Source organism: Ranitomeya variabilis, chromosome 4, assembly GCF_051348905.1.
Source record: "Ranitomeya variabilis isolate aRanVar5 chromosome 4, aRanVar5.hap1, whole genome shotgun sequence".
NCBI lineage: Eukaryota > Metazoa > Chordata > Amphibia > Anura > Dendrobatidae > Ranitomeya > Ranitomeya variabilis.
This window is the reverse complement of record NC_135235.1, coordinates 527,447,486-527,735,843: the sequence shown is the minus strand read 5'-3', so window position 1 is coordinate 527,735,843 and position 288,358 is coordinate 527,447,486. Positions and strand designations below refer to the sequence as shown.

Below are 288,358 nucleotides of genomic sequence, written 5' to 3'. Positions count from 1 at the left end.
TTTTTTTTTTCTCAGTTCTGAGTGTGCTTGTAATTGAATCTCTTGCAAGTCTGCCTATATTGCAGCCTTTCTCTTTCTCTCTCCTTCTAATCCTGGAATGGCTCTGTGTTCACCTGTTTAAAATGGATATTCAGAGTTTAGCTGCAGGTTTGAATAATCTCACCACGAAAGTTCAAAACTTACAAGATTTTGTTGTTCATGTTCCTATATCTGAACCTAGAATTCCTTTGCCTGAATTTTTCTCGGGGAATAGATCTTGCTTTCAAAATTTCAAAAATAATTGCAAGTTGTTTTTGTCCCTGAAATCTCGCTCTGCTGGAGATCCTGCTCAGCAGGTCAGGATTGTGATTTCTCTGCTCCGGGGCGACCCTCAGGATTGGGCTTTTGCATTGGCTCCAGGGGATCCTGCGTTGCTCAATGTGGATGCGTTTTTTCTGGCCTTGGGGTTGCTTTATGAGGAACCTCAGTTAGAACTTCAGGCGGAAAAGGCCTTGATGTCCCTATCTCAGGGGCAAGACGAAGCTGAAATATACTGCCAGAAATTCCGTAAATGGGCTGTGCTTACTCAGTGGAATGAGTGCGCCCTGGCAGCGAATTTCAGAGAGGGTCTCTCTGATGCCATTAAGGATGTTATGGTGGGGTTCCCTGTGCCTGCGGGTCTGAATGAGTCCATGACAATGGCTATCCAGATCGATAGGCGTCTGCGGGAGCGCAAACCTGTGCACCATTTGGCGGTGTCTACTGAGAAGACGCCAGAGAATATGCAATGTGATAGAATTCTGTCCAGAAGTGAACGGCAGAATTTTAGACGAAAAAATGGGTTGTGCTTCTATTGCGGTGATTCAACTCATGTTATATCAGCATGCTCTAAGCGTACTAAGAAGCTTGATAAGTCTGTTTCAATTGGTACTTTACAGTCTAAGTTTATTCTATCTGTGACCCTGATTTGTTCTTTATCATCTATTACCGCGGATGCCTATGTCGACTCTGGCGCCGCTTTGAGTCTTATGGATTGGTCCTTTGCCAAACGCTGTGGGTATGATTTGGAGCCTCTTGAAACTCCTATACCCCTGAAGGGGATTGACTCCACCCCATTGGCTAGCAATAAACCACAATACTGGACACAAGTAACTATGCGGATTAATCCGGATCACCAGGAGATTATTCGCTTTCTTGTGCTGTATAACCTACATGATGTGTTGGTGCTTGGATTGCCATGGCTGCAATCTCATAACCCAGTCCTTGACTGGAAAGCTATGTCTGTGTTAAGCTGGGGATGTAAGGGGACGCATGGGGACGTACCTGTGGTTTCCATTTCATCATCTATTCCCTCTGAGATTCCTGAATTCTTGACTGAATATCGTGACGTTTTTGAAGAACCTAAGCTTGGTTCATTACCTCCGCACCGGGAGTGCGATTGTGCCATAGATTTGATTCCGGGTAGTAAATACCCTAAGGGTCGTTTATTTAATCTGTCTGTGCCTGAACATGCTGCTATGCGAGAATATATAAAGGAGTCCTTGGAAAAGGGACATATTCGTCCTTCGTCATCTCCCTTAGGAGCCGGTTTTTTCTTTGTGGCTAAGAAAGATGGCTCTTTGAGGCCGTGCATTGATTATCGGCTTTTGAATAAAATCACGGTTAAATATCAATATCCGTTGCCACTGCTGACTGATTTGTTTGCTCGCATAAAGGGGGCCAAGTGGTTCTCTAAGATAGATCTTCGTGGGGCGTATAATTTGGTGCGAATTAAGCAGGGGGATGAGTGGAAAACCGCATTTAATACGCCCGAGGGCCACTTTGAGTATTTGGTGATGCCTTTTGGTCTTCAAATGCCCCTTCAGTCTTTCAGTCCTTTATGCATGACATTTTCCGTGATTATTTGGATAAATTTATGATTGTGTATCTGGATGATATTTTGATTTTTTCGGATGACTGGGACTCTCATGTCCAGCAGGTCAGGAGGGTTTTTCAGGTTTTGCGGTCTAATTCCTTGTGTGTGAAGGGTTCTAAGTGCGTTTTTGGGGTTCAAAAGATTTCCTTTTTGGGATATATTTTTTCCCCCTCTTCTATCGAGATGGATCCTGTCAAGGTTCAGGCTATTTGTGATTGGACGCAACCCTCTTCTCTTAAGAGTCTTCAGAAATTTTTGGGCTTTGCTAACTTTTATCGTCGATTTATTGCTGGTTTTTCTGATGTTGTTAAACCATTGACTGATTTGACTAAGAAGGGTGCTGATGTTGCTGATTGGTCCCCTGCTGCTGTGGAGGCCTTTCGGGAGCTTAAGCGCCGCTTTTCTTCCGCCCCTGTGTTGCGTCAGCCTGATGTTGCTCTTCCTTTTCAGGTTGAGGTCGACGCTTCTGAAATCGGAGCTGGGGCGGTTTTGTCGCAGAGAAGTTCCGATTGCTCCGTGATGAGACCTTGTGCTTTTTTCTCGCGTAAATTTTCGCCCGCCGAGCGGAATTATGATGTTGGGAATCGGGAGCTTTTGGCCATGAAGTGGGCTTTTGAGGAGTGGCGTCATTGGCTTGAGGGGGCTAGACATCAGGTGGTGGTATTGACTGACCACAAAAATCTAATTTATCTTGAGTCCGCCAGACGCCTGAATCCTAGACAGGCGCGCTGGTCGTTGTTTTTCTCTCGGTTTAATTTTGTGGTGTCCTACCTGCCGGGTTCTAAGAATGTTAAGGCGGATGCCCTTTCTAGGAGTTTTGAGCCTGACTCCCCTGGTAATTCTGAACCTACAGGTATCCTTAAGGATGGAGTGATATTGTCTGCCGTTTCTCCAGACCTGCGGCGGGCCTTGCAGGAGTTTCAGGCGGATAGACCTGATCGTTGCCCACCTGGTAGACTGTTTGTTCCTGATGATTGGACCAGTAAAGTCATTTCTGAGGTTCATTCTTCTGCGTTGGCAGGTCATCCTGGAATCTTTGGTACCAGGGATTTGGTGGCAAGGTCCTTCTGGTGGCCTTCCCTGTCTCGAGATGTGCGAGGCTTCGTGCAGTCTTGTGACGTTTGTGCTCGGGCCAAGCCTTGTTGTTCTCGGGCTAGTGGATTGTTGTTGCCCTTGCCTATCCCGAAGAGGCCCTGGACGCACATCTCGATGGATTTTATTTCGGATCTTCCTGTTTCTCAGAAGATGTCTGTCATCTGGGTGGTGTGTGATTGTTTCTCTAAGATGGTCCATTTGGTTCCCCTGCCTAAGTTGCCTTCTTCTTCCGAGTTGGTTCCTCTGTTTTTTCAAAATGTGGTCCGTTTGCATGGTATTCCGGAGAATATCGTTTCTGACAGAGGTACCCAATTCGTGTCTAGATTTTGGCGAGCATTCTGTGCTAGGATGGGCATAGATTTGTCTTTCTCGTCTGCTTTCCATCCTCAGACTAATGGCCAGACCGAGCGGACGAATCAGACCTTGGAGACATATTTGAGGTGTTTTGTGTCTGCAGATCAGGATGATTGGGTTGCTTTTTTGCCTTTAGCGGAGTTTGCCCTCAATAATCGGGCCAGTTCTGCCACCTTGGTGTCTCCCTTTTTCTGTAATTCGGGGTTTCATCCTCGATTTTCTTCTGGTCAGGTGGAATCTTCGGATTGTCCTGGAGTGGATGCTGTGGTGGAGAGGTTGCATCAGATTTGGGGGCAGGTAGTGGACAATTTGAAGTTGTCCCAGGAGAAGACTCAGCTTTTTGCCAACCGCCGGCGTCGGGTTGGTCCTCGGCTTTGTGTTGGGGACTTGGTGTGGTTGTCTTCTCGTTTTGTCCCTATGAGGGTTTCTTCTCCCAAGTTTAAGCCTCGGTTCATCGGCCCGTACAAGATATTGGAGATTCTTAACCCTGTGTCCTTCCGTTTGGACCTCCCTGCATCTTTTTCTATTCATAATGTTTTTCATCGGTCATTATTGCGCAGGTATGAGGTACCGGTTGGGCCTTCCGTTGAGCCTCCTGCTCCGGTGTTGGTTGAGGGCGAGTTGGAGTACGTTGTGGAAAAAATCTTGGACTCCCGTGTTTCCAGACGGAAACTCCAGTATCTGGTCAAATGGAAGGGATACGGTCAGGAGGATAATTCTTGGGTGACTGCCTCTGATGTTCATGCCTCCGATTTGGTCCGTGCCTTTCATAGGGCTCATCCTGATCGCCCTGGTGGTTCTGGTGAGGGTTCGGTGCCCCCTCCTTGAGGGGGGGTACTGTTGTGAAATTGGATTTTGGGCTCCCCCGGTGGCCACTGGTGGAATTGAACTGGTGTGCATCATCCTCTCTGTTCACCTGTTTCCATCAGGATGTGGGAGTCGCTATTTAGCCTTGCTCCTCTGTCACTTCCATGCCGGTCAACATTGTAATCAGAAGCCTTTCTGTGCATGTTCCTGCTGCTAGACAACTCCCAGCTAAGTTGGACTTAGTCCTTGTTTGTTTTTGCATTTTGTTCCAGTTCACAGCTGTAGTTTCGTTTCTGTGTCTGGAAAGCTCTTGTGATCTGAAATTGCCACTCTGATGTTATGAGTTAATACTAGAGTCTTAAAGTAATTTCAGGATGGTATTTTGATAGGGTTTTCAGCTGACCATGAAAGTGCCCTCTTTGTCTTCCTGCTATCTAGTAAGCGGACCTCAATTTTGCTAAACCTATTTTCATACTACGTTTGTCATTTCATCTAAAATCACCGCCAATATTTGTGGGGGCCTCTGTCTGCCTTTCGGGGAAATTTCTCTAGAGGTGAGCCAGGACTATATTTTCCTCTGCCAGGATTAGTTAGTCCTCCGGCCGGCGCTGGGCGTCTAGGGATAAAACGCAGGCTACGCTACCCGGCTACTGTTAGTTGTGCGGCAGGTTTAGTTCATGGTCAGTTTAGTTTCCATCCTTCCAAGAGCTAGTTCGTATGTTTGCTGGGCTATGTTCTCTTGCCATTGAGAACCATAACACCATGGTTACAGTCTCATAACCCAGTCCTTGACTGGAAGGCTATGTCTGTGTTAAGCTGGGGATGTCGGGGGGCTCATGGGGACACTCCTATGGTGTCCATTTCGTCATCTATTCCATCTGAGATTCCGGCATTTTTGTCTGATTATCGTGATATTTTTGAAGAGCCTAAGATTGGTTCACTCCCTCCTCACAGGGATTGTGATTGCGCCATAGATCTGATTCCTGGCAGTAAATTTCCAAAGGGTCGTTTGTTTAACCTATCTGTACCTGAACATGCTGCTATGCGCGAGTATATTAAGGAGTCCCTGGAAAAGGGACATATTCGTCCTTCTTCATCACCTTTAGGAGCCGGTTTTTTCTTTGTCTCTAAAAAGGATGGCTCTCTGAGGCCTTGTATTGATTATCGTCTCCTGAATAAAATTACAGTCAAATATCAGTATCCGTTGCCTTTGCTGACTGATTTGTTTGCTCGCATAAGGGGGGCTAAGTGGTTCTCTAAGATTGATCTTCGTGGGGCGTATAATTTGGTGCGAATTAAGCAGGGGGATGAGTGGAAGACCGCATTTAATACGCCTGAGGGCCATTTTGAGTATTTGGTAATGCCTTTCGGCCTTTCTAATGCACCTTCTGTCTTTCAGTCCTTAATGCATGATATTTTCCGTGAATATTTGGATAAATTTATGATTGTGTACTTGGATGATATTTTGATTTTTTCTGATGACTGGGAGTCTCATGTTCAGCAGGTCAGGAGGGTTTTTCAAGTTTTGCGGGAGAATTCTTTGTGTGTAAAGGGTTCAAAGTGTGTTTTTGGGGTTCAAAAAATTTCATTTTTGGGGTATATTTTTTCCCCTTCTTCTATTGAGATGGACCCTGTCAAGGTTCGGGCTATTTACGACTGGACGCAGCCTACTTCTCTGAAGAGTCTCCAGAAATTCTTGGGCTTTGCTAATTTTTATCGTCGATTTATAGCTGTTTTTTCTGGCGTTGCTAAACCTCTGACGGATTTGACTAAAAAGGGTGCTGATGTTGCCAATTGGTCCCCTGCTGCCGTGGAGGCCTTTCGGGAGCTTAAGCGCCGCTTTTTGTCTGCCCCTGTGTTGCGCCAGCCTGATGTTTCTCTTCCCTTTCAGGTTGAGGTCGATGCTTCCGAGATCGGAGCGGGGGCGGTTTTGTCACAGAAAAGTTCCGACTGCTCAGTGATGAGACCTTGTGCGTTCTTTTCGCGAAAATTTTCGGCCGCCGAGCAAAACTATGATGTTGGTAATCGGGAGCTTTTGGCCATGAAGTGGGCATTTGAGGAGTGGCGTCATTGGCTTGAGGGTGCCAGACATCAGGTGGTAGTTTTGACTGATCACAAGAATTTAATTTATTTGGAGTCTGCCAGGCGCCTGAATCCTAGACAGGCACGTTGGTCGTTGTTCTTTTCCCAGTTTAATTTTGTGGTCTCGTACTTACCGGGTTCTAGGAATGTGAAAGCAGATGCTCTTTCTAGGAGTTTTGAGCCTGACTCTCCTGGAAATTCTGAACCTGCTGGTGTCCTTAAGGATGGAGTGGTTTTGTCTGCTGTCTCTCCAGATTTGCGATGTGCTTTGCAAGAATTTCAGGCGGATAGACCTGATCGTTGTCCGTCTGGTAGACTGTTTGTTCCTGACGAGTGGACCACTAGAGTCATCTCGGAAGTTCATTCTTCTACTCTGGCAGGTCATCCGGGAATTTTTGGCACCAGAGATTTGGTGGCTAGATCCTTCTGGTGGCCTTCCCTGTCTCGAGATGTGCGTGTTTTTGTGCAGTCTTGCGATGTGTGTGCTCGGGCCAAGCCTTGTTGTTCTAGGGCTAGTGGGTTGTTGTTGCCCTTGCCTATTCCGAAGAGGCCTTGGACGCACATCTCTATGGACTTTATTTCTGATCTCCCTGTTTCTCAGAAGATGTCTGTCATCTGGGTGGTGTGTGACCGTTTTTCTAAAATGGTTCATTTGGTGCCATTGCCTAAGTTGCCTTCCTCATCTGAGTTGGTCCCTCTGTTTTTTCAAAATGTGGTTCGCTTGCATGGTATTCCGGAAAACATCGTTTCTGACAGGGGTACCCAGTTCGTGTCTAGATTTTGGCGGGCAGTCTGTGCCAGGTTGGGCATTGATTTGTCCTTTTCGTCTGCATTCCATCCTCAGACCAATGGCCAGACGGAGCGAACTAATCAAACTTTGGAGACTTATTTGAGGTGTTTTGTGTCTGCGGATCAGGATGATTGGGTTGCCTTTCTGCCGTTGGCGGAGTTTGCTCTTAATAATCGGGCTAGTTCTGCCACTTTGGTTTCTCCTTTCTTTTGCAATTCAGGGTTTCATCCGCGTTTTTCATCTGGTCAGGTTGAATCTTCGGATTGTCCTGGAGTGGATGCGGTGGTGGATCGGTTGCATCGGATTTGGGGACAAGTGGTGGATAATTTGGAATTGTCCCAGGAGAGGACTCAGCAGTTTGCTAACCGTCGTCGTCGTGTTGGTCCCCACCTTCGCGTTGGGGACTTGGTGTGTTTGTCTTCCCGTTTTGTCCCTATGAGGGTTTCTTCTCCCAAATTTAAGCCTCGGTTCATCGGTCCTTATAGGATTTTGGAGATTCTTAACCCTGTTTCCTTTCGTTTGGACCTCCCGGCATCTTTCGCTATCCATAATGTGTTCCATCGGTCGTTGTTGCGGAGATATGAGGTACCGGTGGTTCCTTCTACTGAACCTCCTGCTCCTGTGCTGGTGGAGGGTGAATTGGAGTACGTCGTAGAGAAGATCTTGGACTCCAGTATTTCCAGACGGAGACTTCAATATCTGGTTAAATGGAAAGGCTATGGTCAGGAAGATAATTCTTGGGTAACTACCTCTGATGTTCATGCCTCGGATTTGGTTCGTGCCTTTCATAGGGCTCATCCAGATCGCCCTGGCGGTTCTTGTGAGGGTTCGGTGCCCCCTCCTTAAGGGGAGGGTACTGTTGTGTATCCGCTTTTTGGGCTCCCCTGGTGGTTGCTGGTGGTACTGGTGACTTGTTTGCACTTTGCTTCTTCTGTTCACCTGCTTCCATCAGTGTTTGGGAGTTTCCTATTTAGCCTTGCTCTCCAGTCATTTCCTTGCCGGTCATCATTGTAACCAGAGCCTTCGGTTGCATGTTCCTGCTACTAGTCTGCTGATCAGCTAAGTGGACTTTGTCCTTTTGTTTTGTACCTTTTGTCCAGTTTGCAGTTTTTGTAATTCTCTGTAGCTGGAAGCTCTTGCGGGCTGAAATTGCCACTCCTGTGTCATGAGTTGACACAGGAGTCTTAAAGTAATTTCAGGATGGTTTTTGAAAGGGTTTTCAGTTGACCGTGAAGTCCTCTTTTGTATCCTTCTGCTATCTAGTAAGTGGACCTCTCTTTGCTAAATCTACTTTCATACTGTGTATGTCTTTTCCTCTTAATTCACCGTTCTCATTTTTACAGCACCATTTTTTTTAGGGACTACATCACATTTGAAGTCACTTTGAGGGGTCTATATGATAGAAAATACCCAAGTGTGACACCATTCTAAAAACTGCACCCCTCAAAGTGCTCAAAACCACATTCAAAAAGTTTATTAACCCTTCAGATATTTCACAGGAATTGTTGGAATGTTTAAAAAAAATGAACATTTAACTTTTTTTCACAAAAAATTTACTTTTAGCTCCAATTTGTTTTATTTTACCAAGGGTAACAGGAGAAATTGGACCCCAAAATTTGTTGTACAATTTGTTCTGAGTATGCTGATGTCATGTCGGACACTGTTCAGACCAGGTCGTCTGACAGACAGCGGTAATTCCGCGTTTGACCACTGTTTGCTCATTGGCGTCGGCTAGTTTTCGTCTGGCTTCTCCGGGGTTAATTTATCGGATCCTCGGATTGGAAGCTGGGCCATGCCCATTTCCTTTAAATGGTTCTCCTGTTCACACCTGTAAGATGTGCCTTTTCCAGCACTTAGCCTCTCTCTTCCCACTCCCCTGCAGCGGTGGGATATGGGGTAATAAGGGGTTAATGTCACCTTGCTATTGTAAGGTGACATTAAGCCTGGTTAATAATGTAGAGGTGTCAATAAGACACCTATTCATTATTAAATCCAATAGTAGGAAAGGGTTAAAAATACACACACACACATTAAGAATAAAGTATTTTAATGAAAGAAAGACACAGGGTTTTATTATCTTTATTGTACGCTCAATCCAAATGAAGACCCTCGTTCTCCTGTAAAAAATTCCAAAATAAAAAAGCAACAATATCCCAAACCTGTCCGCTGTACAGTCATGTCCCACACTGTAAATCCATCTGAAGGGGTTAAATACATTTACAACCAGGAGCGGTGCTAATGCGACCGCTCCCAGCTGTAAAAGACTGAGGAATGAATGAAATCCAGGAAGCAGAGCTTCGTAGACTAGTGGTGCCGTCACCGAAGCTGCGCCCCATGGCGGCATGAACGCAGATGAACTGTAGCATAGGAAAGTTGCTGAATATTTTCCCACGCTACAGTTCATATGAGTTTATGCCACCAGGGGGGCAGCTTCGGTAACGGCACCGCTAGTCACCGAAGCTCCGTTACCTTCATTTCATTAATTCCCCAGTCTTTTAGGCTATTGATATCTGCCCTCAGTCACTGGCTTTCCCACTCTGGCGGAGAAAATTTTGCGGGAGACCACGCCAGTTTTTTCCGTGAATTAACCTTTTAATTTAACACATAGAGCTCCCAAATTATACACACAAACACTACTAACATTATTAGTGAGGGATATGTAAAAATGTAAAGGATATGAAATGGTTTACTGCATGTAAACCATGTTTCATATCCTGTCTGGTTCGGTAGAAACTTAGCAAAAGCCGTCAATTGAATTACCGGCTTTTCTGCTATCTATCTATGAAACATAAATATGTTTAATAAGTATAAGATATATATATATATATATATATATATATATATATATATATATGTGTGTGTGTCTCACTGACATATATATACTATACAGTCATGGCCAAAAGTATTGATACCCCTGCAATTCTGTCAGATAATACTCAGTTTCTTCCTGAAAATGATTGCAAACACAAATTCTTTGGTATTATTATCTTCATTTAATTTGTCTTAAATGAAAAAAACACAAAAGAGAATGAAGCAAAACCAAAACATTGATCATTTCACACAAAACTCCAAAAATGGGCCAGACAAAAGTATTGGCACCCTCAGTCTAATACTTGGTTGCACAACCTTTAGCCAAAATAACTGCGACCAACCGCTTCCGGTAACCATCAATGAGTTTCTTACAATGCTCTGCTGGAATTTTAGACCATTCTTCTTTGGCAAACTGCTCCAGGTCCCTGATATTTGAAGGGTGCCTTCTCCAAACTGCCATTTTTAGATCTCTCCACAGGTGTTCTATGGGATTCAGGTAGCTGGACTCATTGCTGGCCACCTTATAAGTCTCCAGTGCTTTCTCTCAAACCATTTTCTAGTGCTTTTTGAAGTGTGTTTTGGGTCATTGTCCAGCTGGAAGACCCATGACCTCTGAGGGAGACTGTCATGATCTCTGCAGGCAGAGATCATAGCAAGCCTATAGAGGGACAAGCTCTCGGAAGATGGAACTATACTGACCATGAACTAAGCCTGCCGCGCAACTAGAAATAGCCAGGTAGCATTTCCTATTTATTGCTAGATGCCCAGCTCTGGCCTAAGACCTAAATAGCTAGCAGAGGGAAATATAAGACCTGGCTCACCTCTAGAGAAATATTCCAAAGAAGACAGTAGCTCCCCACATATAATGACGGTGAGTTCAGATGAAACAACAAACGCAGCAGGAAAATAGTCTTAGCAAATTTGAGGTCCGCTTACTAGATAGCAGAAGACAGATAGTATACTTTCATGGTCAGCAGAAAAACACTAACAAAACACCATCCAGAGATTACCTTAAACTCTGGCATTAACTCATAACGCCAGAGTAGCAATCCCAGATCAACGAGAGCTTTCCAGACACAGTAACAAAACTTCAGCTGTGAACTGGAACAAATAGGCAAAAAGAAACATGGACAAAAGTCCAACTTATCTAGTAGTTGTCAGAAGCAGGAACAAGCACTGAGAGGCATCAGATAACATTGTTGACCGGCAAGAAACCACCAGAGAAATGAGCTTAAATAGCGACACCCACTACTGATGGAACCAGGTGAAACAGGAAAGAGGATGACAAGTCCAATTCCACAAGCGGCCACCGGGGGAGCCCAGAATCCAAATTCACAACAGTACCCCCCCCTCAAGGAGGGGGCACCGAACCCTCACCAGATCCACCAGGGCGACCAGGATGAGCCCTATGGAAGGCACGAACAAGATCAGAAGCATGAACATCAGATGCATTGACCCAAGAATTATCCTCCTGGCCGTAACCCTTCCAGTTGACCAGATACTGGAGTCTCCGTCTGGAAACACGAGAGTCCAAAATTTTCTCCACAACGTACTCCAACTCACCCTCAACCAACACCGGAGCAGGAGGCTCAACTGAAGGTACAACAGGTACCTCATACCTGCGCAATAACGACCGATGAAAAACGTTATGAATGGAAAAGGACGCAGGGAGGTCCAAACGGAAAGAAACAGGATTAAGAATCTCCAATATTCTATAAGGGCCGATGAACCGAGGTTTAAACTTAGGAGAAGAGACCCTCATAGGGACAAAACGAGAAGACAACCACACCAAATCTCCAACACAAAGCCGAGAACCAACACGACGATGACGGTTGGCAAAACGCTGAGTCTTCTCCTGGGACAACTTCAAATTGTCCATAACCTGCCCCCAGATGTGATGCAATCTCTCCACCACCGCATCCACTCCAGGACAATCCGAGGATTCCACCTGACCGGAGGAAAATCGAGGGTGAAACCCCGAATTACAGAAAAACGGGGACACCAAGGTGGAAGAGCTGGCCCGATTATTGAGGGCGAACTCTGCCAATGGCAAAAAAGCAACCCAATCATCCTGGTCAGCAGAGACAAAACACCTCAGATATGTCTCCAGGGTCTGATTAGTCCGCTCGGTCTGGCCATTAGTCTGAGGGTGAAAAGCAGATGAAAAAGACAAATCTATGCCCATCCTAGCACAGAATGCCCGCCAAAATCTAGACACAAATTGGGTACCTCTGTCAGAAACAATATTCTCAGGAATACCGTGCAATCGGACAACATTCTGAAAAAACAGAGGAACCAACTCAGAAGAAGAAGGCAACTTGGGCAGAGGAACCAAATGGACCATTTTAGAGAAACGGTCACAGACCACCCAGATGACAGACATCTTCTGGGAAACAGGCAGATCTGAAATAAAATCCATCGAGATGTGTGTCCAAGGCCTCTTAGGAATAGGCAAGGGCAGCAGCAGTCCGCTAGCCCGAGAACTACAAGACTTGGCCCGAGCACAAATGTCACATGACTGCACAAAGACTCGCACATCTCGTGACAGGGAAGGCCACCAGAAGGATCTTGCCACCAAATCCCTGGTACCAAAAATTCCGGGATGACCTGCCAATGCAGAAGAATGTACCTCAGAGATGACTCTACTGGTCCAATCCTCCGGAACAAACAGTCTATCAGGCGGACAACGATCCGGTCTATCCGCCTGAAACTCTTGCAAGGACCGCCGCAGATCAGGAGAAACGGCCGACAAAATCACTCCCTCCCTAAGGATACCTGTGGGTTCAGCATTACCAGGAGAGTCCGGGTCAAAACTCCTAGAAAGGGCATCTGCCTTAACATTCTTAGAACCCGGTAGGTATGACACCACAAAATTAAAGCGAGAAAAAAATAAAGACCAGCGCGCCTGTCTAGGATTCAGGCGCCTGGCAGTCTCAAGATAAATCAAATTTTTGTGGTCAGTCAATACCACCACCTGATGCTTAGCCCCCTCTAGCCAATGGCGCCACTCCTCAAACGCCCACTTCATGGCCAAAAGCTCCCTATTCCCAACATCATAATTCCGCTCTGCAGGCGAAAATTTGCGAGAAAAGAAAGCACAAGGCCTAATGACGGAGCAGTCGGAACCTTTCTGCGACAACACTGCCCCAGCTCCGATCTCCGAAGCGTCAACCTCAACCTGAAAAGGCAGATTCACATCAGGCTGACGTAACACAGGGGCAGAGGCAAAACGGTGCTTAAGCTCCTGAAAGGCCTCTACAGCATGAGGGGACCAATTAGCAACATCAGCGCCATGTCTGGTCAAATCAGTCAGTGGTTTAACGACATCCGAAAAACCAGCAATAAATCGGCGGTAAAAGTTGGCAAAGCCCAAAAATCTCTGAAGACCCTTAAGAGAGGAGGGCTGAGTCCAGTCACAAATAGCTTGCACCTTGACGGGATCCATCTCAATGGAAGAGGGAGAAAAAATATACCCCAAAAAGGAAATTTTCTGGACCCCAAAAACGCACTTAGACCCCTTCACACATAAAGAATTAGACCGCAGAACCTGAAAAACTCTCCTGACCTGCTGGACATGAGAGTCCCAGTCATCAGAAAAAATCAGAATATCATCCAGATATATTATCATAAATTTATCCAGAAAATCGCGGAAAATATCATGCATAAAAGACTGGAAAACTGAAGGGGCATTAGAAAGACCAAAAGGCATGACCAAATACTCAAAGTGGCCCTCGGGCGTATTAAATGCGGTCTTCCACTCATCCCCCTGCCTGATCCGCACCAAATTATACGCCCCACGAAGATCAATTTTAGAGAACCACTTAGCACCCTCTATACGAGCAAACAAATCAGTAAGCAATGGCAATGGGTATTGGTACTTAACAGTGATCTTATTCAGAAGCCGATAATCAATACATGGTCTCAAAGAGCCGTCCTTTTTTGAGACAAAGAAAAACCCAGCTCCCAAGGGAGAAGAAGATGGACGAATATGTCCCTTTTCCAAAGACTCCTTTATATATTCCCGCATAGCAGCATGTTCCGGCACAGACAGATTAAACAAACGACCCTTTGGATATTTGCAACCCGGTATCAAATCTATGGCGCAATCGCACTCACGGTGCGGAGGTAACGACCCAAGCTTGGGTTCGTCAAAGACGTCTTGATAATCAGAGAGGAACTCAGGGACTTCAGAGGGAATGGACGACGAAATAGAAACCAAAGGTAAGTCCCCATGAATACCCTTACATCCCCAGCTCAACACAGACATTGCTCTCCAGTCCAAGACTGGATTGTGAGACTGCAACCATGGCAATCCCAGTACCAAATCGTCATGTAAATTATACAGCACCAGGAAACGAATAATCTCCTGGTGATCCGGATTGATACGCATGGTTACTTGTGTCCAGTACTGTGGTTTATTATTAGCCAATGGGGTGGAGTCAATCCCCTTCAGAGGAATAAGAGTCTCCAAAGGCTCTAAATCAAAACCACAACGATTGGCAAAGGACCAATCCATAAGACTCAGAGCGGCGCCAGAGTCAACATAGGCGTCCGTGGCAATGGATGACAAAGAGCAAATCAGGGTTACAGACAAAATAAACTTAGACTGAATGGTGCCAATGGAAACAGACTTATCAAGCTTCTTTGTACGCCTAGAGCATGCTGATATAACATGAGTAGAATCCCCACAATAGAAGCACAATCCATTCTTCCGTCTAAAATTCTGTCGCTCACTCCTGGACAGAATTCTATCACACTGCATACTTTCTGGCGTCTTTTCCATAGACACCGCCAGATGGTGCACCGGTTTGCGCTCCCGCAGACGCCTATCAATCTGAATAGCCATTGTCATGGACTCATTCAGACATGCAGGCACAGGGAACCCCACCATAACATCCTTAACGGCATCAGAGAGACCTTCTCTGAAAGTTGCCGCCAAGGCGCACTCATTCCACTGAGTAAGCACAGACCATTTACGGAATTTTTGGCAGTAAACCTCAGCTTCGTCTTGCCCCTGAGATAGTGCCATCAAAGTTTTTTCTGCCTGAAGTTCCAAATGAGGTTCCTCATAAAGCAAGCCCAAGGCCAGAAAAAACGCATCCACATCGCGCAACGCAGGATCCCCTGCTGGCAATGAGAAGGCCCAATCTTGAGGGTCACCCCTGAGCAAGGAAATCACAATCCTAACCTGCTGAGCAGGGTCTCCAGCTGAACGAGACTTCAGGGACAAATAAAGCTTACAATTATTTCGGAAATTCTGGAAGCTAGCTCTATTCCCTGTGAAGAACTCCGGCAAAGGAATTCTCGGCTCAGATACTGGAGCATGTACCACAAAATCTTGCAAATTTTGTACTTTCGTGATGAGATTATTCAAACCCGCAGTTACACTCTGAAGATCCATTATTGTCAGGTGCACACAGAGCAATACAGAGATTAGGAGGAGAGAGAGAAAAAAGACTGCAGCAAGGCAAACTGGAGGAAAAAAAAAAAAAAAATTCCAGCAGACTTCTTATAACTCTCCTTTCTCAACCTGGGTCTTTAACACTTTATTGGCCGGTCAAACTGTCATGATCTCTGCAGGCAGAGATCATAGCAAGCCTATAGAGGGACAAGCTCTCGGAAGATGGAACTATACTGACCATGAACTAAGCCTGCCGCGCAACTAGAAATAGCCAGGTAGCATTTCCTATTTATTGCTAGATGCCCAGCTCTGGCCTAAGACCTAAATAGCTAGCAGAGGGAAATATAAGACCTGGCTCACCTCTAGAGAAATATTCCAAAGAAGACAGTAGCTCCCCACATATAATGACGGTGAGTTCAGATGAAACAACAAACGCAGCAGGAAAATAGTCTTAGCAAATTTGAGGTCCGCTTACTAGATAGCAGAAGACAGATAGTATACTTTCATGGTCAGCAGAAAAACACTAACAAAACACCATCCAGAGATTACCTTAAACTCTGGCATTAACTCATAACGCCAGAGTAGCAATCCCAGATCAACGAGAGCTTTCCAGACACAGTAACAAAACTTCAGCTGTGAACTGGAACAAATAGGCAAAAAGAAACATGGACAAAAGTCCAACTTATCTAGTAGTTGTCAGAAGCAGGAACAAGCACTGAGAGGCATCAGATAACATTGTTGACCGGCAAGAAACCACCAGAGAAATGAGCTTAAATAGCGACACCCACTACTGATGGAACCAGGTGAAACAGGAAAGAGGATGACAAGTCCAATTCCACAAGCGGCCACCGGGGGAGCCCAGAATCCAAATTCACAACAGGAGACCCAGCTTTCTCACACTGGGCCCTACATTATGCTGCAAAATTTGTTGGTAGTCTTCAGACTTCATAATGCTATGCACACGGTCAAGCAGTCCAGTGCCAGAGGCAGCAAAGCAACCCCAAAACATCAGGGAACCTCCGCCATGTTTGACTGTAGGGACCGTGTTCTTTTCTTTGAATGCCTCTTTTTTTCTCCTGTAAACTCTATGTTGATGCCTTTGCCCAAAAAGCTCTACTTTTTTCTCATCTGACCAGAGAACATTCTTCCAAAACGTTTTAGGCTTTTTCAGGTAAGTTTTGGCAAACTCCAGCCTGGCTTTTTTATGTCTCAGGGTCAGAAGTGGGGTCTTCTTGGGTCTCCTACCATACAGTCCCTTTTCATTCAGATCCCGTTGGATAATACGGGTTGACACTGTTGTACCCTCGGACTGCAGGGCAGCTTGAACTTGTTTGGATGTTAGTCGAGGTTCTTTATCCAACATCCGCACAATCTTGCGTTGAAATGTCTTGTCAATTTTTCTTTTCCGTCCACATCTTGGGAGGTTAGCCACAGTGCCATGGGCTTTAAACTTCTTGATGACACTACGCACGGTAGACAGGAACATTCAGGTCTTTGGAGATGGACTTGTAGCCTTGAGATTGCTCATGCTTCATCACAATTTGGTTTCTCAAGTCCTCAGACAGTTCTTTGGTCTTCTTTCTTTTCTCCATGCTCAGTGTGGTACACACAAGGACACAGGACAGAGGTTGAGTCAACTTTAATCCATGTCAACTGGCTGCAAGTGTGATTTAGTTATTGCCAACACCTGTTAGGTGCCACAGGTAATTACAGGTGCTGTTAATTACACAAATTAGAGAAGCATCACATGATTTTTCAAACGGTGCCAATACTTTTGTCCACCCCCTTTTTATGTTTGGTGTGGAATTATATCCAATTTGGCTTTAGAACAATTCTTTTTGTGTTTTTTCATTTAAGACAAATTAAATGAAGATAATAATAACAAAGAATTTGTGTTTGCAATCATTTTCAGGAAGAAACTGAGCATTATCTGACAGAATTGCAGGGGTGTGAATACTTTTGGCCATGACGGTATATATACCTATTCTATGTCTATATATCTATTCTATTGTAACCTGTCAGTGTGATTTTACTGTACACCGCGCTGAATTGCCAGCTTTTCAAAGGACACCGGTGTGTGAAAATCAGACAGCACTCGCATGGTGCGAGTGCTGTGCGATTTTTTTCTCGCACCCATTGACTTACATTGGTGAGTCTCGTCCAAGAATCGCAGCAAATCGCAACATCCTGCGATTTTTTTATCAGTCCGATTTCGGCTGAGAAAAAAATCGCAAATGAGATGTCACCTATTCAATAAGTGCAGTCCGTTTTTCTCGCATGTGAGTATGAGCCCTTACAGTCACATGCCGATGAGCTGCCATGTGATGACTGCTGGAACCTTTAAGCAGAGCTGAATACTGATTATGAGAATATTACATGCTGTTAGGATTGGCTACAGGGTTTCATTTTATAATTAAAGGGAGTGTCCAGGTTTGCGATGAAAGTCTGCAGTTACCAGAGGCGTAGCTAGGGTTTCAACTTAGGGGGGGCGAAACATCTGAGTGGGCCCCTAACCAGCTAACCCTGATTACAGCTACGGTTGCGCACTCTAGTTGTGAATATAGGGGAACCTCAGAATATGTCCTACTCCCTACTGTTATTGAAAATAAATCTTTATACAAAAATGAACATTGACTTTACAGCCATATTGTGACCATATGCAACTTTGATGGTCACAATACTCTGAGTGCCCCTATAACAATAATGCTTAAGTGCCCACTTAACATTTAATAATGTCCCCTAAGTTCCCCCATGTACTGCTCCATTATACACAGTATGGTGAGCTTAAAGCTTCCCTATACACAGTATGATGATTCTATAACTCCCCTATACACCGTATGATATTCCCACTGCTCCCCTTTACACAGTATGATGTTCCCACTGCTCCCCTATAGATAATATGAGCCCAATGCTCCCCTATACACAGTATAATGCTGACAGAACTCCACTATAGAAAGTATAATGCCCCCCAGAGCTCCCCTATATACAGTGTAACGGGCCAACAGCTCCCATATGCACAATATGCCTTCGCAGTTCCCTATACACAGTATGATGGGCCGGCAGCTCCCGTCAAACAGTATGATGTCCCCCACAGTTCCCCTGTACACAGTATGATGGGCCCACAGCTTCCTTATACACAGTATGATGGGCCTGCAGCTCCCGTCAAACAGTATGATGTCCCCCACAGTTCCCCTGTACACAGTATGATGGGCCCACAGCTTCCTTATACACAGTATGATGGGCCCACAGCTCCTTTATACACAGTATGATGGGCCCACAGCTCCCTTATGCATAGTATGATTGGCCCGCAGCTCCCTTATACACAGTATGATGGGCCCGCAGCTCCCTTATACACAGTATGATGGGCCCGCAGCTCCCTTATACACAGTATGATGGGCCCGCAGCTCCCTTATACACAGTGTGATGGGCCCGCAGCTCCCTTATACACAGTGTGATGGGCCCGCAGCTCCCTTATACACAGTAGGATGGACCCGCAGCTCCCGTATACACAGTATGATGGACCCGCAGCTCCCACATACACAGTATGATGGACTCACAGCTCCCATATACACAGTATGATGGGCCCGCAGCTCCCATACACACAGTATGATGGACCCCCAGCTCCCTTATACACAGTTTGATGGGCCCGCAGCTCCCGTATACACAGTATGATGGACTCACAGCTCCCTTATACACAGTATGATGTGCCCGCAGCTCCCTTATACACAGTATGATGGGCCCGCAGCTCCCGTATACACAGTATGATGGACCCGCAGCTCCCATATACACAGTATGATGGGCCCGCAGCTTCCATACACACAGTATGATGGACCCCCAGCTCCCTTATACACAGTATGATGGACTCACAGCTCCCTTATACACAGTATGATGTGCCCGCAGCTCCCTTATACACAGTATGATGGGCCCGCAGCTCCCGTATACACAGTATGATGGACCCGCAGCTCCCATACACACAGTATGATGGACTCACAGCTCCCTTATACACAGTATGATGTGCCCGCAGCTCCCTTATACACAGTATGATGGGCCCGCAGCTCCCGTATACACAGTATGATGGGCCCGCAGCTCCCATACACACAGTATGATGGACTCACAGCTCTCGTATACACAGTATGATGGACCTGCAGCTCCCTTATACACAGTATGATGGACCCCCAGCTCCCTTATACACAGTTTGATGGGCCCGCAGCTCCCATACACACAGTATGATGGACCCCCAGCTCCCTTATACACAGTTTGATGGGCCCGCAGCTCCCGTATACACAGTATGATGGACCCGCAGCTCCCACATACACAGTATGATGGACTCACAGCTCCCTTATACACAGTATGATGTCCCCCACAGTTCCCCTGTACACAGTATGATGGACTCACAGCTCCCTGTCATGATTTGGATGCCCCGGTCATTTACTCATCCTCCGGCGTATTCACTATTTTGTGGCACTGCTGCAGTGCCGCTGCTCAAACTTGTGAGCGCAGCTTCTGACTGGCCAGAAGTGAGAAGCTATGTCACAAGCGCTCAATGTAAGACTATGAGGCTATGTGCACTTGTTGCGGATTTGTGCAGATTTACTGCGGATTTCCTGTGTTTTTTGTGCAGATTTCACCTGCGTTTTACTACCTGCAGAATCCTATACAGGAGATGTAAAATGCTGCGGAATCCGCAAATAGAATTGACATGCTGCAGAAAATAAAACGCAGCGTTTCTGTGCGGTATTTTCCGCCCCATGGGCACTGCGGATTTGGTTTTCCATAGGTTTAAATGGTACTGTAAACCAGATGGAAAACTGCTGCAGATCCGCAGCGGCTAATCCGCAACGTGTGCACACAGCCTGAGAGTGAGAAAGAGGCCAGAACGAGGCTCCCACAGACTCACACTGATTAGTGACCTCTGCGCTGCTCCATGAAACACTGGAGCCTCGGACAGGTCACAAACTGCAGAAGACGGAGCCGAGCGGAGACTAAAACAGATGAAAATGCCGGAAGGTGAGTATCAGACAGGGGGCTGGGGACGGGGATTGTCAGCACCGCTCCAGCAATGAAATAAAAAATAATGCTGGAGTGGTGCTGTAAATGTGATGCAGCTCTTGGTTACTGTATGCGGGCTCCTTATACTAATACCCATAAAAGACCTAGGTGGTACGTATCAAAAGCCCCCTACCATCCCCCCATCTCCAGCCAGCAAATATTACATGATGGAGTACATATAATATCATAACAAAACATTATAATATTCAGCCCCCAGTGACCTGTCTCCCCTCCCCCACTTCAGTATCCAATACCCCCATCAGCTCACATCCACCCCCTCAGTGCCCTGTCCCACCTCACCCACCTTCTCCCCTCACAACACCCAAATGGTCTTACATTCACCCCCCAATGTCCTGTCTCCCCTCCCCCACAATACCCCCCATGGTCTCACATAGTCACATTCACCCCCCAGTGTCCTGTCCCCCCTCACCCACTTTCAGCCCCCACAATACCCCACGGTCTCACAGTGACATACCTGAATTTAATAAACCTAATAAGTTCCATCCCCAGCACTTACTGATGAAGCTTGCAGGCAGGACCAGGAAGTGTAGTGTAATGCAGGGTGGGCACTAGGACCCAGCGTGCCTGAGCCAATCCCAGCGTGCACAGAGTGAAGATTGCTGCAGCCGGGAAAAGCTTCATGATCAGGTCAGACGGGCGAAACCATTCACTGCAGGAGGGAGACTGCAGCCGATCACTGTGCTAATAGCAGCCTGCAGAGTCTCCGTCAGATAGGAGCAGACATTACACTGCTTTGCTCCTATGCGGTGTTCTCCTGCCTCGTCACAGAAGTGGCCCTGGCTCCCGGTGGGCCCCTTCATGTGACAGGGCCCGGGGCGATGGCCCCCTCTGCCCCCCCAGTAGCTACGCTACTGGCAGTTACTATAGGTGGTTGCAGGCTTTTGAATTCTCACATCGCATGCACTGCACACTTTTAGGATTCTCCCTTGCACAAGTATGTGATTTGAATAGTTCCGGCCACATTTCAACTAGAGTTGTCTGGCCTCACTCAATTCATGTTCATTGAGTGAGGCCACGCATATCTAGTCGGCACATGACTGCATGTATGAAAATCGCAAGCACAGGAGAATCCTGACAGCATGCACTGTGAGAATTCAGAAGTCTATAGTCATATAGAATGACTGCAGATTCATCACAAACTTGGCCAAACCTTTTCATGCTCTTAACATACTTGTAAATAAAAATGAGAATTAGTATCTCCAAAAAAATTTACATCCAGGTACCTGATAGATGATGTCTCTGAAGTCGTTCTCTTAAATACCCCCACACACAATAAATACTCCAACTGTCATGGGAAGCAATGGGAAAGCAGGAGATGAGGAAACTGGAACCCCTGAACTGCCCCTCATGCTAGGGAAGCCCTGTCTTTCCTTAACTCAGGTGTACCCTTGATGGTAGGGAGGCCTGAGTCACTGACCTGTCCCTATCTCCTACACACCCCTGAGCTAGACCCCCCAACCCCCACCCCCGAGGTGAACCGTAATGGAAACAACAGATTAATACCGACAGGGATAAAGTAAACTGCACCACACAACAAACTATCAGAACAACTCCAAAAGTGTGTGAGTGGAACCCAATACAAATAGGGAAAAGAACAAAGAACAAGGTATATTTCCCCAGACTCCAAATTCAGATTTGAGTATAAACAGCTACTCCAACAAAGGACTGGTATGCAAGAGGCACTCAAATGCTATAGTCAGCATCCAGTAATGTTCTGAGTTAAGGTACCTTCACACATAACGATTTTGTTAACGATATCGTTGCAACGTCACGTTTTTTTGTGACGTAGCAACGATCCCGCTAACGATCTCGTTATGTGTGACAGCGACCAACGATCAGGCCCCTGCTGGGAAATCGTTGGTCATAGGGAATGATCAGGACCTTTTTTTGGTCGCTGATCACCCGATGTCATCGCTGGATCGGCGTGTGTGATGCCGATTCAGCGATGTGTTCACTTGTAACCAGGGTAAACATCGGGTTACTAAGCGCAGGGCCGTGCTTAGTAACCCGATATTTACCCTGGTTACCATTGTAAAAGTAAAAAAAAAAAAACACTACATATTCACATTCCGATGTCTGTCGCGTCCCCCGCCGTCAGCTTCCTGCACTGACTGTCAGTGCCGGCCGTAAAGAAGAGCACAGCGGACCCGTTGAAGCGCTGACGTAAGCGCGAAACGGCCGTCGTCACATCCTGCTCACCTCCTTCCTGGTTCACCGTCCCGGACCGCGTCTGAGATGTCTGTTTAAGAATCTTCAATAAAAGTGTTGCATCCGGATCGGTGAGTGTTGTGTATCCGCTTTTTGGGCTCCCCTGGTGGTTGCTGGTGGTACTGGTGACTTGTTTGCACTTTGCTTCTTCTGTTCACCTGCTTCCATCAGTGTTTGGGAGTTTCCTATTTAGCCTTGCTCTCCAGTCATTTCCTTGCCGGTCATCATTGTAACCAGAGCCTTCGGTTGCATGTTCCTGCTACTAGTCTGCTGATCAGCTAAGTGGACTTTGTCCTTTTGTTTTGTACCTTTTGTCCAGTTTGCAGTTTTTGTAATTCTCTGTAGCTGGAAGCTCTTGCGGGCTGAAATTGCCACTCCTGTGTCATGAGTTGACACAGGAGTCTTAAAGTAATTTCAGGATGGTTTTTGAAAGGGTTTTCAGTTGACCGTGAAGTCCTCTTTTGTATCCTTCTGCTATCTAGTAAGTGGACCTCTCTTTGCTAAATCTACTTTCATACTGTGTATGTCTTTTCCTCTTAATTCACCGTTATTACATGTGGGGGGCTGCTATCATCTTTTGGGGTATTTCCCTAGAGGTAAGCCAGGTCTGTTTCTTCCTCTACCAGGCGTAGTTAGTCCTCCGGCTGGCGCGTGGCATATAGGAAGCCGTAGGTATGCTCCCTGGCTACTGTTAGTTGTGTGGTAGATTTAGCTCACGGTCAACTCGAGTTTCCATCACCCGAGAGCTCGTTCGTTACTTATATGTTTCTTACGTTCCCTTGCCATTGGGAACCATGATAGGTGAGTGTGCCGCATTCTTCTGTTCATTATTAACCCCTTCATGACCCAGCCTATTTTGACCTTAATGACCTGGCCGTTTTTTGCAATTCTGACCAGCGTCCCTTTATGAGGCAATAACTCAGGAACGCTTCAACGGATCCTAGCGGTTCTGAGATTGTTTTTTTCGTGACATATTGGGCTTCGTGTTAGTGGTAAATTTAGGTCGATAATTTCTGAGTTTATTTGTGAAAAGAACGGAAATTTGGCGAAAATTTTGAAAATTTCGCAATTTTCACATTTTAATTTTTATTCTGTTAAACCAGAGAGTTATGTGACACAAAATAGTTAATAAATAACATTTCCCACATGTCTACTTTACATCAGCACAATTTTGGAAACAAATTTTTTTTTTGCTAGGAAGTTATAACGGTTAAAATTTGATCAGTGATTTCTCATTTTTACAACACAATTTACAAAACCATTTTTTTTAGGGACCACCTCACATTTGAAGTCAGTTTGAGGGTTCTATATGGCTGAAAATACCCCAAAGTGACAGCATTCTAAAAACTGCACCCCTCAAGGTGCTCAAAACCACATTCAAGAAGTTTATTAACCCTTCAGGTGTTTCACAGCAGCAGAAGCAACATGGAAGGAAAAAATGAACATTTAACTTTTTAGTCACAAAAATGATCTTTTAGCAACAATTTTTTTATTTTCCCAAGGGTAAAAGGAGAAACTGGACCACGAACGTTGTTGTGCAATTTGTCCTGAGTACGCTGATACCTCATATGTGGGGGTAAACCACTGATTGGGCGCACGGCAGGGCTTGGAAAGGAAGGAGCGCCATTTGACTTTTTGAATGAAAAATTGGCTCCAATCTTTAGCGGCACCATGTCGCGTTTGGAGAGCCCCCGTGTGCCTAAACATTGGAGCTCCCCCACAAGTGACCCCATTTTGGAAACTAGACCCCCAAAGGAACTTATCTAGAAGCATAGTGAGCACTTTAAACCCTCAGGTGGTTCACAAATTGATCCGTAAAAATGAAAAAGTACTTTTTTTCCCACAAAAATATTATTTTAGCCTCAATTTTTTCATGTTCACATGGGCAACAGGATAAAATAGATCCTAAAATTTGTTGGGCAATTTCTCCTGAGTATGCCGATACCTCATATGTGGGGGTAAACCACTGTTTGGGTGCACGGCAATGCTCGGAAGGGAAGGCGCGCCATTTGACTTTTTGAATGGAAAATTAGCTCCAATCGTTAGCGGACACCATGTCGCGTTTGGAGAGCCCCTGTGTGCCTAAACATTGGAGCTCCCCTACAAGTGACCACATTTTGGAAACAAGACCCCCCAAGGAACTTATCTAGATGCATAGTGAGCACTTTAAACCCCCAAGTGCTTCACAGAAGTTTATAACGCAGAGCCGTGAAAATAAAAAATAATTTTTCTTTCCTCAAAAATGATTTTTAGCCCTGAATTTTTCATTTTTCCAAGGTTAACAGGAGAAATTGGACCCCAAATGTTGTTGTCCAGTTTGTCCTGAGTACGATGATACCCCATATGTGGGGGTAAACTAATGTTTGGGCGCACGGTAGGGCTCGGAAGGGAAGGCGCGCCATTTGACTTTTTGAATGGAAAATTAGCTCCAATCATTAGCGGACACCATGTCGCGTTTTGAGAGCCCCTGTGTGCCTAAACATTTAAGCTCCCCCACAAGTGACCCCATTTTGGAAACTAGACCTCCCAGGGAACTAATCTAGATGTGTGGTGAGCACTTTGAACCCCCAAGTGCTTCACAGAAGTTTATAACGCAGAGCCATGAAAATAAAAAATAATTTTTCTTTTCTCAAAAATGATTTTTTAGCCCACAATTTTTTATTTTCCCAAGGGTAACAGGAGAAATTGGACACCAAAAGTTGTTGTCCAGTTTCTCCTGAGTATGCTGATACCCCATATGTGGGGGTAAACCACTGTTTGGGCACACTTCGGGGTTCGGAAGGGAAGTAGTGATGTTTTGAAATGCAGACTTTGATGGAATGCTCTGCGGGCGTCACGTTGCGTTTGCAGAGCCCCTGATGTGCCTAAACAGTAGAAACTCCCCACAAGTGACCCTGTTATGACCTGGTGCATAAGGAGCAACACTGATATGACCTGGTGGTTAAAGAGCAACATGGGACAAGCTCTGAGGAGGTGGTATCTTTACTGACCGCAGTTCCTAATCCTAACACCAACACTAGAAATAGCCGTGGAGTGTTCCTGTCTCTCCCTAGACACCTCGTCACAGCCTGAGAACTAACTACCCCTAAAGATGGAAACAGAAAGCTATCTTGCCTCAGAGAAATTCCCAAAAGGAAAGATAGCCCCCCACAAATATTGACTGTGAGTGGAGAGGGAAATAACATACACAGAAATGAAAACAGATTTTAGCAAAGGAGGCCAATACTAATCTAAATAGACAGAATAGGAAAGGATACTGTGCGGTCAGTATTAAAAACTAAAAGTCCACGCAGAGTTTACAAAAATGATCTCCACACCGACTCACGGTGTGGAGGGCAAATCTGCTTCCCCAGAGCTTCCAGCTAGCCTGAATATATCATAATGACAAGCTGGACAAAAGGAAACATAACATGAGCTGAGCAATAAAGTCCAAAGCAAATGGACAACAAAGAACTAGCAAAAACTTATCTTTTGCTGAAATGGACAGGCCATCAGAGAAATCCAAGGAGAGATCTGAATCCCAAACCAGAAACATTGACAGCTGGCATGAACTGAAGACCAGAGCCAGGTTAAATAGCAAAGCCAGGAGAGACGATCAGTGAAAGCAGCTGCTACAGCTAAACTCAAGGAGCAGCAGTTCCACTCGAAACCACCAGAGGGAGCCCAAGGGCAGAACTCACAAAAGTACCATTCACAACCACAGGAGGGAGCCCAAGGACGGAATTCACAACAGTACCCCCCCTTCTTAAGGAGGGGTCACCGAACCCTCACCAGAGCCCCCAGGCCGATCAGGACGAGCCAAGTGAAAAGCACGAACCAAATCGGCAGCATGGACATCGGAGGCAACAACCCAAGAATTATCCTCCTGGCCATAACCCTTCCACTTGACCAGATACTGAAGCTTCCGCCTCGAAAAACGAGAATCCAAAATCCTTTCCACCACATATTCCAACTCCCCCTCAACCAACACTGGAGCAGGAGGATCAACGGAGGGAACCATGGGCACCACATATCTCCGCAACAAAGATCTATGAAAAACGTTATGAATGGAAAAAGAAGCTGGAAGGGCCAAACGAAAAGACACCGGATTGATAATTTCAGAAATCTTATAAGGACCAATAAAGCGAGGCTTGAACTTAGGGGAAGAAACCTTCATAGGAACATGACGAGAAGACAACCAGACCAAATCCCCAACACGAAGCCGGGGACCAACACACCGACGACGGTTAGCAAAACGTTGAGCCTTTTCCTGACAACGTTAAATTGTCCACCACATGAGCCCAAATCTGCTGTAACCTGTCCACCACAGAATCCACACCAGGACAGTTAGAAGGCTCAACCTGCCCTAAAGAAAAACGGGGATGAAAACCAAAGTTACAAAACAAAGGCGAAACCAAGGTAGCCGAACTAGCCCGATTATTAAGGGCAAACTCGGCCAACGGCAAGAAGGTCACCCAATCATCCTGATCAGCAGACACAAAGCATCTCAAATAGGTTTCCAAGGTCTGATTGGTTCGCTCCGTTTGGCCATTTGTCTGAGGATGAAATGCTGAAGAAAAAGACAAATCAATGCCCATTCTAGCACAAAAGGACCGCCAAAACCTAGAAACAAACTGGGAACCTCTGTCAGACACAATATTCTCCGGAATGCCATGCAAACGAACCACATGCTGAAAAAATAATGGAACCAAATCAGAGGAGGAAGGCAACCTAGGCAAAGGTACCAAATGGACCATCTTAGAAAACCGGTCACAAACCACCCAGATGACAGACATCTTCTGGGAAACAGGAAGATCAGAAATAAAATCCATGGAAATATGCGTCCAGGGCCTCTCAGGGACCGGCAAAGGCAAAAGCAACCCACTAGCACGGGAACAGCAAGGCTTGGCCGGGGCACATGTCCCACAGGACTGCACAAAAGAACGCACATCCCGCGACAAGGAAGGCCACCAAAAGGACCTAGCAACCAACTCTCTGGTACCAGAAATCCCAGGATGACCAGCCAATACTGAACAATGAACCTCAGAAATTACCTTACTAGTCCATCTATCAGGAACAAACAGTTTCCCCACTGGACAGCGGTCAGGTTTATCAGCCTGAAACTCCTGAAGCACCCGCCGTAAATCAGGAGAGATGGCAGAAAGAATCACCCCCTCCTTGAGAATACCAGTAGGCTCAAGGACTCCCGGAGAATCAGGCAAAAAACTCCTAGAAAGGGCATCAGCCTTCACATTCTTAGATCCCGGAAGATACGAGACCACAAAATCAAAACGGGAGAAAAACAGAGACCATCGAGCCTGTCTAGGACTCAACCGCTTGGCAGACTCAAGGTAAATCAGATTCTTATGAAAAATTAGCAATGAAGCGGCGATAAAAATTAGCAAAGCCCAAACATTTCTGAAGGCTCTTCACAGATGTGGATTGAGTCCAATCATGAATGGCCTGGACCTTAACAGGGTCCATCTCAATAGCCGAGGGAGAAAAAATGAAACCCAAAAACGAAACCTTCTGAACTCCAAAGAGGCACTTAGACCCCTTTACAAACAACGCATTAGCACGAAGGATCTGAAATACCATCCTGACCTGCTTCACATGAGACTCCCAATCATCGGAAAAAAACAAAATATCATCCAAATATACAATCATAAATTTATCCAGATAATTCCGGAAGATATCATGCATAAAGGACTGAAACACAGATGGAGCATTAGAGAGCCCGAATGGCATCACAAGGTATTCAAAATGGCCTTCGGGCGTATTAAATGCTGTTTTCCATTCATCACCCTGTTTAATACGAACAAGATTATACACCCCTCGAAGGTCAATCTTGGTAAACCAACTAGCCCCCTTAATCCGAGCAAACAAATCAGAAAGCAAAGGTAAAGGGTACTGGAATTTGACCGTGATCTTATTGAGAAGGCGATAATCTATACAGGGCCTCAAGGAGACATCCTTCTTGGCAACAAAAAAGAACCCCGCTCACAACGGTGACGAAGACGGGCGAATATGCCCCTTCTCCAAAGACTCCTTTACATAACTCCGCATAGCGGCATGCTCTGGCACAGACAGATTGAAGAGTCGACCCTTAGGGAACTTACAGCCAGGAATCAAGTTTATAGCACAATCGCAGTCCCTATGAGGAGGAAGGGAACTGGACTTGGGCTCATCAAATATATCCTGGAAATCTGACAAAAACTCAGGAACTTCAGAAGAGGGGGAAGAGGAAATTGACATCAAAGGAACATCACTATGTATCCCATGACAACCCCAACTAGTCACAGACATAGATTTCCAATCCAGCACTGGATTATGTACCTGTAACCATGGAAAACCCAGCACAACAACATCGTGCAAATTATGCAACACCAAAAAACGAATATTTTCCTGATGTGCTGGAGCCATGTACATGGTCAACTGTGTCCAGTACTGAGGTTTATTCTTGGTCAATGGCGTAGCATCAATCCCCCTCAAGGGAATAGGGCTCCGCAAAGGCTCCAAGGAAAAACCACAGCGTTTGGCAAATTCCAAGTCCATTAAGTTCAGGGCAGCGCCTGAATCCACAAATGCCATAACAGAAAAGGACGACAATGAGCAAATCAGGGTAACAGACAAGAGAAATTTAGGCTGTACAGTACTAATGGTAACAGACCTAGCGACCCTCTTAGTACGCTTAGGACAATCAGAAATAGCATGAGTAGAGTCACCACAGTAAAAACACAGCCCATTCTGACGTCTGAATTCCTGCCGTTCCGCTCTAGTCAAAATCCTATCACATTGCATAGGCTCAGAACTCTGCCCAGAGGACACCGCCATATGGTGCACCACCTTGCGCTCACGCAGGCGCCGATCAATCTGAATGGCCAAAGACATTGATTCATTCAAACCAGCAGGCGTGGGGAACCCCACCATAACATCTTTAAGGGCTTCAGAAAGACCCTTTCTGAAAATTGCTGCCAGGGCATACTCATTCCATTTTGTGAGCACAGACCACTTTCTAAATTTCTGGCAGTATACTTCTGCCGCTTCCTGACCCTGACACAGAGCCAGCAAGGTTTTTTCTGCCGTATCCACAGAATTAGGTTCGTCATACATCAATCCGAGCGCTTGAAAAAATGCGTCTATATTGAGCAATGCAGGATTTCCTGGCTCAAGGGAGAATGCCCAGTCCTGCGGGTCTCCACACAGCAGAGAAATGACAATCTTCACCTGCTGAATGGGGTCACCAGAGGAACGGGGTCTCAGAGCAAAAAACAATCTGCAGTTATTTTTAAAGTTCAAAAATTTAGATCTATCCCCAGAAAACAAATCAGGAATAGGAATTCTAGGCTCTAAAACCGGAGTGTGAACAACATAATCTTGGATACTCTGTACCCTTGCAGCGAGTTGATCCACATGCGAGGACAGACCCTGAACCTCCATGTCAGCACCGGAATCCTGAACCACCCAGAGATTAAGGGGAAAAAAAAGACAAAACAGGCTGCAAAGGAAAAGAAAAAAAAAATGGCTCAGAACTTTTTTTCCCCCTCTTTTGAGATGCATTCAACACATTGCGGGCCAGCTGTACTGTTATGACCTGGTGGTTAAGGAGCAACACTGATATGACCTATATGTGCGGTCAGTATTAAAAACTAAAAATCCACGCAGAGTTTACAAAAATGATCTCCACACCGACTCACGGTGTGGAGGGCAAATCTGCTTCCCCAGAGCTTCCAGCTAGCCTGAATATATCATAATGACAAGCTGGACAAAAGGAAACATAACATGAGCTGAGCAATAAAGTCCAAAGCAAATGGAAAACAAAGAACTAGCAAAAACTTATATTTTGCTGAAATGGACAGGCCATCAGAGAAATCCAAGGAGAGATCTGAATCCCAAACCAGAAACATTGACAGCTGGCATGAACTGAAGACCAGAGCCAGGTTAAATAGCAAAGCCAGGAGAGACGATCAGTGAAAGCAGCTGCTACAGCTAAACTCAAGGAGCAGCAGTTCCACTCGAAACCACCAGAGGGAGCCCAAGGGCAGAACTCACAAAAGTACCATTCACAACCACAGGAGGGAGCCCAAGGACGGAATTCACAACATGACCCCATTTTGGAAACTAGACCCTCAAGGGAACTTATCTAGATGTGTGGTGAGCACTTTGAACCCCCAAGTGCTTCACAGAAGCTTATAACGCAGAGCCGTGAAAATAATAAATGTGTTTTCTTTCCTCAAAAAATATTTTTTTAGCCCAGAAGCTTTTAATTTTCCCAAGGGTAACAGGAGAAATTTGACCCCAAGCGTTGTTGTCCAGTTTCTCCTGAGTATGCTGATACCCCATATGTGGGGGTAAACCTCTGTTTTGTGCACATGCCGGGGCTCGGAAGGGAAGTAGTGACGTTTTGGAATGCAGACTTTGATGGAATGGTCTGCGGGCATCATGTTACGTTTGCAGAGCCCCTGATGTGCCTAAACAGTAGAAACCCCCCACAAGTGACCCCATTTTGGAAACTAGACCCCCCAAGGAACTTATCTAGATATGTGGTGAGCACTTTGAACCCCCAAGTGCTTCACAGAAGTTTACAACGAACAGCCGTGAAAATAAAAAATCATTTTTCTTTCCTCAAAAATGATGTTTTAGCAAGCAATTTTTTTATTTTCACAAGGGTAACAGGAGAAATTGGACCCAAAAAGTTGTTGCCCAGTTTGTCCTGAGTACGCTGATACCCCATATGTGGGGGTAAACCACTGTTTGGGCACAAGTCGGGGCTCGGAAGGGAAGTAGTGACGTTTTGAAATGCAGACTTTGATGGAGTGGTCTGCGGGCGTCAAATTCCATTTCAGAGCCCCTGATGTGCCTAAACAGTAGAAACCCCCCACAAGTGACCCCATTTTGGAAGCTAGACCCCCCAAGGAACTTATCTAGATGTGTAGTGAGCACTTAGAACCCCCAAGTGCTTCACAGAAGTTTATAACGCAGAGCAGTGAAAATAAAAAATAATTTTTCATACCTCTAAAATTATGTTTTAGCAAGCAATTTTTTATTTTCGCAAAGGTAACAGGAGAAATTGGACCCCAATAATTGTTGCCCAGTTTGTCCTGAGTATGCTGGTACCTCATATGTGGGGGTAAACCACTGTTTAGGCACACGTTGGGGCTCGGAAGGGAGGGAGCACCATTTGACTTTTTGAACGCAAGATTGGCTGGAATCAATGGTGGTGCCGTGTTGCGTTTGGAGACCCCTGATGTGCCTAAACAGTGGAAACCCCTCAATTCTAACTCCAACACTAACCCCAACACACCCCAAACCCTAATCCCAACTCTAGATATAACCCTAACCCCAACACTCCCCTAACCACAACCCTAACCCAACACACCCCTAACCCTAATCCCAACCCTAACCACAACCCTTACCCCAACACACCCCTAACCCTAACCCTAACCCTAACCACAAGCCTAATCTTAACCCTATTTCCAACCCTAGCCCTAATTCCAACCCTAACTCTAATTCCAACCCTAACCCTAAGGCTATGTGCCCACATTGCGGATTCGTGTGAGATTTTTCCGCACCATTTTTGAAAAATCCGCAGGTAAAAGGCACTGCGTTTTACCTGCACATTTACCGCAGATTTCCAGTGTTTTTTGTGCGGATTTCACCTGCGGATTCCTAATGAGGAGCAGGTGTAAAACGGAATCCACACAAAGAATTGACATGCTGCGGAAAATACAACACAGCGTTTCCGTGTTGTATTTTCCAAACCATGGGCAAAGCGGATTTGGTTTTCAGTAGGTTTACATGGTACTGTAAACCTGATGGAAAACTGCCACGAATCCGCAGCGGCCAATCCGCTGCGGATCCACAGCCAAATCCGCACCATGTGTGCACATAGTCTAATCTAACCCTAACTCTAGTCCTAACCCTAATCCTAACCCTATCCCTAGCCCTAACCCTAACACTAACCCTAGCCCTAACCCTAACCCTAGTGGGGGAAGAAAAAAAAAATATATTTTCTTTATTTTTATTATTGTCCCTACCTATGGGGGTGATAAAGGGGGGGTTCATTTACAATTTTGTTTATTTTGATCACTGTGAGGTTTTATCACAGTGATCAAAATGTACCTGGAAAGAATCTGCTGACCGGCAGATTCGGCGGGCTCACTGCGCATGCGCCCGCCATTTTGGAAGATGGTGGTGCCCATGAAGAAGACGGACGGACACCGCGAGGCTCGGTAAGTATGAGGGGGGAGATCGGAGCATGGGGGGGATCGGAGCATGGGGGGGTGGATCAAAGAACGGGGGGAGCGGACAGGAGGACGGGGGAGCGGACAGGAGGATGGAGGGGAGCGGACCACAGTACGGGGCAGAAAGGAGGACTGGGGAGGCGATCGGTGGCGGTTGGGGGGGGCAGATTAGGTTTTCCAGCCATGGCCGATGATATTGCAGCATCGGCCATGGCTGGATTGTAATATTTCACCATTTTCATAGCTGAAATATTACAAATCGCTCTGATTGGCTGTTTCACTTTCAACAGCCAATCAGAGCGATCGTAGCCACGGAGGGGTGAAGCCACCCCCCCTGGGCTGAAGTACCACTCCCCCTGTCCCTGCAGATCGGGTGAAATTGGAGTTAACCCTTTCACCCGATCTGCAGGGATGAGATCATTCCATGATGCCACATAGGCGTCACAGGTCGGATTGGCACCGACTTTCATGACGCCTACGTGGCGTCAAAGGTCGGGAAGGGGTTAATGCTGTGGGGAGAGCTGCACGCAGCAGCAAAGGAACTGAGCTAAACACCGGGTCACTAACCTGGTAACCAACAGGACCTTAGACATGTGACAGAGTGAGAGGAGGTCAGGGGGCGGAGCCAGACGCCGGGGAAAAGAGAAGGGATAAACACTAGAGAATTATCAAACAAGCAAAGATCAGAGACAGGAGATCATGAGGTACCAAAAGGGAGAGACAGGGGATAGTCAGAAGCAAAGCCGGGTGTTATGGTTCTCAATGGCAAGAGAACATAGCCCAGCATACATAGGAACTAGCTCTTGGAAGGATGGAAACTTAAACTGACCATGAACTAAACCTGCCGCACAACTAACAGTAGCCGGGTAGCGTAGCCTGCGTTTTATCCCTAGACGCCCAGCGCCGGCTGGAGGACTAACTAATCCTGGCAGAGGAAAATATAGTCCTGGCTCACCTCTAGAGAAATTTCCCCGAAAGGCAGACAGAGGCCCCCACATATATTGGCGGTGATTTAAGATGAAAATGACAAACGTAGTATGAAAATAGGTTTAGCAAAATCGAGGTCCGCTTACTAGATAGCAGGAAGACAGAAAGGGTACTTTCATGGTCAGCTGAAAACCCTATCAATACACCATCCTGAAATTACTTTAAGACTCTAGTATTAACTCATAACATCAGAGTGGCAATTTCAGATCACAAGAGCTTTCCAGACACAGAAACGAAACTGCAGCTGTGAACTGGAACAAAATGCAAAAAACAAACAAGGACAAAAGTCCGACTTAGCTGGAAGTTGTCTGGTAGCAGGAACATGCACAGAAAGGCTTCTGATTACAATGTTGACCGGCATGGAAGTGACAGAGGAGCAAGGTTAAATAGCGACTCCCACATCCTGATGGGAACAGGTGAACAGAGGGGATGATGCACACAAGTTCAATTCCACCAGTGGCCACCGGGGGAGCCCAAAATCCAATTTCACAACAGTACCCCCCCCTCAAGGAGGGGGCACCGAACCCTCACCAGAACCACCAGGGCGATCAGGATGAGCCCTATGAAAGGCACGGACCAGATCGGAGGCATGAACATCAGAGGCAGTCACCCAAGAATTATCCTCCTGACCGTATCCCTTCCATTTGACCAGATACTGGAGTTTCCGTCTGGAAACACGGGAGTCCAAGATTTTTTCCACAACGTACTCCAACTCGCCCTCAACCAACACCGGAGCAGGAGGCTCAACGGAAGGCACAACCGGTACCTCATACCTGCGCAACAATGACCGATGAAAAACATTATGAATAGAAAAAGATGCAGGGAGGTCCAAACGGAAGGACACAGGGTTAAGAATCTCCAATATCTTGTACGGGCCGATGAACCGAGGCTTAAACTTAGGAGAAGAAACCCTCATAGGGACAAAACGAGAAGACAACCACACCAAGTCCCCGACACAAAGCCGAGGACCAACCCGACGCCGGCGGTTGGCAAAAAGCTGAGTCTTCTCCTGGGACAACTTCAAATTGTCCACCACCTGCCCCCAAATCTGATGCAACCTCTCCACCACAGCATCCACTCCAGGACAATCCGAAGATTCCACCTGACCGGAGGAAAATCGAGGATGAAACCCCGAATTACAGAAAAAAGGAGACACCAAGGTGGCAGAGCTGGCCCGATTATTGAGGGCAAACTCCGCTAAAGGCAAAAAAGCAACCCAATCATCCTGATCTGCAGACACAAAACACCTCAAATATGTCTCCAAAGTCTGATTCGTCCGCTCGGTCTGGCCATTAGTCTGAGGATGGAAAGCAGACGAGAAAGACAAATCTATGCCCATCCTAGCACAGAATGCCCGCCAAAATCTAGACACGAATTGGGTTCCTCTGTCAGAAACGATATTCTCCGGAATACCATGCAAACGAACCACATTTTGAAAAAACAGAGGAACCAACTCGGAAGAAGAAGGCAACTTAGGCAGGGGAACCAAATGGACCATCTTAGAGAAACAGTCACACACCACCCAGATGACAGACATCTTCTGAGAAACAGGAAGATCCGAAATAAAATCCATCGAGATGTGCGTCCAAGGCCTCTTCGGGATAGGAAAGGGCAACAACAATCCACTAGCCCGAGAACAACAAGGCTTGGCCCGAGCACAAACGTCACAAGACTGCACAAAGCCTCGTACATCTCGTGACAGGGAAGGCCACCAGAAGGACCTTGCCACCAAATCCCTGGTACCAAAGATTCCAGGATGACCTGCCAACGCAGAAGAATGAACCTCAGAAATGACTTTACTGGTCCAATCATCAGGAACAAACAGTCTACCAGGTGGGCAACGATCAGGTCTATCCGCCTGAAAATCCTGCAAGGCCCGCCGCAGGTCTGGAGAAACGGCAGACAATATCACTCCATCCTTAAGGATACCTGTAGGTTCAGAATTACCAGGGGAGTCAGGCTCAAAACTCCTAGAAAGGGCATCCGCCTTAACATTCTTAGAACCCGGTAGGTATGACACCACAAAATTAAACCGAGAGAAAAACAACGACCAGCGCGCCTGTCTAGGATTCAGGCGTCTGGCGGACTCAAGATAAATTAAATTTTTGTGGTCGGTCAATACCACCACCTGATGTCTAGCCCCCTCAAGCCAATGACGCCACTCCTCAAAAGCCCACTTCATGGCCAAAAGCTCCCGATTCCCAATATCATAATTCCGCTCGGCGGGCGAAAATTTACGAGAAACAAAAAGGCACAAGGTTTCATCACGGAGCAGTCGGAACTTCTTTGCGACAAAACCGCCCCAGCTCCGATTTCAGAAGCGTCGACCTCAACCTGAAAAGGAAGAGCAACATCAGGCTGACGCAACACAGGGGCGGAAGAAAAGCGGCGCTTAAGCTCCCGAAAGGCCTCCACAGCAGCAGGGGACCAATCAGCAACATCAGCACCCTTCTTAGTCAAATCAGTCAATGGTTTAACAACATCAGAAAAACCAGCAATAAATCGACGATAATAGTTAGCAAAGCCCAAAAATTTCTGAAGACTCTTAAGAGAAGAGGGTTGCGTCCAATCACAAATAGCCCGAACCTTGACAGGATCCATCTCGATGGAAGAGGGGGAAAAAATGTATCCCAAGAAGGAAATCTTTTGAACCCCAAAAACGCACTTAGAACCCTTCACACACAAGGAATTAGACCGCAAAACCTGAAAAACCCTCCTGACCTGCTGGACATGAGAGTCCCAGTCATCCGAAAAAATCAGAATATCATCCAGATACACGATCATAAATTTATCCAAATAATCACGGAAAATGTCATGCATAAAGGACTGAAAGACTGAAGGGGCATTTGAAAGGCCAAAAGGCATCACCAAATACTCAAAGTGGCCCTCGGGCGTATTAAATGCGGTTTTCCACTCATCCCCCTGCTTAATTCGCACCAAATTATACGCCCCACGGAGATCTATCTTAGAGAACCACTTGGCCCCCTTTATGCGAGCAAACAAATCAGTCAGTAGTGGCAACGGATATTGATATTTAACCGTGATTTTATTCAAAAGCCGATAATCAATACACGGCCTCAAAGAGCCATCTTTCTTAGACACAAAGAAAAAACCGGCTCCTAAGGGAGATGACGAAGGACGAATATGTCCCTTTTCCAAGGACTCCTTTATATATTCTCGCATAGCAGCATGTTCAGGCACAGACAGATTAAATAAACGACCCTTAGGGTATTTACTACCCGGAATCAAATCTATGGCACAATCGCACTCCCGGTGCGGAGGTAATGAACCAAGCTTAGGTTCTTCAAAAACGTCACGATAGTCAGACAAGAATTCAGGAATCTCAGAGGGAATAGATGACGAAATGGAAACCAAAGGTACGTCCCCATGCATCCCCTTACATCCCCAGCTTAACACAGACATAGCGTTCCAGTCGAGGACTGGGTTATGAGATTGCAGCCATGGCAATCCAAGCACCAACACATCATGTAGATTATACAGCACAAGAAAGCGAATAATCTCCTGATGATCCGGATTAATTTGCATAGTTACTTGTGTCCAGTATTGTGGTTTATTACTAGCCAATGGGGTGGAGTCAATCCCCTTCAGAGGTATAGGAGTTTCAAGAGGCTCTAAATCATACCCACAGCGTTTGGCAAAGGACCAATCCATAAGACTCAAAGCGGCGCCAGAGTCGACATAGGCATCCGCGGTAATAGATGATAAAGAACAAATCAGGGTCACAGATAGAATAAACTTAGACTGAAAAGTGCCAATTGAAACTGACTTATCAAGCTTCTTAGTACGCTTAGAGCATGCTGATATAACATGAGTTGAATCACCACAATAAAAGCACAACCCATTTTTTCGTCTAAAATTCTGCCGTTCGCTTCTGGACAGAATTCTATCACATTGCATATTCTCTGGCGTCTTCTCAGTAGACACCGCCAAATGGTGCACAGGTTTGCGCTCCCGCAGACGTCTATCGATCTGGATAGCCATTGTCATGGACTCATTCAGACCCGCAGGCACAGGGAACCCCACCATAACATCCTTAACGGCATCAGAGAGACCCTCTCTGAAATTCGCCACCAGGGCGCACTCATTCCACTGAGTAAGCACAGACCATTTACGGAATTTTTGGCAGTATATTTCAACTTCATCTTGCCCCTGAGATAGGGACATCAAGGCTTTTTCTGCCTGAAGCTCTAAATGAGGTTCCTCATAAAGCAACCCCAAGGCCAGAAAAAACGCATCCACATTGAGCAACGCAGGATCCCCTGGAGCCAATGCAAAAGCCCAATCTTGAGGGTCGCCCCGGAGCAAGGAAATCACAATCCTGACCTGCTGAGCAGGATCTCCAGCAGAGCGAGATTTCAGGGACAAAAACAACTTGCAATTATTTTTGAAATTTTGAAAGCAAGATCTATTCCCCGAGAAAAATTCAGGCAAAGGAATTCTAGGTTCAGATATAGGAACATGAACAACAAAATCTTGTAAATTTTGAACTTTCGTGGTGAGATTATTCAAACCTGCAGCTAAACTCTGAATATCCATTTTAAACAGGTTGTGATGCTGTAAGAATCAGGCTGCACTCAGATGTCATCCGAGTGCAGTTCCATTTGAGAGAGTGGATTCAAACAGGGACAACGGAGAGTGGACCCACTGGACCGTGACGACGAACCCCTCTCGGACGAGCTGACCAGGTGGACCGCCCCCTATACAGGGAGCGTTAGGGGCAGGCCCGTGAGGGACTATCGCCACGGAAGCTGGAGGGTCGACTGAGATAAGAAGGGTACACTGCAGGAACACAGGGACCGAAGGAAACAGCGGAGGAAACAGAGGGAATGGCAAGGAACTACTGAGACGAGGGAGAAGATGGGAATACTACAGAGACACGGAGGCTGACGAGACAATATGGAGACACAGAGGCTGACGGGAGCAAGGAAATGGTAAAGGAGCCGGGCAGGTACCGCACAGAAACAGGAACTGAAGGAACAAAGCAGGAACACAGGAAAATCAGGCAGGTACTGCAGAGGAAGGAGGAGTCCCAAGGTCAGAAAGCTAGGAATGCACAGAGACCACAGGTGACCAGAAGCACTTGTAAACACAAATGATCATCAGGCACAGAGGAGCAGCAGGAAGCAGCTTATATACCAGCATGAGAGCTACTTCCGGGTTACAGTCCTCCAGGATGACGGAGAGGACAGGAAGGAGTGCCAACAGAGGAATCAGATGTGCGCACGCGCAGAGCTGAATGCGCCGTGCGCGCGCACCCGGCGAGCTGCAGAAGCCGGGGGCGAGCGCTGCATGACAGTACCCCCGTCTTTACGCCCCTCCTTTTTAAGACTTGAAAGAAACCGGGACAAAATGCGAGGGGCCTGAATGTTCTCACGAGGCTCCCAGGACCTCTCCTCAGGACCAAAACCTTTCCAGTCAACCAAAAACAAAGTTCTCCCTCTAAGTTTTTTCATGGCTAAAATGTCCCTAACTTCAAAGACATCATCCTCGGAAACAGGCGAAGGAGAACAAAGGTTAGAAGAATGAAACTGATTAAAAACTACGGGTTTAAGGAGAGACACATGAAAAGAATTAGAAATACGCAGAGAGGCAGGCAACTTAAGTTTGTAAGAAACGTCATTAATACGAGACAAAACTTCGAATGGACCGATATAGCGAGGACCCAGCTTATGTGAAGGAATTTTGAGACGGATAAATTTAGAAGAAACCCAAACCTTGTCCCCAGGATGGAATATAGGAGAATCGAGGCGTCTTTTGTCCGCATGTCTCTTCATCCTGACTTGAGCCAACTCAAGGGCAGACTTGGTCTCCTGCCAGACCCTGGAGAACTCTCTAGACAGAAGATCAGCCGCTGGTACAGTAGAGACAGGAGGAACCGGAAGAGGAAGACCAGGATGTTGACCGTAGACGATAAAAAATGGAGATTTGTTAGTAGCTTCACTGGAATGGTTATTGTAAGAAAACTCAGCCCATGGCAGCAAGTCAGACCAATCATTCTGATGGGAATTGGAAAAATGACGGAGATAAGTTACCAAGGTCTGATTAGTACGTTCCACCTGGCCATTGGACTGCGGATGGTAGGCTGAAGAAAAGTCAAGCGAAATGTTCATAGATTTGCAGAGGGATTTCCAGAAGCGGGCGGTGAATTGAACACCTCGGTCAGAAACAATATGTAAAGGAAGACCATGAAGACGAAAAATATGGTGAACAAAAATCTTTGCCAATTCGGGAGCAGAAGGCAAACCAGGTAGTGCAATGAAATGAGCCATCTTGGAGAAACGATCCATGACCACGAAGATGACGGTACAACCAGATGAAGAAGGCAGGTCAGTGATGAAGTCCATCGATAAATGTTGCCACGGAGTGGAGGGTACCGGTAAAGGATGCAAAAGCCCGGAAGGTAGTTGCCTGGGAATTTTATTCTTGGCACAGGAGGGACAAGAGGCGACAAAACTTTGGACGTCCTTGGACAACGTAGGCCACCAGTAATAGCGAGAGATCAGACGGAGGGTTTTTTTGAGACCAACATGTCCAGCTAATTTGGAGGCATGACCCCAAAGTAAGACGCGTTCTTTGTTCTCTTCAGCAACTAAGGTCTTACCCGGAGGCAACGAGGAAAGAGAGAGAGGAGCAACTGTGATGACTCTTGCAGGATCGATGATGTGCGCAGGTTCTTCCTCCATATCCACCGCCTGGAATGACCTAGACAGAGCGTCGGCTCTGGAGTTTTTATCTCCTGGCAGGAAACGAAGTTCAAAGTCAAACCTGGCGAAAAACAAGGCCCACCTGGCCTGCCGAGGATTTAGTCTTTGCGCAGAGCGGATATATGCCAGATTCTTGTGATCTGTGTAAATTACAAAACGATGTAAAGCCCCCTCCAAGAGGTACCGCCACTCCTCCAATGCCAACCTGATTGCCAAAAGTTCTTTATCACCGATAGAATAATTCTTTTCAGAGGAGGAGAAGATCTTAGAGAAAAAACCACAGGGCACAAGACGACCAGAAGAGGATTTCTGCGAGAGCACAGCTCCAGCTCCAATTGCAGAAGCATCTACTTCAAGGATGAAGGGTTTATTGGCCACAGGACGATGAAGAATAGGAGCGGAGGTGAAGGCCTGCTTGATGGACCGGAAAGCCTCTTCGGCCTCAGACGACCATAGATGAGGATTGGCACCCTTCCGAATCATGGAGGAGATTGGAGCAGAAAGAGAGGAAAAGTGAGGGATAAACTGCCGATAGTAGTTAGCAAATCCAAGAAATCGCTGAATTGCTTTCACTCCAAGAGGACGTGGCCAGTTGAGCACGGCAGAAACTTTTCCTGGATCCATACACAAACCAGCGTCGGAAATGATGAAACCCAAGAAGGGAAGAGATGACTGTTCGAAGACACATTTTTCCAGTTTTGCGTACAGCCGATTCTCTCTCAAACGCTGAAGTACTTGCCGTACATCTCTTCTGTGAGTAGACAGATCTGGAGAGAACACAAGGATATCGTCCAAGTACACTACAACACAGGTGTAAAGTAGATCCCGAAAAACATCATTTACAAACTCCTGGAAGACTGCGGGTGCGTTGCATAAACCGAATGGCATAACCAAATATTCATAATGACCATCTCTGGTATTAAACGCAGTCTTCCACTCGTCACCGGAACGGATACGGACCAAATTATAAGCTCCTCTGAGATCCAATTTGGTAAAGATTCGTGCTCCACGTAGACGATCAAAGAGTTCAGGTATGAGAGGAAGTGGGTACTTGTTCTTGATCGTGATAGTGTTGAGACCCCGATAGTCTATACATGGGCGAAGAGAACCGTCCTTCTTCTTGACGAAGAAGAACCCAGCTCCTGCAGGGGAGGAGGACTTTCGAATGAAGCCTCTGGCCAGATTCTCTTGGATATATTCGGACATGGCTTGAGTTTCGGTAGGAGACAATGGGTAAATACGTCCTCGAGGTGGAGTAGAACCAGGAACAAGGTCTATCGGGCAGTCATAAGAGCGGTGCGGCGGCAAGATCTCCGCCTCCTTCTTGTTAAAGACATCCGAGAAGGCGCAATAGGCTGGAGGAATTCCCGTGGATTCCGAAGCAGACCGAAAGGAGGACGCAGGCTTGACAGGAAGCAGGCACCTGTTCAGACAAGACTGTCCCCACCGTAGAACATCTCCAGTGCGCCAGTCCAGAGTGGGTTCGTGATCTCTCAGCCAAGGAAGACCCAAAAGGAAAGAATGAGACAATGAAGGTAAAACATAAAAGGCCAGTTTCTCACGATGAAGAGCTCCAATCTGAAGTTCAACTTCCTCCGTAACTAAGTTGACGGTCTCCCGCAAAGGCTGACCATCGACGGAAGCTATTTGTCTAGGAGTCTCCAAGGGTCTAACAGGTATCCCAAGCCTGTTTACAACCTCAAGCTGAACAAAGTTCCCAGCCGCTCCTGAATCAACATAAGCCTCCAGAGAAAAGTGACGGGAACCTAAATGTAGAATAACAGACAAAACCAGAGGTGGAGAGGAGTCATAACCACCTAGGAAGGCCTCTCTTACCTGTCCTAGGCGGAGGCGTTTCCCGGCCTCTGAGGACAGGCGTGTAAGAGATGAGAGGCACTACCGCAGTAAAAACAGAGACCTTGTGCGAGTCTCTCCTTGCGGCGCTGCTCGGAAGACTCAAGGCGATCGACCTGCATGGGTTCAGGAGAAGATGAAGAAACCACTGGGGCTGTTTGAGAAAAAGAAGTCCCTCGAGCAATAGTGGTCTGGCGAAGAGGTCTCTTTTCTCTGGCAAGCTCGCGAGTGCGCTCCTGAAAGCGCAGATCAATGCGTATGGCCAAGGAGATAAGATCATCCAAAGAGGTGGGAGTGTCCCGTCCTGCCAGCTCATCCTTAATCCGTGAAGACAAACCACGCCAAAACGCTCCAACCAAAGCCTCATTATTCCACCCAAGGTCTGAAGACAGAGTCCGGAAACGGATGGCGTACTGAGCTACAGAGAGAGTGGCCTGGCTAAGGTTAAAGAGGGACTCTGTGGTAGAGACCAGACGTCCAGGTTCATCAAAAACCTTGCGGAAGGTATCCAGGAACGGATTGAGTTGGGAGACCAAAGGATCATTACGCTCCCAGAGGGGATTAACCCACGCCAAAGCCTCACCCTCCAAATGGGATACTATAAAAACAACCTTAGCTCGATCGGTGGGATAAAGTAGCGGAGACAATTCAAAATGCAACTGGCATTGAATAAGAAAGCCGCGGCATGCTTTAGGATCCCCACCATACCGAGGAGGTCTAGCAAGTCGGGGTGAGGGTTGTGGCGCTGAGACAGGAGTGGAGACAGAGGCCACATTCTGGAGGGCGAGAAGCCGATCATTAATAGAGGCCAAAAAATTTGAAATATGGGACTGAGTGTCCCATTGTAGACCTAGCTCCAGCTGAAGGGCAACCAACTGCGGAGCAATACCAGGATCAGAAGGCTGTAAAGCCGCTAGGCGAGACTCCATATTTTTTAAAAACGACATGATCCTAGTCTGGTTTTCACGCAAAAAGAGTAAGTCTTTTTGAGTAGCGGAAGCTCCAGCGGGGTCCATGGCCTGATGATACTGTGATGCTGTAAGAATCAGGCTGCACTCAGATGTCATCCGAGTGCAGTTCCATTTGAGAGAGTGGATTCAAACAGGGACAACGGAGAGTGGACCCACTGGACCGTGACGACGAACCCCTCTCGGACGAGCTGACCAGGTGGACCGCCCCCTATACAGGGAGCGTTAGGGGCAGGCCCGTGAGGGACTATCGCCACGGAAGCTGGAGGGTCGACTGAGATAAGAAGGGTACACTGCAGGAACACAGGGACCGAAGGAAACAGCGGAGGAAACAGAGGGAATGGCAAGGAACTACTGAGACGAGGGAGAAGATGGGAATACTACAGAGACACGGAGGCTGACGAGACAATATGGAGACACAGAGGCTGACGGGAGCAAGGAAATGGTAAAGGAGCCGGGCAGGTACCGCACAGAAACAGGAACTGAAGGAACAAAGCAGGAACACAGGAAAATCAGGCAGGTACTGCAGAGGAAGGAGGAGTCCCAAGGTCAGAAAGCTAGGAATGCACAGAGACCACAGGTGACCAGAAGCACTTGTAAACACAAATGATCATCAGGCACAGAGGAGCAGCAGGAAGCAGCTTATATACCAGCATGAGAGCTACTTCCGGGTTACAGTCCTCCAGGATGACGGAGAGGACAGGAAGGAGTGCCAACAGAGGAATCAGATGTGCGCACGCGCAGAGCTGAATGCGCCGTGCGCGCGCACCCGGCGAGCTGCAGAAGCCGGGGGCGAGCGCTGCATGACACAGGTGAACACAGAGCCATTCCAGGATTAGAAGGAGAGAGAGAGAGGAAGGCTGCAATATAGGCAGACTTGCAAGTGATTCAATTGAAAGCACACTCAGAACTGAAGGAAAAAAAAAAAAAAAAAAAAAAAAATTTTTCAGCAGACTTCTTTTTTCTCTCCTTTCTCTGCCAATTAATTTAACCCTTTGCTGGCCGGTCAAACTGTTATGGTTCTCAATGGCAAGAGAACATAGCCCAGCATACATAGGAACTAGCTCTTGGAAGGATGGAAACTTAAACTGACCATGAACTAAACCTGCCGCACAACTAACAGTAGCCGGGTAGCGTAGCCTGCGTTTTATCCCTAGACGCCCAGCGCCGGCCGGAGGACTAACTAATCCTGGCAGAGGAAAATATAGTCCTGGCTCACCTCTAGAGAAATTTCCCCGAAAGGCAGACAGAGGCCCCCACATATATTGGCGGTGATTTAAGATGAAAATGACAAACGTAGTATGAAAATAGGTTTAGCAAAATCGAGGTCCGCTTACTAGATAGCAGGAAGACAGAAAGGGTACTTTCATGGTCAGCTGAAAACCCTATCAATACACCATCCTGAAATTACTTTAAGACTCTAGTATTAACTCATAACATCAGAGTGGCAATTTCAGATCACAAGAGCTTTCCAGACACAGAAACGAAACTGCAGCTGTGAACTGGAACAAAATGCAAAAAACAAACAAGGACAAAAGTCCGACTTAGCTGGAAGTTGTCTGGTAGCAGGAACATGCACAGAAAGGCTTCTGATTACAATGTTGACCGGCATGGAAGTGACAGAGGAGCAAGGTTAAATAGCGACTCCCACATCCTGATGGGAACAGGTGAACAGAGGGGATGATGCACACAAGTTCAATTCCACCAGTGGCCACCGGGGGAGCCCAAAATCCAATTTCACAACAGCCGGGGTTCAGTAATCCAGAAGAACAAACAGAGTAACGCATGGAGAGCAAGATAAACACAATGCAAACCGGGCACACACTCCAGGGATCAAGCACAGACAAAAGCAGAACATATAGCTGACAGAGAAACCCAGCTAGGAGTGACTATAAATACCCCTCTCATATTGAAAGAGAGGCCAACAACATTAACACTGAGAGAACAGGACATTAACCATGTCCTAACCATGACAGGGAGGCAAAACCAAACGCATAGACAACACCTTCAGGGGGGCCAAAAAGCTGCCAGAACAGCTAAAATTAGGGGCAGACACAAGGAAAAGTGGCATCAATTGACCTAACAATTGCTCTGTAAATAAATATTGTTTTTAAAAATTGACGTAGGTTCCCCTTTATTTTTGATAACCAGCCAGGCATAACTGACAGCTGCGACTTGCAACTCTTAGCTGTCAGCGTTAGCAAGACTGGTTATCAAAAATGGAGGGGTCCCCATGCAGTTTTTTTAAATTATTTAAATAAACCCTCATTTTGACAACCAGCCAAGCTAAAAGTGACAGCTGGGGTCTGGTATTATCAGGCTGGTAAGGAGCCATGGATATTGGCTCCCCCAGCCTAAAAATATCAGCCTGCAGCCGCCCCATAAAAGGCGCATCTATTAGATGTGCCAATTCTGGTGCTTTGCCAAGATCATATTTGTGGGGTTGATGTCATCCTATAGTTATGTTGTAAATAAGCACACAGCCAGAATAAAGTTCTTTAATTGAAAGAAAGACACAGACTCCTTTAATGAATCTAAATTAAACCATACTTATGTAATGACCCATTCCACTGATTCCATGGTCTCCTGTAATAAAACAAATATATAAAACAACCATATCCATCATCTGTCCGTCGTTCTGTCCTACGCTGTAATCCATATCTGGGGATAAACAGCTTTCAACCTGAACGGTGCCAAGATGTTACCGTCCAGGCTGAGAACCACTGAGGAATGAGCTGCTGCGTGCAGAGCCTCAGTGACTAGAGGTGACATCATCAAGGTTACCTCAGGCACTGAGGCTGCTTTCCTAGCCAGGTCCCTGAACTTTGGTGACCTCGATGAGTTCAGCTCTGCACCGTGAGACTGTTTCTCACTGTGCTAGCGGTGATCTCACTGAGGTCACCGCAGTTCAGGTGCCCAGCTGGGGACGCAGCCTCAGTGACCGGCGGAAACCTCAATGACATTACCGCTTGTCACTGGTGCTCTGCAGCTCATTCCTCAGTGGTTCTCAGCCTGGACGGTCGCATCTTGGCACCCTCCAGGTTGAAAACTGTTAATCCCCAGACATGGATTATGGCATGGGACAGAACGACGGACAGGTGAAGGATATGGTTATTTTTTTATTATTAAAGGAGACTAAATCTTCCATACAATGGGCGTTAGGTGAGAGTAACGGTGTTTGTTATTTTTAAATAAAAGAGGAAAAGTGTGTTTTGTTTTTATTTCAAATTACAGACTTTATTCTGGCTGTGTGTTTATTTACAATATAACCAAAGGGTTAGTAATGAATAGTCGTCTTATAGATTTCTGTCCATTACTAAGCCGTGGGCTTGATGTCACCTGAAATTATAAAGTAATATTGTGGTTTATTATTTTATTTCTGTTACAGGAGACAGTGGCTTCTGTGGACTGGGCAATGACGTGAGTATGCTTTAATTTAGATTAATTAAAGGAGCCTGTGTAATTCTTTCAGTTAAAGGACTTTATTCTGGGTGTGTGTTTATTTAGAATATAACTATAATATTAGTAATGGATAGGCATCTTATAGACGCCTATCCATTACGAAGCCGTCTGCTTGATGTCAAAGGACAATACAAAAGTTACATCAATCCCACAAATATGATCTCCACTTACCACCAGAGGGTAAATGGGAAGATCCAGGCAAAGTACCAGAATTGGCGCATCTAATAGATGTGCCTTTTGTGAGTGGCTGTGGGCTGCTATTTTTAGAGTTTTTAGGCTGGGAGGGGCAATATCCGTGGCCCCTTACCAGCCTAAGAATACCAGCCCCAACTGTCTGTTTTAGTTTGACTGGTTGTCAAAAATGGGGAGGACCCCACACAATTTTTTAAAATTATTTACTTAAATTATTATTATTATGCATTTTTATAGCGCCATTTATTCGATGGCACCTTACATGTGACAAGAGGGCAAATATAGACAAATACATTAAACATGAGCAAAAAACAAGGCACACAGGTACATAAGGAGGGAGGACCCTGCCCGCGAGGGCTCACAGTCTGCAGAGGATGAGTGACAATACACTAGGAGAGGGTAGGGCAGGTTGTGCGGCAGTTCAGTAGGTTGAGGATCACTGCAGGCTGTAGGCTTGTCGGAAGAGGTGAGTCTTCAGGTTCTTTTTGAAGGTTTCTATGGTAGGCGAGAGTCTGATGTGTTGGGGTAGAGAGTTCCAGAGTATGGGGGAAGCACGAGAGTCTTGGATGCGGTTATGGGAAGAAGAGATGAGAGGGGAGTAGAGAAGATCTTGAGAGGATCGGAGGTTGCGTCTAGGTAAGTACCGGGAGACCATGTCACAGATGTATGGAGGAGACAGGTTGTGGATGGCTTTGTATGTCATTGTAAGGGTTTTGAACTGGAGGCTCTGGGCGATAGGAAGCCAGTGAAGGGCTTGGCATAGGGGAGAGGCAGGGGAATAGCAGGGAGACAGGTAGCTTAGTCTAGATTAATTAAAAAAATCTTGAGTACCCCTCTATTCTTGATAGCCAGCCTTGCTAATGCTGACAGCTTAAGGTTGCAGCCCATAGCTTTCAGTTTTGCTTGGCTGGTTATCAAAAATACAGGGGAACCCCACGTCATTTATTTTTTTAAATTTAATTTACAGCACAGGCGGCGGGTGATGAATGCTCCCTCTGCTCTCGCTGTTAACAGTTGAATAAAACTCTCAACATTGTCCCCTGATCGCAGTGAAAGCAAGGGACAGTGATTTGAGCTGTCTTCACTTCAGCACCCGATGCTGGGGAACAGCACAAACAGTGGTTCCCAGGCTCCGGTATGTGTCACACGGATGACACAGGGATGTCCTTACTGTCTCATGACGTTTTGCGGCTGGCCCTTAGTGAACTCACTTACCGAACTTTGGCCGACTATTGACGATTTTTAGGAAAAAAGCTTGGTAATTCGAACATGAATCTGAATGTGCAATGTCCGTGCCGAATTTGAGAATCGTGAACATTTTCCGAACAAGTTAGCTCATGTGTAGTCTTCAGCTCCACTGGTGTGGCACACTTGCCACCAATGTGAGCCTCTAGGCACCGACGAGTGATGTCAGCAGTGTGATTACATGACCTGCTCATCTTCCTGACATCTCTCTAACCCGGCAGTCAGAGCTTCAATTATACTAATATCTGAAAGATGCAAGTACAATTGATCACTGGGAGCCGGCGTGCTGTAGCTTCTGTGAGCCGGCTTTCTGCATGACAGACTGCTCAGAGAACTGCTGACTCCCAGTCCGGGCAGCAAAATGTAGCAGCCGGGGAGATGCGCGCCCGGGGCACATGCCCCAGCTGCAGTATCATAAAGGGAGATGTCTGTCTATCATCAGATAACTGTGTATTAATTACATGTCCAATATTACCCCCATATAACCATGGGATATGTCTTTCACTAATATAGATGAGACCTATTGGCGGAATTTATTGTGATGCAGTGACCCCTGTAACAGGTAGGGGGCGCTGCATGGTCTCCCCGGTATGTGCACGGAGTCGTATTGAGGCCGTGAGGATCGACCTGCAGTGATGTCAGGATCACGTGACCAGCCCATGTGATCCATTACTGTGGGTGTGGTTACAGGTACATAACGTGACCAGGGTGTGGGTCACAGGGGGGGGGTTCCTGAGGGCCTGTGCATGGGCTGTGTATTCTCCTGTGTTGGAAGCCCTGGGAGGAGGCTTCCTGTGTATGCACATGGTTTGGACCTGGTGGCCTGGGTGTTGGACTAAGTCCTGAATAGCACCCAGACAGGCCACATGCCTCTGTGGTGGACGGTCCCAGGTGGGATGGACGTTCTGAAGACCACAGTGTGATCATGGTCCTGGACAGTCTGTGTTAGAAGCTCCTGTGAGTGGAGTCTTCTTGGAGCACCTGAGAGACTGTGGACCTGGATGATCGGTGTTGGGGAAGCTACCGGCCTTCGGTGGCTCTGGACTGACTGATGTGTGCCGGCCAGGCAAGTTGGTGAACCCTGTAAGGCAGTTTCCCCAGGAGAGAGGACTGACAAGGAGTCAGCAGATGGAGCAGGAGCTTCCTAAGGTACCTCCATAAACTGTTGGTGCTTGTATCATGAACTGTGTGGTAACCCACGGCAACTGGTCAGTGAGGACCAGCGTGTTTAGTTGCCACAGAATAAGGGTCTGAAACTTGAAGTGATAACCTGGTTCAGTATGTAAATGGACTGCTCATGGTATGGTTTATGAGGCATAATAAACCGCATGGACCGTTTTGTTTTAAAAACCCGTGCCCGTGTGCTGAATATCGCGGCCAAGCGAGTGTCCCCCAATACACTCAGTAAGAGTAGTCTTACATTTGGTGCTCGAATGCGGGCAACGATCCAGCACGCACACGTGGAGTTGATTGCTGTGGCTCGGCGGGGTCACGAAGATTGCGTCTGGCTGTAACTCGGCGGGGTTACGAAGCTGACAAGCGTCTGGCTGTAACTTGGCAGGGTTACGAAGGGGACAAGAGGCGTCCTGTGGATTGACAGGTCCACGAAGCCGGCGGTAGAGCCTTGTGGAGCGTAGCTGCAGTGGCAGCAAGATGTTCCACAGCAGGTGGAGCTGCAGTGGCTTGTGGTTGGCAGCCGGAGGTGCCGGTTGTATGTGACTGCAGCGGGAGCTGTGGCAGTACCAGCAGGAGCTGGTGAAGTGTCGTATAAAAGAAAAAATGTTTTAATTTTTTTTTCTCTCCCTTTTCTGCCAAGTTGTGCTGACTCTTAAAGGGCCAGTACAAGCCCAGAGACAAAGGGGTGTACTGTGCGAACTGGGGCCTGAGTGCCGTGGGGAAGTCCACGGGGTGTATCCCAGGGAGGGGAGTATCCCTAATAGTGTGCGGTGACCCAAATGGAGATGGTTGCCCAAAAGGGGGCGGAGTCCCAAAAAGGGGCGGTAACCCGAATAGGGGTAATGGCCCAAAAAGGGGTGGAATCCCGAAGGGGGGATGAATCCCGAACCGGGGTGGTGTCAAAAAGCGGAGCACTTGCCCAAAAAGGGGGCGGAGCCAAAAAAGGGGCAGCAATCAGTGAGGTGTCACGACTGTGTCCTTTTTGGCTGGATGGAGAGTGTGTGTGGGGGTTGATAGACCCGGGGAGAGAAGCGTCTTTGTTGAGAACCCTTCCAGGAAATTCTGTGTCACCTGGGGACACTAAATGTCTTCAGGTAGCCACTATCTACATTGTTGCAGTGGAGGTTTCCACATACCATGAGGTGGCTGTAGTCCCGAACTTGCCGTGTCCTATGGTAATAGGACAAGATTTGGAGGCACTGTGGGAAAAGGGTGAAGTGTTTGTGGATATAATGTGGATGGGAGGTAGTAATGTTGAGAAGGCGCCCTCTAGAGTTGACAGTCCTAAGGTAGGCCTGACCAGAGGTAAAGGTTCGACTGCCCAACTAACTGACTTGACGTCACCCGAAGTGTGCCACCATACGACTGGTAGGGGTCTGGTGGATAAAACAAGTGGAGCTGACACCCAGACAGAGAGTGACTTGTGGGGTCATCGTACTGTGGGGTGTGACACAGACTCTGGGGGTGACTGTGACAAGTCATGGCCAGTAACAAGCGCTAGAGCGGAGTATGATGCTGTGCTAACAGAGGTACTGACACAGAGAAACGACAGGGCTCCACAGGCTGAAGTCATGATAGCGGTGGCAGCTATTCCAGAAAATGTGACCTGTTTAGGTGGGGACGGCTGGTTCCTGGATGACCGATCGGGTGGTGGTGACTCCCATTCAGACGGTGATGCCAGTGGGAAAGAGTGCAATAAGGTTGACTCAGGTACAAATGGCAAGTCTTCCTCCCATCGCCGGAGACGTAAAAGAGGCAAAGGGGCTGAACCAGTTGCACCGTGTGAAGAATTGACGGAAGATGCTGAGGACCTGGGGTGTATGAAGTACTCTGAAGTCCCAGGGAAAAGGGACGAACCTAGTGATGTCACCACTGAGACCCAAGAGAGGGCCGACCCTGACAGTGCAGAGTCTGAGGGTGCAGAAGTGGAGGAGGCCACCAAAGAGGTGGTGCCTGAAGTTAATACCTCCTCAAGTGATGGATGTCCCACCAATCCAGAGGATGGGAGAAGCGAGATAGAATTGATTAAAGAGACAGTGAAGGACCATGTTGAGCGAGAAAGGGTCCTGAGACAGGCGGCTGAGCACAGGGTGGATGAGCTGGAGAAGGAAGTCTCTGAGCTCCGAGGTCACCTGTTCACATGGCAAAGTATGTGTAAGACCCTAAAGGAAGACATTGTAGTGCTCAGAGAAGCCCTAAAAGGCCCTCTACAAGAGAAAGAGGTGGTGGTCGCAGACTTCTCGTGCCAGTACCAGAGTGGTAACGAGGTGAAGCTGCTAATGCCCGTCTTGACCCGGGGTCTGGAAGAGGGTAAAGCTGAAGAGGAGTTGGCGCTAAAAGCAGAACAAGATAGTCACCCGGTTGTGACAGGTGTCTTGATGGAAAGGTCCATGGCAAAGCAGGAGCCGTCCGTTCCTGAAGAAAGTGAGACTCCGCTCTTCAAGTGCGTGATAGATGTACCCGTAGAGGCGCAAGATGCATGTACCCGTGAGGGTGTGCATGAGGCCTTTAAAAAGGCAGTAGAAGCGTGTAGTGTGCACTGGGCACTGGAGACGAAACAGTTGGTGATACTGTCTACTAAAGAAGTCACAGTGAAGAGGGTGGCTGTCCTGAGGGACATGCACCTACAGTGCCTCCGCACGAAACAGATGATCCTGTTGAGGAATAATGAAGCCACTCGATGTTTGGAGCAAGCCAGGAAAGCTCAAAGTCGTCTGGGCTTGGTAGAGGACACAGTCCAAGTACCCAAAGCACTGGTAGCGAAGCTCATTGGCAGATTTGGGAAAGTGATGCAGGAGATGGTGAATATATCCGGTGTGAAGAGACTGAGGATTCCGGCTGATGACGAGGCCCAGGTGGGTGAAGATGGAATGATGTCATTCCTGGTTGTCGGGTCCAAGGAGAGTCTAGGGAATATCCGGATGCTCCTGAGGTATCACATGGCATACCTGAGAGAAATAGAGCAGCTAAGACTGTACAGACGGCAGGTCAATAAACAGCTGCAGAACATAAGGTGGCGGCCGCCTTCTTCCCAAGGAAAAGGAAACAAAAGGGACATGTACAGTAGTAGACGTAGTGATGGTGGGTCAGACTCTGATCAGTTGCTAGTCTCGACTGTATGTGGGACTAATGACCGCACTAACCGTGGGTGGCGACCCTGGAGAGAAAGGTCGAGTAAACTCAACAACTGGATGATTGTGTGTGATGCTCAAAACCGACTGAGACGGTTCTCTCGACAGGTAGGGCAAGGTAACGTGCGTGACATGTCTCGTGACCCCACATGTATGACAGGTGTTCAACCCCACAAGTTTGAACAGGGGGGGGGATATGTGATGCAGTGACCCCTGTAACAGGTAGGGGGCGCTGCATGGTCTCCCCGGTATGTGCACGGAGTCGTATTGAGGCCGTGAGGATCGACCTGCAGTGATGTCAGGATCACGTGACCAGCCCATGTGATCCATTACTGTGGGTGTGGTTACAGGTACATAACGTGACCAGGGTGTGGGTCACAGGGGGGGGCTCCTGAGGGCCTGTGCATGGGCTGTGTATGCTCCTGTGTTGGAAGCCCTGGGAGGAGGCTTCCTGTGTATGCACATGGTTTGGACCTGGTGGCCTGGGTGTTGGACTAAGTCCTGAATAGCACCCAGACAGGCCACATGCCTCTGTGGTGGACGGTCCCAGGTGGGATGGACGTTCTGAAGACCACAGTGTGATCATGGTCCTGGACAGTCTGTGTTAGAAGCTCCTGTGAGTGGAGTCTTCTTGGAGCACCTGAGAGACTGTGGACCTGGATGATCGGTGTTGGGGAAGCTACCGGCCTTCGGTGGCTCTGGACTGACTGATGTGTGCTGGCCAGGCAAGTTGGTGAACCCCGTAAGGCAGTTTCCCCAGGAGAGAGGACTGACAAGGAGTCAGCAGATGGAGCAGGAGCTCCCTAATGTACCTCCATAAACTGTTGGTGCTTGTATCATGAACTGTGTGGTAACCCACGGCAACTGGTCAGTGAGGACCAGCATGTTTAGTTGCCACAGAATAAGGGTCTGAAACTTGAAGTGATAACCTGGTTCAGTATGTAAATGGACTGCTCATGGTATGGTTTATGAGGCATAATAAACCGCATGGACCGTTTTGTTTTAAAAACCCGTGCCCGTGTGCTGAATATCGCGGCCAAGCGAGTGTCCCCCAATACATTCAGTAAGAGTAGTCTTACATTATTAAATAACTTCCATTAGTTTTCTGCAGTAAAAATGTGATAATTTAACCATTTTTTGTGTGTTTTTTTCTACTAACATCGCTTTCCAAAAACTTTGCAGAAGTTTAGCGAAAACAACTGTGTCCTACCCACTAAAATATATTTTAAACAGTGTTACTCTGTTCATACCAATTATTTTTATATACTGTATGTAGTCATTATATCTGCAGAGAGCGGAACCAATGTCACATACAATGGCGGCCTCCTCTGCGACCTTTCTCATCTCAAAATGTTCCTTTTTGTTTCTTTTCTTCTTTATAGGCTGAAGAAAGATCTCAATGTGGAGATTTGGCTTTTATTAAAGAATTGGCCGAAAAAGTCCTGTCTGTACTGGACCATCCGGCTCGCTCATTGGAACGCCTGGTAAGGAGCCGTCATCTTCTCTGTCACACATCTGATTTGCATAGTTACAAGTGGCTGCATCTGTAAATGCAGGTTCAGTGCTTCCTGATTTATGAATGTGATGATTTAGTGTAAGGTTCCACATATTAATTACATATATTATATCCATCAGGAAACAGCAGAAGGCGAGGCAAAAGATGGGCAAAATCTGATCCCGGGGCCGTGCAGTGATCTGATTCCAGGTCAGCTGATCCCCTGACCTTCTACAAGAAATGTCCAGATATTATAGAGAGCAGGGAATAATGTTCCATTTACTCTTTCTACTCTGTGGAATGGCCGCTGCTCAGCACATTTTTGCATATGTTAGTAGTGAGATGACTGTATAGGCCATTTCCTCTAATAAAAATTGTGCAGAAATCCAATTTCTCAGTTAAGAGAAATCTAATGTAGAAGCCATATACAAATCAGGATGGAAGAGCACTGGGGGCGTGGGAGAAGAAATCTGAGTGCAGTGACACGCCCCCAGTGCACATCCAAGCTAATTTGCATATGGCATCTATCCTTCAGCTCTCTTACCATCACTCACATGTACAGCGAGGGTGGGGGGGTCTCATTCATGTGATGATTGGGGGGATTCCTCCATTACTTACATTACATTTTTTGATGGACGTGCCGTACATGTATGTAGGATTAATAATGTCTAATAGATTTTATTTCTTCATCATTTTATCACTATTGTAGGAACAACTGTGCTGGCGGATCCTAACAGCAGAATCTGTTGAGATCCCAGAGATCCAAGAATCTGCTAGTGTAAGTATGCAGCGCCCCAGAGTCCTGGTCGTTGCAGTACTGTGGCTCCGCCGCTAAGGGGGGCTATGGTACGTCTGATGGCACTGAAGGAGTTCATCTGACCAGGTATCACAGTCACCAAAACACTTCACAGTCTGGCCTCCAGGGGGAGCAAAGGGTTCTATTTATTAGGCCACTCCTCACCACTGTGGGAAAACTGGGGGTCAGTGTTGTGAATTTGGTTTCTGGGCTCCCCCGGTGGTTTCTGGTGGTACTGCACTTGTGTGCTTCATCTCCTCTGTTCACCTGTTTCCATCAGGATGTGGGAGTTTTCTATTTAACCTTGCTCCTCAGTCATTTCTATGCCGGCCAACAATGTTACCAGAAGCCTTTCTGTTGCATGTTCCTGCTCCTAGACTACTATCAGCTAAGTTGGACAGGGATTTGGTGGCTAGGTCCTTCTGGTGGCCTTCCCTGTCGCGAGATGTGCGAGGTTTTGTGCAGTCTTGTGATGTTTGTGCTCGGGCCAAGCCTTGTTGTTCTCGGGCTAGTGGATTGTTGTTATCCTTGCCTATTCCGAAGAGGCCTTGGACTCACATCTCCATGGATTTTATTTCTGATCTCCCTGTTTCTCAGAAGATGTCTGTCATCTGGGTGGTGTGTGACCGTTTCTCTAAGATGGTCCATTTGGTTCCCTTGCCTAAATTGCCTTCCTCATCCGAGCTGGTTCCTCTGTTTTTTCAAAATGTGGTGCGCTTGCATGGTATTCCGGAGAATATCGTTTCTGACAGGGGAACCCAATTCGTGTCTAGATTTTGGCGAGCGTTCTGTGCTAGGATGGGCATTGATTTGTCTTTTTCGTCTGCTTTCCACCCTCAGACTAATGGCCAGACCGAGCGAACTAATCAGACCTTGGAGACTTATTTGAGGTGTTTTGTGTCTGCGGATCAGGATGATTGGGTTGCCTTTTTGCCCTTGGCGGAGTTTGCCCTCAATAATCGGGCTAGTTCTGCCACCTTGGTTTCTCCTTTCTTCTGTAATTCGGGGTTTCATCCTCGTTTCTCTTCCGGTCAGGTGGAGTCTTCGGATTGTCCTGGAGTGGATGCTGTGGTGGAGAGGTTGCATCAGATTTGGGGGCATGTGGTGGACAATTTGAAGTTGTCCCAGGAGAAGACTCAGCATTTTGCCAACCCCCGTCGTCGTGTTGGTTCTCGTCTTTGTGTTGGGGACTTGGTGTGGTTATCTTCTCGTTTTGTCCCTATGAAGGTTTCTTCTCCTAAGTTTAAGCCTCGGTTCATCGGCCCGTACAAGATATTGGAGATTCTTAACCCTGTGTCCTTTCGTTTGGACCTCCCTGCATCTTTTTCTATTCATAATGTCTTCCATCGGTCATTGTTGCGCAGGTATGAGGTACCGGTTGTGCCTTCCGTTGAGCCTCCTGCTCCGGTGTTGGTTGAGGGTGAGTTGGAGTACGTTGTCGAGAAGATCTTGGACTCCCGTGTTTCCAGACGGAGACTTCAGTATCTGGTCAAGTGGAAGGGCTACGGTCAGGAGGATAACTCTTGGGTGACAGCCTCTGATGTTCATGCCTCCGATTTGGTCCGTGCCTTTCATAGGGCTCATCCTGATCGCCCTGGTGGTTCTGGTGAGGGTTCGGTGCCCCCTCCTTGAGGGGGGGGTACTGTTGTGAATTTGGTTTCTGGGCTCCCCCGGTGGTTTCTGGTGGTACTGCACTTGTGTGCTTCATCTCCTCTGTTCACCTGTTTCCATCAGGATGTGGGAGTTTTCTATTTAACCTTGCTCCTCAGTCATTTCTATGCCTGCCAACAATGTTACCAGAAGCCTTTCTGTTGCATGTTCCTGCTCCTAGACTACTATCAGCTAAGTTGGACTTGTAGTCCTAAGTTTGTTTTGCATTTTTGTTCCAGTTCTCTGTGATTGATTATTTCTGAGGCTGGAAGCTCTTGTGAGCTGAAATTGCCACTCTGGTGTCATGAGTTGATATTAGAGTCTTAAAGTAATTTCAGGATGGTGTTTTGAAAGGGTTTTCAGCTGACTGTGAAGTTCCCTTTTCTGTCTTCCTACTATCTAGTAGCGGACCTCAATTTGCTAAACCTATCTTCATACTTCGTATGTCAATTTCCTCTGAAATCACCGACAATATATGTGGGGGCTACTGTCTGCCTTTTGGGGAAAATTTCTCTAGAGGTAAGCCAGGTCTGTATTTTCCTCTGCTAGGGTCAGTCAGTTCTCCGGCTGGCGCTGGGCGTCTAGGGATTAAACGTAGGCACGCTACCCGGCCACTGTTAGTTGTGCGGTAGGTTTAGCTCACAGTCAGCTCGAGTTCCCATCTTCCAAGAGCTAGTCCTTTTTGTATGCTTTACTATGTTCTCTTGCCATTGAGAACCATGACAGTTTGGCCGGCCAAGGGTTAAAATAATTGGCAGAAGAAAGGAGAGAAAAGAACTCTGCAGAGAATTTTTATTTTTTTTTTTTCCTGAGTTTGCTCATTAGTTGATTCACTTGCATCTCTGCTTACTGCAGCCTTCGTCTCTCCTTCTAATCCTTGAATGGTTCTGATTTCACCTGATTAATATGGATCCTCAGAGTTTAGCTACAGGTTTGGATAATCTCGCTGTGAAGGTTCAAAGTTTACAGGATTTTGTTATTCATGCTCCTATATCTGAACCTAGAATTCCTTTACCTGAATTTTTCTCCGGGGATAGATCTCGCTTCCAGAATTTCAAACATAATTGTAAATTATTTTTGTCTCTGAGATCTCGCTCCGCTGGAGATCCTGCACAGCAGGTCAGGATTGTAATTTCCTTGCTCCGGGGCGACCCTCAGGACTGGGCATTTGCTTTGGCACCAGGGGATCCTGCGTTGCTCAATGTGGATGCGTTTTTCCTGGCTTTGGGGTTGCTTTATGAGGAACCTCATTTAGAGATTCAGGCTGAAAAAGCCTTAATGGCCCTGTCTCAAGGGCAAGATGAGGCTGAAATATACTGCCAAAAATTTCGTAAGTGGTCTGTGCTTACTCAGTGGAATGAGTGCGCCCTGGCGGCGAATTTCAGAGAGGGTCTCTCTGATGCCATTAAGGATGTTATGGTGGGGTTCCCTGTGCCTACAGGTCTGAATGAGTCCATGACAATGGCTATTCAGATTGATCGGCGTTTGCGGGAGCGCAAACCTGTGCACCATTTGGCGGTGTCTACTGAGAAGGCGCCAGAGATTATGCAATGTGATAGAATTCTGTCCAGAAGCGAACGACAGAATTTTAGGCGAAAAAATGGGTTATGCTTCTATTGTGGTGATTCAACTCATGTTATATCAGCATGCTCTAAACGTACTAAGAAGGTTGATAAGTCTGTTTCAATTGGCACTTTACAGTCTAAGTTTATTCTATCTGTGACCCTGATTTGCTCTTTATCGTCTATTACCGCGAACGCCTATGTCGACTCTGGCGCCGCTTTGAGTCTTATGGATTGGTCCTTTGCCAAACGCTGTGGGTTTGATTTAGAGCCTCTGGAAGTTCCTATACCTCTGAAGGGTATTGACTCCATGCCATTGGCTAGTAATAAACCACAATACTGGACACAAGTAAATATGCGTATTAATCCGGATCACCAGGAGATTATTCGCTTCCTTGTGTTGTATAATCTACATGATGTGTTGGTGCTTGGATTGCCATGGCTGCAATCTCATAACCCAGTCCTCGACTGGAAAGCAATGTCTGTGTTAAGCTGGGGATGTCAGGGGACTCATGGGGACGTACCTTTGGTTTCCATTTCGTCATCTATTCCCTTTGAGATTCCGGAATTTTTATCTGATTATCGTGACGTTTTTGAGGAGCCTAAAATTGGTTCACTACCTCCGCACAGAGAGTGCGATTGTACTATAGATCTGATTCCGGGCAGTAAGTTTCCAAAGGGTCGTTTATTTAATCTATCTGTGCCTGAACATGCTGCTATGCGGGAATATATTAAGGAGTCCTTGGAAAAGGGACATATTCGTCCTTCGTCATCTCCCTTAGGAGCCGGTTTTTTCTTTGTATCTAAAAAAGATGGCTCTTTGAGGCCGTGTATTGATTATCGGCTTTTGAATAAAATCACGGTTAAATATCAGTATCCTTTGCCACTGCTTACTGATTTGTTTGCTCGAATAAAGGGGGCCAAGTGGTTCTCTAAGATTGATCTTCGTGGGGCGTATAATTTAGTGCGAATTAAGCAGGGGGATGAGTGGAAAACCGCATTTAATACGCCTGAGGGCCATTTTGAGTAATTAGTAATGCCTTTTGGTCTTTCAAATGCCCCTTCAGTCTTTCAGTCCTTTATGCATGACATTTTCCGTGAATATTTGGATAAATTTTTGATTGTGTATCTGGATGATATTTTGATTTTTTCGGATGACTGGGACTCTCATGTCCAACAGGTCAGGAGGGTTTTTCAGGTTTTGCGCTCTAATTCCTTGTGTGTAAAGGGTTCTAAGTGCGTTTTTGGGGTTCAAAAGATTTCGTTTTTGGGGTACATTTTTTCCCCCTCTTCCATTGAGATGGACCCTGTCAAGGTTCAGGCTATTTGTGATTGGACGCAACCCTCTTCTCTTAAGAGCCTTCAGAAGTTTTTGGGCTTTGCTAATTTTTATCGTCGATTTATAACTGGTTTTTCTGATGTCGCTAAACCGTTGACTGATTTGACTAAGAAGGGTGCTGATGTTGCTGAGTGGTCCCCTGCTGCTGTGGAGGCCTTTCGGGAGCTTAAGCGCCGCTTTTCTTCCGCCCCTGTATTGCGTCAGCCTGATGTTACTCTTCCTTTTCAGGTTGAGGTCGACGCTTCAGAAATCGGAGCTGGGGCGGTTTTGTCGCAGAAAAGTTCCGACTGCTCCGTGATGAGACCTTGTGCGTTCTTTTCTCGTAAGTTTTCGCCCGCTGAGCGAAATTATGATATTGGTAATCGGGAGCTCTTGGCTATGAAGTGGGCTTTTGAGGAGTGGCGTCATTGGCTTGAGGGGGCTAGACATCAGGTGGTGGTATTGACCGACCACAAGAATTTGATTTATCTTGAGTCCGCCAGGCGCCTGAATCCTAGACAGGCGCGCTGGTCGTTATTTTTCTCTCGGTTTAATTTTGTGGTTTCTTACCTACCGGGTTCTAAAAATGTGAAGGCGGATGCCCTTTCTAGGAGTTTTGAGCCTGATTCCCCTGGTAATTCTGAACCTACAGGTATCCTTAAGGATGGAGTGATATTATCTGCTGTGTCCCCAGATTTGCGACGGGTCTTGCAGGAGTTTCAGGCGGATAGGCCTGATCGTTGCCCGCCTGGTAGATTGTTTGTTCCTGATGATTGGACCAGTAGAGTCATCTCGGAGGTCCATTCTTCTGCGTTAGCAGGTCATCCTGGAATCTTTGGTACCAGGGATTTGGTGGCTAGGTCCTTCTGGTGGCCTTCCCTGTCGCGAGATGTGCGAGGTTTTGTGCAGTCTTGTGATGTTTGTGCTCGGGCCAAGCCTTGTTGTTCTCGGGCTAGTGGATTGTTGTTATCCTTGCCTATTCCGAAGAGGCCTTGGACTCACATCTCCATGGATTTTATTTCTGATCTCCCTGTTTCTCAGAAGATGTCTGTCATCTGGGTGGTGTGTGACCGTTTCTCTAAAGGTACCGTCACATTAAGCGACGCTGCAGCAATAGCGACAACGATGCCGATCGCTGCAGCGTCGCTGTTTGGTCGCTGGAGAGCTGTCACACAGACCGCTCTCCAGCGACCAACGATGCCGAGGCCCCCGGGTAACCAGGGTAAACATCGGGTTGCTAAGCGCAGGGCCGCGCTTAGTAACCCGATGTTTACCCTGGTTACCAGCGTAAAAGTAAAAAAAACAAACAGTACATGCTCACCTGCGCGTCCCCCAGCGTCCGCTTCCTGACACTGACTGAGCTCCGGCCCTAACAGCACAGCGGTGACGTCACCGCTGTGCTTTCACTTTCACTTTAGGGCCGGATCTCAGTCAGAGCAGGAAGCAGACGCTGGGAGACGCGCAGGTGAGCATGTACTGTTTGTTTTTTTTACTTTTACGCTGGTAACCAGGGTAAACATCGGGTTACTAAGCGCGGCCCTGCGCTTAGTAACCCGATGTTTACCCTGGTTACCAGTGTAAAACATCGCTGGTATCGTTGCTTTTGGTGTCAAACACAACGATACACGGCGATCGGACGACCAAATAAAGTTCTGGACTTTATTCAGCGACCAGCGACATCACAGCAGGATCCTGATCGCTGCTGCGTGTCAAACTAAACGATCTCGCTAGCGAGGACGCTGCAACGTCACGGATCGCTAGCGATATCGTTTAGTGTGACGGTACCTTAAGATGGTCCATTTGGTTCCCTTGCCTAAATTGCCTTCCTCATCCGAGCTGGTTCCTCTGTTTTTTCAAAATGTGGTGCGCTTGCATGGTATTCCGGAGAATATCGTTTCTGACAGGGGAACCCAATTCGTGTCTAGATTTTGGCGAGCGTTCTGTGCTAGGATGGGCATTGATTTGTCTTTTTCGTCTGCTTTCCACCCTCAGACTAATGGCCAGACCGAGCGAACTAATCAGACCTTGGAGACTTATTTGAGGTGTTTTGTGTCTGCGGATCAGGATGATTGGGTTGCCTTTTTGCCCTTGGCGGAGTTTGCCCTCAATAATCGGGCTAGTTCTGCCACCTTGGTTTCTCCTTTCTTCTGTAATTCGGGGTTTCATCCTCGTTTCTCTTCCGGTCAGGTGGAGTCTTCGGATTGTCCTGGAGTGGATGCTGTGGTGGAGAGGTTGCATCAGATTTGGGGGCATGTGGTGGACAATTTGAAGTTGTCCCAGGAGAAGACTCAGCATTTTGCCAACCGCCGTCGTCGTGTTGGTCCTCGTCTTTGTGTTGGGGACTTGGTGTGGTTATCTTCTCGTTTTGTCCCTATGAAGGTTTCTTCTCCTAAGTTTAAGCCTTGGTTCATCGGCCCGTACAAGATATTGGAGATTCTTAACCCTGTGTCCTTTCGTTTGGACCTCCCTGCATCTTTTTCTATTCATAATGTCTTCCATCGGTCATTGTTGCGCAGGTATGAGGTACCGGTTGTGCCTTCCGTTGAGCCTCCTGCTCCGGTGTTGGTTGAGGGTGAGTTGGAGTACGTTGTCGAGAAGATCTTGGACTCCCGTGTTTCCAGACGGAGACTTCAGTATCTGGTCAAGTGGAAGGGCTACGGTCAGGAGGATAACTCTTGGGTGACAGCCTCTGATGTTCATGCCTCCGATTTGGTCCGTGCCTTTCATAGGGCTCATCCTGATCGCCCTGGTGGTTCTGGTGAGGGTTCGGTGCCCCCTCCTTGAGGGGGGGGTACTGTTGTGAATTTGGTTTCTGGGCTCCCCCGGTGGTTTCTGGTGGTACTGCACTTGTGTGCTTCATCTCCTCTGTTCACCTGTTTCCATCAGGATGTGGGAGTTTTCTATTTAACCTTGCTCCTCAGTCATTTCTATGCCGGCCAACAATGTTACCAGAAGCCTTTCTGTTGCATGTTCCTGCTCCTAGACTACTATCAGCTAAGTTGGACTTGTAGTCCTAAGTTTGTTTTGCATTTTTGTTCCAGTTCTCTGTGATTGATTATTTCTGAGGCTGGAAGCTCTTGTGAGCTGAAATTGCCACTCTGGTGTCATGAGTTGATATTAGAGTCTTAAAGTAATTTCAGGATGGTGTTTTGAAAGGGTTTTCAGCTGACTGTGAAGTTCCCTTTTCTGTCTTCCTACTATCTAGTAGCGGACCTCAATTTGCTAAACCTATCTTCATACTTCGTATGTCAATTTCCTCTGAAATCACCGACAATATATGTGGGGGCTACTGTCTGCCTTTTGGGGAAAATTTCTCTAGAGGTAAGCCAGGTCTGTATTTTCCTCTGCTAGGGTCAGTCAGTTCTCCGGCTGGCGCTGGGCGTCTAGGGATTAAACGTAGGCACGCTACCCGGCCACTGTTAGTTGTGCGGTAGGTTTAGCTCACAGTCAGCTCGAGTTCCCATCTTACAAGAGCTAGTCCTTTTTGTATGCTTTACTATGTTCTCTTGCCATTGAGAACCATGACAGGTCAGGCAGGAAGTGAGTCAGAAAGCTGACTGGGTTGGAACCAGGCAACACCTTGTGGCAGAGGGTGTTGTGGGGGAAGATTCGGTAGGGTCCCTGTCAGGTTTGGGACCCTGACAGAGGCCTGGCTACAAGAAAGAACGTCACGGGACCGTGCCTGCTCAGCATAGCGGCGGTGCCCTAAGAAAGGATCAGAAGCGAGATATATTGTGCTGAGTGAGAAACGAGATCGAAGCAAGAGGAGAAATACCAGTAGGAGTCGTGCTGTAAGACCGAGGCAACATCCTACTGAGGCGCACTACCGGCGGCCGGAACGCCGAGGAAGTATTTATATATCTAGCTCCAAGCAATACTTCAAACCAACGGCAGGACAGTCAGTCTCAGGCAGGCTGTCTCACATACATCACCTATGAAGACATGGGGGGCGCACTAGGAGAGGGGCGACTCTAGGGTCCCGGAAGAGCTCCGAGCCTACTCGTCATACGGGTGCCGTCCCAACCAGAACATCAGGGAGGGACGGAGGAGAAGAACATCATCCGAACGAGTTGTGAGGGAACATCAGAAACAGACACAACAGTTGTGGGGTACTATCCCGTAAGCACAGCAGGGGAGGACCACAACACATAGCGCTAGCAGGAAGGCACAGATTTCCACCTGCAAAGAGAACTCTGGAGGTGCCATTGGGCCGGCCGGACTTGCGTAGCCTGGTGAACCGTATTCTGGACTGAGGACCCGGAGATCTTCAGTAAAGAGGTAAAGAGACTGTAACCTGGTGTCCTCGTTATTTACTGCACCACACCACCACCACCATCTACATCTATCAGATACTGTGCACCCTTCGGCAGGGTCACGGACCGGGCCTCGCCACCGTGACAACCCCAGAGCAGAGACTCAGAGGCCCGGTACCGGGTACCCCTCGGCCCTGCGGCAGTGGGGGCGCTACAACTATCATAGAGGGAGATGTCTGTGCATCCCCAGATCATGGGCTGTGAATAACATGTCCAGTATTATCCCCCACATAACCATGGGTCGCATCTATTCTAAGAGGAGATAACACTATTGTGTTACATAATAGCATTAATATAAAGGGAATCTGTCACCAGGTTTTAACTATCCCATCCGAGTGCAGCAGGATGTAGAGGCAGGGACCCTGATTCCAGCAATGTATCAATTACTTCACTTTGTGCAGCAGTTGTGATAAAATCACCAATTTTTCTGCTCTGAATGCTGAGCCTCTGTATAACCCTGGCCACACCAATAATTGGCAGCTTTCTGTGTACACTGTGTATAGGCAGAAAACTCAGTAGTGGGGGAGGAGTTAGACAGAGCAATAGGACTACATGTCACGAGACAGAAAGTCCTCTAGTGATAATCACCTGCTGATAAAATACTGATTTTCTAAAAACAACGACACAGACTAGTAAGTGATATACCGCTGCCATCAGAGTCTCAGCCCCTGCATCATCAGAACTCAGAATACATCCAGAATACGTCCAGATTGTTTCGTTTCCTACATCAGATCAGTGTATATCAGCTGGGACATAATACGAAAAGAAAAAAATATACAGATACACAGGGGAATAGCAAGAATTTAATAAAAGAAAAAGCTGACCACTTTTGATCTGGTGACAGGTCCTCTTCAACTCTTCTAATTTGGAAAGTGAACCAAATGACACATGTCTAGGGGTGGACATAGCAGTTTCAAACTCGTGTAGCTGCACAGGGGCCCAAGAGGTAATGGGGTTCATTTCCACCTCCAAAACAGTGGAATTGTGCATTATGATGAGCTACTGGACTGCAAAGGGCCCATATTTTATTCTTGTACAGAGGCCCTCCTCTTTCTGAGTCCGCCAGTTCACACGTCTTTTTTTCTGACAGCTCTGGTATATGTACAATTGTTTAAACGCTGCAGGATCCTTTGGATAAAAAGGGATTGTTCAAACTGGTCAACACCTTTTAATTCTATTTTCCACAATATAATAAAAGGAAGTGAGCCAGTGTTGTAAAGGCAAACCAACCAAAATGTATACCAATGGCACCCTTTGAAACAAATGGTAGCTGTGCTGACTGCTAGAACTGACTCAGCATATTTAATTATAGAAACCATAAACTTTCACACTTATTTAACACATTTTATGGCTCTGCATCAGGAAAACGCAGAGTTGGTAGTGCTGTGAAATGGTTTATTATGCAGTTTTAAAATACAAGCCATGTAATCAGATCACACATTTCTGCTGTAAAGAGCAAATTTACATGATCATTAATCATTCTCACGTGAAACATAATCCAGGTAATCTAGAAAACTGACCACTGCATCACTAAGCCAAAATGTTACTGGAATGTGGATGTTACTTTATTGTGTCTAAGGCTACTTTCACACTAGCGTCGGGCTCGGTCCGTCGCAGTGCGTCGGGCCGAGGTCACCGACGCTAGCGTTGTCTCCGCCGCACAACGGGGGCAGCGGATGCATTTTTCCAGCGCATCCGCTGCCCCATTGTGAGGTGCGGGGAAGTGCGGGGAGGTGGGGGCGGAGTTCCGGCCGCGCATGCGCGGTCGGAAAAAGCGGCCCGTCGGGAGCAAAAAACGTTACATGTAACGTTTTTTGGTCCCGACGGTCCACCACAACACGGCGCAACCGTCAAATGCGTCGCTAATGTTAGTCAATGCAGAAAAAACGCATCCTGAAAGCACTTCTGCAGGATGCGTTTTTTCGGCAAAACGACGCATTGCGACGTATTGCAGTTAACGCTAGTGTGAAAGTAGCCTAAGGCTACTTTCACACTAGCGTCGTGCCCTGCACGTCGCTATGCGACGTTGCGGCGCACAGACGCTAGCTGTGGAAGCGCCGCACAACAGGGGCAGCGGATGCTGTTTTTCAACGCATCCGCTGCCCCATTGTGAGGTGCGGGGAGGCGGGGGCCGAGTTCCGGCCGTGCATGCGCGGTCGGAAATGCTGCAGACGACGCACCAAAAAACGTTACATGTAACGTTTTTTGGTGGCGACTGTCCGACGCAACCGTCGCACGACGGTTGCGACGTGTGGCAATGCGTCGCACTGCGTCGTTAATAAAAGTCTATGGAGAAAAAACGCATCCTGCAAGCACTTTTGCAGGATGCGTTTTTTCTCCAAAACGACACATAGCGACGTGCAGTGCCCGACGCTAGTATGAAAGTAGCCTAAACCGAAAACCCCCTCAGAAAAGGCAAGAAGTTTTGAAGTAATAAACTCAAAAGTGCACGTGGGGGGCCAAATGTAACACTCATACCATTATTAAAGAGGTTCTCCGGAAACAGGAGAAAAAATAAAGAAAATGTCATAATAAATAAATATCGAAATGCTTTTAATTAGCAAATCACACTTGTTTTGTCTACAGAGGTAATCAGTCTAGAACACCAAAATGGTAGTTGCATTGTTACACTGACATATACAGTACAGACCAAAAGTTTGAACACACCTTCTCATTTAAAGATTTTTCTGTATTTTCATGAATACGAAAATGGTAAATTCACACTGAAGGCATCAAAACTATGAATTAACATATGTGGAATTATATACTTAACAAAAAAGTGTGAAACAACTGAAATTATGTCTTATATTCTAAGTTCTTCAAAGTAGCCACCTTTTGCTTTGATGACTGCTTTGCACACTCTTGGCATTCTCTTGATGAGCTTTAAGAGGTAGTCACCGAAAATTATTTTCACTTCACAGGTGTGCCCTGTCAGGTTTAATAAGTGGGATTTCTTGCCTTATAAATGGGGTTGGGACCATCAGTTGTGTTGAGCAGAAGTCTGGTGGATACACAGCTGATAGTCCTACTGAATAGACTGTTAGAATTTGTATTATAGTAAGAAAAAAGCAGCTAACTAAAGAAAAACGAGTGGCCATCGTTACTTTAAGAAATGAAGGTCAGTCAGTCCGAAAAATTGGGAAAACTTTAAAAGTGTCCCCAAATGCAGTGGCAAAAAGTGGCATCATGCGCTACAAAGAAACTGGCTCACATGAGGATCACCCCAGGAAAGGAAGACCAAGAGTCACCTCTGCTTCTGAGGATAAGTTTATCCGACTCACCAGCCTCAGAAATCGCAGGTTAACAGCAGCTCAGATTAGAGATCAGGTCAATGCCACACAGAGTTCTAGCAGCAGACACATCTCTACAACAACTGATAAGAGGAGACTTTGTGCAGCAGGCATTCATGGTAAAATAGCAGCTAGGAAACCACTGCTAAAGGCCCCGTCTCACATAGCGAGATCGCTAGCGAGATCGCTGCTGAGTCACAAGTTTTGTGACGCAACAGCGACCTCAGTAGCGATCTCGCTATGTGTGACACGTACCAGCGATCATGCCCCTGCTGCGAGATCGCTGGTCCTGTCGGAATGGCCTGGGCCGTTTTTTGATCGTTGAGGTCCCGCTGACATCGCTGAATCGGTGTGTGTGACACCGATCCAGCGATGTCTTCACTGGTAACCAGGGTAAACATCGGGTTACTAAGCGCAGGGCCGCGCTTAGTAACCCGATGTTTACCCTGGTTACCAGCGTAAATGTAAAAAAAAACAAACAGTACATACTCACCATCTGATGTCCGTCAGGTCCCTTGCCGTCTGCTTCCTGCTCTGACTGAGTGCCGCCGTACAGTGAGAGCAGAGCGCAGCAGTGACGTCACCGCTGCGCTCTGCTCTCACTGTACGGCCGGATCTCAGTCAGAGCAGGAAGCAGACGGCAAGGGACCTGACGGACATCAGATGGTGAGTATGTACTGTTTGTTGCGCTTAGTAACCCGATGTTTACCCTGGTTACCCGGGTGCTGCAGGGGGACTTCGGCATCGTTGAAGACAGTTTCAACGATGACGAAGTCGTTCCCCTGATCGTTGGTCGCTGGAGAGAGCTGTCTGTGTGACAGCTCCCCAGCGACCACACAGCGACAAAACAGTGACGCTGCAGCGATCAGCATCGTTGTCTGTATCGCTGCAGCGTCGCTGTGTGTGACGGGGCCTTAAGGACAGGCAACAAGCAGAAGAGACTTGTTTGGGCTAAAGAACACAAGGAATGGACATTAGACCAGTGGAAATCTGTGCTTTGGTCTGATGAGTCCAAATTTGAGATCTTTGGTTCCAACCACCGTGTCTTTGTGCGACGCAGAAAAGGTGAACGGATGGACTCTACATGCTTGGTTCCCACCGTGAAGCATGGAGGAGGAGGTGTGATGGTGTGGGGGTGCTTTGCTGGTGACACTGTTGGGGATTTATTCAAAATTGAAGGCATACTGAACCAACATGGCTACCACAGCATCTTGCAGCGGCATGCTATTCCATCCGGTTTGCGTTTAGTTGGACCATCATTTTTCAACAGGACAATGACCCCAAACACACCTCCAGGCTGTGTAAGGGCTATTTGACCAAGAAGGAGAGTGATGGGGTGCTACGCCAGATGACCTGGCCTCCAGTCACCAGACCTGAACCCAAGAGATGGTTTGGGGTGAGCTGTACCGCAGAGTGAAGGCAAAAGGGCCAACAAGTGCTAAGCATCTCTGGGAACTCCTTCAAGATTGTTGGAAGACCATTCCTGGTAACTACCTCTTGAAGCTCACTATTAGATCAGTTAGGCAGGGCACACAGCAGTGTGAACAGGTTCTTCTTAATTCACCATCCCTGGTATTTACAGTATTATACCAGATAGATAAGGTGTACAGCAGTGTGATCGGCCTCTCACCTTAGCATTCCTGGTATTTTATTTATTATTATTTATTTATATAGCACTATTAATTCCATGGTGCTGTACATGGTATCTCCAGTATTCGATCACATAAACAAGGTGAACAGCAGTTTAAGCAGCCTCTTACCTCTCCATCCCTGGTCTGGTATCTCCAGTATTAGATCAGCTAGATGGTGAGCAACAGTGTGAGCAGCCTCTTCTTACCTCATCATTCCTCATTCCTAGTATCTCCAGGAGTGATAAGCGAGTATGCTCGTTACTTGAGATTTCTGAGCATGCTCGGGTGATCTCCGAATATTTTGGGCGTGATCGGAGATTTAGTTTGTGTCACTCTCCTGGTTTTTGATGTGGCTTGTTTGACTACCCTGTTGCCACCTGGTGGTGGCAAGTGTTGCAGTCTTCCCTCCTCTCTACTGACATCTAGTGGAGCGTGCATCTACCTGCATAGCTGCGGCGTGACACTGTTCTTACCTCAGCATTCCTGGTATCTTCAGTATTCAATCAGATTGACAAGGTGGACAGCAGTGTGAGCAGCCTCATCTTAGCTCATCACCCCTGGTATCTCCAGTACTAGATCAGACAGATGGTGGACAGCAATGTGAGAAGACTCTTCTTACCTCAGCATTCCTGGAATCTCCAGTATCATATCAGATAGACAGGGTAGACAACAGTGTGAACAGCTTCTTCTCACTCACCCTTAGTATCTTCAGTATTAGGTGAGGATATGCACTGGAATCACATATTACTACACAAGAAGGAAAGGGACAGACCTTCCTACTGCACACTCATAATGTCCTATTAACATTCTAGGATGTTTTTCTGTCAGTGTGACAAAACAGCATCCAATATAATTCCATAGTTATTATCTCCCTCGACAAAACAAATGTGATATGATAATTCAGAGTGTGTAGGAAATTATTCATGATGACCTTTCTCCTCTTTTTTTTCTTTTCTATCTCCTGATGACCTCCATAAGGATTAGAAAAACAGTGCCATAGCTGCCCACTGGTTGTACAGTTTTGTAGTTCAGTCCCATTCATTTCCATGTGACACTGTTTTACAAGGGACATAGCCATGTTTTCTAATCCTGGAGAAACTCTTTAAAGATGTGAGTAGACATCTTATGTCCTAATGTTCCAAGGATGATAGATGATTAGTAGTGATGAGCGAGTGTACTCGTTGCTCAGGTTTTCCCGAGCACGCTCGGGTGGTCTCCGAGTATTTATGACTGCTCGGAGATTTAGTTTTCATCGTGGCAGCTGAATGATTAACAGCTATTAGCCAGCTTGATTACATGTGGGGATTCCATAGCAACCAGGCAACCCCCACATGTACTCCGAACACTAACAAATACTCGGAGGTCACCCGAGCGTGTTCGGGAAAACCCGAGCAACGAATACACTCACTCATCACTAATGATTAGACCTGCTAGAGTATATGGACATAATAGAGTATCACCTTCTGGATCACCCTCTATAGGTAGTGAAGATGTTTTGGCAGTCTCAAGTTGTCCTTGTGTTAAAAGAATGGCCATTCAATGCCTGCAAATTTGATGCCATTCAATTTCAACAAAATCAACTAAGACAACTCCTTTAGGATTAATACAAAAGGGAGATAGAAATTTCAGAGTAGACAACCCTGCTACGCTCCAGAGTAGAATAGCAATATTGTAGTATTTATTTTTACGCGTTTTGTGCCCGCACCAAGCTCTTTTTTTTTTTTTTTTTTTAAATATATTTTGTTCTTGCACAGGGTCACTCTTCTCTCTGCATGGCCTCCTTCTTGAGAGGTTGTATTATTGCCCAGCTGCTTATTTCCATGGAGGACTGTATGAAGGTATTTTGAAAGTTTTGGTTGGGTGTCTGGGGATCAGACTTATTTATATCTATGTGTTTCTATATACTTTGCGTTCTTATGTCTACTGTTTATTATCTATTTTTCAAAATCTCAGTAAAGACTGATTACTCATAAATTGGCTGAGCAAATGTGAGTAAATGATGCAGACAACTTTCCTTTGGCTGTAATTAAATGTCAGGCCATTTGTAGGATGGGTGGAAGAATTACTCTATCTATAACCCACTTCAATTCTCTAAATATGTTTTCTGTTGTCTCACTGTTCCATTCACTTGGCATGTTTGAGGCCCTCCAAATAATGCAGAATGTTGCCACCCATCGTGGTAGGTAATTTCTGTGTGTAATATAGTCAGTATTTCAAAAATTCTAGCATATGCCCAGTATAGGACAATAATGTAAATAGCAGAAATATTAAGAGGGACAGATGGCAAGAAAATAACGCAGAAAGATTGACATGGAAATAAAGACATAAAGAACAATAAGCCAAACTGTAAAAAAAAAATTTAAAACCCATGAGATGCCTTATTTAGGAAATGTATAGAATAGGTAGGAGGGGCAGGTGAATGGAGTGCCTGTGCCAACTGGATATAAAATAGGTAGGAGGGGCAGGTGGACGGGGTGCCTGTGCCAACTGGGTATAAAGTAGGTAGGAGAGGCAGGTGGACGGGGTGCCTGTGCCAACTGGGTATAAAGTAGATAGGAGAGGCAGGTGGACGGGGTGCCTGTGCCAACTGGATATAAAATAGGTAGGAGGGGCAGGTGAATGGAGTGCCTGTGCCAACTGGGTATAAAGTAGGTAGGAGAGGCAGGTGGACGGGTTGCCTGTGCCAACTGGATATAAAATAGGTAGGAGGGGCAGGTGAATGGAGTGCCTGTGCCAACTGGGTATAAAGTAGGTAGGAGAGGCAGGTGGACGGGGTGCCTGTGCCAACTGGATATAAAATAGGTACCAGGGGCAGGTGGACGGGGTGCCTGTGCCAACTGGATATAAAATAGGTAGGAGGGGCAGGTGGACGGGATGCCTGTGCCAACTGGCTATAGAATGAGAAGGAGGGGGCAGGTGAAGAGAGTGCCGGTTCCAACCAGGTGTAGAATAGGTAGGAGTGGGCAGGTGGAGGTAGTGTCTGTGCCAACTAGGCAAAGAATAGATAGGTGGGGGCAGGTGAAGGGAGTGCCTTTGCCAACCGGGCATAGAATACGTAGGAGGGGGCAGGTGTATGGAATGCTTGGGCCAACTGGCTATAGAAAGTTTCGGTGCCAACCAGACTATATGGCTGCCTATTGGGATGGTGTGGTGCCATTTAGATTCTGACAATTTCAGATTGCAGCAACGCTACATATAAACAGTTTTATTAGAAGGGTAAAATCTAATCTGTCATACAATTTCCTTGTATTCTATCCTATGGCTATGCCAGTCTCGCATGAATAATGTGGGTATCTCTCCTGCAGTGCCATCCTGTGTATACAGTGTGCTACCTCTTTAATCATCCATGTTTTTTTAGTCCTGTTTCTGCTAGTCTCATCTTCTGTATTACTTGTCTGCCTCCTGATCTCATCCTCCCATCATCGCTCTATTCCTGAGTCTATCTCTTCCACATATCTTGCACCTCTCCAGCCTTCCCTACATCCCTGTCATTTCCCAGCCTGTCTTCTCCATTCTGTGCTATCCCCTCCCTGTGTCTGCCTGTGTTCTCCTCCTCCTTGTTCTATCATTCACCCTATCTCTCCCTTTCCTCCCCTCCCCAGTTCTGCTCTCTTCTGCCTGCCTCTCACATACACACAGTCCTGGAACTGCTGGAGGGATGAGTGCAGGGTAACAGGAGGAAATCTGAGTGTGGAAGGGGGGTCACACCAATGGTCCAGCAGAGCAGAATGGCCAGGACCCCTTCCAGCTCAACACAGGAGATCCAGATGGATGTGTTAGAGGGGCACAGTCTGCAGGTGAGAAGACTACAGCTTCAGCTACACCCATTCCTGTACCATCACTAATGCACAATTTCATTGCACATTTCTGGCTTTTCTCTCCATCACATAATATATACATATATTAGGATGCATAATGTATATATCTCTTGGCGATACATTGTATCAGGAGTGTCAACATCCAGAATGTATACTAGTACAGACAGAATGGTAATTTATAGAGGTGTTAGACATCCATGGAAAGAAATCTAAAGGAAGGTGGAGGGGTAGAGTGATTAGAAACTGCTACATAGGAACAGAAAAAGGAAGAGAATGGATGAAATGTGAACACGGAGAAACAGCTGGTATTGAGCAGGTAAACATAGGATGCATGGGGGATGGGAAGTGGAAGTGAGAGGGGGATGATTGCATTGCTGTAGCACTGAGAGGGTTAAGGAAGAAATATTTGACTTATTAATTTCCAAAAAGATAGGAACGTTGACATGTGCTTTGCTGTATATATACCAAATATTCGTGTTTTACCAAGAAAAACAATATTATGAATAATGCACCGAATGAAAATACATGCAAGAAGTTATCAATCCTATTTATGTAATACTAGTATATGGGAAGCACTGGTATATAGTATAGGAGCTAGTAAGTGGGTGTCCTGTGGTGTGATGAGTAAAAGTAATATTTGTCATTCCTCAGGAGTAGATACATTGCAATAGATACCTGGGTTAAATATATACTGTAGCGTTAAGACTGTGTTCCTGACCCTGCCATTTGTGGAGCCATGTACTCTGCCATAAATTGGAGTCCTATTATTGATAAAGTGAATGTGGGACCCCTGGTTTTGGGTCCCGAGCTTCAATGGCACTAATCAGGAGAGGTGACAGGATGGTACTTAGCTTACTTGGCTTGGATGGCATTAACGGGTGATGTGTCACATGGTGGCTGGAGTAGTTCTACCAGGGACAATATTACTGAAGGTATAGTATATTCCGGAATATCACAACCATTGTTCTGTTGCTGCAGCATTTATTTTTACTCTTCTTGGCAGGCTAAATATAAGAGAAAAAGTCGATTTAAGCGTTCAGATGGCAGCACCAGCTCAGACACCACCTCTAACAGCTTTGTGCGGCAGGTAAGTCATGCTTATCCGTGCTTTACACTATGGCCTGGTGTGTGCGGCAACACAAACGCAGGCCTCGCTAGGCCCTGGTCCTGGGTTACCATAGCAACCAGCACCAGGGAAGAGATGCTCCTACGTCAGGAGATGGAAATGACAAACACTAATTAACTGACTGGAAGAGAGGGAAAGAGGAGATGCTGTAGAATAGTACAGGGAGAGGGAGGTGGATGGAAGAGACAAAGAGACATACATATATAGAGAGGGAATCTGGAAAATGGCAGCTTGTGGAAGGGCACAGGCAGAGAAAGCATGATGGCAGGGAGAAGCAGGGAGGGAGGCGCATCACATGGGCCACTATGGAAAACAGGGACTAGTTCAGAAGGAAAACTTAAAGAAAGGATGGAAATAAGATGACTGCATTTGCATTGGTCTATTGTAACTGCTGCATCATGGGAAAATTAATGACTAGCCTTCTACCATGCTGTGCAGAGTTACACATGTATGTATGTATGGAACGTCTTACAAGTAGGACGACAATAGCTACATTTTGCACTGGAATACATATGGCAGTCAGGACGTTTATAGCTCGCGCTGTAAACTCTCTAATTCATCTCAGCAGCAGATTGTAAGCATGTAAAGAGATACACTGAGACAAAATGACAATTAAAGATCCGATTCCTCTGCTCTTCTGTCATCACCTGATCTTTTGTCATCATCTGCTCTTCTGTCATCATCTGATCCTTCTCTGTCATGTTTGCCTGTTTTTAGTAAATACTTTACACACACATTTTAAACTTAGACTTCTGCGTTGTGCCTTTCCTCTGTAAATCCTACAGGAAATGCATGAATAAACTTACAGCTGGTCATTATCGCTCTCGTTGTCAGTAAGGTGTGGCTGTGAATGTCAGTCCAGACTTGTGCCGAACCGAGTAGGAACAACCTATTGACAAGTAGAAAGAACGATAACACCCATTTGTCAACTGTTTCATACAGAGGCTTAGCTAGGGCTTTTGGGGGCAAAACTTCTGAGTGGGCCCCTAACCAGGTATCCCTGATTAATACTATAGTGTCGCACCCTACTAGTGGATGTAGGAGAACCTCAGCAGATCACTATGCTGTTACTGAAAAAAATCTCCATACAAACACAAGCATCGATATTACCGCCATATGGTGACAGTGGTAGATACCAGACGATACCAGACTTGCAGAACATATAAGACTACAGCACAGTTATAGATTTTCTGGTGGAGTCGTTCACGTTTCCCATCTTTTCCATCTGGCCCAGACCGACATGACGAATTCTCCAGCCAGGACTCGTCTGCAGAGATTACAGCAAATCCCTGCGGATTTTTCCTCACTGTTTTTGATAAATCCGCAGGGCAAAAACACTGCGTTTTTTTTCTGCGGATTTATTGTGGTTTTTGTGCGGATTCTACTGCGGTTTTACACCTGCGGTTTTTAATATGGAGCAGGTGTCAAACCGCTGTGGATTCCGCACAAAGAATTGACATGCTGCGGAAAAAAACCCGCAGCGTTTCCGCGCGTTTTTTTCCGCAGCATGTGCACAGCGGTTTTTATTTTCCATAGGTTAACATGGTACTGTACGCCGCATGGAAAACTGCTGCGGATCCGCAGCGTCAAAAACACCGCAGTAAAAACATAGTGTTATCGCCTGTGTTATCGCCTATGAAAGCACAGACGCGATTATGTCACTAAATGGCGTCCTGTACACTGAGATGTGCGACAGTTCAGAAGATAAGCTGGCACTGCGGAGAGCAGCGGAGGAACGGGGAGGAGAGGTGAGTATTGTATTTTACTGTTTTTAGAACACTGTGTTCAGATAAAACCGCACTGAGGACCATGGAGGGGATGCATTATACTGTATAGACAATGGGGGTGCTTTATACATGAGGGGGGATAATTCATACTGCATGGATCATGTGGGGATGTATTATACTGTATAGACAATGAGGGGGGATGCTTTATACTCCATGGACCAGGGGGGATATATTATACTTTATAGACAATGGGGGGGTGCTTTATACATGAGGGGGATGCATTATACTGTATGGACCAGGGGGGATGCATTATACTGTACGGACCATGGGAGGATGAACTATGCTGTATGGACCATGGGGGAATGCATTATGCTGTGAGGACCGGGGGGGGGGGGGGTGCATTATACTATGTGGACCATTGGGGATGCATTATATTGTATGGACCATGGGTGGTTGCATCATGCTGTGAAAATCAGGGGGGATGCATTATGCTGTATGGACTATGTGGGGATGAATTATGCTGTGAGGACCAGGGGGGCTCATTATACTGTATGGACCATGGGGGGGATGCTTTATACTGTATGGGACATGGGGTGTATTATACTATATGGGACATGGGGTACATTATGCTGTATGGAGGACTATGTGGGGCTAATAAAATATTTGAACTCTTACGTGGGAGTCTTTAAACTGTATGCAAACTATTACACAGTGTGAAAGTTTGTGTAAGGTCCATCATACTGTGTGGGGGCAATGTACAATGTGGAGATGTGTGGAGCCATTATACTACATGGAGGGCTGTGTGGGGGTCACAGTTGGGGGATCATACTGTGTTGGAGTTACCATACTTTTCTGGGACAGTTGCGGGGTGGGGTACAGGAGGGTCATCATACTGTACATTTAGAGGGTACCGTAGAGGAATTCATTATGGGGATGTCTTAGTGTTTGTGGGGCACTTTTGTTGACATCATCATCATACTTTGCAAGTGCGATAAAAGGGAAATCTAGGGCTTCAGTAGGAGGAAAATTAGAGGACACAGTGCCACACAGTAGATGCGGCAATAGGGACACATACAGCAGCAGCTGCTCAGTATTGGGGTATCAGCAGGATAAGGAGGTTGTGGATAAATGGAGACATGCAGGTCTCTGTTCACAGATGGAAAAATGAAGCGTATCAAGAAAAGAACACTGTCCCTACTGTGAAACATGGAGGAGGCTCTGTTATGTTCTGGGGCTGCTTTGCTGCATCTGGCACAGGGTGTCTAGAATCTGTGCAGGGTACAATGAAATCTCAAGACAATCAAGGGATTCTAGAGAGAAATGTGCTGCCCAATGTCAGAAAGCTTAGTCTCAGTCGCAGGTCATGGGTCTTGCAACAGGATAATGACCCAAAACACACAGCTAAAAACACCCAAGAATGGCTAAGAGGAAAATATTGGACTATTCTGAAGTGGCCTCCCATGAGCCCTGACCTAAATCCTATTGAGTATCTTTGGAAAGAGCTGAAACATGCCGTCTGGAAAAGGCGACCTTCAAACACGAGACAACTGGAGCAGTTTGCTCTTGAGGAGTGGGCCGAGATACCTGTCGAGAGGTGAAGAAGTCTCATTGACAGTTACAGGAATCGTTTGATTGCAGTGATTGCCTCAAAAGGTTGTGCAACAAAATATTAAGTTAAGGGTACCATCATTTCTGTCCAAGCCTATTTCATGAGTTTTATTTTATTTTTTTAAATCTGTAGAAAGCATGGTTGAAAAGCAATGTCTGACTTTCATTTGTTCATTTTCATAGATCTTTTATTTATTATTACTTTTGTCAGATTCAAGTTATTTCTGTGACCATTGTGGGCTTTTCTGTCATTAAACGAGGGGTACCAACAATTTTGACCACGTGTGTATATACTGTATATATAATATATATATGTTGAATATTAGTTATTTTATAAGTGCCTTTGCTGTGCTTTATGATAAGGCCTTCATAGGGCATTTGGGGTGATTGTGAGTGAAACTATACGTTATTTGCACTTTCAGCTTATTTAATTACTGTGCATGTAAGTTGCAATTATTGGATCGCACGTCTGATAGCATGTTAGCAATGTCACAAGTACCCCTAGTGTATGTAAAATTTTCCATGTTTTTTTCATTGATTTAGCCATTAGTGTCTAACCCAGCACCTGCTCCACTGTTCCTCTTAATAGAAGAGGCACTCAGATCAATGATCCCAATTTTTGATCAATACTTCCGGTGATGCACTCATTGTGGTTGTCCTGGAGCGATATATGAAGGCCCTGGCCTTACAGACAATTGCATGAATCATGTGAACCTCCCATTAGGATTAAGCTTGCTTCAAATCTAATTGTGGTCAGACAGCTGTAGCGACTTCCTTCCTCAGCCTGTTGTAGTGGATGAGTCAGTTTACCGGATTTTTCTGGAGATAATATAGGCTTTCTCTATGTTTCATAAAGATGGAAAAATATGCTTGGGAATGTGTTAATATATTTTCAGAAAGATATACATCCAATACATGTGACACTGTGCTGACGTAAAGGCAAAATCATGATTCCTAAGGATGGGCTGAGTAATTTCTGATCGCTTCTTTGATGTTCGACACATCCCTTGGTTTGTAACAATGTTAAAGGGATATTCCCATTTTGATAAACTTATGGCATATCAATCAAGTATGCCATAACATTATAATCGGTGGAAATTTGGTTGCAGCTCTTGGAAGGCCTAGCAATATGACTTTACTTGTAATGGTTGGAAAACTACTTTAAGGGTTCACACTCATCGGCGTTTAAAACATTGCCCCAATGTTGATCTGGAAAATAGGATGAGTGTCATGCAAGTGTCATGTGATTACAATGCGATTTTTCTCACATAGCATCCATATGACAACTGTATGACTTGTGTATTTATTGTGTTTTTTTCTCTGCAACTATTATTCTACAATCACACCCCCTGAGGAAGCATTATTTGTAAATGTACGTTGGGGAGTCTGGGCTGGTGCACTGCCAACTGTAGTGCAGCGGTAGCATGCTTATGCAGTGATGAGGCAGTGACCCAACAAAGTTCCAAACAAAAGTCTCTTTAACCCCTTAGTGACAGAGCCAATTTATTACTTAATGACCAAGCCAATTGTTACAATTCTGACCATTGTTACTTTATAAGGTGATAACTCTGGAACCCTTTAATGGATCCCGCTGATTCTGAGACTTTTTTTGTGACATATTGTACTTCATGTTAGTGGTAAAATTTATTCGATATTACTTGCGGTTATTTATGAAAAAAACGTAAATATGGCAAAAAAATTTAAAATGTTGCAATTTTTAAACTTTGAATTTGTATGCCCTTAAATCAGAGAGATATGTCACACAAAATAGTTAATAAATAACATTTCCCACATGTCTACTTTACATCAGCACAATTTTGGAAACAAAAATAATTTTTTTTTGTTAGTAAGTCATAAGGGTTAAAAGTTGACCAGCAATTTCTCGTTTTTACAACAAAATTTACAAAATCATTTTTTTAGGGACCATCTCACATTTAAAGTCACTTAGAGGTGTGTACATGACAGAAAATACCCCAAAGTGACACCATTCTAAAAACTGCACCCCTCAAGGTGCTCAAAACCACATTCAAGAAGTTTATTAACCCTTTACATGCTTCACAGGAACTGAAGCAATGTGGAAGGAAAAACTTAACATTTAACTTTTTTTTTACAAACATTTTAATTCAGAACCAATATTTTTTATTTTCACAAGTGTAAAAAGAGAAAATAAACCACAACATGTGTTGTGCTATTTCTCCTGAATACGCCGATACCCCATATGTGGGGGTAAACCACTGTTTGGGCACACAAGAGCTTGGAAGAGAAGGAGTGTCGTTTAACTTTTTCAATGCAGAATTGAGATCGGATGCCATGTCACGTTTGGAGAGCCCCTGATGTGCCTAAACAGTGGAAACCCCCATAAGTGACACCATTTTGGAAACTAGACCCCTTAAGGAACTTATCTAGATGTGTGGTGAGCACTTTAAGTCCCCAAGTGCTGCACTGAAGTTTATAACGTAGATCCGTGAAAATAAAAAATCGTATTTTTTCCACAAAAATGATCTTTTTGCCCCCAAATTTTTATTTTCACAAGGGTAACAGGAGAAATTAGACCACCAAGGTTGTTGTGCAATTTGTCCTGAGTACGCCGATACCCCAAATGTGGGGGTAAACCACTGTTTGGGCGCACAGCAGAGCTCGGAAGGGAAGGAGTGTCGTTTAACCTTTTCAATGCAGAATTGGTTGGAATTGAGATCGGATGCCATGTCGCGTTTGGAGAGCCCCTGATGTGCCTAAACAGTGGAAACCCCCCACAAGTGACACCATTTTGGAAACTAGACCCCTTACAGAACTTACCTAGATGTGTGGTGAGCACTTTGAACCCCCAAGTGCTTCACAGAAGTTTATAATGCAAAGCCGTGAAAATAAAAAAAAATTTTTCCTCAACAATTATTATTTAGCCCCCAATTTTTTATTTTCACAAGGGTAACAGAAATTGTACCACAAATGTTGTTGTCCAGTTTGTCCTGATTACGCCGATACCCCATATATGGGGGCGACCACTGTTTGGGCACATATCGGGGCTCGGAAGGGAAGTAGTGACTTTTTAAAAGCAAACTTTGATGGAATGGTCTGCGGGCGTCATGTTGCATTTGCAGAGCACTTGATGTGCCTACACAGTAGAAAACACCCACAAGTGACTCTATTTTGGAAACTAGACCCCCCAATGAGCTTATCTAGATGTGTGGTGAGCACTTTGAACGCCCAAGTGCTTCACAGAAGTTTATAACGCAGAGCCTTGAAAATAAAAAATCCTTTTTTTTCCACAAAAATGATTTTTTTTAGCCCCCAATTTTTTATTTTTCCAAGGGTTATAGGAGAATTTGGACCCCAAAAGTTGTTGTCCAATTTGTCCTGAGTGCGCTGATGCCCTATATGTGGGGGTAAACCACTGTTTGGGCGCACGGCAGAGCTTAGAAGGGAGAGAGCACCATTTGACTTTTTGAAAGCAAAATTGGCTGGAATCAATGGAATCTTAATCCCAACCCTAACTCTAATCCCAACCCTAATCCCAACATACCCCTAACCCTAATCCCAACCCTAACCATAACCCTAACTACAAACCTAACCTTAATCCCAACCCTTACCCTAATCCCATCCCTAACCCTAATCCCTAACCCTATTCCCAACCCTAATCCTAACCCTAATCCCAACCCTAACCCTAATTTTAGCCCCAACCCTAACCCTAACTTTAGCCCAACTCACTTTAGCCCAACTGTAACCTTAATGGGAAAATGGAAATAAATATATTTTCTTTATTTTATTATTTTTCGCTAACTAAGGGGGTGATAAAGGAGGGGTTCATTTACTATTTTTTTTATTTTGATCACTGTGATAGGATCTATCACAGTGACCAAAATGAACCAATAGGAAAAATCTTCCTATTGTTGCCGGGTGCATGCGCCCGCCATTTTCTAACCGGAAGAAGACGCCAGCGGCCGTGGGGGGAAGCAGGAGGACCCAGGGACACCGGGAGACACTGGTATCGGTGGGCGATTAGGGACCCTATTTCTCTGTCCTTTGATGTGCGATCACTTTGGAGGACAGAGAAATTAAGTGGCAAATCGCGCTTTTTCTTTTTAATAGCAGCGATCGCAACCCGGCTGTGCACACCGATACAGTTACAGTAGTGTAGCTCCGGGTGGGCCCCCTCAGATCACGGGCCCTGGGTGACCGCCCCCTCTTCCCCCCTGGTAGCTACGCTACTGCCCTAAGAGTTTCAGGCGAGTGTCACATGTTTTTTTCTCAACTAGAATCCATATTCAATGTGAGTGCAAGTGTGTGTTTTTTCCCTCAACTAGCATCTGTATGACATACGTATGCAATGCGTTTTGTTTTTTTTCAAATTCAAGTTTTTTATTTTTGAGTTTAGAAAGTACAAGAAAATACAATACAAATAGTACAGGGAGTAAAATATAACTATAAATCTATGCATGACTACAGAACATTGGGGGTATAGGGAGGGTTTTCCATCAATATCCCGATCAAGCATGTATTTTTCCATATGAAAGATAGAGAGGGAGCAGACCACGGCAGACCACCAATCAATAGAGACTGATTATTGAACATTGCTGTGACAACATCCCGGATAATCTTAGTTGGAGGCTAGATGGTAGGCATCAGAGTTTTGAAAAAACTTCCAATCCCTCCAAATCACACAGTATCTACCAATATCAGCCGGTGAGAGGGCAATCAGATGCTCCATCCTATTAAGGAGAGAAATCTCCACAAACCATTCCTCCACGGTGGGTGAAGTAGTGCTTTTCCAATGTCACGGAATGACATTCTTAGCCGCCTGTATTAGGCAGCCTATTGACGACCTTTTATACATGTGTTTACTTATTGGTGAGATTGATAAGAGGAGGGCTTCTGGTGTATTAGGTGTAGTCAGACCAGTTATTTTCTCAATCAAGGGAACCACTTTTGCCAAAATGTATTTATTTTAGGGAACCCCCACCATATGTGTGACATTGTTCCCTCCCCCTCCTCACACCTCCAACATCTGTCTGAGACCACTGGGCACCATCTATGAAGGACCGCCGGTACCCGGTACCATCTAGAGATAATTTTGTAGGAGGTTTCCTGAGCTTTGGACCCTGTGGAGGTTTTATGTATTAGGAAGAAACACTTATCCCATTGTGAGTCAGAGACGGACTTCCCCAGTTCCCTTTCCCATACATCACAAAATGCTGGCCTATTGTCTGTTACCTGGGCAATGAGGAGATTATAAAGTAGGGAGATGGAGTGTGTGAGGCTATGTGCACACGTTGCTGAATTGCCGCGGAAATTTCAGCAGCAATTCTGTATCTCCCTGCAGCGGGTAAAATGCATGCGGAATTGGCATGCATATTCCCGCTAAACACTAGCGTTTTGCAAGCGTAATTAGCTTGCAGAATGCTAGCATTTTCCAAGTGATCTGTATCATCGCTTGGAAAACTGATTGACAGGTTGGTCACACTTGTCAAACATAGTGTTTGACAAGTGTGACCAACTTTTTACTATTGATGCTGCCTCGCGACAATGACCCCAGATGACGTAGCATCACGCGAGACCACTACGTCATCACAGGTCATTGTCGCAAAGCATCACTAGGAACGGGAGCTGCCGGGAGCATCGCTAAGGCCTGTGCTGGATCCGGGGGCCGCCAGAAAGTGAGTATATCACTATTTTATATTTTAATTATTTTTTTAGGGCCTGAGGAGAGTCTCCTCTCCTCCACCCTGGGTACCATCCGCACATGATCCGCTTACTTTGTGCATGGAGGGCATAGCCCCATGCGGGAAGTAAGCGGATCAATGCATTCCTATGTGTGCGGAATCGCCGCAATTCCGCACAAAGAATGAGCATGCTGCATATTTTTCCACGATGCGATTCCGCCGCGGAAGAATACGCAGCATTAGCACAGCATTGCGGAATCCCATTGAATTCAATGGGTTGTGTTATGTATGCGTTTTCACAGCGAAAAAACAATGGCAAAAATGCATACAATCCGCAACGTGTGCACATAGCCTGAGGGGTGACAATGATAGACACAGTTTTTCAAACTTTGTGAGATCTCTATGAAGATGTGTGCGCTTCTTCATAGTTGAATAGAAGTGTTGTAATTGACTATATTCAAAATTAACCTTTGGGGAAGCAGCTCTTCCCTGTAGAAAGTCATTGAGGGGGAGCAGCGAAGTATTGGAGATGACATCAGAATTTAATATTGGATGGGATTTGTTTGAACTGAGAAATCTATTTGCAGATAGGCCTGGTGGGAAATCCGGATTATGTGAAATTGGGAGCAAAGGCCCCTGGGGTCGATTAAGGATAAGCTTTTTATGGGGATCTCAAAGCTAGAACAGTGGCTTAGGTACTACAGTATATGACATGAGGCCAGGAGAGGGAACAGTTAAATGGGCACACCATGGGAAAGTGGTAAGAGCTTTAGGACAAATGGATTGAGCTATTTTGACCCATAATTTCCCCTCTAAATGATGGAAGGAGTCCAGGATTCTAGTGTGCAATGCGTTTTTTAACATCAGCTTTTACATACGGTAATTCTCTATGTCAATTAAAGCTAGTTTTCTAACTAATAAAATAATCTTATATACAGATATAGATAGATAGATTTTAGGACTTCAAACAAAGGAAAATAACAATACACAGTTCTCATTGAAATCAATGTGCTTTCTGTGTACAGCATGGACTGGAAGAGTCCTCCAAACTGGGAAAGTTTCTGAATATTTTCCCATGTTACAAAGTTCATATGAGTTCATGCCGCCGGGGGGCGCAGCTTCGGTGACGGCACCACTAGTCACCGAAGCTCCGTCCCCTGCATTTCATTCATTCCCCAGTCATTTACAGGTAGGAGCGGCCGCATTAGCAGCGCTCCCGGTTGTAAATGTAAATGCCCCCAGATATGGATTACTGCGTGGGACTTGACTGTACGGCAGACAGGTATGGGATATTGTTGCTTTTTATTTTGGAATTTTTTACAGGACAACGAGGGCTTCGCTTGGATTGAGCGTGCAATGAAGATGTTAAAACCTGTGTGTTTATTTATTTCATTAAAATACTTTTTTCTTAGTGTGTGTGTTTTATTAACTCTTTCACAACTGTGGGATTAGTAATGGATAGGTGTCTTATTGACACCTGTTCATTACTAAGCCAGCTTAATGTCACCTTACAATAGCAAGGTGACATTAACCCCTTATTACCCCATATGCCAATGCCACAGGGCAGTGGGAAGAATCGGGCAAAACTCCAGAATTGGCGCATCTAATAGATGCGCCTTTTCTGGGCAGCTGCGGGCTGCTTTTTTAAGGCTGGGGGGGCCCATAGCCCCTTACCAGCCTGAGAATAGCAGCCCGCACCTGTGAGTTTTTTGCGGGGTTGGTTGAAAAATATATGGGGGGACCGCACGTCGGGTTTTCTTTCATCCCTTCTCCCCTTCCTGCTCTGCTTTCAGCTGAGCATGGGAGAGGGGATGACAGCCAGCTTCAGTACCACACGCAGGGGAACAGCGCTTACAGTAGTGCTGTTTCCCCCGTGGCTGTCCGTGCGCACGGAGGAGAGTGTACACTGTTTTCCGTGTGCACGTGTGCGGGATGTATTGCAGTACGTGCCGCCGGTAAAAAAACAGATATGTCTACGTGTTTTGCACACGGACACATGGTTTGTGAAAACACGCTGACATGTGCATAGATAGACCCATTCATTTGAATGGGTTCTGCGTGTGTCAGTGTCTCCGGTACGTGAGAAAACTGTCACTACATGTACCAAAGGCACTGACGTGTGAAACTGCCCTTAGTGTGAAACCAAAAATCCATGTGATTTTCATTTTTTTTCGTCAGACAACACATAGACCCACCGAGTACGTCCTCAACATCACATCATCATAATACAACAAGCCTCGAGTTTCATGGATCTCATTCTCAGGTCCATAATTTTCATGGTTGTATGAAAGGATCAGTAAGACTGTATGACTAAAATCGGACAGCATTTGGACATTTCACATGTGTGAATGCACCCTTAGTATAAATTCACACATCTCAATTTGAAACAGACCGCATACAGATGCAGCACCGATGTTTGCAGTCTGTTCAATCCATCGACCCATTAATTGAAAAGTATGAATTTGATCTATGAAATGGACCAAAATCACAAATGTCTCCGTTTTTTTGTGGACCATTTGCTTGCAAATAAAAGACGTTTAGAATTGTAATTTGTGCATGTGCTATCTGTTGGATAGCACACATACGAGAAAAGTGTCCATATGAATGAGGCCTGATGGATCGCCATCCTGAACATTGGACCCTCTTAATTATTTTACAATTCTCTAATAGGGAAAATTAAAAAAAAACAAAAAAACAGCTTACCGCATTTATAGATGAAGAACATCCCTTTACATTAACCGCAACCTGGGTGCTGCAGCCATATTACCCTGGTACTCCCACAAGAAGCTTCCTTTATTCACGTCTTCCACGCACAGAAGACTGCAGAGTATAACACTTCTCTCCACAGAAAAGAACAATTAGCAAGTACAGTTATTTTTAGTCATGTATTATAGAATACATGTTAAACCATTCCATACTGTTAGAAGATAAAGGTTTTCATACAGATATTTTCTATAAACCCATAAATCCAGATAAAACTCTCTGTGGATTGGAGGTTGTAGGTGGTATATGTGTGGTGGGGTTGTAATGGATATGATTATATTTAGCTTGGTGGCTTCTATGGACACTACCCATGCTGCATGTGTGGCTTAGATGTTACTGTGTGAATAGGGTTCCTGTTGGGTATTGTGTGCCACCATTATATTCATGCACAGCATATTTAAAGGGAACCTGTCACCCCCAAAATCGAAGGGGAGCTAAGCCCACCGGCATCAGGGGCTTATCTACAACATTCTGTAATGCTGTAGATAAGCCCCCGATGTAACCTGAAAGATAAGAAAATGAGGATAGATATTACGGTACCGTCTCACATTGGCACTTTGATCGCTAAGACGGTACGATCCGTGACGTTCCAGCGATATCCATATGATATCGCTGTGTCTGACACGCAGCGGCGATCAGGGACCCCGCTGAGAATCGTACGTCGTAGCAGATCGTTTGAAACTTTATTTCGTCGCTGGATCTCCCGCTGTCATCGCTGGATCGGTGTGTGTGACACCGATCCAGCGATGCGTTCGCTTGTAACCAGGGTAAACATTGGGTTACTAAGTGCAGGGCCGCGCTTAGTAACCCAATGTTTACCCTGGTTACCATCGTAAATGTAAAAAAAAACAAACAGTACATACTTACATTCCGGTGTCCGTCAGGTCCCTCGCCGTCTGCTTCCCTGCACTGACTGTGAGCGCCGGCCGTAAAGTGAAAGCAGAGCACAGCGGTGACGTCACCGCTCTGCTTTGGCCGGCGCTTACACAGGATGCAGGAGGAGTGCAGGGAAGCGGACGCCGGGCACCGGAATGTGAGTATGCGTTTTTTTTATTTTACGTTTACGCTGGTAACCAGGGTAAACATCGGGTTACTAAGCGCGGCCCTGCGCTTAGTAACCCGATGTTTACCCTGGTTACCCGGGAACTTCGGCATCGTTGGTCGCTGGAGAGCTGTCTGTGTGACAGCTCCCCAGCGACCACACAACGACTTACCAACGATCACGGCCAGGTCGTATCGCTGGTCGTGATCGTTGGTAAATCGTTTTGTGTAACGGTACCCTTACTCACCTGGGCAGGCGTCCAATCCGATGGGTGTCACGGTCCGGTCCGGGGCCTCCCATCTTCTTACGATGACGTCCTCTTCTTGTCTTCACGCTGCGGCTCCGGCGCAGGCGTACTTTGTCTGCTCTGTTGAGGGCAGAGCAAAATACTGCAATGCGCAGGCGCTGGGCCTCTCTGACCTTTCCCGGCGCCTGCGCACTGCAGTACTTTGCTCTGCCCTCAACAGGACAGACAAAATACACCTGCGCCAGAGCCGCAGCGTGAAGACAAGAAGAGGACGTCATCGTAAGAAGATGGGAAGCGCCGGACTGGACCACGACACGGACTGGACCGCGACACCCATCGGACCGCAGCGGGAACGCCCCTGGGTGAGTATAATCTAACTTCTTTTTCTCATCTTTCAGGATACATCGGGGGCTTATCTACAGCATTCCAGAATGCTGTAGATAAGCACCTGATGCCGGTGGGCTTAGCTCACCTTCGATTTTGGTGGTGACAGGTTCCCCTTAAGATGGGGACAGATTGCTAGATATTTCTGTTGTGCAGGGTTTCTCCTTATGTTCCAGTTTAATTTTGCTGATCTGTGCCACTATTCTTTATAAAAACATGATTCTGATGTATTTTCTCACATTATGTAAGTACTCATAATGTAAAGTGTACCCCAATGCTATGGAAATTTGTAAATCAAGCATAGCTTACCTAAAACAATAGGCCTACAATATACTACCTGTTCTTTGGAGAGCACAAAATCTTCTGTCTCTGTAATATATTACAGTTATATGAAAAAGTTTGGGCACCCCTATTAATCTTAAGCTTGATGTTGTATAAAAATTGTTTTTTTTGCAACAGCTATTTCAGTTTCATATATCTAATAACTGTTGGACACAGTAATGTTTCTGCCTTGAAATGAAGTTTATTGTACTAACAGAAAATGTGCAATCTGCATTCAAACAAAATTTGACAGGTGCATAAGTATGGGCACCTCACCAGAGAAGTGACATTAATATTTAGTAGATCCTCCCTTTGCAAAAATAACAGCCTCTAGTCGCTTCCTGTAGCTTTCAATGAGTTCCTGGATCCTGGATGAAGGTATTTTTTACCATTCCTCTTTACAAAACAATTCCAGTTCAGTTAAGTTTGATGGTCACCGAGCATGGACAGCCCTCTTCAAATGATCCCACAGATGTTCAATGATATTCAGGTCTGGGGACTGGGATGGCCATTCCAGAACAGTGTAATTGTTCCTCTGCATGAATGCCTGAGTAGATTTGGAGCGGTGTTTTGGATCATTGTCTTGCTGAAAGATCCATCCCCTGCGTAACTTCAACTTTGTCACTGATTCATGAACATTATTGTCAAGAATCTGCTGATACTGAAAGGAATCCATGCGTCCCTCAACTTTAACAAGATTCCCGGTGCTGGCATTGGCCACACAGCCCCAAAGCATGATGGAACCTCCACCAAATTTTACTGTGGGTAGCAAGTGTTTTTCTTGGAATGCTGTGTTTTTTTGCCGCCATGCATAACGCCTTTTTGTATGACCAAACAACTCAATCTTGGTTTCATCAGTCCACAGGACCTTCTTCCAAAAATAAATCGGCTTCTCCAAATGTGCTTTTGCATACCTCAGCCGACTCTGTTTGTGGCGTGCTTGCAGAAACGGCTTCTTTCGCATCACTCTCCCATACAGCTTCTCCTTGTGCAAAGTGCGTTGTATAGTTGACCGATGCACAGTGACACCATCTGCAGCAAGTTGATGCTGCAGCTCTCTGGAGGTGGTCTGAGGATTGTCCTTGACTGATCTCACCATTCTTCTCTGCCTTTCTGATGTTTTTCTTGGCCTGCCACTTCTGGCCTTAACAAGAACTGTACCTGTGTTCTTCCATTTCCTTATTATGTTCCTGACAGTGGAAATTGACAGGCTAAATCTCTGAGACAGCTTTTTGTATCCTTCCCCTGAACAACTATGTTGAATAATCTTTGTTTTCAGATCATTTGACAGTTGTTTTGAGGAGCCCATGATGCCACTCTTCAGAGGAGATTCAAACAGGAGAACAACTTGCAAGTGGCCACTTTAAGTAGCTTTTCTCATGATTGCATACAGCTGGCTATGAAGTTCAAAGCTCAATGAGGTTACAAAACCAAAAAAGTGCTTTAGTAAGTCAGTAAAAAGTAGGTAGGAGTATTTAAAACAAGAAAATGATAAGGGTGCCCATACTTATGCACCTGTCAAATTTTGTTTGAATGCAGATTGCACATTTTCTGTTAGTACAATAAACCTTATTATAAGGCAGAAACATTACTGTGTCCAACAGTTATTAGATATATGAAACTGAAATAGCTGTTGCAAAAAAAACAATTTTTATAAAACATTAAGCTTAAGATAAATAGGGGTGCCCAAACTTTTTCATATAACTGTATTTGCAATAAGTGTCCTATTTTGATGAAAACATGCCATATGTGTTAGGGAAGCTGTTATATTTACATAATCATATTTTAATAGGCTAATATATGGACATAATAAACACATGGATGTTTTGTAAGCTGGTCTCGATTCAAGGTGCATCAGAGTAAGATACACCAATTCATTGTGAGGCAAGAGTTTGAGGAATGTTCTGCCACGCTGAAAGCACTTGGTCATACAAATCATGATCTTCTGCTGGCAACTCCCTTTACAATTGACAACCAATGGTGTCCCAGATGTGCTTCATGAGAGACAAGTGTGGAGATGCTGCAAGCTATGGTAGCACATTTAGGCCACTCCGGCTGCTCACAGTAGCACGAGCAACATGTGGCCTTGCATTGTAACGATTCAAAATGGCTCCTGAGACACTCTGAAGAAATGACCGTGCCACAGTTCCGCAACCAAATCAATGTAACGCCGGGCTGTTAGAGTACCTGGACTGAAGGCTAGAGGGTCTGGCTACAGTATGTTATGCCACCCCACACCGCAATCTCAGGAATAGGACCGATGTGATGTTACTTCATGAAGGCTTGTCCATGGCTTTGTCCACATGGTGTCCAGACCGGCTATCATTTAGTCCAAAACAAAAGCAGGACTCATCATTGTAGAGGATAGACCTTCATTCCAGCCAAACTCCTCTAGTCTTCATTCCAGGTAGACTAACAGATCAATGTTATATTGATTTGATTGTGGAACTAGAGCTATGGACATTTTTTCATAGTGTCCCAGGAGCCATTTTTCAACCAAGCAACGCCAGACCGCATGTTGCTTGTGCTACTGTAAGCAGTCTGTGTGACCTAAATGTGTTACCAAGCTCTACAATATCTCCAGAATTGTCTCCCATTGACCATATCTGGGACGTCATTGGTCGGCAATTGCAAAGAGAGCTGCCAACAATGGATCTTAGTGATTTGAGTGCCCAAGTGCATTCAGTGTGACAGAACATTCCTCAGACAAGCAGTAATAACCTCAATGATCGCAAACCAAGGTGTGTTAGTGCAGGAAATTCTGCTTGTTGGAGCTCATATTACTGAATAAATAGAGAGGTTTTAAAAAAATTGGTTTCTATAATAGAAAAATAGATTGATTTTGATTATTATTCTTAGCTGATTTTACTCAATTTTTTTTATCTGAGTTATCGTTTTTACCACCAGTATGACATCCATTTTTCTTGTAAGCGAAAGAAGGTGAAGTTTCCTAGGATTTTTCTACCCAGTAGACAATGAAAAATGGACAGCACATGGATGACACATAGTTGACATCCGTGTGCTGGCCTTTCTGAATTAAGAGACTCATTGACTTAAATTGATGATTTTGATTAAAAAAATTAGATTCAAATCAGAAATATCTCCCTTTTTATTTGCCCACAGACCATCAGAAAAAAAAAATGTACAGAACACCTGTGTGAGACACAACCCCTACATTTGATCTAGATTTACATTCAGATTTTGCTTACAATGCATGGAAATGCAACTAAAATATGGTTGTCAAAACTCATGGGACAAAGCACAAAAGTTTAAAAGAACAACATGGTCCAAACCGGTATGTAAACACAACTATGAATGAGGCAACAAAACAAAAAGTACAATAATGTAAATGGAAGAAAAATATTTAAAAAATGAGAAAAAAATTTGCAAATATATGTAATAAATAGATGGGGCAGATAAAACTTACAGTGCAGATTTTGTCAGCTTCCAGGAATTGCAGTCATAGCTCAGTCAATCTCATTTCCAAGTGTCAAAGAAACCTCTATTAGTAACAGGTGACAATAATATCCCAGCACTGAATGGCTAAAGAGCCAAGAGATGGCAGCTCTTAACTTGGACTGAAGCTGTAAATATGTTCTTTACCACTGAACTGTAAATAATCAGCGTGCTTCTTATAAGAAGATGTTTCTATTCCTAGAATAATGCAGAGCAATCAACTTGCCTTGAAAGCTAAACTAAAAAAAAACAGACGTCTATATTCTCAAAAACTGGGAAAATCACAATATAAAATGTAAAAGTGTCTTATAAAAATAGGTTGTAATGCATGCCTGAAAAAGATGTGTAAAACATTCTGTACTTCTCTCAGATTAAACCCACTGAACCCACCAGGAAAATAATTTTCACAGCCCATCCTATTCTTATACAGAATACATGCCTGTCTCGTACTTAGTTTCTGTGGGATTAGGATCTTATGATAGTCTGGACCCACTGGTGGATTCTGAATCTTGGTGATGTTGTAATATATATGCATGTATTCCACTCAGTATATGAAGGCAATACAAAGGAAACATGAGATCTTTGCAGTCTTACTCATGGTGACCATTAACCCCTTTCCGAAATAAGGCGTAATAGTACGCCGATGTCAGACTCCCCTGTTTGGTGCGGGCTCCAGCGCTGAGCCCGCACCTTTCCGGGCACATGATAGCTGATTTGTACAGCTGACATGTGCCCACAACAGCCGCAGGTGGAATCACAATCCACCCGCGGCTGTTAACCTATTAAATGCCGCTGTCACTCTGACAGAGGCATTTAACTTGCGCTTCCGGCAAGCACTCCGGAAATCCTGCCCATGGGTGACCCAGTCACGTGATCGCAAGTCATCGATGGGTTGTCATGACAATTAGAGGTCTCCAGCAGACCTCTATGGTAGTCATAGCCAGAGTGCTATGAGCGCAGCCTGGTAGTTGGCGCTCATAGCAAGTGAGCATTTCTGCTACATACATGCGATCTGATTATTGCCTGTATATACCAGAGCTGATCAGACAATGGCAGCTTCTAGTCTCCCATGAAGACTATCAAAGCATGCAAAAAGTAAAAAAATATGTTTTTAAAAATATAAAAAAAAATAAAAATAATATATAAAACTTCAAATCACCCCCCTTTCGCTTCCCCTGACGAAGCTGCTGTGGCAGCGATACGCGTGGGGTTTCTTCCTCACACCCCATCTTCATTTCATGCCGACTTTCCCTGGCATGTGCATCTGCATGACTTCTCCAGCTTAGCGACCCCGTGGCTCCAGCTTGCTCCACTCCTGACTCGGTTGAGTATCGATGGCATATGCCGCTTTCTTACACACTTAGGAGCGCTGTGTAGCCATTTTTTTTTATCACTTTTTACATAGGCGCCATCCTCTCCTCTAACAGGTAGCAGAGGGATTTATTGTACACCGTATTGGACCACCTTTTTCTTCTAGCTCATTGTTTGGTTTATTTTACAGGTCCTTTAGAGCTATGGCTAATGTACTGGTGATTAGGTGGTGCCAGGCTTAATGGTTGACTTAGTGGAGCATGTTTATGCAACATATATCTTTATATATATATATATATATATATATATATACAATTTTTGCAGTTATATTTCTGCATAGGGGTGATGTGTTTACACTTGTTGTAATTTTAAATGTTTTTATGCTTGTTGTGGTGTTGAATAAAACATTTTCTACTTTTCTATATTACATGGTTGTGCGGGCCTGATTTAGTCCAATCCTTTTTTCTTCGTCTTGGAGCTGATTTGTACAGCTGACATGTGCCCACAACAGCCGCAGGTGGAATCACAATCCACCCGCGGCTGTTAACCTATTAAATGCCGCTGTCACTCTGACAGAGGCATTTAACTTGCGCTTCCGGCAAGTACTCCGGAAATCCTGCCCATCGGTGACCCAGTCACGTGATCGCAAGTCATCGATGGGTTGTCATGACAATTAGAGGTCTCCAGCAGACCTCTATGGTAGTCATAGCCAGAGTGCTATGAGCGCAGCCTGGTAGTTGGCGCTCATAGCAAGTGAGCATTTCTGCTACATACATGCGATCTGATTATTTCCTGTATATAGCAGAGCTGATCAGACAATGGCAGCTTCTAGTCTCCCATGAAGACTATCGAAGCATGCAAAAAGTAAAAAAAAAATATTTTTAAAAATATTAAAAAAATAAAAAAATATATAAAACTTCAAATCACCCCCCTTTCGCCCCATGCAAAATAAATCAATTTAAAAAAAAATCAGATATACACATATTTTGTATCGCCGCATTCAGAATCGCCCGATCTATCAATATAAAAGAAGAATTAACCCGATCGTTAAACAGCGTAATGAGAAAAAAAGTAAAAGCACCAGAATTACATTTTTTTAGTTGCCGCAACATTGCATTAAAATGCAATAACGGGCAATCAAAAGATCATATCTGCATCAGAATTGTATAATTAAAAATGTCAGCTCAGCATGCAAAAAGTAAACCCTCACCCAAAACGAGATCTCGAAAAATAGAGATGCTACAGGTATTGGAAAATGGCGCAATGTTTTTTTTTTTTACAAAATTTGGAATTTTTTTTCACCACTTAAATGAAAAATAACCTATACATGTTTGGTGTCTGTGAACTCATAATGACCTAAAGAATCACACTGGCAGGTTAGTTTTAGCATTAGTGAACATGGTAAAAAAAAACAACTATGGGAGTGCACTTTTTGGAATTTCTTTCCCGTTTTCCAGTACATGGTATCTTAAAACCATTGGTGTCGTTCAAAAGTGCAACTCGTCCTGCAAAAAACAAGCCCTCACATGGCCTTTTTGACTAAAAAATAAAAAAGTTATGGCTTTGAGTAGCAGGGGAGCAAAAAATGAACATGCAAAAACAAAAATACCTCTGGTCCTTAAGGGGTTAAATATAATTCTTCACAGTAGAAGGGAGGTAACAGTTTATAGGCATACATCTTTGACAAACCAGTCTACCGTCTACCAGAAAATTTTAAAGCACTTCATGCTTCCCTCTGCTGACCAGCTTTTTGGAGATGGAAATTTCATTCTCCAGCAGGACTTGGCACCTGTCCACACTGGCAAAAGTACCAATACCTGGTTTAAAAACAACATTATCACTGTGCTTGATTGGCCAGCAAACTCCCTGACCTTAACCCCTCTATGGGGTATTGTAAAGAGGAAGATGAGAGACACCAGACCCAACAATGAAGACAAGCTGAAAGCTGCTATCAAAGCAACCTGGGCTTCCATAACACCTCAGCAGTGCCACAGGCTGATCGCCTCCATGCTACGCCGCACTGATGCAGTATTTGATGCAAAAGGAGCCCCGACCAAGTATTGAGAACATTTACTGAACATACATTTCAGTAGGCCAACATTTCGGATTTTAAAATCATTTTTCAAGCTGGGATTATAAAGTATTCTAATTCACGGAGACAATCACTTTTGGGTTTTCATTGGCTGCAAGCCATAATCATCAACATTGACAGAAATAAACACTTGAAACACATCACTCAATTTGTAATGACTCTATATAATATATGAGTTTCACTTTTTGTATTGAAGAACCAAAATAAATTAACTTTTTGATGATATTCTAATTTTGTGAGATGCACCTGTATAATGTAAAAAAACCTCAGAACTCTAACATAACGTGAAAGAGAATGGATGTTTTATTGGTTCTGCAATCCTCTGCGATCTGATGAGGGCAGGTAGATTCAGTTTAGCATAGCCGTTCACAGATGTACCCAGAGGTAGGAAAGCTCCAGTCAAAGTTGTCCCCTGGTGTTCTTTACACCAACAAAAACCTCCAACGTCAATATCCCCAACCGATTTGGTTGAATAAGGGTGATTTGCTTGTGAAAACCTGACAACTCCTAATTTGGTTTCTTTGGGCAGACTTTGTGCAAGCTACTTTATCTAACAGTTCCCAAAGGTATCCTGGACTTTAGCATATAACCTTTATACAGGAATAGTGGCTTAAAACAGGATTGTCCATGGAGTTATGGCTGGAGCAAGCTGGCAAAGGAAGGTCAACTGGTGGGGTCAAAACCAGAGAGGGCAAGTGCAAGACAAAAATTAAGAGCCAGAGATGAATTCAGAAAGTATTTAATGTCTGATTCTTAGGAACAGAGTCAGAGGCAGAATTATAAGACACATGAAGGGTCAAAATTTAGAACAAGATGTGTACACAATATTTTCCATAAGTATTTAAGTTATTTATTTTATTTATTTTTTTTTTTTTCAAAAAAGCATCTAAGTCTTTTTTTTTAAGACATTGACTGTTTTTGTTATTACCAACTCCTGAATAAGACTGCTCCACAGACTCTCATGATAAAGAAGGCTTGTCTACTCTGGAGATTAACAGTTTTAAAGGAAACATTTAAATATATTTTTTATATGGGTCATTTATGTACTTTTACAAGTTGATCATGTCCCCAATAGATATCTCTGCACAAGACTAAATAAATTAAATTATTTTAAATCTTCACACATAGCTAAAATTACGCCATGTCCCTTATTAATTTTGTGCCTTTTCTTTATACATTTTCAAATTCCTTTTTTTTTCTATGAACTGGTGCCTAGAATTATTCCACATCCTGTCTCACTAATGCTTTGCAAAGTGATAGTATTATGTCCCTGTTCCGCGAGTCCATGCCTCGTTTAATGCATGACAATATCCTTTTGGTCTGAGAAGCTGCTGAATGAGATTGTATGCTTTGTTTAGTTTATGATCTACAAATACCCAGATCCTTCTCTAGAAGTGACTCTCCTAGTTTTGCACCCCCTAGAACATACCTAACTGACTCATCTTCAACTCCCATATCGGCCAAATAATATACTGACTCCATCCAGGGCACTTAAGGCCATGACGATGCTGGCCTCAAGACCCAGTGAGTGGAAGCACTTGGAGCTGAAGAGAAATCCAGGAGTAAGGAGGGTAGTCAGGTTGTCTACAAATCCAATTAAAGGGCTGAGTATCGTAGAAAATCAATTATTAAAGGTGGAAAATCTTTGTGAGGCCCATGATGACCATAATCCATAGTAGTTTTAGACCACAGCTGAATTGAAAGCTATGCATTTACATGCTTGTACATTCGAAAGGCATGTCTAACTCAGTAATGGGGTACACTTTGTAACGCATGTCTAGATTGGAGTCAGGACACTAGAAGTGACATACTTTTGAATATGAAAGCTGTAAGGTGATGTATAAGTCTGACAATGGTGTATTCCACAAGATGCATCTACACAGTCCAAGGTGTCCATAGCTCGTGTGCAGCGGTTCCCTACCAGTGCCTCCTGGGTCAGCCTTATCCCTTTATAGCCTGTAAGCCCCCTCGCTCGTTTGCATTTCTCTCTGTCCCCCAAACACTGCTAAATATACCCTGTCAGGTTGCAAAGGCTGCAGGATTTCTGTAACCTGAGCCTGAGGCTCTGAGAGACCTCTCCGAGGAGAGGAGCAGAATGTCTGCTCCTGACCCTCTCATCGGGGCTGCTTCCATCATGGACCCTCCACCTAAAGCCCCCCGTCTTCTATTGGTGAGACCTTCATATCTCTGTAGTCTGCATAGATTTTTTATGTCTTGATTCCTCCTGTCTGTGCATAATCTTCCAGCACTTGTCTCTCTTGTCCCCAGAGGTCTCATTTACTGTCTTGTGTTATTCTTTCTGTTCCCTTCCCCAGACAGCTCCCTCTCATAAACTGGTTGTATGTGCTTATGACATGGGGAGCTCTCCTCTCCTGGGTGTGTAGGTGCTTTCTGGGGTTATATATAGGATTTCCTTATTTATACCAATACTGCCTGTGCTGTATTATGAATGGGGGTGTGATAGAAGGCCAAGATTGCACATTTACGAATATGAAAAATATATATATATATTTTTTTTTTTTGGGGGGGGGGGTATTGGCCATACATCACAGCTATATAGTATATAGGGACAACTTTTCTGTTGATTAGTCTTTGGGAAATGCTGGATGAAAGGTTATTGTTTTCTGTTGTCGTCCACTCTGATGCAGGGCCTGTTACCTGGATAAGCAATGTGCAGATCATTAATAGCAGACTTATCACACGTGAGGCATTGGGTTCACCCAGGCGCTGAGGCATGGACAGAGCTGTGATATGGAGTAGTGTGGGAGCTGCTTAGAAACGCTGCTTTGTTATGTTTATAGGGTATGTATTCTGTAAGTAGTGGTTTTCTGCTAATGGTATGCTCAATGACAATTTTGACAAGTATATAGTCAATCTTGCCCCCTGTTTAGGATGGAGTACTCATTTCATCATTTGTTTAGAAAATGATATAAAAAAAAGTAAAAAACACCATTGATTATACAGAGATTTTACAAAATGGTTGAAATGTGGGTAAGCAATTTCTCATTTTATGCTTACGCTGCCCAGTAGCAGCTCAGTTGTCACACTAATCTGGGTGTCTGTGAAAGCGTTTGGCTAGCTTTAGTTAAAAAGTTAATTCATCTTAAATTTGTCTCATTATTCTGTAGGTTCAGCAGAAAATTCCCGCAACATTTACAGGTGTCACCCTCAGTTTAGTGAAAAAAACAACATAAAATGTGTATTTCTACCTAGTTATTTAAAGAAAACCTGTCCTAGATTCGTACTGCCCGATCTGCAGGCAGCATGAATCAGTGTTTGGCTGTGTGACTGCAGCCAGGTGTGTTTAAAGGACCATTTACACCACACGATTATCGCGATGATCAGGCACTCTATATTGGCTGCCGATCACCTGATGAATGAGCAAAATGCTTATTTGCTGGGTGAAATGATCTTTTCGATTGCACAAAAGATCATCGTTCTTGGCAGCCAAACATCCTGTGTAAACTATTACAGATTAGTGATGAGCGAATATACTCGTTACTCGAGATTTCCCGAGCATGCTCGGGTGTCCTCCGAGTATTTTTTAGTGCTCGGAGTTTTAGTTTTTAGCACCGCAGCTGAATGATTTGCATCTCATAGCCAGCTTGATTACATGTGGGGATTCCCTAGCAAGCAGGCAACCCCCACATGTACTTATGCTGGCTAACAGATGTAAATCATTCAGCTGCGGCGCTAAAAACTAAAACTCTGAGCACTAAAAATTACTCGGAGGACACCCGAGCGCGCTCGGGAAATCTCGAGTAAAGAGTATATTCACTCATCACTATTACAGATCTTTCAGTTTGTATCTGAAGCCAGGCCAGCCTGTGTAAACTGGCTATTAAATGGCAAGCATATTGCCAGTCGGCGGGATTCTTTAATTATGCTCATTGCATGGTTACGCACCTTTGCTCTAAAATGTGTTTCAGAGAAAATAGTTTGAAAATGTGGCTGGGGACTATTGGGAGAGATGTGACTAGTCTGGAGTGGATGGCGTCTCCCTGCCTCATTTAAGGTGATTTGACAGGTCTCTCTGTGTGTACACTTATGGGAGAAATCTGTCAATCAACTGGAAAGGGGTGGGGAGAAGCTGGCTGGGGGCCACGTCGGACTAGTCATGTCTCTCCCTCAAGTCCCCAGTTTGCTTAAACTATGTTCTCTGTAAGGCCGAGGTCACACTAGACCGTAATACGGACGAGTGCAATGCGAGAAAAAATCGCATAGCGCTCGACCCAATGATAATCTATGGGGCAGCTCCCATCATCCGATATTTTCTCGGCCGTATTCAGGATCCGAGTGAAATTGCCAATGCAAGTCTATGGGTGCGAGAAAAAATCGGATTCCACACGGACCAGCAGTGTGACTTGGGAGAAATACGCAGCGGTGTTCTATAGAAAAGCCGGTAATTAAATTGCCGGCTTTTTCTTTCTCCTTCACAAACCCGACATGATATGAGACATGGTTTACATACAGTAAACCATCTCATATCCCTTTTTTTTTTGCATATTCCACACTACTAATGTTAGTAGTGTGCATGTGCAAAATTTGGGCGCTATAGCTTGTAAAATAAAGGGTTAAATCGCGGAAAAAAATGGCGTGGGCTCCCACGCAATTTTCTCCGCCAGAGTGGTAAAGCCAGTGACTGAGGGCAGATATTAATAGCCTAGAGAGGGTCCATGGTTATTGGCCCCCCCTGGCTACAAATATCTGCCCCCAGCCACCCCAGAAAAGGCACATCTGGAAGATGCGCCTATTCTGGCACTTGGCCACTCTCTTCCCACTCCCGTGTAGCGGTGGGATATGGGGTAATGAAGGGTTAATGTCACCTTGCTATTGTAAGGTGACATTAAGCCAGATTAATAATGGAGAGGCGTCAATTATGACACCTATCCATTATTAATCCAATAGTGCGAAATGGTTAATAAAACACACACACATTATTTAAAAGTATTTTAATGAAATAAAGACACAGGTTGTTGTAATATTTCATTATACTGGTAATCCACCTGAAGACCCTCGTTCTGTAACAAAGGAAAAATAAAAAAAGCAACAATATCTCATACCTTCCGTTGCTCATGTCAAGTCCCACGAAGTAAATCCATCTGAAGGGGTTAAATCATTTTACAGCCAGGAGCTGTGCTAATGCAGTCGCTCGTGCCTGTAAAAACCCCGGGGAATGAATGGAAAGCAGGGTGACCTGTAGTTACTTTGAGTTGCGGCGATGCGCCCCCTGCTGGATGTCCTCATATGAACTCGAGCCTTTTTCCCACGCTCGAGTTCATACGAGGACATCCAGCAGGGGGCGCATCGCCGCGACTCAAGGTAACTACAGGACATTCCCCTGCACTCCATTCATTCCCAACATTTTACAGACAGCAGCGGGTGCATTAGCACAGCTCCTGGCTGTAAAATGATTTAACCCCTTCAGATGGATTTACATCGTGGGACTGACGGAAGGTATGGAATATTGTTGTTTGTTTTGTTTAACTTTGTTTCAGGTGACAAGGGTCTTCAGGTGGATTACCAGTATAATAAAATAGTAAAACACCCTGTGTCTTTATTTCATTAAAATACTTTTAAATAATGTGTGTGTGTTTTATTAACCATTTCGTACTATTGGAGTAATAATGGATAGGTGTCATAATTGACGCCTCTCCATCATTAATCTGGCTTAATGTCACCTTACAATAGCAAGGTGACATTAACCCTTCATTACCCCATATCCCACCGCTACACGGGAATGGGAAGAGAGAGGCCAAGTGCCAGAATAGGCGCAGCTTCCAGATGTGCCTTTTCTGGGGTGGCTGGGGGCAGATGTTTGTAGCCAGGGGGGGCCAATAACCATGGACCCTCTCTAGGCTATTAATATCTGCCCTCAGTCACTGGCTTTACCACTCTGGGGGAGAAAACTGCGCGGGAGCCCACGCCAATTTTTTCCGCCATTTAACCCTTTATTTTTCAAGCTATAGCGCCCAAATTTTGCACATACACACTACTAACATTAGTAGTGTGGAATATGCCAAAAAAATGGATATGAGATGGTTTACTGTATGTAAACCATGTCTCATATCATGTCGGGTTTGTGAAGGAGAAATGAAAAGCCGGCGATTGAATTACCGGCTTTTAGGATATCTAGCGCTGAATTAAATATAAATACAGTATATATATATATATATATATATATATATATATATATATATATATATATATATATACTGTATATATGTTTAAACGAACATTTGAGTCGAAAAATCCATTAGATGTTGGTTTTGCAAGCCTGCGAGAAAATCTCGCCATACGGATGCCATACGGATGTCACACGGATGTCACACGGATAATTTGATGCGAGGAAATCGCATCCTCGCACTGCACACGGATCACTGTTTTGGAGACATTTGTGCGATTCTCGTCCGTGAAAAACGGATCGTTTTTTAATACGTTGTGTGTGTCCCAGGCCTAAAAGTGAAAATGTTTCAGAGTAAAAGTTACCTGGCTGCACCTGATTCTTGCAGACCATGGTTTTGGCAGCATGAACCTAGTAAAAGCTTCCCTACTGGTACAAAAACAAACTCCTTGGGGCTTTGGGTTAACAGCGCAGCAAAGATTGATTTTCTCTTCCCTTCATACTCACTGGAGTCAGGGAGCCGAGATTTATAGTCTTGTTTGCATGATCCTTGCACTGGACGGCTGCTTGGTTGTCCCTGGGCTTCCAAACTATCAGAGAAGAAAAGTGTATTTGTTTGGCTGACGTCACACACAACGCATAAAAGATCGGTCCGTTTTTCACGGACAAGAATCGCACAAATGTTCCATGAACAGTGATCCGTATGTCATCCGTGTGCAGGGCGAGGATGAGATTTTCTCGCATGTAAGCATCCGTGTGACATCCGTATGCCGAGATGTTCTCGTCGGCTTGCAAAATGGACATATAATGGATCCATGGCCTCAAATATTCTTGAAAACATATATACAGTCTATATATATGTAGCGCCCCCACTGCCGCAGGGCCGAGGGGTACCCGATACCGGGCCTGTGAGTATCTGCTCTGGGGTTGTCACGGTGGCTAGACCCGGTCCGTGACCCTGCTGAGGGGCGTACAGTAATAGATGTGGATAGCGGTGGTGGTGCGGTGCAGTAAATAACGAGGACACCAAGTTGCGGACTCTTTACCTCTTTACTGAAGGTTTTAAAGTCCTCAGTCCAGAGCGCTGTTACCAGGGCTGTCAGAGACCGGCCGGTCTAAAGACACATCAGGAGTTCTCTTTACAGGTGGGAATCAGTGTCTACCTTCTAGCGCTGGGTGTTGTAGTCCTTCCCTGCTGAGCTCCCGGGATAGTCCTCACAACTGCTTCTGTCTGTCTCAGATGTTCGTTCTCTCCGTCCTCCAGGTGATATGGTAGGACGCACCCGTATGACGGGGTAGGCCTGGAGTTCTCCCGGGACCCTAGAGTCGCCCCTCTCCCACAGCTGCCTCCGTTGTCTGCTTAGGTGTTAAGTGAGACAGCCAACCTGTAATTGGCTGTCCTGCCGTGGTTTGCAGTAGTACTTAAAGTCTCTTACTTGCTCGGCGTTCCGGCCACCGACTGTTTGCGCCTCAGAAGGATGTTGCCTCGGTCTAACAGCACGACTCCTTCTGGTCCCAATTCCTCTTTACTGTATTCCCGTTGTGCACTGGTTAGTTCTGCTCTGAGGAGTCTGTCAGGATCCCATCCCTGACAGGTCCTCTCACTAGCTCTTCCCAGCTACTTCTCTCTGTCTTCCTGTCCAACCCCCAGTTTTACCAGAGTGTGAGGAGTGGCCTACTAGATAGGACCACCCCCCCTGGTGGCCGGAGTGTGAAGTGTAGTGAGGTGTTACCTGATCAGAGAAACTCCTTTAGTGCAATCAGACGTACCATAGCTCCCCATAGTGGCGGAGCCACAGTACTGCAACGACCAGGACTCTGGGGCGCTGCACTCCCCCCCGGTTAAATCCAGTACTCCGGGACTGGGAAAACAAGAACAACAATACATGTTAACAGGGAACACACAAAATTTTGAAATAGCATAAACAATTAAACATAACAGCGCTTCCCTTTATGGGAGGTGAGAACTCTTGAACGTTGCGAAAATTAGGTCATGCACAGTTTATGACTCTCAGTTCAGTGGTTGAAACAGCGGGGACCCCGGGTAAACAAAGGGGTCCCCCTTTTTGAAAGTTTTTGAGCAATTCACCATCCATTACTCTATTGTCCATTTTAAAACCTGTAACAAAAGATATGCACACAAACAATTTCAACTGAATAGCAGCCCTTATTAATACCTCCAAGTTTTGTAGCGGAGGGGAGTTTGATTTTGAGTGCTGCGTGTGGACCTTCGCAGCGCAGGGGTTGCTATTGGCCTAACAGGGCCCGCTATGCTTGCTACCGCTGGTGTAGTGCACTTCTAGTCTTCTAGCTACACTTCTAGTGAGTCTGGGTAGCACTGGCAGGTTGGGGCTCTCAGAGCTGCTGCTATCAACAGTGGGTACAGCAGGTTCACCGATAGCAGAGGGAGGATTTGCCGGTTCAACGGTTGGCATGGCATCTTCAGGTAGGGCTTGTTGAGGTAGCGGGACCGGATGATCTGGTACCACCATTGTTTCTGGTGGGTCCGGCTGTTGAAACATTAGAACAGGTACCACGATGGCTTGATTTATCTGAGTCCAGGACTGGGGAAAGTCACCAAGGACGGTATGGATCATCTTTTTCTTTTCTACTGGCGGGGAGATTTCCGGGGCCATGTCCCTCTCTCTCAACTTATCGGGGCAGACCTTAAGGTGATCCCTGGATACCGCTGTCGAAGTCTCCCCTCTGTCCTTGCTGATGAGACAGTCCTTCGTGTTATCGAAGTCGGATGGCAGGATGGTATACGGTTCCGCTTCCCATTGGTCATCGAGCTTGTGTAATCTCCTCTTTCGTTTAAGTACTTGTTCACCAGGGGACAGGGGAATCGCAGGAGCGTGTTGGTTGTAGTCCCTTTCTTGTTTTTGCCTAGCCTGGGCGAGACTTCTTTCTACACACTCCTGTACCTCGCGGTACCTTCGCTGCCTTTCTGCATCCCAGTCGGCATCCGGCGAGGTATCTTCGGGTACTAGGACCCCCATGTCCAAATCAACGGGTAACCGACTAGATCTTCCTCGCATCAGGTACGCTGGGGTACAGTTGGTGGAACTTACTGGGATGTGATTGTACATATCCACCAAGTCAGGCAACTTTATTGGCCACAGGTTCCGTTCCTCCACAGGCAAGGTCTTCAATAAATCGATTACCACTTGGTTCATCTTCTCACACATCCCGTTGGTTTGAGGATGGTACGGTGTGGTTCTGATCTTCTTACACCCGTACAGTTGACAGAATTCTTGGAACACTTCCGCTTCGAATGCAGGTCCCTGATCAGTCAGTACCTTCTCTGGGTAGCCATGGGGCCTACAAAAGTGCTGCTGGAAGGCCCTGGCTGCAGTCCTGGCCGTTAGATCCTTGACAGGTACAACCACCAAAAACCTGGAGTAGTGGTCCACGATGGTAAGGGCGTAGATATAGCCCGACCGGCTAGGTGTCAGCTTCACATGATCCAGCGCGACCAGTTCGAGCGGCCGTTTGGTGATGATAGGCCGCAGGGGAGCCCGTTGACTGTCACGGTCCTTCCTGCGCAGACTACATGGACCACACTCCCGACACCACTTCTCAATGGTTCTCTTCATGCCAATCCAATAGAACCTCCCTCGGAGTAGCCTTTCTAGCTTCCTCCATCCGAAGTGTCCGACTCCATCATGGTAGGCTCCCAGAACCATGGGCGCATCTCGCCTTGGCACCACTATCTGCCACACCAATTCATGAGTACGTGGGTTGATGCTCCTCCTGTACAACTTGCCATCATGGATAAACAGTTTGCTTCTCCCCTTCCACAGCTGTTGGGTCTCTTGTGGGTCATCTGGGCCAGGGTGCGACCCTGCCTGCGTCAAGAGCTCTTTCACCCGACGGACCGCGGGGTCACCATCCTGGGTTTCCGCCCACCCGTGATGGGGCAGGGGATTCAGCGCGTCATCCGGTTGGTTCTTGTGCCTGTTCTTCACATGATGAGAGCTCTGAGTGGCTTTGGGGCGATGGAATGCAGGCAGCTCCACCTCTTCAAGTGCCTCCGGGTCTTCTCCCGCTTCTGGCAAATTGGGCATTCGGGACAAGGCATCGGCATTGGCATTCTCGTGTCCTGCCCGGTACTTGATGGTGTAATCGTAGTTGGACAGCCGGGCCATCCATCGCTGTTCCAAGGCCCCGAGTTTGGCAGTATCCAGATGCGTTAGCGGATTGTTGTCCGTGAAGATGGTGAATTTCGCGGAGGCCAGGTAGTGTTTGAACCTCTCTGTCACTGCCCAGACAATGGCAAGGAATTCCATCTTAAAGGAACTGTAGTTGTCAGGGTTCCTTTCCGTGGGACGGAGTTTCCTGCTGGCGTAAGCGATCACCCTTTCTTTGCCTTTCTGGACCTGAGACAGCACGGCTCCTAATCCCACATTGCTGGCATCTGTGTACAGCACAAACGGTTGGTCATATTCGGGGTAAGCCAGTACCTCTTCTCCCGTCAGTGCCGACTTCAAACAGGTGAAGGATTCCTCCAGCTCCTCGTTCCAATCAAAGGGGGTGTTCCTCCCCTTGGTCTTCTTTGGTTGGCCCACCAACAGGTTTTGCAAGGGTGCGGCCTTCTTGGTGAAGTCCTTAATGAACCTCCGGTAATAGCCTACCAGCCCGAGGAACTGCCGGACTTCGTGGAGGTCACTGGGCTTTGGCCAGTCCTTGATCACTGTGACCTTGTCGGGGTCTGGGGCCACTCCTTCAGCGCTCACCACATGGCCCAGGTACTGCACTTTAGGTTTCAGCAGATGACACTTGGACGGTTTCACCTTTAAGCCGAAGTTGGACAGGTCTTCAAACACCTTGGCCAGGTGCTTCAGATGGTCTTCGTAGGTCCTAGAGAAGACAATGACATCATCCAAATACAGCAGCACAGTTTCAAAGTTCATGTGTCCTAGGCAGCACTCCATCATCCTCTGGAATGTCCCGGGAGCATTGCACAATCCGAAGGGCATGTAGTTGAACTCGCAGAGACCCATTGGTGTCGTGAAGGCCGTCTTCTCCTTGTCCGCCTCCGCTACAGGAACCTGCCAGTACCCACTGGTGAGATCTAAGGTAGATAAGTAGTTAGCAGATTTTAAGGCAGCCAGAGACTCTTCTATCCTGGGCAGTGGGTATGCGTCCTTATGTGCAATGCGATTCAACTGCCTGTAATCAACACACATCCTCATTGTACCATCTTTCTTTTTAACAAGGACTAACGGAGCTGCCCAGGGGCTACAGCTGTCTCTCACCACCCCAGCCTCCTTCATTTCCCGCAACATGTCCTTGGCACATTGGTAATGAGCTGGGGGTACAGGGCGATATCTCTCTTTTATGAGTCGGTGATCTCCCGTGGGGATGTGATGTTGGATCCCTTTCACCTGCCCAAAATCTAAGGGGTGTTTGCTGAATACCTGCTCGTACTCGTGTACCACCCTGTAGGCCCCCTGTTTTTGATGTGATGGGGTAGAGTCAGTGCCCACATGCAATTCCCGACACCAGTCTTTCGAGTGCTCTGCAGAACCTTTGTTCTCCGCCACGTTTGACAGGACCAAGGGTTCAGGTGTCTGTATCACACTATTATTGACAGTGAACAGTTTGGCGAGTGTGGTATACTTGGTGAGGTGAACCTCTTCCTCCCCACAATTGAGGACACGTACGGGCACTCTCCCCTGGCGGACGTCGACCACCCCCCGGGCTGTCAGAACAGTAGGCCTATTGTCTGAATATACGGGTTCTACCAAGGCCTGGTAGTCCTTACCCCTGAGGCCTATGGCTGCCCGACACCATATTAACATCTCACTCCTGGGGGGTATCGCGATGGGGTTTGAATCACTCACAGTGACACGACCAATCTCACCACCAGTCAGCTCTACCTGCTGTCTCTGCATCAGAGCTCTGATTTCCTTCTGCAGGGCACGTTGCTCGCTGTGGCCAGCGGTTTCTGCCACCTGTTGCAACAAAACAATAACTTCTGCAAGACAATTTTCTATAACATTAGTACCAAGAGTCATCATGGGATTACATTCTCGACGATCAATATCAACAATCACAATCCCTTGGGCTTTCAATTCCACCCGCCCCACCTTGATGGTGACCTCCTTATACCCCACTTGTGGCAACGGCTGACCATTACTGGCTATTATGGTGAAATCATCGTCAGGGTAATATCAGCGTCCTCCCAATACCGTTTATAAAGCACGTAAGGTATAGTCGTCACCTGAGAACCGGTGTCCAGCAAAGCGTTCAAGGGGATTCCATTAACCACTACAGGGAGAACTGGTCGTCCTCCAATATACTTGGTTCTCCAATGCTGCGGGCCTGACCGTCCTACTCCTGGGGGTTGGCCCTTTGCCCCAGGGGTTGCTCGTTTAAAGGACAGTACCTTGCAAGGTGGCCCACCTGGTGACATCGGCGGCAGATGGGTCGTCCGTCCTGATGGAAGCGATCGCTGTCCCGGCCTCTGGTCGGTGGGGTCCTCTTCTGTCGCGTCCAGGGGACATCTTCTGGTCCGGAGGCTAGCTGGATCTTTTCCTTGGGGGCCTCCTGTAGGGACTGCACCGTCCGGGCTAGGGCAGCAACGCTCTTGGTTAGCTCTTGCATCTGGAGGCGAAGTCCTGCAGGGGAGTTGTCCTCGAAGCTCTGGGCGTCGGCCTCAGCGGCAACTGGGGTATCCGATGCCACCTCCTGGTGGTATGTGAGAGCGGGGCGCCTGGGTGGTATTGCGCGGCTGGGCTGTCGCTCCTGCAATGCCTGGATAGCCTTATCTTTGAATTGCGCAAAAGTCAAGTCTGGATTTTGCATGGCCAGGAAGTGCAATTGGCCCCGCTGGTGACTGCACAGGAGCCCCTCAATGAACCGCTCCTTCAGAAGTTTATCCTCATCTTGCATGCTGCCGGGGTCACTCTGCTTAATGGCCCGCATTGCCTCTTGGAGATTAAGGGCATAGTCCCGTAAGCTATCCTGCGGCCTTTGTTTGCATCCATAGAAAGTCAGTTTAATTTCTGTAGCAGTGCGATTAAAATAATGGGATATATTAAAAGAGGCATAGATGCTCATGAGGAGATCATAATTTTACCTCTATACAAGTCACTAGTTCGACCACACTTAGAATACTGTGCACAGTTCTGGTCTCCGGTGTATAAGAAAGACATAGCTGAACTGGAGCGGGTGCAGAGAAGAGCGACCAAGGTTATTAGAGGACTGGGGGGTCTGCAATACCAAGATAGGTTATTACACTTGGGGCTATTTAGTTTGGAAAAACGAAGGCTAAGGGGTGATCTTATTTTAATGTATAAATATATGAGGGGACAGTACAAAGACCTTTCTGATGATCTTTTTAATCATAGACCTGAGACAGGGACAAGGGGGCATCCTCTACGTCTGGAGGAAAGAAGGTTTAAGCATAATAACAGACGCGGATTCTTTACTGTAAGAGCAGTGAGACTATGGAACTCTCTGCCGTATGATGTTGTAATGAGTGATTCATTAATTAAATTTAAGAGGGGACTGGATACCTTTCTGGAAAAGTATAATGTTACAGGGTATATACACTAGATTCCTTGATAAGGCGTTGATCCAGGGAACTAGTCTGATTGCCGTATGTGGAGTCGGGAAGGAATTTTTTTCCCCATGGTGGAGTTACTCTTTGCCACATGGGGTTTTTTTGCCTTCCCCTGGATCAACATGTTAGGGCATGTTAGGTTAGGCTATGGGTTGAACTAGATGGACTTACAGTCTTCCTTCAACCTTAATAACTATGTAACTATGTAACTATGAGTATCGAAGGTGGCTTTAAGCTTTGCAAAAATCTGTTGTGCAGTTCCCTTATCCTCAGCGGGCCAGGACTTCAATTCTCTCAGAGCCGCCCCAAAGAGTTGGCCGGTTATCATATGAACCTTCTGAGGCTCTGTCAGGGGATAGAACTCGAGCAGGCTGCAGAGTCCTTCTTTAAAGTCAGTGAATGTATGCGGCTCCCCAGAGTATCGTGGGAGCCAGGCCGCTCCGGGCAGGTACGGCATGGAGAAGGGCATTATGGCTTTTGTGTTAGCGGCAGTGTCCGACTGGCTGAGGGGGACAGCGGGTTCTGCGGCAACCGGTGGTGGTATTAGGGCCGCGGCTTCACTCGCTGCGGGGACCGGAGCTGCCCCTGCGTCCGCGGCTGCGGCCGCCACCTCCTCTCCTCCCGACTCGGACATGGCTGTCCCTTCCTCCCACTAACCTGCTGGAGGTCGGAGTTCCTCTTCCGGGATTGGCGCCTTACTGCGCTTTCCGTTCCGCGCTTCTTTTGGCTGGTTCCGCCCACGAAGCTAAGGCTCCTCCCTCCGTGTGCGGCAATGGCGAATTTTGGCGGTAAATGGCACAGCACAGCCTTTGCAATAAAGTACAGTCCAAGCACAATAAATCACAGTTCTAAGGCACACATGACCTGATTCTTCAGGCTTAAGTAGATCCTGTTCGTGACGCCAAGTTGTAGCGCCCCCACTGCCGCAGGGCCGAGGGGTACCCGATACCGGGCCTGTGAGTATCTGCTCTGGGGTTGTCACGGTGGCTAGACCCGGTCCGTGACCCTGCTGAGGGGCGTACAGTAATAGATGTGGATAGCGGTGGTGGTGCGGTGCAGTAAATAACGAGGACACCAAGTTGCGGACTCTTTACCTCTTTACTGAAGGTTTTAAAGTCCTCAGTCCAGAGCGCTGTTACCAGGGCTGTCAGAGACCGGCCGGTCTAAAGACACATCAGGAGTTCTCTTTACAGGTGGGAATCAGTGTCTACCTTCTAGCGCTGGGTGTTGAAGTCCTTCCCTGCTGAGCTCCCGGGATAGTCCTCACAACTGCTTCTGTCTGTCTCAGATGTTCATTCTCTCCGTCCTCCAGGTGATATGGTAGGACGCACCCGTATGACGGGGTAGGCCTGGAGTTCTTCCGGGACCCTAGAGTCGCCCCTCTCCCACAGCTGCCTCCGTTGTCTGCTTAGGTGTTAAGTGAGACAGCCAACCTGTAATTGGCTGTCCTGCCGTGGTTTGCAGTAGTACTTAAAGTCTCTTACTTGCTCGGCGTTCCGGCCACCTACTGTTTGCGCCTCAGAAGGATGTTGCCTCGGTCTAACAGCACGACTCCTTCTGGTCCCAATTCCTCTTTACTGTATTCCCGTTGTGCACTGGTTAGTTCTGCTCTGAGGAGTCTGTCAGGATCCCATCCCTGACAGGTCCTCTCACTAGCTCTTCCCAGCTACTTCTCTCTGTCTTCCTGTCCAACCCCCAGTTTTACCAGAGTGTGAGGAGTGGCCTACTAGATAGGACCACCCCCCCTGGTGGCCGGAGTGTGAAGTGTAGTGAGGTGTTACCTGATCAGAGAAACTCCTTTAGTGCAATCAGACGTACCATAGCTCCCCATAGTGACGGAGCCACAGTACTGCAACGACCAGGACTCTGGGGCGCTGCATATACAGTACAGACCAAAAGTTTGGACACACCTTCTCATTTAAAGATTTTTCTGTATTTTCATGACTATGAAAATTGTACATTCACACTGAAGGCATCAAAACTATGAATTAACACATGTGGAATTATATACTTAAGAAAAAAGTGTGAAACAACTGAAAATATGTCTTATATTCTAGGTTCTGAATAACATTTTTGTTACCCCTCATTAAAGGGAACCTATCATATTCCAAAGCACTGTGAACCAACAGATATGGGGTTAATCTGGAGGTTTATAGCATTCTAAACCCATGCAGCCACCGCACTTAAAGTGTGGCTAATGGGAGGAAATGAACTTTATTCCTCTCGGCAGCCTCCAGCTTTCAGTCAGAGGCGCAGTGTCAGTCACCGCTCAGTATATAGTGAGTGATGTCTGTAACCGCTCCCCGGCACTGACTGACAGCCGGCTCTGCACTGATATGCTGCAGGGACAACTATCAGTCAGTGCCAGGGTATGCTTACAGCCACTGCTCACTGTATAAAGTTCCTATTAAGACATGTACAATGCCAGTCTTAATGAATTGCCCCCTTAGTTCCTGGTCAGCTTCTTATAGTATATTTTCTCTGAAAAGTCACAGCGTTTCAGAGTAAGGCTATGTTCACATGCAGCGTTTTTTTCAGTAGCCAAAAACTGTTATATTGGCAGTAAAAATGCTGTGTTCAAAAAAGTTCCGTTGCGACATTTGCAGCTTTTTTCATTGCTTTCTATGGGTGAAAAAATGCTGAAAGAAGTGACAGATTTAAAAAACGTTACCGTTGTGAAATTCAGTCAGGAAAAAAAAACAAGTGCGTGCAGGAGATTTTGGAAATCTCATGTATTTCGCTGGTGCTTTAAGAAGCAGCTTTGTGCTCTGTTCATATGCAGAATTTTTGCAGCTTTTTCTTCTCCAAATATGAGGTTGCATTTTACAGCACAAGCAAAAACTCTTGAGATTTCAGAAATCTCTTGCACACCCTTTTATTTTCTCCTGACTGCATTTCAGAACTGCTGCATTTTTTTTTTTAAATCTTCAGCATGTCACTTCTTTCAGCATTTTTTCAGCCATAGAAAGCAATGAAAAAGTGAAAAAAAGCTGTAGATATCGAAACGTTGTTTTTCGCTGCATTACTGTAAGACAAAATGCACATGTAATCTGCACTCAAAAAATGCTGTAAAAAAACGAACAGTCAAAACTCTAAAAAATTGAAGTTTGGGAAGCAGTGTTTTTACTATAAAGGTATATACTGATAATACACACCTGTACTATATATGTGTACGGTTTACCCTTATTATTCCACATGGAATTTAATTTACGTCTATATAATGAATACACTGGTTCAGCAGGCAATATCTGTTTTGTGTCATCCAGACAGTAGTGACAGGAGGTCGTCCTGTCAGAGATTACCAGCAGTGATTTAGTGACTGTGGTCAGAGCCGATGAAGAATATTAATCTGGCGTTACTGTGTTACTGCATTACTGCTGTTCCAAGTTGCAAGCACATGGTTCTCTTATAGGACAGACCCTTGTTTAAACCCACTTAGACTTGAATTGTAAAGGCCGCTGGTCCGGAACAGGACTCTGGTTGTGCACGGTTATGGCGGCATACATGGTTTGTACCAATGTGTCTGTGTATAGTCAGGAAAGAATTTCCGTAGTGGCCTAATAACTGCAAGGACGACGGAGGTGTTGGACAGACGTAAACAAGTGACTGCAGAACGGTTGGTAAATGTGGGCCATTCCATGCGAACAGTGGCCACTGATGACTGAGGCCTCCCTCCTGGTTTGGTCCTGGAGCCCCCGGCTACTTGTTGAACATCTTTCCTCTGGTATTTACTTTTACACAAGACCCTGTGTGTTCTGTATTCTTCAGCTCTGTGCCCCGGTCTTCAGTCTTCTCTCTGTAGTATGTTGTGTAGGACGTACTGTATACAATGTTAGGCCGGCGTCACACTGGCGAGTTTTACGGACGTAAGAGCGCAGAAACTACGTCCGTAAAACTCGCATAACATACGGCACAATTATTCTCAATGGGGCTGCTCCTATTAGCCGTATATTACGGTTCAGTATTATACGGCTTTCTACGGCCGTACAAAATCGCAGCATGCTGCGTTTGTCAGCGTACTGCGCAAAAAAATCGCCAATGAAAGTCTATGGGGGCGAGAAAAATACGGATTCCACACGGACCAGCAGTGTGACTTGCGAGAAATACGCAGCGGTGTTAGTGAAAAGTCGGTAATTCAATTGCCGGCTTTTCATTTCTCCTGCACAAACCCGACAGGATATGAGACATGGTTTACATACAGTAAACCATCTCATATCCCCCTTTTTTTTGCATATTCCACACTACTAATGTTAGTAGTGTGTATGTGCAAAATTTCAGCGCTGTAGCTGCTGAAATAAAGGGTTAAATGGCGGAAAAAATTGGCGTGGGCTCCCGCGCAATTTTCTCCGCCAGAGCGGTAAAGCCAGTGACTGAGGGTAGATATTAATTGCCAGGAGAGGGTCCATGGTTATTGGCCCCCCCGTGGCTAAAAACATCTGCCCCCAGCCACCCCAGAAAAGGCACATCTGGAAGATGCGCCTATTCTGGCACTTGGCCACTCTCTTCCCACTCCCTGTAGCGGTGGGATATGGGGTAATGAAGGGTTAATGCCACCTTGCTATTGGAAGGTGACATTAAGCCAGATTAATGATGGAGAGGCGTCAATTATGACACCTATCCATTATTAATCCAATTGTAGGAAAGGGTTAAAAAACACACACACACATGATTGAAAAGTATTTTAATGAAATAAACACAGCGGTTGTTGTAATAATTTATTGTTCTCTCAAATCCATTTGCAGTCCCTCGCTTGGCAACATAATAAACGCACAAGATACATACCTTCTGATGTACTGTCAGGTCCAACGATGTAATCCATCTGAAGGGGTTAACTAATATTACAAGCAGGAGCCCTGCTATAATGCAGCTGTGCTCCGTGCTTGTAATTCCCCTGCGAATGAATGAAATGTAGGTCATTGACCTACATTTCATTCATTCGCGGTGAGGCGCCCTCTGGTGGATGTTCTCATGAACTGCAGCCTGGGAACTTTTTCCCACGCTCCAGGTCATATGAGGACATCCACCAGGGGGCGCATCACCGCGACTGAAGGAAATGTAGGTCAATGACCTACATTTCATTCATTCGCAGGGGAATTACAAGCACGGAGCACAGCTGCATTATAGCAGGGCTCCTGCTTGTAATATTAGTTAACCCCTTCAGATGGATTACATCGTTGGACCTGACAGTACATCAGAAGGTATGTATCTTGTGCGTTTATTATGTTGCCAAGCGAGGGACTGCAAATGGATTTGAGAGAACAATAAATTATTACAACAACCGCTGTGTTTATTTCATTAAAATACTTTTCAATCATGTGTGTGTGTGTTTTTTAACCCTTTCCTACAATTGGATTAATAATGGATAGGTGTCATAATTGACGCCTCTCCATCATTAATCTGGCTTAATGTCACCTTCCAATAGCAAGGTGGCATTAACCCTTCATTACCCCATAGCCCACCGCTACAGGGAGTGGGAAGAGAGTGGCCAAGTGCCAGAATAGGCGCATCTTCCAGATGTGCCTTTTCTGGGGTGGCTGGGGGCAGATGTTTTTAGCCACGGGGGGGCCAATAACCATGGACCCTCTCCTGGCTATTAATATCTGCCCTCAGTCACTGGCTTTACCGCTCTGGCGGAGAAAATTGCGCGGGAGCCCACGCCAATTTTTTCCGCCATTTAACCCTTTATTTTAGCAGCTACAGCGCTGAAATTTTGCACATACACACTACTAACATTAGTAGTGTGGAATATGCAAAAAAAAAGGGGATATGAGATGGTTTACTATATGTAAACCATGTCTCATATCCTGTCGGGTTTGTGCAGGAGAAATGAAAAGCCGGCAATTGAATTAGCGGCTGTTCACAGATATCGCGCTGAATGAAATCTAAATACAGAATATATATATATGTGTCTCAATGACATATATATATATATATATACTGTATATATGTTTTAATGAACATTTGAGCACATAAATCCATTAGATGTCGGTTTTGCAAGCCTGCGAGAAAATATCGCAGTACGGATGCCATACGGATTACATACGGAGGATGCCATGCGCAAAATACGCTGACACACCCTGCCTACGGATCACTATTTTGGGAACATTTCACCGTATTTCGGCCGTATTACGGCCGTAAAATACGGACCGTATTGTCTTACGCCGAGTGTGACGCCGGCCTTAGTGCCACCAGCACAGACTGAGCCCTATGACAAGTGTAATGTTCATTTGTTACCCGACATCTGCTCACTGTATATGAAGCCCACTATTCTTCCAGGTCTAGTTGTGGAATATTCAGGGTAGTAGTGATTACTCCCATCACTGTCATTGTGTAAGGTGAAATCCAGGAAAAAAAAAAACATACAACACAATATGTATAGATTTTTTTTTGTTTATTGGAATAGCAATAAGCAACATTGTAATGAAAATATTACTGGCCCTTTAAGAAATTAAACTATGGTCACAGTGACTCTCAGTTTGTCCCCGATGGAGACCACAGAACGAGCTGCGGTCATTGGGGACCACCTGAGAGCCACTGGGACCCAAAGATCCAGAGGAAGGCAAAGAAAACCCCCCAAAGAGTTCTGCTTCAGGGGGGAAAAAAATTCCTTCCTGACCCCATTGCTGGCGATCGGAAGTTTCCCTGGATCTTGTGTCCTGCTGCATATTGCTGTATATAACATTGGGCTACGTCATGTGAACAACGGCCAAATAGCTGTTGGCTGAGCACTCGTCCTGTATGATAAAATCTGCGATGGAGGCTCCTAATAGGGTGAATAGAGCTGGGAGGCTGGTAGGTAATAAATCATTATCTGTCTTTACAGGAACGTTTGTTTAACTATATAGGAGGTTACCATTGGTAAAAAAAACAAAACACAGAGCTGCTCCAGCTCTGGATCTTCAGCACTTCCTGTGGTCTATTTTGACAGGCTGCAGCGGTGATGGCTCAACTACAGCACAAATCACTGCTGCAGCCAATCACTAAGCTTAGACGCTCTTCCGGCATGGGCCTCTGAGCCAAGTGATTGGCTGCAGAACTGCAGCCATGTCGTCACCCCTGAAGCCAGTGACTAAAGATCAGAGTCAGCAGTGAAGAGCCAGAACTGGATCGGCAGGAGGTAGTAAGGCTTCATGTGTTATTATCACACATTACAGTAAAACCCCTTTAAGGACCGGGCCATGTTTCGGTTTTGTGCTTCCGTTTTTTCCTTCCCCAGAGTCACAACACAACGTTTTACATTTTCAGGAATAGGGCTGTGTGAGATCTTGTTTTTTGCACCCTAACCGATGTTTATATTAATATTATTTTTGGGTATATATGATGTTTTAATCACCTGTTATTACTTTTTTTTTCTCTTGTTGCAATGGTGAAAGACTAGTTCTGGCATTTTATTTTATTTTCTAGTTTGGTCGTTTACCGATCGGACTAATTTATTTTTTATTTTGATAGATCAGACTTTTACGAAAGCAGCAATATCAGGCTAGTTTCACACTAGCGTTTACCTGATCTGCGGCGGGCTGCAGACTTCCTCCGTGAAGCCCCGCCCCCCGCCGCACCTCCGCCGCTAGCTCCGCCTACTTCTGCATGCGGCCTGTGTACCTATATTTAACATTAGGTACGCAGGTCGTGCCGCAGTATGCGGATGGTGCCGCATGCGTCGTTTTGACGATGCGGCGACCATCGTAGACGCAGCCATGTAGCTTTTTTTTTTTTTTCCGCATCGTCAAAACGACGCATGCGGCACCATCCGCATGCTGCGGCACAACCTGCGTACCTAATGTTAAATATAGGTACACAGGCCGCATGCAGAAGTAGGCGGAGCTAGCGGCGGAGGGCGGGGCTTCACAGAGGAAGTCCGCAGCCCGCCGCACATCAGGTAAATGCTAGTGTGAAACTAGCCTCACATATGTGTAATTTTTCATTTTTTTTAATTTTTCTAAATTTTTAATGGGGAAAAACAGTTGATTTGAACTTTTATTTTTTTCATATTTTCTAAACTTTTTACTGTATTTGTTAGTCCCCTTAGGGGACTTAAACCTGCCATCATCTGATTGCTTGTGCTACATAAAGCATTGCTATATATAGCAGAAATCACAATCTCCTTTAAACAGCAGCCACGGGCTGGCTTTCACAGGAGTGCAGGGGGTGACAGTCACAGGGATACTCAGCGGTCATGGGTGCACCGATGAGGGGATAGAACGGGGAGTCCCCCTGCCGGCGAGCATTTAATGCAGCTGTCACAGATTGACTGCGGCATTTAACAGGTTAACAGCAGTGGGTGGATCTTCGCTCCCCCCGTCGCTGTTAGAGGCATATGATGGCTGAATAGCCCGCCATCATCTGCCAATAAAGATGGGGTTGGTTGTGCTAGCCCGTGTGAAAGGTGGGGAGCCGACTTATGGCGGACATAGCCCATCATAAGTTGTTAAGGGGTTAAGATACATTTCTTAGATAAAGCGTGACTGTCACTGACTGTATTTTCTAGACTATATGATGCACTTATTAACAACAAAAATCTTGCTAAATATTGTGTGCGTCTTATAGACCAGAGGCATATATGCTTATCATGTATCTGGCAACAGCCACAGCAGATTTCAGCTGATCGTGGGGGTGCCAAGTGTCGGACCCCACCGATCACATACTGATGATCGATCTTACAGATAGGTCATCAATCCAAGTTCCAAATAACCCCTTTAAGAGAGCTGGGAATTAAGTTACCACCAATGTGGTGGGAGATTAGGGGCCTGAAATGAAGTGACAGGTTACCTTTAATACATACATGAACACTCATACACATAGGCCGGGGTCACACTTGCGTGTGTAATGCGAGAAACTCGCACGAGTCTCACTCATCAATACCCGACACTGCTGCCAGCATTTGGATCGGAGCGTACGGCTGCATCTCTCGGGTATTGATGCAAGAGACTCATGCGAGTTTCTCTCATAACACACGCAAGTGTGACCCCTGCATTATACACACAAATGCACACACATGCAGAGTCTCCTCAACACACAACATACATACATACATACATACACAACATACATACATACACACACAACATACATACACACACATTTACCTCAACACAAACACAGGTGCACACACCCCTTCAGTGCTGCAGTGCTGGGCACACAAACACACACCCCATTAGTGCAGGGACACACAAACCATCATACAGCCACCCCTTTATTTCTGTGGTCACACACACACACACCTTCAGTGTAGGGGCAACACACACACAGCCCTTTACTGCTGCATTTCAGGGGACATGTACACCTCAACACACACGCACATACAAACATATACACATATACTCGCCTCAACACACACACATAAACACAATTGCACACACCCCTTCAAAGCTGCAGTGTTGGAGACACAAATGAACAACTAATTAGTGTAGGGACACACAAACTGTCACACAGTCACCCCTTTATTGCTGGGGTCACAGACACACAACCTTTAAGTGCTGGGGACAAACATACACCCCTTTAGTGCTGGGGTCACACAAACACCCCTTTAGTGCTGGGGTCACGCACACACCCCTTTAATGCTGGGGTCACGCACACACCCCTTTAGTGCTGGGGTCACGCACACACCCCTTTAGTGCTGGGGTCACGCACACACCCCTTTAGTGCTGGGGTTACGCACACACCCCTTTAGTGCTGGGGTCACGATCACACCTCTTTAGTGTTGGGGTCACGCACACAGCCCTTTAATGCTGGGGTCACGCACACAGCCCTTTAGTGTTTGGGTCACGCACACACCCCTTTAGTGCTGGGGTCACGCACACACCTCTTTAGTGTTGGGGTCACGCACACAGCCCTTTAATGCTGGGGTCACGCACACACCTCTTTAGTGTTGGGGTCACGCACACAGCCCTTTAATGCTGGGGTCACGCACACACCCCTTTAGTGCTGGGGTCACGCACACACCCCTTTAGTGCTGGGGTCACGCACACACCCCTTTAATGCTGGGGTTACGCACACACCCCTTTAGTGCTGGGGTCACGCACACACCCCTTTAATGCTGGGGTCACGCACACACCGCTTTAGAGCTGGGGTTACGCACACACCCCTTTAGTGCTGGGATCACGCACACACCCCTTTAGTGCTGGGGTCACGCACACACCCCTTTAGTGCTGGGGTTACGCACACACCCTTTAGTGTTGGGGTCACGCACACAGCCCTTTAATGCTGGGGTCACGCACACACCCCTTTAGTGCTGGGGTCACGCACACACCCCTGTAGTGCTGGGGTCACGCACACACCCCTGTAGTGCTGGGGTTACGCACACACCCTTTAGTGTTGGGGTCACGCACACAGCCCTTTAATGCTGGGGTCACGCACACACCCCTTTAGGCTGGTTTCACATTTGCGTTTAAAAACGCAGCGTTTTAAAAAAAAAACGCATGTGGTGAAAAAACGCATGTAAACGCGTGCAAACGCTGCGTTTTTTAGACGCATGCATTTTTGCATGTAGAAAAAAAAACACGGCGTTTTGCCACGTTTACATGCGTTTTTTCCTGCGTTTGCGTTTTTTAAACGCATGCTGAGAAGTGTGTGACAGCTGCCAATCATCAAAATCAACTAGAAAACCCACTATAAACAGAAATAGCTAGGGTTAGGGTTAGGATCCCTAGTAACCCTAGGGATCCTAACCCTAACCCTAACCCTAGGGATCCTAACCCTAACCCTAGGGATCCTAACCCTACCCCTAACCCTAGGGATCCTAACCCTAACCCTAGGGATCCTAACCCTAACCCTAAGTCCCACGAAGTAAATCCATCTGAAGGGGTTAAATCATTTTACAGCCAGGAGCTGCACTAATGCACTCACTCGTGCCTGTAAACCCCCGGGTACTGAAAGGAAAGCTGGGTGATCTGTAGTTACCTTGCGTTGCGGTGAGGCGCCCTCTGCTGGATGTCTTCATATGAACTCGAGCGTGGGAACTTTTCCAAGGCTCAAGTTCATGAGGACATCCAGCAGAGGGCGCATCACCGCAACTCAAGGTAACTACAGATCACCCTGCTTTCCATTCAGTACCCGGGGTTTTACAGGCAGGCGCGAGTGCCTTAGCACAGCTCCTGGCTGTAAAATGATTTAACCCCTTCAGATGGATTTACTTCGTGGGACGTGACAGATCATCTGAAGGTATGTATATTGTTGGTTTATTATTTTTCAGAGCGAGGGTCTTCAGGTGGATTGAGAGAGCAATAAAATATTAAAACAACCTGTGTGTTTATTTCATTAAAATACTTTTTAATAATGTGTGTGTTTTTTTAACCCTTTCATACAATTGGATTAATAATGGATAGGTGTCATAATTGACGCCTCTCCATTATTAATCTGGCTTAATGTCACCTTACAATAGCAAGGTGATATTAACCCTTCATTACCCCATATCCCACCGCAACACGGGAGTGGGAAGAGAGTGGCCAAGTGCCAGAATAGGCGCATCTTCCAGATGTGCCTTTTCTGGGGTGGCTGGGGGCAGATGTTTGTAGCCGGGGGGGGGGCCAATAACCATGGACCCTCTCTAGGCTATTAATATCTGCCCTCAGTCACTGGCTTTACCACTCTGGGGGAGAAAACTGCGCGGGAGCCCACGCCAATTTTTTCCGCCATTTAACCCTTTATTTTAGCAGCTACAGCGCCCAAATTTTGCACATACACACTACTAACATTAGTAGTGTGGAATATGCAAAAAAAAAAGGGATATGAGATGGTTTACTGTATGTAAACCATGTCTCATATCCTGTCGGGTTTGGGAAGGAGAAATGAAAAGCCGGCAATTGAATTACCGGCTTTTCACTAACACCGCTGCGTATTTCTCGCAAGTCACACTGCTGGTCCGTGTGGAATCCGTATTTTTCTCGCCCCCTTAGACTTTCATTGGCGATTTTTTTGCGCAATACGGTGACAAACGCAGCATGCTGCGATTTTCTACGGCCGTACAAGACCGTATATTACGGATGCGTAATATATGGCAGATAGGAGCTGGGCCATAGAGAATCATTGGGCCGTGTGTAATGCGTATTTTACGGACGTAGTTTATGCGCTCATACGTCCGTAAAACTCGCTAGTGTGAGGCCGGCCTAAGAGGAAAACATGAGGTTCTATCAGGGCCAGTTTTAGACAAAGAGGGGCCCTGGGTAAAAGTTTAAAGTGGGGCCCCAAATGCTATCATATTGCACCATCACACAGAAACATTTATGCGGATACAGTTGGCGGAGGGGCCTGGAGCCAGTGCTGACACCGTGGTCCTCATATTCAGGGGCCTCATATCGGCCAAGTGGTCTGCAACTATTAGCAGTATACAGAGGCGTTGCTAGAGTCAGAAAAGATCGGGGGCCCAGTCCCTAAGACAAAAAGTTGCCCCCAACCCCCTCCTGATTTTTTTTTTTTTTACAGTGCAAATAATACCATGATAACAGTGCAGATAATGTAGTATATGTCACCTGCAGTCCTATGTAACACCACAGATAGCACAGTAATAACTCTGATTACAGATAATGTAGATGTCACCTGCAGTCCTATGTAACACCAAAGATAACACAATAAGTCTCTGAGTACAGATAATGTAGTAGATGTCACCTGCAGTCCTATGTAACGTCACAGATAACACAGTGATATGAGTACAGATAATGTAGTAGAAGTCACTTGCAGTCCTATGTAACACCACATATAACACAGTGATAACTCTCTGAGTACAGATAATGTAGTAGATGTCACCTACAGTCCTATGTAACACCCAGGGCCGGTTTTAGACAAAGTAGGGCCCTAGGCAAAAAATTAAAATAAGGCCCCTAATACTCACATATTGCACCATGACACTCAAACATGTTGGTTGTATTTACATGCGCTGAGTTCTGGCCGTTCAATGAGTGTGATCGACAATATTGCATTCGTTTGGCTCTTGTTTCTCGGCCTCTTTACACCGGCTAATGAAGAACGATGGGGACAGAACACTAGTAGCTCAATCTATCCCTATAGAGTATCATGTTAGGGTATGTTTCCACGTTCAGGAAACGCTGCGTGTTTGACGCTGCGTAGAGCCGCAGCGTCAAACACGCATGCGTCCAGATGTTACAGCATAGTGGAGGGGATTTCATTAAAAGACGCATGCGGCAGACCCGCGGAAACGGACATGCGGCGCGTCTTTTAAGAACGCAGCATGTCTTTACAATGCGCAAATCACGCAAGAACAACGCAGGTGACCTGCCAGTGACCTCAGGTGCAGATTTGGTCAGGATTTTACCTGCATAAAATCCTGACCAAATCCTGAACGTGGACACATACCCTTATAAGCAGCAGGGCTGGCGAGTCAGAGTCAGTGTCCATTCGGTATCAAATGAACAGACTCTCACTCCTTAAATGCAGTATATAATTAGAGATGGGCGGACACATGGATGTTGGGGTTCGGCTGAACAGTTACAAAAAATTTGGGTTTGGGTACTAGAACAGTACCCGGACCCGAACTCCATTCACTTTAATGGGGGGCCCAAACATCCAGTGTTTTCCAAGCTGACGTGCATTACAGCGCAGCAAACACCGGTTCTAATCGGTGGTGAAATCATCTCCGCCAGTCAGAGAGCCGCAATTCCCACTCTGTCAAAAGACAGTGTGAGCACTCAGCTGTGATCGGAGGTATAAAGTTTACCTCCGGTCACTGGTGTCAGCTGATGGGACTACTGCTCCCATCATCCGACACCCGCTATGGGCTAATAACAGCGAGAGCAGAAACGTCAGATGAGTGTATTCATTAGCCGGCTCCTGCGCTGTAAATAATTAAAAAAAAAAAAACTGCGTGGGTCCCAGTTCTTCCCACTTGCCCTATAGCGGTGGCAAGTGGTGTTCATATTTGTGGGGTTGATGTCACCTTTGTATTGTCAGGTGACATCAAGCCCACGGCTTAGTAATGGAGAGGTGTCTATAAGAGACCTATCCATTACTAATCCTATAGTTGTATTGTAAACAAAGACACAGCCAGAATAAAGTCCTTTATTGGAAATAAGACTAAACACAGTTTTCCATTTTTATTTAAAACTAGCAAACACAGTTATACTCACCTAATGCCTAATTCCAACGAAGCCCTCGTACTCCAGTAATAAAAGTAAAAAAAAAAAACAACAATATCCCTCACCTGTCTGTCGTTCTGTCCCATGCTGTAATCCCTGTCTGGGGGGATGAATAGTTTTCAACCTGGAAGGTACCAAGATGCAACCGACCCAACTGAGAACCACTGGTAACTAAACTGCTGTGATGACATCACCGCCGGTTACTGACACTGCACTCACAGCAGCTCAGTCACCAGTGGTTCTTAGCCTGGACAGTTACACGGACTTCCTGGTGAAGTCTGTTTTCGGTGTCCGTGCTCGAACAGTAGGTGTTCGGTACAGATGCCGAACATTACTGTTTGGTTCGCCCATCTCCATATATAATACATTGGGTGCAGGATGTGATGTCATTTTTTCATAGTAATTTGGGAAAGTTATGAAATGTCCAATAAATGTATGTTCTGTTCCTGATCAAATCTTGGCTTTTAGCTGAGATGAATCTATGCTGCACTTTATGCACATGCTCAGTAGTGACCAGTGCAGCTGCTATTTAAAAATGTGCATCACACACGCACACACACACACACACACACACACACACACACACACACACACACACACACACTATCTCTGTGTGTCTACACCCAGCCATCTACATATACTAATAACATATATTCAAGTTGGAACAAAGAAAAAAAATATATATAAATATATATATACATACACTCACATACATATATAGCACACACTTATATACACACACATATACATGGCACACATTTATACACACATACTTGTACATGACGCACACTTATGCACATACATACATTTACATGGCACACACATACACACACATAAATGGGACACACGTACACATGTACATGGCACACACACGTACGTGGCACACACACGTACATAGCACACACATACATACAGTACATGTACATGGCACACACACATACATACAGTACATGACCATGGCACGGTGACCAGAAAAATGCCCACAGGAAAATTGCCCACATGGAAAATTGCCCACATGGAAAATTGCCCACATGGAAAATTGCCCACACAAAAAATTTCCAACTGCAGCATCACAAAGTTTCAGATCTATGATATTTGAGGTACAGAACCATTTTTTTCTAAAGGACACCGGAGCGTATTTCTCGCAAGTCACACTGATGGTCCGTGTGGGGTGCGAGTTTTTCTCACACCCATAGACGTTCATTGTCGAGTCTCGGACAATATACGGTGCAAATCGCAGCATGCTGCGATTTCACTCGCACACATAATACGGACGAGAAAACAACGGATGATAGGAGCTGCCCCATAGATTAACATTGGTCCGAGTGCTATGCGATTTTTTATTGCATATGGAGCGCCCCCAAACGCAGGGCCGCGGGGTACTTGGTACCGGGCTTCTCTGTCTCAGTTCTGGGGTTGTCATGGTGGCTAGACCCGGTCCGTGACCCTGCTAAGGGGCGTCCAATGAAAGTTGTAAGTGGTGGTGCAGGTCGCGATGAATAACGAGGACACAGGGTTGCAGTCTCTTTACCTCTTTACTGAAGGCTTCAAGGTCCTCAATCCAGAGTACGGTTAACAGGGCTGTCTGAGACCGGCCGGTCCGATGGCACCTCCAGAGTTCCCTTTGCAGGTGGAAATCTGTGCCTACCTTCTAGCGCCTGTGTGTTGTAGTACTTCCCTGCTGAGCACCACGGGATAGTCCTCACAACTGTTGTGTCTGTTTCTGATGTTCTTTCCCACAACTTATGTCTATTCTGATATTCTTCTCCGTCCCCCAGATGATATGGATAGGACGCACCCGTATGATGGGTAGGCCTGGAGTTCTTCCGGGACCCTAGTGACGCCCCTCTCCCACAGTTGCCCCCTATGTCTGCTTAGGTGATTTAGGTGAGACAGCCAACCTATAATTAACTGTCCTGCCGTTGGTTTGAAGTAATGCTTGGAGCTCAATACTTCCTCGACGTTCCGGCCACGGCTACGCGCCTCAATAGGATGTTGCCTCGATCTTACAGCACGACTCCTACTGGTGTTATCTCCTTTTTGCTTTGATCTCGTTTCTCACTCTCCACAATAAACCTCGCTTCTTGTCCTTTCTTGAGATACCGCCACGATGTAGTGCAGGCGCGGTTCCTTAACGTTCTTTCCTGTTCGCTAGGCCTCTGTCAGGATCCCACCCCTGACAGGGACCCCCCTGAATCTTCCCCTGCAACACCCTCTGCCACAGGATGTTGCCTGGTTCCAACCCAGTCAGCTTCTGTCCTAACTTTCTATCTAACCCCCAGTTTTACCAGATTGTGAGGAGTGGCCTAATACATAGCGCCCTTTGCTCCCCCTGGAGGCCAGACTATGAAGTGTATTGGTGTCTGTGATACCTGGTCAGATGAACTCCTTCAGTGCCATCAGATGTACCATTACTCCCCTTAGCGGCGGAGCATCAGTACTGCAACGACCAGGACTCTGGGGCGCTGCACTCCCCCCCCCCCCCCGGTTAAATCCAGTACTCCCGGACTGGGAAGAAAACAACAATACGTGTCAGCAAAAGACATACAAATTTTGAAATGCAATAAACAAGTAATAAGTGGAAATAACAGTGCTTCCCTTTATGGGAGGTGAGGACTCTTGAACGTTACAACAGGGTTAAATATCTTAAGTAACACACTATAAATAACTTCTATTACCCAACCGGGTATTCTACTGAGTGCAAATGCTGAACAATAATTTAACTTTGCCTCTAAGAACATGTAAGCTGAATCCACTAAAGGCCTATGATAAAACTCCTAAAATATAAATTAACTTTTCTTCACTTTTCTCTTCTAAGTGCAATATTTGCTTTTTATTCTCTGATTTGTCTAAAGCCCCCGTCACACTAAGCCAGGTCGCTAGCGAGATCGCTGCTGAATCACAAGTTTTGTGACGCAACAGCGACCTCAGTAGCGATCTAGCTATGTTTGACACGTAGCAGCGACCAGGCCCCTGCTGTGAGATCGCTGGTCGTGTCGGAATGGCCTGGACCTTTTTTTGATCGTTGAGGTCCCGCTGGGTAGCACACATCGCTGTGTTTGACGCCTTACCAACGACCTCGTTGACTACAACGTCACACAGGACGTCCCTCATCGAGGTCTGAATCGTCATAATAGCTGCCATGTGACAGGGTCACAACGACCAACGACATCGTTGTACAGGTCGCTACAGATCGCTGCTGCGTCGTTGGGAAGATCTCACTGTTTGACATCTCACCAGCGACCACATAGCGACGCAGCAACGATCCCTGACAGGTCGTATCGTTGTCGGGATCGCTTTAGCATCGCTAAGTGTGACGGGGCCTTTATGCAGGCCCGCCTGTCTATCTGCCCAGGCCTACTGCCTCTTTCTTAGTACAGGATCACTGAGCCATCTCTTTATGGCTCCTAGGAGGACTCACCCACTAACCCCTACGGGTTCACTTTCCTGTCCTCATTCTCTAGCACATTATTAAACATTTTCTATAATTAACTAACTGGCTACATATAACTTTTCTATGTAAAACATTATTTCTATTTACTCTCCTCTAAGGCAACATTATATATTGAATGCAACTGGCGAACATTCCCTTTAAGAGGGAACCAAGTCTCTTTGAGGTAGTGCAACTACTCATGTTGCAAGTCCGTGTAAGGCAGGAACTCCGATGCTGTTTCCAGGAACAGTTTCTTCACAAAGAGTTCTCTTTCTTGTAAAACCAGTAGGGGGGGGCACCCTTAAGAGGGTGCTAACTATTTACAGAGCAGTTTGTGAACCATTCACCGTCCATGATTCGGTAGTCTTTAAAACAGTGGTAAACAAAACAAAAAGGCAAAATAGGGATCCCGGGTCAACTAAGGGATCCCTTTAAGAGATAACCCTGGTCGGGTTATAGCAGCAGAAAAACACAAAAAGACGAACAGTTAACTATTTACATACTCGTGGTTCCGAGGTTTATCCTCACAGAAGGTTACACTGCATCAATTGGTGATGGACACTCGCCGGCCGGGAAGGCTGCGGTCCTCTGTCCTCAGCGGATGCAGAATCAGTATGATTGGTTGGTCTCCCAGACGCGGTCAGATCACCCGGCGTCTGGATTCGAATGTCAGCTGTGGTTGCAAGTTCAGTAGCGGCGATGATGCACACCGTGGCGACAGTAGTGGCATTGGTCAAATCTGGGTTAGTCGTAGTCGGGACAGCAGGTGGCGCTACGGCCGGCTCGCATCGTTGGACGTCTCGAGCGCTCCACCCCTGCGCACTCCGGTGGCGAGTGTAGGTCACCTGGTCCCCTTTACATGGTAGCTGATTGTCATATCGATTGCGGGACGGGGTTTTCACATTGTAGCTGGTAAAGAAGATTTCAGTCGGCAGTCCCGGTTCTTGTATAGAGCCCCAACCCCGCTTCGGGTGGAAGGCTAGTACAGTCCCCTGCTTGACCGAGTTCCTCCTATTGTGTTCAGTCTTTGGTCTCTGTACTCTCGGTGGGTCATTTGGTTCTGTCTTTTTGGTTTTGCCATTGTCGAATTAAGCATTGCTTATACTGTTCCCAGGTGAGCGCAGCAATGCTGAGGCCCTCCTGCCTGGCCCCTCTGGCCCGATCCGTGGGGTGTCCCACTGGAAGGTCACCCCCTCTGAGCTCACATCTAGCGGTTTCCCCATCGTTGTTGGTAGCGGAGGCACCAGCTTCTCCATGGTGCCTGGGGTTAGTATTACTAGCTCATCGGTGAAAACTCGGTTATTGTCTGGCTGGGGAGCGGTCACGGGAGCCGGGTCGGTCGGGAGAGCAGGATCGGTCGGGGGAGCAGGGGAGCTTTCCATACCTGCGTTTGATGTGATTCCACCGATGTCGATCTGTTCCGTTGACAAGGACACTGGAATCAGCTGCAGCCCGGACCGCGGTTCTTCCAGGGCGGTCTCCTGACACAGCTCCGACCTCCATTGCTTCGCATCGGCTGGCTCCACATTCATGATAGGGTGGCTCGGCTCCGCCGCCTGTGGCTCCAAGAGGTCCGGGTCCTCCAGCTGCGGTGGGTCCGGGTCCGTCTCCGGTAGTCGAGGACAGGCCAGGATCACTTCGCCGTCGCTCTGGGACTCGCTGGTCTCCATCCCTGCTCCGGGATCTTCGGTGGCACATGCACGTTGCCCCTCCATTTTCTGAGGGCGTAGCTTCTTCTTCCTCCCGTTCCCGCCGTGGCAATCCAGGGGGCGGTTCTCCTCTGCTCCTTGGCAGGTCGTCATCTTGCAGCAGTAGTCGGAGGGGGCGGTCACCACTTTTGGCGCCGCTTGGATAGTCTCCTCCCATGGCACGCCCTTCTTCTTCTTCTGCACTCCCCATGGCGCTGCAATGGCGGCGGTTTTGGTGGGAACTTTTGGCGGCAAGTGGCAATCCACAGTTTTTGCAATAAGACAGTTCAAGCACAATAAATCACAGTTCCAAGGCACACATGACCTGATTCTTCAGGATTAAGTAGAACCTGTTTGTGACGCCAAGTTTGGAGCGCCCCCAAACGCAGGGCCGCGGGGTACTCGGTACCGGGCTTCTCTGTCTCAGTTCTGGGGTTGTCACGGTGGCTAGACCCGGTCCGTGACCCTGCTAAGTGGCATCCAATGAAAGTTGTAAGTTGTGGTGCAGGTCGCGATGAATAATGAGGACACAGGGTTGCAGTCTCTTTACCTCTTTACTGAAGGCTTCAAGGTCTTCAATCCAGAGTACGGGTAACAGGGCTGTCTGAGACCGGCCGGTCCGATGGCACCTCCAGAGTTCCCTTTGCAGGTGGAAATCTGTGTCTACCTTCTAGCGCCTGTGTGTTGTAGTACTTCCCTGCTGAGCACCACGGGATAGTCCTCACAACTGTTGTGTCTGTTTCTGATGTTCTTTCCCACAACTTATGTCTATTCTGATGTTCTTCTCCGTCCCCCAGATGATATGGATAGGACGCACCCGTATGACGGGAAGGCCTGGAGTTCTTCCGGGACCCTAGTGACGCCCCTCTCCCACAGTTGCCCCCTATGTCTGCTTAGGTGATTTAGGTGAGACAGCCAACCTATAATTAACTGTCCTGCCGTTGGTTTGAAGTAATGCTTGGAGCTCAATACTTCCTCGGCGTTCCGGCCACCGGCTACGCGCCTCAATAGGATGTTGCCTCGATCTTACAGCACGACTCCTACTGGTGTTTTCTCCTTTTTGCTTTGATCTCGTTTCTTACTCTCCACAATAAACCTCGCTTCTTGTCCTTTCTTGAGATACCGCCGCGATGTAGTGCAGGCGCGGTTCCTTAACGTTTTTTCCTGTTCGCTAGGCCTCTGTCAGGATCCCACCCCTGACAGGGACCCCCCTGAATCTTCCCCTGCAACACCCTCTGCCACAGGATGTTGCCTGGTTCCAACCCAGTCAGCTTCTGTCCTAACTTTCTATCTAACCCCCAGTTTTATCAGATTGTGAGGAGTGGCCTAATACATAGCGCCCTTTGCTCCCCCTGGAGGCCAGACTATGAAGTGTATTGGTGTCTGTGATACCTGGTCAGATGAACTCCTTCAGTGCCATCAGACGTACCATCATTCCCCTTAGTGGCGGAGCGACAGTACTGCAACGACCAGGACTCTGGGGCGCTGCACATGGCTCTCGTCCGTAGTCTAGTGTGACTCCGGCCTTTGTCAGAGAATTAAATTACTTAGTGACCACAGCTTTAGCTCTGAAAGCACATACACAAATAAATGTCTGTGATCTCTGTAAAAAGCTCCCAATATCCAAACTTCCTGGACCTCATCAGTACAACCATTTTTTTTTTACCCTTCAATCAGCTGATCACCCCATGTTTTAATAATTCCCTGCAATCTGGTGAAGCTTTTGACTAATCATACATTTACTGATCAGTCAACAGGAGCTTTTTGATGGTTAGCAATACAAGATTTACCATCCTTTTGGTCGCAGTATATCTCATGTTAATCAGAAATATCATTCCAACTTAAAGGGTTTGTCCAGCTAATACTCAACATATGTATTCTTCTCCCAGTACTGCCTGAGTTCTCCACCTCTAATTGAATGTGGGGTGTGATTTTCTTGCTACATGTTATAGAACATGAGTAGAAGAACAGCTTGATATATAGATTTGTGATAGATAGAAAAAAAATAGTTTAGCGCCACTTGTCATTTATTTTTTAATTCTCTGCTCTTTCTGAGTTTAGGAGTCCAGTGGGTGGTCCTAATCAGTGACTGTAGACTTGTGACTAACATGTCACCACTAAGTCAGTGAGTGATTGTGCGGTCACATGTCTGTCTGGACCAAGCAGAGCGTAAAGAGCTTGTCTCTGCCTGAGCCGTCATTAGCACCACTAGACACATCAGTGAAGAACATGTCACCGCTACTGCCAGTCATTAGCTGCAGCAGTCAAGCTCCCATCCAAATCGAACAGGAATTGCAGAAACCAACGTGGTGTCTGAGCAGCATTGGAACAGAAGTGGCAGAGGACTCATCTGAGAGGCTTTTCATTTTTTTCTCCAGTACCCTGAGAATCCCTTTAAGTGCTTAGCTCAGACCTGAATTTAACAATGTAAAGTGTTTTCAGTTTGTATATTACGTATATTACACTCAGACACTTCAAGAACAAAGGTGCTTATTATTCCTCATCCATATCAGAACAGTTTATTATTTCACAGCAGCGGGTATTACCTAGAGAGAGTGAAAACTCTCATACCTTAAAAATCATGTCTACAGATAGTGTTAACATTATTTTGTTTTGATCTGTTAGCGCTGCCAGTCAGAAATCAATACCATCCAAACCGACGCCAACATCAGAATAAAGATTACCATTGCCTCATGACAAATGGGCTCTTTAAAAAAATAATAAGATGTCAATTCCCAGTCGCGTGAAAAACAAGTGTGCAGAGTCATGCAGCCACCAGGTCCACTTTAATGAAAGTGTTGATTTTACTGACAGATATCCTACGAATGCCAATTACATGGGTTGTGGATCTTGGACAGGATGTGCGGAAATTCTGTGCCATCCCTTAATAGACGTGGGAGTGAGCAGTCCACAAGGTCTGTTCATTAATAAGACTCTTGTTATTTTACATATTTCTACATGGTTTCTGTAATTGGTCTCCACTTCTCATTAATTTCATATATGACCTGTGAGATGTATATTGTGATTGCCAATTCAGTGGTACAGCTTGTGATAAAAATATGATCTATTACAATACGGACAGATGTATTACGTTATATCTTTATTGACTTTTTTTAATACATTTTCACGTAGATTGTTCTTTAATTATATATTGTATAAGGTATAATAATCTGTTACCCGTAAACTGTCATCTTTCAGACTAGCTATTGACGGATATTGGTGGATTATTAACTCAAGGATGTCTGAATACCCTATGATATATAAATACCCTAATTCGATACGGGTGATTAGGGTCCATGCCCATGGCATTACTATATGTCAACACGCTCACTTTGTGTCCTGATTATGATTGGTATAAGACAATGCTTTCTCCCTATATCACTTGCATGGGGACTAAAGAGAGCCACAGAATTGGCACACATTACAGATTAGTAGAGTCATGTTAGAGGCCCAGCTGTGCATACAGAAGTAGCTGTCAGTTACTGATTAGGACCGCCCACTGGACTCTTAAACTCAGAATGAGCACAGAATTCAATAAACAAATTACATGTGTCGCTGAATCTTTTTTTTTTTCTTTTTTTTTTATATGCTGGTATCAATCTGTTCTTCGCCTCCTGCCCTAACATGCAGCAAGCGAATCAGACACCATGTTCAATTACAGGTGTTAATCAGTCCAAAATCAACTCAAAGTACAAACAGAAACACATAATGAGAATAACAGAGCAATCAACAGTAGCTAGTTTATGGTTTCCAGATGGAAATTACTCTCATGACTACAAATGTGTAACTAAAAAATATGTGGAAACAAAAAAAACAGGTGATGAAAATATGTGGCAAGACCCAAGATTTGCATATTTAAGAGACACTATTAATCAAAAGCCTTTTTTTGGCACATAAATATCTATCCATAAGAGTGTCGGCGCCTGACACAGCCTCACCTATGGAAGAGCTCATGTGCCTGTGTAAACTATGAAGAGATCTCAGGGTTGCAGGAGCCCCATGGCTGTTTCAATGTGCTGATTGGCCATGTTCTCGGAGGCTGAACGCCCACCCAAGCACTGACATCACCAATCGGGACCTCATTTACCAATGGCCAAGCCCTTAGGCTTTCTGGTATATTGGGCCTCATATGGCACCTTTTGTTTTCAGCTGACAACCTGACCCTGGTACAGTAGGTACTAGACCACAGTACATAGCACTATATCCTTTTTTAGGGTCTCCTGAATATTTTTATGATGTGAGTATAACTCTTTCTCACCGCGTAATCGTTCTTTTTTTTCTCTTTTTAAATTCCAACTGTGATGGTATATTTTGGCTACCAGTGATTCTTTTACAAAAATTGATAAGTGGTACTGTTTTAACTGGTCCCAGCACACACAATCATGGTCACAGCGAGTCTATTTTGCTCAGGATGGAGGCAGCAGGATGTCAAAACCCTGCCGCTATGATAAATATATATTGTAGGGGTTTCACTCACTCAGGTGCGACGGCTGACACTTAGGAGGCAGGTTCCAACAAAAGTTCAAAGGTTTATTGCTCCATAAACCAATTAGCATAAACAGAAAACAAATAGCCTTTAGCTCAGGCAAAGGAAAAAACAAGTGTCCATTCCTTCAGGCTCAGTCCTGGAGCCTTAACACACTCTGGAGGCTAGCACCTCCACACATATCCACTGTGTTAAGCATTAGGCTTTCTTTAATAGGTCTAACCACACCCAGAACCCATCACATGATCAGACATGTGGTTGTGACATCACCACAGGTCCTGACACACATATAGGTAGCTATGGTTACATCACAGCGGCAAGCCATCTATGTGACACATATCTCCCGTCGATTAGACACCCTTTAGCCACGCTACAATATGCATGTACTTTATGGCTATGGTGTGGGGGCGCCTTGAATTACTGGAGCCACACGGTGCATGTAACAGTGGTGCAGCAATAAAATTCTTTTCCCAGCTGCCCTCGTTTATTGCTATGCTGGCTTCCCTATTTAACTCCACTCAGATCGTTACTTCATGCCAGCTGTCAATGTCTCAGTATTGGTTCAGATCTCTCTTGGACTTCTCTGATGACCTGTCTACTCCAGCAGAAGCTAAGTCCCTGCTAGTTCATTTGTTGTTACTGCTTTCTGAATATATTTCTTAGTACTGCTAAATTCTAGTCCAGCTTGCTATCATGATATTTCCTTGCTAGCTGGAAGCTCTGGGGGTGCAGAGTTGCACCTCCACACCGTGAGTCGGTGTGGAGGTCCTTTTGCATACTCTGCGTGGTTTTTGTAGTTTTTTGTGCTGACCGCATAGTTCCCTATTCTATCCTCTGACTAGTGAAGACTGGCCTCCTTTGCTAAAACCTGTTTCATTCCTGTGTTTGTGACTTTCCTCTTAACTCACAGTCAATATATGTGGGGGCTGCCTTTTCCTTTGGGGAATTTCTCTGAGGCAAGGTAAGGCTTCTATTTCTATCTTTAGGGGTAGTTAGCTCTTAGGCTGTGAAGAGGCGTCTAGGGAGAGTTAGGTACGCTCCACGGCTATTTCTAGTGTGTGTGATAGGAGTAGGGTTTGCGGTCAGCAGAGTTCCCACTTCCCCAGAGCTTGTCCCTATTTCTAGTTTAACCATCAGGTCATTCCGGGTGCTCCTAACCACCAGGTCCATAACAGTACAGCTGGACCACAAAGTGTTAATGCATCTCAAAAGAGGGATAAGAGAAGTTCTGAACCCATTTTTTTTTCTTTGCAGTGTGTTTTGTTTCTCTTTTCCCCTTAATCTCTGGGTGGTTCAGGACTCAGGTGTAGATATGAATTTTCAAGGTCTGTCCTCTTGTGTGGATCAACTCACTGCGAGGGTACAAAGCATTCAAGATTATGTAGTTCAGAATCCGATGTTAGAACCTAGAATTCCAATTCCTGATTTGTTTTCTGGGGATAGGTCTAAGTTTCTGAATTTCAAAAATAATTGTAGACTGTTTCTTGCTTTGAAACCCCGTTCCTCTGGTGACCCCATTCAGCAAGTAAAAATTATCATTTCTTTGTTACGTGGCGACCCTCAAGACTGGGCATTCTCCCTTGCGCCAGGAGATCCTGCATTGCTTAATGTAGATGCGTTTTTTCTGGCGCTTGGATTGCTTTATGACGAACCAAATTCAGTGGATCAGGCAGAGAAAATCTTGCTGGCTTTGTGTCAGGGTCAGGATGAAGCGGAGGTATATTGCCAGAAGTTTAGAAAATGGTCTGTGCTTATTCAATGGAATGAGTGTGCCCTGGCAGCAATTTTTAGAAAGGGTCTTTCTGAAGCCCTTAAGGATGTCATGGTGGGGTTCCCTACGCCTGCTGGTCTGAATGAATCAATGTCCTTGGCCATTCAAATTGATCGGCGTTTGCGCGAGCGCAAAGTTGTGCACCATTTGGCGGTGTCCTCTGAGCAGAGGCCTGAGCTTATGCAATGTGATAGGACTTTGACCAGAACTGAAAGGCAAGAACACAGACGTCAGAATGGGCTGTGTTTTTACTGTGGTGACTCCACTCATGCTATCTCTGATTGTCCTAAGCGCACTAAGCAGTTCGCTAGGTCTGTCACCATTGGTACTGTACAGCCTAAATTTCTTTTGTCTGTTACTCTGATTTGCTCTTTGTCGTCCTACTCTGTTATGGCATTTGTGGACTCAGGCGCTGCCCTGAATTTGATGGACTTGGAGTTTGCCAGGCGCTGTGGTTTTTCCTTGGAGCCTTTGCAGTATCCTATTCCATTAAGGGGAATTGATGCTACTGGGCCTTTGGCCAAGAATAAACCTCAGTACTGGACTCAGTTGACCATGTGCATGGCTCCTGCACATCAGGAAGATATTCGCTTTTTGGTGTTGCATAATTTGCATGATGTGGTCGTGTTGGGTTTGCCATGGCTACAGGTTCATAATCCAGTATTGGATTGGAAAACAATGTCTGTGTCTAGTTGGGGTTGTCAAGGGGTACATGGCGATGTTCCGTTGATGTCAATTTCTTCTTCCACTCCTTCTGAAGTCCCTGAGTTTTTGTCGGATTACCGGGATGTGTTTGATGAACCCAAATCCAGTGTCCTACCTCCTCATAGGGATTGTGATTGTGCTATTAATTTGATTCCTGGTAGTAAATTTCCTAAGGGCCGACTTTTCAATGTATCTGTGCCAGAACACGCCGCTATGCGGAGTTATATAAAGGAGTCCTTGGAGAAAGGACATATTCGCCCGTCTTCGTCACCGTTGGGAGCAGGGTTCTTTTTTGTGGCCAAGAAGGATGGTTCTCTGAGACCCTGTATAGATTACCGCCTTCTTAATAAAATCACGGTCAAATTTCAGTACCCTTTGCCCCTGCTGTCTGATTTGTTTGCTCGGATTAAGGGGGCTAGTTGGTTCACCAAGATAGATCTTCGAGGGGCGTATAATCTTGTGCATATTAAACAGGGCGATGAATGGAAAACAGCATTTAATACGCCCGAGGGCCATTTTGAGTATCTGGTGATGCCATTCGGGCTTTCTAATGCTCCATCTGTGTTTCAATCCTTTATGCACAACATCTTCCGAAAGTATCTGGATAGATTCATGATTGTATATTTGGATGATATTTTGGTGTTTTCGGATGATTGGGAGTCTCATGTGAAGCAGGTCAGAATGGTATTCCAGGTCCTTCGTGCTAATTCCTTGTTTGTGAAGGGGTCTAAATGTCTCTTCGGAGTTCAGAAGGTTTCCTTTTTGGGCTTCATTTTTTCCCCTTCTACTATCGAGATGGATCCTGTTAAAGTTCAGGCCATTTATGATTGGACTCAGCCTACATCTGTGAAGAGCCTTCAGAAATTCCTGGGCTTTGCTAATTTTTACCGTCGCTTCATCGCTAATTTTTCTAGTGTGGTTAAACCTTTGACTGATTTGACAAAGAAAGGTGCTGATGTGGTGAATTGGTCCTCTGCGGCCGTTGAAGCTTTTCAGGAGCTGAAACGTCGTTTTTCTTCGGCCCCTGTGCTGCGTCAGCCAGATGTTTCGCTCCCTTTTCAGGTCGAGGTGGATGCTTCTGAGATTGGAGCAGGGGCTGTTTTGTCTCAAAGAAGTTCTGATGGCTCTGTGATGAAGCCATGTGCTTTCTTTTCTAGAAAGTTTTTGCCTGCTGAGCGTAATTATGATGTTGGCAATCGGGAGTTGCTGGCTATGAAGTGGGCATTCGAGGAGTGGCGACATTGGCTTGAGGGAGCCAAGCACCGCATGGTGGTCTTGACGGATCACAAGAATCTGACTTATCTCGAGTCTGCCAAGTGGTTGAATCCTAGACAGGCTCGATGGTCGCTGTTTTTCTCCCGTTTTGATTTTGTGATCTCATACCTTCCTGGTTCTAAGAATGTGAAGGCTGATGCCCTTTCTAGGAGTTTAGTGCCTGATTCCCCGGGAGTCCCTAAGCCGGCTGGTATTCTCAAAGAGGGGGTAATTCTGTCTGCCATCTCCCCTGATTTGCGGCGGGTGCTGCAGGAGTTTCAGGCTGATAGACCTGACCGTTGTCCAGCGGAGAGACTGTTTGTCCCTGATAGATGGATTAGTAGAGTTATTTCTGAGGTTAATTGTTCGGTGTTGGCTGGTCATCCTGGGATTTTTGGTACCAGAGATTTGGTGACTAGGTCCTTTTGGTGGCCTTCCTTGTCACAGGATGTGCGTTCTTTTGTGCAGTCCTGTGGGACTTGTGCTTGGGCCAAGCCCTGCTGTTCTCGTGCCAGTGGGTTACTTTTGCCCTTGCCGGTCCCGAAAAGGCCCTGGACGCATGTTTCCATGGATTTTATTTCAGATCTTCCGGTCTCTCAAAGGATGTCTTTTATCTGGGTGGTTTGTGATCGCTTTTCTAAGATGGTCCATTTGGTACCCTTGCCTAAATTGCCTTCCTCCTCTGATTTGGTTCCACTATTTTTTCAGCATGTGTTTCGTTTGCATGGCATTCCGGAGAACATTGTGTCTGACAGAGGTTCCCAGTTTGTCTCTAGGTTTTGGCGGTCCTTTTGTGCTAAGATGGGCATTGATTTGTCTTTTTCTTCGGCTTTCCATCCTCAGACAAATGGCCAAACCGAACGAACCAATCAGACTTTGGAGACCTATCTGAGATGCTTTGTTTCTGCTGATCAGGATGATTGGGTGACCTTCTTGCCATTGGCTGAGTTCGCCCTTAATAATCGGGCTAGTTCGGCTACTTTGGTTTTGCCTTTTTTTTGCAATTCTGGTTTTCATCCTCGTTTTTCTTCAGGGCAGGTTGAGCCTTCTGACTGTCCTGGTGTGGATTCTGTTGTGGACAGGTTGCAGCAAATTTGGACTCACGTAGTGGACAATTTGACGTTGTCCCAGGAGAAGGCTCAACGTTTCGCTAACCGCCGTCGCTGTGTTGGTCCCCGACTTCGTGTTGGGGATTTGGTTTGGTTGTCTTCTCGTTATGTTCCTATGAAGGTTTCTTCTCCTAAGTTTAAACCTCGTTTCATTGGTCCTTATAAGATTTCTGAAATTCTCAACCCTGTGTCATTTCGTTTGGTCCTTCCAGCTTCTTTTGCCATCCATAATGTGTTCCATAGGTCGTTGTTGCGGAGATATGTGGCGCCTATGGTTCCCTCCGTTGATCATCCTGCTCCGGTGTTGGTCGAGGGGGAGTTGGAGTATGTGGTAGAGAAGATTTTGGATTCTCGTATTTCAAGACGGAAGCTTCAGTACCTGGTTAAGTGGAAGGGCTATGGTCAGGAGGATAACTCCTGGGTTGTTGCCTCCGATGTCCATGCTGCCGATTTAGTTCGTGCCTTTCATTTGGCTCGTCCTGATCGGCCTGGGGGCCCTGGTGAGGGTTCGGTGACCCCTCCTCAAGGGGGGGTACTGTTGTGAATTCCGTTCTCGGACTCCCTCCTGTGGTCATGAATGGTACTTTGGTGAGTTCTGTCCGTGGACTCCCTCTGGTGGCTTTGAGTGGAACTGCTGGTCCTTGAGGTTGGCTTTTCCCTGCTGCCCTCGTTTATTGCTATGCTGGCTTCCCTATTTAACTCCACTCAGATCGTTACTTCATGCCAGCTGTCAATGTCTCAGTATTGGTTCAGATCTCTCTTGGACTTCTCTGATGACCTGTCTACTCCAGCAGAATCTAAGTCCCTGCTAGTTCATTTGTTGTTACTGCTTTCTGAATATATTTCTTAGTACTGCTAAATTCTAGTCCAGCTTGCTATCATGATATTTCCTTGCTAGCTGGAAGCTCTGGGGGTGCAGAGTTGCACCTCCACACCGTGAGTCGGTGTGGAGGTCCTTTTGCATACTCTGCGTGGTTTTTGTAGTTTTTTGTGCTGACCGCATAGTTCCCTTTCCTATCCTCTGACTATTTAGTGAAGACTGGCCTCCTTTGCTAAACCCTGTTTCATTCCTGTGTTTGTGACTTTCCTCTTAACTCACAGTCAATATATGTGGGGGGCTGCCTTTTCCTTTGGGGAATTTCTCTGAGGCAAGGTAAGGCTTCTATTTCTATCTTTAGGGGTAGTTAGCTCTTAGGCTGTGAAGAGGCGTCTAGGGAGAGTTAGGTACGCTCCACGGCTATTTCTAGTGTGTGTGATAGGAGTAGGGTTTGCGGTCAGCAGAGTTCCCACTTCCCCAGAGCTTGTCCCTATTTCTAGTTTAACCATCAGGTCATTCCGGGTGCTCCTAACCACCAGGTCCATAACAGAGCTCTCTCTGGGACTGCAGCAGGACTATTATCTTTTGCCAGGGGCTGACTCGGGAAGCCCCTGCCACACTCAGTACACACTCACAGGGATCAGGAGTAAAACAGTTTAACAGGTTTATTGCTATGCAGCATAAATGAGATGGATTTAAAAGAATAACATGCAATACAAGTAACTGTGCTCTGTCAAAGTCATATACACATCACACTCTAATTCTACTTCAACCCTGCAAGTATAACGTAGCAGGGTTTGTTTTGTTTCTTCCGGTTTAACTCAGTCCAAACGTTGGGGCCCAGTTGCCGCGGATGTTGGCGCACAAATTAGAACAGTTTGTGCACTTAGACGAATATTAGTGGCAATATTCTGGGCTGTAATGTACTCACTGTAAATAGCGCTAGTAGGACCACAAGTCTCCGAAGGGCACTCACTGCACGTCTCCAACGGTCGGATGGTTCTCTGCACACCAGCTGGGGGCGGCCGGATTCAGTCCTTAATACGGTGGGAGTGCCGGCAGAACTCTCCAAGTTCTTGATGTAACTTGCTCCAGAGGGTAAAAAAAGCTGCGCTCTCTCCAGCAGCGCGGGTATATCCGAGGGGACAGCAACACTGCAGCGTAGAGGGATGCAAATCCACCGTGCTCAGTCTCTCCCAGCAAGATGCCACGCTCTTTTCTTTCTCTGAACTCCTGCTTTCACTTTCTGCCCAGCTCCTCCCTCCAAGTCCCTCCTCATCCAATCCAAGCTGTGTCATCTGACTGAAACAAGGGTCCCTGGGAATTGTAGTCCACTGCAGCTCAGGGGAAAATCTGCTAATGTCTGTACGTCCCTGTTTAACAGCAGCTGCAAAGCTCTTCTTAGTGTCTGTAAGTCCCAGTATACCAGTAGCTGCCCTGACAGTTCCGAGTGCAGGTGTTACATTTATGAGCCTTTCTCATCCTCAGCGGGTCTAGTGTGAGTTTCTGCCACTGCTCTGAGCCTGTGAGTATCTGCAGCGCTGCCGTCACATTGATAGCTCTGCAGCCAATAACTGATCTCCGCGGCTCTGCCTGAGATGACGGCACAATCTACTGAGCTCACTGATGGCAGCGCTGTCTATGTAATGTCAGCGCTGGAGACAAACAGCGGCAGCAGTGGAGACTCAGTGCTGGACCTAGGGAGGGTGAGAAAAAGAGAGTTTTCTTTTTTAAACAAAGAGGGTTCCCGAAGCTGAAAACCCCTTTATCCCTGTAAGCCTTATGAATAATACATCCATGCCACCAATCAGGCATTGACAGCCTATCCTCTGTTGTGCATCCTCCCTGTACTACTTTGCAAACTTCCCAACTTATATAATGAATAGGAATTCATCCTGCTTCTGATAAGCTCTTGAAACTTTTGCATACATATTTATGAAGATCATTAGTGGCTCTTTCATGTGAGCCAGGTTGTAGTTTAGATTTAGTTGCCTGAAAAGAGCCAGTTTCCCTTATTAGCATCACATTTTCCGCAAGGAACATTGCTTATTAATCACTGATGAGCTTTGGGAAGACATTTGAGATCTCACCCACTCACCTAACAGGAAGAACAGTCTTATCAAAGGAGAAACTTAAAATGTGCTGCTTATAAAAGGGCCGATCATTTCATCTTCACATACGATTCCATGTGGAGTACACTAGTTACAATGGAGGCAAGCATGTCTATGCTAGCTTGTAGTCATTCACCGAGGTGACAGAGAGAGAAAACTGATCATTTTGGTTTGTCCAAAAAGGTTTGATGCAGTCACAATTACATGCCTGGTTCCATTTGAAGGCGGATACAGGGCTGTTTTGCTGTGGGCCGAAACTGAGTTCTCTTTGCCCTGAAACGCCTCTTCTAAACAGGAGTCAGACAGGTGTGGGGTGTTGTGCTGTGAGGTGCTTTCTTTACTCACTTGTAGTTTGAGAGTCCTTGTCACCTCCCCGTCCATGGGACCAGATTTGGCTGCAGCTACAAGATATGACTGGAGACCATAGGTCCAGTGTAACAGGTTCAGTTGTACTGTGTAATCCGGATACAAGGAATTGTGGCCTACAAATTGAGACAGAGTCCTTTTTGATGATGTTCCCTTGGTCCTGGTCATCATCAGTCCTTGACTCCATTCTCCCTGAACTGCCCTGCCTCAATATCTTCTGTTGGTCACAGGAGCTTCCCATCCAGCAAAACAGTTTCCCTGAAGCCCACCATCTTTTCCTCTTGCTGTCATCTTCTTCACATGGAAGATAGGCACTCAATATCTCTTTTGGGCCCTAGTGCCAAGACTGTCCCAGCGTCCACATAAACTTGGGATGTGTCTTCTTTTCGTTAGGAGACTTGCTCTGAAAGAATCCTTCCTCCTCTGCTATATCTGATTTCTTAGAACCCGTTGGCATGTCGTTATCTAGCACTTCTTGACTCTCTTAACGCCTCACTCACTCTCCTCCTCTCTGGCTCTCTCTAGATTCCTTCAAATAAGGAAGTGTTTTCCCTATAAACTAATCTAAACCCTCACAACTAGTGGGCTATTCCCATGAATTAACTATTTTCCTGTGTAGTGCAAAGTGTATTCCTATGCTGGCAATAGTTCCCCTATTGGGCAGACCTCCCCCATTCCCAGGAACGGCCTTGAGGCAAAGCCTCTGGGAGAACCAAAACACAATACTGTCACATATAATTCAACAACAAACAATTTCAAATAACTTCCCTGTTGCCACAATGTCTTCTTCTAAGCCTTCCACCCCCTAAACATTTGTTATAGCACATCAGTTTTCCTTAAAAGGGTTGCCCACTTTCTCTTGTTAGTGCAACTTTCCTCAGACCTGCACTTCTGTGCATATAATGTCTGTTGATGAAGGAGCCTAAGACCAGACTTGTCAATCAGCCTCCTCCATTATAAAAGCAGTTTTCTCATTTGAGGCGTTTTAAGATTGGAGGAGGCCAATGGACTGGTCTGGTCGCAACCCCCTCTACTACTCTACTAGCAGTCATTGTATGTACATGACAGAACTGTTGGTCAGTTCGTGAGGAAAACTGCATTAAAGGGAACCTGTCAAGGAGGCAGGCCTTTCCCCCCTGCTGCAGACAGCACACAGCTGTCACTCACATCTTCTTGGCGCCGGGCGCCGCCTCCTCTTCGCCGCTGTTTTCAAAATAGCCGGCGCCTGTGCTCCTTTCCCCTGCCTGGTGCAGGAGCAGTGAGCGCTTGACGTCTTTCCTCATATGCAGCCCAGCTGACTGCGCCTGTGCGGCCGCCCTGCCTGTGAATCCCAGCCCCGCAATGTGAATAAATCATAAGTCACTGCGGGGCTGGGAATCACAAGTAGAGCGGCCGCGCAGGCGCAGTCAGCTGGGCTGCATATGAGGAAAGACGTCAAGCGCTCACTGCGCCTGCACCAGGCAGGGGAAAGGAGCACAGGCTATTTTGAAAACAGCGCTGAGGAGGCGGCGCCCGGCGCCAAGAAGATGTGAGTGACAGCTGTGTGCTGTCTGAAGCAGGGGGGAAACGCCGGCCTCCTTGACTGAAGACCAGGTATTTCGGACATATTATAAAACTGATTATTTCTCTAGTTACAGCACCCAGAACTAAAAGAGCCACATTGTCAGAATGCAGCATTACTGCTGCATAAGGTGGCTGTTTTAGTTTGAAACGACTGGGGGGGGGGGGGGTGACAGGTTCCCTTTAAAAAGAGAAAGTGGCCAATTTTTATCAATTTTCCTTAGCACTGCATATAACAAAGGCAGACTGTTACAAATGCTTAAAGGGAACATTGTACATGGAGTCCAATGTATGGACTGCACATGGAAAAAAAAGGAGATTATCCGAAGATAAGATTCAGTCTAACTTGCGTTTATTAAATTAATTCCCTGGTGTTTGTATGTATATGAGTCAAGTGGGCAGTCTTAGTGATTGTCAGGTATCTTCGCATGCAGTCATACAAGGAAGACTGACAATCACTGAATAGGACCGCTCACTGGACTTAAATACATACAAACAGCAGGGACTTCAAGTAATATATGCAAGTTTTACTTTTCCCACAAATCTCTATAATATCCTGCCTGCAGATCAGACTAAAAAAAATCAACTCTTATGCCTCCTTCACATGTCTTGGAGATTCCTGTACAGGAAAAACCAGTACATGTGCGATCCGTGATCCGTGTCCATGTGACAGCCGTGTATCTGTTTGATGTCCATGTGTCACATGATCCGTGTAGCATCTGTATTGCATCCATGTGTCACGTATCAGCGCCTGGGAAAAGCATTACAGTTAGCTGTAATGCTGGGTGCTGAAGGCCGTTCTCATCGTCTCCTGATCTCACTGTGATCAGCATGACCAGGCGACAGTGATGGAAGTTGTATTCAGAACCCGCTGTGTACATCATGTGCAAAATTAAGAATTAGAAAAAATGGCGTGGGCTCCTGCGTAATTTTGCCAACCAGCAGAGGGAAAGCCCACAGCTGGGGTCTGACGTTACTAATGTGGCAAAGGGGACAATGTCCCTGAAGGTTCCCAGGCTACTAGTTGGTTAGTTTAAGGGGCACCCACAAAAAAAAGTTGTAGGGTCCCCCTATAACTTCTAACCAGCAAAGGCTAAACAGATAACTGTGGGTTGATATATCCTATAGTAATAATAGCCTAGGAAGGGGCGAAGGATATTGCCCACACCTTTCAGTCTACCAACATCAGCCCTCAGCCACCCCATCGCTCTTCCCACTTGCCCTGTTGTGGTGACAAGTGGGGTAATAGGGTTGGGGTTAATGTCAGCTTTGTATTGTCAGTAGACATCAAGTCAAGGGGTTACTAATGGAGTCTTGAAAAAAAACACACAGCAAGAATAAAATCCTTTATTTCAAATAAATACTCCCTGACCCTTTTTCTCATTTATTACTGTACAAATGAAAATAATAAAAAAAAATATTCTTCACTTGTCTGACGAGATGATTCATCAATGCCCATGTCCCCTGTAAAAGACCAAAAGCAATAAAACAACATATTCCTCACTTGTCCGATGAGAAGATAATCCATTTGTGTGGGACATAATCCATCTCTGTTACATCTGATGCAGCCGCTCTTCGCCAGTCGTTACACTGGCTGCCCATTCATTATAGGATCCAATTCAAAGTACTTGTTCTCACCCACAAAGCTCTCCACAGTGCGGCACCCCCTTACATTTCCTCCCTTATTTCTGTCTATCGGCTTAACCGACAGCTGCGCTCTGCAAATTTCTTTCGACTAACCTCGGCACTAATCCGTACCTCCCACTCCCATCTCCAAGACTTCTCCAGCGCTGCGCCAATCCTCTGGAATGCTCTACCCCAAGAAATTAGGACCATCCACAATTTGCATAGTCTTAGGTGCGCCCTCAAAACATATTTTTTCAGAGCGGCCTATCTTGCTCCCTAATCAGTCATTTTATGTGTAAGGGCGTGTATGTAGCCCAATTCACTATCTCCATCTATCCCCCACCACCTGAAGATGGCTGGACCATCATTGTAAATACATCATTGTTAATAAGCTCCTGTACTTTGTATCTCCCCCACCTCATTATAGATTGTAAGCTCTCACGAGCAGGGTCGTCTTATTGTGCTTTAATGATAAAGTTATTACTTATGACTTGCGTTTGAAACTGTTAAACTGTAAAGCGCTGCGGAATATGTTGGCGCTATATAAATAAAGATTATTATTATTATTTACATCTGGATGCTTTGATAAACAGTGGCATCATGCGACTGTTTACCCTGACATCCAGAAGACACTGAGGTGAGCTTCGGGTGCAACTTCAGTAATGAGCGGTAACGTCATAGAGGTTACCGCCTGTTGCTACCACCCAGAGGCGTAGCTAGGGTTTCAACTTAGGGGGGGCGAAACATCTGAGTGGGCCCCTAACCAGTTAACCCTGATTACAGTTACGGTTGCGCACTCTAATTGTGAATATAGGGGAACCTCAGAATATGACGGCTCTGTTATTGAAAATAAATCTATATACAAAAACCAACATTGATTTTACTGCCATATTGTGACCATATGCAACTTTGAAGGTTGCAATACTCTGAGTGCCCCTATAACAATACAGTAATGCTTAAGTGCCCACTTTACATTTAATAATGTCCCATAAGTTCCCTCATGTACTGCTCCATTATACACAGTATGGTGATTCTATAACTCCCCTATACACCGTATGATGTTCTCACTGCTCCTCTTTACACAGTATAATGCTGACAGAGCTCCACTATAGAAAGTATAATGCCCCCCAGAGCTCCCCTATATACAGTGTAATGGGCCAACAGCTCCCATATGCACAATATGCCTTCACAGTTCCCTATACACAGTATGATGGGCCTGCAGCTTCTGTCAAACAGTATGATGTCCCTCAGTTCCCCTGTACACAGTATGAGGGGGCCACAGCTTCCTTATACACAGTATGATGGGCCCGCAGCTCTTATACACAGTATGATGAGCCCACAGCTCCCTTACCACAGTATGATGGGCCCGCAGCTCCCTTATACACAGTATGATGAGCCCATAGCTCCCTTATCACAGTATGATGGGCCCGCAGCTCCCTTATACAGAGTATGAGCCCACAGCTCCCTTATCACAGTATGATGAGCCCACAGCTCCATTACCACAGTATGATGGGCCCGCAGCTCTTATACACAGTATGATGGGCCCACAGCTTCCTTATACACAGTATGATGAGCCCACAGCTCCCTTACCACAGTATGATGGGCCCGCAGCTCCTTATACACAGTATGATGGGCCCGCAGCTCCCTTATACACAGTATGATGGGCCCGCAGCACCCTTATACACAGTATGATGGACCCGCAGCTCCCGTATACACAGTATGATGGGCCCGCAGCTCCCTTATACACAGTATGATGAGCCCACAGCTCCCTTACCACAGTATGATGGGCCCGCAGCTCCATTATACACAGTATGATGGGCCCGCAGCTCCCTTATACACAGTATGGGCCCACAGCTCCCTTATACACAGTATGATGAGCCCGCAGCTCCCTTATACACAGTATGGGCCCACAGCTCCCTTATACACAGTATGATGAGCCCGCAGCTCCCTTATACACAGTATGGGCCCACAGCTCCCTTATACACAGTATGATGGGCCCGCAGCTCCCTTAGACACAGTATGATGGGCCCGCAGCTCCCTTATACACAGTATGATGGGCCCGCAGCTCCCTATCATGATTTGGCAGTCTGCAGTCACATAAAGTGACTGCAGACATTTATTCCAAGCCTTTATCAACTTTATAGTAATAAATTTGTTATTATTAAATTATTAAAGCACCACTCTAGCAGGGTTTTTTTTTTCCACCGCTGGAGTGGTGTTTTAAGCGCAAGTCCCCTGCCCTGGTCATTTACTCATCCTCCGGCGAATTCACTATTTTGCGGCACTGCTGCAGTCCCACGGCTCAAACTTGTGAGCGCAGCTTCTGACAGGCCAGAAGTGAGAAGCTATGTCACAAGCGCTCAGTGTAAGACTATGAGGCTATGTGACCACGTTGCGGATTCGTGTGTGGTTTTTTCTGCACCGTTTATGCAAAATCCACAAGTAAAATGTGCTGTGTTTTACCTGTGTATTTACTGTGGATTTCCTGTGTTTTTTGTGAGGATTTCGCCTGCGTTTTTACACCTGCGGATTCCTATTATAGAGCAGGTGTAAAACGCTGCGGAATCCGCACAAAGAATTGACATGCTGTGAAAAATACAACGCAGCGTTTCCGTGTGGTATTTTCCGCACCATGTGCACTGCGGTTTTGGTTTTCTATAGGTTTACATGGTACTGTACACCATAGGGGACGTGGATTTTCAGCACCGCTCCAGCAGTGAAATAAAAAATAATGCTGGAGTGGTGCTGTAAATGTGATGCAGCTCTTGGTTACTGTATGGGGGCTCCTTATACTAATACTCATAAAAGACCCAGGTGGTACGTATCAAAAGCCCCCTACCATCCCCCCATCTCCAGCCAGCAAATATTACATGTGATGGATCACATATAATATCATCACAAAACATTATAATATTCAGCCCCCAGTGACCTGTCCCCCCTCCCCCACTTCAGCCCCAATGCCCCCATCAACTCACATCCACCCCCTCAGTGTTCTGTCTCCCCTCACCCACCTTCAGTCCCCACAACACCCCCATGGTCTCACATTTACCCCCCAGTGCCGTCTCCTCTCCCCCACTTCAGTACCCAATTCCCCCCATCATCTCACATCCACCCCCTCAGTACCCTGTCCCCCTCACCCACTTTCAGCGCCCACAATACCCCAATGGTCTCACATTCACATCACAGTGACATACCTGAATTTAATAAACCTAATAAGTTCCATCCCCAGCACTTACTGATAAAAGTTTGCAGGCAGGACCAGGAAGTGTTGAAATGCAAGGTGTGGGCACTAGGACCTAGGGCCTGAGCCAATCCCAGCGTGCACAGAGTGAAGAAAACTGCAGCCGAGAAAAGCTTCATGATCAGGTCAGACGGGCGAAACCATTCACTGCAAGAGGGAGACTGCAGCCGGCCATTGTGCTAGCAGCCTGCAGTCTTCCTCAGATGGGAGCAGACATACTGCTCTGCTACTATGCTGTGTTCTGCCTCCTCACAGTAGTGGCGCTGGCTCCCGGTGGGCCCCTTCATGTGACAGGGCCCGGGGCGATGGCCCCCTCTGCCCCCCCAGTAGCTACGCTACTGCTACCACCTGTTCCCACGCTAAGTTCACTGTGGGCCAGCCAATGAACTGCGGTGACCTCAATGAGATCACTGCTAGCACCGTGAAAAAAATTCTCAGATCTGTGGGGTCCAGCATCCCAAACCCAGCTGTTTTCAGCTCCAGATAGATGTACAGTAAACAGTAAACTCTGGTAACGGTGTAATGCCTGTTGATAATACAGCTCAATTCTTATTACAGAGAATGGAGGCTGAGCTTTCAATCTTAGCAATGGCCACTACACTTCTGTGTAAAGCTCTTCTGGCTTTATTTACTGTCTATATCTGACCAAACCGAACAACCCCTTTAAATGACATTTAAAAATACTCGACAATTAAAAAACTATCTTTATAAATACCTTACATATCTTGTACCACTGAAAGGTCATGTCCAGTCATTAAAAAAATAATAATATAACAATATCTGAAAACAGCTTAGAATGTTATAAAAAAAAAACATTTGCAGTGATTCTTACCTTTCCGATCCCATGTTGGTAAAGGTTCTGATGCTTCCCGGTCCTCACTGGACCAATCACTGTACGGCTGCTGCAATGATGTGGCTAGACGGCTTCTGATTAGCTAAGGCTACTTTCACACGTCCGTCTTATGGTGTACGTTGCAATGCGTCGTTTTGGAGAAAAAACGCATCCTGCAAAGTTGCCCGCAGGATGCGTTTTTTCTCCATAGACTTGCATTAGCGACGCATTGCGACGTATGGCCACACGTTGCATCCGTCGCATGCGTCGTGTTTTGGCGGCCGCGACGCACAAAAAAAGTTCAACGCAATGTTTTTTTGTCCGTCGGTTCCGCTTTTTCCGACCGCGCATGCGGAACTCCGCCCCCTCCTCCCCACTCATCACACTGGGTAGCGGATGCGTCGTAAGACTGCATTCGCTGCCCACGTTGTGCTACATTTAGCACACTATCTGTCAGTACGTCGGGCCGATTTGCGGTTTGCGACGGCCCCGTACCGACGGAAGTGTGAAAGTAGCGTAAGCTGCCGGAAAGGACAGTCAGGTGGGAAATCAGGAAGCATTGTAACCGGAGTGGCAGGGGATTAGTAAAGTGCACTTTTCTACCTTGTTAAGCCGGACAACTCTATTAATTACATAATTGGGCAGGTATATTGAGTCGCCCACCAGGGCAGTGGGGTACTCGGTACCGGGTCCGGTCATACTTAAAGGGGATGTCACGGTGGCTGCGACCCGGTCCGTGGCCCTGGGACTGAATTAAAAGGGAATGGTCTTTTAAGGGGTACTGTGAAAGTCTATTTTCGTGACGCCACCTGTGGTTTTCGGTCAGTGGGGACCAACGCTGCTTAAAGGGGTCCTCTGGGGTGTTGTTGCAGCAAGATGGTTACGCTTCCCACAGGTGAAGCGGGGTCCCCAGGGCTCCCAAGGTGTGTGACAAGGATGGTGTATGCCGATGAATAAGTAGAGGACACAAAGTTGTTAAGTCTTTACCTGGTTTACTGGTGGTAGTAGTCCACAGTCCAGGGTACCAGGCACAGGTGGTGATGTGGTCCGGCCGGCTTGGAGGCAAAGGTAATCTCTCTCCCAGGTGAGGTCCGTAAGCCTTCCTACTGCGCTAGTATGCGAGGTCCCTGCTGCCTGAAGCTTGCTGGCAAAGTCCTCTCACTCCTGTCTTAGAACAGGTACCTGTATGATGGGCAGCTTGAGCTGTTTTGCAGGGATTCTATCACGACCCGTAGATATAAAAAAAGACCGGTCACAGGAGCGCAGGATGAAGGACACAGACACCAGTTTGGGTTGAACCACAACGCGTTTCAACGGCATACGCCGTCTTCTTTAGGTGGATATTTCCATCACAACCCGGGCTCCTTCAGTGCTGCTTCACCTCCAGGTGTGGTGTGGGCTACAGTTCTAAGCCCCCCGGGTCTTCTATGTGTCTTAGAGTCCCACAAAAGCCTCGGGCGCCCGCTACCCGGTTTCTGCGCTTCGGCTCTGAGCGTGCTCGGTCACAGTTCCCCTCTGAGTGCTTTTCCACTCCTGTGCTCTTTCCCTCAATTGCTTCACTGCACACCACAACCCCTCGGGTTCTAGTCCTTTCCTGGAGCTGCAGCTCAGTCCTGGCTGCACGGCTCCATAGTCTGCACTCTGCTCCAGACTTCCTTTCTCCTCAATGTCTCTCTCCAACTGAACTCCTTGGTCTCCCTGGACCAACTGTCTCTGTCCACTGTCTCTCTCAGACTGGCTAACTCCTCCTCCAGACCAGGATATATAAAGCTGAGGGAAGCTCCCCTGAATCCGGGTCCTGAGTTCCCCTCCTGGCCTGGATTCAGATTGCGTTGTGTGTAGGTGCTTACCTGGGAAAGAGAATCCTCCCTGCCTCCAAGCATGATATCGCCCTCCCTGAAAGGAAGGCAACATCACTGTAACAACCGGTTACCTGGGGTGTTACACTATCATTGGTGCAATCTGTGCGGTTGCACAGGGGCCCAAGAGGTAAGGGGGCCCATTTCTACCTACAACGCAGGTGCAATTTTGCATTTTTAGGAGCTCTTGGCCTGGCACATATATTGTTTTTGCACAGGGGCCCTTTTTTGTCTGTGTCCACCAGTGGGGCATTGGATGCTCAGGCATAAAGTAAATTCAGAATTTTTATCACCAGAGTGTACTACATTAATAATTTTCATATTACGGTTAATCACATAGCCCTCATGGGTGTATATGTTGTATTATAGGAATACTTTTAGGGGAGAATGCTGTGCCTTACATATGGCAGCAAACAGACTGGCTATGGATCAGTCGCACATACAGAGTGCACATGCAATCCGTGGACCTTTGGTGTGTTCAAGCAGGTTTATCTGGACAAATAATAATTCATTATCCTTAGGACAGCCCGTCAATACTTGATTGGTCAGGGTCTGACTCGTAGCATTCCAATCAATGAGAAGACTGAAGGGGTCTTCAATGATATCTACTATCTAAGGGGTACTTCCGTCTGTCTGTCTGTCCTGGAAATCCCGCGTTGCTGATTGGTCTTGCCAGCTTCTGTCCTGGCTGTCGCGACCAATCAGCGACGGGCACAGTCCGATTAGTCCCTCCCTACTTCAGTCCAGTCAGTGCTCAGCGCCCGCTCCATACTCCCCCCCCCCTCCCCCAGTCAGCGCTCACACAGGGTTAATGTCAGTGTTAACGGACCGCGTTATGCCGCGGGTAACACACTCCGTTAACGCTGCTATTAACCCTGTGTGTCCCCAACTTTTTACTATTGATGCTGCCTATGCAGCATCAATACTAAAAAGATGTAATGTTAAAAATAATAAAAAACAAAAAACCTGCTATTCTCACCTTTCGTAGTCCGCCAAGGCGCGCGCGGCTGCCGCCAGCTTCCGTTCCCAGAGATGCATTGCAAAATTACCCAGAAGTCTTGGCGGTCTCACGAGACCGCTAAGTCATCTGGGTAATTTCGCAATGCATCCTGGGAACGGAAGATGGCGGCAGCAGCACGCGCATCGGCACAGCTTCGCTGGATCCCGGCGGGTGAGTATAGAACTATTTTTTATTTTAAATATTTTTTTTTAACAGGGATATGGTGCCCACACTGCTATATACTACGTGGGCTGTGTTATATACCGCGTGGCTGCTATATACTACGTGGCCAGTGTTATATACTACCTGGGCTGTGCTATATATTACATGGCCAGTGTTATATACTGCGTGGGCTGTGCTATATGTTACGTGGCCAGTATTATATACTGTTTGGCCTGTGTTATATACTACGTTGCCTGTCTTATATACTGTGTGGCTGTTATATACTGCGTGGGCTGTGTTATATACTGTAGTACGTGGGCTGTGTTATATACTGCGTGGCCACAGTTATATACTGCGTGGCCACAGTTATATACTGCGTGGCCACAGTTATATACTGTGTGGCCTGTATTAACCCATCGGGTATTCTACAATATGTATGTATGTATATAGCAGCCACATAGTATATAGCACAGGCCACGTAGTATCTGTCTGCTATATACATGGCGTGTGCTATATACTATGTGGCTGCTATATACATACATACATAGATATTCTAGAATACCAGATGCATTAGAATCGGGCCACCATCTAGTATATATATATACTAGGTGGTTGCCCGATTCTAACGCATCGGGTATTCTAGAATATGTATGTCCACGTAGTAGTAATATGCCCAGCCACATAGTACATTGCCCAGCCACGTAGTATATTGCCCAGCCACGTTGTATATTGCCCAGCCACGTAGTATATTGCCCAGCTATGTAGTATTTTGCCCAGTGACGTAGTATACAGCACAGAGCCACGTAGTATATTGCCAAGCTATGTAGTATCTTGCCCAGCTATGTAGTATATTGCCCAGCTATGTAGTATATTGGCCAGCCACGTATGACACAGGTAAAAAAAATAAAAAATAAACATATACTCACCTTCCGTTGTAGCTGTGTCACCTGTGTGTGGTGCAGGCGGCAGCTTCCGGTCCCAGGGTGTGATGACGTCGCGGTCACGGAGTGCGTCACCCGCGGCATAACGCGGTCCGTTACCGCCGGCATTAACCCTGTGTGAGCGGTGAGCGGAGGGGTGTATGCGGGCGCCGGGCAGTGAGTGCGGGCAGTAAGGAGCGGCCATTTTCTTCCGGACTGTGCGCGTCGCTGATTGGTCGCGGCAGCCATGACAGGCAGCTGGCGAGACCAATCAGCGAACGAATAACCGTTACATACAGAAGGACAGATGGAAGTACCCCTTAGACAATTATATAGTAGATATATATATATATAGTACTATATATTTGGCTGTGCCTTGTTCTACAGGTTTTCCTGTTCTCTTGATGAGTCATCAGTATTACATTCCCAAAAAACCCTTTAGGGCATGTTCTCACAAAACCTAAAGGTACCTTCACACATAACGATATCGTTAAGGATATCGTTGCAACGTCACGCTTTTTGTGACGTAGCAACGATCCCGCTAACGATCTCGTTATAGTGTGACAGCGACCAATGATCAGGCCCCTGCTGGGTGATCGTTGGTCGTAGGGAATGATCAGGACCTTTTTTTGGTCGCTGATCACCCGCTGTCATCGCTGGATCGGCGTGTGTGACGCCGATCCAGCGATGTGTTCACTTGTAACCAGGGTAAACATCGGGTTACTAAGTGCAGGGCCGCACTTAGTAACCCGATATTTACCCTGGTTACCATTGTAAAAGTAAAAAAACACAAAAAAACAGTACATACTCACATTCCGATGTCTGTCACGTCCCCCGCCATCAGCTTCCCTGCACTGTCAGCGTCGGTCGTAAAGCAGAGCACAGCGGTGACGTCACCGCTGTGCTCTGCTTTACGGCCGGCGCTGACACAGTCAGTGCGGGAAGCTGACGGCGGGGGACGTGACATACATCGGAATGTGAGTATGTACTGTTTTTTTTTTACTTTTACAATGGTAACCAGGGTAAATATCGGGTTACTAAGCGTGGCCCTGCACTTAGTAACCCGATGTTTACCCTGGTTACCCTGGTTACCCGGGGACTTCGGCATCATTGAAGACAGTTTCAATGATGCCGAAGTCGTTCCCCTGATCGTTGGTCGCTGGAGAGAGCTGTCTGTGTGACAGCTCCCCAGCGACCACACAACGACTTAACCAATGATCACGGCCAGGTCGTATCGCTGGTCGTGATCGTTGGTAAGTCGTTAAGTGTAACGGTACCTTTAGTTAAAAAAAAAATGAGCATAAGGTCTTGCTCGGCCCTTATTCACATTTACGTAATTTGACATATGGTAAAGTTTTTAATACTAGAGGCTAGGACTAGTGTTGAGCGATACCGTCCGATACTTGAAAGTATCGGTATCGGAAAGTATCGGCCGATACCAGCAAAGTATCGGATCTAATCCGATACCGATACCCGATACCAATACAAGTCAATGGGACTCATGTATCGGACGGTATTCCTGATGGTTCCAAGGGTCTGAAGGAGAGGAAACTCTCCTTCAGGCCCTGGGAACCATATTAATGTGTAAAATAAAGAATTAAAATAAAAAATATTGCTATACTCACCTCTCCGACGCAGCCTGGACCTCACCGAGGGAACCGGCAGCGTTGTTTGCTTAAAATTTGCGCTTTTCCTTCCTTACGTGAAGTCCCGGCTTGTGATTGGTCGCGTGCCGCCCATGTGGCCGCGACGCGACCAATCACAGCAAGCCGTGACGTAATTTTAGGTCCTTCAGGATTTTAAAATTACGTTCTGGCTTGTGATTGGTCGCGTCGCGGTCACATGGGCGACGCGACCAATCACAAGCCGTGACGTCACGGGAGGCAGGACACGCGTGCATTTTAAAATGTCCTGCCTCCCGTGACGTCACGGCTTGTGACAAGCCAGAACGTAATTTTAAAATCCTGAAGGACCTAAAATTACGTCACGGCTTGCTGTGATTGGTCGCGTCGCGGCCACATGGGCGGCACGCGACCAATCACAAGCCGGGACTTCACGTAAGGAAGGAAAAGCGCAAATTTTAAGCAAACAACGCTGCCGGTTCCCTCGGTGAGGTCCAGGCTGCGTCGGAGAGGTGAGTATAGCAATATTTTTTATTTTAATTCTTTATTTTACACATTAATGTTGTTTCGATACTGATACCCGATACCACAAAAGTATCGGATCTCGGTATCGGAATTCCGATACAGCAAATATCGGCCGATACCCGATACTTGCGGTATCGGAATGCTCAACACTAGCTAGGACCATCCTGACACGGTGGGATGACTTTTATGTTTTTTAATCAAAACTATGTTAACGAAGTGCCCTATGTTATTTTCATGCACTATTGCTATTTATTTACCTACTGCAGGGTATTGGATCATTGCGTTTTTATCTGCAGTCTTGTCTGTTTAGTGGCCAGTGTGAACATGCGCATACACGTTGCATGCACACCAACTTATATTCTAGTTCATCTCTTTAGATTCATTCTCACACAAAAGTCAAAATCAGCATTAAAAAAACTCACTTCAAATTCACTTGTAAAAATCTTACCATTCATTTTAATAGGAAAACACACCTTTAATGTACATCACTATAGGCTTTGTATCACTATATAGAAATTCGTGGAATGCAAAAAAAAGCAAATGTGTGAACATTCCCTTAGGCTGTTAGCTTACGTGTGACAAAGTGGTATAGAGCTGTCTAGACCAGAGAAACAAGCAGAATTTCAAGCACCATGAAAAAAAAGTTGAAATCAATACAAAAATAGTAAAGCAAAGTATTTATATAGTAACTCAATGTTATACATGTTTCAATTACATTTTATTATAGGTAGAATTAGACTTTGAGCATTATATTGGTATTGTCCAGAAATGTCCCTATTATAAATTGATCACTGCCATACATAGCCATAGCTAAAGTGCAAAATGTTGCATTCATGCTCATGCAGAAGTGGGTGATATGTGTGGATAATCAAACAATGAAGTAATCACAATAGTGGAGCAATATATAGTTCACTAGTATATATTGTACATGAATTAAATGCAACTCGCCATCACTATATCCAGCAGCGTGTGATGTCATACCGTACAGCATTGTGTGTGGTCATGATATATAACATCATGTAACTTCACTATATACTGCATCATGTGACATCATTACATATAGCAACATGTGACATCATGATATACCGCAGCAGGTGACATCACTGTACACAGCAATACATGACCTCATGATATACAATGACATACAATGTTATAATATACAGCTGCATGTTATTTTATTATACAGGGTGGGTCATTTATAAAGTTGGATCCAAAATGGCCAATTTAAAATGGCCGCCATGGTCACCACTAGTGATGAGTGAATATACTCGTTACTCGAGATTTCCCGAGCATGCTCAGGTGTCCTCCAAGTATTTTTTAGTGTTCGGAGATTTAGTTTTCCTCACCTCTGCTGAAAGATTTACATCTGTTAGCCAGCTTGATTACATGTGGGGATTCCCTAGCAACCAGGCAACCCCCACATGTACTTATGCTGGCTAACAGATGTAAATCATTCAGCTGCAGCGATCAAAACTAAATCTCCGAGCACTAAAAAATACTTGGAGGACACCTGAGCGTGCTCGGGAAATCTCGAGTAACGAGTATATTCGCTCATCACTAGTCACCACCCATGTTGAAACGTTTTCCCCCTCTCATATACTAATGTGCCGCAAACAGGAAATTGATATCACCAACCATTCCCATTTTATTTAGGTGTATCCATATACATGGCCCACCCAGGTGTATCCATATAAATAAATGGCCCACCCTGTATATGGCAGTGTCTGTAGTCATGTATACTACAGTGTGATGTCATTATATGTAGCAGTGTATGACATTATCATATACACCAATATTTGAAGTCATTATATACAGCAGTGTGTGACACCATTATATACAGCAGTGTGTGATGTCACTATAGAAAACTGACTGTTTGAAGTCAGGACTATATAATATCATTATATCAAGCAGTGTCTGAAGTCATCATCTACTAAACATTGATGTCATTATACAGTATATAATGGGATGTGACATAATTATACACCGCAGCATATGATGTGATTACAGTATATACAGAGACATTTGCTGTCATTATTGCACGTCCCACTTTTCAGTTTTTGAATTTCCACAAAAATTTAAAATAACCAATAAATTTCGTTCAACCTCACAATTGTGTTCCACTTGTTGTTGATTCTTCACCCAAACTTTACATTTGGTATCTTTATGCTTGAAGCATGATATGTGGGAAAAGGTTGAAAAGTTCCAGGGGGCCGAATACTTTTGCAAGGCACTGTATGTAGTGTTTCGATACGTTGTATTTATATATCTGTACTAATAAAGCACCACCTATATTGGGTGCTTGGAAATGTTTCTTTTGTTGCATACTAGTGGTCTGGAAGGACCCTGGACTATTCAGAGGCTGCATCCGGCAATTGCCTCTGAAGCCAGTGCTGTTCATTCTCCTACAATCTGATCATGGTATTTCGGTGCTGGGCCCTTTATTGGGGAAAGGAATGTGTGGTTATAAATCAAATATATGTAGCATTGCTTTTTCTATGGCCTTTTTCTCTTTTTATTTGATGCTTTGGTTGCTCATCTTTTGTAAGGGCAGCGAACGGGCTACTGTGAAGGACAATGCTGATATCCGTTCATGTCTCCGAATGCAGACACATTTATCAATGGTCACTCTAAGAACTCTTTCTTCTGTGATTGTGCACTGAAACAATGTGTCCAGTACAGAACGTCTCACTTATCCTGATACAATCGTTCCTGTTATATAAGCCCTGTCATATGGATGGATTTTAAATAGAAAACCATGGCTTCTGATCGTTAATGACTTTTTCCTTGTCTTGTGAAGCTACTATCCTTGTAGATAGACCAATGCAGCAGACTAGTGTGTGGGGAGCCGGTGTACCTGATGCGCCCACAGGGCAGTGGGATACTCGGTATTGGGTCTGGTCGCAAAGGGGGAAGTCACAGTGGCTGCGACCCGGTCCGTGGCCCTGGGCCTCAACGTTAAAGGGGGTTAAATGTTCAAAGTTTGTCGTGACGCCACCTGTGGAGTTCGGTCAATAGGGGGACCGACGCTGCATTAGAGGGGTCCCCTGGGGAATGTTGCGGCAGCCCAGATGTTACACATCCCACAGGTAAAGCGGGGTCCCCAGGGGTCCTATGGTGTGTGGCGTAGATGGTAAGGCTGGTGAATAAATGGAGAAGACAGGTTGTAAGTCTTTACCTGGTTTACTTGTGGGTGACAGGCCACAGTCCAGGGCACCGGCAACAGGTGAATTAGAAGTCCGGGTAGTCCAGAGACAAGTGGAATCCCCTTGGTAGGTCAGGTAGGAGCCTTCCACTATGCGCTTACTGTCTCTGAGGTCCCTGCTGCTACTAAGTGTCCTAAGCAAAGTCCTTATTCGTTCTCCTGTCCAGGGACAGGTACCTGTATGGCAGGCAGCTTGAGCCGTGCTTACTGGGGTCCTTTCAAGGTGACTCTAGGCTCCAAGGTGCTGCTGTGCCACAGGTAAATATGGGCAAGGTCCATTTAATTCAATGCCTTCCGGTTCTGCTCTGGGTCTTATAGTTCCACAAAAGCCTCGGGCTCTCGGTACCCGACTACTGCACTCTGACTCCCTAGAGGCCTTCCTAGTCCCCTCCTGGAGTCCTGCACACTCAGCCTATTTGAGAGTGCATGTGTATGAGGGAAGGCTGTATCAGTAGCTGTCAGCAAACTTTAAAGGGAACCTGTCACCTGAATTTGGCGGGACCAGTTTAGGGTCATATGGGCGGGGTTTTCGGGTGTTTGATTCACCCTTTCCTTACCCGCTGGCTGCATGCTGGCCGCAATATTGGATTGAAGTTCATTCTTTGTCCTCCGGAGTACACGCCTGCGCAAGGCAATATTGCGGCCAGCATGCAGCCAGCGGGTAAGGAAAGGGTGAATCAAACACCTGAAAACCCCACCCATATGACCCAAAACTGGTCCCGCCAAATTCAGGTGACAGGTTCCCTTTAAAGTCGCCGATGCCAGATATATCCCTACAGGTGATTGATATTAGGAACTGATACAATGAATATGACTGGTGGATTACTTATTTCCTATGAGGAAATCAAAATGTTATGACACTTTGTCAAGAAATGAATCACGCTGATCAAAGAGTGAAAATTAGGAACAAAAAATCTGTTATTACAACTGTAAAAACTTTTATGCACATTGAAAGCGGATGGACAAGCCAGTGTGATGCTGATTCATACTGTAGGTCCATATTACACTGCTTATAGTAGGACTGTAATACCCGACCCTGACTGCCGGTGACCTAATCTAAACCAGCTGCCTCACGTACGGTACATGTCTATGATGCAGTTAGTTCAAGTCAGGAGGCCTGCCATCGGGCCATGTTTCACTGTCTGAGCACAGACCATATAATACAGACATATGAATTCAGCTTCACATTTGTGGCTCCAGTTGCCATCAGCTGACACCCAGTGGAAGAATATTGATTGAGGGGATCCACTAAATCAGCCCAATAATACATTTAAGAAATGATGGTCTAGATCTAAGTCTAGAGCATGCAACTTTTTTAGCTGTTATTTCACATTATTTCAATCTTTGGTGGTGTTTATGGTATACTAGATGGAGGCCCGATGCTATCACATTGGGAGGACGGTAATGTCGCGATGGGGGCAGGCTTTGCAGTGTTGGGAATCTCTCCCCCATGTGCTCACCCACCTATCCACTCTGTCTTTCCCCATGTGCTGACTTGTCCCGTCTGTGCTCTCTTCTTTGACCTGTCTACTCCATGTGCTCTCCCCCCTTGTCTGCTCTCTCTCTCCACTACTGTGCTGTCTTCTTCCCTCATGTGTTCTCGGCGGCGGTCAGTGAATCATTCAGCTGATCCAGGCAGCGTGTTTGCGACGGTGTCCCGCTTGTGGTACCGCAGAAGAGGCTGCATACAGGGTATACAGTGTGTGTGGTGCGTACGGCGTATACAGTGTTTGTGTGGTGCATACGGCATATACATTGTGTGTGTGTGTGTGGTGCGTACAGTGTGTGTGTGGTGTGACGGTGTTTCACTGGTGGTACCGCGCAAGAGGCTGGTACCACCAGCAGTTTCCATATTGAGACACCCATCACTTATGTGTCCCAATATGGAGGTCGGTGAACTTCCGCCGCTTGGAATTCTGGGATCCGGACACCTCTGGACAGAACAGGATGTGAAGACATTACAAGGTAAGTATATATTAAGATGGTATTATATACACTGCAGTGTCCCCAACCTGTCTTACATGGAGAGCCACATTCAGCTCTAAGAGAGGGCCGCAACTCACAACCTGGCCTTCCCCCAGAGTAGTGGCATCCTGCTCGAACCCCCCTCAAAGTTCCAATTCCCAAAACTCCCATTACCAATGTAATGACAGTCAAAACTTTCCCACAGAAATAGCAATGAAGTATGTATTACACCATGTTCCAAATTATTATGCAAATGACATTTTTCTCGGATTTTCCTAAATGGTCGGTGCAAAAGACAGTCTAATAAAGTCATTACCCGTTAGAGTATACATCGAATTTTATTGAAGAAACCTTCCAATGATAACAGTATAATCTCCAAAATGAATAAAAACTCAAAATGCACTGTTCCAAATTATTAGGCCCAGTAGAATTTCTAAACATTTGATATGTTTTAAAGAACTGAAAATGCTCATTTGTGGAATTTGCAGCATTAGGAGGTCACATTCACTGAACGAAAAAGCTATTTAACTCCAAAACATCCTAACAGGCCAAGTTACATGTTAACATAGGACCCCTTCTTTGATATCACCTTCACAATTCTTGCATCCATTGGACTTATGAGTTTTTGGAGAGTTTCTGCTTGTATTTCTTTGCATGAAGTCAGAATAGCCTCCCAGAGCTGCTGTTTTCATGTGAACTGCCTCCCACCCTCATAGATCTTTTGCTTGATGATACTCCAAAGGTTCTCTATAGGGTTGAGGTCAGGGGAAGATTGTGGCCACACCATGAGTTTATCTCCTTTTATACCCATAGCAGCCAATGACTCAGAGAAATTCTTTGCAGCATGAGATGGTGCATTATCATGCATGAAGATGATTTTGCTCCTGAAGGCATGTTTCTGCTTTTTATACCATGGAAGAAAGTTGTCAGTCAGAAACTCTATATACTTTGCAGAGGTCATTTTCACACCTTCAGGAACCTTAAAAGGCCCTACCAGCTGTTTCCCCTTGACTCCGGCCCAAAACGTGACTCCTCTAACTCCTTGCTGATGTCGCAGCCTTGTTGGGACATGGTGGCCATCCACCAACCATCCACTACTCCATCCATCTGGACCATCCAGGGTTGCTCGACACTCATCAGTAAACAAGACTGTTTGAAAATTAGTCTTCATGTATGTCTGGGCTCACTGGAACCGTTTCTGCTTGTGAACACTGTTTAGGGGTGGCCGAAAAGTAGGTTTATGCACCACATCAAGCCTTTGAAGGATCCTACACCTTGACGTTTGAGGGACTCCAGAGGCACCAGCAGCTTCAAATAACTGTTTGCTGCTTTGTAATGGTATTTTGGCAGCTGCTCTCTTAATCCAATCAATTTGTCTGGCAGAAACCTTCCTCATTATGCCTTTATCTGCATGAACTCTGTCTGTGCTCTGATTCAGTCACAAATCTCTTCACAGTATGGTGATCACTCTTAAGTTTTCGTGAAATATCTATTGTTTTCATACCTTGTCCAAGGCATTGCACTATTTAACGCTTTTCAGCAGCAGAGAGATCCTTTTTATTTCCTATATTGCTTGAAACCTGTGGCCTGCTTAATAATGTGGAACATCATTTTTAAGTAGTTTTCCTTTAATTAGAATCACCTGAAAACTAATTATCACATGTGTTTAAGATTGATTTCAGTAAACCATTGAGCTCTGAGACACAATACCATCCACGAGTTTATTTGAAAAACAAAACAATTAAATCTTTATGACACTTAAATCCAATTTGCATAATAATTTGGAACATGGTGTATACTTACATCTAGGGGTTCCCACCTTACCCCGACTAGGTCCTCTTGCATCAAGCACTTACTTACTCAAGCACCTCCTCCGGCTGTCAGTATCATCCTATCTCCAGATTTCTAAAAGGAGAGTATATGCACGTCCATGTCTGCTCTTCAATATGGGTCACCATCCGGAGACCTGCTCTTTATAGCTGTTTGCTGATCATGGTGCTAAGCTGGAAGACAGCCGCCAGCCAGTCATCATAGGCCTGTGAGCCACATGGGGCTCCCAAGCTACATGACTGGGACCACTGATATACTGGGGCCTCCATAAATGTTATTTATTATTTATTATGCATTGCTTATATAACACCATCATATTCCACAGCATATTACAGATACGATTATCACTGTCCCCATTGGGGCTAACAAAGCAATAGTGCTAACCACTGAGCCACCATGCCACAAGTCGTGACATATTGGATTTTAATTAGAGGAGATAAGTCAGTGCTAGAGGTATCTGGTGGCAGTCATAGAAATAAACATACACATTTGGGGGTGGAGATGGGGGTTCTACATGTTAATGGGAAGAATGGGGGAGAAAGTGTTCAACTCAACAACAGCTATGCGATTTGTACGGCCAACTGAAGATCTCATGAACATGGCTAGATTACAGACCCTTGCTGTACAGATCCATAATATAGCACCCATAGCTACGAGCCTCAATGCGTCAGTGTGCATCAGAGTTCATCGCAGACTCAGGTCTTGTCTATGGTGTATGTTTTTTATCCTATTTATCTGAGTAATGCCTAATGGAGAAACTATAGGATTAATCATGGTGACATGCTCCATTGCTCACTGTATTATATGGGTATTTTTCTCAAAGTTTCATAATCATAAGGATTTGTTTTTTGAGTCCTTCATGTATGGAACGAGTTCAGTGACTGGCTGAAGCGATAAAATGGATCTACTGGCAGGCACACCATCACTGCAGCACCGTAAACAAGGACGGGTAGTGGCAACAGAATTAGTGGCGCTGGAGCAGTTATTTTTATTTATTTATTTTACATTTTAGGCTATTTCCTGCTATCTGACAATTGTATAAAAATTTCGGACAACCTCTCTAAGGTCCTAGGATTCTTACGGTTTTATGCATTACAGTCGATTTTTCGAATAGTAACCATGATATTTATGTCTTAAGACATAACTTTACATAAATACGGTATGTAATTTTTGTTTTACCTGTGCTAATATCACTGTTCCACTGAATCTGTTTTTCTTTTGTTCCTGCGCCCGTCATTTACTGAATTATGGTGCCTTCTCCCTTGCATGTAAATGTTGGCTTTTTAACTACCTGGACTTAGTTTTTAACTGTTCTCTGTGGAAGTCTACTTAAAGATCATGCTCAGTCCGCTAAGGCTAGGTTCTGATGAGCTTATTCAGATGGCTGTCCATGATGAAATTGGATAGGACACAGAACAATGTTATTGAATAGGGCTGTTTTTCACATTGACCACGTGACTGTGTGAAAAAAATTGCAGCATGCACTAGTCTGTTCCGTTTTTTTTGGACAAGACTCATTTCTATGGACATGTAAAAAAAAAGAATCCCATATGGATCATCTGATTTACATTGTTTTTTTTTACAAGTACATTGCAATTATTAACATAGGAAACTTTATTTGCTCTTTCACATTTTTTAAATGTTGATATGTCAAAATAGATGCCATATGGATTAAAATGGAAAGGACACATGGATGACACCGGGTTGACAAGTGGATGAAATAAGGATGAAAATTGTTAGGGTTTTTTTTACGGATAAAGAACAGATATTTTTTCATATGCTTGCCTGAACCCAGCTTAAAAGACTAAATTTATATACAGGGAATGCTAGATTCACACAAGCGTATAAAAAAATCCAAAATTTGAACCAGAAAACTTGGACGATTTTTTTCCCACTTGGAATCTATTTTTTATAGCAGTAGTTGTTAATTACTTACAAGACTATTTACTGTTTCCTGTTTAAAATAATTACAACAGATGTAGTATGAATGTTCCGTATGAGATACGTTTTTTTGTTTGTTTTTTTAACCCAAGGTATGAAACACACTAGTACATGCTGCAATTTTTTTTTCACAGATTTGGTCCATGAAAAAAAAAATCGCTCATTTGCTCTGCCCTTTTGAATAAAATTGGTCCCTGTGCTGTCTGTTTTTTTCATAGACGGCATTAGGAACATATCCAAAGAGAGCAACGTATATCAGGAACAGACAGTTGCAGGAACAAAAACACCAGATTTATGGAAGAGTAGCACTTAGATTAGGTAAAGTTTATGGCAAGCCAAGATTTCTTGTATGTAATTTGTCTTTTTCCAGCACTGTCTGGGGTGTTTATTAGGGTATTTTACTGGTGGGATTTGATAGTAATGAACAAAGTAGTTGTTCCAGGACAGTAAAGTTAGTAGTAGTGGACGTCACTGCGTTTGGAAGTAGCAGACATATGTTTTTATCAATCATTGTGTCAGCTTCTCTACTATCCGGGGCTGGGTCTCTGGCTACCAAAGCTGCCACCTGTCCCTAACTCTCCGTACATGAGCCTGTCACTGCCAATCTGACCTCATTGAGGGTGGGACTGCCGGTCGGAAGAGCAACTTGGGAAAGGAGATAGGAAGTGTCCGTGTAACAATATGTTTCTTTGTGTAAATTTATTAGTCTTTAGGATTTACTAATTTGTGATTTTGTGTGTTTGAGTGGGTGGTTATAACTTTGATATTGCACAAATGACCACCTATTACTGAGACAGAGATTGCGTCTGGTTAGCACGGCTAACATAGACTGAAAGAAAGCAGCAAGTAAAATCCTGCAGTAGGCGGGTATCATGTATACAGAATATGGATTTGATCATGAGGTGAGTATCTGTATAACAGATCTGATCTACTGTTGTATATTGCATGTAATGTATTCGTGTTGTGCAGCATTCATTCCATATTCTCTGTCCCCTGCTGCCTTCTGATGTACGTTACAGGCCTCACTTCAGCGACTATTTACCAGGTTTCTGTCCATATGACTATACAAGTCTTAATCTCTCCATCTAGGGGTCAGCAGAGTCCTATACAAGTCGTCCATCTGATTCAGATGTGTCCCTCGAAGAAGATAGAGAGGCGTTACGAAAGGAGGCAGAACGTCATGCTCTTGCACAACTGGAAAAAGCAAAGGTACAACTAAAAAGAAGTGTTTAGACATGTTTATTCTGGTGTAGAGGTGAAGAATCTGTTGTAGAGTGATGTTTTATCCTCTAAGGAATGTCCACACAAAGTGAATATGCTGCGCATTTCATCCAGTTTTGGGGGTGTAAATATGCAATGTGTTACAGCAACAAAGTAGATGCAACTGTACCAAACCTCATTGTGCCAAAATACAATGGTCATCAAGACCAGCGATTTTCTCTCTGGCTTTGATGAGGAACGTGGTGGAGTCACATGCTCCTGATTCATGAAGAGGTGTGGCGTACATCTCTTTATGACATTAGGGTATCCGTGAGTCAAAAGTAGCTTAGATGTTAGTTAAACTAATCCCCATCCATCCACCATATCCACCTCTTTCACCGAACCCTTGCCCAAATACCTGATGCGGTGACCATTGCCGAATAAAAACTTTACACTGAATTTGGATTAAATGGCCACAGCAGCCTTTTATTAACATTTAATAAAACGATTTAACAATAAAGTCCAAAAGAGGGGGTGTGGTCCTCGAAGCCCCAAAACCTAATCTTAAAGGGGTTGTCCACTACTTTCAATTAACCCCCCAATGTATCCCCCCGGGGGCCCCTGATGAATTGTGCAAATACCTTTTGTTGCCGTTTTTGCCTGTGAGCGGCGCTGTAGCGGCGGCTGAGTCCGGGTCACGTGACCCCCAGGCTGCAGCCGCCGCTTATTTCCGCCGACGTCACGTCAATTTCCAGACTCTGGAAATTGACGTGACGTCAGCAGCAGGTGTGTCCCAGCCGCACAGTCCGAGCAGTCACTCATCAAGAGTGACTGGGCTGTGGGCGGGGCTGGGGGCTGCCTGCGGGGCTGTGCTGGGGGCGGGGGGGGCTAGGCAGTGATGATGAAGGTGCGGGCGCTGGGGTCTGTATGTACGTGCCGGCGCCGGTGCTCTGCGTGCCAGCGCCGGTATGTAGGTACGGCGCCGGGGCTCTGCGCCGGTATGTGCTGGGTCTGCTGCGGGGGGGGTGGTCTTTGGTGTGTGTGTGTGTGTGTGTGTGTGTGTCTCTGTGTGCAGGCATTGTCCGATGGGACTACAAGTCCCATCGTGCTCTGCCTGCTACAGTGACAGTCAGTGACACATTAGCCAATGATGGGACAGTAGTAGTCCCATCATCCGGCTAATGTGTTGAATGTAAAAAAAAACAAAAAAAAACAAAACACACATATACAGTACATACACACATACAGAACATGCGCCATGCGACGACATGCGCCATGCGACGACATGCGACGACATGATGCATGTGACGCCGACATGATGCATGCGACGGCATACGGCATGCGCCATGCGACGGCATGCACCATGCGACGACATGCGCCGGCATGCGACGGCATGCGACGACATGCGCCATGCGACGACATGCGCCGACATGCGCCACGCGACGACATGCGCCATGCGACGGCATGCGCCATGCGACGACATGCGCATACAGTACATACATACATACAGACATACAGTACATACAGACATACAGTACATATAACATAGATTACATACTCACCATCACTTGTCACTTTGATCCCTGAAGCCAGTGTCATAAAAAATATTAAAATAATAAACAACCAATATACTCCCTGATCCGCAGAAATCCAATTAAAACGAGTGTCCCACGACGATCTCCCGTGGAGAACAGGAGCATCAGCTGATGCAACCACTCTCCAGGGGCTCCAGGAAGACAATGAGGGGAGGAAGGTATCCTTCCACAATGTATTCCCCACAATGTATTCCTACGCCCCTGTGAGAAAATAGTCCCTAGTCTCACTTTATGGTATGCTGTATGAGAAAGTTCCCACGCAGCTTTTTGCCATAAAGTGAGACCAGTGAACTATAGTAACCTCTCAGTGGTGCACTGCAGGAGCCATTGTCTCCTGTCAGTGTGTCACTGAGGGTCCTATAGAGCAGTGACATCACCCGATGTCTCTGTTCTATAGGGGAGATCGTCGTGGGACACTCGTTATTAATTGGACTACGGCGGACAGGGAGTATACGGTTTATTATTTTACGTTTTTTGCAGGGGCTGAAGTATGGTAAGTATGGTGAAATGAAGAATATTAAAATACCTTTTCCTAATGTGTGTGTGTTTTATTAACCCTTTATTAATATTGGATTAATAATGGATAGGCGTCTTATTGACGCCTCTCCGTTATTAACCCGGCTTAATGTCACCTTACAATAGCAAGGTGACATTAACCCCTTATTACCCCATATCCCACCGCTACACGGGAGTGGGAAGAGAGGGGCTTAGGCTGGTTTCACACTTGCGTTTTTATCTGCATGCGTTTTTTTAAAAACCGCATGTGTGAAAAAACGCATGTAAACGTGGTAAAACGCTGCGTTTTTTAGACGCATGCGTTTTTGCATGTAGAAAAAAAACGCGGCGTTTTGCCGCGTTTACATGCGTTTTTTCATGCGTTTGCGTTTTTAAAACGCATGCTGAGAAGTGTGTGACAGCTGCCAATCATCAAAATCCACAAGAAAACCCACTATAAATAGAAATAGCTAGGGGTAGGGTTAGGGCCTAACCCTAACCCTAAACGTGACAGAAATACGTGGCACCTACATACGTGGCACTGAAATACGTGGCACGTGGCACCTACATACGTGGCACTTAAATACGTGGCACTGAAATACGTGGCACGTGGCACTTCCATACATGGCACTTACATACGTGGCACTTACATATGTGGCACTTACATACGTGGCACTTAAATACGTGGCACGTGGCACTTACATACGTGGCACTTATATACGTGGCACGTGGCACTTGCATACGTGGCACTTATATACGTGGCACTTACATACGTGACACTTACATACGTGGCACTTACATACGTGGCACGTGGCACTTACATACGTGGCACTTACATATGTGGCACTTACATACGTGGCACTTAAATACGTGGCACGTGGCACTTACATACGTGGCACTTATATATGTGAACGTAGACTTACAGATGCGCCATTTCTGGGGTGGCTGCGGACTGGTATTTGTAGCCGGGGGGGGGGACCAATATCCATGGCCCCTCTCTAGGCTATTAATATCAGCCCGCAGCTGTCTGCGTAGCCTTTCTGGCTATAAAATATAGGGGGACCCCACGTCATTTTTTTGGGGGGGTCCCTCTATTTTAATAGCCAGTAAAGGCTACGCAGACAGCTGCGGGCTGATATTCATAGCAGGCTACAAATATTGGCCTCGGCCGTCGGCTTTCCCCCTCTGGCGCAGAAAATTGCGCAGGAGCCCACGTCGTTTTTTTCAGTTTTTTATTAAATTAAACGCTCATTAAGCCCTGTTTCACACTTGCGTCGGCACGGGTCCATCGCTATGCGTTGGGCCGACGTACCGACGCACGTTGTGAAATTTGTGCACGTCGTGGGCAGCGGATGCAGTTTTTCAACGCATCCGCTGCCCATTCTGAAGTCCGGGGAGGAGGGGGCGGAGTTTTGGCCGCGCATGCGCGGTAGAAAATGGCAGACGTAACGGATGTGCCAACGGTCCGCCAAAACACGACGCATCCGTTGCACGATGGACGCGACGTGTGGCCATCCGTCGCGATCCTTCACTAATACACGTCTATGGGTAAAAAACGCATCCTGCGAGCACATTTGCAGGATCCGTTTTTTTTTCCCAAAAAGACGGATTGCGAAAAACGCAAGTGTGAAAGTAGCCTTATAGAAACATCGGCCTTTCTATTATATATCTATGGATATATCTATCTATAGATATATTTATCTATAGATATATCTATAGATACATAGATGTATCTATCCATATATTTGGGTGCTTTCACACATCAGGTTTTTGCCGTGAGGCACAATCCGGCGAGTTTTGAAAAAAACAGATCCATTTTTTTCCGACGGATCCGTCTTTTTCTCATAGAGTTTCATCCGTTTTTTGCCAGATCCGTCAAAAAAGCTGTTTCCGCCGGATGGAAAACACATACAGAGGAACGTTTTTTCTGTCTGGCGAAAAAACGCACAGCGACGGATCCGGCAAAAAAAGTATGAAACTGAGCTGTGAAATGATGAATCCGGCCTTGGAATCCGTTTTTTCATGCATGTTTCCATTCAAATCATGCACATTTTCCGTTTATTTACTTATTTCCAAAAACGGCATTAAAACCGCGCATAAACCGCACCAAAAAAAGCATAAAAACTGCACCAAAAACTGCATCAAAACTGCACCAAAAACTGCATCAAAACCTGGTGCAGTTTCGCAGTTTTGGTGCGGCTTTGATACTGTTCTTGGTGCGGTTTCGGTGCGGCTTTTTCCGCAGCATGTGCACAAGTCTGCGGCTCCCATAGACTTACATTGGTTGTACACTACACTGCGGATTTGATGCAATTCAGTGCAGCAAAAAACGCTGCGGATCTGCAATCAGATCCGCAACGTGTGCACACAGCCTTAGCATTTAGTGAACCTAGCCAAAAAGCCAAGCAAAAAACTAGTGTGGGATTGAACTTTTTTTGCCATTTCATTGCACTTTGAATTTTTTTCACATTTTCTGCTACACGACATGGTAAAACCAATGATGGCGTTCAAAAGTAGAACTTGTTCCGCAAAAGATAAGCCCTCACATGGCCATATTGACGGAAAAATTATGGCTCTGGAAAGAAGGGGAGCGATAAACGAAAACAAAAAAGCTCCAGGGGTGAATGGGGTTTAGAAACATGGATATGGACATATCTATGGAAATAGATATATAGATATATATCTGTATGTATCTATCTATCTATCTATCTGTGTGTAATGGAGTGTGGGTTGGACAAATGTAAAAGAGGAGGTCGGACAGAAATGACATCACAAATCTTGCTGAAGCTAGAGGAGGGAGAGGAGGGAGGGTTGGGGTGTGTTTTGGAGTGGGTGTGCTAGGTTCAGGCTTAGTAGCAGTGCAATGCATCATGGAACTTGTAGTATTAGAGCACAATGACTCAGGAGAAAGGAAGTTGTCGATTAACCCCATGAGAGCTGAATCCAGCACTAAAATGTGCTGCTACAGCATGATAAAAGGTAATATTGCTAAAATAAACACAGTAGATGTTTTCAGTGGCCCATAATAGCAAGATTTATGAAAAAAAAAAAAAAAGGTTATAGTAGTGGACAACTTCTTTAACCCCTTCCCGACCCATGACGCCACATAGGCGTCATGAAAACCCGTGCCAATCCGACCCATGACGCCTATGTGGCGTCATGGAATGATCGCGTCCCTGCAGATCGGGTGAAGGGGTTAACTCCTATTTTACCCGATCTGCAGGGAGAGGGGGAGTGGTACTTCAGCCCAGGGGGGGTGGCTTCACCCCCCCGTGGCTACGATCGCTCTGATTGGCTGTTGAAAGTGAAACTGCCAATCAGAGCGATTTGTAATATTTCACCTAAAAAACTGGTGAAATATTACAATCCAGCCATGGCCGATGCTGCAATATCATCGGCCATGGCTGGAAACACTAATGTGACCCCCCCCCACCCCACCGATCGCCCCCCCCACCCCACCGATCGCCCCCCCAGTGCTCCGTTATAGGGTCCGGTCCCCTCCGTCCACCTGCCGGCTCTCCCGTCCTGCTGTCCGCTCCCCCGTCCTCCTGCCCGCTCCCCCCCTGCTCCTATGTCACCCCCCCGTGCTCCGACGCCCCCCCCGTGCCCCGATCTCCCCCCCCTTATACTTACCGAGGCTCCCGGTCCCCGTCCGCCTCCGTCATGGGCGCCGCCATCTTCCAAAATGGCGGGCGCATGCTCAGTGCGCCCGCCGGCCGGCAGATTCATTAGAGGTACATTTTGATCGCTGTGGTAGGTTCTATCACAGCGATCAAAATAAAAAAATAATAAATAAACCCCCCCCTTTATCACCCCCATAGGTAGGGACAATAATAAAATAAAGAAAATATTTTTTTTTCTTTTTCCACTAGGGTTAGGGTTAGAACTAGGGTTAGAACTAGGGGTAGGGTTAGGGGTAGGGTTAGGGTTACGGGTAGGGTTAGGGTTAGGGGTAGGGTTATGGCATGTGCACACAGAGCGGATCGGCCGCGGATCCGCAGCGGATCGGCCGCGGATCCGCCGCGGATCCGCAGCGGATCGGCAGCGGATCGGCAGCGGATCCGCCGCGGATCGGCCGCGGATCGGCAGCGGATCGGCCGCGGATCCGCAGCGGATCCGCAGCGGATCCGCAGCGGATCCGCAGCGGATCCGCAGCGGATCCGCAGCGGATTGGCAGCGGATCGGCAGCGGATCGGCAGCGGATCCGCCGCGGATCGGCAGCGGATCCGCAGCGGATCCGCAGCGGATTGGCCGCGGATCCGCAGCGGATTGGCAGCGGATTGGCCGCGGATCCGCAGCGGATTGGCCGCTGCGAATTCGAAGCAGTTTTCCATCAGGTTTACAGTACCATGTACACCTAAGGAAAACCAAATCCGCTGTGCCCATGGTGCAGAAAATTCCGTGCAGAAACGCTGCGTTGTATTTTCCGCAGCATGTCAATTCTTTGTGCGGATTCCGCAGCGTTTTACACCTGTTCCTCAATAGGAATCCGCAGGTGAAATCTGCACAAAAAAACACTGGAAATCTGCTGTAAATCCGCAGGTAAAACGCAGTGCCTTTTACCTGCAGATTTTTCAAAAATCATGAGGAAAAATCTCACACGAATCCGCAACGTGGGCACATAGCCTTAGGGTTAGGGTTGGAATTAGAGTTAGGGTTGGAATTAGGGCTAGGGTTTGAAATAGGGTTAAGATTAGGCTTGTGGTTAGGGTTACGGATAGGGTTAGGGGTGTGTTGGGGTTACAGTTGTGGTTAGGGTTGGGATTAGGGTTACGGTTGGGATTAGGGTTAGGATTAGGGTTGGAATTAGGGTTACGGGTGTGTTGCGGTTAGGGTTGTGGTTAGGGGTGTGTTGGGGTTAAGGTTGTGATTAGGGTTATGGCTACAGTTGGGATTAGGATTAGGGGTGTGTTGGGGTTAGTGTTGAAGTTAGAATTGAGGGGTTTCCACTGTTTAGGCACATCAGGGGTCTCCAAACGCAACATGGCGCCACCATTGATTCCAGCCAATCTTGCGTTCAAAAAGTCAAATGGTGCTCCCGCCCTTCCAAGCCCCGACGTGCGCCCAAACAGTGGTTTACCCCCACATTTGGGGTACCAGCGTACTCAGGACAAACTGGGCAACAACTGCTGGGGTCTAATTTCTCCTGTTACCCTTGCAAAAATAAAAAATTACTTGCTAAAACATAATTTTTGAGGAAAGAACAATTATTTTTTATTTTCACGGCTCTGCGTTATAAACTTCTGTGAAGCACTTGGGGGTTGAAAGTGCTCACCACACATCTAGATAAGTTCCTTCGGGGGTCTAGTTTCCAAAATGGGGTCACTTGTGGGGTGTTTCTACTGTTTAGGTACATCAGGGGCTCTGCAAATGCAATGTGACGCCCGCAGACCATTCCATCAAAGTCTGCATTTCAAATGTCACTACTTCCCTTCCGAGCCCTGACGTGTGCCCAAACAGTGGTTTACCCCCACATATGGGGTATCAGCGTACTCACAACAAACTGGGCAACAAATATTGGGGTCCAAATTCTCCTGTTACCCTTGTGAAAATAAAAAATTGCTTGCTAAAACATCTTTTTTGAGGAAAGAAAAATGATTTTTTATTTTCACGGCTCTGCGTTGTAAACTTCTGTGAAGCACTTGGGGGTTGAACGTGCTCACCACACATCTAGATAAGTTCCTTGGGGGGTCTAGTTTCCAAAATGGGGTCACTTGTGGGGGGTTTCTACTGTTTAGGCATATCAGGGGCTCTGCAAACGCAACCTGACGCCCGCAGAGCATTCCATCAAAGTCTGCATTTCAAAACGTCACTACTTCCCTTCCGAACCCTGACGTGTGCCAAAACAGTGGTTTACCCCCACATATGGGGTATCAGCGTACTCAGGAGAAACTGGACAACAACTTTTGGGGTCCAATTTCTCCTGTTACCCTTGGGAAAATAAAAAATTGTGGGCTAAAAAATCATTTTTGAGAAAAGAAAAATTATTTTTTATTTTCATGGCTCTGCGTTATAAACTTCTGTGAAGCACTTGGGGGTTCAAAGTGCTCACCACACATCTAGATTAGTTCCTTGGGAGGTCTAGTTTCCAAAATGGGGTCACTTGTGCGGGAGCTCCAATGTTTAGGCACACAGGGGCTCTCCAAACGCGACATGGTGTCCGCTAATGATTGGAGCTAATTTTCCATTCAAAAAGCCAAATGGCGTGCCTTCCCTTCCGAGCCCTGCCGTGCGCCCAAACAGTGGTTTACCCCCACATATGGGGTATCATCGTACTCAGAACAAACTGGACAAAAACATTTGGGGTCCAATTTCTCCTATTACCCTTGGGAAAATAAAAAATTCTGGGCTAAAAATCATTTTTGAGGAAAGAAAAATTATTTTTTTATTTTCACGGCTCTGCGTTATAAACTTCTGTGAAGCACCTGGGGGTTATAAGTGCTCACTATGCATCTAGATAAGTTTCTTGGGGGGTCTAGTTTCCAAAATGGGGTCACTTGTAGGGGAGCTCCAATGTTTAGGCACACAGGGGCTCTCCAAACGCGACATGGTGTCCGCTAACGATTGGAGCTAATTTTCCATTCAAAAAGTCAAATGGCACGCCTCCCCTTCCGAGCCTTGCCGTGCACCCAAACAGTGGTTTACCCCCACATATGAGGTATCGGCATACTCAGGAGAAATTGCCCAACAAATTTTAGGATCCATTTTATCCTGTTGCCCATGTGAAAATGAAAGAATTGAGGCTAAAAGAAATTTTGTGTGAAAAAAAAGTACTTTTTCATTTTTGCGGATCAATTTGTGAAGCACCTGGGGGTTTAAAGTGCTCACTATGCCTCTGGATGAGTTCCTTGGGGGGTCTAGTTTCCAAAATGGGGTCACTTGTGGAGGAGCTCCAATGTTTAGGCACACAGGAGCTTTCCAAACGCGACATGGTGTCCGCTAACGATGGAGATAATTTTCCATTCAAAAAGTCAAATGGCGCTCCTTCCCTTCCGAGCCTTACCATGTGCCCAAACAGTGGTTTACCCCCACATGTGAGGTATTGGTGTACTCAGGAGAAATTGCCCAACAAAATTTAGGATCCATTTTATCCTGTTGCCCATGTGAAAATGAAAAAATTGAGGCTAAAATAATTTTTTTGTGAAAAAAAAGTACTTTTTCATTTTTACGGATCAATTTGTGAAGCACCTGGGGGTTTAAAGTGCTCACTATGCTTCTAGATAAGTTCCTTGGGGGGTCTAGTTTCCAAAATGTGGTCACTTGTGGGGGAGCTCCAATGTTTAGGCACACGGGGGCTCTCCAAACGCGACATGGTGTCCGCTAAAGATTGGAGCCAATTTTTCATTAAAAAAGTCAAATGGCGCTCCTTCCCTTCCGAGCCCTGCCGTGCGCCCAAACAGTGGTTTACCCCCACATATGAGGTATCAGCGTACTCAGGACAAATTGGACAACAACGTCCCTGGTCCAGTTTCTCCTTTTACCCTTGGGAAAATAAAAAAATTGTTGCTAAAAGATCATTTTTGTGACTAAAAAGTTAAATGTTCATTTTTTACTTCCATGTTGCTTCTGCTGCTGTGAAACACCTGAAGGGTTAATAAACTTCTTGAATGTGGTTTTGAGCACCTTGAGGGGTGCAGTTTTTAGAATGGTGTCACTTTTGGGTATTTTCAGCCATATAGAACCCTCAAAATGACTTCAAATGTGAGGTGGTCCCTAAAAAAAATGGTTTTGTAAATTTTGTTGTAAAAATGAGAAATCACTGGTCAAATTTTGACCCTTATAACTTCCTAGCAAAAAAAAAAATTGTTTCCAAAATTGTGCTGATGTAAAGTAGACATGTGGGAAACGTTATTTATTAACTATTTTGTGTCACATAACTCTCTGGTTTAACAGAATAAAAATTCAAAATGTGAAAATTGCGAAATTTTCAAATTTTTTGCCACATTTCCGTTTTTTTCACAAATAAACTCAAAAATTATCGACCTAAATTTACCACTAACATGAAGCCCAATATGTCACGAAAAAACAATCTCAGAATCGCTAGGATCCGTTGAAGCGTTCCTGAGTTATTACCTCATAAAGGGACACTGGTCAGAATTGCAAAAAACGGCAAGGTCATTAAGGCCAAAATAGGCTGGGTCATGAAGGGGTTAAGTATCCACAGCCCACCGTGGCCCCAGGTCAAGTCTTACCCCCAGCCGCTATGCACCAGCTCGGGGGCAGATGATAACCAACCTGTCCGAACCACTAAACAAATTGACGGGTCCCTTGATTAACCCTTCCATAGGATTGAACAGACCCCGTCCAACCGAAATTCCTTAGGGGAGTCCAGGTCCTCGTGAGATCCCCCCCTACCAATCCACCATTTCCATTTCCACCAACTTCGAGGACCTTCCCCCCATGCCACGCTGCCATGACATGATATTAAAATTTACAAGCAAAAAGTAAACAACCACCCCAATAATCTTTTGACATCTCGACCCCATATAAGCATGACATAAACACTGACAAAATTACAGGGAGGGTGGGTGGGAGCTTCTTCTAACAGGTGGGTACCTGACTGTTTGTCCCACCAACATGGCTGCACTATTTATAAACCCGCCTTTTTTGAATCCCTCTGCCCCTCCCAAACAGTTATCTCATCACCTCAGCATTCCCATTAACCCTTTATTTACTTTTAAAACCAAAACGCTCCTTATCATCCCACGTCTCCTTGTCATGCCGGCCTCCCTTTAAAGGGCCGGTGGCCTAGTACGGCCTCACTTGAATCAGGAGTCTCTTACTAGGGGCATGTGCCTCCCTGCACCACACTAGAAATCTTACAACAGTCCATGACTGGAGTAAGATTTCTGGTGTAGAGAACGCCACAGCTTGTCATAAACTAGATGAGCTCTCTGTCACACCCCCGACCTGCCCCCACACCGCCCACTTTGGCGAAGTTGATAGAAAACTTGCGTGAAATCGACAAAAGGCTATTTTTATGCAACTCCAAGTAAAGCCCAAATTTTTAAACTTTTCAAAGCAAATTACAACCAAATTCTGTCTATATTACTTTGATGAATAAGGGCCAAAGTGTTCATTCTGACGTTCTCTTTTCTATTAACAAGTTTTAAAAATTATTTTACAAAAGTAGTCAAGCACTTTTTGTTGCTATTGGTAGTAAACGTTTTGATTTTTCAATATATATACAGTGGCATTTAAAAGATTGGGCACCTCTGATGAAAATTACTGTTATTGTTAACAGTTAAGCAAGTTGAGCATGAAATGATCTCTAAAAGGCCTAAAGTTAAAGATGACACTTCTCCTTTGTATTCTAGGCACACACAAAAAATTGTCATATTTTACATTCTAAAAATTACAAAAAGGGAAATGGGCCGATGTAAAAGTTTGGGCATTCTTGGAGCTTTGTGTGCTCAAATAACTTTGACGAATGTTTCAGACCTTAATTAGCCTGTTAGGGTTACAACTATCATCATTTATAAAAACCTAGCCTCCTCTAAACGTGTGCCAAAAAACAACAACCATGGGTTCTTCTAAGCATCTGCCTAGCACTCTGAAGATTAAAATGGTGGAGGCCCACAAAGCAGAAGAAGGACATTAGAAGATAGCAAAGCATTTTCAAATTGTCCCTTCCTCAGTTCTTAGTGTAATTAAGAAATGGCAGTTAACAGGAACAATGAAAGTCAATATAAGGTCTGGAAAACCAAGCAAATTTTCAGTGAGAGTTGCTCATAGGATTACTAGAGAGGCCAATCAGAACCCCCGCTTGACTGCAAAAGACCTTCAGAAAGATTTAGCAGACTCTGGAGTTGTGGTACATTGTTCTACTATTCAGAGACATCTGCGATAATACAGGCTTCATGGAAATGTCATGAGAGGAAAACCTCTCCTGCGTCCTCACCATAAAATTCAGCGTCAGAAGTTTGCAGAAGAACATCTAAACAAGCCTGATGCATTTTGTAAACAACTAATGTGGACCAATGAGGTCAAAACACAACTCTTTGGCCACAATGATCAAAGGTAAGTGTGTAGGAAAAAGGGCACAGAAATTCAGGAAAAGAACATGTCGACAACTATTAAGCATTGGGTGGATCAATCATGTTTTGGGGTTGTGTTACAGCCAGTTGCACAGGAAACAATTCACAGGTAGAGAGAAGAATGGATTCAATGAAATTTGGACAAACTATTAATGCAAACATAACAACATCTGTAAAAAAAGCTGAAGTTGAAAAGACACAAACACATGTCAAAATCCACTATAGACTATTTCAAAAGAAGCAAGCAAGCTTAAGGTTTTACAATGGCCCTTACAGTCCCCTGATCTGAACATCATTGAAAATCTGTGTCTAGACCTTGAAATAGCAGCGCTGGCAAGACAACCCAGGCATCTCACAGAACTGGAAGAATTTTCCAAGGAAGAATGAATGAAAATCCCTTAAACAAGAATTGTCAGACTCTTTGCTGGCTACACAAAGGGTTCACAAGCTGTGCAAAAGGGGTACCAATAGGTACTAACCATGCAGGATGCCTAAACCTTTGCTCATTTTCCTTTTTGTAATTTTTAAAATGTAGAAAATTACAATATTTTTTTTTTGCCTAAAATACAAAGGAAATGGGTAATTTTTAAAGGGGTTTTCCCGCAAACAAACGTATATTTTAATCAACAGATCTTGGAATAATAATAGACTCCACAATTGGATGTGTTTAAAAAATGTTCCTGTGCCCAGGAGATGTGGTATGATCAGACCATGTTCCTGCATGGTCAGACATGACAATTACACAGTACACAGCAGGGGCACATTTATAAGATTATCTCAGCACAGGAACTTTTTTTTTTTTAACACATCCAATTGCGGAAATTATTATTATTACAAGATTTATTTTGTTTGTGGGAAAACCCCTTTTATAGACCATTTCATCTTCAACTTGCTTAATTGTTCACAGCAGTAATTTTGACCAGGAGAGGCTAAACTTTTACATGCCACTGTGTGTATATATACACACTGGGTATAAAACCTCTGCTGATATTGACCCTGGGTATGTATTTAAATCTGTAGCTTGTCAATTTATGTTGTGGATTTTTACTGGTGATTTCTCTTTTGTATTTCATAGGGTGGGTGGTATCTGCAGCAAAATGTCCAACAAATCTCTATGTAATGCAGACTTTTGCCAGAGATTTGCAAGTTTTGCTACTGCATTAAAATCCTAAAAGGATTATTTTCAATCTCCATGTGTTTTACAATGAATGTCTCATCTCTCCTAATAGACCAAGCCAGTGGCTTTTGCAGTACGGACGAATGTAGGATATAACCCGGCTCCTGGAGATGACGCTCCAGTGCAGGGGATGTCCATCAACTTTGATCCCAAAGATTTCCTTCACATCAAGGAGGTATGCTAGGAATGTATTGGATGAGTGCATGAGGACATACTGATGACTGTTATAATCTTATTTCTAGGACCAAGATTATGTATGAAAATGTGATTAATTGTACATCCCCATTTACACAGGAGTATTGACTATTTTGTCATCACAACAATAACGATAACTGGAGAATTAGATACAAATACATTTTTCCCCATAAAGACCATGCCCAATTTTGCCTTAATGTCTACACATCCGTTTATGTTTTTCTCATTATGTCATTTCAGGAGCCATATTTTTTTTTCATCAAACATAGTTATACGAGGGCTTGTTTTATATAGAATTAGTTATATTTTGCAGTGCCCCCATTTCAGGGTACATACAAACTAATGACTAACGTTTATTCTGCCATTAGTTTTGTACATTTTATGCTTATAATTTGCTGCACAACTAAAGCATTAAATAGGTTGGCCACTACTTTTTTATTGATAGCCAATACTTAGGATAGGCCGATAGGCCATCAATATCTAGCCAGTGAAGGTGACAGAGGGAGAGGTCTCCCTCTGTCAATCTCCTTATATGGTGTGGCCTTGGCATGTAAGCGAGTGCTGTTGGACAGAGGGAGCCTCTGGATTGTGATGATTCACTGTCTTTTCACATCCTAATGTAGTTCTATTAGAATGTAAAGAGGCAGCACTGTGACAGGAAACGCTTAAAGGGGTTTTCTAAGCTCTAGACGAATTTGTAGACAAATGCGCACACTTTTCCTACATTCCCAGCGTGAGTGATCCTTCACGTGACCACAAGTATGCAATTTACAAACTTGTGGCCCGCTGTAGAATAGATTTTCATTAGATCATTAAGGGAACACACAGTAACTGCAAAAATTTGTCTAGTGCCTGGAAAACCCTTTTAAGCATATTGCATCTTATGGACCAATCACCCATATACCCACAGCCATTTTCACGAAAAGTAGATTATAGCACAGACTTGATAAATTAGGGCTTTGTGATAGACTAACCTCTGCGATTTTTAGTACAGATTACAGCTTTCTGCCAATTAACTATTTTTGTACAGATGAGAAATCGTGGCCTGGTGATGTAATGTAACGTATTCCATATGTCGTTTTTTTCACTCACTTATATTGGATCGAAAAAGTCAGAGTTTTACTCTACGGTCGTATGATTTCTATTGAGAACATCTCATGGAATGGAAACTTCTTAACCTTGAAGTTTATACAGTGCAAAAAAACTCAATTTGTATTCCCTTCTGCATTGACAATGTGTGAAGTCCTTACTGAACAGCATGTGTCCTTCCTGCCTGCAGTATGTCCGTTATTAACCTACACAAGGCTTTCCTATCACTCATGAACCATCGTGTATACATTTGTACTGCTACTGATCTAATAGCTGCTATTTGCATAATTTGAAAAATGAAAATTAAATATTTTGGTAGGTTTATTGCAGGAAGCCACTTTATTGGCTGAACCAATATATGTGAGATATCAATGTATGAACACTTATGGTCCAGTGACATCACTGATGCGTTCCATAACATACACTGAATACATCATCTAGGCTAGGCTGCAAGGCTTTCTGTACCCAGGGTAAAAATTCAGTTCACGTCGACCCATCTCTATACCATAATGTCTAAGGCCTCATTCAGATGGCCATTTTTTTTTGCACACAAGAAAAACAGATTATTTTACATCAGTGAACTAGATCCAATTTTCATCCATTTTTGTTCCATTTGTCCATTTTTACCACTAGTGCGGAATCCATTTAGTATGCAAAAAAAAAGAAAAAAAAACAACAGTAAAAAACGCACAGCATTCGGATAACACGAGGATGGCATTTATGTGCTGTTGTTTTTTTTCACCAATCTACTGATTTGAATGAGTGACTTTAATCTGTGATTCAGATAAAAAATGGACATGCATTTACCGGTATTTTTGCTTTTTTTCTGTTGCTGACACTCGGCCCACAAAAAAACATGGACATGTGCTCAGCCCCATGGACTATAACCATAGGAATGAGACCTGAGGCAGAGTGACTTCTTGACGCCTACACAAAAAAGCATGTGGAGCGTTCCCCTTTTCCTTGCTACATCCTCTCTGACCTTATTAATTGTGGTTTTTAGTGCGCAATAATATTATTTCTGCATTCTATAATTATAATCTATTGCATACGAATTAAAAAAAGGTAATCACACCCTCTCCTCTTTCAGTGCTCCAAGGGTCCAATCATGATCTCCATACTTCCTGTTTGGTTAGACAGGCATGTGATTGCTGCAGCCAATGGTGATCCATGGGTCACTGCTGTGGTCAGTGATTGGCTGCAGCTGTCACATGCCCATCCGGATTTAACAGGAGGTAGGAAAACTTGTAAAGGGATGTTGGATGGGTTTTAAAAACGTGAGCATGCGAAAAAAAGCTGTGGAGGTAAAAAGCGGACAAAATAGGGTAATCCTATTAGAGGAGGATATGATTAAAACTGATATTGCTCACCTAGGGGATTGTATTGTGATCCCTAGTTGAAAGTACAACTGCTGCTGCCTAATGGCTGAGGGTGACTCTCAGTAGGATAAAAACACTTTAAAATAGGCTGTTGTTTTTTTTTACTTGAAAAATTACACTGTTGAAACTCGTAATCTAGTTAAAGGACCCTTATCTACGTCAATCACGAGAAGAAAGTTTGTTCCAGTTGCGCAGCCTATTTTAAAGTGTTTTTATCCTATTGATGAAAAATGTTAGCTTGTTGTAGTATGACCTCCAAATAAAAAAGATCCCTTCCTGTAGTCATTTTTATGAGGAAGCTAGATATTGATGCAGACTATGAACTCTTCCATTAACTTGCCTTTCAATGAACCATTATTCCCAGAAATACAATAATGACTGGTGGATCGGGCGAGCAGTGAGGGAGGGCTGTGAAGTTGGGTTCATCCCCTCTCCTGTCAAGTTGGAACATATGAGAATGCTGCAGGAACAGAAGATGCGACAGAGCCGGCTCAGTACCAGGTGAAAACCTTATGTCTGTGCTAGGAAATAAAAGTTCTAGTGTCTCCTATAGTTTTACTGATTCATTGATTGCACTTTATATGTAATTTCTCCTACTTTTACCCTGCAGTAAATCCATTGGGAATTCAAACAGTTTAGGAGATGTGGGTGGTGGTACCCGCAGACCAACCCCTCCAGCAACAGGTGAGGGATATGTTCTATTGTCTTCTCTCTGAAAAACAATACCAAGAAAGCATAGTCCAGTTACACTGCTTGGTACATCTTTTACTCATGTGCACAATTCATATATCACAAGTCATCACTATTTTTTTTCTGTCCGCAATATGATCTGCATTTCAAGCTGGACCATTATGACCACCAAGCAATGGCATTTTGTCTCAATATATAGATGCCATATAATAGTTAAAAACTTGCACCTTGTTAACAGTGCAGAAGTAAAATGGTTGGATGTTAGATGCAAATAGATCCAAGGGTGTGGCATTAACTTATTTGATGATTTTTTTCCTTTTTTTCTACTCTCGGAGATAGGCAGATGCACATTAACCTAAGCTGAACAAGGTGGGGTGGGGTGGGGTGATTGCTTCCGTGAAACAATCAATAGTTAACTAATGTCTATGGTCAGCATAGGTCTGAGTGACAAGACAAAGATCCTAGATGCATTCACATTGCATACCTCAACTGTACTTCATATCCTCTAGCACCTGTTACCCAAAAATCCCATGTCCTGTTTATTCATCTTCATGCCTTTTTCTCATCCTTTTAACTCTTTTTTTCTTTACTCGATGGTTGATACCTTTTTAATGGCTAACTGGAAAGGTGATGACAAATAGCAAGCGTTCGTGACAACTTCTCTACATCAGGCATGGTTTACCCCAATATCTGCAGAGTACCATAAAAGTTAATTTATTTCTTCAATACAAAAAGTGAAACTCATATATTAGATAGAGTAATTACAAATAAAGTGATCTATTTCAAGTGTATATTTTTGTTAATGTTGATGATTATGGTTTACAGCCAATGAAAACCCAAAAGTCATTATCTCAGTAAATGAGAATACTTTATAACACCTGCTTGAAAAACGATTTTAAAATCAGAAATGTTGGTCTACTGAAACATATGTTCAGTAAATGCACTCAATACTTGGTTGGGGTCCCTTTTGCATCAATTACCGCATCAATGCGGCGTGGCATGGAGGCGATCAGCCTGTGGCACTGCTGAGGTGTTATGGAAGCCCAGGTTACTGTGATAACAGCCTTCAGCTCGTCTGCATTGTTGGGTCTGGTGTCTCATCTTTCTCTTGACAATACCCCACAGATTCTCTATGGGGTTAAGGTCAGGAGAGATTGCTGGCAAATCAAGCACAGTGATAGTGTTGATTTTAAACCAGGTATTGGTACTTTTGACAGTGTGAACAGGTGCCAAGTCCTACTGGAGAATGAAATTTCCATCTGCAAAAAGCTTGTTGGCAGAGGGAAGCATGAAGTGCTCTAAAATTTCCTGGTAGACGCCTGCGTTAACTTTGGTCTTGAAAAAACACAGGGGACCTACACCAGCAGATGACATGGCTCCCCAAACCATCACTGATTGTGGAAACTTCACACTAGACCTCAAGCAGATTGGATTGTGGCCTCTCCACTCTTCCTCCAGACTCTGGGACCTTTATTTCCAAATGAAATGGAAAATTTACTTTCATCTGAAAACAACACCTTGGCCCATTGAGCAACATTCCAGTTCTTTTTCTCCTTGGCCCAGGTAAAACGCTTCTGGCATTGTCTATTGGTCATGAGTGGCTTGACACAAGGAATGCAACACTTGTAGCTCATGTCCTGGATACGTCTGTGTGTGGTGGCCCTTGAAGCAATGACTCCAGCAGCAGTCCACTCCTTGTGAATCTCCCCCCAATTTTTGAATGGCCTTTTCTTAACAATCCTTTCAAGGCTGCGGTTATCCCGGTTGCTTGTGCACCTTTTTCTATCACACTTTTTCCTTCCACTCAACTTTCCATTAATATGCTTGGATATAGCACTCTATAAACAGCCAGCTTCTTTAGCAATGACCTTTTGTGGCTTACCCTCCTTGTGGAGTCTGTCAGTGACTGTGTTCTGGACATCTATCAAGTCAGCAGGAAGCCTTTGCAGGTGTTTTTTGTTAATTATTTTAATTTACTGAGATAATGACTTTTGGGGTTTCATTGGCTGTAAGCCATAATCATCAACATTAACAGAAATAAACACTTGAAATAGAGCGCTCTGTTTGTAATGACTATAATGAGATTTCCCCACTAAGTTTGTGGGGGCATCACTATTACAGTTACAAATTAAAAGGTATCAACCACTTAGGACTCTCAGTTTCTAATTTTTTTCTGTATACTGGCTAACATGGTACACCTGATTTCTTTTCTCTCCTTTTTTCCTACATTTGTGTTGCTGTAACTCTCTGGCATTATCTACTTTATTTTTATCACTTTTTTATCCTTCTTGTTCTCTCCGACACACCTCTTTCCACCTCTCCATCTTCAGGTCCCTTAGAAAACCAATTAGTGTATGACATAGATGCTGTTGATTTAGAATACGATGAAACAGAGCCTCAGCCTGTGCAGCAAGCACCCAACACCAGCACAGGGAGCGTAACAACCCCCACGTCCACTACCAAACGTGTCCCTTTCTTTAAGAAGGTAACCAGTTGTATACCCATTATCACCACTAACCCCCAAACTATCCATCAAAGTTTGTGGTTTGGTCTTAGAGCCCTAATACAGGATTGTGTAGATTTTATAACATGAAGCTTGTGTTTTGCCGAGTGTTTATTAGCAGAAGTGTGATAGGCATCTGTGTGCATGTGCTTGTGTTCTTTAAAAGCTATGCTCAAATGTATGGAAATTGATACTGGGTACAGAGGACATAATTGTAGCACCAACTCAGCAACTAGGTGTCATGTTTGACATATTGTATGAAAAAGGCTAGATTAATACCACCTATAGCTATGTAACTATGTCAGGAGACATATACAGTGTATTACCCATATGGTTGTATAAGGCCGACATGCCATATGCTGAAAATTACTATTTTGATGTCTGCAAAGTGTGCCACATATGTTTCACCTATCAGTCAGACAGTCAGAGCTGTAAATGGACACTTGGCACTAATACTTGCAACACTGATCCTCCAACTAAAAGCTAGAAAGTTCTCTATTTCTCGTCCCCTGAGAAGGTCATTTATTGAGTGCAACCCACTAAACCTCTCATCACCACAGAGTGACAAGTTCCCAATAACTGATACAAGGTAAAGCACTTTTCCAGCTCATTTTGTAAGTTACTGCTTTTATCAAAGCATAGTGTAAATTGAAGACGTTTGCTCCAGAGGTTTCATTGGAAGGCAAGAAGCAGGCATTAGAGGTGGCCGACTGTACAGTAAATATGACTTCACGGTACCACAACGTAAAGGCATTTAGAAGAATTTTTTCCAGAAGAGCACATATCCATATTTCCTGCAGTTATCATACAGCAGGCCATACTTCAATATCAATGTCGAGATGATCATTTGTAGCACTTTAAAAAATATTAAATGAGAACGTTCCTAAAGCATTGTTCCCCTACTGTGAAAAGTGGATTAGAAGAGAAATAAATATAAAACACAAGTCCAATTCTTCTTGTGTGGTTCATCCAGTCTGATCACCAATGGTTTTACCATTCAGAATTCTCTCTTCTCTTTGCTAAGACGCTGATCATGTCGTAGTGCCCTATAGGCACCAGGCCTGGGTTTAGCTTCTACCCCCGGACTCTATAGCTACTGTGTAAACTGCATTGGGAACTTAACCCCTTAACCCCCAGAGGTTTTTTTTCTGTTTTGCCTTTTTTGTTTTTCGCTCCCCTCCTTCCCAGAGCCATAACTTTCTTATTTTTCCGTCAATATGGCCATGTGAAGACTTATTTTTTGCGTGACGAGTTGTACTTTTGAACGACACCATTGGTTTTACCATGTTATGTACTAAATGGGAAAAAAATTCAAAGTGCGGTGAAATTGGAAAAAAAGTGCAATCCCACACTTGTTTTTTGTTTGGCTTTTTTACTAAGTTCCCAAAATGCTAAAACTGACCTGCCATTATGATTCTCCAGGTCATTACAAGTTCAAAAACACCAAATATGTCTAGTTTTTTTTTATCTAAGTGGTGAAAAAAAATTCCAAACTTTGCTAAAAAAAATGTTAAAAAATTGTGCAATTTTCCGTTATTTGTAGCATCTTCATTTTTCGTGATCTGGGGTCGGGTGAGGGGTTATTTTTGTGGGACGAGCTGACGTTTTTTATTATACCATTTTGGTGCAGATACGTTCTTTTGATCGCCCATTATTGCATTTTAATGCAATGCGGCAGCAATCAAAAAAACGTAATTCTGGCGGTTTCACTTTTTTTCTCGCTACGCCGTTTAGCGATCAGGTTAATCCTTTTTTTTTATTGATAGATCGGGCAATTCTGAACCCGGCGATACCAAATATGTGTAGGTTTGATTTTTCTTTTATATTTTGAATGTGGCGAAAGGGGGGTGATTTAAACTTTTATATTTTTTTTATTTTTTTCATATTTTTAAAAACATTTTCTTTTAAATTTTGGCATGCTTCAATAGCCTCCATGGGAAGATAGAAGCTGCCATAACTCGATCGCCTCTGCTACATAGAGGCGATGCTCAGGCTGCCTCTATGTAGTAGATTTACAGCATTGCTATGAGCGCCGACAACAGGGTGGCGCTCATAGCAATCCGGCATCAACAACCATAGAGGCCTCTGATGTCATGCCGACACACTGATGACCCCCAGATGGCCGGAAGCGCTTGTTAAATGCCGCTGTCAGAGTTTGACAGCGGTATTTAACTAGTTAATAGGTGTGGGTGGATCGTGATTCCTCCACGCCTATTGCGGGCACATGTCAGCTGTTCAAAACAGCTGACATGTCCTGGCTTTGATGCGGGCTCACCGCCGGAGCCCGCATGAAAGCGGAGGTTCTGCCATCGGACGTACTACTCCATCAGATGGCAGAAAGGGATTAAAACCATTAAGATTTGAAAATTCCCTCAAATATTAAAATCAATTCACCATTTGAGGAACAAAAAAGCATTGTGTGCTCAGATGTCACTCAGGACTAATTTGCCTGTTAGAAGGACCATAATTTGGGAGTCTGGAAGAGCAGAAAAAGAAAAATATTATACACTGTATGGGCTAAAGTATTAGGGCACTCCTCTTAATCAAAGAATTCAGGTTGTTCATTCAGTCCCATTGTCACAGATGTATAAAATCCATCCCCTCACCATGCAGTCTGCCTTTAGTAATTTCTGTAAAAGAATGGTTCGTCCTGAAAAGCTCCTTAATACCAGCGCAGTCCTGTAATAGGACGTCAGCAATGTAACAAGTCAGTTTCTTTCTTCTTAAATATTACTCCATAAACTGTGAGTAACATTATTGAAAATGTAAAAAGTTTAGGAATTACAGCAACTTAATCAAAGTGGTCGATCGCGTAAGGTTACAGAACTGGGTCGCCAAGTACTGAGTCACATATTACATAAAAGTTACCAACACTCTGCAGACTCCATAACTGCAGAATCCATACCTCTTTCATTAACATTAGTACATAAACTGTGCACCGGGAGCTAAATGGCATTGGTTTCTAAGACTGACCAACAGCATGCCAGCCTTATATCACCAAGCACAATGGCAAGCGTTGCGTGGAGTGGTGTAAAGCTACCACCACTGGACTCTAGAGCAGTGGAAATGTGTTCTGTGGAGTGACAAATCACTTCTCCACCTGGCAGGCTGATGGACAATTCTGGGTTTGGAGAATTCCAGGAGAACGTTACCTGACTGAATACTTTGTGCCAGCTGTAAAGTTTGGTGGAGGAGGGATAATGCTATGTGGTTGTTTCTCAGGGGTCGACCTAGGCCCCTTAATCTCAATGAATGGAACCATTAACGTTTCACCATACCAAAACATTTTGGACAATTGTATGCTCTCAACTTTGTTGGAACAGTTTGCGGAAGGCCCTTTTCTGTCCCAGCATGGCTGTGCCCTAGTGCACAAAGCAAGGTCCATAAAGACATGGTTGGAAGAACTTGGCTGGCCACACAAAGCCCTGACTTCAACCCCATCAAACACCTTTGGGATGAATTAGAACTAAAATTGTGATCCAGGAACTCTCCTCCAACATTGGTATCTGACCTCACAAATGTTCTTCTGGATAAATGGGCAAAAACTGCTACAGACACCTCCAAAATCTTGTAGAAAGTCTTCAGAGAGGAGTGGAAACTATTATAGCTGCATTATATATGTCTATGTATTTAGAATGGGATGTCATAACAGCTCCTATAGGTGGACCATTTTGGGGGTTTTGTGTGAAATGATGTGCAATTTGCCTTTTTTCTCAGTTTTTTTGTGTTGTTCTAATAATCACAAAGGCAATAAACATGTGCACAACAAAACATGTGTAATTGCAATAATTTTCTAAGAGAAATAGTTAACTTTCTGGAACAATTTCAAGGGTGCCAACACTTTCGGTCATGACTGTAGTTCTTATACATATTGTATATACCATTCATCTCTGTTTTAGACTTTTTCTTTCAAGCTGCATCACTAAGCAGCCTTCTTGTTACCCCCTACCCCAATCTAATGAGCAGTGGTCAGTTTATTACATGACATAATCTGATTCAGATTCATATATGATCTTAAAGGGATTGTATGATATTGGAGGAAAAAGATCTTTGTTTTTATCCAGATACTGCACCACTTATGTCCATGCTGTGGGCTGTGGCTTTTTTTGCCACTCAGCCCCATTTATGTAAATGGAGCTGAGCTGTAATACCAGACACAGCTTATGGACAAGATTGATGCTGTTTCTAGTGGAAAACGGTCTGTTAATCTCAGACATCTCCATTAATTATCTGATACGGATCTGCAATAACCAGTGACAGTCATCTACTGTATATCTTTCACATGATAGCTCTGTATGGATGCCCATTCTACATATGCATGTCATGTAATTATTGCAGTAACCCGCATGGTTTGTTTTCTTTTCTCCCCTTTTTCATCTCTCTCCTATCTTCTGACTATTCACCAATCTGCCTCCTTATCACCCCTTAACCTATACCCCTTCATTTCTCAACTTTTCTTGACCCTCATCTATTATACCCGTCATTTTGCACATTTCTTATTTCATTTCGGACTGCCTATAAATAGCCAAACAGAGACAGAAGTCAGTAAGTAATTGTATATGTCTCCTGTATTGCCTCTATCGTTCACCTGTCTAGTTTTGATGTGTAATTTCCCTGAATCGTGCATGCTGTGATGTGTTTGTGGTACATTTGGACAAAAACATTTGCATGACACTTAATGCATGAAGGTAAGGAGCAGCAGAAGAGAAATGACCTGGTCTTTGTCTTCTAGACTGAGCACATCCCTCCATACGATGTGGTTCCATCCATGAGGCCCATCATTTTAGTTGGACCCTCACTGAAAGGATATGAGGTATATGAACTAAGCAAACACTTTATACATACCAATGTTTCTTGATTCTCCAATGAAATGTCCCCGTCAAATAAAATTTCACACTTTGAATGTAACTGAAAAGTTGAGTAAATACTATCACTTATACTTTGCAGTGATTTCATTGTTTTCGCCATCCATATACATAGCTTCCGTGGTTTAGCTTCATTTGGCTGTCTGACATATAAATTATATAATGTAGTTGAGGTGGCTGATGGGTGGACTGCCATCTGCTATCCCTTCAGTCTATCCTTTTTAACATAAATCCTTGGCCAAGCATGTAAATTGTTGTCAAAGGGCGAGGAGAAGAATAAGCCACTGCCAGACTCTCCTACCGGTGTCTTTATACACATTAAAGTCATCTGAACCTGACAATTTCATATGGGGGCCTCCAGTTTCTCCTGTGACAGATGATTTTGGTGGAATTAATGGTTGGGCAATTTGAATTTACATGACCTACCTTTGTTAGACTTGTTTAGCTCAGAGCTATTTCATGGGAAGAGCCAGTTTTTTCGATGTAGTCCATAAAAGAAAAAGAGACCCCATAGCAAAGATATTTTCCCCAATATGTTGGGTTTGGTACACAGCATAAAGTTGCTTGGTATCTGATCTTGCCTTCCTGCTCATTCCAGCACATTTGCGCTAATTCTCCTTTCTGCCTTGTTTGACATCACTGAAGTGGGGAGTACTGCACAGGTTCTTACCATCCATTACCAAATTAGATGGAATTCAACATGGTTAGGTTGCCTCAAGGATCCCAATGCCAGCATATGGGAGGTTATGTCAGCCAGTAGGACAACAAACACATTAGATGATATGGCGGACTTTTATCTAACGTCTACAATTTGTGAGCCTCATTACGTGTATATGCTGAGAAAGCTCTTGGCACATTTGCCATATGTATTCATTTTCAGTAATCCTGACTCACCTAGAATATGATAAAACAGAAAAAAAGCTGCCATACATGCCAACACCTGGTCACAATACTAGTGCACCGTGGTAAGATTCCATTATATAGTTTATAGTAGTGCTGTAGAATAATAGAAAAATAGGAAAACAAAAGTTAATTTTTTTCATATTGGATGTAAATTACCGTAACTGCCAAGTGTCCACTTAGCAAGAGAAGTGTCCTGGCCCTGTGTTAGAAAACCCTTCCAATTCCCTCCACTTTCATCTTGATTGATGGTTTAGATTTAACTGATGTGGTTTGTTAAGGGTTTGATACCTGGCTCCCTTGAAAGTGGTAAAGAAAGTAGTTTGCAATGTTGCTCAACTTTTCATGTATTTAAACTGTAGACAAATGTAAAGTGTCATTGGAAAGCTGTGTTTAGAGGGGTTGTCCTGGACTTTTACATGGATGGCCTATCCTAATAGGTCATCAATATTTGATCGGTGGGGGTGTGACACCTTTGCCTATCAGCTGTTCCCTGTTTGAATAGAGGTGGATGTGCAATACCCGGTCATGGCCACTATACAACTGACAAAGCTGTGCAGCTCCACAACTGAGCACTTGTGCCCGGCATTGGTTAAGCTGAGGAGGATAAGGTGGAGCATGTGCCTGACCTACCAGGCGTTGACGACCGACTAATCTGCCTTGGCGATGTATTTAGCTATAGGGCAGGGACAGTAAACTGAATGTTACTATCAACTTTTCTTTTCTTCTTTTTTTTTGGTTTTCAAATGGTCTATAGGTTTTTAGGCCTTAGGCTGCTTTCACGCATCAGTTTTTTGCCGTCAGGCACAATCCGGCGAATTTTGAAATAAACGGACCTGGCAAAAGTTGCCGCCGGATCCGTTTTTTTTTCTCATAGACTTGTATTAGTGACGGATTGCGACGGATGGCCTCATGTTTCATCAGTTTTTCGCCAGATCTGTCGAAGATTGTTTCTCCAGCGGCCGGAGAAAATGGACAAAGTAACGTTTTTTGTCTGTCGAAAAAACGCACAGCGACAGATCCGTCGCCATCCGTTGTTTGATATAATGGAACCCTATGGCGCCGGATCGGTCAAATGATCCAATTAGCTGGATCAGCTAGTCGGATCCATCGAAAAAACGGATCCGCCGCATCCTTTTTTCCACAATCTGCAACGGATCTGTTTTTTTCAACATTCAACGGATTTTGCCGGACTGCATAAAACTGATGTGTGAAAGCAGCTTAGTCCCACAACAGTATTTGGTGTTTTGCATTAGTGTTTGTAAAGGCTAGGTTCACATTGCGTTAATGTGTGCACGCTAACGGACAGCGTTGCACGGCGAAAATGTCGCAATTAACGCCGTGCAACGGGTCCGTTAGCGCACCCATTGACAGCAATGTGAAGTTTCCCTGTAGCGCATCGCTAGCGCGTGCCTTTTTCGGCTCGCGCTAGCGATGTGCCGTTCTTCTGGGGCGCGCCTCGGACGCTGCTTGCAGCGTCCGCGGTGCGCCCGAGGTCCGTTCCCCGCTCTTGCAGATCGGGGATCTGCGAGAGCGGGGACGTTAACGCGACCCCTAACGCGGCCCCTAAATAAACATTGCATTAGCGCAATCCGCTAGCGCTAAACGGTTTGCCCTAACGCAATGTGAACCTAGCCTAAGCCAAAATAAAGAGTGGAATTTACAGAGAGAAGAGCTATAATTGTCTGGTCTGGTGTTTTGTAGCCACACCTAGTTTTGGTTTAGAAATATTACAAATACGAATGAATTAAATATTACATTATTTGTTTCTTCCTTTTTTTCCTCATTTGGTCAATTGTGTGGCCTTCCTATTCATATCCTGTCAGTCTTATTCTATTTGTTTGGCAATAGCTAATCTGCAGTTCTCTAACATTTCTTTGTATACCCGCAGGTCACTGATATGATGCAGAAAGCTTTGTTTGACTTCTTGAAGCATCGCTTTGATGGAAGGTATTCATCCCCTTGAATGCTGATTTGTGAATTTGTGAATAAGCAGATAAACAGACGGGCAATCTAAGAAAAATATAGCCTAACATTGATACAGTCTAATATTGTTAAACTACGGTATATGAAAAGAAAATCTGATTGAAAAAATATATATTTATATACACTAGTAGCAAGTAAAGATCTTGAAAATCAGAGATGGCTAAAGTACAAAAAATGTACAATAGCTGGAAACGTTTTAAAATAAAATACGTTGGGTTTTTTTCAAGTAAACTTAATCACATTCCATCACGTGACTGCGCTTTGACATCCTATAAGGACGTGTCACTTTCCATTAGGGAGTGAAAAACAGTAATTATTCACCCAGAGATCATGATTCCAGGGCTACTGCCCTGCACTCATTTTTCCTTGCTAGCAAAGATATAGCAGAAGGAATTGAGCATCGTTAGAGTTTTCAGCTCTCATTCAACTTTTTACTTGCCATGGTCAATAGCAATCGCACCATGTAAAGTGACAGAAGGAGATTGCTCCTTCTGTCATTTCATTGGCTCCCTGCAGTGTGATAACTGAGAGACAATGGTTTCTATAGGAATCTATATGGCCTTCAGCGTGCCATAGATCAAAGCTTAATAGATCATTCCATAGGCTGTATACTGACTGACTGTAAGTATATAATGACAATGTGAATAATGCACTGCACTACAGAAGTAGTAGTGTATTATCTATGTGATCAAAGGATCCTGGGTAGCTGATGGTTACTATGGCCTAACAATGGTATCTAGTGTGTCATAGCTCAAACCCTAAGGCTGCCGTCACACTAGCAGTATTTGGTCAGTATTTTACATCAGTATTTGTAAGCCAAAACCAGGAGTGGGTGATAAATACAGAAGTGGTGCATATGTTTCTATTATACTTTTCCTCTAATTGTTCCACTCCTGGTTTTGGCTTACAAATACTGATGTAAAATACTGACCAAATACTGCTAGTGTGACGGCAGCCTAAAGGTTGCACAATGTATTAGGCAGTCTAACATTATAAGGGTAGCTTCACACAATTGTAAGAGTTTCATCCAGAAAAGTGGGAAAACATTTTCTCACTTGTCATCCGTGCGCAGTCCGTTTTTTACAGCAGCATCTATTTTTATTTTAGCATCTATATTTTCATGAAAATCAGATCCTATACTGTTGCATCCAAAAACTTTTTGGACACACATAGACTTGAATGGCCAACTCTCATCCGATTTATGGAAGAAACTAGTGCTTGCTGCAATTTTTTGTCAGACACAGATTCAGTTAGTGAAAAAAATTGTTCATCTGCACTGCCCCATTGAATAACATTGGTCCAAGTGCAATCCGATTTTTAAACAGACAGCACTCGGACCAGAAATACAGTCATGTGCACAAGCCCTAACAGTATAATGCACTGTACATGCACTACAGTAGTGCAGGGTATTATCTATGATATCAAAGGATCACGTGTTGAAGTCCCCTTGTGGGACTAATAAATATTGTAAAAAAATATAAATATATCTATAAATCTTGATTAAGTAGAATTTGAAAAGATGGCAGTTACTACTGTTAAGATTCTATGTAGACAGGATGTGGGATGAGGGAGGGTCAGAAGCTAGAGTTATAGCTCCTCCCTCCTCCCTTCTACATAGAATCTTACCAGCACCAACTGTCATCTCCTATCTCGACAGATTTTACCTGTAAATTGAGAATTTTGAAAATGCTTGATTAATGCTGTCAGAGAAAGAAGCAGATTTCTCTGATCAGATTTTCATGTGTACTATTAATTTATTAAATACAAATGAAAACGAAGCCATGCCCTTTTCCAGCTAAACAGTACCCCATCTTGTAACAGTGTTTAGAACACATCATAAGAAGCTCTAAAACCACATGCAACAATTTGCACTGGCTGTAGTACGTCTGGCAGAATTTGTGTTTGTGAGGCATTCTATAACATTTATAATGATATGGAAATCCCCAGAGTTAATGTAGTACTCTGGGTGTAGTGTGTGTCATGGAGACAGAGGCTTTGTACAAAGTCACACAGTGACTCATTCCATGCAGTGCTCCGCAGGCCGCATTCCCACCAGCTCAGCAGAAATGAGGACTATTTATATGCGAATATGAGTGGAAATGCTCTGGACAGTCCATACGATACCTTAATCCACGGATTATCCAGCTCTTGCTCATCCTCCCCTGAACTGGGATTTTCTAAATATCAATGGCATAATAATAATAATAATAATTTTTATTTATAAAGCGCCAACATATTCCGCAGCACTTTACAATTAAGCGGGGACATGTGCAAACAATAAATTCAATACAGGTTAAGACAATTTAAACAGTGACATTAGGAGTGAGGTCCCTGCTCGCAAGCTTACAATCTACAAGGAAATGGGGGGACACAATAGGTGTAAAGTGCTTGTTATTTCAGGTCTGGCAATTATAATACATAGGGATTTTCATACAAAGCTGCATGATCCGGTCATCAGCCCGTGTGTTTAAGTGCAATAGTCAAGTATCAAGTGCAGTTATCGTGTGCATGGAGGGTGTGGAGACAGATGAATAGTAGGATGCAGATTCAGAGTAATATTTGGAAGGAGGGAACAGGGCAAAGTTAGTTTACTGAGTAGTTGGTGTGGTAGGCTTGTTTGAATAGATGGGTTTTTAAAGCTCGCTTGAATAGGTCGGGGCTAGGTATCAGTCTGATCGTCTGGGGAAGTGCATTCCAGAGAGCTGGCGCAGCACGAGAGAAGTCTTGGAGACGGAGGTGTGAGGTTCGGATTATGGGGGATGCTAGTCTTAGGTCGTTTGTAGAACGGAGGGCACGTGTAGGGCGATAGACAGAGATGAGAGAGGAGATATAAGGCGGTGCAGAACTGTGGAGAGCTTTGTGGGTGAGAGAGATGAGTTTATACTGGACCCTGTAGCGAATGGGTAGCCAGTGTAATGACTGGCACAAGATGGAGGCATCGGTGAAGCGGCTGGACAGAAATATGACTCTGGCTGCAGCATTCAAGATGGATTGGAAAGGAGAAAGTTTGGTAAGAGGGAGACCGATTAGAAGAGAATTGCAGTAGTCCAGACGAGAATGAATAAGAGCGACAGTAAGAGTCTTAGCAGTTTCAACGGTGAGAAAAGGTCGGATTCTGGAGATGTTTTTAAGATGCAGATGACAAGAGCGAGTGAGTGATCGGATGTAGGGAGTAAAGGAAAGTTCGGAGTCGAATATGACCCCAAGACAGCGGGCATGCTGCTTGGGAGTTATGGTTGAACCCTCCAGGGTAATTTCGATGTTGGGTGGGGTGAGGTTAGTAGAAGGGAGAAACACAAGAAGTTCCGTTTTGGAGAGATTTAGTTTCAGGTAGAGGGAGGACATGATGTTAGAGACAGCAGACAGACAATCCTTGGTATTTTGAATTAGGGTAGGGGTGATGACAGGGGAAGAAGTGTATAATTGGGTGTCATCAGCATAGAGATGATACTGGAACCCAAATCTGCTGATTGTTTGTCCAATAGGGGCCGTGTAAAGAGAGAAGAGGAGGGGGCCTAGGACTGAGCCTTGCGGAACCCCGATAGTAAGGGGACGAGGAGAGGAAGAGGAGCCGGCAAAAGATACAGTGAAGGAGCGGTCAGATAGGTAGGAGGAGAACCAGGACAGGGCTGTGTCCTTGAGGCCTATGGAGCGGAGCATAGTGAGAAGGAACTGGTGATCCACAGTGTCGAATGCGGCAGATAGATCCAGGAGAATCAGCAGAGAGCAATGACCTTTGGATTTAGCTGTTATTAGATCATTAGAGACTTTAGTGAGGGCAGTTTCAGTGGAGTGTAAAGAGCGGAAACCAGATTGTAAGGGGTCGAGAAGAGAGTTATCCGAGAGATAGCAGATTAGATGGGAGTGGACCAAGCGTTCCAGGAGTTTAGAGATGAAGGAAAGGTTAGAGACAGGTCTGTAGTTAGCAGTGCAGTTCTGGTCCAGGGATGGCTTTTTAAGTAAAGGGGTTATGATGGCATGTTTAAATGAGGAGGGAAAGATACCTGAAGAAAGAGAGAGGTTAAATATTTTAGTCAGGTGAGTGGTGACCACTGGCGAGAGAGACTGCAGGAGAGGTGAGGGAATGGGGTCACTGTTGCAGATTGTAGGCCGAGCAGAAGCGAATGGCATGATTTAAAAATTTAAAAAAAACCACAAGATGTGCAATTATTTAGCCCAAAACTTGACTTTTTCTTCAGAAGTATAATTATTGAGGGGGCTCTATATTTTTTGGTGATTAAATGTGAATTAGTGAAAAAAAAAGTTAAATATGCCGACATATATTACAGATACAGTGGCATGTAAACGTTTGGGCACCACTGGTCAAAATTACTGTTATTTTGAACGGTTAAGCAAATTGAAGATGAAATGATCTCTAAAAGGGCTAAAGTTAAAAGTGACACATTTTGGATGTATTTTAGGCAAAAAAAAAAAAAAATATATATATATATATTTTTTTTTTTATTTTTTATTTTTTTTTTCTTCTTTTACATATTAAAAATCACGAAAAAGAAAATGAGCCGATGCCGATGTCCAAAAGTTTGAACACCTTTGGAGATTTGTGTGCTCAGGTAACTTAGACCAAGGTTACAGACCTTAATTAGCCTGTTAGGGTTATGTGTTGTGAACTCCGTTTTCAGGCTCCCTCTTGTGATCACAGATGGTATTGTGTGACTTTGGTTTTTTGGCTCCCCCTGGTGGTTTGGTTTATTATCCTGCGGGTCTTCTGGATCAGCTGCCTCGTTATTCACCAGGGAGGCTCCTATTTAGCTCTGCTTCACTTCCACTTGTTGCCGGCTGTCAATGTATTCAGTGCTATTCTGATTACTCCTGATTATCTCGTTTTCTGCCTCTTCAGGATAAGCTAAGTTCTGTTTGAATATTTTTTGCTCATCTGCCTGCAATATGATTTCTGTGTATGATGAGTCTAGTCCAGCTTGCTAACATGTGATCTCTTTTTGCTGGTAAGCTCTGGGGTACGGAGTTGCTTCCCCCGCAACGTTAGTTGGTGCGGGGGCTCGAGCAATCTCTGCGTGGATATTTTGAATAGGGTTTTTTATTGACCGCACAGTTTCCTTCCTATTTTCTGCTATCTAGTATTAGCGGGCCTCATTTGCTAAATCTGATTTCATCTCTGCGTTTGTGCTTTCCCCTTAACTCACCGTTAATATTTGTGGGGGGCTATTCTATATCTTTGGGGTCATTCCACTGAGGCAAGTGAGGACTTACTTTCCCTCCAGGAATAGTCAGTTTCTCAGGCCGTGACGAGACGTCTAGGATTTTTAGGTAACGTTCCACGGCTGCCTATAGTTGTTTGCGGATAGGATCAGGTTGCGGTCAATCTAGTTACCACTTCCCCAGAGCTAGTAGTCTGTTCAGTTACTTAGCTAGTCCGACCTGCGATCCTTGCCTCTAGGATCATAACAGTACAGCCGGCCTATAAAGTGTTATTTGCATGGCAGAAGCAGGAGAAAAGAAGCTTGGAGATTTTTTTTTTTTTTTTTTGCTGCCATGTGTCTAGCTGCTGTGTGTCTGGCTTCTCTCCTCCTCTTAATCTTGGTGTGGCTCTGAGTTCAGCTGCTGATATGGATATCCAGAGTTTAGCCTCCAGTGTAGATCATCTTGCTGCAAGGGTACAAAGTATTCAGGATTTTGTTGTGCACAGTCCTATGTCAGAGCCTAGAATACCTATTCCGGAGTTGTTTTCTGGAGATAGATCTAGGTTCCTGAATTTTAAGAACAATTGCAAGTTGTTTCTTTCTTTGAAACCTCGTTCCTCTGGGGATTCTGTTCAGCAAGTTAAGATTATTATTTCTTTCTTGCGTGGCGATCCTCAAGATTGGGCTTTCGCATTGGCTCCAGGGGATCCTGCATTGCTCAGTTTGGTTCGTTTGCATGGGACCCCTGAAAATATTATTTCCGACAGAGGATCCCAGTTTGTGTCTAGATTTTGGCGGACCTTTTGTGCTAAGATGGGCATTAATTTGTCTTTTTCGTCGGCCTTCCATCCTCAGACGAATGGCCAAACCGAGCGCACTAATCAGACTTTGGAAACCTATTTGAGATGTTTTGTTTCTGCTGATCAGGACGACTGGGTGACTTTTTTTGCCATTGGCCGAGTTTGCCCTTAATAATCGGGCTAGTTCTGCTACTTTGGTTTCGCCTTTTTTTTGTAATTCAGGGTTTCATCCTCGTTTTTCCTCGGGTCAAGTGGAGTCTTCTGACTGTCCTGGAGTGGATGTTGTGGTGGATAGGTTGCATCAGATTTGGAATCATGTGCTGGACAATTTGAAGCTGTCACAAGAGAAGGCTCAGCGCTTTGCCAACCGCCGTCGCTGTGTGGGTCCCCGACTTCGCGTTGGGGATTTGGTGTGGTTGTCTTCTCGCTTTGTTCCTATGAAGGTCTCCTCTCCTAAGTTTAAGCCTCGGTTTATCGGTCCTTATAAGATTTTGGAAGTCCTTAACCCTGTGTCATTTCGTTTGGACCTCCCGGCATCGTTTGCTATTCATAATGTGTTCCATCGGTCGTTGTTGCGGAGGTATGTGGTGCCTGTGGTTCCTTCGGTTGAGCCTCCTGCCCCTGTGCTGGTTGAGGGAGAATTGGAATACGTGGTGGAGAAGATCTTGGATTCTCGTATTTCTAGACGGAGGCTTCAGTATTTGGTTAAGTGGAAAGGCTATGGTCAGGAGGATAATTCCTGGGTTGTCGCCTCTGATGTTCATGCGGCCGATTTGGTTCGTGCCTTCCATGTGGCTCACCCTGATCGCCCTGGGGGTTTTGATGAGGGTTCGGTGACCCCTCCTCAAGGGGGGGGGTACTGTTGTGAACTCCGTTTTCAGGCTCCCTCTTGTGGTCACAGATGGTATTGTGTGATTTTGGTTTTTTGGCTCCCCCTGGTGGTTTGGTTTATTATCCTGCGGGTCTGCTGGATCAGCTGCCTCGTTATTCACCAGGGAGGCTCCTATTTAGCTCTGCTTCACTTCCACTTGTTGCCGGCTGTCAATGTATTCAGTGCTATTCTGATTACTCCTGATTATCTCGTTTTCTGCCTCTTCAGGATAAGCTAAGTTCTGTTTGAATATTTTTTGCTCATCTGCCTGCAATATGATTTCTGTGTATGATGAGTCTAGTCCAGCTTGCTAACATGTGATTTCTTTTTGCTGGTAAGCTCTGGGGTACGGAGTTGCTTCCCCCGCACCGTTAGTTGGTGCGGGGGCTCGAGCAATCTCTGCGTGGATATTTTGAATATGGTTTTTTATTGACCGCACAGTTTCCTTCCTATTTTCTGCTATCTAGTATTAGCGGGCCTCATTTGCTAAATCTGATTTCATCTCTGCGTTTGTGCTTTCCCCTTAACTCACCGTTAATATTTGTGGGGGGACTATTCTATATCTTTGGGGTCATTCCACTGAGGCAAGTGAGGACTTACTTTCCCTCCAGGAATAGTCAGTTTCTCAGGCCGTGACGAGACGTCTAGGATTTTTAGGTAACGTTCCACGGCTGCCTATAGTTGTTTGCGGATAGGATCAGGTTGCGGTCAATCTAGTTACCACTTCCCCAGAGCTAGTAGTCTGTTCAGTTACTTAGCTAGTCCGACCTGCGATCCTTGCCACTAGGATCATAACAGTTATGGTTTGTTCACAATTATTGTTAGGAAAGGCCGGGTGATGCACATTTCCCTGATTTAGAAAAGCACAGCCTCCTCTAACATTGTGCCAAAAAAATAACAGCCATGGGTTCTTCTAAGCAGCTGTCTAGTACACTGAAAATAAAAATGGTGGAGACACACAAAGCAGGAGAAGGCTATAAGAAGATAACAAAGCATTTTCAAGTTGCCCTTTCTTCAGTTCCAAATGTAATTAAGAAATGGCAGTTAACAGTAACAAAGGAATTAAAATAAGGTTTGGAAGACCAAAATTTCAGTGAGCTGCTTGTAGGATTGCTAGAGAGGCAAATCATAACACCTGCTTGACTGCAAAACACTTTCAGGAAGATTTAACAGACTCTGGCGATGTGGTTCATTGTTCTACTGTTCAGAGACACCTGCACAAATATGGTCTTCATGGAAGAGTCATCAGAAGAAAACCTCTCCTGCATCTTCACCATAAAAATCAACATCAGAAATATGCAAAAGAACATCTAAACAAGCCTGATGCATTTTGGAAACAAGTCCTGTGGACCGATGAGATTAAAATAGAACTTTTTTAAAAACCCACGGTTGCCGGAGTCATACAGACCGATATCACTCCTGACAACAGATGTTAAGATTTTGGCTAAAGCCTTGGCGAACAGACTGACCCGGGTGATAGAAAAGGTGGTTAATTCGGACCAATCCGGCTTTGTGCCTAATAAATCCACTGCCATCAACTTGAGAAGGCTATTCCTCAATATGCAGATACCGGCGGAGAATGCTGGTAGGAGGGTGGTAGTTTCCCTCGATGCACATAAGGCCTTTGATAGTATAGAATGGCAATACCTGTGGTCGGTCCTGGGTCGCTTTGGGTTTGGGCCAGTTTTTATGTCATGGGTGAGACTCCTATACTCCTCTCCAATGGCTAAACTTAGGGTGAACAACGCACTATCGGAAAGCTTTCAACTGTTTCGAGGTACGCGGCAGGGGGGCCCGTTGTCCCCGTTGCTGTTTGCTCTGGCGGTGGAACCACTGGCGGCGGCTATAAGAAGGTCTCAGTTAGTAAAGGGGTTTGTGTATGGGAAAATGGAGGAGAAAATTGCTCTGTATGCCGATATTTTGCTTTTTCTTGAGGATCCTGGGGAGCCTTTAAGAAATGTGATTTCATTAATTGAAGAATTTGGGCAAATTTCTGGATTAATTATCAACTGGGATAAATCAAGTGTTATGCAGGTGGATAGGGAAGTGGATTGTACGGGGGAGGTGGAGCAGAATACGAAATTAAGGGTGGTGTCGCAATTTAAATATCTGGGGATTCAGGTTTCTCTTCCCCTAACTAGATTTGAGGAGCTTAATCTTGAGCCATTAATAAACAAACTATGCGCCAAAATCTCAGCTTGGAATAGGCTACATTTGTCGGTGGTGGGTGGAGTAAATCTCCTTAAGATGGTGGTGATGCCACAGGTTTTGTATATTTTGCATAACTCTCCGGTATGGATTCCTCTGACCAGATTTTGTAAACTAAGGTCATTATTTGGGGAATTGGTGTGGGGTGGGAAGAACCCTAGAATTAGGCAGGAGATACTGCAGAGACCTAAAGACGAAGGGGGACTTGCCCTGCCTAATCCGTGATTATACTTTTTATCTGCGCAGAGCCAGCATCTTAGGGGATGGGGGGATGGACTTGAGAAAGGTCAGGGGCATAGTAGCCTGGTACATATTATTGGCAGGTGGCCCTTGGGTCAGGGTCTAGAAGCAGGTATGTTTAAGAAGTTGGGAACTTGTTTTCACACCATAAATTTAATTCATAAGGTATGGCAGACGATTAAACATATAAGGGGGGTTGTGAAATTCACTGAGTTTTTGCCTATCTGGGATAACATCTCTTTTCAAGAATTTAATCATATGGAAGGAATGGGAGAGTGGAGGAAAAAAGGCATTGGGTTGATAGGTCAGTTGATTCATAACGGGAATCTTAAATCTTTTGATATGCTGCAGCAGGAATTCCAGTTCCCAGGGTTAAAGTGGTATCAATATAGAAGGGTTCAGCACGCATTTCAGGCACAAAAAAAGAGAGAGCCTATAGTGATCCAGAAGGATTTAATGTTGGACTTTATACTAAATAACAACGGAACAAAAGGGGCAATATCCGAAGTATATGGCGATTTGCTACATACCTTTTTAATGGATTACCCTATTAAGGCCAGGGGGAAATGGGAGGATGAACTGGGGCAAATAGACGATGATAGGTGGGAGTCTATATTGGAATACATACCCAAGCTGTCCATTAGTGAACCTGGGAGACTGTCGCAAATATATGTGATAAATAGGGCTTACAGGACACCCGACATGTTGTTTAACCCCTTCGTGCCATGCGCCGTACTAGTACGGCGCTGCCGGCACTGCATTAGTGCCAGCCGCAGTACTAGTACGGCGCCCTGATCACCGCGGTCTCACGCTGAGCGCCGCGGTGATCGGGTGCGGGTGTCAGCTGTATATGACTGCTGACACCCCGCAGCAATGCCCACGATCGGCGCTGTCGCCGATCGCGGGCATTTAACCCCTCTGATGCCGCTGTCAATAGTGACAGCGGCATAGAGGGGGATCGCGCAGGGACGGGGGCTCCCTGCGCTCTCCCACCGGAGCAGCGTGATGAGATCGCGCTGCTCCGGTGACCTGGAAGGAGTCCCCGGATCCAAGATGGCCGCGGGACTCCTTCCGGGTCATAAGATGACCCTGCTTGCCGGCGTCTGCTGAGAATCCTCATAGCAGGCGCCGGCAAGCCTGTGGAACGTGCCTGTCACATCGGTGATCAGACCGAGTGCTATGCACACGGTCTGATCACCGATCTGTGATGTCCCCTCCTGGGACAAAGTAAAAAAGTAAAAAAAAATTTTTTCCACATGTGTAAAAAAAATAAATAAAAAATTCCTAAATAAAGAAAAAAAAAATAAATATATTCCCATAAATAAATTTCTTTATCTAAATAAAAAAAACACCACACAATAAAAGTACACATATTTAGTATCGCCGCGTCCGTAACAACCCCACCTATAAAACTATATCACTAGTTAACCCCTTCAGTGAACACCGTAAAAAAAAAAAAAAAAACGAGGCAAAAAACAACGCTTTATTCTCATACTGCCAAACAAAAAGTGGAATAACACGCGATCAAAAAGACGGATATAAATAACCATAGTACCGCTGAAAACGTCATCTTGTCCCGCAAAAAAAAAGCCGCCATACAGCATCATCAGCAGAAAAATAAAAAAGTTATAGCTCTCAGAATAAAGCGATGCAAAAATAATTATTTTTTATATAAAATAGTTTTTATTGTGTAAAAGCGCCAAAACATAAAAAAATTATATAAATGAGTTATCGCTGTAATCGTACTGACCCGAAGAATAAAACTGCTTTATCCTTTTTACCAAATGCGGAACGGTATAAACGCACCCCCTAAAAGAATTTCAGGAATTGCTGGTTTTTGTTCATTCCGCCTCCCAAAAATCGGAATAAAAAGCGATCAAAAAATGTCATGTACCCGAAAATGGTACCAGTAAAAACGTCAACTCGTCTTGCAAAAAACAAGATCTCACATGACTCTGTGGACCAAAATATGGAAAAATTATAGCTCTCAAAATGTGGTGATGCAAAAACTATTGTTTGCAATAAAAAGCGTCTTTTAGTGTGTGACGGCTGCCAACCATAAAAATCCGCCCAAAAAACGCTATAAAAGTAAATCAAATCCCCCTTCATCACCCCCTTAGTTAGGAAAAATAATAAAATTTAAAAAAATATATTTATTTCCATTTTCCCGTTAGGCTACTTTCACACTATAGTCGGTACGGGGCCGTCGCGCTGCGTCGGCCCGACATACCGACGCATACTGTGCAAGCGCCGCACAACGGGGGCAGCGGATGCTGTTTTTCCACGCATCCGCTGCCCCATTGTGAGGTGCGGGGAGGTGGGGGCGGAGTTCCAGCCGCGCATGCGCGGTCGGAAATGGTGGACCGTCAGCACAAAAAAAGTTACATGTAACGTTTTTTGCTGCCGGCGGTCCGCCACAACACGACGCAACCGTCGCACGACGCTTGCGACGTGTGTCAATACGTCGCTAATGTTAGTCTATGGGGAAAAAACGCATCCTGCAGATGACTTTGCAGGATGCGTTTTTTCGCCAAAACGACGCATTGCGACGTATGCAAAAAAACGCTAGTGTGAAAGTAGCGCTAGGGTTAGGACTAGGGTTAGGGTTGGGGTTAGGGTTTCAGTTAGAATTGGGGAGTTTTCACTGTTTAGGCACATCAGGGGCTCTCCAAACGCGACATGGCGTCCGATCTCAACGCGTTTGTTTGCGTTAAAAACGCATGCGTTTTTATAGAAAAAAACCAGAACACACACTGAAAAGTCACCCACCACCATCAAGGTGATAAAGGGATCCAAACCCTAACCCTAAACTCATCCCTAACCGTTTAATGAACATTTTCTGACAGTCATAGTGCCACGTATTTCAGTGCCACGTATTTCAGTGCCACGTATTTCAGTGCCACGTATTTCAGTGCCACGTATTTCAGTGCCACAATATTTTAGTGCCACGTATTTAAGTGCCACGGTATTTCAGTGAAATACGTGGCACTGAAATATCGTGGCATTTACGTGAAATACGTGGCACTTAAATACGTGGCACTTAAATACGTGGCACTTAAATACGTGGCACTTATATACGTGGCACTTAAATATCGTGGCATGTACATGAAATACGTGGCACTTATATACGTGGCACTTATATACGTGGCACTTATATACGTGGCACTTATATACGTGGCCACTGAAATATCGTGGCACTTATATACGTATATAAACGTATTTCAGTGCCACGTATTTCAGTGCCACGTATTTCAGGGTAGGGGTAGGGTTAGGGGTAGGGTTAGGGTTTTTTGGTTTTTTCTTGTTTTCTTGTGTTTTTCTATAAAAACGCATGCGTCTAAAAAAACGCATGCGTTTTACCGCGATTACATGCGTTTTTTCACACATGCATTTTTTTAAAAAACGCAAGTGTGAAACCAGCCTTACCCTTGGGAAAATAAAAACATGGGGGCTAAAATATAATTTTCGTGGAAAAAAATATATTTTTTATTTTCGCGGCTCTGCGTTATAAACTGTAGTGAAGCACTTGGGGGTTCAAAGTTCTCACAACACATCTAGATAAGTTCCGTGGGGGGTCTAGTTTCCAATATGGGGTCACTTGTGGGGGGTTTCTACTGTTTAGGTACATCAGGGGCTCTGCAAATGCAACATGACACCTGCAGACCAATCCATCTAAGTCTGCATTTCAAACGGCGCTCCTTCCCTTCCGAGCTCTGCCGTGCGCCCAAACAGTGGTTCCCCCCCATATATGGGGTATCAGCGTACTCAGGACAAATTGCACAACAACTTTTGTTGTCCAATTTCTCCTGTTACCCTTGGGAAAATAAAAATGTGGGGGCTAAAATATAATTTTTGTGGAAAAAAAAATATTTTTTATTTTCACGGCTCTGCGTGATAAACTGTAGTGAAACACTTGTTGGTTCAAAGTTCTCACAACACATCTAGATAAGTTCCGTGGGGGGTCTAGTTTCCAATATGGGGTCACTTGTGGGGGGTTTCTACTGTTTAGGTACATCAGGGGCTCTGCAAATGCAACATGACACCTGCAGACCAATCCATCTAAGTCTGCATTTCAAACGGCGCTCCTTCCCTTCCGAGCTCTGCCGTGCGCCCAAACAGTGGTTCCCCCCAATGTATGGGGTATCAGCGTACTCAGGACAAATTGGACAATAACTTTTGTGGTCCAATTTCTCCTGTTACCCTTGGGGGGAAAAAAATTGCGGGCTAAAACATCATTTTGTGGAAAGAAAAAATGATTTTTTGATTTTCACAGCGCTACATTCTAAACTTTAGTGAAACAACTGGGGGTTAAAAGTGCTCACCACACATCTAAATAAGTTCCTTAGGGGGTCTTCTTTCCAAAATGGTGTCACTTGTGGGGGTTTCCACTGTTTAGGCACGTCAGGGGCTCTCCAAACACGACATGGGTTCCGATCTCAATTCCAGCCAATTTTGCATTGAAAAGTCAAATGGCGCTCCTTCCCTTCCGAGCTCTGCCATGCGCCCAAACAGTGGTTTATCCCCATATATGAAGTATCAGCGTACTCAGGACAAATTGCACAACTTTTGGGGTCCAATTTATCCTGCTACCCTTAAGAAAATAAAAAATTTGGGGCAAAAAGATCATTTTTTGTGAAAATTAATATTAATTTTTTTTACGGCTCCACATTATAAACTTCTGTGAAGCACTTGGAGGTTCAAAGTGCTCACCACACATCTAGATTAGTTCCTTAGAGGGTCTACTTTCCAAAATGGTGTCACTTCTGGGGGTTTCCACTGTTTAGGCACGTCAGGGGCTCTCCAAACACGACATGGGTTCCGATCTCAATTCCAGCCAATTTTGCATTGAAAAGTCAAATGGCGCTCCTTCCCTTCCGAGCTCTGCCATGCGCCCAAACAGTGGTTTATCCCCATATATGAAGTATCAGCGTACTCAGGACAAATTGCACAACAACTTTTGGGGTCCAATTTATCCTGCTACCCTTGGGAAAATAAAAAATTTGGGGCAAAAAGATCATTTTTTGTGAAAATTAATATTAATTTTTTTTACGGCTCCACATTATAAACTTCTGTGAAGCACTTGGAGGTTCAAAGTGCTCACCACACATCTAGATTAGTTCCTTAGAGGGTCTACTTTCCAAAATGGTGTCACTTGTGGGGGTTTCCACTGTTTAGGCACGTCAGGGGCTCTCCAAACACGACATGGGTTCCGATCTCAATTCCAGCCAATTTTGCATTGAAAAGTCAAATGGCGCTCCTTCCCTTCCGAGCTCTGCCATGTGCCCAATCAATGGTTTACCCCAACATGTGGGGTATCGGCGTACTCAGGACAAATTGTACAACAACTTTTTTGGTCCAATTTCTCCTGTTACCCTTGGTAAAATAAAACAAATTGGATCTGAAGTAAAAATTTTGTGAAAAAAAAGTTAAATGTTCAATTTTTTTTAAACATTCCAAAAATTCCTGTGAAGCACCTGAAGGGTTAATAAACTTTTTGAATGTGGTTTAGAGTACCTTGAGGGGTGCAGTTTTTAGAATGGTGTCACTTTTGGACATTTTCTGTCATATAGACCCCTCAAAGTCACTTCAAGTGTGAGGTGGTCCGTAAAAAAAATGGTTTTGCAAATTTTGTTGCAAAAATGAGAAATCGCTGGTCAACTTTTAACCCTTATAACTCCCTAACAAAAAAAAATTATGTTTCCAAAATTGTGCTGATGTAAAGCAGACATGTGGGAAATGTTGTTTATTAACTATATTATGTGATATAACTCTCTAATTTAAGGGCATAAAAACGAAAAATTTGAAAATTGCTAAATTTTCATAATTTTCGACAAATTTCTGTTTTTTTCACAAATAAATGCAAGTCATATCGAAGAAGTTTTACCACTATCATAAAGTACAATATGTCACGAGAAAACAATCTCAGAATCACCAGGATCCGTTGAAGCGTTTCAGAGTTATGACCTCATAAAGTGACAGTGGTCAGAATTGTAAAAATTGGCCGTGTCACTTAGGTGAAAACAGGCTTTGGGGTGAAGGGGTTAAAGCTGGGCTCAGAGACGACTCTGGGTGCCCCAGGTGCTCCCAATCTCAGGCGGGTATACTGCACATGTTGTGGCAGTGTCCTAGATTGTTTGCATACTGGGTTGTCGTGCTGAACCAGATAGGGGTAATTTATGGATGTTCGATTCCTAGGGATCCGGTGGTGTGTGTACTTGGGTACGTGGAGGAAATCCTGACTGACGAAACTGCCAAAATGGCAATTGCTAGATTATTGTTCATTGCGAGAAAGGTGATTGCAAGGTATTGGATCAGGGAGGAACCTCCTACTAGACGAGAGTTTATTGCACAAGCGAATCATATTGTCCAGATCGAAAAAAGCATATATAATAAGAGGAATAGGATGGGTTTTTTTCAAAAGCTGTGGCAGCCATGGCTGGATGGGAATAACTGAGGGGCGGTGGTAAAATGATGCTAATAGTAAATATGTATGTAATGTTTAATCTCTTCTTTCCAAGAGTATTGTATGGTTGGAGTTGGTCTTTAAGGGGGGTGGGAGGGTCTGTTTCTTTAAAATCAAAAACACTGATGTACCTTGTTATTTAAATGGATTTTGTTGTATTTCTTTTGCACAATAAAAAATATTTGGTTTAAAAAAAAAAAAAAAAAAATAGAACTTTTTTGGCCACAATGATCAAAAGGTATGGGTGGAGAAAAAAGGCACAGAATTACAGGAAAAGAACATCTCGCCAATCATTAAGCATGAGGGTGGATCAATCATGCTTTGTGGTTCTGTTGCATCCAATAGCAAGAGGAACATTTCATAGGTAGAGGGAAGAATGGATTCAATGAAATTTCATGGTGCAAACATAACACCATCTGTAAAAAAGCTAAAGTTCAAAAGAGGATGGCTACAAATGGATAATAATCCTAAACACAAGTGAAAATCCACAATAGACTACCACAAAAGGCACAAACTGAAGATTTTACAATGGCCCTCACAGTCCCTTGATCTGAACATCATTGAACATGTGTGGCTCAAAATAGCAATGTATGCAAAACGACCCAGGAATCTCGAAGAACTGAAAGAATTTTCCAAGGAAGAATGGACCAAAATCCCTCAAACAAGAACTGAAAGACTCTTGGCTGCTTATGCAAAGCATGTACAACCTGTGATACTTGCAAAAAGAGGTGCTACTAGGTACTAACCATGCAGGGTGCCCAAACTTTTGCATTGGCCCAATTTCCTTTTTGTAATTTTTAAAATGTAATCAAGCACAGCACCTTGTAGGACACATGGCACTATTACATATTGTAACCTTAGTGTCCAAAGTGCCTTGTTTCACAGAAGTCGTTATTGAAATATACTATTAAGGTGCTTGGAGCACCCTTGTTGAGGCCGAGTTGTTCAGTGTAACTTCCAACCTACTTATTTTCCATCTATCTCCACCCAACCATTTGATTAACAGCTCTAGCTTTACAAGACGGTGGTAAAATCTGGAAAAAAAAGTAGGTGGGAATATGAACTGAACTTCTTGGCCCCACCAAAGTTTCATGGAGCGTTACATTAGCTTTTTTGAATTAAGACAGATTTCTGGCAAATGTGGGAAATGATTTGGACACTGAAGGTGAGATATTGACTAGGACTATGTCCTATACAGAGTGCTGTTCTTGATTTCCACAGTTTGTAGTGATAGACTCCCTTTAAAAAATACCAAAAAGAATGAACATGTACACCCCAATCTCAAAACGACTTGATGTACAAATTTTCAGTCATTTTGAGCTTCTTTTACCTCTTCAAGCTTCGAAAGCCATAAAGTGGCTAGAAGAAGTTACCGCCCAACCATTCTTCAGGCAGTTCCATTTGGAAGCCATTTTTTAGTTTATATAAACAATTTAAAAAAAAGTTGCCCACAAAACAAGTAGAAGGATGCCAAAAAAGATACAGTACATCAGGAAAAACATTGCCAGCTCTTTCCTGAAGCGTCTTCTGTTTCAAAAACTGAACATTTCATTAAACTAGTAGTCATATTAAGGTCATCTATCTTCTGTTTAAAAGCCCTACTAGGACATCTAGTTATCATAGAAGGAGAACTTGCATGAGATGAGCCAATGTTGCCCTATATTAAATAGAAAAAGTCTTTCCTAAGTAGCAAAATTAATTAAAGGGGTGTCCCTGTCTCCATAGTATTCACCCGTCTACTGCATAGGTAAAAACTATTGGATTGATATGAATCCCACCAATTGCCAGAATATTGGACTAGTCTCCTCTGTTCTTCCTGGTTAAAAGACAGTGACCAGGCAGCGTAAAACAGATAGGCTGGTTAAACATGTGCTCCTGTCACAATGTGACACGACCCAACAGGGGTCGGTCAGCGGACGGCGCAACACACACAGACAACGGGATGGAAATGGGGAGAGGAAAGCCCTACTGATAGGGAAATGGGGGATGGTCACCACATGAGCTCAAACCTGAGCCTGTCCCTGCACTCCCTTAATGCCCTAAGTGGGTCCTTCCCCCACTGCCATCAGGAACCTCATCGCTCGCTGTCACCTAGCACTGTCCTGGCTAGTGCACTGGCTAGCAAGGGCTGCTAGCCTCACCACTGCAGATAGTATCACACACGCGACAGTAACAAACACAAAAGGGACGAGGAGAAAACACCACACTAAGCTTCCAGACTCCGCTGCCAAGCTGCACACCGCAGATTACACAGAAGCCAGATTCAAACTCCAGAAACAGCGGACACCAGAGAGCTGACACTGCAAGGCTGGTCTCCATAGAGAAACTCTATCGTCAACAGTCAGCTGATGCATCAGGTGACCATCTAAAGGATGGTGGGAATGGTCACCACCAACAGCAGCTAACCCAGCAACTCTGCAATTGCAGTAGATTGTCAGCGAGGGAAAAACTGACATTAACATTTAATTATTTGTCATTTACATACTAATCTTTATGTGGGTATCATACTATTTTTTTTTGTTTGGTATGTAGCACCAGGGCAAATCCTTTATATTTTTTATTCCTTTATAGTGCCAGCTGTGTATTTAGCAGTGAGTCCAGAGGACATAGATTTTTAACAATGACAAAAGCTGTAATGACAATGTGCATTTTACAGTACAAGGGGGTCTTGGCATACGCAAAATGAAAACTTAATTGGAAAAATAATATATATTCTCCATTACCTAAGGCCATTGATCATTCATGACAAATCAAAGCACAGAATACATTTTCAATTTAGTGCACAATAAATCGGTATATGATCACTAGTGGGCAGCAGTGAGCCATGAAGATGGAGCTTAAAGCCTGTATCATGATGAGCCAGTTACTTGCCCCCTGTCATTTAAAATCCATCACAATCACTTATTACTGGGAAGTTATTACAAGGGTCTTTGCCACCTACAGAGATAGTGCAGGTTATTGATCTCCATGGTTTTTGTTATATATTATTTACATCTTTATCTCCTTATTTTCTGAGCTGTTAAATATTTATATAAATATATATATCGGCAGCACAGAGGCTCAGTGGTTAGCACCACCAAGGAAAGCAACAGCCGCATGGAGTTTGTATGTTCTCCCCATGTATGCATGGATTTCCTAGGGGTTCTCCAGTTTCCTCCCACTCTCCAAAGATATACTGATAATAAATCTAGATTGTGAGCCCCAATGGGAGCAGTGACCATAATGTCTGTAAAGCGCTGTAGAATTATTGGGCTGTATAAGAGAGTTAAATAAATAACTACAATATAAGAGGTATTGATGGCCAATACAATAAAAGATAGAGTGAGTAATGAGGATATTAAGGACTCAATGCTATCCTGAAAAATTTGTACAAATTGCAAGGTGGCATACAGGAAGCTAAGCCTTCTGTACTAGCATCCCCTCCAATGTACTCACTTGCCACTTAAAGAATTTTAGCAGATGGCGACATACACAGCATCAGTGCAACAAAAGCTAGTGTAGCACACAATCATGGCCGAAAGTGTTGTCACCCTTGAAATTGTTCCATAAAATGAAGTTTTTATTCCCAGAAAATGAATGGACCTGGAGCATATAACAACATATGTACGTGCAATAATTTTCTGCAAGACGTACTTCATTTTCTATTAACAATTTCAAGGGTGCCAACACTTTCGGATATGACTGTAAATGTTCCTGACAAAAAAAAAGATGATTAAAAAACACAAGCACTTTTTAAATTAGAGCAGTAAGACCAGCTTTAGAAACCCACAGAGAATGTTCGCAAGGAATATTTTTTATCACAAGGACTTTTATGCTGCTGAGGTTTTTCAGGTTTGTCGACCAAAGAATTGGTGTTTTCATATTTTGAAAAACATTTTTCATTTTAATTTCCTACAAACACCCCTAACAGTATGTTCACACAAAAGTTTTTGACGAAGATTTTAAAGTAAATTCCTCTCCAAAATCTACATCAAAACAGCTTCAAATACCTCTTCGATATTCTTCCTAATATTAATATGAAAACGCTCCTATGGTACACATGGTGGTGTGTTATTTTGATCATCTCCCATTATAATGTATTGAAAATGTACTCAAAGAGCATTTAAAGCAGATTTTTTCATGTAGATCTTGGAGCAGAATCTGCCATTAAAGCCTTTTGAAAAAAAACCTTAAGTGAATAGTGTTGGTTCACATTGATTTTTCCTGATGTGGATTTATGGAGTGGATTCTCCTTTAAAGTCTACATAAAATAAAAACTTTGAAATACACTGGAGTAAGCTACTTATTGATTTGAAGTGGGGACATAATACCTAAAGTGCCCATGTCATGTTTATTTCTACCCATTTTTTCAGTATGGGGAAAAAAAGTTGCGAAGTCAAATGTTGGGGAGGACAAAATTTGACCATTGAATCAGTGAACCAATTGGAAACCATTCCCACCTACCCAAATTAAATGTAATGTTACCATAGTTGGAGATATATTATGTTCAGATCACTAAAATTATCTTCATGGTTTACAGCTTCTATGTAGGACAGCTCTACTTTGTAATTCTGTCTGTTTGATGTAATACATTAATTAAAAATAAAATAACAATTGAAAACTCACAATGGGTATGGCATAAGTACACCAGTGTAATATACTGTATTGTTAAACTCCGGGAACATGCCTGATAGGGTATATGTACACAACATCTTTTTCAAGCAGGTCCCTTCTGAAGCCCGCCTGAAAAAACTCCCAGAAAACACTCAAAAAATGAACATATTGACTGCCAGTCTACTCTCCTGATTTACATGTCTCACATTGGTAACGCCTTAATTCCTTTATAATAAGCTCTGGAGGCAGATTCTCAGGGAGATCTATGTCCCGCCCATACATCTTAACAGCTCATTTACAAATTAAGAAAACATGGATTTCTCTGGAATAAAACATCAGATCACAGATATCAACATATCATTTTATTCAGCTTACTATGACTTGTATGCCCATATAAACAGCTTAGGAGGGTTGATCCTTCGGACAGATTCCATTTAATAGGGGCCTATGGATGCGTGAAACAAAGTACATAGATGCTATGTGCATTGAGCTTTAGCCATACTCACCTACTAACAATGCTCATACAGTGAAGTAAAGAGCACCATATGCTCTGTAGTATGTAGAGGAGTGCCTCCAGCTTTAGATAAGTCATACATGTCTAAAAGAAACATACACAGGAGATGTTGGTAATAGTCATACTGGTCATGTAGTCTTCATTACTACATATTTACTACATAATATGGGATTATACTAAATGGGGATTTTATACATGCATTTTTGTAGCAGTTGACCTAATAAACAGCCTCGACCTGGAAACAATTGACACATGGATCACATAGATCACACCACATATAGGGGACCTTTGTATCCTTTCCACTCAGATCAGTCATGGTGCGTCTGTCTGCTTCAGTAAACATATGTATCACAAAAAATGCAGCTATTTCTGTGGAAAGATTCATAATTCATGGGGCTGCCATAATTCCCCATGAGTGACATTAATGGGTCACTTAGCACTCTATGTGGCAATGGTGAATTCACTTTACAAGACTACAGGCGGGCTGACACCATGCGCATCAGATGTGTAGATTTAGATGAATGCATTCCACTTAGTTATCACTTCAAATACAGATAACTGTGACTTTTATGAACTTTGAAGCACATTTATAACATAAGGTGTCTAGACGCTGTGTACACTTATGTTTACTCTGTTTTTATTAAAATGTTTCATAATACACAGATAACAATAATACAGAATATAAGACAGAACATAAAATAAAGTAAACCATATTCAGTATCACAAAAACATAACAAAACTGAGATCAGACCTAATGGGTCTGATATCGCAACTTTCCACCTTCCCGTAATGTCAAAATTAGTTTAATTCAAGGTCACCATTCCATAGGCGAATATAGATGCTGTATACTTATGATATTTGTATATACATCAGTATAACTGCTTCAGATACCATCTTCCCCATTTCACATTTGTCTTTTATGTTTTTTTAAACAGGATCTCGATCACACGGGTCACCGCTGACATCTCCCTCGCCAAACGTTCTGTCCTGAACAATCCCAGCAAGCACAACATCATGGAGAGGTCTAATACGCGCTCTAGTCTTGGTGAGTGGTCAGCGGGGTGGCAATAAAGGTTAGAAATTTATATTGAATCCACACCAGGTCACTACAACCTGACAGAGGTCAAAAGGGGTCATGTCGTCATTAGAATCTCTGAGATTACACTTTGGGCCTATTTCAAGATATTATGCAAAGTATATAGAAAAGTATTGGGACATCTACATATTACACCTAGAGGAGCCGGTGTGACACCCCATTCTAAATCCATAGCCATTAATATGGAGCTAGTCCTCCATGTGCAGCTCTTCTGGAAATACTTTCTACAACATTTCAAAGTGTCTATGAAAATTTTTGCCCATTCATCCAGAAAAGAATGTGTGAGGTCAGACACCGATGTTGGAGGAGAGGGCCTGGCTCACAATGTCTGTTCATCCCTCAGGTGTTGGATGGGGTAGAGGTCAGGACTTAGTCATGTTCTTCCACACCAAACTAACCCAATTATTCCTTTATGGACCTAGCTTTGAGTTATAGGACACAGGCATTCTGGAGCACAAAAGGACCTTCTACAAAATGTTCCCACAAAGTTATAAAGATACAATAGTCCACAATGTCTTGTATGCTGAAGTATTAAGATTTCCTTTCACTGGAAATAAGAGCTCTATGCCGACCCCTGAAAAACAAACCCATAGCATTATCCCTCCTCCACCAAACTGTACAACTAGCACCATGCAAACAGGTAGGTAATATTCTCTTGGTGTTATCCAAATCCAGAAACATCCATTAGGCAACCCAAATAGAGAAACGTGAGGCGTCATACCACAGAACACACTTCCAGTGCTCCAGAGTCCAGTGATGGCGGTTTTACACCACTACTTTCAGAGTTCCTGGTGCACAGTTAGTGAAGGCAGACTGCATGGTGAGGGGCTGGATATTTGTTCCTGTGACTATGGGACTGAATGGAAAACCTGAATTGAATGACAAGGAGGTTTGTGTATCCCAATACTTTTGTCTATATCTCAGCACAAGTACACTAGTAATTTAGCTGAAGGCAATTTTAGTGAAGGTTTTTTTTCTTGTGGTCTATTTAGGGTATGTGCCCGCGATCCGGAATAGCAGCGTTGTGGGTACAGCTCATCCAAAATGCTGCGTTCTAGGTTACACGCACAGTGGATGGGATAAATGTAAACTCACCCACGCTGCAGGTTTACAAGCCACAGTATGTCAATTATTTGCAGTGGAGACACTAGCATCCCCTCCGTAATTCCACCCATAGCCAGTCATTACATGTGGTAAATCCGCATGGTTCAATGAACACATGCGGAATTACCTGCGTGATTAGAACCCAGCGTTCAGGACGCAGCGTAAACACGCCGTGCCGAAAATGCTGCTATACCTGATCGGGGGCACGTACCCTTAGCGTTATATTTGTTTCATCATTATTTTCTTCCCTCATTTGTCATACTGTTGTATACTGTAACTGAGACCGCTTGTCCCATTTCTCCCTGCCCGTGGTGTACAGCGGAGGTGCAGAGCGAGATTGAACGCATTTTTGAGTTAGCTAGAACACTGCAACTGGTGGCGCTTGATGCTGACACAATAAACCACCCGGCTCAGCTGGCCAAGACTTCACTGGCACCAATTATCGTGTATATAAAGATCACTTCTCCTAAAGTGAGTATCACAGAAAGTCTATGGGTAAGAAAGTAAGTGTTTTATGTCAAGATTACATTTATTGCTACCGAGTTGTATAAAAGGAGTTTTTTATGGGGTTCCTCCTATACATTGTTGCTGGGCATTGATGCTGGTTTAAATCACACCTAGCAATGTCTGTGTAAAGATGGAGTGAAACGATTGTGCACCACTTGTCAGTTGTCACCATATACCCTATTAAAGTTAGTATATGAAGGTCTTCTAGCTCACTAGTGTGGAGGCATAAGGCACTGAATGCTGCAGTACAGACCCCATGAAATGCCTGGCGTACGTCTGGAGATACCCCCCCCCTGCAGTCCTAGAAGAATCACCTCCTATGCCATTAATAATTTAACATATCTTCATATTAAATCAGGCCCAATGTACTATATTGTAAGCCGTATAACAGCTTGATACAAAATAAAGCTATAATACAGCTTTGTCTATGAGGCCTTATAGTTATTGCAAGGCTGCTCAGCTGTAGAATAAGAAAAGTTGCCTTAATCCACCAACCGCTTTTTTGGAAGTAGGACAGCGTAAGGCACCAACAATAAGCAGCAGTTAACACTGGGAAGGGGAAATTCAGTAGTATGCATCAGCCATTCTGTATCTATGATACATGATCAGGCCAGGGTTGCGGAAATGAAAACCACTTGTTGTCAGTTTCTCTCCACTCATAAAGAGGTTATATGCCAGAGAGCCCCCTCTATGATATACATATGCCTAATAGGGTAATATACAAAAGTCTTTCTGTGGGGCTCGCTCACACAGGCGAGTAGCCAGCGTATAACTCGGACGGGTGCTATCCAGTGTTGCATTGGATAGCACTTGTTCCATTGTTATACCATGGAGCAGTGCCTACTAGTGTTTAGTTTCTCATGCCAAGTCAGCATGAGAAAAAAAAATTGTGGCATGCTGCAATTGCCAGCGTATATCGAATGGCGTGCACCCATACAAGTCTATGTGCAAAACATCGGACTGCACTCGGATGTCATCAGAGCGCAGTCCGATATACGCCGACTCACAGAATGAAGAAGATGAAGAAATGAAGTCCTGCAACTTCCCTGCACCTCACATTCGAGAGAATCGGATCACAGTAAAATGACACTCGACTCGTGTTCGCAGCAGAGGGTCATTTACATATAGCATCAGATTCTCTCACATGAGAGAATCATCAGATGCTACTTGCCAGTGTAAGCTAGCCCTTAGTAAGAGAACCACTTTAATACTGTGAGGCTCATACATCCTGCATTAGCTATTGAGTGAAACAAAGCTTTTTCTGAACTAGTATGTGAAGACACAGCGCTGTGCAGACGTTTTAGGCACCTATGGAAAAAATGCTGTAATATAAGAATGCTTTCAAAGATATAGGTGTTAATACTTTATTTTTGATCAATTATCAAAATGCAAAGTGAATGAACAAAAGAGTAATCTGAATCACATCAATATTTGGTGTGATCTCCCTTTGCCTTCAAAACAACATCACTTCCTCTCGGCACACTTGTACACAGGTTTTGAAGGAACTTAACAGGGAGGTTGTTCCAAAATCTATTAGAACTATCCACTGACCGTCTGTGGATGTAGGCTTGCACAAATCTTTCTATCTCTTCAAGAAATCCTAAACAGACTTGAAGATGTTGAGATCAGGTTTCTGTAGGGGCCGTATCATCACTTCCAGGACTCCTTGTTCTTATTTATGCTGGAGATACTTCTTAATAACATTCGCTGTATATTTTTGGTCATTGCCGTTCTGCAGAATAAATTTGGAGACAATCAGATGCCTCCATGATGGCATTGCATGATGGATAAGCATCTGACTGTATTTCTCTGCATTGAGGACACTAGTAATCCTGACCGAACCCCACTCCAATTGCTGAAATTCAACCCCAAACTTACAAGGCACCTACTGATAGCTTCCAAGGGAAGTAAGCATGATGTGTCTTTCCTTGGTCATACACTGTTTTCAATGTCCTGAATTCAGCCCATTTCTTATTCTTTCTTCAAAAGAGCTTGAACAACAAATCTTGAAGCCTCAGTCTGTTTGAAATCTTTGCCTTTGAGAGATGTTGCAGTATAACTACCTTGTGTCTTGTAGCTGTGCTCAGCCTTGCCATGGTGTATGACCCGTGGCATGAAACGGTCTTCCACAACCTCACCTCTGTAGGAGATTTTGGTTGTTTGTCACCCAATTGTAAGGCTCCTCTTCCCAGTATGTAAATCTAGTGGTTTTTTTAGCGAAGTGAGCCTGGCTGTAGACTTTTTCTTGAGGACTACCTCCAGTTGGCTAAAAAGACTAGATTTATATATACAAATTGCCTCTGCTGAAAAAAAGAGGACTTAACTCTATAGCGCCACCTATTGGAAGTAGCGATCCTACAAGTCACAATTTAACGAGTCGTGCAATATGACTTAGGATAAAAGCCAAATCAGTATCTCAATTCGCAGACACGGTGTTTCGGGCTGTTGGCCCTCGTCAGTGCGAAGCATGAGAACTGATTTGGCTAGGTGAGAGGCTCTGGACTGGGGTCTAAGGGGTAACGTTTCTCCTTATGGAGAGTGACATACCAGCTGGCTTGTCAAGGTAAGGAGGCTTATTCGCCGTGCTATGCTCCTCTGGGAATTTAAATATACAAATTGCCTCTGCTGAAATATACACTCACCGGCCACTTTATTAGGTACACCATGCTAGTAACGGGTTGGACCCCCTTTTGCCTTCAGAACTGCCTCAATTCTTCGTGGCATAGATTCAACAAGGTGCTGGAAGCATTCCTCAGAGATTTTGGTCCATATTGACATGATGGCATCACACAGTTGCCGCAGATTTGTCGGCTGCACATCCCAAAGATGCTCCATACAAGGCAGGATGGATCCATGCTTTCATGTTGTTTACGCCAAATTCTGACCCTACCATCCGAATGTCGCAGCAGAAATCGAGACTCATCAGACCAAGCAACGTTTTTCCAATCTTCTACTGTCCAATTTCGATGAGCTTGTACAAATTGTAGCCTCAGTTTCCTGTTCTTAGCTGAAAGGAGTGGTACCCGGTGTGGTCTTCTGCTGCTGTAGCCCATCTGCCTCAAAGTTCGACGCACTGTGCGTTCAGAGATGCTCTTAGGCCTACCTTGGTTGTAACGGGTGGCGATTTGAGTCACTGTTGCCTTTCTATCAGCTTGAACCAGTCTGCCCATTCTCCTCTGACCTCTGGCATCAACAAGGCATTTCCGCCCACAGAACTGCCGCTCACTGGATTTTTTTTCTTTTTCGGACCATTCTCTGTAAACCCTAGAGATGGTTGTGCGTGAAAATCCCAGTAGATCAGCAGTTTCTGAAATACTCAGACCAGCCCTTCTGGCACCAACAACCATGCCACGTTCAAAGGCACTCAAATCACCTTTCTTCCCCATACTGATGCTCGGTTTGAACTGCAGGAGATTGTCTTGACCATGTCTACATGCCTAAATGCACTGAGTTGCCGCCATGTGATTGGCTGATTAGAAATTAAGTGTTAACAAGAAGTTGGACAGGTGTACCTAATAAAGTGGCCGGTGAGTGTATATAGAGATGGGACTGTACCTCAAGAGCAAAAAATAAACAATGTCAAATTCAGAAGAATGGCATTTCCACCTGGTAAAACTTACATATTTATGGTAGGTAGCAAGTCCTCTTTAAGGGCTCACACTCATTAGCATATAAATAAATAGGACAAGTGCAATCCGCTAAAAAATCAGATTGTACTTTAACTAATCTTTTTCAGTGTTCATCTGCGATTTTTTCCCAGCTCGAATCAGACTGAGAAAAAAATCACTGCATGCTGTGAGTGGCTGCTTATATCGGATGAGATTTACCAATTCAAGTCAATGGGTGTGAGAAAAAAATTGCACTGCACACTGAGCATGCGTGCGTCATTTGATTTTTACGCACCCATCTCATGCTGCAAGTTATCGCGTATATTGGACGAGACTCACCAATGCGAGTCAAAGGGTGCGAGAAAAAAAATCGCACAGCACACGGAGCACGTGTGTGCTGTTCGATTTTTATGCACCCATTTCATAGGAGACCCGGCATTTGATCAGTTGAGTACAGCAAATTCACAGCGTGAATTGTCAGAATAGACAAGTTTTCTGTACTTCTGTATCTAGCTAATAAATAAATAAAAGAAGAAAATGGTGTAAGGTCCCCCTTATGTTTATTAACCAGTTGAGGGAAAACTGATAGCTGAGAACTGGTCTTAATAGTCTGGGAAAGGGGCAATAAACATGGAGCTTCCCAGGCTATTAATATCAGCTCACAGCTGCCTACTTAGCCTTTACTGGTTATTAAAAAAGGAGGGCAAAAAAAGTCCCCCCTATTTCTAATAACCAGCAAAGGCTAAGCAGAAAGCTGGGGGTGATATTATTAGCCTGAGAAGGAGCAATGGATATTGTCCCCCTCCCAGATTAACAACGCAAGCCCTTAGCCGCCCCCAGATATGATGTATTCATTAGATGCACCAATTGTGGCGCTTAGCCTTGTCTCTTCCTGCTTGCCCTGGTGCGTTGGCAAGCGGGGTAATGGTGTTGAGGTTGATGTCAGCTTTGTAATGTCAGCTGACATCAAGCCCAGGGGTTATTAATGGAGAGGCGTCTATTCGACACCCCCTTTCCTAACCCCTTAAGTATAAAGCAAAAAACACACACAGAGAAAAGTAAATTATTTGTACAAAGCACTCCCTGACCTTCTTTTACCCATTTATTACCTTTAACAAATCAAATATTCCAAAGGGGTCAATCGTACATTTATCCCACGTCCCATGACAATCTCCAACTTTGCTACATGCGATGGTATGATGAGCGGTGACATGAGTAATGCAACTCAGCACAACAGCCAGAAAACACTAACAGTAGCATGAAAACACACCTGCAGTAATGAACGGTGACGTCAGAAAGGTGATCGGTGTTCATCGGCAAGATGAGCACTTTCTATGTAGGGTATAAGATTGTTTTATTAGACAACTAGCTTTAAATGACAGAGAGAATTATTGTGTATAAAAGCTGATGTTAAAAACGCATTGCATACGCATGTCATACGGATGTCATATGGATGGTACGTGAGAAAAAACGCATTGTACTCGCATGACACTCGTCCTACTTTTCAGGAACAACATCTTACGCAGATGAGTGTGAGACCTACTAATCTTTCTCTTTAGCACTGTATATGTGTTGCTTTATACTACAGATCCCTAAAATTCCCAGTGTGATATCTATTCTCTTTTCCCAGGTATTACATAGGCTGATAAAATCTAGAGGGAAGTCTCAAGCAAAGCATTTAAATGTACAGATGGTGGCCGCAGATAAACTGGCTCAGTGCCCTCCGGTGAGTGTCAGCATTCCTGGCAGTCATGGCTGGTAGAACATAGAGTAATGCTCAGCTACTGTGACAAGTTCATGTCCTGCTCCATAAACAAACACAATCTGTTCCTTTTATATGAATGGATTGTTTCCATTTGAGTCGGCAACATTAGATCTGGAATGGATAACGCCTCTTCCAAAGTGATCCATAGACACGTCATGTGATTTGAGGCATTACTGCCTAATTGGTATTACCGCCTCGCTGACCGGTCTAGAGCACTGATAATTTTTTTAAGTCATCATCTGTGGACAGAGATTGGAGGGAAGCGATGTAATAACTGTCTTTACCTTTCTTGTGCTGACAGGAAATGTTCGATATCATTCTGGATGAGAACCAGCTGGAAGATGCCTGTGAGCACCTGGCAGAATACTTAGAAGCCTACTGGAAAGCAACTCATCCTCCGAGCATTAACCCACCCAATCCGCTGCTCAACCGCACACTTGCCACAGCAGCCTTGGCATCCAGCCCTGCACCCGTCTCCAATCTGCAGGTGCAAGTCCTCACCTCGCTAAAACAGAACATGGGTTTGTGGGGAAGTCGAGGGGAAACGGGGTCAGGCACTAGAATGGATGAACATGCTGTGTAGTTTAGGGGAACAGATATGTCGGAGAGACCAGCACATTATATCTTCACTTACTGCCCTGACAGCAATATACCTAATATATAAGGGGACAGTTATCTCCTTTGTTAACAGGGGCAACATCCAAGCCATTAGCTTTCCTCCTGGTGGCTAATAAACAAATAGGCAAGCTGTTTACAGAGCACATTGCAAGCAATGCCTACCTAATAGTAAATGAAGCCACGTATATACAGTATATAGAGTTTAAGCCTATTTTAATGACGCTGTTTATGAAATTGATAATGGCAGATATTTAAGATATAGAGAAGAAATTACATATTAATAGGAGAAATGTCCCTATTTCAGTAAGGGCCAACCACCTGCTGATGTTTTTCTCTAAATGCATTATAAAGCATGGTATGGTGGTTGCTGACAACGACTGTTTACCGATGGGAACTTCCTGCTTCTGTTCTGAACCCTTATCTTTTAAGCTAATGCTAAACCACAGTGCCTGACATCAGCCCCTACCCCATATCCGACATCGACTGCGAACGTGCAGCACCATCTGGGTGACAACACATCAACAGCCATAGGCTGTGCTTGTACTGGTACATTTTCATTTGTTTCATGTTTTTGATTATTTAATTTTCTTTTTTTTTTCATTTGCTTTTATTCTATTCTTGCCTTTTTTCATGTTGGTTACTCCATGCTTTAATTTCACGTGCGTTCATTAAATCAACACGTGCCTTATAACTTAAATAAACGTTTGATTGTCATAGATGACAATGATCAGGCAGCAGGAGGCAGAAGTTTAGGGTCACACAAGTGCTGTGCAATCTTCTGTCCAATAAAATCTGAAGATATATTACTTTTACTATAGGCAGTGTTGGACAGTATCATAGCATGGATATGTAAATTGTCCAGCAAATAATCCAAAGAGAAAGTCATGGTGCATGTCCTCCGGAGCGGTAAGCTCCCATTGCATTAAACATCCTAGGAGCCATAGGGATTTAATAGGTTATTATTATTATTCATTTCTATAACATCAACATATTCCACCATGCTGTGTGTGATTGTCATTACTTATATCCATCATTGGGGCTCTCACTCTAAATTGCAAAATTAAAGTGTGGGAAGGGAATTGGAGTACATGGAGGAAACCCATGCAAACATGGCAACCATCCAACCAAGGGCAGATGTTCCCCTTAGCCATCGTGCTGCCCAAGAATGCAGGGTAGTTATATTAGGCTGAAAAACTGCATCCGCTGCCCACGTCGTGCCACAATTTCACAATGTGCGTCGGTACGTCGGCCCGACGCATAACGACGGACCCGTACTGACGCAAGTGTGAAAGAGGCCTTACTGTCTTTTCTTCTAAAGGAAATCTGTCGTCGATCTGTAACATTGAGCTTGTCAGGATTTTAGGCCACACATGGCACAGGAAGCATGAAATCCTGGCAGGCTTTCTTGTTACAGAGACCTATGTTTTATTGTAGCACTTCAAAGACAACATACCGTAGTTTTAAAGATGACCTGGCCAATGGGAGAAGAGAATTGCCTTCTTCTTCCTTCTTCTCTCCTAGGAACCTCTTAGCAGACTCTTATCCATGTGCCTGGCTCTTTAAATCTATGTCTTCAAACTACTTACACCAGAATTCTGGAGTAAAAGGCTTTGAAAAGCCTCAAAAAATCTTTGGAGTGGCACAGACATTTTGTGACTGTTGCCGGTTTTGGGAAGGGGACACAGCACCACAGCTTGTCTAATTCATGATGAGCTGTGGCATACCTTACACTTTACAGACTGGAATAAGATTTGTGGCAGGTCACTTGGAGGTGCACGCCATTTAGCAGATGCTCCTGATTTATTAGGAGGCGTGCTTCCTCTTAATGAATCAGGATCTTTTGACTTCTGAGACCGGCTTGAAAATCGGGAGCTTCCTCTCACAGTATGAAAAAATATGGCTTTCTGTAATGGGGGACCCTTTATGGATTTGGCAGAGTGAAACTACTAGCAGATTTAATTTAGGGGCCTTTAAACCTGAAAATATAAGATAATTAATTATATTATATAATATTTGCCAATATATGAAAATGTTCAATAAATAAGTAAATGGACAGCCTTGTGAAAGCTATTATTTTGATATTTGTTTAGACACAAATAAAATTATGTAAAAACTTATATTTTAATCAAAATTGATTGGATATATCTAATCTAAAAAAAAATAACCACTTTATAAAAATGTATTTCAGAATAGAGTCTGGCACCATGTTTAAGGGACGGTGGGTGCCACCTTTTCCTTATAATTTTCACTTTATAAAAATGCCATTCTGTTAGGCTACTTTCACACTAGCGTCGTACGACGCACGACGAATTGCGTCGTTGCGACATACCGACGCAAGAAGTGAAAGCGCCGCACAACGGGGGCAGCGGATGCTGTTTTTCAACGCATCTGCTGCCCCATTGTGATGTGCGGGGAGGCGGGGGCGGAGTTCCGGCTGCGCATGTGCGGTCGGAAAAGACGGTCTCGACGCACCAAAAAACGTTACATGCAACGTTTTTTGGTGGCGACGGACCGACGCAACATGACGCAACCGTCGCACGACAATTGCGACGTGTGGCAATGCGTCGCACTGCGTCGCTAATGCAAGTCTATGGAGAAAAAACGCATCCTGCAAGCACTTTTGCAGGATGCGTTTTTTCTACAAAACGACGCATAGCGACGTGTAGTGCACGACGCTAGTGTGAAAGTAGCCTAAACAGTTCCAATGCATAGCAGTAATTGTGTAGTCTGATGCTGTGGTCATTTCAAGTGCATTTACATTAATGACTTATCCTTTGAAGATCACTGGGGGTCAATAACCCCACATACCCCTCGAGCACCTTTATACACTTTCTAATGACTTCTGCCGCACTTGAGAGAGGCCTCTAAACCGTCACAATCTTATATAAATGAGCTAACCAAAAATAGGTCATTAATATAAAAGTACTGGAAAACCCCTTTCAGAATGTTAGCAAAATTATAGATAATTGGAGGGAATTAATGCAAAATGACTGCAGGATTGTATAACTCAGGGCTTGTTTGTAGTCTGTAACCATGTAAGCACGCTGCCCTGCATGGGGCCTGAAGACAAAACAGGATATTTTTTAGGAAAATAATTTGTAAGGTTTATTCAATACTTTATTCATGGTACATTAGAGCAATAAACAAAAGTAACAAACATTGAGATATCCTTTCAGACATAAATATAAAACATTAAAGGGAACCTGTCACCACCAAAAAATTGCCATTAACCTGTAGATAAAGTGGTAATCTCCTATGCAGCCGAAATACTGGGAGCGTGACTACAGGGAAAAAATAAAGTTTCTTTCTCCCTGCAGCCGCTCGCTTCCAGTCATTGGAGCAGTGCAGAGAGATGTTGCAGTCACCGCTCAGTATTCCACCCTGTAATCTCGCTTTGACAAACGTACTGACAGCCTGCCAGTGTGTGTGCAGAGCAGGCTGTCAATCAATGTGCCAGGGAGTGATTACAGTGTATTTACGGGACAGTAGGTGGTGACTGTTACAGCCCCTGCACTGCCCCAATGACTGGAAGGGAGCGGCTGCAGGGAGAAAAGAATTTCAATTCTTCATTTCCTTGCCTTGGCTGCTCTGGTATGCCTTCTTCACAGGATTTTCATGCAATTGACCTGCAGATTACTGTTGTATCTGCAGATACATTGTGGGGTTGTTTTTAGGTGACACGTTTCCTTTTTGCATCAGCCAATCATTGATATTGGACATTGCTCCTTTATCAGCTGGGCGCTGTGCTCGTTTACGTTGGGCGGTGACGGAGAACGAACGCTCCCATGAACATTCATTTGGCCAATAATCAGTACATGTAAAAGGGTCGATCTAGATTGTTTACTTGAACGATCGGACGCATGCACACTAGGATTCCCCGTCATACATGTTTATGTCTAGGCAGCGGTAAATTGCTGACGTGAAGTAGAAACAGTAACAATCAGCTAAAATAAATGCAACGTTTTCAATCATTGTTTCCTGTGAAACCTCTGACTGATAGAAGACATAAGATGATATCTTATTCAGCACCCGTAGGCGGTCTCGGTCTGAGAGCTGAGGAGGAATAATAGCGTTGTCATACCTTTCTATGCAGATGGTTTGCTCTTCTCACAACAATAGTGTATTCCAGGAACTTTAACATAAATCTGTGAATGTTACACATTGCTCCATGTCTCGTGTACGTGTCATCATTTACCATGTGGTAGTGTGTTACCATAAAACAATGCACAAGAATGTATGAAACATTATTCCTTAGGCTTCAATGATAATAAATATTGCATATTTTATTGGAGTCAGTCATGACAAATGTTGTGAAGCTGCAATGAAGACTTTATGAAGCATGGACACCCTTGTCTTCTGCATCCATCTGTTGTCACCTCTTAATAATACCTTGTTACCTCTGTCTTACCTAATGTCCAGGTAATTATGATGGGCAGAGGCTGAGGAATCTATGCACAATTGTTACTGGATGACTACCTAGGCACAATACTTTCAGGCTGGCTTGGTGGTGCTTCTGATGAATAAAGTCCTGTACAAATACCCCAAGATATCTGGTATCACTAATTTAAAAGCCCATGTTATATATAGATACCTAAGAGGTAACGTCTCTCCTTGAGCAGTGCTTGCTGGCGTGAGGAAATTTATAAGCCATGCAATGCTCCTCTGAAAAATTGAATATGCAAATTGCCTCTTCAGAGAAAAAGGGCACCTGAACTCTGGTACAACCTATAGGAAGTAGCAATCATAAAAAGTCAATATCGACCCTTTAACAAGACTTGCCACATGATAAAAGCTAAATCAGACTCTCAATTTGTAGACATGTGTTTTGGGGTGTTTGCACCTCATCAGTGCAAAGCAAGGCTATGATGTGGCTGGAGGAGAGTCCTCTGACTGGGGTCTAAGGAAGAATATCTCCTTATGAAAGGAATGCTTCCTATCTGAAGAGTCAACTTGAATATACATGGATATGTGGTGGCAGTGGATGTTATAAAATGCACCAAATTGTTGGGTTAGAATTGGTTCAGATGTGTCACTGGCTGTCTATGATGTGATCTATAATAGGTCCATGGTGACTGACTAGATCTGGATCTAATCTGTGATTGGCTTAATTGTTGTCATATACCTATACAGATACAGACAGCAAAAAATCAGATCTGATTTACATGTGAATACTCCTGGTTAGAACAACTTTCTGATTGATGTATATGTGTCTGGCCATGAATAAGTTCTAATGTATATATCTGGCTATGGATCAGGTATGAGGTGTACTGCTGGCTCTGGATTTGTTGTATATAGGCGTTCTGATTTACATGTGTATGTCTGGCTAGCAATTATTTGTGTGACTGGCTAGGAGCCAGTTGTGATATATATAGGGGTGTGCATATGTAGTTATACAGTGATTCAAATGTTTTTTTACTATTATAAGAGGATAGGTAGACGACACCTTACCAGACCTTACTCAGGTCAATTTTTCCTTTTGGGCAGTTATAAAAGATTAAGTATATTAAATAAAAAAAAACATGTAGTTGATAACATCATTATAATTCAAATAATATTTAAACGGTATACCTTCTACTGCACCTCCTGTATGTTTGCACCCAGTATGGAATCAGTTCTTAGAGATCAGCTCTAATATAACCTGTTAGAGGTCTTTATTAAAGGGTATCTGTCAGCAGGTTTTCACAGTTTAAACTAAGACCAGCATAATATATAGAGCAAGAGAGCCTGATTGAGGGATGTGTCACTTATTAGGCTGTGAGCTATAGTTCCAATACAGTGCCTTATCAGCCGGAGATTATCACTGCCTGACTAGGTCTCACATGCACTGTAGTCTAGCTAATATGTGTAACCACGCCCCCAACAGTGATTGGTTGCTTTCTTGCACACTTTACATTGTTAGCAAGTTGCCAATCAGTGGTGTGGGCGGGGTTATTCACAGTTCAGCATTTTTACTATTGCTAAGAGTTTCTATCAAAACTACACCAAGCAGTCCAGTGATGCATCCATGGGAACCGGACTATCATGTCCTATTTTATGCTGTTGTTGGATTACATAGCAAAAACCTGCTGACAGATTATTTCTAAGTAATTTTACTTTGTCTACCACAGTCAAGGATCAGTTCTGATGCACTATATATGTGCAGTTGTCTAGGGATAGGTTCTTATGTTCATGTGTTGGCTTGGATAAGGATCAGTTCTCATGTTTGTGTGTGTAATTGGGTAGGAAATCACAGGTTTGATAGTTATGTGAGCTCCTGGTTATGGGTTGATTCTCATGCTTTAATATCTTTTGGGAGCAATATATATATTTTTTTAATCAGTGCATGTACTTTGAACTAAATATTTTTGAAGTTGTGTTCCATGAAAATTTTGCACTGATTGTTTTCTATAGACTCTGTGTTGCACAGTATATTGTTGGCTGTATAATGAGTTAACTGAGAATCTGTCTGTGAGCTCAATGTGACAGACAATGTATAAGGCCGGCCTCACACTCAGCGTATGTAAATACGGTCCGTTTTTTACGGCCGTAATACGCAGAAAAGTCCCCAAAATAGTGATCCGTATGTCATCCGTAGGCAGGGTGTGTCAGCGTATTTTGCGCATGGCATCCTCCGTATGTAATCCATATGGCATCCGTACTGCGATATTTTCTCGCAGGCTTGCAAAACCGACATCTAATGGATTTATGTGCTCAAATGTTCGTTAAAACATATATACAGTATATATATATATGTCATTGAGACACATATATATATTCTGTATTTATATTTAATTCAGCGCGATATATGTGAAAAGCCGGTAATTCAATTGCCGGCTTTTCATTTCTCCTTCCCAAACCCGACAGGATATGAGACATGGTTTACATACAGTAAACCATCTCATATCCCCTTTTTTTTTGCATATTCCACATTACTAATGTTAGTAGTGTGTATGTGCAAAATTTGGGCGCTGTAGCTGCTAAAATAAAGGGTTAAATGGCGGAAAAAATTGGCGTAGGCTCCCACGCAATTTTCACCGCCAGAGTGGTAAAGCCAGTGACCAAGGGCAGATATTAATAGCCTAGAGAGGGTCCATGGTTATTGGCCCCCCCCTGGCTACAAACATCTGCCCCCAGCCACCCCAGAAAAGGCACATCTGGAAGATGCGCCTATTCTGGCACTTGGCCACTCTCTTCCCACTCCTGTGTAGCGGTGGGATATGGGGTAATGAAGGGTTAATGTCACCTTGCTATTGTAAGGTGACATTAAGCCAGATTAATAATGGAGAGGCGTCAATTATGACACCTATCCATTATTAATCCAATTGTATGAAAGGGTTAAAAAAACACACATTATTAAAAAGTATTTTAATGAAATAAACACACAGGGTGTTTTAATATTTTATTGCTCTCTCAATCCACCTGAAGACCCTCGCTCTGAAAAATAATAAACCAACAATATACATACCTTCAGATGATCTGTCACGTCCCACGAAGTAAATCCATCTGAAGGGGTTAAATCATTTTACAGCCAGGAGCTGTGCTAAAGCACTCGCTCGTGCCTGTAAACCCCGGGTACTGAAAGGAAAGCAGGATGATCTGTACTTACCTTGAGTTGCGGTGATGCGCCCTCTGCTGGATGTCCTCATATGAACTCGAGCGTGGGAACTTTTCCAAGGCTCCAGTTCATGAGGACATCCAGCAGAGGGCACATCACCGCAACTCAAGGTAAGTACAGATCATCCTGCTTTCCTTTCAGTACCCGGGGTTTACAGGCACGAGCGAGTGCTTTAGCACAGCTCCTGGCTGTAAAATGATTTAACCACTTCAGATGGATTTACTTCGTGGGACGTGACAGATCATCTGAAGGTATGTATATTGTTGGTTTATTATTTTTCAGAGCGAGGGTCTTCAGGTGGATTGAGAGAGCAATAAAATATTAAAACACCCTGTGTGTTTATTTCATTAAAATACTTTTTAATAATGTGTGTATGTTTTTTTAACCCTTTCATACAATTGGATTAATAATGGATAGGTGTCATAATTGACGCCTCTCCATTATTAATCTGGCTTAATGTCACCTTCCAATAGCAAGGTGATATTAACCCTTCATTACCCCATATCCCACCGCTACACGGGAGTGGGAAGAGAGTGGCCAAGTGCCAGAATAGGCGCATCTTCCAGATGAGCCTTTTCTGGGGTGGCTGGGGGCAGATGTTTGTAGCCAGGGGGGGCCAATAACCATGGACCCTCTCTAGGCTATTAATATCTGCCCTCAGTCACTGGCTTTACCACTCTGGCAGAGAAAATTGCGTGGGAGCCCACGCCAATTTTTTCCGCCATTTAACCCTTTATTTTAGCAGCTACAGCGCCCAAATTTTGCACATACACACTACTAACATTAGTAGTGTGGAATATGCAAAAAAAAGGGGGATATGAGATGGTTTACTGTATGTAAACCATGTCTCATATCATGTCGGGTTTGGGAAGGAGAAATGAAAAGCCGGCAACTGAATTACCGGCATTTCACTAACACCGCTGCGTATTTCTCGCAAGTCACACTGCTGGTCCGTGTGGAATCCGTATTTTTCTCGCCCCCATAAACTTTCATTGGCGATTTTTTTGCGCAATACGGTGACAAACGCAGCATGCTGCGATTTTCTACGGCCGTACAAGACCGTATATTACGGATGCGTAATATACGGCAGATAGGAGCTGGGCCATAGAGAATCATTGGGCCGTGTGTAATGCGTATTTTACGGACGTAGTTTATGCGCTCATATGTCCGTAAAACTCGCTAGTTTGAGGCCAGCCTAACTCTTTTTTTTCTGCCTTTTGCTAAGCTTCTCTCAGATAATTTATGGTCACATCAAAGTTCAGTTCACCTTTGATGTACCGGTAGTTAGTAATTATAAATTAGATGAGAGGAGCTCAATAAGACAGATAAGTGTTACAAATTCGCTGACAAAATGAGATCAATGATAGATTCTTGGTTATTCTTATTCTACAACCAGCAATGAGCATGGAAAAAACAGCCTTAAATAGTGCAACATTTTTAAGAAAACCCTATTGCAAAAAATTATTTTCAGCCCAAAATGCATACATTTAAGGAAAAAAAGTCTTTAACTATTGCCTGTTTTGTCTATTATGTTTACAAAGTATTACCCTTTATATTTGTATTAACTTATTTTACCAATATAATATGTACCGTAATTGATGTTGTATAACTAACTTCTTAAACTGATTTTCTAATATGTCTTTCTTGTTACAATTTGTAAGGGGTGTTCCATTGCTATATTGATGACTTTTCTTTAGGCTTGGTCACCAATATCAGACCAGAGGGGGTCTAAAACCCAGCATTGATCAGCTGATTAAAGGTGCTACAGCACAAAATAAGAGGCACAGCGCCATACTTGTGTAGTGGCCATGAGTGGTACTGCGAGCTTGTAGTACCATTCACAGCCACTACACAATGTACCGATCAGTCCGATATCTGCAGCGAGTTTAATCAACTGATCGGTGTGGGTGCCAAGAGTCCTACCAATTAATCGTAAAGTGAAGTCATCCGTATTAATGTCCGAGAACACCGCTATATATTCTCACTGTTCCGGAAATAATGTATTACTCTGTTGCCTAACAAACCTGCTTTGTGTGTGCATGACAATAACCTATGTGTTTCTGTCTCTGCATGTCTTGTTTGTATTACTAACCAGGGTCCATATTTGGTCCACGGAGAGCTGAGATCAGAAGTAAATGACCGAACAGGTGTGTACGAGGATCAACTGCGGAGGGGTCAGACAGGCTCAAGAGTCCTTTCCCGAAACGACACATTGGAGTCTGAGACACAGGGAAGCCGGGACTCAGCATACACAGAGCCAGGAGACTCCTGCATGGACATAGAGACTGACCCATATGAGGATCCAGAGCCCAAAAGTCATGGTGGGGAACACGGGCGGCTTCAGCATCAGGGCTCCTGGGAAGAAATGGGCCCAGATCAAGAGAATATGCAGCAAAGGAGGAGGAGGGAGTCTCCAAGACCACAAGGAAAGGGAAGAGAGCAGTACTGGCATGAAGGTGAAGGCAGGAACAGGGTCCAGTTGGACAGCTGGGGGAGAGATGTATGTATTCGTTAATGGGGACTGCCTGGAACCAGATCTGGGATTAGAATGAGAGGGCATCAAGGACCTCTACGGTACGTCAGGTCTGTAGTGTACAGCCTTCCTCCAAACAAACAGTGCTCCTTCCAGAACACCTTTAAGAACACACACATTTCTTACATTCCTCATATTTTCATCACCATCACTACAGGCCTCACAGCTCAGCAATGTAAAACCCCACAGTCTCCAAAGTCTCAGTCATTGGCACACATTGTTCGTTTCCTCCTCCTTGCATCTCAGGGCCCACACAGCAGCTGGTGTACATGGTACCTGCACCGGGATTAACACTGCCTTGGCCCTAATCCTTTCCTGGACGCAGCAGAATATGACCACTGCCCCTAGTCTGTGATAGGAAACAGATGACACCATGTCCCATAGCTAGATCCCATATTTCATTGTCAGTTTGTTCAATTACTTTACGTTATGACAAAGAATGATGCTCAATTCATTAAATGCCTGGATGGCATTTATGTACTATTCCCATAAATTAAAAAAGTATAATAACCTGGCCTACATTACATAGTTTATTCAGACTCTAACGTTTGCTCTTAATCCAAAATTCAAGACTTGAATTATATGAATTTTTACTGATAAAATCTATAGGCACTTATTGTTTAGTGCCTCAAAGTCCTATCCTAACCAGTGAAGCAACCTTTTAGCTATATCTGGCCCTATGTGCTGGACCTGCCCAGGTTATCTTTATTATTTCAGTTCACCAAAACCTAGAAAAATGTCTGATCTATATAAGATTACCCCGTGTACAGTAGACCTTACATAATCTAGGAGTTTCTAAGCAGGAAACTGTCTGTTATATATGATTTACCATATATATGACCCAATAACATTACTGATACACTGCACTCACTGCCACTTCCCAAACCACTTCTATAACTCTCACTTTCTCACCCATGGCACCCACTGAAACACTGCCATCTCATGAACTGTACCAACACTGCCTTCTGACACCCTCACTGCACTTAACACTGCCTTCTGTCCCCAGCCTTGCACTGGCAACCTTTTTAACCACTTCTTGGAAATACAGTATGGCTTCCTATTTCCCTCCCCGCTGCCCTCCTCCACTCCCAGCTTTACAGAGAGAAGAATAAGACTTCCACATCCTCAGATTGTTGGACTTGATGCTCCCAATCACGTCTTTACCCCCCACTGGAATGTGCATTGAGGCCAATCCTAGCCTGACAACTGTGGGGGAGTCTGTAGGTTGGGAATTTCACACACCATGTGCCATAAATGTATTTTCTGCAGTGAAGAGAGCCTGAATGTATTAACCCCCTCAATGCCTAAAGGGGTCTACATCAACACTTTGCAATGAATCACTGACCTAAAACTAATATGTTAACCCTTCTTTGCTCTCTTGTAAAACCGGGATGTAAAGCGTTAGCAAATGCCTGTATACATTGTGCCTGCATATAGTTATATCTTTGCCTGCGTTTTGATTTTTCATGTCCCATATTTTTCGATTCTGAGACAGTCCCAGAAATCTGAATCTTCTTCCCTTTCTCCATCTCTATGTGATGCTTACCAGGTTAGTTCCCTAGAGTTCTGTATTGTCGGTGGTGTGTCCAGGAGGAGACAGGTTACAGCTCAGCTTCCCGCACCTCATGATACGATGTTCATATACTACACTGACATCATAGTGGTGGAAACCATACAAATCACGATGTACAAATGTAGAGGGAACAAACAATATGCCTATTTCCCTAGTGCCAAAAGTAAAGATGTCTAAAGTAGTAAAGATGAAGTTGCATTATATGGACCTCGTTGGTGACCCCTGTGTATGGGAGTATGTACACGTGATATGCCTGTGTTATGGATAGTGCCACACAGAACATAAAGTGACAAAAGTGAAAGGAGAAAATTTCCCTGATTACAAGGCTTCTTTTACTTTCATAAGTCAACTTAAAGCCGAAATTCCTCATAGCTTAGAGTGCAGCTCAACCTGTTTTACCTGGAATCAGCACTGAACTAGCTCCTGATGCCTCAGCTAAAAAACAGGGAGTTTTTTCTATCTCTATGGTGCTTGTGTTCTCACCTCACTAGTCCTATAGACTGTACTTTAAATCTGTCGGGTACCTGCTAGGTCTTAGGGGGCTTGTAATCATTGCTAACATTTTATGTGCTGTGCCCTGCTGTCTCTGTGGTGAGAAGACAGGGATTGTGGACGTCACCTGATGAGCCCTCATTTCCTTAAAGAGAGTTCTCAGTGCCGCAAAATTACAGCATGAAGTAAGCGCATCTCCATTTAGAGCAACTTGCCCAGAGAAGAAAAGCACCAAAATCCATGAGTTATATTTGAAAACAATGATCTTTGAAGTAACATGCAAATTAGTGCATTAGCTCCTCCTCCCACTTCATTGATTGACAGCGACAAAAGTGACGCCAAGACTGTCAATACAGCAGGGTGAGAAGCTGAGGTCTCAAATTGACTGATGGATGGTGCTGAGCAGGGGCGGACATATCATTGATGCAATCTGTGTAGCCCCACAGGGGCGCAGAAGGTAAGGAGGACACTTCTTCCTCTAAAGAAGGTTGAATTCTACATTTTGATGACTTATTAGACTGCAAAGGGTCCATGTACTTTTCTTGCACAGGGGTCCTCTTCTCTCTGTGACCACGATTGGTGCTGAGGACCACCCATAGGTGCGTAGAGCATCTAACTTCCATGTTAATTAAAAAATTGTTTTCGGGAAAAGTAGCTCTTGAACTTACATACTTGCTTCTTTCAGAGCAAGCTTCCCTACATTGAAAAGTGCTTACTTCATAATAGAATTTTAACCTGATAAACTCCCTTTTAATGCAAGACAATCTCATATCCACTGCAAAATAATTCACTGTCCCAAGTGTGAATGTGTGCAGACCCCCAGGTAAGGGGAAAATGATTAAATGGGCTGTTTCATCTTCAGTGATCATCATCAATGATGATGAGAATAACGGTTAATTCAAGTTCTACACAAACATGAACTTTCAATCTGAGGCCTCATTCAGACGTCTGGGATTTTTCTCGTATGCAAAAAGGTGGACCATTGTTCATCAGTGTTTTGGATTCGAACTTCGACATCTGAATGAGGGCTGAGGTGGAATTCCCCATCTCTGCCTATGAACAATTTACTGGTGACCAACAGTTTGTCTGGATGGCAAGCTGCCACCTGCTGTGTATGTAGCTTTCATTTTCAATTTTCTCTTTCCTTTTTATGTTTGATAGTTGTGCAGTTTCTGTTTCTTTATTGACACACTCATCATATACACAATCATCTTTGAGAACTGGAAGAAAAGTTTCTAGTGTAGACAAGACTGCTTTATCTACAAGACACGACCTGTGGTGGAAAATGACCACTGATCGGATAGCAATGGTCAATTAATAGGCTGTTTAGACAGGCCAACCATGATTCCAATGCAATTGATTTGTTCGTATGGGCTGCCATTGTTGTTGGCAGCACATGTCCTGTTTACACAAGATGAGGTGCTGCTGAGAACGATGATTTTTAAGTAAGCTAAAAAATAATTTTACTTCACAAATGGGCATTTTGCTAGTTTGTTTGCTGATTGTCATCCTGTTTACCTGTTTCTATGAACGCTCATTCTTGGTAATAGTACAGCACCTTAAGGCCTGTGCTACATTGGGGTCACAGGGTCCTAACACATAATGGGGTAAATCCTATTGTCAGGTTCCCTTTAATATTTATCCATGAAAGTGTTACTTGGGGCAAGAAAATCACACAAAAATGAGTCCATCACCATCAATGTGCTAGTGATAGTTCTTATGGTTCTTACATGAGCAATTGTAATGCATCTTAGGTGTAGTTGCTCCTCTGTATGTGAGCGTTTTAAAATTTATGTCTTAAAATGGGTTGTCTTGTCAGACACTGGTGGTAAAATACTGTGATTCATGACAGTTACTCGGAATAAGAGGCAGCAGCACCAAGAAACAGTCATTCTACATTCTTTCCTCCTCACAGACAGCCCATGGCTATCATGAGTACAGTCAGACCCCTGAAAATTGGTGGCATATCCTGGTGATGCCAACGGTGTCTGTAGTTATACAACCCCTTGGCAATATATAGATCTCAAATTTGTGTTATGTCATTTTGTGGCAAAGGACATCCATAGCACATCTGGTAAAGTGTATGTATGTATTTTTACCCACATCTAAGGAACCATTTGCTGCATCTGTTTCATTCAAGAAATTCTTGAACTAACGATCTACCAGACAAAGTGTTTTGGGAATCTCTACAGGAAGCTTCAGTAATATTTCCCTTTTGTTTCTAGTTGTTTTTAATTCCCATGAAAAATAATTGCTGTGCTTCCCCTAGTACCAGTTCAGCAGATTATACATAGCTGGTAAATTGCCCCAAGATTTCACATGTGTTTGTGCCTCACAGACATCAGACCATAACCATGATATTGAAAGATTCTTACTTTTTTTCGGCTACTGTAAATTACTGTAATTTGTGAATTTACTACTTAGTTCCTGCCTAATTCCCACTAGGTAAAGCAGGAAGGCGACAATAATGGATAGGATGGACTCTCACCAGAACAAGCCTTCAGGACAGGCTAGTTCAGCTAGATTGGGTATCAATGATTAGAGAGTACCCACTGTCACCCTTGTTGGGCTATTTAATTGGTGAAATTATACCAAGTGATTCTTTGACAACAGGTCTAATCTACATTAGTTTTTCCTAATAATAGTACGTATATTGGAAAGAGGAATGCTTAGTGACTTTGAAATGTCTGTTTTAGTAGATACTTGCAATCTCAATGAAATAACACTGCTCGGTAATTTTATCTTTGATCTCTACATTGAGATATTTCTCTGCTTTGCCTCCTGAAAATCTTTGAATAAACTGGCAACTGACTATTCCTCGACTCTACATAGTTTGACACTATCTGCGCTGGTTAGACTGGCAGAATGTGGAGGGACATAACCAATTCAAAAGGACAATGGTAATGTCCAGATGTCGATTTATTAATACACTCCCAAATAAAATAACTGAGCAACAACATAATGCCGAGCTTTAAGGAAAATGCCCCAGAATTGGTTTTTAACTACAAGTATTTACTAAGACAAACATGTAAGGAGAACTGTTCCTCGCATACCAGTCTGAAGTGTCAGTGAACATTACTATTAACATATTAGAAATGCCACCAAACTCTAATGTTTTCAGCCATGAAAGTAAAAAAAAAAAAAGAAAAAAAGATTCTGTATTACAACCGCAAAACCAGACCCGACTGCCAGGTCACCTCATCTAACAGGATGTAATTTGGGTATTTGGACCAGCGGCCTGATAGGAATTTGTGGCCATGATCTGGGTTGCCAACTTTATTTTTCCTTGACAGATTCTCAAAAAATCACATACTGACAACTTTTTTTAAGGACACATTAGATGACCATAATAAATCATTACGATTATAAGTGATTCTTGTCTACAGAACATAAATCCTATATGAAGACATCATCTGCATTCACTGTAAACTGTAAAAGGGTGATAAATACAGTAATGAGAATCTGTACAAGTTTCTCCTGCTTAAAATAAAAAAAAATCACTGGCACATTAAAAAATTTTTCACGGATTGGGGAAAAGTGCCCAAATTTTTATGGGCTGTCCAGGAATTCGGGATGTTTGGCAACCCTGGTCAGGATACAGGTGAAGAAACGCATTTGTATTACTTTCCCATTCCCCTATGTGTGAGTGGAAATGCATAAATACCCAATCACTCCCATGTAATACGTGGAGAATGCCTTTTTGATTTGTGTGAATCCTGCCTTACAGAAACAGGTGTATGAAAAGTGTGTTGTGGTCCTACGCAGATTCCATATTACATTAACAGAAAATAGCATTACCAATACTTACGGTACGTAGTGAGACATTACTAACTCCGCATAGTAGTTGAGACATTTATGACCATATTACAAAAGTGCTAATCATTTACTTAACACCCTGAGAGAAAGGTAAAGGCATGCCCCCAGATCAGCCAGAAACTGGTTTATATATTAATACTTACAAGGACATCGTAGCAGGTCAGCTTTAACACAAAACTGTTTTTTTTGCTATAAATTATATATATATATATATATATATATATATATATATATATATATATATATATATATATATATATATATATATATATATTACCTGCAGTAAATGCTGCTGTTCCACTGAATCCGGCATTGTTATTATTTTGTTCTTGCCACTCTCCAGTCCTGAGATATGGCCTCCTTTTCCATGTATGTAAATCCAGGCATTTTAGCCATATGGGTGTGCTCAAGTTTTCTCCACGGGAATCTTCTTCATGACCACGCCCAGTTGGCAATAAAATGACTAGGTTTGTAGGGAAAAGAAGGCCATACCTCAGAAATGGAGAAGTGCAGGAATAAAAAATACTGATGCCAAATTCAGGAGAACACTAGCATTTACACCAGATTAAAAAAATTCATATTTGTAGAAAGTGACAGTTCTTTAAAGCCCGGCTGAGGCTGAGGATTCCCATCTCCAAGATCCTATCCCAATATGTAGTAGGTGTAGTAACAATAATATTAGTAAATACCTCCAATTAGAAATATAGTATAGTTTTTCTAATTAGCTATGTCTCTATCCTCATGTGCAGGCAGTGCAGGACCTTAGGTATCCATGGTTATGACCACTGATATAGTTGATAGTGGTTGTAACCATGGATACCTAAGGTCCTGCAATGTCTGCACATGAGGAAAGAGACATAATGAATCAGAGAAACTATACTACGGTACATTTCTAATTGAAAGTATTTGGTAATATTATTATTACTACACCTACTCTATATTTGGATAGGATCCTGGAGATGGGAATACCCCTTTAAGGAAAATAAAAGGACTGCAGCAGGTTTTCATGGCTACATATAGTAGTCCTAGGGACTGGCCTTCTGTCTTACCTGTTCCCTTTTTATCCTCTTTTCTGTAACTATTTTGCATATAGGGAGAACTAGGCCACAAGTGTTGTACTACTGACAAGAGGCCCTTACATGTCTATGGGAAATATGGTCACTGTCATAGCACGTGCGATATCAACAATGCTCCTAGATCGATAATCAATAGAAAAAATGCAATTGACTTTACTTTTTAGATACATCCATCTTGGAGACTAAACCAAGGATGTGCTGTCTACGAGTCATTGCCTCATACATACTAGTCATGAAGTGCCTCTATAATATATATGGATAGTTTGTACTGAATTTCTCCATTGTCTGTGCAGTTTATCTGAAGCTGGTCATACATGGTTCAGTATTTAACAGCATGTTTGGGGAGCTGGTGCTTGCTATTATGTGATCTTTCCCTTTTCTTACGTCTCACCTTGTAAGGCCAGCTTTACATAGACAGCCTTTGGTCTTCCTTTTAAAGAAATCAGATCTGAATATTGATAATACGATAATGCTTAGACAGTGTGGTCACTGAAGGCCGGCCTGACTGCTGAGCTGCACACATGAGTGGCCACGTGGGACAGGGATTACACAGGTAGTCATTAGCTCGTATGGCACCGTCCTCTAAGCAAACCCTTTATTACATCATTTAATTACTACTTTGTGGTCTATTACACCACAGTGGATTATGACCTTTTTTATCTCTTTTTTCCCCCTTTTCCTGTGCTCCAGATACAGATTTTCTTGCTGCATGTTTATATATGTATGTATATGTAAACTGTTTTACATTTTGACATGTTTTCTCAATGTTTTGATAAATACCAGTATGTCAAAGTAAAAGAACTGGGGCTATACCGCTGCCTCTTAGTGACGACATTCTGTCGCTTTTTACTCAATGTAATCCATAACTTGTTCTGGATAAAGGGGCTACTGAGGTGGAGTAGTCTTCCCTGCCACCGAGCATCCAGTGCCAAAATCCCACATGGACAGTGGCTTTTAATGTAAATACCACAAATGCCGTCAAGCAACCAAGCTGCCTACTGCATGACATGGGAGCAATGCATCGCTAGGAGGAGCCACATGCACCACCAGTCTATAAACCCCGGAATTACTGCCGTTGGTTCCAGTGTCTTAGGGATCGTGCTTGGGCTGAAGGGGTAAACTGGTCAATTGTGCACAGGCAGGCAAGTACGTAAGACTTACCCTTGCTGGGCTCCAACTTGTAAAGTGCTTTCTCTTTTAAATGTGATTAAAAATAAATTCATTTTGAAAGAGCTGAATGTTTCCTTCTCTTTATTAAAGCCAATATAGGTCTGGTCTATCATCAGTATAACCAGTTCGTCTTCTCAATCCCACAGTAGGTGTTCTGCATCATTTACAGGTCGATTTTGTATTCTAGGATATGTATGAAAAAATTCAGTATAATCCATGCTTGTTCTGTGCTTAGGAGTCCAGTGGATAGTCCTAATCAGTGATTGACAGCTATCTCTGTCCATAATGTGGTCCACCTTCTGATGGTAAAGTATTTGTACTGTCTTGGACCAAGCCAGCCAATTAAGGGTTTCAAAACATGATTGTAATGGTGCATCAGAAGCAGGATTTGTGGCAATGCAAGCATGGGACCCTCAACTATTAGCCAGTGTGGAGTGTTTCTCCCTCTGGAGGCTTTGGTCCAACTTCATACTACAGTTCATTTATTACAATAGCTACTCTGTAATGCTTCCTTTCTTCTGCATTTGCAGAGCAGAAAATTAAATAGGTACATGTTGCTCTTTCAAATACAAATTTATAAACAGAGTATATTGATATAATTAGAGAATATATCCCCTAAGTACACGATATCTACACCTCCCCAAATAATTTAATTTAGGGAAAGAGGATCCATTCCACAAATAATAAATTAACCAATATTTATTTCAATAATTTAAAAGTACAATAGTTTAAAAATTCAAGCAGGAATAACATAAAGTGATAAATACAAGTCTATTCACTCATACTCCAGTTAAATCAATCCAAATGAATATAGGCTCATAATCATAACAATGTATGTATCAGGTATATTGAAAACTATCAACAGTAGTCCATTTTTTAGTATAAAACATAAATAAGGTACAACTAATAATCCCTATATAAAGTGCATGTGCCAAATAATTACAGGGCTTAGTGTGCCTAGTGTGCACCTTACTTTCACTTTCTGTCCCACTATTGAAGAGTTATCTCTCTGTCTCACTATAGTTTTAAAGGCATACTGTTTGGCACATGCATTTTACATGGGGACCATTAGTGATGCCTATACATTCTCTATATAATTAACAAAATGGGCTATTGGTGATTGTCCTTATATGCTTGATACACAGCTGTCAGGTCCTTTTGAGCTTACATCTACTTGGATTGATTTGATTGTAATATGAATATGTAGATATCATCTTTGTAAGCAATCTCCTTCTTAATATAGGTCCAGGCACACTAAGCCCTGTAATTATTTGGCACATGCACTTTATATAGGGATTATTAGTTGTACCTTATTTTTATAATAAAAAATGGACTACTGTTGATAGTTTTCAATATACCTGATACATACATTGTTATGATTATGAGCCTATATTCATTTGGATTGATTTAACTGGAGTATGAGTGAATAGACTTGTATTTGTCACGTTATGTTATTCCTGCTTGAATTTTTAAACTATTGTACTTTTCAATTATTGAAATAAATATTGGTTAATTTATTATTTGTAGAATGGATCCTCTTTCCCTAAATTAAATTATTTGGGGGGGTGTATATATCTTTCAAATATAAGTCCAGCAATATCTTTACATGGGCAGTCTGTTCCTCCATTACTGAGAAATCAGCTTGTTAATTGATACTCAAATCGAGCTAGAACGCTGCTGTGTTTTAGAGAGCTACATACTTTAAAGGCCACCGGGTACCGAGCCGTGCTGGAGACCAGTCAGATAAGCGGGTCCCTGGCAGCTTTTCCCCGCCCATTTTCCTGGACTGTCAGGTCTTTCCCTATGTGCGTGTGTAGGCACAGAACTGTCAATCCAGGGCAGCGGGCAAGGAGAAACCACCAGGACCAGTCTGTCCGACTAGTCTCCAACGTGGCTTGTACCTTGGAAGCTTTTAAAATATGTTTCTATCTGAAACGCTGCAGCAATTCATAGTCACACATACCTGGCTGAGATCATATAGCCAGTGCCTGATACATGCTGCCCGTGGATTGGGCAGCATTAATTAGCTGTCATGTTAAATGCTTCAGTAAAGGTTTTTCCATTGATTACAGCAAAACAATGAGGGTTCTATCATCTTATACATTGTGATCGGCTTTGTATAACTTCTAACAAGAACAGATTGTTAAAAGTGCACTACTCCTTTAATTTAAGACTGGTGCAGAGACACATGCCCAACATATTTTACCTTTCTGTAGGCTATTGCTGTACTCGTAGTAGCATACAATGTAATGCCTTCGACTATTTCCTCTATGGTGTTTTGAAAAGGAAGTTGCTGTTTTGCTGCAGGTTCAAATTTCACTAAGATAACTACCACCCCTAATACTGAAGCCATCTCTGGATTGTTTGAGTCGCTCAGCCCTACGGTGGATTATCTCACTGTTTATGGATCCGTTATTTGCTTCAGATTAGATTAAATATTATGACAACTAATTCGCAAATCATCTGGAAAGCCAGAAGTTAGAAAAAAAGTATGTAACCAGCAACAGATATACTAATGAAGAACATTTCCTGTTTTCACATTATGAGAAGTTAATGTCTAAAAAAGTACTACTTCAAAGTTTTTATCCTTTTAATATATTTCAGTCATCATATTACTGTATATACCACTGTGTACTTACAATTACTTATTTTGCCTTTCTATCCAGCTAATTCCTCTCTTTTCTCTACTTTATGTAGTAACAGGAAGTATTTTGTCCCTGCAAAAATCATTCCCCTCTCCATCTCCTGACCCAGCTTCTCCCTCCTCCCCCTGAAAGAGACTCTTGCAGTGACTTATGAGTCATACACGGAAAACTGACATTTTGTTTCTACATAGAGCTTAGAAGGATTCGGCTAATCAGTTTTTAATCATGTGATGTCATAGACTAAATGGAAAAGAGAAGAATTAGCTGGGTAGAAAGGCAAAATGAGCAGTTGTAAGTACACAGTGTTATATAATATGATGACTGCAATATATTAAGGAAGAAAAAAATGTTGATGAGAGTGCTTATTTTAGGCACCAAAAACATGTTTTTTTTAATGCATTCTTTGTTCCTCTAGTACCAAAAACAAAGTTGTATCACAAGCTCATAATGGACATATACAGTACAGACCAAAAGTTTGGACACACCTTCTCATTTAAAAGTTTTTCTGTATTTTCATGACTATGAAAATTGTACATTCACACTGAAGGCATCAAAACTATGAATTAACACATGTGGAATTACTGTATATACTTAAAAAAGTGTGAAACAACTGAAATTATGTCTTATATTCTAGGTTCTTCAAAGTAGCCACCTTTTGCTTTGATGACTGCTTTGCACACTCTTGGCATTCTCTTGATGAGCTTCAAGAGGTAGTCACTGGGAATGGTTTTCACTTCACAGGTGTGCCCTGTCAGGTTTAATAAGTGGTATTTCTTGCCTTATAAATGGGGTTGGGACCATCAGTTGTCTTGTGCAGAAGTCTGGTGGATACACAGCTGATAGTCCTACTGAATAGACTTAGAATTTGTATTGTGGCAATAAAAAAGCAGCTAAGTAAAAAAAACGAGGGGCCATCATTACTTTAAGAAATGAAGGTCAGTCAGTCTGAAAAATTGGGCAAACTTTGAAAGTGTCCCCAAGTGCAGTGGCAAAAACCATCAAGCGCTACAAAGAAACTGGCTCACATGAGGACCGCCCCAGGAAAAGAAGACCAAGAGTCACCTCTGCTTCTGAGGATACGTTTATCCGAGTCACCAGCCTCAGAAATCGCAGGTTAATAGCAGCTCAGATTAGAGACCAGGTCAATGCCACACAGAGTTCTAGCAGCAGACACAGCTCTACAACAACTGTTAAGAGAAGACTTTGTGCAGCAGGCCTTCATGGTAAAATAGCTGCTAGGAAACCACTGCTAAGGAGGACAGGCAACAAGCAGAAGAGACTTGTTTGGGCTAAAGAACACAAGGAATGGACATTTGCACTAATCCGTACCTCCCACTCCCGACTCCAAGACTTCTCCCGTGCTGCGCCAAGCCTCTGGAATGCTCTACCCCAAGATATTAGGACAATCCACAATTTACATAGTTTTAGGCGCTCGCTCAAAACACATTTGTTCAGAGCGGCCTACCACGTTCACTAATCAAAGTCATTTTATGTTTGTGTGTGTGTGTAGCCCATTCACTATCTCCATCTATCCCCAACCCCCTGAAGATGGCTGAACCATCATTATAAATACATCATTGTAAATACACACCTGTGCTTTGTATCTCCCCCACCTCATTGTAGATTGTAAGCTCTCACGAGCAGGGTCTTCTTATTTCGCTTTAATTATTGTATTGTTAACGTTGTTACTTATGACTGTTGTGTTTGGAACTGTTAAACTGTAAAGCGCTGCGGAATATGTTGGCGCTATATAAATAAAGATTATTATTATTATTAGACCGGTGGAAATCTGTGCTTTGGTCTGATGAGTCCAAATTTGAGATCTTTGGTTCCAACCACCATGTCTTTGTGTGACGCAGAAAAGGTGAACGGATGGACTCTACATGCCTGGTTCCCACCGTGAAGCATGGAGGAGGAGGTGTGATGGTGTGGGGGTGCTTTGCTGGTGACATTGTTGGGGATTTATTCAAAATTGAAGGCATACTGAACCAGCATGGCTACCACAGCATCTTGCAGCGGCATGCTATTCCATCCGGTTTGCGTTTAGTTGGACCATCATTTATTTTTCAACAGAACAATGACCCCAAACACACCTCCAGGCTGTGTAAGGGCTATTTGACCAAGAAGGAGAGTGATGGGGTGCTACGCCGGATGACCTGGCCTCCACAGTCACCAGACCTGAACCCAATTGAGATGGTTTGGGGTGAGCTGGACCGCAGAGTAAAGGCAAAAGGGCCAACAAGTGCTAAGCATCTCTGGGAACTCCTTCAAGATTGTTGGAAGACCATTCCCGGTGACTACCTCTTGAAGCTCATCAAGAGAATGGCAAGAGTGTGCAAAGCAGTCATCAAAGCAAAAGGTGGCTACTTTGAAGAACCTAGAATATACGACATAATTTCAGTTGTTTCACACTTTTTTGTTAAGTATATAATTCCACATGTGTTAATTCATAGTTTTGATGCCTTCAGTGTGAATGTACAATTTTCATAGTCATGAAAATACAGAAAAATCTTTAAATGAGAAGGTGTGTCCAAACTTTTGGTCTGTACTGTATATGAGAAATCTCCCTATCTCCAGTATAAAAAATACATGATTAGGTGGATGGAAGTAAGAGTAAGCTGCCCCAGAAACCTTTGGCAGCACTTATGGATGTTGGAAAAACAGGGATGAATGAGCCAACCTCTATGACTTGTGTTATGTTGGAATCGGTCTGTTGAAATAACCATCAATAGTCATAACAATATCGGCAGATCGAGTGGAACCTGTTCAGAAACGCTGAAAGAAGACTTATGAATATGACCAGCTGTAAACTGTAGGTACTCCTCTGGTGTTTTGGCACATATTTACAGTGGTGTTCAAAAGTCCTGCATAGGTATAGGATAAATTGATTTTTCAAGTTTCAAACCTTTTCTGTCGAATATCTTCGATGCTAATATGACATATTATATATGGTTTTGTTCAGAATACAAATTTGCATTCTCTCCCTGTAATATTTTTGGCTTTTGAAGCAGTTTTGCCTGATATTATTGCAACAATATGGGAATTGAAAGCACAACTAAATATTGTACAGCTTCAGATCCAAAATTAGCCAATCACAGATGAGGTTCTTGTGACCAATCATAACCTGGATATGGCAGCCAATCACATTGCATTACATTGCATCACATCTGCTGCTTTGTTTGTTTGTTTTATCTGTTGGTCTATCTAGTGAATCATACTGTAGAGTTTTATGATGGGAGCCTTCAGATTTTTGTCAGCGGAGGATCGTGTGCGAGTTGTTGTGCTACATGAAGAGGGTTATACTGGCCCCCAGATCGCAAGGAAGGTCGGCTGTAATCAGAGTACAGTCGTAAGAATTTTGCAGAAACATAAGCAGCTTGGAATTACCCAGGATAGGCCCAGATCTGGTTGGCCCAGAAAGTCAACTAAAAGGGAGGATAGAGTACTGATAAGAACATCCCTTGCCAATCGAAAGCTCACCTCTCCTCAGCTTCTGCGAGAATGGCAAGAAAAGTGCAATATTGAGGTAGCAACATCAACTGTTAGGAAGAGATGTTTGGAAGCAGGATTGAGAGGGTGCAAGGCCCGAAAGAAGCCATTGATGACAGCCATACAAAGACAAAGGCGAAAACTGTGGGCATTGAAATATTTAAAATGGAGGAAGGAAGAGTGGGAAAAAGTGCTATTTAGTGATGAAAGCACTTTTTGCATTTTAGGAAATGATTGCAAGTCTTATGTGAGAAGGTTCCCACATGAAGAGTACAAGCCAGAGTGTTTGAGCTTCTCTGTGAAACATCCGATGAAAGTAATGGTCTGAGGCTGTATGGCAGCCAATGGTGTTGGAAGGCTTCATATTGTGCAAAAAAATACATAGACATCCTTAATAAGAAAATGCTTCCTTCTGCTCAACACCTCTTTTCAGGGGATTACATCTTCCAGGATGATAATGCTCCTTGTCACAGAGCTAAGACAGTAACGGAATGGAAAAAAAAGAACAAGGTGGCCACTATTGACTGGCCAGCTCAGTCCCCGGACCTCAATCCAATTGAAAATTTGTGGCACAAGGTATCATTAGAGATATCTAGAAAACAGCCAAGGACCAAGAGTGAGTTGATTGAGGCTCTGATACAGGCCTGGAACCACATCATCACTCGTGAACATCTGCAGAAGCTTGTTCACTCAATGCCACAGAGATGCAAGCTGGTGCTCAAGAGCAGAAGCTGGCCAATAAAGTATTAGAAGCTAAAGATGCACTCAAAAGGCCCTTTTCAGGACTCTGAATTAAATAAAAAATAATAAATCTTAAAAAGTTAAATTTAAGTCTGTGTGAACTTGCATTGGAAGTTAATGAACTTAGAAACCTGTTCACCATTCTACACACTGTACTGGTATAGGTATGGTTATGCTGTAAAAAAAATTATCAAAAATGCGCATACCATAACAATTTATACACTTGGGACATTCAAAAATGAGTATGGGATTACAAAAACATATACGTTCCACCAGTTTCACTGTAGAGATGCAGAAGTATGAAACATATAGTTTTCTTCACGCCTATGCAGGACTTTTGAACACCATTGGAAAAACAGGGATGAATGAGCCAACCTCTATGACTTGTGTTATGTTGGAATCGGTCTGTTGAAATAACCATCAATAGTCATAACAATATCGGCAGATCGAGTGGAACCTGTTCAGAAACGTTGAAAGAAGACTTATGCCTATGACCAGCTGTAAACTGTAGGTACTCCTCTGGTGTTTTGGCACATATTTATATCCACAAATAGGATTTCCTGTATATATGAATGGATCTGTTTTGCATTGGGAGCAAATGACAACATAGCAAGGCAGACAGAGGAAGAGAATTTTTTTGCAGCTTTCCTTTCAACCCAAGGACTACATGTAATCTGCTGACATCACTGCAGGAGTAAGGAAATAAATCTATATCAGGGAATTACTATTTAAAGGGAACTTGTTAGCTTGAAAATGATGTTCAATCTTCGAAAAGAAGCATGTGATAAATCAGGAGGGGCAGGGTATACTGATTTATCAGTATGCGGGAAAATATTTAACCTAATTTGTATTTGAATAATTGAAATTCCAGATCATTCTGCGCTTACATGTCAAAGGTTATTGGCAGCCTTCTTGTATTAATGCAGATAGAGATAGATGATTAGGGACTGCTAAGCCCAGAGTGCAAAAGCAACATTAAATGGGTTGTCCTCTTTTAGAAAACTTTCTGCCATGGGTTGCGAGAGTTATAAAAAACAAGTTGAGTACTACTTACCCTTCCCAGGTCCATCGCCAAGTCTCCACCCCACTGCCCCAGTCTCTGTTGTTTGACTGCAGCCAGTCATTGAGCTCAGTGGCTTGTACTGTGTGTTTTGACTGCAGCGGTGATGTCACGTTGATTGCATTGCAGCCAATCACTGTGCTCGGGTGCGGTAGGCCTGTTGATGGCACAAGCCATTTATCTAAGTGATTGGCTGCAGAGACCAGGGCAGCGGCACAGAGCTAGGAAGGGTAAGTAGTATTTAGATTTTTTTATTATTATTATTATTGCAGCATATGGCATAGATTAGTTTTCTAACAGGGACAACACCTTTCATATCCTGTAATGATATGGCTGAAAAACATGGTTGTTTAAAAATAATATTGCTTTGTAAAGAAAAATAAATGTGAATGATACGGGCATACGGCTTTCTCTTCTACAAAACAAAATGCACAGATGAGCACATAACCCTCACAAAAATACAAGGAAGATAGTGTGCAGACGAGGAGGGATAATATGTGCTCTTATTTCCTAGAATCTGCTCTGAGTTATCGAGTAAAAATGTTCTGTAAACAGCGCAGACTACAGAGAAAGCACTGACATAAAGGACACAGCTGTACGCTAGAATTAGTGCCAGACTACAATACCCAGCAGTCACATGTAATAAAGGCATAATGGCATATAGGATTACAGCCCAACTGAGTCAAAGCCCAAATTGGTGCGATCATCTGAGATCTGCATTTGCACACAGGATAAAATTACACAAATCTCACATCTCCTGAGGACAAGTCAGTCAAGGTGAAACATCTAAGCCCGGGCCGTGGTGCAACGGGGTTTTCAATTACATGATTTTATAGGGAAACGGCACTGTCTAATGGCTGCTGCATTTTTTGGCCCTGTCATGGCTGCTCCATCTGGCCTTATCCTTAGGCTACGTTTCCATAATGCTGCATTTTTGATGTTGCAGAATTTCCGCACCCAATGCAAGTCTATGAAGAAATTCCACACAGAGAATTCCACAAAGAGCGCGCTCACTAGAGAAATTAACGTGCTGTGGATTTGAAAAAACGCACCACAGCTCAGTTTACGCAGCTTTAGAAAGAAGCACAGTTGCCACGAGATTTCTATAAATCCCATCCACTTTGCTGGGACTGTAAGACGCTGCTTTTGACGCAGCGTCAAAACGCACCAAAAGCTCATCGTGGCAACGTAGCCTAAGGGTATGTTCAAACTGAGTCTTTTTGCTGAGTTTTTGTAATGGAAACTGAGCGGGAACACTCCAAAATCCTCGTCAAAAACTTAAAAGGTCTCAAAAACGTAGGAGTTTCTGCTCAGCTTCTGCTCCAAAACCTCAGCAAAAAGTCTGAGTGGACACAACCTTTTAATGCAGAGCCAACAATACATGTACTTCATACGTGCTTCTAAGCCAGAAGCATCAGATTTATTTTCTACTGTATACAGTGAATGCTAAGGCCATGAATTCCATTTCCTCTGCTATATAGTCATCAGTCATAATTGGCATCTCCTAATTTACATACTGGACACCAGCACATACTGTACACCTAATATACATACATACCAGGTCATGTACTTCTCATCCGCTCCCAAAAGGTGTACATGTACCTCACATTTCCTAATACACATACAGTGCCTACAAGTAGTATTCAACCCCCTGCAGATTTAGCAGGTTTACACATTTGGAATTAACTTGGCATAGTGACATTTGGACTGTAGATCAGCCTGGAAGTGTGAAATGCACTGCAGCAAAAAAGAATGTTATTTCTTTGTTTATTTTTTTTTTTTAAATTGTGAAAAGTTTTTTCAGAGGGTCATTTATTATTCAACCCCTCAACCCCCCAGAATTCTGTTTGGTTCCCCTAAAGTATTAAGAAGTAGTTCAGGCACAAAGAACAATGAGCTTCACATGTTTGGATTAATTATCTCTTTTTCCAGCATTTTCTGACTATTTAAGACCCTCCCCAAACTTGTGAACAGCACTCAAACATGGTCAACATGGGAAAGACAAAGGAGCATTCCAAGGCCATCAGAGACAAGATCGTGGAGGGTCACAAGGCTGGCAAGGGGTACAAAACCCTTTCCAAGGAGTTGGGCCTACCTGTCTCCACTGTTGGGAGCATCATCCGGAAGTGGAAGGCTTATGGAACTACTGTTAGCCTTCCACGGCCTGGACAGCCTTTGAAAGTTTCCTCCCGTGCCGAGGCCAGGCTTGTCTGAAGAGTCAAGGCTAACCCAAGGACAACAAGGAAGGAGCTCCGGGAAGATCTCATGGCAGTGGGGACATTGGTTTCAGTCAATACCGTAAGTAACGTACTCCACCGCAATGGTCTCCATTCCAGACGAGCCCGTAAGGTACCTTTACTTTCAAAGCGTCATGTCAAGGCTCGTCTACAGTTTGCTCATGATCACTTGGAGGACTCTGAGACTGACTGGTTCAAGGTTCTCTGGTCTGATGAGACCAAGATCGAGATCTTTGGTGCCAACCACACACGTGACGTTTGGAGACTGGATGGCACTGCATACGACCCCAAGAATACCATCCCTACAGTCAAGCATGGTGGTGGCAGCATCAAGCTGTGGGGCTGTTTCTCAGCCACGGGGCCTGGCCATCTGGTCCGCATCCATGGGAAGATGGATAGCACGGCCTACCTGGAGATTTTGGCCAAGAACCTCCGCTCCTCCATCAAGGATCTTAAGATGGGTCGTCATTTCATCTTCCAACAAGACAACGACCCAAAGCACACAGCCAAGAAAACCAAGGCCTGGTTCAAGAGGCAAAAAATCAAGGTGTTGCAGTGGCCTAGTCAGTCTCCTGACCTTAACCCAATTGAAAATTTGTGGAAGGAGCTCAAGATTAAAGTCCACATGAGACACCCAAAGAACCTAGATAACTTGGAGAAGATCTGCATGGAGGAGTGGGCCAAGATAACTCCAGAGACCTGTGCCGGCCTGATCAGGTCTTATAAAAGACGATTATTAGCTGTAATTGCAAACAAAGGTTATTCCACAAAATATTAAACCTAGGGGTTGAATAATAATTGACCCACACTTTTATGTTTAAAATTTATAAAAATTTAACCCCTTCCCGACCTTTGACGCATACGCTGCGTCATGAAAGTCGGTGCCAATCCGACCTGTGACGCAGCGTATGCGTCATGGAGGGATCGCGCTCCTGCAGATCGGGTGAAAGGGTTAACTCCAATTTCACCCGATCTCCAGGAACAGGGGGAGTGGTACTTCAGCCCAGGGGGGATGGCTTCACCCCCCCGTGGCTACGATCGCTCTGATTGGCTGTTGAAAGTGAAACTGCCAATCAGAGCGATTTGTAATATTTCACCCAAAAAAACGGTGAAATATTACAATCCAGCCATGGCCGATGCTGCAATATCATCGGCCATGGCTGGAAAACCTAATCTGCCCCCACCCCACCCCACCGATCGCCCCCCCAGTGCTCTGTTACGTGGTCCGCCCCCCTAAGTCCTCCTGTCCGCTCCTCCGTCCTCCTGTCCGCTCCCCCCCGTGCTCCGGTGCCCCCTCCCTGTGCTCCGGTCCCCCCCCCCCGTGATCCGATCACCCCCCCTTCATACTTACCGGGCCTCCCGGTGTCCGTCCGGCTTCTGCATGGGCGCCGCCATCTTCCAATATGGCGGGCGCATGCGCACTGCGCCCGCAGAATCTGCCAGCTGGCAGATTCGTTCCAGATGTATTTTGATCACTGCGATATAGCCTATCACAGTGATCAAAATAAAAAAAAGTAAATGACCCCCCTTTATCACCCCCATAGGGACAATAATAAAAATAAATAAAATATATTTTTTTTTTTTTTCTGCTAGGGTTAGGGTTAGAACTAGGGTTAGAATTAGGGTTAGAATTAGGGGTAGGGGTAGGGTTAGGGGTAGGGTTAGGGCATGTGCACACAGTGCGGATTTGGCTGCGAATCCGCAGCGGATTGCCGCGGATCCGCAGCGGATTGGCCGCGGATCCGCAGCGGATTGGCCGCTGCGAATTCGTAGCAGTTTTCCATCAGGTTTACAGTACCATGTACACCTATGGAAAACCAAATCCGCTGTGCCCATGGTGCGGAAAATACTGTGCGGAAACGCTGTGTATTTTCCGCAGCATGTCAATTTTGTGCGGATTCCGCAGCGTTTTACACCTGTTCCTCAATAGGAATCCGCAGGTGAAATCCGCACAAAAAAACACTGGAAATCCGCTGTAAATCCGTAGGTAAAACGCAGTGCCTTTTACCTGCGGATTTTTCAAAAATGGTGCGGAAAAATCTCACACGAATCCGCAAAGTGGGCACATAGCCTTAGGGTTAGGGTTGGAATTAGAGTTAGGGTACCGTCTCACAGTGGCACTTTGATCGCTACGACGGTACGATCCGTGACGTTCCAGCGATATCCATACGATATCGCTGTGTCTGACACGCAGCAGCGATCAGGGACCCTGCTGAGAATCGTACGTCGTAGCAGATCGTTTGGAACTTTCTTTCGTCGCTGGATCTCCCGCTGTCATCGCTGGATCGTTGTGTGTGACAGCTATCCAGCGATGCGTTCACTTGTAACCAGGGTAAACATCGGGTTACTAAGCGCAGGGCCGCGCTTAGTAACCCGATGTTTACCGTGGTTACCAGCGTAAAAGTAAAAAAAAACAAAAAAAAAAAAACGTACATACTCACATTTCGGTGTCCTTCAGGTCCCTTGCCGTCTGCTTCCCGCTCTGACTGTCTGCCGGCCGGAAAGTGAGAGCACAGCACAGCAGTGACGTCACCGCTGCGCTCTGCTCTCACTGTACGGCGGCACTCAGTCAGAGCGGGAAGCAGACGGCAAGGGACCTGAAGGACACCGAAATGTGAGTATGTACGTTTTTTTTTTTTTACTTTTACGCTGGTAACCACGGTAAACATCGGGTTACTAAGCGCGGCCCTGCGCTTAGTAACCCGATGTTTACCCTGGTTACCCGGGACCTTGGCATCGTTGGTCGCTGGAGAGCGGTCTGTGTGACAGCTCCCCAGCGACCACACAATGACTTTCCAACGATCACGGCCAGGTCGTATCGCTGGTCGTGATCGTTGGTAAATCGTTATGTGAGACAGTACCCTTAGGGTTGGAATTAGGGCTAGGGTTGGAAATAGGGTTAAGATTAGGCTTGTGGTTAGGGTTAAGGATAGGGTTAGGGTTGTGTTGGGGTTACAGTTGTGGGTAGGGTTGGGATTAGGGTTAGGATTAGGGTTGGATTTAGGGTTACGGGTGTGTTGGGGTTAGGGTTGTGGTTAGGGGTGTGTTGGGGTTAGGGTTGTGATTAGGGTTATGGCTACAGTTGGGATTAGGGTTAGGGGTGTGTTGGGGTTAGTGTTGAAGTTAGAATTGAGGGGTTTCCACTGTTTAGGCACATCAGGGGTCTCCAAACGCAACATGGCGCCACCATTGATTCCAGCCAATCTTGCGTTCAAAAAGTCAAATGGTGCGCCCTCCCTTCCAAGCCCCGACGTGCGCCCAAACAGTGGTTTACCCCCACATATGGGATACCAGCGTACTCAGGACAAACTGGTCAACAACTATTGGGGTCCAATTTCTCCTGTTACCCTTGCAAAAATAAAAAATTACTTGCTAAAACATAATTTTGAGGAAAGAACAATTACTTTTTATTTTCACGGCTCTACGTTATAAACTTATGTGAAACACTTGGGGGTTGAAAGTGCTCACCACACATCTAGATAAGATCCTTTTGGGGTCTAGTTTCCAAAATGGGGTCACTTGTGGGGTGTTTCTACTGTTTAGGCACATCAGGGGCTCTGCAAATGCAACGTGACGCCCGCAGACCATTCCATCAAAGTCTGCATTTCAAATGTCACTACTTCCCTTCCGAGCCCTGACGTGCGCCCAAACAGTGGTTTACCCCCACATATGAGGTATCAGCGTACTCACAACAAACTGGGCAACAAATATTGGGGTCCAATTTCTCCTGTTACCCTTGTGAAAATAAACAATTGCTTGCTAAAACATCTTTTTTGAGGAAAGAAAAATTATTTTTTATTTTCACGGCTCTGCGTTGTAAACTTCTGTGAAGCACTTGGGGGTTGAACGTGCTCACCACACATCTAGATAAGTTCCTTGGGGGGTCTAGTTTCCAAAATGGGGTCACTTGTGGGGGGTTTCTACTGTTTAGGCACATCAGGGGCTCTGCAAACGTAACATGATTCCCGCAGACCATTCCATCAAAGTCTGCATTCCAAATCGTCACTACTTCCCTTCCGAGCCTTGCCATGTGCCCAAACAGTGGTTTACCCCCACATATGGGGTATCAGCGTACTCAGGAGAAACTGGACAACAACTTTTGGAGTCAAATTTTTCCTGTTACCCTTGGGAAAATTAAAAAATTCTGGGCTAAAAAAATATTTTTGAGGAAAGAAAACACATTTTTTATTTTCACGGCTCTGCGTTATAAACTTCTGTGAAGCACTTGGGGGTTCAAAGTGCTCACCACACATCTAGATAAGTTCCCTTGGGGGTCTTGTTTCCAAAGTGGGGTCAATTGTGGGGAGTTCCTACTGTTTAGGCACATCAGGGGCTCTGCAAACGCAACGTGACGCCCGCAGAGCATTCCATTAAAGTCTGCATTTCAAAACGTCACTACTTCCCTTCCGCTCCCCGACGTGTGCCAAAACAGTGGTTTACCCCCACATATGGGGTATCAGCGTACTCAGGAGAAACTTCACAACAACTTTTGGGGTCCAATTTCTCCTGTTACCCTTGGGAAAATAAAAAATTGTGGGTTAAAAAATCATTTTTGAGGAAAGAAAAATAATTTTTTATTTTCATGGCTCTGCGTTATAAACTTCTGTGAAGCACTTGAGGGTTCAAAGTGCTCACCACACATCTAGATTAGTTCCTTGGGAGGTCTAGTTTCCAAAATGGGGTCACTTGTGCGGGAGCTCCAATGTTTAGGCACACAGGGGCTCTCCAAACGCGACATGGTGTCCGCTAATGATTGAAGCTAATTTTCCATTCAAAAAGCCAAATGGCGTGCCTTCCCTTCCGAGCCCTGCCGTGCGCCCAAACAGTGGTTTACCCCCACATATGGGGTATCATCGTACTCAGGACAAACTGGACAACAACATTTGGGGTCCAATTTCTCCTATTATCCTTGGGAAAATAAAAAACTCCGGGCTAAAAATCATTTTTGAGGAAAGAAAAATATTTTTTTATTTTCATGGCTCTGCGTTATAAACTTCTGTGAAGCACCTGGGGGTTTTAAGTGCTCACTATACATCTAGATTAGTTCCTTGGGGGGTCTAGTTTCCAAAATGGGGTCACTTGTAGGGGAGCTCCAATGTTTAGGCACACAGGGGCTCTCCAAACGCAACATGGTGTCCACTAACGATTGGAGCTAATTGTCCATTGAAAAAGTCAAATGGCGCGCCTTCCCTTCCAAGCCTTGCCGTGCACCCAAACAGTGGTTTACCCCCACATATGAGGTATCGGCGTACTCAGGAGAAATTGCCCAACAAATTTTAGGATCCATTTTATCCTGTTGCCCATGTGAAAATGAAAAAATTGAGGCTAAAAAAAAATTTTGTGTGAAAAAAAAGTACTTTTTCATTTTTACGGATCAATTTGTGAAGCACCTGAGGGTTTAAAGTGCTCACTATGCATCTAGATAAGTTCCTTGGGGGGTCTAGTTTCCAAAATGGGGTCACTTGTGTGGGAGCTCCAATGTTTAGGCACACAGGGGCTCTCCAAACCTGACATGGTGTCCGCTAACGATGGAGATAATTTTTCATTCAAAAAGTCAAATGGCGCTCCTTCCCTTCCGAGCCTTACCATGTGCCCAAACCGTAGTTTACCCCCACATATGAGGTATTGGCGTACTCAGGAGAAATTGCCCAACAAATTTTAGGATCCATTTTATTCTGTTGCCCATGTGAAAATGAAAAAATTGAGGCTAAAAGAAAATTTGTGTGAAAAAAAAGTACTTTTTCATTTTTACGGATTAATTTGTGAAGCACCTGGGGGTTTAAAGTGCTCACTATGCTTCTAGATAAGTTCCTTGGGGGGTCTAGTTTCCAAAATGGGGTCACTTGTGGGGGAGCTCCAATGTTTAGGCACACGGGAGCTCTCCAAACGCGACATGGTGTCCGCTAAAGATTGGAGCCAATTTTTCATTCAAAAAGACAAATGGCGCTCCTTCCCTTCCGAGCCCTGCCGTGCGCCCAAACAGTGGTTTACCCCCACATATGAGGCATCAGCGTACTCAGGACAAATTGGACAACAACATTCGTGGTCCAGTTTCTCCTTTTACCCTTGGGAAAATAAAAAAATTGTTGTGAAAAGATCATTTTTGTGACTAAAAAGTTAAATGTTAATTTTTCCCCTATTTGTTGCTTCTGCTGCTGTGAAACACCGGAAGGGTTAATAAACTTCTTGAATGTGGTTTTGAGCACCTTGAGGGGTGCAGTTTTTAGAATGGTGTCACTTTTGGGTATTTTCAGCCATATAGAACCCTCAAACTGACTTCAAATGTGAGGTGGTCCCTAAAAAAAATGGTTTTGTAAATTTTGTTGTAAAAATGAGAAATCACTGGTCAAATTTTAACCCTTATAACTTCCTAGCAAAAAAAAAATTTCTTTCCAAAATTGTGCTGATGTAAAGTAGACATGTGGGAAATGTTATTTATTAACTATTTTGTGTCACATAACTCTCTGGTTTAACAGAATAAAAATTCAAAATGTGAAAATTGCAAAATTTTCTAAATTTTCGCCAAATTTCTGTTTTTTTCACAAATAAACTCAGAAATTATCGACCTAAATTTACCACTAACATGAAGCCCAATATGTCACGAAAAAACAATCTCAGAACCGCAAGGATCCGTTGAAGCGTTCCTGAGTTATTACCTCATAAAGGGACACTGGTCAGAATTGCAAAAAATGGCAAGGTCATTAAGGCCAAAATAGGATGGGTCATGAAGGGGTTAACTGAGCAACAAAACTTTTTGGTTTGTAAGATTTATGCATCTGTTAATAAATCCTGCTCTTGTTTGAAGTTTGAAGGCTCTAACTTATTTGCATCTTATTAAACCTGCAAAATCTGCAGGGGGTTGAATACTACTTGTAGGCACTGTAGATCAGGGCATGAACTTCTCATCACCTCCTACAGTAATTCTACATGTACCTCTCATGTCCTAATAGACATACACTAGGGCATGTACCTTTCATCTTCCAATACACAGTCACTAAGGCTGGTTTCACACTTGCGTTTTGATCTGCAGCGTTTTAGCGCTAAAAAACGCATGCGTTTTTTTCTATACTTAACATTAAAAAAGGCATGCGTTTTTTAGCGTGCGTTTTGACACGTTTTCGGCAACGCATGCGTTTTTTGACCCGTGCGTTCATTTGCAGAAATGCAACATAGTAATTTCTAGTGCCGTTTTTTTGCCGCAAAAAAACGCATGCGTTTATTCGCGGCAAAAAAATGCATTGCTGTCTATGTAAACGCATGCGTTTTTAAGAACATTTGTTTGCTTGCGTTAAAAACGCATGCGTTTTTATAGAAAACACAAGAAAAAACAAGAAAACCCTAACCCTAACCCTAAACTCAAGAAAAAACAAGAAAACCCTAACCCTAACCCTAACCCTATACACAAGGAAAAACAAGAAAACCCTAACCCTAACCCTAGGGTTACTAGGGATCCTAACCCTAACCCTAACCCTAAGGTTAGGATCCCTAGTAACCCTAGGGATCCTAACCCTAACCGTAACCCTAACCCTAGGGATCTTAACCCTAACCCTTAGGGTTAGGGTTACGATCCTAACCCTTAGGGTTAGGGTTAGGATCCCTAGGGTTAGGGTTAGGGTTAGGATCCCTAGGGTTAGGGTTAGGGTTAGGATCCCTAGGGTTAGGGTTAGGGTTAGGATCCCTAGGGTTACTAGGGATCCTAACCCTAACCCTAGCTATTTCTGTTTTTAGTGGGTTTTCTAGTTGATTTTGATGATTGGCAGCTGTCACACACTTCTCAGCATGCGTTTAAAAAAGCGCAAACGCAGGAAAAAACGCATGTAAACGCTGCAAAACGCCGCGTTTTTTTTTCTGCATGCAAAAACTCATGTGTCTAAAAAACGCGGCATTTTGCCGCGTTTACATGCGTTTTTTCACCACATGCGTTTTTTTTAAAAACGCTGCAGATCAAAACGCAAGTGCGAAACCAGCCTAAGACCTGTACCTAATACACAGGCTATACAACATATACTGTACCTCACACACCATTCTCATACATAAATGAGGGCTATCTACCTCACAGCTCCCTCTGATACTTCACCTACAAGATATTCATCTAATATTTTCCTGTTATTCACAGACATGAGCAGACCATTACTATACTGCTAATACCGAGACATATAGGGGTATGAGACAATAAGGACACGTACCTACCACAGCCAACTAAGGCCACGTGCACACGTTCAGTATTTGGTCAGTTTTTTACCTCAGTATTTCTAAGCCAAAACCAGGAGTGGAACAATCGAAGGAAAAGTATAACAGAAATAAGTCACCACTTCCCGGTTTTGACTTACAAATACTGAGGTAAAAAACTCACCAAATACTGAACGTGTGAACATGGCCTTAGATGCACACATCTAATAGGCATAACTCCACCTCAGCCCTTGTCATACTATGTCACTTTACAATTGTGAATGTTCTGATAATTATACGTAGGCATCACACTCACTTCTACCATTGTTACGTAAGATCACAATGCATTTCGCAGACTGAATGTTCTTGGGCTCAGAGCACACAGCCATGTCCCCGAGGAACACACGTGCAGCCATAGTCATTTCTCTACTAGTGTGTGTAACCACATAACTAGTTTATCCAGCACATGAGCAGCTGACATAGCTGGCAATACATCTGTGCTTTATACAAGCGTCAGGCAGGAATTTTGGTTCTTCCCAGCACTCAAGGGCATTCCCGGTAACCACAGCTAAATCAGCGATGGGATTTTTAGAGACCCTCCATAAAAACATGACATTGAGAGATCTAGAGACAACAACTATAAAGTCTCCATATTGCCTTTGTATACAGAAAATGAGTGTATTATTTCTACAGGTTGGCCCATGAAAAAGTAGCCTTCCTCCAATAACAGTGCCAAGCTCTTTGGAGGAGGCCATAGCCCCTCACGCTCTGGTGACCTGGTGTCGCTTCGTAAGGGTCCAGCTTTATTTTGGCTTCCTGTTCGGTGCACACTGTGTCAGAAAGATGGCGGTGTTCTCCTTGGAACAGCAAATAGTGATTGTGGAAGGCTAAGTGCGAAGCAGATGGATTAAGGAAACGCAAGGGCCCTTCGCCGACAATTACCCAGGAATATGAAGCCTATTGAGTAACAAAAAAGAGGTGATGGGATCCAAATTTTGCAAATTCATATATCAGAAAGTTTATTGACACATAATAAAATTACAATGATACACATATTATTACCCGTAAGATAAGATAAGTACCGTATCTATAAAGAAAATTACACGGATACATTAACAGAAATAAACACTTGAAATAGATCACTCTGTTTGTAATGACTCTATATATGAGTTTCACTTTTTGTATTGAAGAACTGAAATAAAGTAACTTTTTGATGATATTCTAATTTTGTGATATGCACCTGAATATCCCCATTCTGCAGTTGTACTTTAAAAAGTAAACCACTATAAACTCACCAGGGGTGAACAGAGAATTCATGGGGCCCCATAGCAAAAGTATAATGCACACCCATAGTCCTCCATAAAGTATAATGCACTCCCCATAGTCCTCCATACAGTATAAAGCACCCCTCATAGTCTTTCCTATAGTATAATGACCCCTCATAGTCCTCCATGTAGTATAATGCACTCCCAATAGTCCTCCAAATAATATAATGCACCCTCCATAATCCTCAAATCAGTATAATGAGCCCCCATAGTCCCCCATACAGTATAATGCACAGCCCATAGTCATCCATTTAGTATAATGCACAGCCAAAAGTCATCCACGTAGTATAATGCACAGCCCATAATCTTACATGTAGTATAATGTACAGCCCACGGTCCTCCATATAGTACAATGCGCAGCCTATCTTGGTATATGTTTCCCATCCTGGTATATGTTCACTCATCGTGGTATATGGCCCCATTCTGGTATATGGACCCCATCCTGGTACATGGCCCACAACCTAGTACATGGCCACCATCCTGGTATTTGTCCCTCATTCTGGTATATGTCTCCATACTGGCACAAGGCCACAATCCTTATACATGGCTCGCATTGTGGTATATAGCCCCCATCCTGGTATATGTCCCCATCCTGTTTATGGTCCCTATCCTGGTTTATGGTCCCCATCCTGGTATATGGCCATATCCTGGTATATGGCCATCATCCTGGTATTGGTATATGTCCCCATCCTGATTTTTCCCCCCCATCCTGGTATATGTCCCTCATCATTGCATATGTCATCCATCCTGGTATATGTCTCATCCTGGGCCCCATACTGTTAAATGTTCCCCATCCTGGTATATGACCCTAACCTGGTATATGTCCCCATCCTGGTATATGGCCCCCATCCTGGTATGTGGTCCTGCTGTTGTTCGATTCACAGAAAAAAAAACACAAAATGTGCCTCCTCAATTTCTCAGCGCTCCCACGCTGTGCGGCGTCCACTTCTAGCACCGGCATCTGACCTTAGCATGCAACGGGAGCACATGATGTCACTGCCATGCACCCCTGGTCACATGCACGCTGACATCATCTGCTGGCCTCTGATTGGCCTGCAGTGTATATTGCTGTGCAGACCTGATGGATCTGTTTTGCTGCAACACACTTCAGCTGAATGTGGGTCTGAGGATGAACACACCCAGCTGAAGTAGGGGCTGTCGGCGGCGGCCCCTCACCCGCCGGGCCCAGTTATTATGACCCAGGGAACCATTTAATATGGTTCTGCAGAGCCAAAATCTGGGGTTCACTGCAGGTGTCAGTGGTCGGATGTCCCTTGATTAGTAAGTTATCCCCTATCCTATAGAATGGAAATAACTTTACATTTTGCCCATGCTTCCTTAAAGGGAACCTGACAGCTGAAACATGCTACCTGATCCATGTATAAAACATTGTCTGTATAATTTTAGCCAGGTATGTTTGACTGTGAAACCCTGCGCCATTTCAGTGAAAAAGATACTTTAAGAGCCCCCAGGGACAGAACAGCACGGGAGACTAGAAGGATTGACAGGTCCCTGAAAGCTCTTCCCCACCAGCTCCCTTTGACTGACAGGTCTCTCCCTGCGTGCATTTATGGCGGGTAACCGGTCACCCCACAGCAGCGGGAGGGGAGAAGCCACCGGGGACCTGCCTGTCCATACAATACAGAGCCACAATAAATAAATCTCTGCGTGACTTCCCATCAGGGCCGGCCTTTGCCCTGTGCGACCTGTGCGGCCGCACAGGGCGCCAAGGCTCGTTAGCATACAAGGGGCGCATTTGAGCTCAGCAGATTTGAGCTCAGCCGCGCTCCCCGGAGGTGGTCGCTGTCAGGGTCGTCCTCCGTGCAGCCCGGTGTGCTGTGAGCCCCCCGTGTGCACAGCGGTGTACAGGGGCTTGTGACCAGCGCCGGAGCCCCAGGTGCAGCCTCCTCCGGGGGCAGCTGCCGGCACCAGCACCGCGGAAGCTCCCGCCGCCGCCCCGTGCAGGCAGTGGAGCCCGGAGGAAGGAGCCGCCCCCTCTGTCGTGCGGCGCAGTGGTAGGAGCCGGGATCACAACAAAGGAGAGCGCCACATAAAAGCCATAGAAGCGGAGAGAGCAGCAGCGACAGCACCGACCGCACCGGCAGCCACCGGCAGAGCACGACAGGCAGGGAGCTGGCGCTCTACTCCATCACCAGGTCCAGCAGGGAGCCCGCAGCAGCCCCGGCACAGACCCCGGCTCCAGGTAAGCACCGGAGGATGAGGAGCAGCAGCGACGGCGGCGGCAAGTTCTGACAACTGTGTGAGGGGGCAGCAGGGAGGGCAGCGGATGTGTGTGACTGTACGGGGGCAACTGTGTGTGAGGGGCAATTACCTATATGTGACTGTACGGGGGCAACTGTGTGTGTGGGGCAATTACCTATATGTGACTGTACGGGGGCAACTGTGTGTGAGGGGCAATTACCTATATGTGACTGTACGGGGGCAACTGTGTGTGGGGCAATTACCTATATGTGACTGTATGGGGGCAACTGTGTGTGAGGGGCAATTACCTATATGTGACTGTACGGGGGCAACTGTGTGTGAGGGGCAATTACCTATATGTGACTGTACGGGGGCAACTGTGTGTGTGAGGGGCAATTACCTATATGTGACTGTACGGAGGCAACTGTGTGTGAGGGGCAATTACCTATATGTGACTGTACGGGGCAACTGTGTGTGTGAGGGGCAATTACCTATATGTGACTGTACGGGGGCAACTGTGTGTGTGAGGGCCCAGGGGCAATTACCTATATGTGAGGACAGAGGAGCTGTGTGTGACTGTATGGGGTAACCAGGGCCGGCCTTTGCCCTGTGCGACCTGTGCGGCCGCACAGGGCGCCAAGGCTCGTTAGCATACAAGGGGCGCATTTGAGCTCAGCAGATTAATGTCACATTACATCACAATGTAGACACTTAATGGCCTGAGGGCGCCCGCACCTCTTGTGGCGCCCCCCGCCACGCCATTTGCGCTATCTGTATCTGCTGCTCGCCTGCTCCTGCCCAGTGCCGCCCGCCCGGCGCCCGCCCTGTCGCTCGGCTCTCTGCGTGTGACGTAATGTCACACGCGCAAGCCGTTCTCCCCGCTGGGCAGGGACAGCACGCAGAGGAACTTTAGTTCCGCCTTCTGCTGTCCCCGGCGGGAGAGAACGGCTGCACAGCGTGTGACATGATTACGCCACACGTCCCCGCTCGTGCCCCGCCGCTCTCTTCCCGGCACTGAAGAGCAGAGCAGAGGTGGACCTGAGGAGCCAACTGTTACTCAGCCAAGCAAAGCGTGAGTAATAACCACCTCACATGGCCTCCACTATGCTGGCGGTCGCCCCGGGGGGGGGGGGGGGGGGGTTGGGGTGCAGCTTGCTTTTCTGCAGTGTGTGTGTGTGGGGGTTGGGGTGCAGCCTTATTTTTTGGTGTGTGTGTGTGGGGGGGGTTTGGGGTGCAGCCTTATTTTTTGCAGTGTGCGTGTGTGGGGGGGGGGCGGGGGGGGGGTTGGGGTGCTGCTTTATTTTGCAAACGTATTATGTGTGGGGGGGGCGGGGGGTTGGGGTGCAGCTTTATTTTGGAAACGTATTATGTGTGTGTGTGTGTGGGGGGGTGGGGTTGGGGTGCAGCTTTATTTTGGAAACGTATTATGTGTTGCCGCAAGCAAGGGGCCCATCCGCAAGCATGGTCGCTGTGACTGGGTCCGGACACTGTGGCTGGGCACCATTGCTGTGACCCTTTTGCTGTGGGGCCCATTGTGTGGCTGGGCCCTGTTGCTGTGGCTGGGCACTGTGCTTGTGGTGGGGCCTAGCCACAGCAATGGGGCCCAGCAGCAAGCACGGGGCCCAACAGCAGCAATGGGGCCCAGCCACAAAAAAAGGGGACCAGCCGCAAGAAAAGGGCCCAGCGACAGCAATGGGGCCCAGCCACAAGCACGGTCACTGTGACTGGGTCCGGACACTGTGGCTGGGCACCATTGCTGTGACCCTTTTGCTGTGGGGCCCATTGTGTGGCTGGGCACTGTGCTTGTGGCAAAAATAAAAAAAAAGGACACACCATGGATGCGGGCGGGCGGCACTGGGCCCCCCCAAGCCACGGGCCTGGGTGCTTCCGCATCCGTCGCATCTATGGTGTGTACGCCACTGCATATGGCTCTAGGAACACAAAAGGGTGTTTAGCCTGATTTTCAGGCGTCCTATGGGTCTACCATGTAACATACTACTATGTCCAGGGCAGAAGGGGCTAAAATAGCCCTATGGTGCCTAACCTAACCATGGCAACCGGGGGGGCAATTGGGGGTTAGGTGCATTGCTCAGGAGCCACCCTACTCTCACTTCCTCCCGCTCCTCTCTGCTAAATGTATTCATCCATCCTTCTCCTTCTCCCCCTCCCACTCTTCCCAGACTTTGTGCAGTGTACAGTGGCTTACTTGTTTCTAGTTACTTATCACCTGCTCACCTCTGCCACCTTAGGTTTAAATGAGCAGATAGATGGTTATAGTAGCATGTGGACTGCACTAATAAGACTTTTGGTCCACACCTAACCTTTTCAGGGAAGAATAACATTTGTCAGGCAAGATGAGCCCTAAGAAAGCATCTGGTGCACAGAACAGAAAGCGAAAGGCCTTAGCAGAACAGGCAAATCAAAAGCAAGCAGGGTCTTTAAAAAGACTGTTCGAAAAATCTTCTGAACATGGTGGCACCAATGTACCGAGCACTGCTGAGGAATCAACATCAGATATTCCACAGCAAGAATGTGAAATAAGGAGTGGTATGGATACAATCCCATTGGAGCCAGGGGAACCATCAACGTCATTGAAAATTAGGATCAGCGAAGTTGACCAAGAGTCTACCATAGCAGACGTTTATGAGGTTGCAGTAGAACAAGATCAGTCTACCACACCAGCCCTCACATCAGAAGGGGATAACACATGCCAGCATGTGGAGGGCATTGATGAGGCTGAAAGCAGTGAAATTTCTGCAATCATTGACTCAGATCCTGCACTTTGGCCTACATTAAATTCTTCATCAATTGATCTAATCGTAGAAGCAGGCCCTGTGCAACTTAAAAATATAGAATTTAAGAGAGATGAGAGGAATCGACATTTTTCAGAGGACTTTTACTCTAGAATTTTGGACAATGGCGTGAAACGAGCAAGAAAGTGGTTGGTGTACTCCAAAAGTTTGAACAAAGTATTTTGCTTTTGTTGCAAACTGTTTGATAGAAGATCCCGTACGGCACTTGCATTGGATGGATCACAGGATTGGAGCCATATGAGTCAGATGTTAAAGGCCCATGAAACTTCCATTAACCATTACTCAGCAGAAACAAAGTGGATAGAAGTTCAGCTTCGCATGAAAAACAAAAAAACAATTGACCATCAGTTACAGAGCAGAATACAGAAAGAGCAGCAGCACTGGAGAAACGTACTGGAAAGACTCATGCGTATTACTCAGTTGTTGGCTGAACGGAACTTGGCATTTCGAGGATCTTCTGATCGTCTATACACCGCAAATAATGGAAATTTTCTTGCTATAGTACAGTTATTAGGAAATTATGACTTTGTAATGGCAGAACATCTGCGACGAGTCAAGTCAAAGGAGACATCTGACCACTACTGTAGTAAAACTATTCAAAATGAAATAATTAATTTGATGGCCAAAAAGGTTATTAGTGAAATTCTTGAAAGATGCAAAAAGGCAAAGTATTATTCCTTAATTCTTGATTGTACAACTGATCTAGCCCATCAAGAGCAGATGTCTTTTACCATCCGTTTTATTGATGTTAAACTTGGGTTATGCCAGATCAGGGAACATTTTCTTGGATATGTTGCTGTAACAGACACAACTGGTAGAGGATTATCAGATATTATTCTTAATTTCCTAATTAGCAAAGAGCTAGATATTGATGACTGTCGTGGCCAGGGCTATGACAATGGTGCCAATATGGCAGGCAAAAATAATGGTGTTCAAGCCAACATACTAAAAAAAAATCCAAGGGCTTTTTTTGTACCATGTGGATGCCACAGCCTCAATTTAGTGGTTGGAGATGCAGCAGAATCTAACATAGATTCTATAACCCTGTTTGGAATTATTCAGCGTGTATATACTATTTTTGCTGGGTCAGCCAAGAGATGGAAGGTTTTGACAGACCATGTATCAGGTCTTACTGTAAAACCTCTATGTACCACAAGATGGGAATGCCGGATAAACTGCCTCAAACCACTGATCCAAAATCTAGCAGGTATACAGGAGGCATTATTTGCCCTTTCTGAAGACAGCAGTACAGAGCCAAAAACAAAACATGATGCTCTAGAGTTGTCCCAACATATCCTTAATTTTAAATTCATGGTGTCCTTAATTGTGTGGTATGACATATTATTTCAAATCAATATTGTGAGCAAAGCTTTGCAAAACCAGACCGCCAACCTCATCACAGCAGCAGACATGATTGAAAAAAACCCATGATTTTCTTAAGAAATTCAGGGAGAATGGTTTTGAAGGCTCTTTCCAAAGAGCAAAGAATATAGCAGAGGAAAATGGTGTGGACCCCATATTTAAGAGTACCTCACGTGTTAGAATTAAAAAACCCACTTTTAGCTATGAAGGACGGGATGAACCAATTGTGGATGCAAAGCAGAAATTTAAGGTTGAGTTCTTCAATGTGTTGGTGGATACTGCTTTAAATTCAATGGAGGAGCGTTTCCAGCAACTCAGTATTCATAATAAAAAATGGGGCTTTTTGTACGATATAAAGAGCCATGAATCACGGGAAGACTTGTTGGCACATAGTGTAGAACTGCAGAAGTCTCTGACTTATGGCAATAAGTCTGACATAAATGGTGCTGAACTTTCTGATGAACTCTGGCACATTCGGAATGTGCTCCCTGATGATGTTGAGACTCCGCTGCAGATACTTGGTTTCCTCACCAAAAATGAGTTTACAGAGCACTTTCCACAAACCTGGACTGCACTTCAGATTCTGTGCACCATCCCGATTTCTGTGGCCTCAGGAGAGCGCAGTTTTTCAAAACTTAAGCTCATTAAGACATATTTAAGGTCCACTATGACAGAGAGCAGGTTATCCTCACTTGCAGTCTTGTCAATTGAAAATGATGTGTTGGCATCTCTAGACTTAAATGAAACTATTGATGAGTTTGCCAAAGTAAAAGCACGGAAAGTTGCTTTTTAAATCAGTTTATGTAGCACGTTATTATGTTCTTGTTGTTGCTGGATTACAGTATAGTGCACTTTATTTTTATTTTTTTGTCTTGAAGGTTGAAAATTGTGCACATATTTAATGACAGTTTTTCTCATGTATGTTACATATTTATTATATTATTTATATTTGATATTTTAAGATATTTTATTTAGTATTAAGGTGGATCAAAAGTCATAGAATGACTCTTGGTCCGCACGGCACCCGACCTGCTGCCACCCGTCCGGAACTCTTCTCCATGCTGGCCATCATCTCTGCACTCCGATTGGCTGTCAGCGTTGGGCTGACAGCCAATCAGAGTGCAGGGCGGTGTTTGGCCTTGCAGGCCGCCGCTCTGCACTCTGATTGGCTGTCAGCCCATATGGCTTTGGACCAAGCGTCATTTTTTCCTTTTGGTCCGCTTTAAAGCACTTTATAATTCCCGTTATTGCAATATTCGTGTTTCTTCAAGTGTTTTGCAGGGAAACACAAGTTTTCTAAGTAAACGTGTTGTTGTGAATATTAAAGAGTTATTGTTTTCTTTCAAAGTTTGGAGGGGGGGGGGGCGCCGTCCTGCAGTCTCGCACAGGGCGCCTTTTGGGCTAAGTCCGGCCCTGCTTCCCATACAGGTACCCGCCCTACAAATTATCGCAACTATAGATGATATAAGACAGAGGCTTTCCTGAGTGGACGTATACTGGGAATTTCCTAGAATTATGTCTTCTCAATTTTCCATTCTCTGCTCAGGAAGTTAAGCTTAGCTTTCCCTAATTGTGTAACAATTACTATTTATAAGTATTAGTATAGAGGAACTGTCTTCACATTTGAGGAAACTATTGTCTAACTTAAGGGGAATGTGTAAGCAGAATTTTACACCCCAATTGATTTGTATAAGCTTGAAACACAATTGCAGCAATACCTTAATAGTGCCCAGGCCATTCTTCCACTATTGATAATGGAACTGATATGCATATGGAGGATCTGAAGCCTATGTCACTCCAGCTCTATTCCCCGGCCAGCGCCATCTCCTCCTGACTGACAGCTCCTTTACTGAAATCACACAGCGGGAGGAGGAGGATGCACTGGGGGGCAGAGCTGGAGTGACAGAGGTTTCAGACCTACACCCTCATTTGCATATCAATGAAAACACTGATTTCTCAGTAACGTAGAAGTGGACTGGCCATATATAGGTATGGCTGGACTTGTCTCTGAGTTATATGGTCATATAAATGCTGTTATTTAGGGCGAAGGTGACAGATTCCCTTTAAGATTGAGGCTACAGGCAGATGATGCCAGGAGAGGTGCCCGGGAGCCATGGTAGAACCACACATGGAAATGAACATCAGGTGTACCAGGTAGCGGCAGGACATGAGGCTACAGGCAGATGATGCCAGGAGAGGTGCCCGGGCCGGTGCTGCTGCTGGTGCACAGGTGACAGGAGCTGCGCTGATTTGCATTTCTGAGCTTATTGAGTACTGTCAAGCCCAAAGAATGAAGTAATAAGAATATTATGGCCACGTGAAAGTATGCTAGCATTTCCGGATCAGAGGTCTGTTTACATAACCATTAATCCTCAGGTATATTTACTGCAGTGTATTCAGAGCGGCTCCTGTGGTGCGTCCTCCCATTTATTCTCCTACAGCCACAAGATCAGGGTCACGTTAGGACCAGTATAGAAGGAGCAGCACGCCTCAGGAGGAAGAGGGAGGCAGTCAGCAGGCAGCAGCAGCCTCGTCAGTGTGACGTCATCAGCTGCTCCCTCCCCGATACTTCTAGCGTGCAGAGCGGCCCCGCCCCCATCTCCTTACCCAGTCACTGACGTCACGGGGACTCCACCGGAACGTACCGATAGGCGGGGCTTCCGACTACGTCACTGCTGTTTAAATACTCTGAAGAACAGATCGCTGTATACGGGCGAATCGTCGGCTTGCGAGAATCACATCGCGACATACGGATCGCGGACGGCGCCTCCATTATCGATCGCTCGGCTGGATTATCCTGTGAACTACAAGGATGGGGCAACTGTTTACTAGGCTCATGAGCATCTTCGGTAACAAAGGTAGGAAGAAGAGCCCTTCACTTACCGGAGATCCGGGAGGGCATCGTAATCTGCACCGTGCTCGGCTGGAAAACCGGATTATCCTTTAATAGGGATTGGGATTGACGGGTCTGTTAACTGAGTGAGAGATACTTGTGGCTAATATACGTGTGTGTTTATATATATATGTATGTGTGTATATCTATTTCTGTGTAATACAAATAGATATACACACATTATATATATATATATATATATATATATATATATATATTTCTGTGTAACATAAATATATGTGTGTGTGTGTGTATAATATGGTGTAGCCATTGATGTGCTCTCCTATTGATTGGATGGGGTGCATGGATACTATTTTTCTCCTTTTACATATCACTGAGACTTGTAGTTCTTCCTGCCTTTTAATATCCTTGCATGGTTATCACTGTAACCCCCTAGAATAAGTCGTCATCCCGGTGACACAGGATCTTGCATCACTTTCTGTATTTGTGACGCCGTTGTGCAATGTCCAGGATCCATTCACCTAGTGTGACTGATATTTCCCCTATATAATCTGAGGAATCAGATTATGGTTAGTGATAACATAATTATAATCCGCTGCGTCGCTCCAACAATTCCTGTTCTGTACACAATGGGCAAAGCAGAGTCACCCCCCATAATAGTGTGGGGACCCCCCATCCACATACACTCATTAGACCTCACAGATTACAGATCTGCTTGGACAGTGATTGTGGTCCTGAGCCCCTCCATACAACAAGCAGGCGGCCACATCCCCAATGTCCTGGGGGCCATTATTGCGCCTTCCGGCCTTTGTGCCCCTCCAGTGTCTGATCTTCACCTCACCCCCCCCTCTATTATCTGGACACAGCTGGGTGTGAATAGGATTCTTGTCCTGGTGTTTTTCTGCCATAGAGGAGGGGGCGCCTGTTGGGAGAGTTCTGTTCTTGGCCCTGGCTGTTCTCGGAGTTCAGACATAGCTCACATTCCATTCTCTCCACATCTGTCTCTAGGGGAGGAAGGAGTCCTGTTTGTCAGTCTTCCATGCAGATCCTATGAATACATATAATGGCGGTGATTTGTCCTGCTGAATATGTATTCTCCCCTGTCTGCGCTATGTGTGGCATACATCACAGGTTGCACAGAATTGTAGCTGGCACTCTGGTTAGTGAAGGTCGGCCACATCAATGGGCATAAAACCAGATCACAGCGGCCACGTTTCCTGCGTGTAACATGACAGCTCCGCTCTGGATAGATAAACCATAACCACTACTTGTCTCTTTTCCACAGAGCACAAAGTCATCATTGTTGGGCTGGACAATGCTGGGAAGACCACCATCCTGTACCAATTGTGAGTATTCCCACCCCCAGCAGATGGTCCAGGGACAACAGAGGAAATGACTGACACTTGTCCAGTTAGGAGATGACACTCCCCAGGGTGTGAAAACAGCAGATTGTGGTCAGTAGGGCTCTTCACTGCTGTATGACCTGTTGTCGGCCTAGAAAGGTCTATTTGTGACCACGAGGCGGTGAAAATGGCTGGTGATTGTGCCCTTTTCTACAGCAGTGATCCACCGACCTGCTGCAAGAACTTTCTCTCCCAGCACGCACAGACCACCTCAGTACATGTGACCAGTTCCAGCTTTTCCAGAGCTGGGGGACCATTGATCTATGGCTAAATGGGTGCACGCAGAAAAAAATTGTCTCCAGCGGCACTGAGCGATAGATTTCCATTGTGGTCTCCTCAGTACAGTACAAGTGCTCCTTTATCTATGCGGTCTCTAGAAAACGATTCCTTCTCTTTTCCAGTCTTATGAATGAAGTGGTTCATACAGCGCCCACTATTGGCAGTAACGTAGAAGAGATTGTCATGCGGAACACACACTTCCTGATGTGGGATATTGGGGGGCAGGAGACCCTTCGAGCAACATGGAACAGTTACTACTCCAATACTGAGGTAAGGGATCAGGCATGCTCCTTAGAAATATGTTGGGCTAAACATTCAGCCGTCAGTAAGAGGCTCTACTGACATGGTGTCTTATGGCCGCTTGCCAGGTATTGTTCACACCCAGCAAATAGCGGGCATTCCTCTTATTCCAATTAATAGGACAGATGCACAAAACCTGGCAAGGGGCTGTTGGATGCCACGTCAGTATCACCTATGGCAGTGATCGCTGCTGGATCTCTAGGCAAAGGTGTTCTAGAGACTGCTGGAGACGAGGCGTTTCTTTGTACTTCTATTATCGGACGTGGCAAGAATGTCCACTGGAGATCCCCAAGGAATGGGCCAAGTTTGAGAATTATATTATAGCATTGCAATTTCTGTATTTATCTAATATCATTTTTAAATGGCTGCTTCACTTTGAGCCTTTCTGGGGCAATGATGGACACATTCCTCTAGTTTGCCGTGGCCTCCACTCTGATGGTCTGTATGTTTCATTTAATTTTCGTTTTTTTTTTTTCAGTTTGTCATTCTGGTGATTGACAGCACTGATCGAGAACGCTTGCCAGAGACGCGGGATGAGCTGTACAAGATGCTGGCACATGAGGTGAGTCATCCGCCCACTTTCTTATAGATTTTATGCTGGGTCTTCACGGTTACTAGATAAGTCGGTCTGAATGAATTAGGATGGGCTCCAGCAGGGAGACAAGGAGTCCCTGCCATTTCAATGCCAGGTTAGAAATAAATGAAGCAACAGCCCAATGAAGCTTCTGAACAATTGTCTTTCTCCGCATAGGACCTGCAGAACGCAGCCGTGTTAATCTTTGCAAACAAGCAGGATGTGAAGGATTCCATGTCAGCCACGGAGATCTCCACCATGTTGGCACTTAGCGCTATCAAAGACAGAGCCTGGCACATTCAGGGTTGCTGTGCGCTCACTGGAGAAGGGTAAGTCAGCTTCTTATGGCAAATTCTGACCTTCCCATAGTCCCTACATACAGTCATGGCCAGAGGCGTAACTAGAGTCTGATGTGCCCCCCCATCCTGAATAAATCGTGTATGTGTATATCTATAATAGTACATTTCCCTCATCCTGGGCCCCATCCTGGTATATGTATCTGCCATTCTGGTATATGTCCCTTATGCTTGTATAAATATATCACCCATGTTGTTATACATTCTGACACTGTGTTCTTTAATGTATAGAAAAAAAATTAACCATTACACTCACCAGGGGTGTACATGAGGATCTATAGCAGATATACAGAATAATGCACCTCGCCTTAGTCCTCCATATACTATAATGCACAGCCCATAGTCATCCATATAGTATAATGCATTTAGCTGTAGTCCTCCATATAGTATAATGCATCCCATAATAATCAATGTACTAATATGGCCACTGATGTAAAACAAATAAATATAAATACTCACCTTCCTGTCGCTCCCCAGGCATTCATCATCCTCTTGTCAAGCTTATTTCAGCATGCAAAGGGAGCATGATATAACATCACTGTCATGTGCCGCTTAACCCCTTCACACCGCAGCCCTTTTTCGTTTTTGTGTTTTCGTTTTTCGCTCCCCTCCTTCCCAGAACCTTATCTTTTTTATTTATCGCGATTCTGAATGTGGCGATACCAAATATGTGTAGGTTGCATTTTTTTTTTTTTTTTTATTTTGGATGGGGCGAAAGGGGGGTGATTTAAACTTTTATATATTTTTTTTATTTTTTTCATGTTTTTTAAAACCTTTTTTTTAACTTTTGCCATGCTTCAATAGCCTCCATGAGAGGCTAGAAGCTGGCACAACTGGATCGGCTCTGCTACATAGCAGCGATCATCAGATCGCTGCTATGTAGCTGAATTGCAGGCTTGCTATGAGCGCCGACCACAGGGTGGCGCTCACAGCTAGCCGGCATCAGTAACCATAGATGTCTCAAGGACCTCCTATGGTTACTATCCTGACGCATCGCTGACCCCCGATCATGTGACAGGGGTCGGCGATGCGCTCATTTCCGGCCGCACGTCCGGAAGCGGTAGTTAAATGCCGCTGTCAGCGTTTGACAGCGGCATTTAACTGGTTAATAGCGGCGGGTGAATTGTGATTTCACCTGCCGCTATTGCGCGCACATGTTAGCTGTACATAACAGCTGACATGTCGCGACTTTGATGTGGGCTCACCGCCGGAGCCCACATCAAAGGGGGAGACACGACATGCCCCGTACTAGTACGGGGCATGTCGTGAAGGTTAACATGCACACTAATGTCAGCTGCTGGCCTCTGATTGGCAGGCAGTATGAATTGTCGTGCACAGACAGGCCTGTGCACCACAATGCACTTCAGATGGATGTGTGTCTGAGTACACACATCCAGTTTAAATTTCTGCTGGCGTCGGCGGGCCTTTGACCCGCTGCGACTGCGGTTGTTATGCCCCTGGTCATGGCCGAAGGTGTTTGAAATTGTTTTAAAAATAAAAAATGACATATTTCTCCCATAAAAATATTTCAATTGCACATGTTTTGTTATACACATGTTTATTTCCTTTTGTGTGTATTGGAACAGCACAAAAAAGAGGCAAACAAGCAAATTGGACAGAATTTAACAAAAAACTCCCACCCCCAAAACAGGCCAGACAAAATTGTTGACACCTTTCCAAAATTGTAGGTAGACATACACTCACTGGCCACTTTATTAGGTACACCTGTCCAACTTCTTGTTAACACTTAATTTCTAATCAGCCAATCACATGGCGGCAACTCAGTGCATTTAGGCATGTAGACATGGTCAAGACAATCTCCTGCAGTTCAAACCGAGCATCAGTATGGGGAAGAAAGGTGATTTGAGTGCCTTTGAACGTGGCATGGTTGTTGGTGCCAGAAGGGCTGGTCTGAGTATTTCAGAAACTGCTGATCTACTGGGATTTTCACGCACAACCATCTCTAGGGTTTACAGAGAATGGTCCGAAAAAGAAAAAAAATCCAGTGAGCGGCAGTTCTGTGGGTGGAAATGCCTTGTTGATGCCAGAGGTCAGAGGAGAATGGGCAGACTGGTTCGAGCTGATAGAAAGGCAACAGTGACTCAAATCGCCACCCGTTACAACCAAGGTAGGCCTAAGAGCATCTCTGAATGCACAGTGCGTCGAACTTTGAGGCAGATGGGCTACAGCAGCAGAAGACCACACCGGGTACCACTCCTTTCAGCTAAGAACAGGAAACTGAGGCTACAATTTGTACAAGCTCATCGAAATTGGACAGTAGAAGATTGGAAAAACGTTGCTTGGTCTGATGAGTCTCGATTTCTGCTGCGACATTCGGATGGTAGGGTCAGAATTTGGCGTAAACAACATGAAAGCATGGATCCATCCTGCCTTGTATGGAGCATCTTTGGGATGTGCAGCCGACAAATCTGCGGCAACTGTGTGATGCCATCATGTCAATATGGACCAAAATCTCTGAGGAATGCTTCCAGCACCTTGTTGAATCTATGCCACGAAGAATTGAGGCAGTTCTGAAGGCAAAAGGGGGTCCAACCCGTTACTAGCATGGTGTACCTAATAAAGTGGCCGGTGAGTGTATTTGTTTCAAGCATGTGATGCTCGTTAAAACTCACCTGTGGCAAATAGCAGGCATTGGCAATATGAAAATTACACCTGAAACCATGTAAAAAGAGAAGTTGTCTCAATCTTTGCATTGTTTGTCTGTGTGTGCCACACTAAGCTTGGAGAACAGAAAGAGGAGAAGAGAATTCTCTGAGGACTTACAAGTGGAGCTGAGTTAATTTCCTTGGGTCCCCGCTTATTCGGCAAGCTATAGTGCTTGCCAAATAAGCTGCAGAGGGAACTCCCTGGATCACTCCAGCTAGTCAGCTGTCCGGCACCGCGTCTGCATGTGTCACGGCTTTGTGTTGGCAGTCTCGCATGTTAATACCTGGCATTGCCGCCGCCACTCAGGAGCGGCCGCATAGGAATACATGGAGCTGCACGCTCCGCTCCTGAGTGATGGCGGCTATGCCGGGTATTAACATGTGAGACTCGGCCGTATTTCTCGCATGTGTAATCCTGGCCTTAGAGAGGGAAGCCAAATCTGAACCCCAGCAGTCACTGAAATAATGTAGGAATGAGAATTCCGAGCCTGGTTCAGCATCTAAAATTTCCTTTCTAAATATGTATCTTTACACCCTAATCACTTTTTAATATTGTTTATTATAAAATACCCTGCACTTCTCCATATTAAGCTAATCCTAAATGTTTTGGAGTTTTTTACAACATGTAGTGGTGTGCCACTTGCCATACAACTGTAGCATTACTGCTACTCATACAAATTCAGTGTTTCTTACTAGAAAGAGAAAGTTGCAAGAACCCTGATAGTCAGACATCTTATCACAAGTATCTTTGCTGTAAATTATACAGTGAATACAAACAAGTCTTTATAGCGGCGTTTTTTTGCCGCAAAAAAACGCATGCGTTTATTCGCGGCAAAAAAATGCATTGCTGTCTATGTAAACGCATGCATTTTTAAGCACATGCGTTTGCTTGCGTTAAAAACGCATGCGTTTTTATAGAAAAACACAAGAAAAAACAAGAAAACCCTAACCCTAAACACAAGAAAAAACAAGAAAACCCTACCCCTAACCCTACCCCTAAACCTAACCCTGACAAGCCACCCCCCCACCATCAAGGTGATAAAGGGATCCAAACCCTAACCCTAGCCCTACCCCTAACCCTATATGACAGTCCATACTCTATGAGTTTATATTTTTAGTACTCTATAGCAATACCGTATATCTTAGGGTGTCCACATTGAACAAAGCTTTTTATTAGAAGAATGTCCTGGTCACCAGGTCAACATAATAGCCAATTCCTATGCATCCCTAGGATCCCTAGGGTTAGGGTTAGGGGTAGGGTTAGGGTTAGGATCCCTTTATCAACTTGATGGTGGATGGTGGCTTGTCAGGGTTAGGGTTAGGGTTTGGATCCCTTTATCAACTTGATGGTGGATGGTGGCTTGTCATGGTTAGTGTTAGGGTTAGGGTTTGGATCCCTTTATCACCTTGATGGTGGATGGTGGCTTGTCAGGGTTAGGGTTAGGGTTTGGATCCCTTTATCAACTTGATGGTGGATGGTGGCTTGTCAGGGTTAGGGTTAGGGTTTGGATCCCTTTATCACCTTGATGGTGGATGGTGGCTTGTCAGGGTTAGGCCATGTGCACACGTTCAGTATTTTTCGCGTTTTTTTCGCGTTTTTTCGCTATAAAAACGTGATAAAAACGCGAAAAAAACGCTAACATATGCCTCCCATTATTTTCAGTGTATTCCGCATTTTTTGTGCAAATGTAGCCTTTTTTTCCGCGAAAAAATCGCATCGCGGAAAAAAAAGCAACATGTTCATTAAAATGCGGAATTGCAGGGGATTCCGCACACCTAGGGGTCCATTGATCTGCTTACTTCCCGCACGGGGCTGTGCCCACGATGCGGGAAGTAAGCAGATTATGTGCGGTTGGTACCCAGGGTGGAGGAGAGGAGACTCTCCTCCACGGACTGGGCACCATATAAGTGGTCAAAAAATAAGAATTAAAATAAAAAATAGTCCTATACTCACCCTCTGATGGCCCCCGAAGTGTTCCCGCCTCTGTGCTGCACGCTGGCTTCGGTTCCTGTAGCTGGCGTGCGGTGAAGGACCTTGCCGAATGACGTCACTGTCCTGTGATTGGCCGAGACCGCTCACGTGACCGTGACGTCATGGAAGGCCCTGCGCGCACACATCAGCTATAGGAACGGACGCTGGTGAGGAGATCTGATGTCTGCGGGTGAGTATAAGCATTTTTTTTATTTTTTTTATTATTTTTAAACGTTCTATCTTTTACTATAGATGCTGCAAAAGCAGCATCTATAGTAACAAGTTGGTCACACTTGTCAAACAGTATGTTTGACAAGTGTGACCAACTTGTCAGTCAGTTTTCCAAGCGATGCTACAGATCGCTTGGAAAACTTTAGCATTCTGCAAGCTAATTACGCTTGCAGAATGCTAAAAAAACGCAAAAAAACCCGGAAAAAAAACGCAAAAAAAAAAATGCGGATTTCTTGCAGAAAATTTCCGGTTTTCTTCAGGAAATTTCTGCAAGAAATCCGCAACGTGTGCACATACCCTTAGGGTTAGGGTTTGGATCCCTTTATCACCTTGATGGTGGGGGGTGGCTTGTCAGGGGTAGGGGTAGGGTTAGGGTTTGGATCCCTTTATCACCTTGATGGTGGATGGTGGCTTGTCAGGGTTAGGGTTAGGGTTTGGATCCCTTTATCACCTTGATGGTGGGGGGTGGCTTATCAGTGACCTGGTGACCAGGACATTCTAATAAAAAACTACCCCTAACCCTAACCCTAGGGATCCTAACCCTATCCATAACCCTAACCCTAGCTATTTCTATTTATAGTGGGTTTTCTAGTTGATTTTGATGATTGGCAGCTGTCACACACTTCTCAGCATGCGTTTAAAAAACGCAAACGCATGAAAAAACGCATGTAAACGCGGCAAAACGCCGCTTTTTTTTTCTGCATGCAAAAACGCATGCGTCTAAAAAACGCGGCGTTTTGCCGCGTTTACATGCGTTTTTTCACCACATGCAGATCAAAACGCAAGTGTGAAACCAGCCTCAGCCCAAGCTTCAAGTAGCCACACAAGGTCCGCCTAATCACATGTATAGGGTGGCATTAAAAGTTGCTTCTGATGATCAGATTTATGACAGCAAGAGAAAGAAAGGATCAACCCCACTGTGTTAGCATATTTAATTTCCCAGAGGCAGGAAGATTGTTTACCCTGGCATGTCACTCTCCATAACGAGAAATATTACCCCTTAAACCTGTCCGAGTCCTGTCCTGTCATACAGCCAGATCTCATCTCATGCTATGCACTGAGGAGGTGCAACACCCCGAAACACGTGTCCGAATATTGAGATTCTGGTTTGGCTTTTAACCCAAGTCATGTGACCAGGCTCGTTAAAGGGTTGATTGACTTTTAGGATTGCTACGTACAATAGGTGGCACTTGAATTCAAGTCCCCTTCCTCTCTGAAGAGACAATTTGCATCAGAAATACTGGCACAGCAATAATTCTGGGGTCAGGCCTATTTGTCACTATAGACTTCTGACTCTATGGCAAACCTAACGGGCAAGGTGCTTGTATCTACGTAAATGTGAGATTACTTTTTTTTTCAATTTAGAGAAAAAAGATGGCTTTAAATTTGTATCTGGCAAACCTATTGCAACATTCAGCAGAAAGAAGTGAAAGAGTTTAATAGAACTTCTCCCTTGTAAAACCTATTATTTGTGACTAGTGCAGAACACTGCGAGGGTTGATAGTTTTGCTGAACATTACGTGCCCCCCTCCTAGCGTTAATGATTGATCTTGTTTGCTTTTCCTCTACAGGCTGCCTGCTGGATTAGACTGGCTGAAGTCTCAAGTTACCGCAAACTGACTTTGATGGGAGCCTTTATATTTATTTTACATACGCTGGACACTTTTCATATTACTTTTGTACAAAATTGACTCCTTTTTATACAGATCTTTTTTTCGTGCTTATTTTATATGAAAAGAGAAGCAGCTGTGGTCATCATGACGTGGATTGTGGATAACTCGGGCCAAGAGGGTGGGGAGAGGAACTGCATCAAGTTAACTCAGAATGTGCAAGAACTCAAGATTTCATTTCACGGTACAAGAGTAGAGGGACCGAGAAGAAGAATTTTAATGCGACCAGTCATGCCAACTAAAGTCTATGCATGTAACTTGCAAAAAAAAAAATGTGGATTTATTCTTGCCACTGTCTCTTAGATTCTGGGGATATTGAGCGGTGAACATTTTCATCCAGCCATGTGTATATTTTTGTAACTCCTATTTGTCTACCTCAGCTTTCTCCAAGACTGTTCTGCCTACGGAGCATTTTCTGCTATGAAACGACCCATGTTTGCTTTAAGAGGAACAAGAATTTACATCAGGTTCACATGAGAGTAACCACAGCTGCACCACATTTTTTTTTTTTTTATTAACCCTATTATGTGCTGCGTTTTTTAATCTGTACCTTTCTTTGTTGACAGAGGTCTTAAGTGCACCACAGACCCCTTAGATGGGCAATAGGTTACATTTCCCTTACTGTGTATATGTATATTTATTTTGTAAGTCATGACAACCTCTTCCATTAACTCATTAAGTCTCAGACATCTTGAAGAAGGAAGGATGTTCACTTGTAAGAAAACATTTCATTGGTGCTATGAACCCCGATATGAAGGGGGGATTGTTTTTGTATAGTATTAACCCTTTCTGTGCCTGACTGTGCAGTGTGCTGGCATTGTCTGCACATGGGGCCTCAGTCAGGGAGTATTAAACAATGTTTTATTATTATACCATCTGTGTCTTTTTTTAAATTTGGGAAGTGGAGCGTATGGAGAGTTAGACTCTGCATGACTGGAGACAGATGAATAAGTTTGTGCTTAGTCTAAGGGCGTTGCTCTTTGTCCTGCCGAGACTGCATATTCTGTACTGATGTAACCTTGGATCATACAGAGCTGGTCGGAAGGTTACTCAAAAACGTAAGGGAGTTGAGGACTTCAAGTACAGTCTTGCAGTGCTAAATTATCACGCTGATCATGTGACACCTTGTGAGACAGTGCAGCTTTTGTCCCACTTGTGTGCACATACCGTTTTGATGTAACATCACAGATTATAAGGGGTCTATAGAAGTGGAGATAATTCTGCCATTGTAGCCAGTTTAGCAGTTGAAATTGATTAATCGTCATGATAATCTGTTTTTCACATGTATGAGCACGAGTTTCCATATTTATTCATTGTGCTAGTGGAGCTTTTAAAGAGAATCTGTCAGTAGGATCATCCCTCCTATATGGGCATGTAGGTCATCGGAAGCTGAATAACATGATATCTTAATAGTTGCAATCCGATGTCTTATTCCAGAGAAATACATTTTTTTTTCTTTTTTTTTTAATGTAAATGAGCTGTTTGAGATCTATGTGCCACCCATAGATCTTCTGAGAATATACCTCCAGAGCTTAATTTCACTGAAAGGGGGCGTTACCAGTGCGAGACATGTATTGACTGACCGCCTGCTCTACTGATATACATGTCACACACTGGTAATACCCCTTTCATTGAAAATAAGCTCTGGAGGCAGATTTTATGTTCCGACCCATAGATCTTAACAGCTAATGCACATGTGTGTGCAAAAAATGTATAATTCTCTAGAATAAAACATCGGATTTCAGATATCAAAATGTCATTGTAATCATCTTTCTATGACCTACAAACCCTTATAAAAAGGCTAAGGAGGGTTCATCCTACTAAGATTCCGGCTTTCATGCACCCATCAAGTATGTGGGTGCATGTGAAATGTTGGACTACATTCACATGTCATCTGAGTGCAGTCCTATTACCGCAGACACCAGCAATGGAGGAAATGGAGAAATTACTTTCTCCGTCTCCTCCGCACCTGTTCTGTGATTCTCTTGCGAGAGTATCTGAGCACAATGCACTGACCCTTGCCTCAAACTCTGACAGCGTTTGAACCGAGCTTCATTTGCATAATCAATACTATTCTCTTACATGAGAGAATTGACTGCTGTGTGAGCGAGCCCTTAAAATGACTGACTCATTGTATAGAAGACATTGCACTTCAGCGGTTTCTTCTTCACCTGTAATAAGCATGTCAAATTTTAGCAACTCCAAGGCTGATTGACCAAAAGGCACCACGGAATCCCAGCCAAAGATTGCTGACGTGTGGTGCCGCTTGGCGAATCTAGACGAAGACCCCATAACTAGTACATAGTGTTTATTGCAGGTGCTGTAGAACTCGCTGACACACAATGCAATTTTATATATGCTCTTCATTTTGCTGAAGTGCGTATACTGTGGATATAAAAGGTCTACACCCCACTCTTGAGAAAATGCTAGGTTTTTGTGATGTAAAAAAAAAAATTATACCAAGAAGAATAATTTCCGAACTTTTTCCACCTTTAACCCGTTTACCACCTTGGATTTTTGCGGTTTCATATTTTTGCTCCCCTTCTTCAGAGAGCCATATCTTTTTTTATTTTTCCATAAACATGGCCATGTAAGGGCTTGATTTTTTTAAGCTATACTTTTGAACAACATCATTGGTTTTATCATATCGTGTACTAGAAAAAAACGGGAAAAAAATCAGTGTGGTGAAATTGCAAAAAAAAGTGCAATTCAACCATTTTTTTTTTTTCCATTTTCACCAAATGCCTGCCATTATGGTTCTCCAGGTCAGTATGAGTTCGTAAGATACCAAACATGTCTAGGTTCTTTGGATTTTTCTCCACTACTTAAAAAAAAAAAAAAAAAAAGTTTAAAAAAAGACATTATTCAAGACCCATAGTGTCTCCATTTTTTGTGATCTGGGGCTGAGTGAGGGCTTATTTTTTTTTGCATGCCGAGCTGACATTTTTATCAATACCATTTTTGTGTTATATATGATCCTCTTTATCGCCCATTATTGCATTATTTTAATAATTCTGGTGTTTTGATTTTTTGTTTTTTTTGTTTTTTTTGTTACGCCGTTTACCGACCAGATTAATTTTTTTTAAATATATTGATCTGGCAATTTGGAACGCGGCAATACAAATAGGTGAAATAGATTTTTTTTTTTTTTTTTTTAATTGTTTTATTTTGAATTGGGCAAATGGAGGGTGATTTAAACTTTAATATTTTTAATAGGCAGTGCTCATAGCAGTTCGAAGATAACAACCACAGGAGTTTCCTGCAGACCCTGGGTTGTCATGCCAACTCATTGCCGACCCGTGGTCATGTGACACGTGCGCCGATGGGCGGTGTTTGTGACGTGCTTCTGACACGATCATGGTTAATGCTGCTGTCAAAGATTGAGAGTGGCATTTAACATGTTAACAGCCGTGGGTGTATCGCGATTCCACCCTCGGCTGTTTGTATCAGCTGACATGTGCCAGAAAAAGTTGTGGGCCCATCGCCTGAGCCCACATCAAATGGGGAGGCAACCTTAGACGTACCTATACGTCCAAGTTCATAAAAGGGGTTAATGTCGCCCATAATCTGAACAATTGAAGGGAAAAATAAACTGAAACTTTTCGTTTGGAAAAATAACATGGTTGCGTAAATAACCACATCCTTAAATTAACTCCTTAATGACCGCCAATACGTCTTTTTACTGACCTGAGATATAAGAGACTAGCATCCCCATACAGGTGACAATCCAGCAGCTGTCGGCTGTCCACTATAGCTGACAACTTGCTGCATTAGCCACGATCAGTGTTGGCGCTGCCCATATCAGTTTAACCCCTTAGATGCTGATGTAAATGGTGACTACATCATATAAATGGTTAACAGACTGTGGGGGCTCCTTCTTTAACCCCATCAGCACCCTAATATCATGATCATGCGGTCTTGATGTTTGTGATGGCAATTCACCATCAAATACTGGCCTTAGAGTCTGCCGGCTATAGCGGCCTGTTCAGAAGTTAGCGACACTTAGGTGGTAAAGGTAAACTTTTTCATTCCTGTCATGTCACTTTGCATTAATTCCTGAAAAGTGCCTGAAGGGTTAATAAACTACCTGACAGCAGTTTTCAACATGTCAAAGGGTGCCGTTTTAAAATATTATTACTTTTGGAGGTTTTCCAATATATAGGACCCCCAAAGTCACTTAAAACCTGGACAGGTCCCTAAAAAATAAATTTTGTAAAATTTCCTTGAAAAAATGAAAAATTGCTGCTACATTTTTTAACCTTCTAAAATGCTAAGAAAATAAAGCAACATTTTACAAATGGTGCTGATGTAAAGCAGACATGTGGGAAATGTTATTTATTAATGTTTTTGTGTGGTGTGACCATCTGGAATAAGGGGATGATCGTTCAAAGTTTTGAAAATTGCTAAATTGTTTACATTTCTGTCAAATTTCTGATTTTTTTTTTATAAATAAACACAAAACATGTGAACTAGATTTACCATTATCATAAATTATAGCGTGCCATGAAAAAACAATCTTGGAATCCGTGGGATTTTTGAAGTGTTCCAGAGTTATTACATCATAAACTGACACAGGTCAGATTTCAAAAGTTTGGCTCTGTCACTAAGGGGTTAATACATTGTTGAAGTACCTTTTGAATTTAATACAGCATTAAGTCTTTTTGGGTAGGAGTCTATCACCATACCCCATCTAGTATTTGCAATCTTTGCCCACTCTTCCTTGCAACAGCGCTCCAAATCTATTAGATTGTGAGGTCACCTGAGGTGTACAGCGCCCTCTTCAGGTCACCCCACAAATTTTCCATTGGATTCAGGCCTGAGCTCTGGCTAGGTCATTCCAAAACTTCTGGCAAATCCTTTGTTTTATTGTTTTGGAGGTATACTTATTGTTGAGCTGAAAGGTTAAATTCCTCTTCCATAGTAGAGGCCTGAAGGATCTATTACAAAGCTGACTGATATTTGGAACTGTTCAGAAATCCCTCCACTTTGACTAAAACACCAGTTCAAGCTACTGAAAAACACTCCCAAAGCACCAATCATTGGTGGTCAGTGCGATCCAGTGCTGTCTCCTGCGATCTGTGCTGTGCGCTGACCGCTTTGTGACTGATCTGTGATCACTGCAGCAGCAGCTCCCCAATCCCTGTTCCAGCTCCCAACCATCCTCTGATCACAAATCCCCCCCACTCCCATTTGCATTGTTTGCATACATTTTGCACTTTTTTCGTGTTCACAGCGTCCTCTGCTGAGCATTTGTGCTCTTCCCATGGCCGCAGCGCACTGATCAGTATCGCTGCTGATCAGAATCTGCACCAAGGGACTTTTTCTTATTTTAGCTAGTTAGAGTAGCGGATGTTGCAGTGTATGTGATATCCGTTTTTCTTTTGCAAGCAAAAAAATTAGTTGCACTGACAAAAATTTTAGATGCATTAGGGGAGCGTATGTTGCAGTGTTAGTGAAGTCCATTTTTCTTTTGCACAAAGAAGAATAGTTAGTCCCGAGTAAATTTATAGCTAGTGCATTAGGGGAGCGTACATCGCAGTGTTTGTGAAGTCCGCTTTTGTTTTGCAAAAAAAAGAATAGTTAGCACTGAGTAACTTTTATAGGTAGGGTATTAGTGTAGTGAACTACGCTGTAATTTTTTTTTATACAAACTTTTTTTTTACATCTACTGTTTTTTCTTTTCATTTTTTTCTTCTAAGTGTTTCTTTCAATTTTTTCCCTTTTTCTCTCTACTTTTTATAATAAATAGTACCCTTTACACAAGCCCCACACAGTACACGTGTACAAGCAAAGCTTACACACACATCCCTAGGGTTTTGAAGAATAAAATAAAAATGGCCCATCTGCCAAGAAGACACTATTCACCAGAGGAGGCATACACTTTTCTTGCCTCAGACACAGATTTAGGGCTGTCCCACACGTCCAGATAATTCCGGTACCGGAATAAATTGGTACCGGAGTTATCCGTGTCCGTGTGCCCGTGAGCTCACGTAGGCCATACGTGCGGCACACGTGTGCCGCCCGTGTGGTGAGTGGGTACCACACGGAGCGTGCAGGAGACAGCGCTAAAGTTTAGCGCTGTCCCCTGCATCGTGCTGAAGCCGCGATTCATATCTTCTGTGCAGCAGCGTTTGCTGCATAGAAGATATGAATAATAGTGTTTAAATGAAAGATCTATGTGTCCGCCGCCCCCCCCACCCCCTGTGCGCCCCCCCGCTGTTCATAAAATACTCACCCGCATCCCTCGTTGGCTGTCGCTCCTTCCTGGTCTGGCCGCGGCTTCCACTGTATGCGGTCACGTGGGGCCGCTCATATACAATCATGAATAGGCGGCTCCACCTCCCATAGGGGCGGAGCTGACTATTCATGATTGTAAATGAGCGGCCCCACGTGACCGCATACAGTAGAAGGCGCGGGGCAGAGAGGAAGCAGCGACAGCCAACGTGGGAGCGGGTGAGTATTTTCTGAACAGCGGGGGGCGCACAGGGGGTGGGGGGGCGGCGGACAGGTAGATCTTTCATTTAAACACTATTATTCATATCTTCTATGCAGCAAACGCTGCTGCACAGAAGATATGAATCGCGGCTTCAGCACCATGTGGGGGGGACAGCGCTTACTGTCGCGCTGTCTCCGGCACGCCACACGGAGAACATCCGTGTGAGGTGCGTGTTTTACCCATTGACTTTAATGGGTCCGTGTAATACGTGCGCTCCCACGAACACTGACATGTCTCCGTGTTTGGCACACGGAGACACGGTCCGCAAAAAATCAATGACATCTGCACAGATGCATTGATTTTAATGGGTCTACGTGTGTCAGTGTCTCCGGTACGTGAGGAAACTGTCACCTCACGTACCGGAGCCACTGACGTATGAAACCGGCCTTAGGGAGTGAGGAAGATCCCTTCTTTTTCAGCAAAGGAAATAATATATTTTATAGTGGCCCAGACAAATTTGTATGCCCAGCAATTTTCACTCAAAATCCCACGTCATCATACGCCAGATGGACCCCTGTAAATGCAGCAGAGATGATGACATTTTGAGGAATTATGCTGCATATGGGCATAGTCAGAAAACCAGTGGTTCGGCAATACTGGAGTACTGATATCCTCTACAGTACACCGGTATGCCATATGGCCATGACAAGGACACGATTTGAAGCTATACAAAAATGTTTGCGTTATTATAGTGATAATGCACAGTGTCCTCCCAGAGATAATCCTAACTTTGATCATTTACATAAAATTCGACCATTAGTTGAGCACTTCAGCAGGAAATTTGCTGAGGCGTACAACCCTCAACGGGACATTTGCAAGCTCGCACTGGCCCACAGGGTAACAGGGGAATCCCCCAGCGGTCCCCTGTGCAGATCTGGGTCCCCAACCCCACTGTGTGGGCAGTACTTGGCATAATTCACTTGATTCACTCTGTACAGAAAAAAGCAGCATCTCATCATTCATTAACCACACTACCCAGTTTATTATTATATAGAGATATAGGTAAATTTGTGAACAAAGGTAGTATAATATTTGCATGCAGGTGAAAAGTGGGTCCCCCCAAAGTCAATGTTATTGGTGGGCCCTTGTCACCCCAGTCCGACACTGCTTGTAGTGCTTGCACAAGTGCTGTGACTCATTCTAACCGCACTTGTGCTGATCTTTATGGGGGGTGTAGAGTCCCACTGATCTGATAGTACTGGCCTATTCTAAGTATCAATAATCTAAACTTCAAGGCACTGAGTCAGAAATTACTTCTGGCAGATTACTGCTATTTATTCTGTAAAATTGTGAATGCAGCTGTTGGCTATTAACAGCCTGTAATTTATGATGAGTATAAGATACAGTAAATAAATATTAGATCATTTTCACTCATCCAAAATTCTCATAGTGTTCTATCCATTATAACCAAGTACTCATTATAGTCTATGGGCATGCTCATGTGGCACCCCTGGAGTCCGGTTGCCACAATTGCATTGCCTTCCTTATGGAGGGGGTGATGTCATGCCTGGAGGTAAGAAGGGATCCACTTAGCAGATAACACAAACATACAACACCTTCCTAACTCCAGACCAGAAGGGGGAGCTCTAAACCTGGATTCAGGATAGCTTCCCTATAAGTTATGGTCTGGAGGCGGGGTTAGAGAGTTGAGTGTGAGACACAAATAAATGAAAGTAAGGACCTGAGGAGAGAGACTGGGGTTTTAAGCACTGATTGGGATCACCCCAAGATAAAGCATAAAGAGACCAGACACCAGAGTCTGTGGTGATGAGAGGATTGTATACCCAGCCACTGAATCCGGAGGGCAGGAGATTCCAAGTCTCCTGACTCCAACTGACACCCAGAGGCAAAACAGCATGTCAGGAGCCTGGGAATGCCAGTGAAAAGGCAGTGCCCATGAAAGGCTGTCAGCCATATGGGTTGGGAGTACAGACAATGAGAGGACTGGTGCAGAGCTTCAGGCAGCAAGGGTCAGAGTACAAAGCGCAGAAGAAAGGCCTCCGAACCCACCTGGCTAAGTGGATCCCAAGCTGTTTCCAGGCTGCCTGGACCCCAATACCACCTGCTCCCTGTACCCTGGACTGTACCTGTATTTCTTCAGTAAAAGGTAAAGGAAACTGCTACCCTTGTGTTCCTCAAACATTACCTGCGCCCTCAGTCCTGCACCCCATTGTTTACCATCCCCTACCAACTGTACCTGGTAGCCATGGGACCCCACTCTACCTGTGGAGAGCAGAACGATCCAAGCAGCATTAACATCAGCCCCAGAGGTCCCTTTAAGCAGCGTTGGCCATCCCGGCCGAACACCACAGGTGGCGTCACAAATTATCCGTTCGATCTAAGGAGGAACTAAAAAATATGATGGATATTTTGAATGACAATAATCTTAACATAAAACTGAGATATACATATGGCCGTGAGGTAAATTTCCTTGATGTCAACATTCAAATCAATGAAAGTGGACTGTTGACCACGGATGTGTATAGGAAACCCACGGCCACTAATACTATCTTACACGCTGAGTCATCCCATCCTTATAAGACAATACACGTCATTCCAATAGGCCAACACTTACGAATTAAAAGAATATGCTCCCCAGAGGAAAATTTCCAAAAACAGGCTAGAGACCTCTATGTGAGATTCCGTGACAGAGGGTATAGCCATAGAGCAATACGCAGAGGATATCATAGAGCCAATGAATCATCTAGAAATGTGTTGCTCTATAAACCATCATCCCAGAATGATCAAAAAATGAACCAACTTAGGATTATCACTGCGTATAACAACAAATGGGATAGTTGTAGGGAAATTTTCCGAAAACATTGGAACGTCTTAAAAACAGACCCAATATTGAAAAATCTGATTTCCCCTGAACCACTGGTCACACCAAGGAGATCTAGAAATCTTAGGGACATCCTTGTGCACAGCCATTACGCTGTGGACCATCAGAAGCATACTGGAATCAATTCAGCCTCACCGCAGGGTTTTTTCCCATGCGGTTTGTGTAAGGCCTGTAGGAATCTGGTTAAATGTAAGGACTTTCAGAACTCCGGGGGTACACGCACGTTTAAAATCTGGCACAGACTCACCTGCTCGTCTACAGGTGTCATTTACTATGCCCAATGCCCATGCAAAAAAATTTATGTGGGGATGACAACCCGCAAATTCAAAATTCGGGCAAGGGAACACGCGCGAGATGCCGATAAATAAAAAAACAGTACCAGAGATGAACGGTTGAAGACCTTACTGAGGCATTTCAAGGATTTCCATAATTCAGATTCCAGTCTCCTGAAAATGAGAGCTATTGACCAGGTATCAATGGGTCAAAGGGGTGGAGACTTGTTCAAAAAATTGGCACAAATTGAAAGCCACTGGATCTACCGCTTACAAATGGTGACACCATTAGGACTTAATTAAAATTATGGGTTTTGTTCTTTTCTGTAATTGTATTGGTATCTCTTAACTTGGGTTGGGATTGGGGTGTTTTTAGGTCCTCTGGTCGAGGTTTGTTCCTGACTGCAGGATGTGCTATTTTATTTATTTTATTTTTATGTTGTTTGATTCTAATTATATTTATTATGCTACAGGTTTTCTCTTTTTCTTGGATGGGTAGCCTTTGTCTCTTTTGGACTAGTGATTCAACACTGGATCTGACAATGATTCGGGGAATTGGAATAGATATCTAATAATGATATTAATCTCTATAAGGACCATCTGTTCATCTGAATAATCCACAATCCAGTTATCTGTCCCGGACATTTGGAATATCATCTGTGATTATAAGGAATTCTTCTCATGGTTTTTATTAATGTAGTTTCTCTGTTATTTTATAATATATAGAAGTGATTTTTTGTATGCACCTTGCACTTTACATTACTGCACTACCAATAAGTACAGGTTTATAGATATATATTGATTCACACATTATGATGACATTTAATTTGAATATAATGTTCCACCAGTGAACTTTTATGGGTGATATACAACTATATATGTGTAGTTTTTATACACTTATTTTCATGTCCCTGAGATATGGGATGTCACAGAAGCTATTGATCTTTATTAGTGCACCATTTAGCATTATAATACTATTATATTATATCTCACATTTAAAAATGAGCACTCTATCAAGCACATTATATTATTACATTTTTATATCTGTATTCAAAGCATCAAGTTATTACGTTTAAATTCACATTCCTTCTGGTATGATGCGTGCTCGGCTGCTACGCCCATCGGCGTGGTGGGGAGCTTGCATCTCTATGACGGCCCGGGTTGAGCTTGTGTTCCACGGCCGCAAACCACGACGTCACATTGATGGATGATATCAGCGGCGCACGCGCGGTAAATACCGGAAGTGGACTCCGTGATGACCAGTATGTCTATGTAAAACGAAACGAAGCTTTTCATTGGCCGCCCTCCCTATTTAAGACACTCACCCCTCCCCTCCGGCGTTCGTCTCCTGACGAAGGGACGAAAGGCGCGTTGGGGCGCTTTGGGGATAACCACACGTAACGGACCACCCTAATGTAAGTGTTACTGGCTAACAGATGTTATCTTGGTCTCATGAGCATGTGGTACACAGCTGATATAGTATAGTCTATGGGACCATGTGATACGAATATACATAGCACTAAATATATAGGGTTTTCTGGTCATGTGGGTGTTGGAGCATTTCCCCATTATTGGTTAAAGTAGTGATCTGAACTTTCTTATTGACTTTTTGATTCGCTTTGTACCACATTTGTCTAAACTTCGTTTAGTTCACCTTAATAAAGACTATATCTTTCACTTGGCACAGTATACTGGATTTTTTCTTGAGGTTATTTAGACTCTAATATAAGGCAGCCCCCCATAGGCAGACTCTAATATAGTGCACCCCCCCAGGCAGACTCTGATATAATGTAGCCCCCCCATCGGCAGACTTTAATATAAGGCATCCCCCAGGCAGACTCTAATATAATGCACACCCCAGGCAGTCTCTAATATAATGCACCCCCCATAGGCAAACTCTAATATAAGGCAGCCTCCAAAGTATCTATAGTATGATGCACCTCCATAAAAAAGCCAATACTCACCTCTCTTCCACCTGGTTCCTGCGCTGCTCTGAGCTCCCGCTCATCTCCAGACAACGGGCGCCGGGTTGAGACGTCATCGCAACCGCTGTCAGACACTTCTCTCATCAATGCAGTCACCTGCGATGACGGGCGGCGGGGCCCACTGCTGACACCGCCCTCCCCCCCCCCCCCCGCCTGCTCAGGGGCCCTGTAGCGGCCAAGCGGCAGAGTAGGGAGATCGATTCTCCCTGCTCTGCCGCAGAGTGTAACTGTATTGGCATGATGTGCACAGTAGTGTAGCTCTGGGTGGGCCCCCTCAGAGTGCGGGGCCCAGGGCGATGGCCCCCTCTGCCCCCCTGGCAGCTATGCTACTGATTCAAGCCCAGGGGATCTGTAGCATTAGAACGCAAAATCCATCTAGCTTCTTTTACAAGTAACATTCTAAGGTGGTTCCCTCCTTGGCTGGGAAATTTAACCTTGTCAACACCTGCAAACCTCAGAGTTTCAGCATTGCTACCATGGTATTCCCTAACATGTCTGATAAGGCGAGGAACTCCTTTACCAGTCGTGATTGAGTTAAAGTGCTCCCTAAACCGAACATATAATGGACCGACGGTTTTACCAATATAAAAAAAGCCACAAGGGCAGAAAATAATACACA

At 44.5% G+C, this 288,358-nt stretch overlaps 2 protein-coding genes across 7 annotated transcripts; both read left to right on the top strand.

The window, feature by feature from the left end:
- Nucleotides 1-72,118: 72,118 nt before the first annotated feature.
- Nucleotides 72,119-231,448, top strand: CACNB1 (calcium voltage-gated channel auxiliary subunit beta 1). Of its 6 annotated transcripts, none has more exons than XM_077252323.1 (14): nt 72,119-72,327; nt 73,352-73,435; nt 162,975-163,094; nt 176,442-176,564; nt 179,417-179,553; nt 179,663-179,736; nt 182,073-182,227; nt 186,978-187,058; nt 189,902-189,960; nt 211,780-211,889; nt 213,364-213,515; nt 218,790-218,885; nt 219,226-219,411; nt 229,232-231,117. In XM_077252323.1, exons 1-14 carry the CDS (start codon nt 72,241-72,243, stop codon nt 229,649-229,651), a joined length of 1,884 nt encoding a protein of 627 aa, XP_077108438.1. In that variant the 5' UTR covers nt 72,119-72,240; the 3' UTR covers nt 229,652-231,117. The 6 variants fall into 6 exon arrangements, with proteins under 6 accessions (XP_077108438.1, XP_077108440.1, XP_077108443.1 ...); XM_077252325.1 differs by lacking the exon at nt 182,073-182,227 and adding an exon at nt 186,771-186,790 and having other exon boundaries at nt 72,120-72,327; nt 229,232-231,448; XM_077252328.1 differs by lacking the exon at nt 229,232-231,117 and having other exon boundaries at nt 72,120-72,327; nt 219,226-219,636.
- A 35,076-nt stretch (nt 231,449-266,524) lies between these two features.
- Nucleotides 266,525-277,015, top strand: ARL5C (ARF like GTPase 5C). Its single transcript, XM_077252322.1, has 6 exons — nt 266,525-266,697; nt 267,979-268,039; nt 268,498-268,645; nt 269,154-269,237; nt 269,427-269,578; nt 276,046-277,015. The coding sequence occupies exons 1-6, from the start codon at nt 266,652-266,654 to the stop codon at nt 276,092-276,094; spliced, it is 540 nt and encodes a 179-aa protein (XP_077108437.1). The 5' UTR covers nt 266,525-266,651; the 3' UTR covers nt 276,095-277,015.
- Nucleotides 277,016-288,358: the final 11,343 nt, after the last annotated feature.

Bases quoted from the DNA above. Each gene is read 5' to 3' on its own strand.
- CACNB1 (XM_077252323.1), top strand. From the start codon at position 72,241: ATGGTCCAGCAGAGCAGAATGGCCAGGACCCCTTCCAGCTCAACACAG. The intron at 176,565-179,416 runs GTATGCTAGGAA...CATTATTCCCAG, and splicing joins ATTTCCTTCACATCAAGGAG to AAATACAATAATGACTGGTG. The intron at 189,961-211,779 runs GTATTCATCCCC...TTTTTTAAACAG, and splicing joins AAGCATCGCTTTGATGGAAG to GATCTCGATCACACGGGTCA.
- ARL5C (XM_077252322.1), top strand. From the start codon at position 266,652: ATGGGGCAACTGTTTACTAGGCTCATGAGCATCTTCGGTAACAAAG. The intron at 266,698-267,978 runs GTAGGAAGAAGA...TCTTTTCCACAG, and splicing joins GAGCATCTTCGGTAACAAAG to AGCACAAAGTCATCATTGTT. The intron at 269,238-269,426 runs GTGAGTCATCCG...TTCTCCGCATAG, and splicing joins ACAAGATGCTGGCACATGAG to GACCTGCAGAACGCAGCCGT.